At 34.9% G+C, this 288,341-nt stretch overlaps 17 protein-coding genes and 2 pseudogenes across 36 annotated transcripts; 8 read left to right on the top strand and 11 right to left on the bottom strand.

The window, feature by feature from the left end:
- The first annotated feature begins 1,090 nt into the window (after positions 1-1,090).
- LOC147390728 (MEF2BNB-like protein) lies at positions 1,091-3,303 on the top strand. The gene is made up of 2 exons (XM_086460236.1): positions 1,091-1,552; positions 2,633-3,303. The coding sequence occupies exons 1-2, from the start codon at positions 1,446-1,448 to the stop codon at positions 3,123-3,125; spliced, it is 600 nt and encodes a 199-aa protein (XP_086316362.1). The 5' UTR covers positions 1,091-1,445; the 3' UTR covers positions 3,126-3,303.
- A 1,309-nt stretch (positions 3,304-4,612) lies between these two features.
- Positions 4,613-28,889, bottom strand: LOC147390727 (membrane protein of ER body-like protein). 9 transcript variants are annotated; one of them, XM_086457382.1, is made up of 11 exons: positions 28,534-28,887; positions 27,238-27,387; positions 25,270-25,908; positions 24,174-24,260; positions 22,775-23,005; positions 20,906-21,094; positions 19,951-20,133; positions 9,410-9,586; positions 7,203-7,418; positions 6,396-6,457; positions 4,613-5,322 (listed from the first exon to the last, which is right to left on the bottom strand). In XM_086457382.1, exons 1-11 carry the CDS (start codon positions 28,745-28,747, stop codon positions 4,855-4,857), a joined length of 2,616 nt encoding a protein of 871 aa, XP_086313508.1. In that variant the 5' UTR covers positions 28,748-28,887; the 3' UTR covers positions 4,613-4,854. The 9 variants fall into 9 exon arrangements, with proteins under 9 accessions (XP_086313508.1, XP_086313507.1, XP_086313506.1 ...); XM_086457381.1 differs by having other exon boundaries at positions 19,951-20,151; positions 20,912-21,094; XM_086457380.1 differs by having other exon boundaries at positions 19,951-20,151; positions 28,534-28,884.
- Positions 28,890-45,270: 16,381 nt separating this feature from the next.
- On the bottom strand, positions 45,271-61,684 carry LOC147390726 (tubby-like F-box protein 12). The gene is made up of 4 exons (XM_086457611.1): positions 61,058-61,684; positions 51,132-51,219; positions 49,318-49,444; positions 45,271-46,233 (listed from the first exon to the last, which is right to left on the bottom strand). Exons 1-4 carry the CDS (start codon positions 61,394-61,396, stop codon positions 45,483-45,485), a joined length of 1,305 nt encoding a protein of 434 aa, XP_086313737.1. The 5' UTR covers positions 61,397-61,684; the 3' UTR covers positions 45,271-45,482.
- Positions 61,685-65,605: 3,921 nt separating this feature from the next.
- LOC147390725 (uncharacterized protein At4g26450) lies at positions 65,606-70,541 on the top strand. 2 transcript variants are annotated; one of them, XM_086458276.1, is made up of 5 exons: positions 65,606-65,761; positions 66,689-68,594; positions 68,922-69,111; positions 69,300-69,354; positions 70,278-70,541. In XM_086458276.1, the coding sequence occupies exons 2-5, from the start codon at positions 66,757-66,759 to the stop codon at positions 70,328-70,330; spliced, it is 2,136 nt and encodes a 711-aa protein (XP_086314402.1). In that variant the 5' UTR covers positions 65,606-65,761; positions 66,689-66,756; the 3' UTR covers positions 70,331-70,541. The 2 variants fall into 2 exon arrangements, with proteins under 2 accessions (XP_086314402.1, XP_086314403.1); XM_086458277.1 differs by having other exon boundaries at positions 69,300-69,378.
- A 5,267-nt stretch (positions 70,542-75,808) lies between these two features.
- Positions 75,809-83,031, bottom strand: NIP5;1 (NOD26-like intrinsic protein 5;1). Its single transcript, XM_086459298.1, has 4 exons — positions 82,152-83,031; positions 78,243-78,662; positions 78,034-78,095; positions 75,809-76,405 (listed from the first exon to the last, which is right to left on the bottom strand). The coding sequence occupies exons 1-4, from the start codon at positions 82,374-82,376 to the stop codon at positions 76,210-76,212; spliced, it is 903 nt and encodes a 300-aa protein (XP_086315424.1). The 5' UTR covers positions 82,377-83,031; the 3' UTR covers positions 75,809-76,209.
- Positions 83,032-99,221: 16,190 nt separating this feature from the next.
- On the bottom strand, positions 99,222-103,140 carry LOC147390723 (Transmembrane proteins 14C). Its single transcript, XM_086457823.1, has 4 exons — positions 102,808-103,140; positions 102,615-102,679; positions 99,835-99,922; positions 99,222-99,565 (listed from the first exon to the last, which is right to left on the bottom strand). Exons 1-4 carry the CDS (start codon positions 103,094-103,096, stop codon positions 99,456-99,458), a joined length of 552 nt encoding a protein of 183 aa, XP_086313949.1. The 5' UTR covers positions 103,097-103,140; the 3' UTR covers positions 99,222-99,455.
- Positions 103,141-104,479: 1,339 nt separating this feature from the next.
- Positions 104,480-115,351, bottom strand: LOC147390722 (uncharacterized). 7 transcript variants are annotated; one of them, XR_015182620.1, is made up of 11 exons: positions 114,835-115,351; positions 111,988-112,371; positions 111,516-111,736; positions 111,219-111,413; positions 111,026-111,118; positions 110,859-110,922; positions 108,888-108,931; positions 108,300-108,335; positions 105,157-105,227; positions 104,787-104,929; positions 104,480-104,718 (listed from the first exon to the last, which is right to left on the bottom strand). XR_015182620.1 is itself a non-coding variant. In XM_086457820.1 (10 exons), exons 1-10 carry the CDS (start codon positions 115,139-115,141, stop codon positions 104,917-104,919), a joined length of 1,428 nt encoding a protein of 475 aa, XP_086313946.1. In that variant the 5' UTR covers positions 115,142-115,351; the 3' UTR covers positions 104,480-104,916. The 7 variants fall into 7 exon arrangements, 3 of the variants coding, with proteins under 3 accessions (XP_086313946.1, XP_086313947.1, XP_086313948.1); XR_015182621.1 differs by having other exon boundaries at positions 104,480-104,707; XR_015182623.1 differs by lacking the exon at positions 105,157-105,227.
- Positions 115,352-118,668: 3,317 nt separating this feature from the next.
- HEN1 (double-stranded RNA binding protein-related / DsRBD protein-like protein) lies at positions 118,669-131,234 on the bottom strand. The gene is made up of 10 exons (XM_086458453.1): positions 131,096-131,234; positions 128,991-129,336; positions 127,335-127,424; positions 126,125-126,579; positions 125,786-126,007; positions 124,316-125,259; positions 123,233-123,384; positions 122,999-123,115; positions 121,267-121,404; positions 118,669-119,298 (listed from the first exon to the last, which is right to left on the bottom strand). The coding sequence occupies exons 2-10, from the start codon at positions 129,261-129,263 to the stop codon at positions 118,855-118,857; spliced, it is 2,835 nt and encodes a 944-aa protein (XP_086314579.1). The 5' UTR covers positions 129,264-129,336; positions 131,096-131,234; the 3' UTR covers positions 118,669-118,854.
- A 6,983-nt stretch (positions 131,235-138,217) lies between these two features.
- LOC147390720 (protein CHUP1, chloroplastic-like) lies at positions 138,218-144,123 on the top strand. The gene is made up of 7 exons (XM_086417134.1): positions 138,218-139,133; positions 139,216-140,103; positions 140,645-140,776; positions 141,073-141,254; positions 141,365-141,476; positions 142,697-142,840; positions 143,933-144,123. The coding sequence occupies exons 1-7, from the start codon at positions 138,378-138,380 to the stop codon at positions 144,011-144,013; spliced, it is 2,295 nt and encodes a 764-aa protein (XP_086273260.1). The 5' UTR covers positions 138,218-138,377; the 3' UTR covers positions 144,014-144,123.
- Positions 144,124-147,606: 3,483 nt separating this feature from the next.
- LOC147390719 (S-adenosyl-L-methionine-dependent methyltransferases superfamily protein) lies at positions 147,607-152,596 on the bottom strand. The gene is made up of 6 exons (XM_086417173.1): positions 152,331-152,596; positions 152,132-152,195; positions 151,052-151,244; positions 149,667-149,740; positions 148,645-148,800; positions 147,607-147,761 (listed from the first exon to the last, which is right to left on the bottom strand). The coding sequence occupies exons 1-6, from the start codon at positions 152,494-152,496 to the stop codon at positions 147,638-147,640; spliced, it is 777 nt and encodes a 258-aa protein (XP_086273299.1). The 5' UTR covers positions 152,497-152,596; the 3' UTR covers positions 147,607-147,637.
- Positions 152,597-156,150: 3,554 nt separating this feature from the next.
- Positions 156,151-168,307, top strand: GSNAP (gamma-soluble NSF attachment protein). 2 transcript variants are annotated; one of them, XM_086457512.1, is made up of 9 exons: positions 156,151-156,305; positions 158,830-158,897; positions 158,992-159,076; positions 159,427-159,585; positions 160,600-160,737; positions 162,816-162,894; positions 165,841-165,920; positions 166,829-166,958; positions 168,000-168,307. In XM_086457512.1, exons 1-9 carry the CDS (start codon positions 156,259-156,261, stop codon positions 168,096-168,098), a joined length of 885 nt encoding a protein of 294 aa, XP_086313638.1. In that variant the 5' UTR covers positions 156,151-156,258; the 3' UTR covers positions 168,099-168,307. The 2 variants fall into 2 exon arrangements, with proteins under 2 accessions (XP_086313638.1, XP_086313639.1); XM_086457513.1 differs by having other exon boundaries at positions 158,830-158,901.
- On the bottom strand, positions 168,223-172,984 carry LOC147390717 (NAD(P)-linked oxidoreductase superfamily protein). Its single transcript, XM_086457511.1, has 11 exons — positions 172,824-172,984; positions 172,470-172,699; positions 170,905-170,996; positions 170,735-170,775; positions 170,485-170,649; positions 170,371-170,393; positions 169,777-169,848; positions 169,508-169,675; positions 168,756-168,838; positions 168,626-168,688; positions 168,223-168,518 (listed from the first exon to the last, which is right to left on the bottom strand). The coding sequence occupies exons 2-11, from the start codon at positions 172,678-172,680 to the stop codon at positions 168,333-168,335; spliced, it is 1,104 nt and encodes a 367-aa protein (XP_086313637.1). The 5' UTR covers positions 172,681-172,699; positions 172,824-172,984; the 3' UTR covers positions 168,223-168,332.
- A 6,728-nt stretch (positions 172,985-179,712) lies between these two features.
- On the top strand, positions 179,713-190,817 carry EMB2279 (pentatricopeptide (PPR) repeat-containing protein). Its single transcript, XM_086458716.1, has 9 exons — positions 179,713-181,633; positions 184,089-184,280; positions 184,930-185,011; positions 185,142-185,333; positions 185,849-185,962; positions 188,052-188,142; positions 188,247-188,404; positions 188,552-188,983; positions 190,320-190,817. Exons 1-9 carry the CDS (start codon positions 180,198-180,200, stop codon positions 190,725-190,727), a joined length of 3,105 nt encoding a protein of 1,034 aa, XP_086314842.1. The 5' UTR covers positions 179,713-180,197; the 3' UTR covers positions 190,728-190,817.
- On the top strand, positions 182,377-182,458 carry LOC147390716 (U6 spliceosomal RNA; annotated as a pseudogene).
- A 2,002-nt stretch (positions 190,818-192,819) lies between the features above and the next one.
- LOC147390714 (Haloacid dehalogenase-like hydrolase (HAD) superfamily protein) lies at positions 192,820-208,505 on the top strand. 3 transcript variants are annotated; one of them, XR_015182931.1, is made up of 12 exons: positions 192,823-193,122; positions 195,681-195,730; positions 195,870-195,933; positions 196,671-196,719; positions 196,799-196,867; positions 197,907-197,968; positions 202,261-202,341; positions 203,969-204,123; positions 204,231-204,315; positions 205,337-205,480; positions 205,928-205,988; positions 208,040-208,269. XR_015182931.1 is itself a non-coding variant. In XM_086458874.1 (12 exons), the coding sequence occupies exons 1-11, from the start codon at positions 192,875-192,877 to the stop codon at positions 208,140-208,142; spliced, it is 1,110 nt and encodes a 369-aa protein (XP_086315000.1). In that variant the 5' UTR covers positions 192,826-192,874; the 3' UTR covers positions 208,143-208,157; positions 208,311-208,505. The 3 variants fall into 3 exon arrangements, 2 of the variants coding, with proteins under 2 accessions (XP_086315001.1, XP_086315000.1); XM_086458874.1 differs by lacking the exon at positions 205,928-205,988 and adding an exon at positions 208,311-208,505 and having other exon boundaries at positions 192,826-193,122; positions 208,040-208,157; XM_086458875.1 differs by lacking the exons at positions 205,337-205,480; positions 205,928-205,988; positions 208,040-208,269 and adding an exon at positions 204,849-205,306 and having other exon boundaries at positions 192,820-193,122.
- A 1,113-nt stretch (positions 208,506-209,618) lies between these two features.
- Positions 209,619-227,088, bottom strand: RBL (Noc2p family). Its single transcript, XM_086458873.1, has 14 exons — positions 226,921-227,088; positions 225,467-225,597; positions 223,376-223,436; positions 221,811-221,919; positions 221,659-221,707; positions 221,373-221,467; positions 218,023-218,091; positions 216,149-216,673; positions 214,685-214,987; positions 213,233-213,559; positions 211,871-212,077; positions 210,946-211,035; positions 210,773-210,862; positions 209,619-209,994 (listed from the first exon to the last, which is right to left on the bottom strand). The coding sequence occupies exons 2-14, from the start codon at positions 225,573-225,575 to the stop codon at positions 209,950-209,952; spliced, it is 2,079 nt and encodes a 692-aa protein (XP_086314999.1). The 5' UTR covers positions 225,576-225,597; positions 226,921-227,088; the 3' UTR covers positions 209,619-209,949.
- An 8,463-nt stretch (positions 227,089-235,551) lies between these two features.
- LOC147390712 (RNA recognition motif (RRM)-containing protein) lies at positions 235,552-252,626 on the top strand. The gene is made up of 4 exons (XM_086417176.1): positions 235,552-235,712; positions 235,881-236,204; positions 249,334-250,550; positions 251,140-252,626. The coding sequence occupies exons 1-4, from the start codon at positions 235,710-235,712 to the stop codon at positions 252,380-252,382; spliced, it is 2,787 nt and encodes a 928-aa protein (XP_086273302.1). The 5' UTR covers positions 235,552-235,709; the 3' UTR covers positions 252,383-252,626.
- Positions 252,627-255,155: 2,529 nt separating this feature from the next.
- LOC147390711 (photosystem I reaction center subunit V, chloroplastic pseudogene) lies at positions 255,156-255,656 on the bottom strand (annotated as a pseudogene).
- A 2,164-nt stretch (positions 255,657-257,820) lies between these two features.
- LOC147390710 (ubiquitin-conjugating enzyme E2-17 kDa-like) lies at positions 257,821-270,387 on the bottom strand. 2 transcript variants are annotated; one of them, XM_086457722.1, is made up of 5 exons: positions 270,227-270,387; positions 268,977-269,066; positions 260,494-260,621; positions 258,433-258,537; positions 257,821-258,248 (listed from the first exon to the last, which is right to left on the bottom strand). In XM_086457722.1, exons 2-5 carry the CDS (start codon positions 269,044-269,046, stop codon positions 258,105-258,107), a joined length of 447 nt encoding a protein of 148 aa, XP_086313848.1. In that variant the 5' UTR covers positions 269,047-269,066; positions 270,227-270,387; the 3' UTR covers positions 257,821-258,104. The 2 variants fall into 2 exon arrangements, with proteins under 2 accessions (XP_086313848.1, XP_086313849.1); XM_086457723.1 differs by having other exon boundaries at positions 270,135-270,280.
- Between the last annotated feature and the right edge of the window lie 17,954 nt (positions 270,388-288,341).

The following is a 288,341-nucleotide window of genomic DNA, read 5'->3' as shown; positions in this document are numbered from 1 at the left end:
ACATAGCTTGGTGTTCACCTCTAGAGGTAGAATCTTTTGGAGTTTGCTACCATTTTTTGTATGTAGAGGGTCCTTGGAGACAATGTACATGAGAATCTCTGAGGGATGAGTCGATTTGTTTTGTGACATTATCTTTGGTGTCAAGGACTATATATTTCTTTAGTCTAGGCTACACAACGAGTTCCCGATTTTTTTTTTGCTTTTTAGGATTTTGTTTTAGGTAATATAGTCGGGGATGATTTTTCTTGGGGATTCTTGTTTAAAAGAAGTTTTAACGATTGGGTATTTGTTGATTCTCTCTATGATATCTATTTGTCAAAAGAGGACCATTGGGTGTGGATTAAAAGCTGAGATGGAGTTTTCTTGGTAAAATCATTCTACCAAATTCTAGTCCTTACTGTCCTAAATTTCCTTCCATTGTGGTTTGGGGCCCTAGTGTCCCATCCAAGGTAGCTTTTTTCATTTAGCCGGCTACCTTGGAAAAGATCTTAATTATGGATAAAATTATTGTTTAGGGTATTATTCTGTGGATTTCTAATCTCTTTGTAATGCTAGTTGGGAATCTGTGTGCACTTTCCCATCATTGCAAATCGCACAAGTTGTTTGGTTTCATTCATTTCCTTAATTAACTTTTATTGGTGCTTCCCTTGATCAATTTCAGTTCTTTTTCAGAGCTGTTTGTCCATGGCCATTAATTTCAGAGAAAAGATATTATAGGAGTTGATACCCTTTGTTTAGATATTTGGAGGAGAGAAATAGTTGTCTTTGGAATGAAGGATAATATTATTCAAGAGGTCATCATATCCACTTTAGATGGTTTTTTGGTGTTAAGTTTTTAAGGAATCCAAATGGTTCTTGGAAGACTTTTTGTTTAGATGGAAGATGGTCTCTCAAAAGAGAGGGTTTCCCCCCACTTTTGCCATTTTTTATTCCTTTCACTCTCTCTCTTGTTGTATTTGGCAGGTCTGCTCAACTGCCTTTCTTTCTTCTTTTTCTAATAGAATTCTTAAGATCTATAAAAATATATATATACATATATATATATATATATATATATATATATATATAAAATATTTTATCTACTTGCCTATCCACTTATGAGCCATTTGGTAAGCTCAGCTTAATAGGCTTTAGAGTCGAGGTGAGTTTTTTGGGGTTCAAAACAATGGGTGCATATGCTATGAATTCCATGGGCTAACTCATTGAGTTATTCTGCGTTGCATAGGCAATATGGTCAATTTGAAGTGATGAGTTTGCGCTAGTGTCTGCTAACAGATGTGCAACTAACTGATTTTTTATTTATTTTTGGTTATCAGTTAAAAGTGTAGTCCCAATTCATAGAGATTGACTATTCTGACCATTATTCTTCTATGCTTTTTTAGGATAAGGTTGTGGAAAAGTCTCGTGAGATAACCCTGCACACCGAAGACTTGGAGGATTCTATTATGGTGGTGAGGTCAATGAAAGAATATGGTCCCTCCATTGTTGATGAGATGATTAAGGACATCAAGAAATCTCTAATTATCATGTCAACATCACAACCAAAGAGAGGGTAAGCTTTTAAAAACGTAATGTGTATATGCAAATCACCTTTTTCTCAGTTACGTTTAACACTGCATTATTTATTCTCTTGTTTTTCAAGGCTGCTTCTCCACCCTTCTATAGTTCATGACACTTGATATAATCTTGTTATGTTTGTCTCGATTGTTGAACCTCGCAATCATGCAGTTAGGATGAAGTTGAGTGAGCAGCAACATTGAAGATGAGATCAACCACACATGCATGCAGTCACTAAATAAATAACATTAACAAGCACATTCATGTACTTGTATTATGTATGAAGACGACAAACATGTACAATGCTTTTCTTCTTATGAATAAAGGTACCATAGTTTTGCAAATTCGAAATGAACATATTTATTTGCTCAAAATCCTACTAAAAAAGATAAAATTTAAAAATGAGTGTGCTCGAGGAAGCCTAGGAATTGAATCAATTGGAGACATGCAAAGGGAAGTCTATTGAGATGGTTTAAGTGTGTACAACAGGCAATTGTTGGCATTAGTGAGGAGTGCTTTGGTGCAACTTAAAGACTTTAAAATAGTGAGAAGAAGGTCAAAATAACTTGGATTGAGATAGTAAGAAAAGATTGAAGATGCATGCGTTCATGTAAATAATAGCTCCAGATAAACTTGGATGGCATGATAAGATTCATGTTTCTGACACCCAATATTTGGGATAAGGTGTAAAAAATGGTTATGAAAGATATGGAGAAAAAATGAAATTGAGAAGACACAAGTTTCTTTACTTCTTCTTCTTCTTTTTTTTGAATTCGCTTATTTGATTTCAACTTCTCTCTCAGCTTTTGCCTTCTTGGGCTAATTTCTTACCTGTTGAAAAAATTTATCTTTTCTTTCTGTGTTAATTAATCATTCTTTTTATTTCATTTTTGTTGGGTAAGCCAGACTAGAAACCACTACGTCAAAGTTGTATTTCACTATGTCAACCGAGTTATACGGGTCCAACACTTGTGTCAACTATTATTGGACATTGCTTCGATAAAACCTAACAACTTGGTCAAATTGTATAATTACCAGTAATTGCAAACTTTTTAAAGCTGCTGTTGTGAATCAGGTTGATTCATAACCGGAGTTCAGCTTCTCAAATGGGTAGAAGCAGCTTGCGGGGACCAGAAGCCTTTGGTCAGAGTGATGGTGCCCGGCAGGATGGAGAAAGTAGTGGTAGCTATTTCTCGACAGTTATAAAGTCAGCTAAACAGAGAGCAGTAAGCATAAGATGGCCCCAATTCGACACCAAACAATCAATCGACACAAAAGTTGAGCAGATACAACCACATTATTCAACAATAGCTGTGGTTGCTACTACTGCTGTTTCAACTTTGCCAGATAAAGAAGCTGAAGAACTGCCTATGTCGAGTCAGATTGTTGATGAGAACCTTGAAGAAGCAATTCCATTTGATGGAAGCTCGGTAGCTCATCATGACCTTTCGTCCGTATTGGAAAACTACGAAGAGTTCAAAGCTGGTAGAGAAGCCAAACTACAAGAATGGCTGGGAGAGCGTGAGAACTCAAACGAGCATAGAGAAGCAAGTAATTCAAAAGTTTGATCACAGGATGTTGTTGCTAAAAAAAGCTTTCGTGCGTCTTTTAGAGTATAAATGTATGATTATCTCTGGGTAGTCAAAGGTTGGTCGATGATGCTAGGAGATGGCCACTTGTAGAGGAGTTGAACCTAATGTAATTTAATTTTTTATTTTTGAAAAGTACTATTTAATTTAGTTTAAATCAATCTTTACCCCAATTTGTCTCAAAAGAGTTTTCTTAACCAACTCTTTGGGATCACCCTAGCTCGAAGATTGAGTAACGTTTACAAGTCGAGCGTTAGTGTGCATTCTTTTGAGTGTGAGCATCTAAGTGAGTTGGGATGATTTTTTAGGATACATTGTTGTAAAGAAGAGGGCATTGCAGTGACATCAACAGTGTAAACTCGTGATAACTGGGGAGGTGTGAAGTCCAGAAAGCACCATTCACTAAGCTTAAATCAACAAGATGAATCTCATTTCATGCATCACGTCTCAAAACTCGCAACTTCAGCAACAACTACACGTCGGCTATGGCAGATAAAACAGTTAAACCTCTGTGGATTATCAATTTGATGGTAGTAAAGTATGTCCCAATGGATTGAAATTTTTTGAGGATTTTAAAGACCTAGACACTTCGCTTTATGATCTGAATGGATGTAACAAAGGACATGGATGTGTATGTTCCGTGCACCAATTTAATGCTGAAAAGGTGTTCGATAAGTTTGGAGACCGAAGTATGGCCTACTTATCATTTTGTTAATTGACAATTTTCACAAAATATTTTTATTTCTACAAGCCTTTGATGATAAATTTAATTGACAATTTCCTTTTGGTGAGATATTTCAATGGGTAGTAAATTTTAATTGAAATAATCAAATTTTAAGTATGAACCTGCAAGATTTCAATGGAAATACTTCAATAAACAATATAATTCAATTGAAAACAATTTCAAGAAAAAATTATTTTAAAACTCAATAAAATTTATAAAAATATAAATTACTTGTATAAAGGACTTGTAAAATTAAGTATATATACATGTTATAATTACTTGGTTATTAAATGAATCACTTACGTATACATATTTAAATAATGAAGAGATGTATAGCTAATATAACATTAATATTATATTTATCTTTTTTTTTTTATAGAATACTACTCTTTTTGGTTATCTGATACTTCCACACGCCATATAGGAGCTTACATGTTAGCTTTTTTCTCTTTTTTTTTTTCTTTTTTTTTTTTTTTTCAATCGTGGGTATCCTCAACCTTCGGGTGAATCCCACAGTCAGAAAGTCTTACGTGCAACTAGTTGAATCGAGGGTCAACCGGACCCTGGAGAGTGGCCCCAAGAAATTCATTGCTTCGTGGGGTTTCGAACACTTGACCTACCCTTCCTAAAGAGCTTATCAAGGCTTGGCTTGCCACTAGGCCAACCCCTTGGGGTTTACATGTTAGCTTTATGATTTCCTATAATCTCAATTAAAACTATATCAATATTTATATCAGCTCTATAATATTTATAAGAAAATTGTATTTATTTCCACACTGATCAAAATGTTCGTACGAAATATTTCCATTTCCAAACTGATCAAAACAGAAACAGAAATAGAAACCGAAACCAAATCCAGTACCTTACAGTAACGAAAATTAGAAAAGTTTCAAAATGCAGGAAAAAATTAAGCAAACCATGGTCACTTCATCGAATTCAGCTCGATGTGATACTGTACTAGCTGCTAGGCCCATACTGTCTCCATCAATAAGATGCCCAGGCTGGCTTATTTGATACTAATAGAGACGGAGGTGCCAGGACAGCTGAACTTTGTTCGGACAAACCTAGCTTCTCAAGGAGCTTAATGATCAGCACACCTACCATGTAAGAAAGACCTGAGGACGCCACCCCAGTGCTTAAAAAGTAGAGTATGGTTTTGATGTAAGACTTTGGCGGCTTACGAACGTAGACCTTGCCAATAGCAAGTAGAACAATACATATGAGAGAAGCTGCTGCAACGGCCATCAGTTTGTATTCTTTGTTGTTGCTCTTATGGAATGAGAAGCCATATGTGACAGGTGGCACTAATCCAAATACCAGGTATGATAGCACGGCAATTGTTGCGTGCAGATGGAAATTCGTTCTGTGTCCCAGGACTTCTTGGTAGTGATCAACTTTTGAATTTTGATCTGTGGCTCCTCCATGTTGTTGTTCGTTTTTCAGATCCCTAAGCTACAAGGTACAAGTCAAATATGCAAACAATTATGGCTCATTAGAAATTAATACGAACAAATATCTCAAGTACAATTGAATCAGAACCCAGAAAATGAAGATCGAGATCATAGAAACAACCAATGTCAGAAAATGAAGAACATCGTGGTATGTACTATTGATATTCTTGGATGCAGTGGGGCTTGGACCCATAGCTCAGTGGTTGACATATTGCAATGCAACTTCTGAGGTCGTGGATTCAAGTCCGCTTTACCCACTGAGGGAAAAAAAAGTTGGATGTGGACAGAATTGATTTCCAATATGCAAAGACCCTTGTCAACAAGTGCCATTTAATTTCACTTATGGATTTACTAAATATCAGATCACTAGAGTTTGTGCACAGGCATCCTCTTTGGGGTTAAGGGGGTAAAAGGAGAAAAATAATAAAGTTGGAGGAGTATTATTAAATAATGGAGTAAAGTTGGAGAGATATTATTAAGGAAGGGGGGAGAAGAGGAAAAACAATAAAGTTGGAGGGGTTATATTAGAAAAAATGGTAGAAGAAGAAAGAGAATGAAGTTAGGGTATTTTGGAAAGTTGAAGAGAAAAGGCAAAACCTGTCCTCGAGATACGTAATTTATATTATAAATCTTGAGATAGAAAGTGGGGCCTACCGTTGTGTTTTATTATATAGATAGTTTCCTTTTTTTTTTTTTAATGAGCAAACTAAGCTATAACCAGTAAAACATCATTTTTTTTTTTAATAAAGTTATAACGCAGCAAGCAATTCACGTGCAAATAAATTCAATAAAAGTGATAATTCAAAACTTAATATGTTTGGTGCACTCCACATCTGCACCAATTTTTGTCAAAATATGAGTATGGCATGAAACATGCATGCATGCATGTATGGTATGTATGTATGTGTTATTTGTACTTATCTGGTATGATGCAAGTATCTGAACAAAAATTTGGTAAGACGGTGGGTCCTACTAATATATGAAGGTTAAATTATTAATTTGAAGTTACTGCATATCTACTTATATCCATGATTATGACTGTAAAGAAAAAATTGTCATGTAAAAATTACTCACGCCATGAGCAATTATGAAAAGTCCACCGACCAGATTCGACAATCCCAAAGCTACTATATTCACTGCAGCAAAGGCATAAAATGAGAATCTTAAGTAATATGCATTATATTACCTAAACCAAAATTAGTTGAAACTTGAAAGAACAATAAGCTTCAACAAAATCAAATTACTTCATTAATCATAAGAAACACCCGTGCACTAACATAAAAGGAGGAATCCTTGCAATTAAACTGCAACACATAATGAAGAGGAAAACTTTCCATTGAAGTTGAAAATTTAAGTAGCACTCGCAAAAGATTATCTAAAACCTCAAATCCCAACCTTAGCTCATAATCTCATTCTCTATCTCTTTCACAAATCTACTATTGGATCATCTTTGCATAGAAAATAGTTTCTATAATGGAGTACTTGAGAGAGACTTCAAAATCAATCCAAGAAACCTTCTGAAGATGATATGAAGAGATGAAGATACGCAAACTATTTTTTTAGTTTGTTTTGTTAAATAGGAATTTTTGTAAGTTGTAACCTACTACTATCATAATAGCTACTTCATATGTATAACAAATTGTTTGAGTTCTTTAACTGGAATCCTTTATGGTTCAGCTTGAGAGTATTGTAGTTCAGTGTTCCTTCCGTTTTTCTATTTTTCTGTTGTATTGTAAGTAGGCCTCCTCGATCTTCTTTCTTTGTTTTTTAATAAAGCTTTTACCTATCAATTATTATTTTATTTTATTTTTTGGAATAAATCGAATTATAGATAAAACAAAGTGAATTAGTGATGGATAAAAATATGTTTCAAACACTTACTTGTGCTAGCATCACCACCAGCTGCAGATGAAACAACACCCAGACTTGTAATTGACTCAATCAAACCTCCATACACAATGCTTTTTAAAATATCCAATTCATGGAATCTTCTAGATCCATCCACATTTTGTTCATCCTCAAGAGGTTCAGTTACACCATCTGTCAATGTCCCGGATGCAGGTGAAGGTCCTGGCATATCTAGCATAACATCATTCGCTGCATATCATATCAAGAGAGAAATTAGATTATATTAAGGAATGTGATGAGAATGGAAAATAAGTTCCATTGATCACCTAACCAACTTAAATACAACTGTTAAAAGTTAAATTTAACTGAAAAATAAGAGTTAAGAGCATAGTAACAAAAAACGAGTCTTGCATCTCTGACGATTAAAAAACACAATTTATTCATTTGAGACAAAAAAAAAAAAGCCGTTTTATACCCACTTTTTTTTTTCACGAGACAAAAAATTAAACAAATTCTTGTTTTTTCAATGTGGGAATTGATATATAATAAAATTTGGTGACTCATAAATGTAAAAATATGGGATTTGATGATAATAACTTGATTATATATATATATATATATTTTCATAACTTTTAAAATATTTTTTATCTTATATTTTTATCATTTTTTCCCATTTTCAACATTTTTTCCAAAGTTTTCCCTTGCCGTTTTAAACCCGTACTCCAACTTTGTGACTATGGTTAAGGGACCACAAAAACATAAGCCCCATTGAAGGAGCTGAAGTTCTTGAAATAGATTACTATCAAACATAGATAATTGCAAGGTCATCACATGCATCAATTGTCACACAAAACAGCTAGCTTTGTTATGAGTTCATTGTGCTTTGATTGTTAAAAGAAACATAGACTCGGCAATGTAAATCCTAATATGCTATAAATAAATGGGTGTCTAAGATCTCGTGTTTCTCAAATACTGGCAAGAAGATTCTCCGTGGAATTTAACGTGGCAAGTTATCATTCTAATGTGAGTTAGCAAAAATCACAGTAGGAGGATACTTGAATAAGAGAGGTATTCTCTCATGCCACCCACACAACCAATAACATAAGACACACAGAAAGGGGTATGGTGCACATGAAGAGAAACTCATGTGCATGTAAGGCTAGAGCTAGGTTGGGTCAGATGACAGAATTAGCACAAAATAATAAGAGAAAAGGATGTATCTATAGTAAAGGTAATTATAAATATGATAATGAAGGTGAAAACGAAAAAAGAAAGGTTATTATACAGATAAGGGGGAAATTCCAGCTTGCACCAAACCTAAGGGGGAAATTCCACCCAAGCCAGCACAAGGTTCAGTTAGACCCAAGTTGAAATGTTACATAACCCTACTAATCGTGGTGGAATAAAATGCACCTTTTGAATAGAATAACATTAGCAACCAAGGTTTAAAATGTCATTTCTGAGGAATGTTTCACCAAAGTGAAATATTTCAAAATTTTGAATTTTCCTAAACATTCGTAAAAAATCAATATCTTAAGCTAGCTGGCATCTGCATAAAATCAATATTTTAATGACAAATAATATTTTAAAAAATTAGATTATAAAATGACTCTTATAACTATTTATTTTAAGTAAAGCGCGTATTTTCACGTTGATTCACACTATTAAACACCAATATGTAGTGAAAATATTAGGTTAGATACAATTAAAGTATGTTTAATCTTTCAACTTTCAATAAGGTATCAAATAGTGACTGGTGTATCTGTAAATCTGATGACTACATGATAGTGACTAATCTTAATTAAATGTGTGGAAAAAAATGAAGCAATAGAAAGAGGAAAAAAACATGATTCTTACTGAAGAATAACTAAAACGTACCCAACCAGAGGAATATTAGAAATGTTTACAACAGGGAAAAATGGGTATTTGTGGGACATAATGAAGCTATCAGATGTACTTTTATAGAAATGTTTACAACAATTCTCATCCATTTTAGAACTTTTGTCTTGCATTATAGGAGGATGTCATGAATGCTTGTAGGACTTAATGGATATCTCCAATTACGTCCTCCAACATGAACAAAAAATTTTGACAAATGTCAGGTAAACTTAACTTTGCAAGGCTCCAAATTGATAAAATTTGACAGAATTACCCAAGAATTGGCTAATTTTAATAATATGACACGAATTGCTTTTCAAAAAAATCTGCACGACATAATTATCAAGAATCATATTTCATACCTGTACCAATATTTTCTGGTAAACCGTCCAAATCTTTTCCATCTCGACTGCCTTGAGGCAACAAAGGTTCATGTATTGATGAAATCGGAACATAAGGTTCAGAATTATCTTCTTGTTTTCTAGTGTTGTTGGACTTCACCAACTCATCTTTCTGGTTCTCTTGCGATACATCATTCTCTGCATTAGCACAAGTAAACCACACCCGGCCTATTATTGAAAATATAGTGCATAAGAAATGCATAGACATTATGAAGACATAATCAACATAATAACTAAAACCAATTCATGTTTACCCGAAGAGAGTGCAAAAGGAAGCATGGACTTGTAAATAATTATTCTAGAAGTATAGGGTCATCATAAAAAGGGAAAAACATAGAAAAGGAAAAAGTGTTTCAGTTTCAAGACTGGGGAAGAATAGGAAAAAGGATTTTGAGGAGCACAGAATTTATCATACAACCTTTCACTACTCCATAGTGTCTATAATGTGCCAGGAAATGTCAAACTACAACTGCCCATGTGGCTTTGTGAGTGATTAAGCATATTCACATGTTGCAGATCTTATTTACATAATCAAAGGCGCAAGTTAGCAAGAGTTGCAATAAAAATATAACAGGGACCAATAAGAAGGAAGGAGAGAGAAAAAAGAAGAAGTAAGAAGAGCAGAAATAAAGGTAGAAATGAATAAAATTTACAAGAGGAATCCCAAAGATGACTAAGCCAACAGTTGAAATTAATCGGGGCATATTATCTGGTAAAACTGTAGATTTCCAATTCGAATCGAGATTTTCTCGTGTATCTCATCACATACCTTTATCAGTCCTTTTGCTTTCACTTTCATGACTGGCTTCAGGGTCAACATCATGAGTTCCTACATTAAGCACAGCTCCTCATACGGATGCATTGATTTGTATCCTAAGATATCTGAAAGGTACTCCGAGTTGTGGTCTTCTTACAAGTGTAATGGACATCTAAGGGTGGAAGGATAATGTGATGTAGGCCAGGTTAGATTTCCATCTAATAGGTGGTCAACTACTGATTACTGTATGTTTGTTGGATGTAATCTTTTTTATGTGGAAGAATTAGAAGCAGAGCATGGTAGCAAGATCCAAGTATTGAAGCTGAGTATAAAGAGCTAATTGGGTTGAGGCATGTAACAACCCCAACCACAGGCACGTGCACTCAGCGTAGGAAATCTCCAAGATTTTCTATAATCTTCTACTATAGATATCTATTAGATTAGTTTCTAAATAACATCCCTCTAATCAAGGAAAGTAGGTAGCTTGTTTTGATTTGTTTCTTACGATTAGGTTATTTGGAATTATTGTGTAGGACTTGTTTCTATAAATTGGGAGACCATTGAATGAGAAAATATAAGAATTTCATCCCAATCAGAATTTAGGAGGCTGGTTTCCTCGAATTAGCCAAAGTGTTCCATTTTTTCTCTTCCTTCTCCCTATTTTCTTCCTTAAAATTGCAAGTACTGTTACAAGTGGTATCAAAGCCACTCATCCTTGGACTGCTTCTTCACCCAATTTTTTTTCCTCTGGTTTATGATCAAGACATGCTTGCAAATGGCATCACGTAATACAAACGGAGATTCCCTCGAGAAGAACATGAGGGAACTGATCGATTAACAACAAGCATTCAATGCTTTCAAACAACAGTTTGTCTCTATGGAATCCCAACAACAGAGTCGTTTTGAGGTCGTGGAAAAACAGCAACAGACATTGGCAAAATCTATTCATCGATTGGAGGAAATCCACCACAATGGAAACGTTGGGGGCGAATCCCAAAAGTCCTTTGATGGGGTCCCATTCTGCCAGCATATGCGAGGATCATGTGATCACACAGTCCTCACAAGGACCATCTGTTGAGCCCGATACTATTCCACTAGCACAAGGAGTCACGCTACATCCAATACGCTTGGATTTTCCCTGATTTGTACAAGGCAGAACGATTTCTCAAATATCATGAGGTCCCTTCTGATCAACATATTTCCATGGCATCACTCCATCTTGAAAATGACGCGATGCAGTAGTATCAATGGACACGGAAGAATCTCGGAATTCGTCCATGGACAGCTTTCAGGGAGGCTCTTCTAGCTCGTTTTGGCCCCACTGAATTTGAGGATCATTCTGGTGATCTCACCAAGCTTCGACAAATGGGTTCCAGCTGAGGAACTCATCCGAAATTAAAAACCTGGTCCCTAATACGGAATCTGATTTAGAGTCAGAATTCCGGATCTTCACTGGCATGAGCCTAAGGAGTTAGGTATAGCTAATTATTCCGTTTGTTCTTTCTAAGTATAATGCCTTAACAGAAAAACAGAAAAGAGAAAGCAAGAAGGCACGAGAGTCGACGAAAAATATGTACATTTATATATTTACATTAGGATTACATATGGAGTTACAAAAACATGCTAAAAAAAAAAAAAAAAAAAAAAAAAAAAAAAAGAAAAGAAAAACTATTCGTCCTCTACAATCGCTACCACGGCATCTTCGGGGGCTTGAATGTCCACTGGTGCAACTGGGGCTTCGAGAATCGGCTCGGGAGCAGCCATTGGTGTGGCTTCCGGGGTCACCTCCGGCCTTTTTGCAGCGGCCTCGGCTTTCCTTAGCTTCGCCTTCAGCTTATTATAAGCCGTCTCCCAGGCCTCCTCTGAAGAATCCAGCTGGGCTTGGAGGGAGTTGAGCTGATCCTGGAGTGCTCTCTCCTGCTCTACCTCCTTCGCCTTCACCAGTTCTTCTAGGGAAGAGATCTTCCCCTCCGCCAGAGCTAGCTTGTCTTTATTCTGCTCCAGCTCGGATAGTGCGCTATCCAAGCTTGATTGGAGTTTCTGGGAATTGGCCGCAGCCGCATCCCTTTCAGCCTGTAGCTGATGGAGGCGACCTTCCGTGGACCTAAGGCTGTCCACGAAAGCATCGCGGGATTCCACGAGCTTGGCCACGGCGTGTTGCACCTGATAAGGAGAAGAAAAGAGTTTAGATGGAGGGATTAACCAGATATTATTCGAACCAAGGAAAATAAAAGGCTAGGATGAAAGCTCACCACCGCCAAAGCTCGGAACGCTTCGTTCGAGAATTTTGCCGAATCACCGGCAAAACTCTTGCGGACTTTCTCCACGTCCCGCGGAAGCGCGGAAGCATCGAAGATTGCCCTTGCTATGGTCGGGTCGGACAATGCCGAATCTTTGTCCGACACCGGCCTGCCCCTGATGGTGGGTTGGACTACCCAGGGAGAAGGAGGCGCGACCCCCCTCTGCACCGATCCAGCCGAGGATGCCTGTGATGGCTCGGCCGGATGGCAGGCCTCCTCCGGAACTTGAGGAGGGGGCAGTTGGAGCACTGGGGCTGGGGAACGGGGCCCCCTCCTCAACCTCTTTAGAAGAGGTTGATGGTCTTCCTCTTCTTCCTCCTCAGGATCGGCATGTCTTACCCCGGGAGTTACAGTTGGTATTGCTGGGGGAACCACAGCAACTTCCTCCTCCTCGGAGTCGGAGGCGAGGACCGGTGGAGGACGTTTAGATTGCAGGGCCATTTCTGCTGGGCGGATTGACGGAGGTAGAAAGGCCGTGACTTGATTGTACAAGTCGGGGTTGGAGAAGAGGTGGGTGATCACCACGGAGTCTCCCGGGAACCTGTCTTTGGCCGGGCCTGCATAAGTCGGACGACACATATTCAGTCTCTGGGCAAGAGAATAGAAAAGAACAAGAGGAGAAACACTTAGTTGCACTCACCGTGGGTGTTGAAGAAGGAATAGGCCAGGGAGGGAAGCTCGTCACCTTGGGCGTTCTCCCACTGACCGGACAACTGTATGGGGAATAAAAACCACTCCTTGTCCGAGTCAGGTAACTCGACCAAGGAAGGCTTCCCTCTCCTCTTCGATAGATAGAAGAAGCCCGGCCTATTCGGGCACTTCTTCAGAACGAATTGGGCCCGGATATCCCAGAGCCCTAGCTGGAGGCCGTCCTCCAGCCTACTGTTCATGTGCTCGAAGGCACTAATAAGTCGGAAGAAATTTCCGCTCATTTGGCCGGGAGCTCTCCGGTAAAAATTCAGAACCTCCCGAGTCAGCCTACTCAGAGGGACTCGGAGGCCTGCTCTAAATTGCCCCCAGTATACCACCGTGGTACCTGAAGGGCCTTCCCTGAGCTGTGTGGCCTCATCCACGTAGGACAGGCCTACATTGGCTGGGACACCGAATGTGTCCCTCACCATCTCTAATGGGGGACAGGCAGGGGAATAAGATTTCCCCCTGGCCATGGAGGAGGACTAGAAAAGGAGTAAGAAGAGAAGCTAGAGGAGAGGGGTTGCCTTGACTCTATTACCTTTTCCTTTGCCCTCTTCCTTGAGAATGATCAGAGACCTCTCGCTGAGCAGCTGACGACCGGAAGGCGCAACAAAGGCAGGGCAAGGGCACAGCAGACGCGCGAGCAGAGAAAATGGGGCAGAGTAACGGCAAGGAACGCGAAAGTGAGTAAAAATGGGGAATGGGCGAGATATATATAGGCAAAATAGGCCTCGAGATGTGTGCCCAAGATCAACGGATGGGGTTTCTCAGATGGGTTATGATGGGGTATTAAATAACGCTGAGAAACCCGATATGACCGTTCGCCCCATTGCACGCGAATCGAGCCATTCCCCGGGCGCCACGTGTACACCACGCAATAATTGCGCCGTTTAAACCAACAGACAGGACGCGAACTGCGATGATAGCCCAACCGACCGCCGCCCTCGAAAAGTGAAAAGGCTAAGTAACGATTCGCCATAAAGATACCATTAATCTTAGCTAAGACCCTATAAGAGGCACCCACGTGTCAGTTTTCCTAATTAATTATTAGTATTCCCGAGTACCCGATCATGCTGCCCGAGCCCTCGGGAGGGGGTATTGTGGGGGGAAATTCTTGAGCACCGACACGTGGCTCGGATAAAGGGCCAAGGATAATGATTTTGAGGTCGGACAAACCACGACTCTTGTTCGGTTTATTAACTCCGACGAATGCATGTATTCCAAGCTCGGAGCTATGCCATCAGCTCGTAGGTCGGTATGACAGGTCTGACAGATAAGCCTGCAATAGACAGTCAGTTCTAACCACCCACGTCATGTCAGACCAACTCTGACTTTCTCAGAAGCGATAGGGCAGTTGCAACAACTCCTGCAGCTGACATGTCAGGGAGTAAGCTAACTACCTCAAGTCACCTCAAGGGGTGGCGCAGAAAACGATCAAGTTGAACGCCTATATAAGGAAGAAAACTATGAGTAAAAGAGGTTCGAATGCTCCTTCTCTAAAAACACACTACACTGATCAATTTTGCTAACTTGATCGTCGGAGTGGGCTGTTTTGCAGGTCCCCCCGAGCTTAAAGAGAAGGAAAGTGTAGAGCCATTTCGTGCATCTACAGTTCCCTTCGTGAATATCAAGCAGCTTTTAAACTTCTCTCCAATCACACACCAAGAGTTTCTCAACCACTCTTAGTAAGTTGTTTCATTAGCGAATTGAAGGACGACATTTGTTTGGATGTCAAAAGTCGACGGCCAATGACACTAGTCGAGATCATTGCCTTAGCTCGTTTGTATGATGAAAAGCTTTGACTTACTCGCAAGCATAACAGCTCAAACTTCACCCGACCAAACCCCTTCTTGTCTCCAACCAGAAACCTTCTCTAAAACCGACGTCATCCAATTTTAAACACTTGACAGTGGTGGAGATGCATGAACAGCGAAAACGTGGCCTTTTCTATAATTGCAACGAGAAGTTTGCTCCCGACCATTGTTGCAAGGCCTAACAGTTCTTATTGATGGATGGCTTTGATCCCAAGGATGATGATGAGTCTCTATTGGATGATGAGGTTACCGATGACCCCACTCCTCCACCAGACATTCTAGAACCTAAGATATGACTTCATGCTTTAGTCGGGGACGCAAACACCCCAAACCATGCATGTTACAGGCCTCTAAAAGCGTCAACCTATCAAGATCTTAACTGATAGTGGAAGTACTCACAACTTCCTTCATGCACGGGTGGCTCAATGACTTGGATATGACCGTGACATAGAAGCCAATCTCCACGTCATGGAAGCCAATGGTGAGAAGTTGAAAAGTCAAGGTCTCTGCAAGAACATCCAGGTTTCAATCCAATAACATGCTTTTTCTACTGACGTTTATCTCTAGTCCTTCAGCGAATGTGACATGGTGAGATCTCCACGTCATGGAAGCCAATGGTGAGAAGTTGAAAAGTCAAGGTCTCTGCAAGAACATCCAGGTTTCAATCTAGCAACATGTTTTTTCTACTGATGTTTATCTCCTGTCCTTCGGCGGATGTGACATGGTTCTTGGAGACCAATGGCTTCGGACGCTAGGACCTATTCTTTGAGACTTTTAAGACTTTGAGAAATTAAGGATGTGTTTCCATGTTGGTTCTACCAAAGTCACGTTAACTGGTGAGACTAATCCAATAGTAACGGTCTCTAATCCAATCCACAATACTGAAATCATTGAAGGGAGGTGCCCCAGGAGCTTTTCTACATATGTTGTTCTCTACTACCATTTCCAATGACTACCCAGTACCTTCAGATTTGTCCGTTGTCTTGAAAAAATTTGGTGACATCTTCAATGATCCAACTGGCTTACCCCCATCTCGCTCTCACGATCATTGGATTCCCCTCTTTCCAAGTAGCAAGCCACCAAATGTTTGTCCATATCGATACCCACATTTTCAAAAAAGAGAAATTGAAAAGGTCATCCAAGAACTTGTTATTACCGAAGTCATTTAGCCTAGTTGCAGCTCATATTCTTCATCAATCCTACTTGTCCGTAAGAAAGACATCTCTTGGCATATGCACGTCGACTGCAGCAATCTAAACAACATCACAGTCAAGGACTGTGTCCCCATCCCTGTCATTGATGAGCTACTTGATGAACTCCATGGTTCAGTTTACTTTACTAAGTTGGACTTGAGATTGGGCTATCATCAAATACGCATGGCTACAGATGAAATCCCTAAAACGGTGTTCTGCACTCATGAAGGACACTACGAATTCCTTGTCATGCCATTTGGACTATCAAACGCCCCATCTACTTTTTAAACACCTCACGAACAACATTTTCAAGCAATACCTCCTCATCTTTGTTTTGGTTTTCTTTGACAACATTTTGATATACAGCAAAATTTGAACTAACCACCTCAATCACATCACAGTGGTGCTTACAATCCTTCAGACCAATGCCTTATTCATCAAATGCTCTAAATGTCACTTCAGTGCTACTACTATAGAGTACCAGGCCACATCATCTACAATAATGGTGTCGCAGCTGACCCCAAAAGATTGAGGCTATGGTGTCATGGCCCACTCCCAATTTCTATGAAAGCTCTCTGAGGCTTTTTGGGCCATGGTGGATATTATCGCAAATTCATTCGGCGTTATGGATTAATTTGTGCACCCTTGACTGCATTATTAAAAAAGGATTCCTTTGCATGGAACCAACCGGCCGACGCTACCTTTCAAGCTCTCAAATAGGCAATGGGCTCTACAACAGTTTTAGCCCTCCCTAATTTCACCAAGCCATTTGACATCGAAAGTGATGCATATGATGTGGGTATTGGGACTGTTCTAATGCAATCCGGCCATCCCTTAGCCTTCTTTACTAAGGCTCTTACTGGTTGTACCAAAGGTCTTTCTACCTATGAAAAAGAGATGCTTGCGATTATCGAAACAATTGACAAATGGCATCCTTATTTGTTGGGGGACCATTTCCATATCTTGACCAATCATAGAAGCTTGAAATACTTAATGGGTCAACATGTTTCTACTCGGGCTCAACACAAATGGGTTGCCAAGCTCATTGGCTATGATTACAAAATTGTCTTCAAGCATGGAGTTGAAAACAAGGTTGATGATGCTCTTTCAAGATGGACTTCTAATCCTACTCTTGCTTCTACATCTCAACCAATTCCCACTTGGCTTGACTTTGTTATCTGAGAACCTATTTCAGATCCAACACTTGTCAAAATCATGGACCAACTCCAAGTCAACCCGACCCCTATTCCTCATTTCTCCATCACCAATGATCGGCTCCGCTACAAACATCGCATTGTCATCAATGCAGATTCCCCTCATAAAAGTGCTATCCTATAACATGTTCATGATAGCCCCGACGCCAGGTATTCAAGCTTCCTCGAGACTTACAAATGGGTCAAACATGTTTTTTATTAGAAAGGCATGAAACATGATGTTAAACTATACATTGCAGCCTGCGACATTTGCTAACGAAATAGGTCTGAATCCCTAGCCACCCTTGGGTTGCTTCAACCATTACCCATTCCCCAACATATTTGGATAGAAATATCTATGGACTTTATTGAAGGTCTTCCTCCATCTCATGGAAAAAATTTTATCTTTGTGGCGGCTGATCGGCTTTCCAAAGCCACACATTTTATTCCCCTTTATCACCCCTTTTCGACTATAACTATTGTTGTTGCCTTTAATGAACATGTTTTGAAGTTACATGGAATGCCATTGTCTATTATTTGCGATCAGATGTGATATTTACTAGTAACTTTTGGCAAGAATTTTTTCACTTACAAGGAACCGATGTTTTGATGAGCACAGTGTACCACCCACAAACCAAACAAGTGAATAGATGCCTCGAGATTTATTTGCGTTGCTTCACTAGTCAGAGTCCTAAGCAATGCGTAAAATGGCTCCCTTGAGCAGAATGGTGGTACAACACCACCTACCATGAGTCGACACGTCTAACACCATGTGAGGCAATGTTTGGTCAACGCCTCCCACTATAGAGATGTATTTTCCTGGAACAGCCCACATTCAAAGTGTGGAAGTTGGCTTATTGAATCGCAATCATACCTTGTCCTACCCACGGACAATTTGTCTCTAGCTTAGAATTGGTTCAAACTTTATGCCGATAAACACAAAACTGAACAGGAATTTCTCATTGGTAATGAAGTCTTCCTCCTCTTACAACCTTACCGTCAACATTCGGTTTTTAACCACACTTGCTCCAAACTAGCTCCCAGATTTTATGGCCCTTACAAGATTATGGATTGGATTGGCTTTGTGGCTTACCGTTTGGATTTGCCACCCTCTTCCAAAATCCACAACGTTTTCCATGTTTCTCAACTAAAGAAGAAGTTGGGTACATCAACCACAACCCATCATATTCTACCAACTTTCGTGGATGGAGGAGTTTTGAGCAAAGCCCCTAAGGCGATCCTCAACAGTCAGATGATCAAGCATAACAATGCAGCTTTTATAGAGGTTTGGATTAAATGGTTGGATCAACCAATTGAAGAGACTAAGGGGGAATTATGGTCATTCATCACGGACCGTTTCCCAGACTTTGAGCCTTGAGGACAAGGCTATTTTCCGAATAGGGATAGGGTGTAATAACCCCAACCACAAGCACGTGCACTCAACGTAGGAAATCTCCAAGATTTTCTATAATCTTCTATAGATATCTATTTGGTTAGTTTCTGAATAACATCCATGTAATCAAGGAAAGTAGTTAGGTTGTTTTGATTTATTTCTTACGATTAGGTTATTTTGAATTGTTGAGTAAGACTCTTGTTTCTATAAATTGAGAAACCACTGAATGAGAAAATATAAGAATTTCATCCTCGAATTAGCCAAAGTGTTCCATTTTTTCCCCTCTTTCTCCCTATTTTCTTCATTAAAGTTGCAGGTACTGTTACAAGGCACTAGAGCGGTCAAATCAGGTCCCCTTCAAATTGGTTATTGATGATGTCTATACTACACCTTGAGTTTACATTAAGTGGGGGTGGTTTTGAGAATCTGCCTTTTTATAACTAAGTAGTGGCATGTTGGTACTTGTTTAGGGAGTGATAAAAGAGATATAGAGCAGGGACGGTTTTCATATTTTATTTTGACCTCTCTCCTTATTCTCATACTATTAGTTGGTCTTGTGTTCTAAATCACAGCTCCTTCATTTACTTCTACAATAAGAACACTCATAACTCATTATATCACAAAAAGAACCATTCATGATAATATTTACAAGATGAATATTGTTCCACCCATACTGACACTCTGTAAATCTGATGCAACTACATGATAGCAATGCTAATGTGGGTCAAACGTATGGAAGAAAATGAAGCTACACAGAACAACGGTTCTTACTGAAGAATAACTAAAAGATACGCACCTAGAGGAACAATTTTTAATTAGTATGCCCTTAAAGTGTTGTCTAGGAACCTCCAATACATATGTATTGGAAAAAATGGGGATAGAAGTGTTTACAACAGGTCTCATCTGTGTTAGAGCTTTGGTCTTGACCTATAGGAGGACATAACTGGTATTTGTAGGAGATAATGGTGATTTCCCATTATGTCATCTTACTGAATAGTAAAATTCATCAAAATGGTAGAGGCGAACTTAGTTCGCAAGGTTTTAAATCAATTGATGGAGTTCCCCAAAAATTGAATAATTTTAATAAGATGACCTTCACTGCTTGGGAATTTTTATTGCATGACATCATTCCTGAATTATATCGAGAATCATTTCATACCTGCACCACTATATTTGGGTGAACCTTCGAAATCTTTTTCAAAGACAACTTCTCTATCTTGAAGTGGCAAAACCTCATGTTCTGATGAATTCAGAAAATCTCTCTTGCCTTTTGAAGCTTCCCATTCAGATTTATCTTGTTGCTTTCCAGTGTAGGAATTCACCAACTTTGCCTTATCGTTATCTTGCAATACATCAATCTCTGCATAAGCACAAGTAAACCGCATCCAGCCTACTATTAAAAATATAGCATAAGAAATGAATATGCATTAAGAAGATATAATCGACATAATAACTAAACCCGACGACATAATGACTAAACCCAATTGAAGTTTAACCGAAGAGAGTGCATGAAAGGAAGTATGAATACAAAATGCATTGGGTAGATTTCAGTAAGATTCAGTCATTTATTGCAATGAACTTGTGAGATAGTTATTCAGAAGTATAGGATAATCATAAATGGAAAAGAAAAAAAAAAATGAAGAAAGTGTTTCAGTTTCAAGATTGGGAAGAGGCACTGGGGCGTAACCCATTTGGTCAGGTTCATTTCAAGTTAGGCATTAAGGATATAATGCAGTCCACATTGTGGATGAGTGTTACAATAATTTTTAATCAATCTTCATCTATGTATGGCCCTTTTTCACCAAGGAACCTCCAAAGTCATACCAATGAAGCAAAATGGGGATAGAAGTGTTCACAACACTTTTCATCCGTTTTAGAGCTTTGGTCTTGAATTTTAGGAGGATGTAAAGAGAATTTGTAGGACATAATGGATATTGCCTAACAAGTCCTCCTACATGAACTGAAATTTTTTTAAAATGTTAAAGGTAATGTTAACTTTGCAATGTTCTTTGCTGATGAAATTCAACAAAATTCCCCTATAATTGGCTGATGTTAATAACATGACCTTAACTGCAAGACCTTATTCCTGAATTATTTAGAATTTTATTTCAAACCTGCACCATTATATTTTGGAGAACCTTCCAAATCTTTTACAACGCCAGCTAATCCATCTTGAGGCAATAAAGCTTCATCTTCAATATCTTTCTCATCTTTCAGATGTTCCCTATTAGAATTATCTTCTTTTTTTCCAGTGTTGGAATTCACCAACTCAAGCTTAGGATTATCTTGCAATGAGCCATTCCCTGCATAAGCAGAAGTAAATCTCATTCAGCCTATTATTAAAAATCAAGTTAATAAGATATGAGTATAGATTATGGAGACATAATCTGCATAATAACTAAATCCGATTCGATTTTACCCGAAGCAAGTGCGAGAGTAAAGGATAATTACAACTCAAGAAAGGAAAAAGTGTTCAGTTTCAAGTTTGGATAGAAAAGGATAAAGGATTTTAGGGAGCATAGCATTTATCATACAACCTTTCACCACTCCATAGTGCCTATAATGTATCACTAAATGTCAAATTACTATATCTGTGCGCGTGCTAACTTTAGCACCCCACATGCTAAATTACCCCTAACAAGTATTAAAACTACCAATACATTGGTGCCATGACCAGCTAGTGTACAATATTTTATACCCTATTTTATTCTCCCCAAAGCTTTGTTAGGCAATTAAGCTTATTGACATATAGAAGATCTTAGGCTCAGGTTAGCAAGATCTAGAACAAAAATTATAACAGGAAATAATAGGATGAAGAGGAGAGAACAACAAAGAACAGAAACAAAGGCAATAATTCTAAGAATAGAATGCAATGTCTGCATGTGGAAGCACAAAATCACTGAGCTGAAAATTAAGATTCATCAAGCATGTGATCTTGTATTGCCTGTTCAAATCGAGACTTTCTCGTGAATATCATTACATACTTTTATCAATCCTTTTACTTTCACCTTCATGCCTGGCTTCAGTGTCGATATGAGTTTTTACACAAAGTGCAACTCTTCCTATAGAGAATTGATTCATATCCTAAGATATTTGAAAGGTACTCCGATTCATGATCTTATTACAAGTGTAATGGGTAAGATTTACATCTTAGGTTGTCTACTACTGATTGTTAGAGGTAACATTTTTCACATGAAAGTGTAACAAGCAGAGTGGTAGACAGATCAAGTGTTGAGGATGAATGATAATTGAGTGTTGAGAACTAATTTGGTTGAGGCACTTGGGTGTAATAACTTGGATCAGGTTCCCTTCAAGTAGGGCATTTATGATATCTATCTTCCACTGAGGGGGAATGCTAAAATAATGTTTAATCCGATGTTATTTACATATGGTTTTAGTGTACATTACGTAGGTGTAGTTTTGGTATTCTTTTTTTATGAATTGTAGCGACATGTTGGTAATTTGTTAGGAGTAATTACGTAAAAGAGAGAGAGAGAGAGGGGATGGTTTCCAGTTTTGTTTTTTCCTCTCTCCTGATTTTCTCCTTGCATTCATCCTCTTCTTTGATCTTTGGTTCTAGACCACAATTCTTTCATTAGCTTCTACAATAAGAATGCTCATAACTCATTATATCACAAAAAAGAAACCTTTCATTGTAACATATACAAGATGAACAATGTTCCATCCCTACTAACAAGTTTTTGAAGGACCAAGAATTTGAGTAGAGAAATTTAAAACTGATTGCCAGAAAGTAGACATAAAAATAAATCCAATTGCATCATTGATTTTTATAGATGAATTGACTGATGATCTTAAATTTGCTTGTTTAGGGCAAAATGGGAATAACGGTGTCCCTAATTTTGTTTTTCTCTTTCACCCAAAAAATTAATATAGACAAATATATCTTTTGTAAATACATCATTGATCTGTTAGTTCTGATGCAACTACATCCTTCCAGAATTATTGAGAATCATATTTCATACCTACACCATTGTTTTTAGATGAACCCTCCAAATCTTTTTCAAAGCCAGCTCGTCCATCTTGAGGTGATAAAGCTTCATGTTCTGATGAAATCAAAGCACCTTCATTGGCTTTCAAAGTATCCAATTTAGTAATATCTTCTTGCTTTTCGGTATTGGAATCCACCAACTCATTCGTATGGTTACCTTGCAATACATCATGCACTGCATAATCACAAGTAAACACCATCCATCCTATTATTGAAAATATGTGCACAAGAAATGAATATAAAATATGAAGACATAATCGAAATAATAACTAAAGCCAATTCAAGTTTACCCAAAAAGAGTGCAAAAGGAAGTTTGAATACAAAAAGCATCAGGAAGACTTCAGTAAGACTTCAAGCATTTATTGCAATGAACTTTTGTAACATGGGAAAAAGTTTCAATCATTTTGAAACTTCTAGCCCATATAGGACAAATGGTTGTCAAAGGAGCTTCTAACACCAACTTTTGCTTATAACACACCATTCTAACACATGTAGCTGAAACTTCAGATGTTTTGAGCTGGATTTGTTTAATATGCAATCATATGTGGACACGGATTGAGGTTGGATTTATTATGCTGGCCAATAAATGTTCATCCCTACAGAATATTCAGAATTAAGGGGAAAAAAAATTGAACATACCATTTCTTAGATTATGAATTGATCAACATGCTCATATGAGGGAACAGTGACCTTGAGTGTAACCACATTACTTGGATAAAAAATTTAACTTACTAAAATTTGTATTTACAAAATATGAATTTTGAATGGCAGTTTGTGATGAAAAGCATACTGAGAACATATCAGATAACTTAATTAATAGAAATTCAGGTCATGATCTTCCCTCCTCCTAGTTATCCCTACTTGTTCAAATCAAGTAACAAACACTCGTGATAAGTAACAATCAAATCCAGATTAAAAATATTATAGAAGTCCCAATAATTATCAGAGTTGGACAAAGGTCCAACAAACAAGTTGGTTCTACATTATTATCAGGTTTAGAGCCTTCACTTTTATAAAAAATTTAGAAATAATTTCTAAATGAGATACAATCCATTTATTTCAGTAATTTGTCATACAACAGAACACAACAGCTACTGAATCCAATCAGGAAACAAAAATAATGCTTGATTTATATAAGTCAACATTTATTTAAGAACATTAGTCCTCTAGGGGAAGAAACCAGTACTTATCATCTGAACATTGCTTGTAGTAGAAAATTTCAGTGCAAGGGGTAAGATTTCAGCTCTTGCTGCAAGTTACAGCTGTTACAAGCACTATGTAAGAGAGTATAAAATTGCGTTCCATGCCTACAAATTCTGTGTTCAAATTAATTCAAAATTTTAAGAATTACATACAATATATTACTGGCTTACCTGCACTATTCCCATCAGGTATCTGCAGAGGACTTGGTAAGGTTGCACCACCTCTACTTCCGAAAATCCATAATATAAAACCAGACACTGTTGAATTCAATAGAGGAGTAAATTGTGGTATCCATTATGAGAGAGATGACAAGCTAATTAATTGTGAAAAAGTTAAGCTATGAACAAATCTAATTACCAAGCCACGTCAAGCTCCTGCATGTTTACCTTAAAGTAAAATAAATTCATGGACTTGGACAAAAAACTACTTAAGAAAATTGAACAATTGGTTAGGTACTCAAGTTTTTGACTTCACTCACCAACAAAAAACAGAGATTTTGAGTGCATGAGTAACTGACACTTGTGTCATCATAGAAACTTGGTAGTGTCGCTACATAAATGAGGAATTAATTATTTATCAGGGGTGATCTAATCTTTAGTTCCTAACATATTTTTGACTTATTTACCTTGAATGCTCCCTTACATTTTTTTTTTTTTTTCTTTTTTAAATAGCATAGGCCATGGTACACGATCAGCACATGCAACCGCACAATAGCATCTGCAGTCGCATATCATCCAAAACAAATTCTTTTTTTTTAACTAAAAATAGAAAAAAGACTTTATTTTCAATTTCATTGTAATTTATTAAATTTGAAGGTTTAACAAGTTTTTAAAGAATGCATAAACTCAAAAAAATAATAATAATAATAATTTGAAATCTTGCTTCTTGAATTTTACAAAAATGTTTCAATCTTATTTTTTTTTAATGGGTAAGCTGGGCTTGAACCCACAACCTCATAGTTGTTTTGCAATGTGCCAATCTTACTTTTTGTGCCTTGAACATTATTTTCTCAAGTTTTTGATGTAGATGAAGTTCGTCCCCATACACTACTGTTAAATGAATTCAAATACCCATTTCATATTCAATAGAATAGCAACCATTTATCCGGCATGCTAGTAAATTGGCCCACAGGAAATTTATTTCATCATATGAAAAGATTTTTCTCAAAATTAGAACAGAGTTCCAAGAACAAATTAACACAGAGATACAAAACAATATGGTTGTGAACAGAGAGTACTTTTTCATAGTTGTTGACCAGAGTCATACCTGTTTGACTGAAAAGGCTGCAGCATGATAAACATCTGAATATATCTGGTCCAGTGTCACGATCTTGATCCTCGGTTTCAACACCCCGTGGGCCACTCTCTGAACCAGATTCGATTATATTTTGACCTTGATCACTGGTTGGAAGTTCAGACTCAGAAGGAATATCATCTAGACCAACTTGAACTACTGAGTCATCAGTTTCACGCTTTATATCACCGTATTGAGTATTTGGATTTCTCCGTTTTCTTTTACGTAGAATTACTCTCTTTGTAATACGAGATTTACATTTAGGACAGTACAAATCATGTGTATCCTGCTCTTTCAATACCTTGTCAACATCCCATTCTACTATTACCTGTTTACTCTCTTTTGCTATCTCAGTATGTGCACTTTCAGTGATACCATCAGAACTTGTACTTCCATTTTCGATAGATTTCTCAGAAAGTAGAAGTTGCAAGCCAGATTGCCGTTCATCCTTCAGATTTTGACAAATTTGGTTGTTGTTTCCAGTGGTTAGGCTCCTTTGAGCGTTGGGGTCATTTATAGTAACAGATTCCCCGTTTCCTAACTTTTTTTCTGCAACGAAACCGTCAATAGGACTAAATTTCATCCCATCACTTCCATTACTGGATTCAGCACCTACATTCATGTAGCAAACAAGAATTTTGTTAGAGATGCTGTAAGTGTATAATCAGAATGGTATCCCGATAATCCATTCAGTAAACATTTAATAGCCCTCAATCCCATCTCCTCATATAATATTTTTTGGCACACAAACTACAAAATGATGAACGAAGTTGGGATTCGAAATTTTTTTGAAGATTTCATTGTGACGTTTAATTCGAGTGTCCACTTTGCAACTATAACATATGCATTTTTTCATTCCTTCAAGTTGGAGAATGGTATACATCCCACTTGAATTATACTTATTCAGATTATTGCCATAGGGTTTTCTCCTGGCTGAGACAATGCCCTGCGACCAGATTTTAAACAATGCTTATAATATATGTGCATTATGAGAACGAGAGATCAGTATGAATTTCTTTAAGGCATGTAAAGGAATACTACTTAACGGCTATAAAGTAACCACACAGAAAGGAAACTAGAGATTATGTTGTACACAAACAGCTTAAGTCAACTTTACATCCCAAACATGCTAAAGCCAGTATAAATAGAACAAACCTCTAGCCAAAGAAATATAGAGATGGAGATGGTGGAAACTTGGCAAGACATAAAACATAACATCTAAGGTTTCAATTTCTATAGATATTATTCCCATCTACATGCACTCGTAGAAATTTTGCACTCTCCTTCCCTATCAATTCTTTTCTTCCTATTCAATACAAGCTCATCATGTAGAGAATATCAATGCAAGAACAATAAAGAAAGAAAATAAAGCAAGATGCAATCACACACAAAACACAAAGATTTTACGTGGTTCCCTCAAGATTGAGGTATGTCCACGAATCACACTTCACACTAATTCCAGAAAATTTGCAGTTACAGATTACTCCCTTTCACCAAAAATAGAAATATATACCCTCAGGAAAAACCTAACTAGGGTTTTACATAATACCATTGAAATTACGAAACCCTTGGGAAAATTTTCCTTCTAGAAATCCACCCCCGAACCCCCACCTTCCAGGCAGGGGAACCACTGTTCCCCACCCCCTCCAAGTGAGATAAACGCTGAGCTCGACCGGCAACACACATAGCTTGATGAATAGTATCTCCTTAATGACCAATACCATCAAACTCCACAAACCATAACACATCAGATATCCAAAAAATAAAAAAGATGTACACAAACCTTACAGAAAGAATCCACATGAATGATAAAAAATTTTAGGTCCCAAAAAGAAGTTCTTATGGATATTCTTTTTTTTTTTTGTTTCTCGATTACTTACTGTGAGCTTTAATTACTACTGGTATCTTTGATTCTTTTGAAAATTTCTAGTATTGACTGACCTTTAATTTCTAGACCAAAACATGACCCCTGCTGAGTTAACGTTTTGATACTCATCGGCCCATGACAGTGTCCATTTGAATTCTGAATTTGATCAATTTCAGGACTTTCCATTCGGTAGGTCCAAGTGCAGTGGCGGCACTTCCATATTCCTTCAGTCAAAAAATTGCAAAAGTAATTGTATCTTCACTAAACACCAAATTTCCAGAATTAAACTTCTTGATTCAATGAATGAATACAGAAGCTTTGAATTTAGTCCAAGTGTTCTTACAAAGAACTATGCAAAACTATGTATATTTTCACGAACATTTCCACAAAGATGCATCAGAAGAGTTTGAAAACTACTTAAACAATAAAGATTACAAAATGGGTAAATTACCATTTCATGAGCTGATATGACGAAATTCTTTTCATGTTTTGGGAATTGAAATGAACAGTGAGCCAGAATGGAAATTTTGTAAAATGTTGATCACATTTTGGGAAATTTCTCTTAAAAAATTCATTTAATAGAGCTTTTTACTGCATCAAAAGCACAACATATAATAAAGTCATATGGCGACCGAGGCCATCCAGATAGCTGGAGATGGTAATCTAGTAGCCTTTGAAGTTAAGTTACTAACTACTTGATTGCTATAACACTCCAAAAGAAGTTTTAGAATTTCCATCACTATCAGAAACTTACACTACAAAGAATGCCTAAAAGAATAAAATCTACGCTGGTCAAAACTATGATTTGCAGCAATTATGTGCCCCCTTATGCATTAAACACAGTATTAAATGATAATTAAAAGAAAATCGAAAATTGGGGATCATTTCTGGAGTTTTAATTTGTCACTAAACTTACATCTTGGAGGACCATAACACCACAAATATGCATCATCAGAAGAGAGAGAGCTTTTATTTCTTCTCCATTTCTTGAGTTTTTTTTTTTTTTTTTTTCAGTGCGAGATCTCCAAAAGAATCAAAACAGATGAGAGGATAGTAACTAGTAAAAGAGATCAGATCACGAACTAAAATGCTTTTTAAAGTCTAAATTATTTAGCTTTTAGAAGAAAATAAATAAAAAAGCGGAACTTTTTTCTTTTTTTTTTTTTAATATAAGGGACCCTTCCGTGACTTCCGTCCCCTGCACTCTACAGTAAGAGTTGGTGTGGGGATGAGAATAGGACATGGGTTAAGGGTATTTTGGTCATTTTGGGTATTTCTTCTTCGTGTTTTTTTTTTTTCTCAAAAAAAGGAGAGAACATCGGCATCGTTAACATGAAGACTTAAAGAGAGAGCGAAAGAAAGAAAGTTACCATCTTTTGTGTCAAAGTAAATGCTGTTCTCAGCTTCGGAGATCTCTTTGGGCTGAATCTCATCAGCTATCAAATTTTCTTCTTCTGCGACTGTGAGCGAAACATTTCCGTTGTGATGCTTCTGCGCAAGAGAGACCCTTCGAGACTGTCTTCCTTTCAAACCCATCTCCTCCTCCTCCTCCTCTACCTCCACCTCACCATCTATTCTATCCATTTTTCTTCCTCAACAAGTGATGCCAAGCCACACACAGAGATGACAAATAACAAAGAGACTTGAAGTTGGAGGAGAAGAACTAGCTACTTCTGCCTCTGTTTTCCCATTAATAGTTCTGATAACGTGGACCCAACTAAATGATAGAAATAGTAATTTTTACTTTTTAAAAAACTTAAAAAAAAAAAAAAACAACAAATTCTAACAAACGAACAACAACTTAACGCACGGTGAGGTTAGGTGATGGAGCGGTCGATGTCTCATTCTCATTAATTCTGATGGTGCAACAAGAAAACGTGATCCTCGCTTTGCTTGTGTTGTACAAAGTTCGTCTTTATTATAAGACAATAATTAGAGAACTTTTATTGGCACCTCAACTTTTACTTATTACATCTCCGTTAAGATATATACACATATATAAAAAAGAACCATGATAATATGAAGCTCACCTCTAATAAATGCCCCCCAACACACTTATCACAGAATCGTAGACCATTTACCTTGGGATGCACAAAAAAAATATTTATAGTTCTGTGTCCAAAGCAAATGATTTATGATTATGTGATGGGGGTGTTTGTCATAAGGGAGCGTCATATTATCATGACTCAAAATTAAAAAGTTAAATTATCATTTCGTGAGTTGAGTATGGCAAAATTCTAATTCTAATATACTATTTTATTTTAATTCTCAAAATATGTTTTCTAGTGAGTTTGTACCTTTTATAATCAGAGATCTCTCTGATAAATTACTAGCGATCTCGTTGTTAAAATTATCAAGGGTATTTGAAGTTAACATTACCTACAATCTCATTAATAATTTTTCAATGAAACCATTGATTACAACCACTTCATATTGGCTAAGTTTAATTCAATGGATCGAATTTTTCATTCTTGATTGACCCATAGATTATCTTTATTTCTTATATTTAGACTGATATGTTTCATCAATTAGTAACTTTGAATCTAGGGAACTTAACCAATCAAATATATCAAGAAGGTCCTTTGTTTCTAAAATTTATTGGACATTACTCTTGGGTTCATAGTTAGTAATCCACATTTGATAGGATTTTCATGTTATTATTACTCCGAAACTTAAGTGTTCATCGCCTAATTGGAGTCTTCTATTTTATGTTCAAACTGATAAACCACTACATACCCTCTTAATATTATTTAGACGTTTCCTTGAAAATCATAGGATTTTTGTCTTATCAATTGAAAATTGTATCCCGAGCCCTTAGTCTGTAATCAAGCCCATCGTGGGTACTTGTCTCTAATGTTCATGTCATGAGTCCCTTGTTTTATGGCTTTTGAGTCTCACATTCCCTTTTCTTTCCAAACCCTATCCTAAACCCACCTATGAAAGTCCTCCTAAGTATCGTGCGAGAAGATCGAGAAAATAATTGAATATTATTGTAGACACCTTATTTTGCAATCGCTTGATTCGACAACTCATCTCCAATTATTGTGGATCCGTAATGATGAGTGCATAGCAATATACAATAATCGAAAGCTTAGGAAAGTTCATTCTCCTATTTTCTCAATCTCAATCAAATTCCTTCCCCATTCGTTTCCATATTCTTTATTTTCTCAAAATGTACAACCTAAAAATTACATGCGCTAACGATCACCGCACATTTATACTCAATTTAGTAAATATGTATGCTTAGGATCACCATACATTTCGACGATCTAGAAACCTCACAACAGTAGGAGAATACGTCTTTGAGATTTAGAAAGAATCACTTTGCAACTAAATAAAATCGTTCACCAAAATTTTAAAAAATTAACAAAATGACAAAAATACTTCATCGTGGGTTTCACACTTTCTAAATGTCTCATTACTCTCAGAATGAGATTTTGAGTCAAACAAGATTAAAATAAATGAAAACGAAAAAATTGTAAAAATGATTAAAATTGGACAAAAATGTTTTAAGAATTAAAATGAACAATACACAAAACTGGAATTTGCCATAGATTGCACACGTTTACAAAAATTTATCTATAAAAAAAATATCAATAGTTGAAAATAAACAAAAGTTGGGGTGCCAATAAAAACTCTTTTCTTCTAAGAGTTCTAATTGTATGATACTTAGATTTAGGATTTTATATGGCCTAATCCTAATTGTAAACAAAGTGTGTTATAATGTTTGAAGTAATAATTTGAAACAAACTTTTGTAATGTTTGAAAGGTGTGTTTTAATATTTAACTAGCTTATGATAAATAATTTTAAAATTTGGTGTGCAATAATAAAAAAAGTTGGGTGCCAATAGCAGCTCTCTATAATTAATACAGTTTAACTTCGATGGTACAAAAGAGTCCAATGACGAAGAAATTTATCTATATCGTGGATACGAGAAACTGACAATAATTGTACCATAATATGTACGGCCACGTGGTATTAACTCAAAGGTTGTTGGACACAATATCGTACAACGATGTTGGGTCTAGCAGAACCCAAATAAAACAAATAACAGAGTTGTGGTTCCCATTCCCGATGGAAAATGTCCTCCGTTGGATGATTCTCAAATTAAACACCATCCAATGGCGTACATCTTAGGGAGACAGTGCTGTCCAAAAGCAAAATATTCGTGCTGGAGACTGCACATACATTGAAGTCACATCGATTCACACACTCTCAACGAAAAGCATTTATGGCTCCGTACACACATCCAGCAATGTGTGAATCGATGTCAATTTTAATGTTTACATCAGCATTTTCCATTTTTAAATTAGAGAGCTTCTATTAATACGCCAAATTTTACTTATAATACACCATTCTATATGTATACAAAAGTTGGTTTGTTGTGAGTAAAAGTTGGTGCGCCAATGGAATTTCACTTAAATTAAGAAGACTTAAAAGACTTTGTTAAATTAAATATTAAATAATTTCGTCTTTTTTGGGGGGTAAAGTTGGAGAGTATTCAAACCTAAGTTAAGTATTGTTTACACTTATCTCCAAAAATCCTCTTTTCATACCCAACTCTTTCAACTTCAATCCATAGAACCTCACAATATTTTCTACTTTATAACACTCCTAATATGTACACCAACCTACCATTAATATAGTAATTAATGGATTGGACCATTCCATATTTAAAATCTAATATTTTCCTATGGTGGGACTTAGGGTACAATTGATCTGATAACATGTGTGGTCAATTTAATTGTCGGTTCGATCGGGTAGTTAATCCTATAATAAATAAAAAGTATGGAGATTATATTATGTATTAGAGTTTGCCTGTGCTAACATTTTCTTTGAGAGTTAAGAGGGTAAAAGAGGAAATATTATAAAATTAGAGGGATCTTATTATAAAATCGTTAAAGTTAAAAGGGTAAAAAATAATAATAAAATTGTAAGGGTATTATTAAAAAAGAAAATAGGATGGAGAAGAAAAAGAGTAAAAGACAATAAAATTAAAGAGAGAAAAGAAAAGTAATATTGTGGTTACTGTGGGTGATGGGATGTTTATCCCCAACAATCGGAACCCACCGTTATATTTTATTATATAGATTTTATTTAGGTAAATGATGTATATTTATAATTTATATATCAATAGATTCAAATACGATGCAATTTCATGTTGAAGGACTTGGATCTAACAGTTAATATTCAATAAGAGTTTGGTCAAATAAGAGTGTGATCGATGTCTCATTCTCATTAATTCTGATGGTGCAACAAGAAAACGTGATCCTCGCTTTGCTTGTGTTGTACAAAGTTCGTCTTTATTATAAGACAATAATTAGAGAACTTTTATTGGCACCTCAACTTTTACTTATTACATCTCCGTTAAGATATATACACATATATAAAAAAGAACCATGATAATATGAGGCTCACCTCTAATAAATGCCCCCCTATACCCTCATCACAGGATCGTAGATCATTTGTCTTGGGATACACAAGTAAAATATTTATAGTTCTGTGTCCAAAGCAAATGATTTATGATTATGTGATGGGGGTGTTTGTCATAAGGGAGCGTCATATTATCATGACTCAAAATTTAAAAGTTAAATTATCATTTCGTGAGTTGAGTATGGCAAAATTCTAATTCTAATATACTATTTTATTTTAATTCTCAAAATATGTTTTCTAGTGAGTTTGTAACTTTTATAATCAGAGATCTCTCTGATAAATTACTAGCGATCTCGTTGTTAAAAATATCAAGGGTATTTGAAGTTAACATTACCTACAATCTTGTTAATAATTTATCAATGAAACCATTGATTACAACCACTTCATATTGGCCAGTTTAATTCAATGGATCAAATTTTTCATTCTTGATTGACCCATAGATTATCTTTATTTAATATATTTTGACCAATATGTTTCATCAATTAGTAACTTTGAATTTGGAGAACTTAACCAATCAAATAAATCAAGTGGGTCTTTTGTTTATAAAATTTATTGGACATTATGGCTTTTGAGTCTCACATTCCCTTTTTTTTTCCAAACCCTATCTTAAACCCACCTATGAAAGTCTCCTAAGTATTGTGCGAGAAGGTTGAGAAAATAATTGAATATTACTATAGACATCTTCTTTTGCAACCGCCTAATTCGACAACCCATCTGCGATTATTGTGGATCCTTAATGACGAGTGCATAGCAATGTACAATAATCGAAAACTCATGAAAGTTCATTCTCCTATTTTCTCAATCTCAATCAAATTCCTTCCCCATTCATTCTCATATTCTTTATTTTCTAAAAATGCGCAACTTAGAAATTACACACACTAACGATCACCGCACATTTATACTCAACTTAGCAAATATGTATGCTTAGGATCACCACACATTTCGACGATCTAGAAACCTCGCAACGGTAGGAGAATACGTCTTTGAGATTTAGAAAGAATCACTTTGAGATCAAATGAAATCGTTCGTCAAAATTCAAAAAAAATTAACAAAATGACGAAAATACCTCTTCATGGACTTTCGAAATGTCTTATTACTCTCATAATGAGATTTCGAGTCTAATGAGACTAAAATAGATGAAAACGAAAAAAAAATCTATGAAAAAATTGTAAAAATGATCAAAATTGGACCAAAATATTTTGGGAATTAAAATCAACAATACACAAAACTGGAATTTTTCCATAAATTGCACATATTTACAAAAAATTATCTATAAAAAAAATGTCAATAGTTAAAAATAAGCAAAAGTTGGGGTGCTAATAAAAACTCTTTTTTTAAAAGAGTTCTAACTGTATGATACTTAGATCTAATTGTAAACAAAGTGTGTTATAATGCTTGAAGTAATAAATTTGAAACAAACTTTTGAATGTTTTAATCTTTAATTAGCTTATGTTAAATAATTTTAAAAAATTAGTGTGCAATAATAAAAAAAGTTGGGTGCCAATACCAGCTCTCTATAATTAATACAGTTTAACTTCGATGGTTACAAAAGAGTCCAATGACGAGATATCGTGGATACGAGAAACTAGCAATAATTGTACCATGATATGTACGGCCACGTGGTATTAACTCAAAGGTTGTTGGACACAATATCGTATAACGATGTTGGGTCTAGCAGAACCCAAATAAAACAAATGAACAGAGTTGTGATGGAAAATGTCCTCCGTTGGATGATTCTCAAAGCAAACACCATCCAATGGTGTACATCTTAGGGAGACAGAGCTCTGCAGACGCAAAATATTCGTGCTGGAGACTGCACGGACATTGCAGTCACATCGATTCACACACTCTCGACGAAAAGCATTTATGCCTCCGTACACATATCCAGCAATGTGCGAATCGATGTCAATTTGAATGTTTACTTCAGCATTTTTTCCATCTTTAAATTAAAGAGCTTCTATTAATACGCCAACTTTTACTTATAATACACCATTCTATATGTATACAAAAGTTGGTTTGTTGTAAGTAAAAGTTGGTGGGCCAATGGAATTTCTCTTAAATTAAGAAGACTTATAAGACTTTGTTAAATTAAATATTAAATAATTTCGTCTTTTTTGGGGGGTAAAGTTGGAGAATATTCAAACCTAAGTTAAGTATTGTTTACACCTATCTCCAAAAATCCTCTTTTCATACCCAACTCTTTCAACTTCAATCCAGAGAATCACACAATATTTTCTACTTTATAACACACCCCCTCATTAATATCTTTGTCTGGAGGTGGGTCCATACCTATCTAATATGTACACCAACCTACCATTAATATAGTAATTAATGGATTGGACCATACCTCCATATTTAAAATCTAATATATTCCTATGGTGGGACTTAGGGTACAATTGATCTGATAACATGTGTGGTCAATTTAACTGTAGGTTCGATCGGGTAGCTAATCCTATAATAAGTAAGAAGTATAGAGATTATATTATATATCAGAGTTTGCCTGTGCTGACATCTTCTTTGGGAGTTAAAGAGGGCAAAAAGGAAATATAATAAAATTAGAGGGATATTATTATAAAATCTTTGAGATTGAAAAGGTAAAAAAAAATATAGTAAAATTATAAGAGTATTATTGAAAAAAAAAAATAAGATGGAGAAAAAAAAGGATAAAGACAATAAAATTGAAGAGAGAAAAGAAAAGTAATATTAAAGTCATTGTAACTGATGGGATGTTTATCCCCCACAACTGAAATCCACCGTTATGTTTTATTATATAGATTTTATTTAGGTAAATGATGTATATTTATATTATTATATATCAATAGATTCAAATAGGATGCAATTTCATGTTGAAGGACTTGGATCTAACAATTAATTTTCAATAAGAATTTGGTCAAATAAGCACTCAATACATTAAATATTGGATTTGTTCTAGATTAGTCTAGATCGAACCTGAAAACAATTAATTAAGAGTTATACTTGAAGAGAATGAGATTTAAAAGAAGTCAAAAATCATTAAACGCTAAGATTTTTTTTTATATTTTTTTTATCTTATAAATATTTTTTCTACCAAAAATAGTTTTAAATGCTTATTTCTAAGGTTTATTTAATACATCTTAACATGTGCCCTACGTTTATAAAATCCCTTTTTTTTTTAACTAATAAACTAAATATGTCTAAAGTGTAAAAATAAATAAATAATATTATGACTTTGAATATCAAATCACTTATACCCATAGTTTTAAAACTCATTTTGATGTCTTGTCTCGTCCATAAACTAGACTAAGTCGTCTCGAACGAGTTTTTCGATACATTTGAGTAATCTTGATCAAAACAATAAGAATAACGAAATATGATTTTAAATCTCGTCAGATACGTTAGACTTTTCTATCCATCTCGTGGGTGAACAATACCAAGACTCATCAAGCGAGTTATCTCGATCTCATACGAGATTTAAAACTATGCTTCTACACTTACCTTCTCTCATCGTTATAATAAAGGAATCATGTTGGAATAACATTGTGGGAGACATTGTGCTAGAACCATAGGTGCTTTTCATCGAGACACAAGTGAGATCTCGATGAAAACATCTATGATTCTATGCTCATCAATATCTCCCACCATGTCCCTCACAATGCTGCGTCGACAATATTCATAGGAAAACATGGAAAAGTATTTTAGATATTTTAAATATTTTTTTAGGAATATTTAGTGACTAAATTATTAAGTCAACGTCATCTATTCAATTACTTGGGTGTAAAAAGTCAAGATCGCAGTCGAAACTCTTAACTCAGCTCACATGGCTTTCAATAAAACGAGACTTATTATTTGTATAATCATTATGTGCTGACGTCATGCTATTATTTAATTATTATTTTTTTTCAAAGAAACCAATAGTTAATTTAGGAGGGAAGTGAACAGGAGATGGTCACCCGTATCTTCGGATAGGCTTTATGACCAAAATAGAACTAAATCGATAGATTAAATTACTATTATTATTATTATATTTTTTACATTTTAAAAAATTTCTAAAAAAATTATTTTTTAATATTTAATAAATTATTTTTCTAATAATTTTCCCTTATATTTGTTTAGATTATGGCTATGGTATATGTCTTTACTAGGATTATATTTGCAATTTTTTGTTATGAATAAAGGACCTTACATTCATCCAAATCTTAAAAAATAAATATAAATAAATTTTTTTTATATAAAAAAGGTGAAATCATCTATTTTAACAGTCAATAACGATTTCGCCACTTTGAAACAAATAAAGCAATGAATCTAAATAAAGCGTAGACTCATCTCTTCTAGAAGTAGTTTTTTGTTTCTTGGCTTACAAGCAATGAATTCGTTATCTCGATATTCGAAAAAATAAGTGAATTCGTCGTTTTAAAATTATATTATGACATCGAATATCGAAAGCTCAATGACTCAAAATGTCTTGTTGTTTATTGTCTAGACCCACCAAGAAAAGTTGAAACATATAAAAAAATGGTACATTTTTTTTTTTTTTTTTTGCTCTATCATAATCTCAAATGCCTTTTGCCATACCTTTTGACCACTAAAAAATTAAAAGACCTTGAAAATGACATTTTTTTATCCATTAATACAAATACAAAAAAAAAAAAAAAGTTAAATGTTTGTCGATTCAAAACACCTTATGGTGAAAGTTTTTTAGCCCAACTGGTCCCATTTTAAAAGCTATTTAGATGGATGTCACGTTTCTGAAAATTAATATTTGTTATATCTTTTAGGTTATTTTAGAAACACCCCCTATGAAATTTACAATATTAGGTTTATCCTTTGCAAAATGCAAGATTAGGTTTAACCCCCTTACAGTAAATCAAGGTTGCTTTTTCTTGATAATTAAAATGTGAAAATTTGATATTTTCCAAATTTTGATTTAATAATTTAAGTATTTGAAAAGAATTTTGAAAACATTTGAAATTTCAACATTAAATCATTAAGAAAACACAACGTTGACTTACAATCAAGGGGTAAGCCTAATCTTGCTTTTTGCAACTGGTAAACCTAATATTACATATTTTACAGGGGGGTGTTTTTAAAACACATTGTCCTTTAATAGAAAGATTTTAGCCTTAAAAAAACACTTGAGTTCGGGACACACTATTTTGGCCACTATGTATCTTCTCGATTATGTATCCATCTCTTAATAGATCAATGAGTAAAAAAAATTAACTTGATTACGACGGTAAATTTGAGTAATAAAAATGATCAAGTTGATCCATCAAAATCACCTTTAAAAAAAGGATTTTGTTATTTTGTTAATGTGTGCCCTAAGGGCACACATTAGGGTATTTTAATAAAAAATTATTTTTTTCAAGGTCTTTTTCGATACATAATCCAATTTCCGAATTGCATTTATTAAACTTTAAGGTATGTCTTTAGGGCACATGCTAATAAGACCCTAAAAAAAAAGTCCAAACACTAAAAATCACCTAATTATTTTACATATAATCAAACCACCAATGACTTATAGGATTAATCACCTAATTGTCACGTTACAGGGACAGACAAGCTCTAGTTATAACATACTAGAAGGTGGCATTTTCAAATTCAAATGTATCTAAAGGGCTTATTTATAATTTCAAACATTAGTTAAAGAATTTTGTATAAATTAGATAGTAAAAAAATGATATTTTTGTAATTTTAAAAGTTAAACAACATGATTTTAGGTAGGGGTGCACATGGTTCGGATTGGTTCGGATTTTGACAAAATTGGAACCGAACCAAACATGATCGGTTCTACAAACTGGAAATCGAACCAATCCAATTACCCTATAGAACCGAACCAATCCAATCCAATCTTGGTTCGGATTAGTTCGGATCGGTTCTCGGTTCTCATACTTATTGAAGATAGATACCTTCTTCCTCAATCCAAACATTCTATCTCCTCCAATCTTCAAACCTTAAAAACAAGTAGGACTTTTTTTAAGCGTGAACTTTGGGATAATAAAAAAATTAAAAATTTTCTATATTTCATTTAAGAAATTTGATGCAGATGAGGTTCAATAAGTAGAAAACAATAGATTTTATAGAAGATGAGATAGATGATGAGTTCAATAAGTTGAAATGAAAAAAATTCTCCAAGAAAAATGAAGGGGTTTTGGCTTGAGGTTTAAAATAATGGCATTTAGACCATTTTATGTTATTCTCCTAAACAAATAAGAAATATATTCAAGATCCATTAGAGAAGAATTTAAATTTGTTTACCGTTAATTGAAGGCGCCTGAGAGATCGATAGCTCAGAGATTTATCAAAGCTTTTTGAATCAGAGAGAGAAAGAGAGAGAGAGAGAGTTCAATCTTCATTTTTCGATGAGTTGGCGAGGTGGTGAGGTGAGGTGAGTGAGAGAGACGACTGAGATTGAGAACGACGGTGACTAGGGTTCTGTTTTCAGAATTCTTTGAACAGGAAGAAGAAGAAAGAAATAAAAAATCAAAATTTTTATTTTTTAAATAATTATATATATATATAATTGGTTCGGTTTTCGGATTGGTTTGGTTCTATTATATCTTAATCCGAAACCGAACCAAATTAATCGGATTTTTTTTTCTTCGATCTATACCCGAACCGTGGGTGTGTTTCATCCGAACCAATCCAATCCAGAAGCTTTGGATTGGTTCGGATCTCGGATTTACCCAATCCAATGTGCACCCCTAATTTTAGGTAGTAGTTACGTGAGTTATAAACACTCGTGGTTTAAAAACTATTCAAATGTTGGTGTCGAACCACTTATACTCATGGTTTGAAAATTCATTTTGACGTCTTATCTCGTCTATGAACTAGACTGAGTTCTCTCGAACGAGTTTTCTGATACATTTAAATAGTATCGACTAACAATAAAAAAAGATGAAATATGATTTTAAATCTCATCAACTACATTTAACTTTTCTATTCATCTCATTGGTGGACAATACCAAGATACATCAGGTAAGTAGTCTCGATCTTGAACAAGATTTAAAACTATACTTCTACTCTTGCTTTCTCTCATAATAATAATAAAAGAGTCGTGCTGGAGTAATATTGTGAGGAACATCGTGTCAAAATCATAAATATTTTTATCGAAATACAAGTGAGATCTCGATGAAAATATTTATAATTTTGTATATACTAATATTCCGCACGATGTCTCTCACAATGTTATTTTAGTGACTAAATTATTAAGTCAACGATATCTATGCAATTATTTGGGTGTAAGAAGTCAAGATCGCAGTTGGAACTCGTAAATACAATTCACATGGCTTTCAATAAAGGGTCAAAAGTGCTGACGTCATGCTATTATTTAACTATTTTTTTACAACTAAGAGAAAGCCATTTTATTTAGGAGGGAAGTGAACAGGAGATGGTCATCCATATGCTCGGATAGGCTTTTTTTTTACCAAAATAGAAGCAAATCGATAGATTAAATTATTATTATTATATTTTTATTAATACTATATGAGAATATTATAGTTGACTCTAAGGTATTAATGAACATTTAATGATCATGTAGTATATAAAAGTATATGAGTTGCTTCCACGAAATTATAATGCTTTATAAAATTGAAGAGTCATGATTTTCGGTAGAAAATCTTGATATTGTTGTAAATATTATTTTATATTTAAATATAAATTATTTGTATATAAATGTATACGAGTTGCTTCCACGAAATTATAATGCTTTATAAAATTAAAGAGTCGTGATTTTTTGACTAAAAATTTGCAATTGATCTGTACATGACTGATGTGGCAAGGACACAGAACCATAGAACTTTTCTTCGAGATACACCAGGAAAATGATCAAAAGGGTATTTTGATCATTTTAATTGTTTAACATTGAAAATTGACCGTCAAACTATCAGGTTTTGAAAATCGACGATTGAACCGCCAAGTTTTTACTTTTTTAAAATTTCAAAATTTTCTTTAATTTGAGTTTAAAGGGCTCCGATCCTAACTAAACAGTTTTTTACATGACATGCAACCAAATGTGTTTAATATCCAATTAAAATGTGCCACGCAGACACCCACACCATTTTGAATTGCGACTCATATTTTGAATTATTCACATGTTCTCAAACTGATGACATGTCCTTTGATCTCGAACTTCGTTTATAAATTAACGAAGAACTACTTAAAAACACTTGATTTTTCTTTCTGAACTTTTAATTATTCTTTCCAAAATAATCATCCTCGACTACTAGTATGGGACAATGCTGGTGGTGTCGAAAACAATGATGAGATATTGACATCTTTTTTAATTAATTTATAAAAAAAGATCAAGGTCAAAGGGGCACATGCCATGCAAAGGAGAGGATTTATCAAAAAAATTGGCCATTTTATATAATACTAATAGAAGGGTGGAACACGAGTTTGGTTGCTCGTATTTTCAAATAAGGCTTTTTGACTATCACAATCACAATAACTATAGATCTATCATAGAACTAATTTAATATTATAAATGTCTTAGTTGGCCATCCAAAAATTAAAACTTTAGGGATATAATATACATTTTTATATGAAATAATAGATGTTATTGTGTACTTCAACTCTTGAAGACGATCTTGCTTTCATGAACTTTTATTGATGTTCTATAAATTTCAAATCAAATAAAACTATATGGATAAATATGGGTGATTGCTAAAGTAATTCATAAAATTTATAAATTTAAGCAACTTATGAGATGGTTTACTGTCTATTTAACACATCAACCAAAAATATATGTTTTTATAAAAAAATTGCATTTTGTAGAATTGAATTTCCATAAATTATGGCCAAATATTAAACCCAATCACTATTATTTCTATTATCGTTTATTCATTATCAATATGATCGTTTATTCATTATCAACATGATCATTATGGGCTTTATCATCATAATTATTAGTTACTCTGGAATTACACATTGGATCTAGCTTTTATTTACTCAAAATCTAGAAATTATCGATTTTCTTTATGGGTTCAAGTTAGAGAGAGTAGGTTGGAAATTAGAATATCCCAAGAGGGAGTGGAATCCTTCTGGGTTTTGTAGATGCAAAAATTTGCTTTATATTGTGATCCTCACTTATATAAGTATTCTTCTTTTTTTGTACTCCTGGGAGGGCCTATAACAAAATCACTCCGATGCCCAAGTTAGAATTTATAGGACCAGTAGTGCAGAGTATTTTTAGAGAGGGAATTGCCTACCTTTTGGTGTGATGCTCCATTGTATTTATTGGGGTTTCTGTTCTTAGATTTTCTCCGGTTTTCTCCATGATTCTCGTTTGAGTGGTTACGCCCGTTTAGGGATTTGCCTTGATATTCATGAAAGCAGTTACATATTTCCCTATTTTACAAGATTTGTTCCAAGCTCCACACTTTTGAAGCTTGGCAAATCGACTTATTGGTAGGTCGGATGATTTGTTAGAGAATAAGATGCATGAAATACACTGTATCATTATTAGTGTATCTCATCATAAATGGAAGGTTGTGATGAAGGATATTCTAGAATATATATTGATATTTAGAATATATCAATTGGGATATTCTAGAATATTTATATTAAATAGTTTTCATATATCTTAGTTGATGAAATGTCTATAAATACCCTATCAGGACTTTTGTAAGATTCATCCAAGAATTCTCAATAAAATTAGATTTCTACAGGTTAGGTCATCATCTAATTCGATACTTCGGTTAAAATTCTTCGAGATTGCCACGTATCACTTGTTCGAGAAATATCCTCCACAGGTCAACCTCTATAGGTATAAACTTCTCATGTATGTGTGTGTTTTTCCTCTTATTCAAAGATAGATAATAATAATTATTATTTTTCTTTCAATTCAAAGTTGATCTCATTAATTTTTGAAAATTGTACTAATCTATATGATAAAACACAACATGGGGCCCATTTGTGGGGGGTTAAACATCCCATCCAACAAGAGTGACCCCACTTTATTGACTTCCTCCTCCCCCTTCAATTTTCTTGTCTTCATTCTTCTTCTCCTCCCCCACCCCTTCCCCTTTTCAATAATACCCTTCTAACTATACTATCTTTACCCTTTTTACCCCTCCAACCCCAAAAATGTTTTAATAATAGCTTCCAATATTATTGTTTTTTTTTTCTCTTTTACCCCCCTTAACCCCAAAGAGGATGCTCGTGCCCTATGGCATGGGTAAACTCTAGTCTATATAATAAAACACAATTGTAGGGCTACATTTGAAATAGTTTTGTAAAAGATAAACCTCTCATCAACTATAGTTTTGTGGGGGCTCACTTTATTTTTTTATTCTTCATCCCTTTAGTTTTATTATATTTCATCTTTAACCTACTTTATTATTTTTCATCTTTTACCTCTTTAACCTCAAAATTTTAATAATATATCTCCAACTTTTTTTACACTTCTACCCTCTTATAATCCTAAAGAGGATGCCCGTGCTAAAGTCTAATACTATATAAGAGAGATTTTTATTGGACAAACCTAGATGTTGCAATTTTATTACAAAAACTCCCGTTCTCAAGTTTGTTATTGAACAAACTTTATTTTAAGGGTTTTTAGTGATTCGGGCTCCTAACTTTCACAAGTTAGGATTTTAGGTTTCGTCTCTTGTGAATTAGGAGTTTACCCTTAAAAGTTGTCACATCAACAAAATGTATATATTTTCATGCCCAAAATACCCTTTACTTTGATCTAACGTTAAACCTACTACTGCATCTTTTGCATGTGTAATTATTACACTTTTTTCATAATTTAATATATTTCTTTTACCCTCTTTGTTATTTTTGCTGAAGCTTTCATCGTAATAATTGAAGAAGATGAAGAAAAAGATTTTAGATAGATAAGAGATTTCAAAAGAAGATTGAAAAAACAGATACGAAGAAGAAGAAGATTTCAAACGAAGAAGATGTAATTGAAAAATGGGAAAGTGTCTTTGTAACGAAGTGTATTACCTTCGTATCATAACGTAATTTATTTGTAATGTAACGCATTATCGAATGATACAAAATTTTATAAAAGCGTCATATGTATATCGATATACCATGTTGAGTCACAACAACTTTTAAGATGTGAAATAGTTTCCTTTGTAGGTGTAATTATTACACTTTTTTATAATATAATAAATATTTCTCTCACCTCACCACCATTTTTGTTGTAGCTTTTATTCGGAATAGTTGAAGAAGATGAAGAAGAAGATTTTTGATGGAGACGAAGAAGATTTTTGACAGAGAAGCGATTTCAAAAGAAGATTGAAAACACAAATACGAAGAAGAAGAAGATTTTAAACGAAGGAGAATAGAATTTTAAACAAAAAAAGAGATGTAATTGAAAAATGGGAAAACGCCTTTGTAACGAAATGTATTACCTTTGTACTGTAGCAATTTTTTTTTGTAATGTTGCAATTTATTAAATGATATCAAACTTTATAAAAGTGTCATATATATATATGGTCATGTCATGCTAAGGTGTCATGTGTACTGTAACCTTATTTACTTTGTTTTATCCATTTTTTACTATGAGGAAGATGAGACAAATGGATGTAAAGTTTAGAGATGAAGCTAATATCAGAAGCTTCGTTACGTAAAAATGAAGCTTCTTTAATTAATAATGGAGTTTCATTGTTAATCATATAAAAATGAAGGAACGACCAATATACCAATAGCTTAAAAGTGAAAATGGAGGAAAGAGAAAATTTTCATAATTTCATGGAGGAAGATGCATATAAAAATGACGAAACAAGCTTCAATGAGAAGTTTTGTGTAAAATTGTCCGTACCATTTGCTACGAACTAGATTTCACATTTGGGTAACAACTTCAAGACAAACCTAATAAGGTTGAAGGGTATTTTAATCTTTTAGTAAAGTGTGAAAATTCTCAATTTAGAAGAGATGAGACTTGAACTCCTAACTTTCACAATCCCGAATCACTAAAAAAAAACCATTTACTTTATAAATCAAATTAGTACGACTAATTTAGTAAAATTTCAAATCCTACTAAGAGTTCCTGGGCCCACATGGATTATCAAATTGGCAATCCAACACAACAATCATCTAGATTTCATATAAAAACTCCTATTCAAAAGAAAAAATTCAACAAAAAAAAAAATTCCTTTTTAACCTTGATTGAAGGTGTTGAAAATGAATGGCTACTAATTTTTCAAATTTAAAAATAAATTCAACAGTGAAAATTAACCTTTTTTTTTTTCCAAAGTGCTTAAAATTTTGTCCTTTATAACCCGTAGGCATCGGATCATGTTTTTGGATGCCACAAATTGATGTGCTTGGGGTCCTCTCCAAGGTTTGTTAAGTAACTAATTAACTTCCAATTGAATTTTGTGACATAGATCCCTACTCCAAGGTTTGCTAGGTAAGAAACTTGACGAAGTAAGGTTTGGTGGGTAACGAACTTCGTAAAGTAAAGTAAGGTTCACTTAAGTATTTGCAACAAAAATGCAACAGTTAGGTCTCCTGGGTAAATCTCTCTATATAAAATTGATAATTACTTCAACTGAAACCCCAAGAATTAATAATATTACCTAAGAGTTCCATGCCATGTACTCTTTTCAATGGAACCTCTTCACTAAATTCTCTCTCCCAGAAACCAGCGAGAAGTGAATCGATCCCATCGGTCATACAAGCTATTGAGTTACTTATTAGTACATGAGATGCCTATTGTGGGGCCAATTGAATTGGAGACAAACCAAATCAGTATCACAACTAAATGATAATATAAATTTCTCAAACAATGTCCAGCAGCTTTGTCCTTCCCAAAACATAATAGATTACACAACCCACATAACGAAATCAACAGTCGGTTTATTCTTACAAAACCCAAAAGAGAGAATGATAGATAGTTTACATTTACTAACAACAATGTAGTACCAGTAGCAGAGAAGGCCACCGCCAATATTATTCACAAGCCAGCTTGGTATCAAAGCTGCTTAAACATATCCCAAATGCCTGAAAAGCAGACAACGGATAACGGTAATCCATTGTAAACAAATCCTTCCCAATCTTACCAAATTGTAGTATGATCTTGTCATGCTGGCTCGACCCCGATCCTGCATGAGATGATGTAGTAGCACCAGCACCATTGTTGTCTGCTTGAGAGTTTACAGGAGCTGCTGCTATAAGCTGAAAATTCTTCACCGAAGCTACTGTCACCCGTCCACGGAAATTAAGGCACCAACATTGGAGCTGCTCATGCCACCTTGGAGCTTTATTCTTCAGTATTAATGGCTCCTCCTTTCCCAAGACATTAACTGATACTTCTGTGAACCTTGTACTCCCAGAAAACCTGGATGAGCCAATTGATGACATGGCATCTTCGGTAATGTGACCAAATGAATGTGAGAGAGAGATACCCGAAAATGAGTTGTCCAAAGATTGAGCTGGGTCTGAGTATGTGGGCACGGTGCCATTGGGTTCAAGGGCAGAGGCAGGTATGGAGTGCATGGTGCAGTGCATGCGTCTAGGACCACGGGTGCCGAGCATGTTGAGTTCATAGGCTATGTGTGCAATGTCATAGCTACCAGAAGGAAACTTCGGAGACACTTTTCGGCTGTAGAAACGCCTACTGGAACGGCCAGTGGACAGCACAGCTCTGCCGTAAGGAGGTTGGCTGTCGTAGATGGCGAACTTCGTGCCCAAAAAATTTGACCTGAATAAGAGAAGACATTAGAACCAGAATTTTTAAGAAGCTCATAGAAGAAAATTAAATCTAAAATCCTAGCCTGCATTTATTAGAAGAAAATAACCTGATTTTCAAAATTGAATCCTTTGCATCTCAAAAACAATGACAAATACAAAGCTTCTTTAGGATTTTCTTATAGAGTTTATTTTATATTTTGTATGAGCCTAATCCTAATTGTAAACAACTGTTGAAGTTGTTCCAATGTTTTATAATGCTTTATTTTGGTGAGGTAATAACTTGAACCAAACTTTTGTAATGTTTGAATAGTGTGTTCTAATCTTTAATTAGGGTGTGATAAATAATTTAAAAAATTGGAGTGTAATAAGTAAAAGTTGGAGTGCCGCCTAACCCACATAATTTAGAAGACAAGAACCCCATTTCCAAGAAGCCTAGATCTAGGAAGCATGAAAAGGAAAAGAAGGGGTAGGTTATCAATGATAGTTAACATCTTTTCATGGAATGTAATAGGATTGGGTGATCAAACTAAAGGAGTGGAAGTAAAGGCTTTAATCAGATCTAGAAAACTGCATATTGTGGGTGGCTATTCAGGAATTTGAGCTTAGTTCAATTATGCAGGTTTGATTGGGCATTGTGGGGCTTGAGGTTCATTGGGTGGCTTGCTCTTTCGAAAATTGGATCCTCAGGTGGTATCATCCATATGTGGGACCAAAAATTTATCATGGTATCGTGTCATTTGGTTGTGGGCTTTTTCGGTGTCTATCCTGTACAATTGTGTCAGTAACTCTTTTTCTTGGGGTTTATGATCCTAGTCTAGAATATATATATATATATATGGCAGCGTTAGGGAGCCAACATGGAGCCAGTGCGTTTTTCCTATATGGGTTAAAAGTTTTGGCTTGGGCTGATCTTTTGCGAGGATGATCTCCTCACCATAGAGATCATCCTCAAAAAAATCAGCCAATCTGAAACTCTAACCCATCAAAAGTGATTTAGAATAGTGGACTGTTGACTTTTCACCATTAATTTGCAAACCACTTCTCATGGAGTTAGAAGTTTCATATTGGGCTGATTTTTTGTGAGGATGATCTCCTCACCATAGAGACCACGCTCACAAAAAATCAGCCCAATCTAAAACTTTTAAGTCATATAGGACAAATTTTGGCTCCCAATGTTGGCTGCCAAACACTACCCGTATATATATAGGCAGGATCATGATCCAATGTTTTATCCAACTTGTTTTGTGAACTGGGGTTAGAAGTTTCTGAATGGCTGATTTTTGGTGAGGATGGTTTCTATAGTGAGGAGATCATCCTCACCAAAAATCAGCCCATTCTGAAACTTCTAACACCATCAAAAGTGGTTTACAAAAAATGGACAGTCCACAATTCTTCAACTTGTAAGTTGGGGTTAGAAGTTTCGGAATAGACTGATTTTTTATGAGGATGATCTCTCTCTTCAAAAAAGAATGTGATCCTAGTCTAGAAAGGGAGTGCAACCAATTTTGGGACGTTGCTATGTTTTGAGATTGTCCTTCAAGAGATAAGATGGACCAAGCGTTACAAGGTGTACGAGGGATTTTACAAAGTTCGTAAATCAAAATGTGTTGTTGGATATTCCTTTTGTACTCAATCCAATGATTAGGATGAACCCACATAGTCCAGATTAGACATGTTCCTGCTCTTCAGCTCATGGGAAGATCATTTCAGTTCTGTTATTCAACTTCTTGTTCCAAATCCAACATCAAATCAATCTCCCATTATTCTTGAGGTGGGTTTGAATTTGAGCCTTTTCTTGATTCAAGAATATGTGGCTTCAACGCCTAGGTTTTAAAGCTTAAAATCTAGGATAATGAGATTTTTGGTAGAATAGAGTTAAAAAAAGAAATTTGTGTTGGATGAGATTGTCAGGTTATATAAGAAGGAAGAAGGAAATACGTCTTCAAAAGAGGATCTCCCCTTTCTAATTTGTTGGCTGAGTTTCAAAGAATATTGACTTTGGAAGAAATTAGTTGGAGACAAAAGTCAAGAGTGAGATGACTGAAGAGAAGGGCAGCAACAACACAAAAATTTTCTATCAAATGAAGAGTAATCAAGAAGTTTAGAATGGGGTGTTATTGGAACAGGAGGAATAAGGTAAGAAATGCTTCCTTGACTTCTACAAAGACCTATAATGCTGGGTAAATTGTTGGATCACGAGATTAAAAAAAAAATGTCCTTCTAAATAGAGGAAAAATATAAATAATATCCAAAATAAAAAAAGTTCCTAAATCTTTAATATTTCATCAGATAGAACAGAATTCTGTATTTGTCCTCATTGCTACGGTGAAGGAAAAAAAAAAGAGGGGAGATAATATTTGTTCAACAATGTCGAGCCATTTTTTTTTCTAAGCAATGTGAAGTACAAAAACAGGGAAACATAAATAAGGAAGAAGGACAAGACTATTCTGAATTCTCTACATCTATGGTACGAAGAAAAGATGTGAAGGTTTCTATGTTTGAGCCTTCTATGATGCCAAAATCTTTATATTATAAATTTGAATCCCATAAATCATGGCGGAGCTCAAAGGATTCGATTATGATCGAGTTCGATTAAGAAGCAAATCAAAGAAACGTGGAGAAAAGATACCCAAAAGAGAGGAAAATCTTGAGGTATAAATAAACGTAACCTTGTTATTTTTAAGTTTAATTGATTCCAATTAAAATAACTGGTGAATCTGACTTTGGCATCAGAGTTTCATTGGAAAGTACCACACCAGTCCTTAGAACAGGTTTTGGATTGAAGACACTGTGAATCTCAAGGTGAAGGTATTAGACTTTTAAACCACAATAGGATATGAACAACATGAGCCCAGAGCTATAAGAAATAGGGGTAAAAGATATAAAGTATAATAAAACACGATTTCTAATAGACAAGGTACCAAAGGTATAAAATTCAACAATTTATCAAAATGTGGTTCAGGGAAATTCCCAAAAGGCAAATAATACAAAAGAGAAAAATAAAAAAGAGGGGAAAAAAGCTAGCGAAGAAATGAAGAATACATAACAGAAGAAGAAACTCTTAATTAAGGTCAAGCGAGTTGGTGGAACCTACCTCAATTTTCCCATGTAACTGACACTGTTTCGAGAGATATCTTCCCCATCCAAAGATATAATGTACTGTGCACCAGTAGGGCGCCTGATCTTTCTGGCAGAAAGAAGAAATTTTCCATTCTCGACATCTAAATATAGAATATTAGTGCCAAATTAAATATCACAATAAACTCATTCCTAAGTACGTCATGACTCATGAACAACCACACCAAGCTTATAACTAAACAGAATCTCTAATATATGTTTTCATCATAATTAAAAAAAGACAAACCAGATTGAACTTAAAGTGAAAAAACAAGGGAAAAATCATTATGATTTGATGAAGCCTGAATGGGTTCAAAGTATTTGATCCAAATACACATTAGTTTTTTCCAACAGGTCCAAGGAAATCACAAATGTCGCCTCCATAGTTTTCCATCAAAATGTGTACTCTATGCGCATGCATTAGCAAACAGCCATATACAAAAACCAGGAATAATCATTCAATTGCTCACAGAATTTCCACAATTTAGAGCAATATACTTTTGCAAATACACAAATGCACTACAGTAAGTCAGATATTTGTGTCAAAAGAACATATCTAAGTGAATGAAGGATATTAAAATGGGTGAAACAAACTTGACTATGAATTAGGTTAGAAGGAATTTGCAATGAAAAAAAGTATGAAGTGAAGGACAACTAAGGAAATAAACCTACGTGGTACTGTCTTGGCAAGTTCATGGAAAAATAGGTATTGCTCCCAGAAAAATGAATTCCAATTAAATCAATAAAACAAACAACCCATAAAGAATATACATGAACGAATTTGTCATTCCCGTATCAAGACTGATTCTAACATTTTACAACCAAGGCAAAAACTAATTTTTTTCAAATGTATGAGATAAAGCTGGAACACCTATCCTAGAATTGATTATTGATCTTTCACAAAGATTTCTATAAGTGGCTCCTACTTGTTTATCCTGGTTCAAAGTTTCCTTCAACAAACATTTCACGAGCTTCTAAAGAAGAAAGTAGTTTTCGTTCAACCTCCCAGTTATCAAGTTATTAAATTCTGAATTTCAGTTTACTTTTATTATTATTATAAATAATTCTAGTTTACTTTTGGACCATCCCCAAATTGGAAATATTCCGTGAAATATTTCTATAAGTATGAAAACAATACAACTTTTATAGAAATGATGAAAATATTGTGGAAGTACAGTTGACACTTTAGAAATGATAAACGAAAAAACATGAAATCTCATTAATAAGACATCAAACTATAACAAAAAGCATGAAGATCTATAGCAATATGTTCCACGCTAGTCAATGTATCTAATATCTAATAGTTACATGCATGGTTTTAAAACTCGTTTTGGTGTCTAGTCTTGTCCATGAATGAAACCAAGTTGTCTCGGGCGAGTTTTCCGATACGTTTGAGTTGTCTCGTTCAACACTGAGAAAATGAACTGTGGTTTTAAATCTCGTCCGATACGTTTGACTTGTCTATCCGTCTCGTTGGTGGATGATACCAAGACGTATTGGACGAGTCGTCTTGATCTCAGATGAGATTTAAAACCATGGTTACATGTGGAGTTACAATCACATCTGCATATTCTCTATCACTAATTGCCTAACCATAGAATATTATCAAACACAATGCGTAAACAATTTGATCGTGGAATTCCAAAAATGTTCATCTCAGAAAAACAATAACAAACACAAGAATACCACAAAATGAATGTTTAGAACATGTATTGCTGTTGGAAATATACATGCGGTAAGCAGGGGAAGAATTGAGAACACAATGTAGAAGCACATTGAGAATGGGCTCACCAGGATTAAGGCCCAAAAAGAGGTGGTAAGTTGAGGCGGCCTTATTCCTCTTGATATAGCACTGAATCTGTCCAGTCCGAGGTCCAGGCTGCAACAACAAGACCCCATACATTTTGTTAGGAAAAAAACGGTAATCAATGGAGAAGGGGAAAAAAAATCCTCAAAATTGAGGTACGTCCACGGTTCCACACCGATTCCACTGAAGAGAAAACCCTTTGTTACAGATTACACCCTTTCACCAAACCCTTTGCTATATATATACCCCAAGAAAACGTAAGAGCACTTGCAATGGTCTCCCCATTTTCCCCCCTTACCAATATTGAGGAGGAAAAGACAAGAACCCTCTCCCAATGGTCTTCTCATTTCCTTCCCTATCACAATTTTACACATTTTCTACCCAAAATTTGAGGTAGCTTTTTTTTTTTGTGACAAGAAGGAAGCTTGTGTAGAAACTTTACAAGTATTTCAAACCTCAAAATCACATAATATTACCATCTTGCCACCGTCCCTATTTACATTTTATGTCATTTATACCTATCAAAAACCATTTGTCATTTATCCTTAATCACCAAGTTGGGGTTCGGGAATAAGTTGGCAAGGGAAAAAGTCGAAAAAAAACGAAAAAAATTAGACAGAAAATCGAGAAAAAAGTCGAAATGATGTTAAGACAATGTATTTTTTTTCTATTAAGTGGTGTTATCATTAATATCATGAATGGAATGTAATGCCATTTGGATTAAAAAATGCCCCCAGTGAATTTCAGAAAATTATGAATGACATATTCAATCCATTTTCAAAATTCATTATAGTTTATATAGATGATGTCCTTATATATTCAAAATCAATAGAACAACATTGGAAACATTTAGAAGCCTTTGTCAATACTATCAAGCTTAATGGACTAGTCATATCAGCCCCAAAAATAGTTTTATTTCAAATTCAAATTAAATTCTTAGGACATAATATTAAAGATGGAACAATAATACCAATAGAAAGATCATTACAATTTGCAAACAAATTTCCCGACGAGATAAAAGATAAAAAACAATTACAAAGATTCCTAGGAAGTTTAAATTATATAAGAGATTTCTACCCCAATCTTCATATCATAGCAAAACCCTTATTTCAAATACTAAGAAAAAAGGCGCCAGAATGGACTAAAGAGCACACAGAAGCTGTTAAACAATTAAAAATAAGATTACAAGAATTACCTTGCTTAAACATTCCAGACCCACAATTGTTAAAAATAGTAGAAACTGACGCAAGTGATATATGTTATGGAGGAATATTAAAACAAGAAACAGACAAAAAACAAGAGCAATTGGTAAGGTATACCTCGGGAATATGGAATCCTACACAACAAAAGTATTCTACAATCAAAAAAGAAATCTTGTCCATTGTTTTATGCATCTCTAAATTTCAAGATGATTTACTCAATCAAGAATTTGTTTTAAAAATATATTGCAAATCAGCAAAGTTTGTTTTAGAAAAAGATGTTAAAAATATTGCTTCAAAACATATTTTTGCAAGATGGCAAGCTATATTATCTATATTTGATTTCAAAATAGAATATATAAAAGGAGAAACTAATTCTATACTAGAGAATTTTTGCAAGGAAAACAAGATGAGTGAAAATCCTATAAAACCCAAAACCAAGAGTTCATATGCCATGGCAACCGCTACACCAACATCCACCCCAACCAAGATAATTCCAGTAAATCCTCTTCAATTTGGCTCTCCAAGCAACCTGTCAAACAGGTTTCAAGTCTTAGGAACCACAAGTCCAAGTTCAATGAAAACATATTCAACCACCTCCAGTCAAGAACAAGAACCCGGTTCTCCTTTTTCTCTAAGGCCTCAATACATTTACAAGCCCAATTTAAGCCCAATAATGACAATAGAACCAGAATTAGAGAAGTCATGCCCAAAAACAATTGCACAATCAATCTTTGTCAAACCGAACCATTTTATCTCCTCTGTCCATACCAAGACCCAAAAATTTTATGAGTTCATCCTCGTTGACTCAGACTCTGCTCTTATTACCCATACTCCAGACAAAAATGATCCTAATAGAATTTCTCATTCTAAATGTCAAATCTTAAAGATACTCACCCTCACAACCTGGGGACAAAATCCCAATACCATGAAGAAATTCTCCCAACCTTTCAATCCTCAGTATTACAATTACTGGGACTACCAAAAGGCCTGGTTCAATACCTTCACGTTCCAAAATGATCAATACAACCATTCTTGGTTTTTCCTGTTCACTAACCAAATCAAGATCCAATTTCCAAATTGGTTTGCTGACTGGTGGAACCAATACGGACCAATCCCAACCATTCTCCCTGCACCAGTACAAGAAGGATTCCAGTATTTCATCCAGAATTTCATAGCACCAGAACATCTAAGCCAAACTCCCAATCTTTTAACCTTTTTTGCTCAATTTTCCCTAGCATGGATTTGCTGCTGGGAATATTGCATAGGTTCAATATCTCAATTTCATCCATTACCAGCATTTTCCAGAAAATTCAAAGTTAAATGGTGGGTAAATCTGCAATTCGACAAGGCCACTAAAGCTGGTATAACAGCATGGTTACACAGTCATCCTCAACAGTCAAGAATAACTGCACCAAGCTCTTCAGATTTCCCTTTATCCAAGTCACAGTTGCAATCCAAACTAGCAGGAGCCTCTTCAAAAGCTGAAATGCGCAAACATTTACTAGAAGCACTGTCTCAAGTAGATGAAGATGAAGATCCTTATGAAGACTTCACACCTCTCAATGAAGATGATTGTGAAGGCATCCTTCCTCCATGCCATTTTCCAGAATTATGAGAAGTCCAAGAAAGTCAACAAGACCAACAGTCAAGAATGGTCAAGACCCATCAAGAGAATATCAACAGCATTAATCTTTGTCAAGATATTGTTATTATCTCTTCAAGAAACTTCAAGAAAGTCAAGAGTCAAGTCAAGTCATTAACAATAATTGAATCTTTCTTATATCTTCAAGAACCTTCAAGAAAACCAAGTCATCAAAGATCTAGTTTTGTCAACATAATTATCTCTAGTGGGAAACCACCCAAAGGCAGCCGCCCATGTGCTGTTAGAGATAAGAAGGAATATTTAAATAGTGTCTTCTCTGGAGAAAAACAAGCCATCTGTCCAAGACACATCTATTAACCTATCCATCCATCCTAATCCCATCAAACTTTATGTCCCTCAAAAATTGATCTCATAAGCTTATCCTGTCAAAAGAATATCTTACTTTCAAAAAGAAAATCCCATTATCTTACTTTCAAAAAAGATCATTACCAATCAATCCAAAAGCAAGAGCCAAGTGTCAAAATCCAAACCAAAAACTATTCGGACTTAAAATAATTTGTTTCAAGTCCATCTTCTATAAAAGGCAAAGAAAACTTCACTTGAAAGCATCTGAGAAAAAATCCGAGAAAAACTTCTGAGTTAAGAAAGAAACCTTTGAGCCAACCGTCCTAAGTCACAAAACCGATCACTCTTTTCCACCATCTCCAGAAAAGAAAAACTATTTAGGTAATCTTTCAATTTTCAAACTTTTAGTCAGTATTTTCTAGTTTTTTCTTATTCTATCTTTGTAAGTAAGTTATCTTTGTAAACAAGTCTTTATAAACAAGTCTGCTTAATAGTTTGTTCTATTTACTTTTATCAGTTTATCTCGCTTATGATGCCTCGTTACAATTATAACAAAAAAGAAAGACTAGAAATTCTAAAGATGTATTACCAAGAATTATTTAGTATCCACATATCTTACACCAGAGAAAATAGACCAAGAGATGAAGAATATGAAGAGAATTATCAAAAGTTGTTTGAAATCAGACAAGAATATTTAAAGTTACTTTTACAATAAAAGGTTCGTTTCAAAATTTGAAGTAGAACTCACTTCTGTCTAAAGATCCTGTGTAGAATGGTATCAGAGCCATGTTATTTTCAAGAGATTAGTTTGACAAAGTAATTCCCAGTAAATTCATTTGAAAATTTTCGTCTGACCTAAGTTGCGTATCCCTCTTGTTGGCCAGTTGAGCCGTTTTTCGGGAATAAATCATTGACAGTCCGGAAAATTTATCTTGTGAAGATACTATGAATTCCTTAGTCAAATTTATTTCTGGAAAGCATAGTTCAGATCCAGAAAACCCAGATGTCTTAAATATGGAAGAAAATTCTATTACAGATATTGAAACAAGTTTACATAATTGGAACATACCAAAAGTCCCAATCAAAAACATTTATACAAAAGGGAATTTCCTCACCAAAACAGAATATACAATAAAAACATGTGAACAAACAATACCTCTGTTAGCTGACCATCAAACAATAGAATTGTTCTCAAAGGAATCAATCTTAAGACATCAACAAAAACACAAGTTCTTACATATTGGATTAATCCAAGTAGGGATAAAACCTTTAACAAGAATAGGATTAAAAGCCTCTGTATTATTATGTTTAAGAGATAAAAGACACCTCAATTTTACAGATTCCTTATTAGGACTAGTAGAATCAAGTCTTTGTGATGGGCCAATCTATTTTGACAGTTTTCCAAATTTTACAGTAGCTCTGTCAGATCCAGGAATAATGAAGGTCTTAAGTCTCAATATACAAACTTCAGGATATAGTATGATATCAGGATCCCAACCATTAGCTTTAGTATTTAGAATAGTATACAAGACAATGACCACAACTATAAACCCAGGAGCACTGTCAAAACCATCTTTAGAAGGAGAGACTCTTTTATTACAAAGTAATATATACAAGTCTAATAAGTTAGTTCCCAAAAGAATCTCATGGAACGATGTCCAACTACCAACAACATGGAGTCTAACCGCCACACTTCTAATTGTTCCTTTAAATCTTTGTCTATTTCTAGCTCATTTATTTTTTGCTTTACTTTACATTGATTCTTGTAGTGTCCTACTTTTCCACATTTGAAACATGTAAGTCTCTTTTTCTTTTGGTTTGCTTGTTTGAAACGTTCAAAAGGTTTCTTCTTCCGTTACTTAGGAGTTTTCTTATAATAAGATTGTTTTGGTTTGTTTCTGTTTTCATCCTTGTATCTATTACTATATCGGGGGCGAAAAGATTTTGAACGTTTGGAGAGTTTGGAAGGAGAGGGTTGAAAAGGTGGGGGGAGGCCACACTGTTCACAGAATTGGCCTAGTTCTTTTCTGGAGGAGTATCTATCTTGCTTTAATTTGTTTTGGAGCCTAAGATCATTACAGAGTTTAAGTCCTTCTGAGTGTATATAAGCTATGAGGTGTCCATAGGTGAGGTTATCATATGGAATTGTGCCATTGTTTTGGGATTTAATTCTTGTACGAACCTTTTCTGCAAAAAGTGTAGGTAATCCTGAAAGGAATTTTTCTTTCCAGAAACCTTGTGCACAATCTGTTCTTTGCATTACTTTGGTAAGAAAGACATCTTTGTACCATCGAAAATCATGGAGTTTTGGACATCTAAGATTTGTTAATAGTTCTGAGGTTCTATCTCTATATGGATCTGGGTCTCCTATGAAATGTCTTGTTATGGCTAGTATGAGGGTATTGACAGCATCTCCTATGTCTTGTCCTTGTTCATTTTTTATTAGGATTCCTGTTTCAGTTGTTTTATTTTTGGTAAGAATGAAATTTCTTTGTTCTTCGGTGACATAATGATCCCACCATCCCTTTAATTGGCCCGTAAATCCTGACACTAATCTTTGAGCTATCTGGTGATCTGATGCATATGGTTGTGCAGCTGTGCCAACCATAGTCATTTCTTGTAGTAAACCTATAATATTGTATTCTGTTAAACCATCTATGTTCCATTCATATAAGGATTTTCCATCATATACCGATTGGGTCATCATGTTTCTCTCTTCGTATCCTATGTCTAGTGGTGTAGGTCTACTATAATAATTTGGCAAATTAGGTCTGATTCTTGCTCTATGGATGGTAGAGGCCATATTGACTTCATCTTGGAATTGATTTGAGATTTGATCTAGATCTTTTGTTGTATATTTTTGTTCGTTATCTTCCTCTGAGGAGCTTGTCTCTATTTCTGACCCTGATATTTTATTTACTACTGTAATTTCTTTACCTTTTCCCAAGTTTAATTTGGCTAATTTTTCGCTTATTTCTTGTAGCATTTCTTGCTTATCTGGAATTGTTATTCTTAATTTTTCTGGTATTTCATATGGGGTAAATAGGGGAGTCTTGTTTTTTGATTGATCTATCACAGGTGTTTGTTTTATTTCTGTGGTTTTTGTATGACTGTTTTCTATTCTTGTTAATTGTTCTCCAATTGAATTGAGATACCTGTTTGTATAATTATTTTGTTTCATTATATTATCTATGTCTTTTCTTGTAGATACCAAGTCTAAATCTTTGATTGTTATTGCTTTATAGGGTGATCCTATTACTGTATCTTTATCTACTGGAATTACTATTTCATTTATTGGCGGAGGGTGTACAGATTTTATTTGTCCTAATCTAGGAACATCCCATAGATTTGACTTTATGACATCAATTTCTTTTTGTATTGGTTTCTTGAAATATTTATTGTACCATGTAAAGAAAGGGATTTGTTTATTTGTTTCTTTGTTTCATTTATGTGTTCATAGTAGTACTTCCAAACTTGTTTTTGAAAGTTTTCTGATCTTTCTTCAAATTCCATTTTTTCTTTTGAAAGGAGATATTCTATTTCTATTTGAGGAATGTTTGGTTTGAATTCTATTTTTTCTATTACATGAATTTGGGGTAAGTCATCCTGTATTTGTGATTGTGTAGGGGAAGAATTGGGAGACTGAATATTTAATTTTCTCGGGTCATGGTAATATGCTGCTGGAATTGATTCATCTTTGATTCCTTTGAGCTTTAGATCTTTACTAGTAGAGGCTCTACTTAAAGATACTCTTGCAGGGATTAAATTCTCTGTTAAAGGTATTGTGGATGCTGAAGTTGTTTCATCCGTGAGTATGATTGATCTTTTGAATGAAGGAAAATTTATTTCTACATTTCCATCTGGATATTGAATTATTGACTCTGGTTCTTTATTTTCTGGTATTTGTAATTGACCTTCTCCAGTTAGACTCCATGTTGATGATAGTTGGACATCGTTCCATGAGATTCTTTTGGGAACTAACTTATTAGACTTGTATATATTACTTTGTAATAAAAGAGTCTCTCCTTCTAAAGATGGTTTTGACAGTGCTCCTGGGTTTATAGTTGTGGTCATTGTCTTGTATACTATTCTAAATACTAAAGCTAATGGTTGGGATCATGATATCATACTATATCCTGAAGTTTGTATATTGAGACTTAAGACCTTCATTATTCCTGGATCTGACAGAGCTACTGTAAAATTTGGAAAACTGTCAAAATAGATTGGCCCATCACAAAGACTTGATTCTACTAGTCCTAATAAGGAATCTGTAAAATTGAGGTGTCTTTTATCTCTTAAACATAATAATACAGAGGCTTTTAATCCTATTCTTGTTAAAGGTTTTATCCCTACTTGGATTAATCCAATATGTAAGAACTTGTGTTTTTGTTGATGTCTTAAGATTGATTCCTTTGAGAACAATTCTATTGTTTGATGGTCAGCTAACAAAGGTATTGTTTGTTCACATGTTTTTATTGTATATTCTGTTTTGGTGAGGAAATTCCCTTTTGTATAAATGTTTTTTATTGGGACTTTTGGTATGTTCCAATTATGTAAACTTGTTTCAATATCTGTAATAGAATTTTCTTCCATATTTAAGACATCTGGGTTTTCTGGATCTGAACTATGCTTTCCAGAAATAAATTTGACTAAGGAATTCATAGTATCTTCACAAGATAAATTTTCCGGACTGTCAACGATTTATTCCCGAAAAACGGCTCAACTGGCCAACAAGAGGGATACGCGACTTAGGTCAGACGAAAATTTTCAAATGAATTTACTGGGAATTACTTTGTCAAACTAATCTCTTGAAAATAACATGGCTCTGATACCATTCTACACAGGATCTTTAGACAGAAGTGAGTTCTACTTCAAATTTTGAAACGAACCTTTTATTGTAAAAGTAATTTTAAATATTCTTGTCTGATTTCAAACAACTTTTGATAATTCTCTTCATATTCTTCGTCTCTTGGTCTATTTTCTCTGGTGTAAGATATGTGGATACTAAATAATTCTTGGTAATACATCTTTAGAATTTCTAGTCTTTCTTTTTTGTTATAATTGTAACGAGGCATCATAAGCGAGATAAAACTGATAAAAGTAAATAGAACAAACTATTAAGCAGACTTGTTTATAAAGACTTGTTTACAAAGATAACTTACTTACAAAGATAGAATAAGAAAAAACTAGAAAATACTGACTAAAAGTTTGAAAATTGAAAGATTACCTAAATAGTTTTCTTTTCTGGAGATGGTGGAAAAGAGTGATCGGTTTTGTGACTTAGGACGGTTGGCTCAAAGGTTTCTTTCTTAACTCAGAAGTTTTTCTCGGATTTTTTCTCAGATGCTTTCAAGTGAAGTTTTCTTTGCCTTTTATAGAAGATGGACTTGAAACAAATTATTTTAAGTCCGAATAGTTTTTGATTTGGATTTTGACACTTGGCTCTTGCTTTTGGATTGATTGGTAAGGATCTTTTTTGAAAGTAAGATAATGGGATTTTCTTTTTGAAAGTAAGATATTCTTTTGACAGGATAAGCTTATGAGATCAATTTTTGAGGGACATAAAGTTTGATGGGATTAGGATGGATGGATAGGTTAATAGATGTGTCTTGGACAGGTGGCTTGTTTTTCTCCAGAGAAGACACTATTTAAATATTCCTTCTCGACCTTTTGAAAAAGTCGTGATTTAATCGCCATTCTTTAAAATAGCGATTTAAACACGATTTTTTTTTAAAAAGTCGGTAACTTTGGTGACTATGCATTTATCCAATTTCCATCTTGCCATTGTCCTATTTACATTTTATATCACTTATGCCTATAAAAAAATTATGTCACTCATCCAATTAAAGTCACTATTCATCAATAAAGATGGCATTACAAGTATTTTCAAATTGAAATATAATTACCATATTTCTACTCTACCTTTTTAAAAGTAACTTTTGCAGATAGGGAAGTGGAGACCCTTGTTAGCAATTCGGAACATGGCAAAAATTCGTATCATGAAAAATTCAAGTTCTATTCGATTTTGGATTGCAAAAATCCAATCTAAATTTCGGCCAAAAATTTGATAAATGAAAAATATGCGGCATATGCTTCATGCATGTATTATCTGTTTCATTTCAAAAATTCGAAAATAAAAAATTCAACCATATTAATAGGGATGGTGATGATGAAATTGGTCATGGTAATAATGATGCCTGTGATAATGAGGACATTGAGGTTATTGTTCCATTGAATTTTAAAAGAAGACCAAAGTCGAGGGACAAATCATCAATTTGGAAAATTAAGATGTAATCTCAAATAAATATAGATGGTCGTATCATTATTTTTTTAAAGATAAAAAGGACATTTGTAGCGTATAAAAGTGGATTCCTCCAAAATTTTGAAGCTTGGCCACTTCAAAGTCAACTTGTGTTACATGTCACAACTTACAAGTTTACACTTTGCAACATACAAGTTATAGTAGCATTTATTTTTTCCACCAAGTTTTATAAAAATTAAAATTCACGTTTTATTCTTTTATAACTTAAAATCCGTGAATTATTCAGAATAGTTCAATAATCCGGAGAATAATACTTTCATTGAAGAAAAATATCGTGAATTTTTCAAGAATTAAATGGGAGATTGCTAACAAGGGTGGAGATCACTAAAGCTAAAGCATCCATGATCCACCTTTTTACCTCCACAGGGAGACCATTGGAGATGCTCTAACTAGGGTTTTACATAATATCAGTAAAATTAAGAAAAATAGAGTTTGTACCTGCTTCAAGGAGATGGGGAAGGTGAGCTTGGAAGTGATCTCGGGCGTACCCACGATCTCCTTACATATCTGACGCCAGGAGCGACAAACCGCCGCAAATGCCACCACGTGCTTCCGTGAGGGCCACGTGCTATCGGTCGCTTCCACTATCTTCACCACATCCCTCAGCAGTTCTGGAGGCAAAGCAGCCCAGCAACTCTGCTGCTCAACAACGCTGTTCTCTGCCTCAAAATCGAAAGACAAAGACGAGGACGCACCCGCACTTCCTGATCTTTTTCTACATCTCCTCCTCGAATCGAAGCTCCCGAAACTGTCTCGAACGAAACTCTTGAGGTTCATGATCGATCAGCTCTGGTTCTACCACTCTTGTTTCGTGATCAGATGAAGACAACATTAGGGTTTTTAGTTAGGGACATAGCCATGGACATGGAAATGGAGGAGACTTGTAAACAAATCGATTCTCCATTCCACCGTAGTGTTTAGGGCATTTTTTTTCTCCTAATATTTATCACTTTAGGGTTATTCATTTGTGGGATTGAGAGGTCAAATTTTGATCGTTACTTGCTTCCAGCTTTTCTTTTCGTTTACTTTTCGTATCATTCCACTGGCACCCACCGTTTCCTCTCTTATCATTTGTCAGGTGTCACCCTTCCCACTTAAATGACTTTTATTTCTAATAAAGATAATAAAAAGACTGAAATACCCTTATCATCTTCATTCTCTTTTCTTATCAACCATCTCACCAAAACTTTACTCTCTATTTTCTTCTTCTCAATCATCTGCCTCTTTGTCTCATTATTTTTTTTCAACAAAGAGTTTTGATTCTCCTTTTTTGATCTTATCATCTTAATATTTTAAAATTTAATCGAGTCGAAGTCATTCATATGAGAGAATTTGTGTGTGAAATTTTTTATTTAATATGTTAGTACTGAATTATTTACACGAGAAAGTTTTGTTTGGTATGTATTTATTAAATTTGTTTTGTAATGTACTTATCGTGTAAATCTTTGTATTTTATGTTATAGTATTTTGTAATTGATATCTACCAAATCAACTAAAATATGTTTAGTTTGAACTTATTGAATAAAATCATCTTTTGAGGGATTTTAATAGTTATTTTTTTTTCTTCGTGATTAAATTGCAGAGAAATAAGATAAATTTTGAAAAAAGAATAAATTGACTTGAAAAAAAACAAAAAAAAAAAATAATATCCATTTATTCAACTTCTCACAAAATTAAAAAGAAGAGCGATAGGGGAAGAAGAAGAAGAAGCATATGGTGATTTCTAGAATTTTTAACTGTGGGTGCAACAAGCAAGTGGGTGCCAAGAAAGGAAATAGTGGGTACAAATAAAATGACTCCAATTTTTCACATAAGAAAAAAAGACATTGAATATGCTTAAGTCTTCTATGATTTGGGAACTATTACAATTTTGAGAGATTTTAATAGTACACTACATACCAATCCTTGTGAAATAGAACTAAGGGTGCAACTTGATTTGATTTGTGGTTAAATCGGAACTAAATCAATATTGATCGGTTTCACTAAACAAGAACCATAATCGAACCAAAATGCCAATATAACCAAACCAAACTAAGGTCAATTGGTTTGATTCCATGGATTGCCAATATCCTATATACTTAGTCGAAAACGACGTATTTTTAATCTCTCTCTCTCTCTCTCTCTCTATATATATATATATATATATATATATATATATATATATATATAAAATAAATCATTACGGGTGAATTACTATTTCGTGAGTTGAAAATGAGTTTACGATTCTAGCTCACTGTTCATTTTAATTATCAAAACGTGAACAATAACATTTAAAAAAAATTTATGAAAAAGTGATAATTTCGCAAGTTCAAGGTGACATATTCACAGGTTTTAAATGAAATTGTCACCTTAAACCTGCGAAATAGACACTTTAAAAACCTTCAAATCCATTAACGTTCATGTTTTGATAATTAAAATGAACAGTGAGTTGGAATCATAAATTCGTGAAAGTTGATCACTTTGTTGTAAATATCTCAATCATCTATTCATAAAAAAATCATTTATCTCTAACTCAATTCTTGAATTGTATAAATTTAATCTATGTCCTGACTACTAAAATAATTCATAAGAAGTAAATAAATTTATTTATTATATAAGGTCCAGTTCTCGGTTTGGTTCAATTCTATATAAGACTTGAACCAAAATCAAATCAAGTCAATTGGTTATTCATTTTCTAAATCAAAAATCAAATCGCAACTTGTTCCAAATTAAACCAAACCAAGCCAAAGCTATCGGTTTAGATTGGTTCTCAGTTTGAACCAGACCAAGTTGCACCTCTAAATAGAATTATTACCTGTTTTTATAGATTGGTGTGTTACAAATAAAATTTGATTTGTTAATATAAGCTCTCTTTGAGAAATGCCATCCATCAACCTCAACCGCGGGTTGAGGCTAGAAAAGTCCTCACAATCTAGATGATTGGATATTGCCTAATTAATTTTTTGTTGTCAAAGTTAGTTGTTGCTACTATTAGAAAACTTTTATTGTGACACCATTTTTTTAATTTAATTGAAATGATATGAATGTAGGCATAACTTTTCTAAAATTTTATCGTGGGAGTCCATTCTTCGTCTTTCGACAACTAAAATCAAACAGAGAGAACAAGAGAGGGATATGGACCACTCCTCTTTAAGGTTATGTGCAACTCAACATTGACAGCTCTAAGGGACAATATAGGGTAGGAAGGAGCTATCATTAGGGATAGTTTGGGCAGTTCCTCCGACTTCCACTTCTTGCTTATGCCAACAACATATCGACAAAGACTATCCTCGAGCACAAACTATTGGTAGTAAAGTAGGGGCTCACCATGGTACAAAGTCTTGGTTTCACAAAAGTGAGAGTTTGTTTTGATTTAAAGGTTGGGTTTCAATGCATCGAGGGTGAAAGTATAATTCCTTGGAGAGTTAACCACATCACCAACCAAATTAATTTGTTGGCCTAGTTTTTCTAGTATATCCATTTCATTTTCCAATTGAACGAAACCAATAGGACTAGGTAAGTCCAAGGCGAACTAGATAAGGAATGAAGTCAAGATATCCACTAGCTTTGTTTGGATTGAGAGAAATGAGAAGAAAAGAAGATTAAAACAAACCATTCAAACATTAAAAAAACTTAGTTCAAGTTATTATTTCAACATTACAAAGCATTATAACACATTCAAATTACTCCGACAGTTGTTTAAATCCTAAAGAATAATGATTTTATGACCCCCCCCCCTCTGATATACACCTTCTTAGACTCCCATCACATAAGTGTAGACCAATGGCATTGGGATACACAAAACATAAATCTTTTTTTTTTTTTGTATCCTCAGGCAAATGATCTACGATTCTGTGATGGAGGTGTAGGGGGGGAAAGGGTTATGTCAGAGGGATGCGTCGGATTATCATGACTCAATCCTAAATCTAACAATTAGAAATCCGATAAAAAGAGAAAGAGTTTTTATTAACACCCCATCTTTTACTTATTCTCAATTATTGATTCATTTTTTATGGTAAATTACCATGTTGTGCGTTGAATATGAGAAAATTTTGATTCTGGTACACTATTCGTTTTAATTCCCGAAACATGTTTTCCAACGAGTTCATCACTTTTATAATCAACCTTCTCGCTAATAAAATACCAATGAGCTCGTCATTAAAATATCAAGGGTATTTGACTCTAACATTACTTGGTAATTTATCAACGAGATCATTGCTTATAAAAATGATGAACTTGTTGGAAAACTTTTTTTTTTTTTTTTTTGAATTAAAATGAATAGTGTAATGTAATCAAAATTTTATCATAAGTTATGCATGTTTATGGAAATTTCTCTTTTTTATTTGATTAATTAATGTATAATAAGTAAAAGTCGAAGTGCCAACAACACCTCTCTTATTAAAATAAAAACGAAAAACTTACCTTAATAAATAATTTTAGAAAAACACTTTTGTTACTAACTTGATAAGATTTTAACTCTTACTCTGAATTTTTTAACTCAAATGGATTACTACATTGATAATCCAACACCACATCCTTCTAGATTTCACGGAAAAACTTAAATCCAATAATAATGATAAAATTAAAAAAATAATATATTTTGAGTTTGATCTAAGGTTTTGAAAATGGTGAGGTGCTAAACTTCACCGAAACTCACAAACAATATTTTTGATAAATAATATTTTTTTGAATTTTTTTATATGTATCCATATAATTTTATCCTTTACAACACTGTGGGCTGTGGCATTGGATCATGTTTTTGATTATCACAAGGTGAGTTCAACTACTCTTATAAGAATTGAAATCTTACGAAGCTTAGTCTGATTGATAATTTTAGACGAGTTCAATGGTATATCACTCATTCAATACATCTTGCTGGAGACCGATTCAACTCGGTGTCGTGACGAGACGGTATACCGAGAATTGCATAAAGTAGGTGTGGGGTTAGTAAAGATTAGTGTGGCAAGATCAGCAGCTCTCTAAATGAATCTCCTTAAATACAGAACAAATTTAGGATCCCTCTTTAATTTCTTCCTCGCCAGAGCGCAACCCCCATTCTCTCTCTCAAATCCTTCACGTAGGGAACCTATGGGGTTCGATCTGCTTTCTTCAAATTATACATCTTGGACTCTCTGCTGTACTTTCCTCCTTTGTTCTTTCTAGGTAAAATTTTCCTTTCTGATGTTATTAGTCGATGTTAGGCTTTGTTTTTAATTCATATATATAATGAGATTTTGCCTTGAAACTTTACTGCTTAATGGGTTGATAATTTTTTGTTCTTTTGTAATATTTTTATTTGATGTTTGATTCTTCTAAAACTTTGAAGAATTTTGGACATTTTTAATTGGTTAGGGTTTATTTGTTTCGGTTATTCATTATTATTATTATTATTATTTACAAGGACAAGAAAATTGAATTTTGGATGGTTTTGTTTCAAAGCTCGCTCATGAACTTTCATTGATCAACATATTTCTCGTACTGATCAAATTAAAAGTTCTGTCTTTTTTTGGTGGCTAATCTGAAAAGCCCTCTTTTGAGCTGAATTAAAGTGGCTAATATTGGTTTCTTTTGATTAATCTTCTTTGGCCTCTCCTGGAGAACAGAGGGTTTGCCATTTTCTCGTTTGTTCAAAAATATAGAATGATTTGATCTCAAAAGAGTTGTAACTGTAGCTAAATTTGAATGGGATTGGGATTTCTATCGTCTATGTTTACGCTCCGTTTGGATCGAGAGAAATGGAGAGAAGAGAAGAGAAATGAACCACTTTTCTCTCCATTTCTCTTGTTTGAGAAATTAAGTGAAGAGAGAAGAGAAGGTTAATTAATGGAGAGAAAGGAGGATAGAAAAATGCTCAATTTTGTTTTCCCCCAAATCGGAGAGATTTGGGGAGAAAGTGAGAGAACGAGAACAAATTACTTTCTATTCTCTTAATGAGGTTCTCTTCTCTTTTCTCCATTTCCTCTCAATCCAAACAGACTGTTAGGGTTTCTTCTCCACCATCTAGACTTAAAGGGCTTATAGATATGTTTTGTCATCATATATATGCCTAAAGGAGTTAAGAGTTTAATGGGTTGTGTTTTATTCTTCCAGGAAGTAAGATCAGTTGTCCCATCCTCAACATGTTGATCTAAGGACTGCGTTGAAATATTTTTTACATCATGCATTCCAAACATCGTAGTCCCGGCAATGGAGTTAGGTCTAATTTAATGGGAATAGGTAGTCTGGCTCCTTCTCGGATCTCTCCAGAAGATTCCATTAGAACTCATGGAATGTTCAATCCTGATTACCTAAACTTCAATCGTGGTGGTCTTGGACGCGGACTTACTAAGCCATTCCCATCACCATCACCACAGCAGCCACCCCGTAAAGGTGACATTTTCATGGAAGCTGGTCGGCTTGCAGCAGAGTATTTGGTTTCTCAAGGCTTCCTACCTCCTAATGTGCTTCCAGGAAAATGGCAGAACGATAATTCGAAGAATCAGATTGGGGATTTTCAGGAATTTAGGGTTGTTCAAGATAGAGAAAATCTGCTGATGACTTCGGAGGGCAGGACTTCGGCTCTTGCTCGTCTTGGAAACATTGTTTCTGATTCAGGAGGCTCTGGTAGGAGAAGGTTTCCCGATGAGTTTAACTCGATAGGATCAAAAAATCAAATGAGAGGAAAGAGAAGGATGGGATCCTTTAAGGGTTATGGATATGGAAAGAATGGGTTATGGTCAGAGAAAGCTAGGGCTTATACTGATATGGATGGTGAAGATGATGATTTTGTTTCTGGGCATCATGAAGAGCGGCGAGTTGGTTTCGTGGATGGTAATGGTGGGTCAGATCCTGAGCTAGACAATTATGAATTTCCTGATGATACTACTGGTTTAAAGACGAGTTCTTCGAGCGCTACAAAAGAACTCCCTTCAGAGATTGATTGTGAATTTTCTAAAGGAGATGATACTAAAATATTGAATATTGAGGTTGGAGAGGTGAAGGCTGAAATGAGTAACGATGATGAAATGAGGAAACAAGCCTCTGTGGAGGACGACATCGTCATGGAGTGTTCTTCAGTCGAGGTTGATGATGTAAACAAAAATGATAATGATTTGCTACAACTATGTAACTTTGCCAAGTTTCCCACTAAAATACGCTCTTCATTGATGGATAAGGGTTCAAAGGTTGATAAAATTTCCACGAATGATGAGGGGAACACATGTGATAGTGATGCTTCTCCCCAAGAAGGATCCAAAGTCCCCATAGAAGAAGATAACATTGGAAACTCTTCAAGTGTTACATTAACAAATCAATCTCACAATTCACGATGCTTTGAATCTGTCCAATCTGTGGAGGATGTTGGAGACTTGGGTACTGCTTATGCACTAGAGGGAGGTGAATGTGCGAGTTTGCAATCTTTTCCTGAAAGTTCCTTCATCTACGAGCAAGCATCAGTGCGGTCCCCACCTGAGCTTGGAAGATGTAGTTCTATGGTTAAGGGGAGAGGTGAGAAAAGAGCTTTACAAGATGACAACATGGGGGAGGGAACTAAGAAACCTAGAGAATGGCCTTCATCAATGGTTGAACATGACAATGAATACTTCCACCTTGATTCCTTTAGTGCAAAGCCATCGAAAGCTGACGAGGAAGTTATGGTGGCTTCTGAACAAGAGAGGTTGTTGGATGTTGCCATGTTTTCCAAAGGTGGAGCTGAATCTGGTCTTGAGTTTAGAGAAGAGAAGCAGCTTTTTCCAAGTTCCTTTAAGATTTGTGACCTTAATCTTATGGAAACTTCTGATATGACTGAGAGTCATGATAGCGATCCTGTTCTTGATCTTCCCTCTACTTTTGAAGCCAAAAAGGAAGAACGGGTAGATGTTGATTTGACGATAAGTAATAGCTGCAATAGATCTAATGACTACGGTAGATGTTCGGTTGATGCTAAAGATGTTGCTGTAGTTGATGTGCCAAGTGATTCTGAAAAAGAAGGGAAGGCCTTTGATGTTTCAGAGAGAACGTAAATTTCTCTCATCAATAAGTTATCCTTGTTAAATTCCTTCCTGTTTTCTTTTGATATTCACACTCAATATTTGCAGCATCATGTGCAGCTGATGTTACATGCCTTCTTGGGTTGCTTTTGCATTTAGTTGGCCTCAGTTAGAATAAATATTCAAGTTGAGAGAGAAAGAGAGGATTCATTTAACCGGTCCCAAATCTTTGTGATAAGAGAGGATTCATTTAGCTGAACCCAAATCTTTTTTATAAGGCTTTGAGGATAATGATGTTTTGCATTTTGTTGCATAGTTGGCAACTTCATCTAATCTGAAATTGTTCAATTGTACAGGACTCAAACTATACATCCAAGCATGGAATGTTTTCCTAATCACACGGAAAACACTGGTGATCTTCCCGATGGTCAGGATGGTTATGGCCTTATGATCTCTGAGTTGCTCGGAACTGATATCCCGAATTGTTCTTCAGTACCAGCAGATATTACCAGTCTTGATACTGAAATGGGTCTTCATAATGGAGTGGTACAGCCATAAAACTCTTCAAAGTTAATTATCCATTTTTTTGTCTTTCTTCAGCATATAGTCAGCGGATAGATAGTGATGGGATTGGTCTGCAGTTTGTTTTTTATGAATTACATAGTTTCCTTCTGTTGATACATTATTTACAAAAAACAAACTGTTGATTGTTTTGTTATTGCTCACCTTTTCAGGGAATTCTTGGCGACGATGATCAAATATTCCTGTCTTTGGGAGAAATACCAATAAGTATGCCAGATATTTAGTTGAATGGTATTATTGTTTTCTTTTTGAATCTAATAGTTTCATGGTCAACCTGCCTAGGGGAATCCCTTTGTAGTATTAAGTTAAAGTAATTTACCACTTTTCAAATGATTCACTGTATCATAGTTTTTATCATTTGAATGTGGGTCCAGTTTCTTATTTTATATTTCTGAGACCAATATATATGAATTTAACGGGGAAAAAGTGGAAACCAGCGACCACCATAGCAATTCCGAAAGAGAACTGCTCACATCATAAATCATGGGATAGATGACCTATTTGTACCACCTGAATCAAGGTTGTAATGGGGTTTGCTCAGTGCCTCAAAGGATACACCTGTCACACCTATTATGTGATTTCAATGAACAAATATAGCCTTTATTTATTTATTGTCAAATGCTTCACATTGAAGGGAATTTCTATGATAAAATTAAGCTTATAACAGAGATTTGATCAGTACATAAGAAAATCCTTACCTGTGAGGTCCAATGGGGCATAATTAATATTTGAAATAAGCACATTAGTACTTCTGTACAAGCATGTTCATAATCCTCAATGTTTTAATTAGTTGGATATATTACTAACTTATTTATACATAAAAATAAAAAATAAAAGATACAGCTAGAATGTAGTACTTAATAGTTTCTTCATGCAGAATGTTAATTTTTTTCATTTTCACTTCTGCTCATAGGAAATAGAATGTTACTGATTCATTTCCACGTTTCATATGGTGTTGTTTATTGTATATTTGTAATTTTTTATGACTTAATGCGAGTGTTTTAATGATTATTTTATCATTTCCTACAATTTCAATGATAATCTCTTCAATGGTCATTTATAAAGAGTTTCATTTTTTGTTCTGATATATATTTAAAGCATTGTTTTAATGACTATTTTATCATTTTTAGGTTTTTTGGGAGTTTGGGAGCCACCTACTCAGCAGTATGAGAAGCCCTTTTGAACAATATGCTTGTTCAAGAAACGTAGAAACTATGCTTCATTGTAGTTACTGAGGTTGGTTATGTTGCACCATTATTCGTTCTCCAAGTTCTACTCTGTTTTAGCTCAATACACGAGTATTTGATTTCCTGAGGGATGGAGTTTCTTATTGTTCTAAAGTATGTTTACTGACAATAAATGTTCTTATAGAGGCCTTGAGCCAATTTTCTGTAGTTTGCCCTGTTTGTTAGCTCAAGTTTTTTGTGAGCTTAGTTGTTGGATTAAGATGGCCAATTGCATGACGTTCTTTGGCATTCATATGCCACTGCCCAGTAAATGACACAAATGCACATACACACAACAAAAATAAGGACATTTGATAAATGCAGGTGGAATGAAGAGTTCTGTCGTAAGTATTAAAGTAAGCAACAAGTTTGCAATTCATGTATAAGTTTTAGGGGGAAGGAGATTTTCACAACGCATTCATTCTCACAGATTGACTTCCTTCTTGCTCACTCCTTCCGTAGGGTACATTATGAGCTGGTATAGGGTTTTTAGACACACCATTTCACAGCAGTTAGCTAGATTCTTGCGATTGAATGGAAAATTAGTAATCTCATCAACGGTCTTGATCTAGCAACCTTTCCATGAGGCTTGCCTCCTTAACTTCCGACTGTGTTGGGATAGAACCTTTCACTTCTTTAAATGGTTACTTATGATAAAAGTAAATAAATAAAAGAAAAACCCATAAGTGATGATCTAACAGTTCAGACTAATGTATATGGTAGTGAATACGTGCTGCTCACCTATAATTTAGTTAAAGATTCAGGTTCAAGTTTTCAAGTAGGCTCTCAACATGTTTCTTTTATTTTAACTGGAATTATTTTTCATCTTCAACTTTGAGCTTTCAAATAGCTGGAATCATTATTCATCTTCATCATCAATTATTCTTTTTGTTTAGTTTGTAAACATCCTCTTTAATATCAAATTCATAAATATTATTAATTTTCTCTACCCAATGCTTACTGGAGGATCTGAAGCATTTCAGCTTGTGTTTTGAAGTACTAGGGTTTTGGAGATCTTAGTTGAAGGTTTTAGGGGTTACTTTAGGTTTAGGGTTTTAGGAGGAGAGAGAGAGAGAGAGAGAGAGAGAGTAATGAATGACTTAGATGGGAAAAGAGACCCACTAAGCTTTATGTTAAGAGAGGAAATTTTAAGATTACCCTTCATGCCATTACTGTTCTAAACACATCAAATAAACACTCACTACATGTACAAGTATATTCCTTATTGTACCTCAAACACTTCAATGCTTGTTTCAATGGTGAATCTGTCTCTCTTCGTCAAGCTAGGGCATTGGTGGGGTACCTGCAAAAAATCCTCTAATGCTCAAATTAGTACGAATATTGCAGAAAATAATGGTTATAAGGTTGAACCACCAGCCCAAAGGTCCTGTCCTGCACCACCCTCTTATCCTCTTTATAGGCTAATTCCTTTCCTTAAATCTCCTCCCCTTGAACATGTCTCTCCTTCCTTATTGAAGGGGATTCTTCCTGACCCTCTCCTGGATCTTCAAATTAGATAAAGGAAAGCCTTCACGAGGTTTTGGAGGTTTTCCATTTTGGAAAGAACATGATTGATACGCTTAATTACTCCAAGATTCTTGGGGCACTCTCTCAGTCCGAATGGGGAGATACACTAGACCAGTATCTACTCCGTTACTCTAGCAGTTTACCAGGTCGGCTTAGCCATGCCAAGTTGGCTATCTTCCTAGGTACCTCGTGGTTGGGCTGTGCTAAGATACCATCCTTCATGCCCTTTCAACCCTACTTAAATACGGCCACTTGTAGGGCCAAAATTTAACCCAAATTCCATCCTATTATACTACATATTACAAATAAATCTCAGTACTTCCCTTCAAGTTGGAGCGTAGATATCAAGTAAGTCCAATTTGACCAAGGTTGTTTGAAGAAGAGAAAGACCAATGACTTTAGATTTCACGAATTATTTGTCTTAATTTTGAATTAAGAACATTTTTTTTTAAAGATTTTGATTCTATTGGATTATAAAAAGTTTTTTTTTGTGTTTTAGGTAATTATGGTAGAAAATCTGGTTACTATTGCTTAAATTTGTTTTCTTATGATTTACTTCCATGATTTTAAGGTTTTGATAGATGAATGCGACTATAACAAATGAGTTTAAGTACAGGGATTAGATAGGTTAGTTGTCTTGATTTTTTGTATTTAGGGTCTCTGGTGTAAGGTGCTTAACGAGTTCAGGCGCATGTTTTTTGATGATTTTGTTGCCAGGTGGGAATGAGTCTGTTGCATTTCCCATCCATAGTCCTGCCCCAATAAATTCCGTGGCTCATAAAATAAAATAAAAAATACATGCACAATGAGTCAGGAATATCATCAGACACATAAGGTGCACATGATTTATAGTGGTTCGGCTAAATATCTACATCTGCTCCCAAGGTTGGGTCTTGGTTTTCACTAATCCAAGGTTTTTGGTTCACTAATCCACCTCAAATCATTTACAACTGATTTTTCTTGGGACAAAATCACTAAACCTATTACAAGAGTTCTTTCCAACTCACATTATGGTTTTGCACATAAGCTAATCAAGAACCTATACTAGGGGATATATTCCCAAGACTTGGATTTTTTACCAATGAAAACCTAGAAAATCAAGAAATCAGTAAAAAGATAAAGAAAGGTGACCAAGGATGAACACTCTTGCCTTGATGGTGATCTAAGCTTCGATACGTCCCAAGTGCTTCAACTCCAAGCATCTTCAGCTAGAGTGCTCCATGACATATTCCACTTGAATCTTGTGGAGATTGTGTCAACAATATAGAAGAAGAGGGGTGGAACTTCTAGGTTTAGGACCTAGGAGGGATGTTTATGTATGAAACTAGAGTTCCTAAGATCCTAGGGTTGGAGAAGATGAGTGTGGACTGAAATCTCTCCCCAATAGATCAAGCAAATGAGCCCTAGAGCCAAGGTCTCTAGTTATAAAGTTTTGGAAACAACGGCTAGTTTCGCTCAGCCAAACAGTGGCTTCAGCTAATCGGGGGCTCTAACGGCTAGTTTGAAAACTAGCTTTGGTTAATTGAGAATGTCTTCAGTGAGCTGAGAAGGGGTCTTTCGGTTGGTCAAGTCCTCAGATATTAGTTTGTACTATCTCTGGAAATGTAACCGAAGCGCTTTCTGATTAGCTGAGGAAGTCCTTTGGTTAGCCAAATCCGACTAAGGAAATTGAGACAAGGTACATATTATTTCTGAAAATCTAACCGAATGGTGCTCAGTTAGCCAAAGGCAGGCCTCGATTAGCTGAACTTGCCTCTTCAATTTGTCAAAGCCCAACCGAGAAGGTAATCGAAGGAGGAGATTTGTCTTCAATAAGTGGCACTCTCCATATGGCTTTTCTGAGCCTAAAAAGGATCCTTGGGCACCTAAAATGAGTCTAAAAGGAGGTCTTAGAGGCTGCATAACCTCAATTATACCTGTCGAGAGCTTTGCGAGAGATTCAATGTCGATGTAGAAGCACACAAAGACCTCCACACCTTTGGTCACACCCAAAAAAAAAATGAGTACAAAAACACCAGAATTAACCGAGAATTTGGTTACTATGGGCTAAAATTTCAGTCCAACGCTTGAAGTGTCTAGATTGACGCTTCAAACATTGATCTTATCGATTCTTTTTTCTTTTTTTTTTTGGATTTTTAGATTTTTCGACAACAAAACAGGATAGATTTTCTTGAAATAGTCAAAATTTGTAAATTAGAACGGTGAAACGTATATCTAAACCAAACGTTTAAAAAAAAAAAAAAAAATCTCCAATCGTTATTCGTTGCATGAATCGATCTAATATGGACTGAAAGAAGGGTTGTACAAAATATCCATTACCTGCCTGAATCCCCAACCAAACCCGAAAAAACCCAAATCGAATCAAACCTGACTTGGTTCAGTTCGATATCGATTTCCCTACCCTAAAGCCTTACCGAACCTGTCCCCTGGTCATAACAACGGCTTCTTTATAAATACAACCCATCCAAACCCAAATTCCTCTCACAAACTCTCTCTCTCTCTCACAACATTCTCAATTAATCTGTCAAGCACTCATAAATCACTCTCAATCTATTTTGTTTCCAATTTTTTTCAAAAATAGTCTTAACTCTCAAGAATTCAGGAATTATTTCAAAAAAAAAAAAAAAAAACTACAAAAAATTAATCACTCCAAAAAAATATTGAAGGAGGACATTGTCCTGTACAATATTTAATTTTCTAATTATAATTATATATTCTAAATAATTATTTTATAATTTATAATTTTTATTTATAGGTTTGATTATTTGAGAAAGGGAAAATATAGCTAAATCTCAGAGTTAATTGTTCTAACTTCTAAGTATGTATTTTTTTCCATCTCATTTTTATTAATAGTTAGAATTTTTAATTTTTTTTCATATTCATTTAATCAATTACATTGTTTTTTTTTTTTTTTTTTAAAATTATTATTTATAATGCATACGACCTCCATGTCAGATACCAACTATTCTTGGACGAATTTTTTGATATGTTTGAGGCGTCTCGTCAAACAATTTGAAAAATGAACATGAGGTATTAAATCTCATTCTAAAAATTGACTTATGCATCTGTCTCGTTCATGCCTGATACCGAGATGACTTGGATGAGTTTTGAAACCATATAAATAGATTGTCCACAGGTGAGGTGAACACATTGTCATATAATTAAGAAAAAGTGCAATGTGCTATTGTAAGATTTTTTATATTGAAATAATTATTTTTTCTAACTGTTGAAAAAGATAAATTTAAAGAATTTATTCAAGATGTATTTTTCCATATTTTAAAAGTATTTCTAAAAATACTCTTAGAAGAGATGTAATGAAAATATTTCAAATAAAATAAATACTACATAAATGTACCTACAAAGATTTTTCTCACCTTTGACTTATGGAAATATATTTAAGGAATCCAATATATGTATATTACATCACATTATATACGTAATTTATTGAAAATTACGGAAGAGTAGAATAAATTTTCTCAATTAAAATCACGTCATAATAGAATAGTAATCACCGAAACTAAACAAAACAACCTTATATGTACCCTAAGATTGCATCAAACAATTATACTGCAGTAACATTCCTTTACTCCTAGGCTTTCACCCCTCATTGGACTTGTACACCCAAAAAAAAATTTAAAAAAAAAATCAAATTTAGTGTTAGTTATAGCCATTGGTTTCAAATATTTCAACACCACCAACCTTTAGTTAGAACAAAGGGCAAAAATAAGGAGTACCCAGACAAATTTTTTGCTTAAGAGATTTTTTCTTCAGAGAGCTCATAGCCTCACAGTCTCTCTATTGTGTGACAAATGCAGTCGAACGAGGGTAGTTTTATAAATTCTGGGATGCCTCAATACAAGTGGGTTAATGTGATTGGTAGGTATGTAAGTATATATATATATAAGGTATAAAAAAAAACAAAGCTATATGTGCAGTTTTATATACATAGCCAGAAACGTCACACATGATAACAATTTATTCCAAAACCACTCACAACAAAAGCAAACACACAAACTACTCCAATACCTTATATAAACATCACGACAAACCCTCACTTCACATGTGATAGAGAAATGACATAAGATACCCAACAAACATTATTGTTTCACTTACCTTACCTTTATTATTATTATTGTTGTTGATTGATAACTATAGTCTATAGGATGGGGAGAAGGCTTCATGTCACGTCCTCTCATACCAAGCCAATCTTCATATAATAATAGATAGATATATACCACAACCAAGCAATAATACTGATAGATAGGGATTGGACCCTCAAAGATGCCATTTCTGCGTCTCGGTGTCATGCTTAGCGACGGAAGCTTCTCACCTGGCGTGGTGGATCCGTCTCATCGTCACGGAGCTTCACTGCAGTGTAAACTGCTGCCCCAGCGATTCCCCCGAGTGTGGGGGCTACAAGATAAATCCATAGTGACCTGTAGTTATTGGCTGCTACGGCAGGGCCCAAAGTCCGTACGGGATTCATCGAACCTCCACTCGCTGGCCTGCCACATCATAAATTATTGATCAAACGATACTTAATTCTCCATTAATGTCAATGACATTGAACATGAATGTCTGTCTTAACGTCGTCGTATTAAAATGGGACATAAAACAGGTCTACTACTGACTATGATATATAAACAACTTAAAGGAATGATGTATATGACTATTATGGATGGCCATAAAAGTCAAATAATAACAATAATTATATTAAATTAAATTGAATAGTTGCCGCCTTCACCATTTGTTTTGTACCAAATTCAACATTTATTTATTAAGGAAGAAAATAATCATAAAAATCTTATCCTGAAAATTTGGTTATTAAACAAAGAGAATAAATGCAAAGTTGTTAATTTGTAAACAAGTGAACATTTTCCAATGATATGGTTACCATTAGACAAATACACCTAACCAAAATAGATAATTTAATCAAATAAAACTTGACCCTCCGACTTTGATAAATTATAACCCTATTTTTTATTATATCAAATCCACCCGCCAAACAATTTAAAGTCAAATTTCTCATACTCAAACAGTGAGGTGAGGCTACTCGAAGGTGCGACTTAATTAAATTGGTAAAGACTTGAGGAGAGTTGATCCCATGATCTAAGTTCAAATGCCGTTGAACCCACATTCATCTCAATTAATTCATATAAAATGGATCGACAATATTTATTTTTGCTACACTAAAGATGCTTTACAGACCATTCCAGCCAAAAATAAAGATCACTTTTAATACATAACAAAACTGTTCCCAGAAAAGCAGTTCTTTTGAAATTATGAGAAAAAAACTAAAAGATATTTCTTGCTGACGTTTGCTCTTCCATCACAGTCGAACCCACTAGTTTCTATACAAGTCCTTGACCGCTAAATTTGCGCTCGATTTTCCAAAAGTCTAACCGACATTGATGTGCAACTAGGGAAGGACAAGGCTCAATGGGACGTATGAGTTGGTGGGACCATGAATTGTTTTCTTTTGTGCGAAAAATTATACCACATGAAGTGTGGATATATATACTATTTTTTAGGGTCCCGTTCAGCAACAAACATTTTGGCAAAACATTTTTCAAAACATGAGTTAGAGGTCTTGAAATGGGCTGATTTTTGGTGAGGATAATCTCCTAATTCCAAAACTTCTAACCCCATGTTTACAAGTTGAAAAATCGTGGACCGTCCATTTTTGATGGGGTTAGAAGTTTATGGTCTGATTTTTGGTGATGATGATCTCCTCACCGTAGAGATCATCCTCACCAAAAATCAGCCCATTCCAAAACCTCTAACCCATGTTTTGAAAAATGTTTTGCCAAATGTTTGTTGCTGAACATTTCCCTATTTTTTAAGGGGTGTCTTAGGTACTTAATGAAAAAAAGTACCTATAGACTGGACCCATTTAGGTTTTGCTTAGTTTATAGACTATGATCTTATCTAAGGACTAATACTAGGGATCGTCCAACACCTATAGATCACATGCACCAGATACGTGAAGGTGTGCCCTTACGGGTGGCCCTGAGGAATTAATGCTCATATTGGGTATCTTGGGCATTAACTACTTGTTGATCCGAAATTGGTGTTGAGCCAACCCTTCGGATTAAAGACGTTATTGAGTTAAAAGTATAAGGTTATAACTAACCCGGCGACTAGAATATTAAGCATAACTGTAGCCCCAACCGCTATTCCAGCTAATTCTCCGACCTGAGAAATACAGAGAGAGAGAGAGAGAGAGAGAGAGAGAGAGAGAGAGAGAGAGAGAGAGAGATCATTAATTAATGGGAGAAATTCCTAAGAAATGAAGAGATTAAGCTAAAAATCAGTTTAATTAATTTTGATATAAATAATTACCGCTCTAGTGTCGGTGGCAACGGCGGTGACAACAAAGAGGAGAATGAAAGTGATAATGAACTCAAGGGCGAATGCCTGGCCGGTGTTGACAGATGGGACCGTTACTCCACCAGACATGTAAGGATGGAATACTCCCTTGAGGGCGAAAGAGGCGCAGATTGAACCCGATACTTGTGCCACGATGTACGCTGGTACTTGAACCCAAGGGAAATGACGGAGCGCTGCAAATGCTATGGTGAGTGATGGATTGAGGTGTGCCCCAGATATGTGGCCCGTCGACAATATCACTATCATCACAGCCAGCCCTGCACACGCTGCATTCCCGATCAACGTCTCTGCCCCATTGTATTTTTGGTTCACTATGGGCCCTCCCGTCGCAGCAAATATTAGAATGAATGTTCCCACGAACTCCGCTCCCAACTGCACCACCACCACCCCCACCCCCTATTAATTATTCAGATTTAATTAATTCTATCCATAACCAATTTAATTTTTTTTTATACTCTTAATGGTCACATATAATTACCTATCATAGTTACCACTACAAATGCATTTTCAATTTAAAAGAAGAAATATATAATGTTATTGATAAATAAAACCATGGTTTATGGACTGGGCAAAGCCCAGATACGAGCCCGGTCCGCTGTCTACAGTGATACCCAATTATCAATATATATATAATAAACAAAATACATTATATATTAACTACTTATCTATCAAAAAGTATATAAACAGTCAATAACAAGAGACATGACTTAAAGCAAAAATGAGTCCGACTTTGAAGGAACCCTCCTCCGTACAATACACCTGGTATTTTGAATTCAGTTCACCCCCCTACATTTCCACCAAAATTTGAAATACCTCCTTCGATATGCTATTTATAATCCAGTGGAGAGGGTTCCTTCAAAATTTTGAAGTGGGCTGCCCATTTCAAAGTTTTTTGGGACAATGATCGTAAAAACCTATTTTTTAAAAATATGTACCAAAAGTCACTTTTAAAAAAATATGGACTCGTTAGTATCAAATTTATCAAATATTAGTCTAAAAAAGGTTTCTGAAGCAAAAATATCGTAATTACCCTTTCAATGATTTTTGAAGTTTAAAAAACATGTTTATTTAAGAATATTTGAACTACTCTTATGTTTTATTATTAATGATATGCCCCTTAATTATTGTCATCTCTTATAGATCAATTTAAAAAAGAAAAACTTATTTCTCTTACCAAAATTAGTAATCTTTAAATCACATTAGATGATGATTACAACAATGATGACGATAGAGATAAGTATGACCATCATCAACTGATTTGGTCGATGTACATTAGATTTATTAACATATATAAATAATTAAAACATAATTTTAAAACTCGACTTTAATATTTATCAAATTGATTCAATTAAAAAATTAACAAGTCGACACAAATGAGTCAAGTAAAATTATATTAAATTTATGAATAGTTTTTAATAAATTAATTTTTTTTTCACATAAATATTGATAACTAAATAAATTGGTCAAATTTTTATTTGACTCTCTATATTTCTAAATCAAACACTTTGTAAAGTTGCTAAAAGGGTGTTTCAGGTATTGTTCTTAAAAAACATCTTCGAAAGATCCTTAATAGACTAGTATTTTATTAAGTGAGACTTAAATGGTTCATATCCGTTACTAGGGGACTATTCTGTACATAGTCTCAATAAAGAATCCTACAAAGTCATTCTCCCAAGTTTTTTCTAGAAAATATGACTCCTATCTTCATGACAATAATGAGGATACTCTCCAAATAAATAATTTTTAAGAGTAGTTGTTGTAAATAAAATATTTATAACACATGCACAAAGTCATAAACATGTAAATTCCACTCTTTACATATACTCTACCGAGTCTTGTGCAATGTGAAAACATAAACACTTTCCTTGTTAATATGGTAAGATTTTAAATTTTACTAAGAGTCATTTTGCCTATATGAATGACTAGATTGACAACCAACACGACAACATATATATATATATTTTGAACTTGATCGAAGATATTGAAAATGGATGGTTATCAAACTCCAAAAACTTAAAATTGAAATCTAACTAGGAAAAATAATGGTTTTTTGAAAAAAAATTTCAAGGTCTAAGAATTTCGAATCATGTTTTTAGATACCAAGATGTGAGTGCACTATCCTTTGTAAGATTTTGTCAAGTTACTTACGTGAAAAAGGACTTTTGTCTTTATTTTCGAAGGGACTAATATTATTCTTTATTTATTTAAAAATAAATAAAAATTATTCCGTAAGAGATACCATTCTTATGGAAAATCCCTATTATCTTATCTAAATCGTCTGGTTGATATAGATGTCCTGAGGCCTCCATATGAAAATTGTCTTCCTCTCTCACCAATAGGGCATATGTAGTCAGCTTTTGTACTATAAATTATAGACTTTCTAATGGGCGGGTCCCATGCCCTAAATCATCTAGAGCAGATGATCTAGCTCTTAACCATGGGTTGGTCTATTTAAGTCTCAAAATATATTTCTTTGGGTTCTCAATCAATTGGATCGATTTGACTTTCTATTGTTGGGAAATTTGTGTCTTGGAAAGCCAAATAGCGTCTCTATTGCTCGATCAATTATTTTCTGTGACCCACTAAGGATTAGTTGAGATGACAAGATTGACTGGAGTTACTCGTCTTATATAATTTCAAATCTTTATTTATCTGATGTATACATGTTAGGTGGGATGATATATATCGCGTTAAAAATTCATTAAATTTGATAATTTTTGTGATTCCTCCTTATAGAATCATAGTTTATTACCTAATAAAACAATAGGAGAAAGATTCGTGATCAAGTAAGGCGTCGTTTCGTTCTTATAGATATGAATGGTGTCTGTTTGTACAAATTTCGTTGGACGATTATTTTGAAAGAGTTGCAGAGGTAACTATGAGAAAGCAAAGTATGTCAATCCAAAATGAGAAATATTCTGGATAAGAAGTAAATGAAAAATTAAGATATTTTTATTTTTTATATAAAAAATACAATAAACTAAAATACAAAAAAGTCTCAGTTATTGATTGACGTAAAAATACTATCATCAAAGATCAAACTATCGGACGTAGGACTGACATTAAGGGGTATTATTTTTTATTTTATGGGTAAATTACACTTTCACCCATATAGTTTCACATAATTCTATATGACCCCTTGATATTTTGAGAATTTCATTTATCACCTTTTATTAATTTCATTATGTTTAAAATATCTTATGAGTATTTATACATAATTGTTATTGGCACCCCAACTTTTACTTAATATATATCAATTTCTTATATTATTTATTTTACATTAAAGATAAAAACACATCATTCAAATATTACAAAATTTCTTCAAATTATTATTTCAACATTACAAAGCATTATAACACTTTACGAACATATAAAAACCTAAATCTAACCAATAGAAATTTATAAACATATAAAAAAAAAAAAAATAAAAAGAGTTTTTATTGGCACCAAACTTTTAATTCATTAACTTTATTTTTAATATTTTAATTAAGTGATAATAAGTAAAAAAAAATCGGGTGCCAATAGCAACTTTTTTAAAATTATTTAAATAACACCAATTGTAATATTTTTTCGGTTTTGGGGGAGTTGACATAAAATTACAAGAAAGCATTTATAGATAGATAGATAGATAGATTCTAAAATGAAACGGATCTCAAGGAAATCTACACTATATAGTAATATAGTAATATTTGTTTTCCTCCCATCTCAACCGTTTATCTGATTAAATCAAAAAAGCTGTAGAAGTAGTTATTACTTATTACACTTCCCAAAGTGTTTTTTTTTTCTTTAATTAAAGAAATGGAAGTAACGACAAAGACCAGAGAGAGAGAGAGAGAGAGAGAGAGAGAGAGAGAAGCGTACCTTCCTACTGAGAGAAACGTCAGGCGTAGGAAAGTCGGTGAGACACGAGTGAGTCGGAGTCCACGTGTTCAAGGGAGGCAGACACTTGCACCTCGGCATTGACTTCCTATCATAAGACAGCGAGTCGACTCGGAGTCCAGAAAACAATGGCCCTCCTGGTGTCCCCGGCGTTCCTGGAGTCGCAGGTGCCGACACGTTTGGCGTTCCGTTCTCGGGTTCCGGCATCCTTAATTTTTTTTTTTGTTTTTGTTTTTTTTGAGAGAAATAGAGAGAGGGAGAGGAGAGAAAGTAAAGTAAAAGGAGGATTACAATTACATGGTGTGTTGGTTTTTGTAAAGGTGGTTCTACGTCTGAATCTCAGCCAGAACTCTAACTCTAACTCTAACTCTCTCTCTCTTTAGATTAGAAATACAAGTGAATTAAACAAATTTTTTTTTTGATGGGTTTTTTCTAAGAGAAGAGTAGAACAAGAATGGGTAAATTTACATGATTGGAAGGTTTTTATAAATGATTTGCTAAGGAATAGGAATAAAGAAGCAAGCCAGTTTAATCACTCAATTAATGTACTCACCTTATCCTTGAAAATGCCTTTAAAAGAGAATGTGTTCAAGGGGTAGAGAAAATTGGGTGATTTAATTTGATAAAAAGATGTAAAACAAAGTGGGGATTGTTGTAAGAGAGAATAAAAACTAGATTTATAGATTAGAGAATAACTCCTTGAATGAAGAAGATATGAGTTGGAACGATGAGAATTCAGAAAAGAAAACGATGAAGGAGAAAAGGTGAAGAGATGGTGTGTATATATGTATAAAGATATATAGAAGAGATGGTGTGGTGTATATATTTATAGATTAGGTGTGAAAAGTCAATGGCTTTCCATCGCAATCAGAGCTCAGAGCTAATAAATAATACCACCACCCAACCAATAATACTATGATTAAACAAATTTTAAAGTGTAAACTAAGTGTTTTAAATAAAAGTTTAAGTAAAATAATTAGCCATCCATCGACGCTATATATATATATATATATCGAAACACATGACCTTAAAAGAATAAAATTACGAACTGCCATTGTTGAAATTAAAAGCTTTAATTTTGCCATCTTGTGTGATGACGAGGAGTGATGCCAAGGTTGTTGAAACAAAAACAACTGTTAACAAAGCACTATTCTAAGATAAAAAGAGAAATTATAACTTTAATTTGTTGAAAATAAAAGAATAAAAGAATAAAAAAGAGGAAAATCATGTGGTGACATTGGGATTAACTGAGATTCTCACATTTTTGACATGGGGGGTGCACTGATATGTAGTTATGTGTGCCCCTCTAGCAAATTCCAATGTCACCTGGACATTACTCTAAAAAATAATTTCTACAACTAGTTATATATATATGTATAAATATAAAATTCCCCTTAAAATTTGATCAGTTAAAACCAACTTCTAATAAGGAATGATCAATAGAAATGTTATAGAATTTATTTTAAAGAAAATCCTATCCCTAAGCAACTTGATCTTTAGAATGAGATAACTCGACCACAAGCTCATTGTCCTTTACAAGATTATAAATGTGGTCGTACACATCTTAAATTGTTTGGGCCAACCCTGAGAGAATGCATAAGCCTACGAGTATAGCATGGAGCAGACCAAGCAAAAGAGTAATACAATTGCATTTTTGCAAAGGTCTTGTCCTTGAGGAAGGACTAATATGATTTTCTGTTAAGTCCCAAGACACACCATGGGCTTACAAACCTAGTTAAGATGTTTTTATACCATAACCCTCTCTAATTATCTTGTTTCCCTCTTTGTCTTAAGAGAAAGAGAGTAAAGTACCATCTTTACCAATCCATTAATTATTCACACATGTTATTCTCATTATTTTCATGTAAATCTTTGAACCTTCAAGTGAAAAATTCAATTAGTAAAAAACTTATCTTAAGGTCAATTACATTCTTAACCTCAAGTTTTTAAGACATAAAAGGAGATAGTTAACCCTTAACCATTACATAGATAATTTCTTACCTTCTTTTTAAGTTCTTTTAAATTTACCAAGGTCAAAGTCATGGACACCTTTTCTCATCAAAAGAATTCTCTAGAAGATAAGGAGAAATTACCCTCCCAACCCCAAGTCATTATGACACATAGGAGAGTAATTGACCTTTTTAAGGACCCTCAAGTTTGGATAATTGCACGCCACGACTAATACTCTCTATGAAAATCAAGTTTTTCTCAATGGCATGCACAATTCAATCTTTCACAGAATTCTCTAGAGACCTTGAGAGTAATGTACACTCTTAACTTTGATTATCTTGATCGGTAAGACTCATTAAGGTGCAAAAAATGATCATCAAAACCCCTTTGATGATGGGTAATCAAAGATATTTTGTTGTAATTTAGTTGAACTTAAGGGTGTGTGGACGATTATATCACTAAGGATCTTGAAAGACCTATAAATAGAGGAAGCTCCCAAGACACATTTTTTTCTCCTTTTCTTAAATTCTGTCAAAAGTCTCTTCTTAAGAGCTTCTTAGACTCCAAAACTTTATCCATCATAACCTCCATCTCAAATGAGTACTACCTCCATGGGTTGTCACTCTCCATTCTAAGCAAACATGAAAGTCCCAACTAGTGGGAACTTCCCATTTACGCTATAAAAGAGTTCTAAAGCAAATCCATGGGCATTTATGGCACAACCATGGACATGGCGAAGGGCAGGACATGGATACGTCCAAGGACAAGACATAGGCACAACTTTTTTCTTTAAATAAGAATCATTTTTTTTAAATGACATCCAAAGTGCATTTTTCACGAATGGAGGGATTGCGCAAAAAAATGCAAGAATTTAGACATTGGTTTTGAAAAAAAAATGACATCTGAGAACCGCCTTTTACACACTTAAAAAGTGATGTCTAAAGTCTTTTTTTTCTAGGGATGGGTACCCATTGACACCCTTAAATCTATATTGTAAAGGTATATCAATTTTAAGGACATGTACATATGTCTGATCTATAATTTGAATAATAAATGTTGATTTTATGTACGTTTAGTTACTAAAAGGTATTTTCACTCTAACATGATCGAATGCTTGGATGAGATAAATAATTTTTATTGTATACATTCTAAAAAAAAATTGAAGCATTTTAGGGATTACATTGTTTATAATCCATAATTAAAAGGTTCTTGGCCTAAGATTTGGATCTGTAAGTTTCAATTTTGACTTTTTTTTTTTTTTTTTTGCAACTTAGGCTTCGGGCGTGACCTCATCACATGTCAGTATATATATATATTCTTTAATGAAGGACTAGGTCTGAACATAAGTTGGCATAAATCTTTTAATTAATATATGTTTTAATCGGAATGAACTATTCAATGAATGTTTTTCAACTAATATACAGTTAACCATAAATCATTGTTTTGTAATTTATATTGCAGGTCATCTGATATAAATTTTCTTTGATTTCCAATACCAAGAGACGAGGATTAGTATTCTAATTAAAGATATATTTGATTAAGTCTTATGTAGAGTATGTCTGATTTACAATGTGAATTTTAGATGGGTCGCGTTCGGAGGACATCTACAATTGATAACTATTTTTACACAACCTATCGGATGTTGTCCATTTTTTCAACGTTTTCTACAATACCACAAAATGATGTTGGATCTTTTAAAATAGATGACATCTGAGCAACGTAAAATAATTGTCAATTGTAGATGTCCCTCGAATGTGACCCATATGTATATAAGTTCATCTAATTTTTTCTCTGATGGAATCAAATGCTTAGATAAGATAAAAATAATTGGGTTGTATGAAAAATTGAAGCTACAGATTGCATCATTTATGATTTAGCTTTGAAAGGTTTACAACCTAAGATTCTAGAATCTGGATTTCGAGCGTTGTTACACCACAAATTGAAGTAAATTATGTTATAATCAATTTTAGCGAGTTTGGATGAATAAAACTAGAACTTAGCAAGTTTGGGATTAGAGTCGTGTTGAAGTGACCTCAAGAAGTGTGATATGAGGTTCCAGCCTAAGGTTACTTCAACATCATTCTTAGGATTAATATAGGTTTGGAGTTGTGAGTACTTTTCCTATATACAGTTGTGATATCTTATTATAATGCATTGATAAATTGGATCTTAGTCGACCTTGCCATTAATAAATAAATTAGAGTCTTGATAATATGACTTGTCAGGTGGCATATTCAAATGACTTCATGACGTGATAAGTTCGGGTATCGTAGATCTGAATGTCTCGAGATACACGATTGCACTTCCTCATGAAAATGTATCTTGAGAGAATCATGTATCCCAAGGCATATAGATTTACGGCTCCCAAACTTGTCCACATCATGGAGTTATTTCAGTATACCAACTGATGAGTCATATTATCAGGACTCAATAAATTATAATTCTTATCCTAAGTTTTCAAAAGATTTAAATCTACTTCCCTAGGCCTCTGACTAATCTTTTTTTTTTTTTTTTCAGACTCTAAATCAAAGTTGAAATGAGGAAATATCTAACTTTTTATTATCTTATTTTCACTTCAAATTCATCACTTTTCTATAAAGAAAAATTAGATATAATTGTATATTATAAGATTGGTTGGGATTTGATATAGGGATACAAATGTAGTTTTCATAATGCACGAGAACACATCAAAAATCAATAATAATTGACCACAAAAGACAATAACTTTTCTTCTGTTTTGTTCCCTAGGCCTATGTTGTTGTGTGGTCAGGACTATCTTATGGTCTGCACTCTACCACCCCTACGGAGATTCCGGATTACGAAAAGAATTATTTGCCATTTTGGTTCCTTTTCATTTAGGAGATATTTGTCTTAAAGAACTAAAATCATTGGAGATTTTTATAAATTCTCCCCTACTCCTTTGAAAACTCTCCCCATACCCAATTGTGGTAACTTAATTTAATGGACCCCAATGAATAAGTCATCCAAACTTCGTTTAGTCAGTCGTTGTCTAGTCATCGAAAGAGTTGAAGATCAAGGTTGAAGGTTCAAGCTTGTTGGTTGAAGATTTTTAAATCATTCGATTCCATAAATTAAACTGGTAAGTGACTTAGAGACTAATTTACCATATGTAATTAGAAATGCTTTAAAGTTTGAAAGTTCAAAATAAGTTTTTAATTTAAAAAAAAAAAAGAAAAAAGAAAAATCGAGTTTTACATATATTGTCGATCGACCTTGATGAGCAAATCAATCAAATTCATGTTCAAATCGATCGATCGATTGATTTGTCTGATCAATCGGTGAACAATAGTTCAATTTTTTAAACTCCAAATTTTTGCCAATAAATCGGACTTTTCATACTTCTAGGGTTAGAGATTAGAGAGGCTCGGAATTCATTAATTATTGAGTCTCTGGAAACCCTAGCAACGTCTCTCCAACCCAAATCCTCATTCTCTATTCATGAGAGTTTGAGAGATCAAATCAAACTATCATACATTGAAGGTTTGTTTGGGAATCAAGTGTTGTAGTTGATCCATGAAATTAGATTGTTCATGTCTTGCTTGTGGAATCGAGTGTTACAGTTAATCTATGGAATCAAATTTTTAAGGATTGCTCGTGCAATCGAGTGTTATGGTTCATGGAGTCGAGTCGTGGAGTTGCGAAGGATGTGTTGATCCAATGGCCAAGAAATATTACTTTCGTCTGAGCATGGTTTCACATACAATTTCTTTTCTAGTTATACTTGGAATATTGTACCCAGGTGCCTCAATGCTCCTCCTCGTGATTAGACCAAGTCCTTTTAAGTTTCAAGGAGATTTTCTCACCTTAGTAAAACCCAAATCGAAGATCAAAAAAAAAAAAAAAAATCTTTGATAGGTGAATAAGAAAAAGAAATTGAATGGGTACGGCCACCAAAAATATAATGATTATTGCACCCCAAACACATATGTTTTATGGTGAATCTCCATTTTTTGCATTGAATATAATGAAATTCCAAGTACGATACACTATTCATTTTAATTCCCAAAACATACATTCATCATTTTTACAACCTTCATCACTTTTAATATCTATGAATTCGTAGATATAACAACGAATTCATTGATTATAAAATTGATGAATTCACTCGAAACGCATGTTTTGGGAATTAAAATGAAAAATGTACCGAAATCAGAATTTGGACATAAGTTGCACACATTTAAAAAAAAAAAAAAAAATACCTATGTTTTATTGTTTGGTGTCTTATTAAAGGGAAATGACATAAGCTCACTTAAAAAAAACACAATTGATGACATTATATGAACACCCAAGTAAGGATTGAATACACACCAAATAAAAGATTCTAAAACATAATGGAAAAACAATTCGATAGTCAAGGGCAAAATCGTAATTTTCTTGTAAAGGGGCAAATAATAGTCAACTAATAATATCATCAAGTGCTTTACCACACTTAATCCCACAAAAATAACAAAAAGAAGAAAAATGATTTATATAAATGAAGTACCATTGAAAAGAAAATTTAAAAATCCAAACAAACAAAAGGTATACCTAGTGACTTCTTTTTTTGTAAAAATTGACATCTAGGGAGCTCATTTAACGAAGAAAGAATTCATTCAAATCATGTCCTTTCTATCATCCAATGACTTGTTTTAAGTCCTTGAAATTATTACTACAACGACAAACATTATAGAACTTTGTTTACCTAGGCCGCGTGTTAAAGAGAAGATAATGAAAATGAGTCGTGATAATCTTATTTCCTCGCGTGACATACTCAAAATACTCTCCTGATGTGGTATGTGTTAGAATCGTAAATTTTTTTTGCCTAAGGATACACTTCTGCATATTCTCATAAATATGTGCATTTGTGTATCTCAAGACAAAAAGATCTATGGTTCTAGCACATGCCACATCAAAAGAGTATTTTGAGTATGGCACGTGAGGGAGTCAGAAAATCATTACTCAATGAAAATAGAAAGGAATAGTTAAGAAAATGAAGAATAATTAAAGAAGTTACCTTAAGCATCCTTATCTCCTATTATTATTCCTTTTGAATTTTGCACTCTAAGTTCTTGGAATTAAAAGTTTTGCATTTAACAAACATGGCAGAACTTTGATTCACAAAGACTTATTTAAAAGGGTAACATAGTAAAAATGGAAAGAAAGGGATTTAAGAACAAAAAGGAGGTAAGAGAAAAATGGGACTTGAAACTCACACCCAGATACCCTATTACTTTTAATTCAAAACTCATCCTTTGTTTGGGTTGAGAGAAGTGGGGAGAAGAGAAACTTAATTTGTCTTGACCACGTTTGGATTGACAATAGAAATATTATGACAGTTTTAGAATTTTAATAAAAGAGATTTAGGGGTAGAGTTGGAATAATAAAATATTTTAAAACTCATCTTTTTTTTCTTTTTTTTTTCTTGTTCTCTTCTCTCTAATTCTTTTCTCTTCTCTATCCCACTTACCAATCCAAACAAAAGAAATGGAGAGAAACTCATCTATTTTCTTTTCTCTTCGCTCTATTTCTCTCAATCCAAACACATTTTTAAGGTGTTTTGAAACAAAACTACAAACAATGTGCTAAGCAATCAACCAAACACACTTTCATTCATGAGGGGGGGATGATAAAAAGACACAAATATATAGAGGAGCATGTAGTACACAATCACTCCCAAGAGAAAATAGGATCTCAACAAAAGATTTATGTTATTGACTAGGCTGATAACTCGAAAGCTTGAGTTGAGGAAAGAAAATTATGATCTGCACAATCTCAATAGAAAATCTATGATGTTACACTTTAAACTATTTTAAATTTTCTATTGTAACTTTATCTTCTATAAATAGTAAATGAAATCCTCCAAAGATCTTAAGATCATTTGTAACAATTCTCTGTTATTTTTGCAATCACCATATATTATATAGCGTAATGAAACGGCAAGCACCTTACTGATTTCATTTGGAATGATTGATTGCTCTCAAGTAGCCCTTTATTCACTGATACAATAAGAGATGGGTCTGAATAATTGGGGTTAGTGGGCCCAATTGAATATATTATTATTATTATTATGTATGCAGAGGAGAGGCATCAAATTTTTTATGTTAATGAAATAACAAATTAATTTAGGTGAATTACTATTTCATGAACTGAAAATGAGTTATTTACGATTTCAATCACTTTTCATTTTAATTACCAAAACATGAATGATCATGTTTTCGTTAAAAAATATTAAAATTAGAACAAAGTGACTATGTTGCAGGTTTAAAGTGGCAATTTCTCAAGTTCAATGTGAAATTGTTACTTTAAACCTGCGAAATAGCCACCTTAAAAACTTCTGAATTTGTTATCGATCATGTTTTGGTAATTAATATGAACAGTGAGCCAAAATCGTAAATTCGTCAAAAACTAATCATTTTTTCGTAAATATTTCAATTATTTTTTATGTTAATTGAAATTTCTTGAGCATCAATTGAGTACCCCGTATTAGTTACAACTCAATACAGGTTTGCTAGGGATATATTATTTTGGAAATCGTTAAAAGTAGAAAAACATTTTTATTTCAAATCTTAAGAAGAGTCGTTGAACTCAAATGGGATATCAATTACATCCCTCTAGATTTCATAAAAAATTGAGATCCCTAAGAAAAAAAAATTCAAAAAGGTAATTTTTGAGTCTTGATCCAAGTTTTTTGAAAATGGGTAGCTATTGAACTCCAAGTGATTGTTTGCTCACAACCCAACACCATTTTGACATGTAGTGCTGATGACATAAGCAATTAGAGGAGAACTTTTTCCTGATTGATCAACTTGTGGCATTAAAAAAACATCAACCAATACAAATGAAATTCTATGAGTTTAGGGGAAAAAAAAGTTATTTTTCACCGTTAAATTTTAATTTTAATTTTGGGTGTTTGATAGTGATAGTCGTCCATTTTCAACACCTTTGATCAAGTTCTAAATTTTTATTATTTTTTACCTTAAATTTTTTCATGAAATCTAGAAGGTTGTGATGGTTGATTGTCAATATGATAATCCATGTGAAACCCACAATACTTTTTAAGATTTAGAATCTAAAAACTGAGATTTGTGGACGTGCAGGGAGGAGAGACAAAATTTCTCTATTATTACTTACTTCATCAGCCCCACATGTCAAATTGGTGTTGGGCTGTGAGCAAACAATTACTCATTGAACTCCTACTAAACTCCTAAATTTAAAATTAAAATTTAACGATAAAAAATAATCTTTTTCGAGTTAATAAAATGGTCATGGTTTTGAATGTCACAAAGTGAGCTTGATGACTCTTTGTAAGATTTGAAATCTTACTAAGTTAGGATAGCCTTACTAAAATATGCTCTTATCTCGGATGATCTTCTGCCCAAGAATTTCAAACGTAATTTGAAAGTAGTATTTTTCATTTTATATTTTATATTTTGTTTAGTTGTAGAGTACTGTACGTTGGAGCCTAGCGAAGCCCACTATTTAAAAAACAAAAGAAATAGGATCCTCCATAAGCATTTAAACTAAGGATGAGATATCGTTTTCTATTGATTGCTCCTCTACGTGATGACGAGTCGCGATGCTTATTTGACAGCAAATTTTGAGTCTTTGGTGGATCATGTTACATCTCACATCTATACTATAAAGTAGTTTAAGTATATATCTATATACAACTCTCAATACATCACATCAAACTTTATTATAATTCTTTATTGATTTAATTTAAATTTAAACTTTAACGAATTTTGATTATAATTATAATTAGAGTCGTGATAATATGACTTGTCAGTTGGCATACTCAATCGACTCCCTAACGTGATAAATTTGGGAACCGTAGATCTATATGTGATCGGTTGTAGATCTTGCAATAGAGATGTAGAGATAAAGATTTGAACTAAGACTTTGGGCAAGTCGAATTCGTTCCACAGGGACAATGAGAATTCAAGGATTCATTCGGATAAAAATGCCAAAACAGAATTTAGAAACAAAAACAGATTAGTTTTAAAAACAAAGCAAAGTTGTAGTAGAAACTAAATTGCAATCTAAACAGAAAATAAAGATTAAAATTCTAAGAGAGAGGGATTAGAGAGGTCAAGTAAACCTTTGCAAGTAATCCATAGTGTAGATAAATTCTAAAATTAACTCAATCCATGGAGCAAGTCATTGCTCATGGATCGGAAGATGGATCAATTAAATTTTTGAAAGAAATTAAAAGCTATTCATGAAAATCCTAATATGATGGAGATTGCCCAATTTATATTCTAATTATTCACATAGCATAGCCATTCTTGAACTTATCTAAGTAATGGCTATCTAAGTTGGATCAAAATTATAAGTTGGATTACCTTAATCATAATAGAATTTTCATGATTAAAACATGTAAGCAAGCAAGAATTTAAATCTACACTAGAGGGATTAATTTGCTATGGCTTCCTTAACTTCTCTAATGAGAATTTAGCCAATCATTGCAAGCATTGTAATTGCAGAAAAACAATAAAAGAGAAAAGAGAGAATAGGTGAAGAAGATGAAGATGATGATCGATCCGAATTCTTCTTTTATAGCTCTCCCAACAATTTACAAAGAAAAAGAATTGAACACTCTTGATGTTCTCACTACACTCAAGAGAACTCTCAATAGAAAATTACAGCAAATTAAAGAGAGGAACAATCAAAAATTGGAGAAGAAGAGAGCAAGGAGAGGAACTTTCTCTAAAATCAACCCTCAAATTTATAATGTTCGTATTCGGGCAATCGGGTTAACTTTTCGGATGATTCGCTTCAAACTACCCATTCAGTTACAACCACCGAAGCTTCTAGAAGCTTCTGTGAAAATCTCGAGGGCCAATTCCTCGAAATGACCGCGGCGCGGTCATGGCTAGCCGCGGCGCGGTGACGTGGCGCCCAAATCCTTCGAGGTTTTTCTGGATGCTTCCTTTCGGCTCGTGTATTGTAACCGTATTTGTTTCGCGATTTGTTAGCTTCCACGTGCGCTACAATTAACACTAATATATCATTAGCTCTATTAATTTGGATAAATAAAATAATTTTGCAATTATTTAAAGGAACTAACATTTATGTAATGGTAATCTTAGTGCAATTGTGGTCCCAAAATTGAATAATTGGGACCTTATCAATATGCCTCAGGATACATGATTGCACTTTCCCATGCATTAAAAAACAATGTATCCCGAGAGAACTATATATCCCAAGACGTATAGATCTACGGTTCCCTAACATGTCCACAACAAGGAGTCGATTGAGTATGTCACCTGACAAGTCATATTATCAAGACTCTTATAATTATTCATTAGAGTCCCTTTTTGTGGTGAGGCCACGCGAATACCCATTTTTTTTTTCTTTTAGATTCCTTAACCTCTCATTAAATTATACTCACAAAGCACTTGATTAGACTAATGGAATCATTAGGGAATACTTAATATCCTATAAGCCAATGTGGGTGTGGGTCCATTGTCCAACAATGTGCATTTGGTATCTTAATATACCCAATGAAAAGAATTAAGTACACATGCACTCTTGGCTTGTTGGGTTGTTGGTGAATGTTTCTTTTTTATATTTTAATAGTTTAATTTAACAATAAATCTTACTAAGCACTTACATTATGGATTAATTAACACATGAGGTTAGGAATTATTCAAAAACCCCAAAAAAAACACTAAAGTAAAGGAATGATTGCTACTCACGATCCCTTGCATTAAAGGAATTGACCTTAGGAGATGCTTGATTGATGTGTGGTCGGTTTCATTTGTTTTGATTTTCTTGAACAAATTTTCAAATACTTTATTAAGTTCAGAGCCAAACATATGAACTTGTTCACGCACTAGGGATGGGGATGGGGACGGGCACTTCCACGACATCGATAGGTCAATGGATGTTTTTGCCGAGATGTATTGTCCATGATAATACATATATGTAAGAGAAGACCACATCAATCAAAAAGAGTGAGAGTTGTGTCAAAAGGAGAATCAAATAGCAAGCTAGGCCTCATAAAGAAAAGAGGGTTAAATTATAGTCAATAAAAGCTTTGTGTACACAGTAGAGATTAATGATTCCTTGTGTTTTATTGAACTTGAGGACAAAAACTTCGTGGGGGTCCTTTTTCTGGAGGCTTCAATGATGAAACTTGATAAAAGGCGAAGACCCTCAAACCCCATCACCATTCCCGCATTTTTTCAGCACTACAACCTTTTAAAAAAGATCTTTTGAATCTACTACTACAACAAAAGTTACATATAAATATGAAAAATGATTTTCTGATGCCCCCCTCTAACATACAATCCCCTATATCACAGAACCGTAGATCACTGGCCTCAGAATATAGAGAATCATAAATCTTTTTTATTATGTATCCCGAGGTAAATTATCTACGGTTCTATGATGGGGGCGTAGGGGGTGTATGTCATAGGGGAGGCGTTAGGTTATCACGACTCTATAAATATATTGAGTTATAGATATGTAATGAAAGCCACCATTGATCATGTTTTCTTAAATGTTAGTTAATATAAGCTTATATGTTTTATTAAGTTTAAAAGAATAAAGAACATATTATTTATATTCTCTCCTTCTTTATCATAAAATATAATAAATAGAATTGCCATTACATGTGGGAATGGGTAGTGTTTGACCAAACTATCAAATACTCATTCAATTCCCACAACACTCACAAAATTAAATTTTATGTGGCAGGAACTTTCCAATGTGTCCATTGAGTGAAAGATGCTCAAAGAGACTCCTTTTTCTTTTAGGAAGTAAGTGGTCATGGCCCAATTAACTTTCTTTCTACACTATGCCACTAATTTGCCATTTAATTTGATATTTGCCAACCCATAATCATGAGTTTCAAGCAACACACAGGTCATGAAGATCACTAGAAGTTCCTCCCAAAAAAGAAAAAGGATTCCATGCCTCTTTTTATCTTTGAGAAGAAGTGGGATGTGCAGAGATTTCGAGAATGATAGATACTTTAGCTAGGAACTGTTAATTTGCTTAAAGGGTTACCAACCTTTTCACAATTGTGGGAAGAATTGCGATCCCATTTGGTGTCCCATTCCCATAGATAAGAATGGTGTCTACATAACATAGTTTGATTGGAAGATAAACACGATGTGCCGCGTGCACAACTTGTTAAGAGTCGGAGATGTTCTAAACTCCAACTAAAACATGCCATGTAGACACCTTTCCTATTTTATAAGAACGGGACATCGTATTGGATACTGAAGTCTTGGGGGGATGTATCCACCAACTTTCCTATGTATACAAGGGCATTATTATTATTATTATTATTATTAGTTTGACTTATATGGAAACTTAACATACTAATAATATTGAATGATTTCATCACACGATTACTTAATTTGAAAGTCCAAAATAACAATGGAAAGCTCAAGTTTTCTATTTTATTATACCACTTCAAATACTCTATAAGAAGATCAAGAACACTTTCATGACTAAGTTAGTAAGAGTTCAAGTCTTACCAAGGGTCGTTAAAGCTCAAATGAATTAACACATTGGCAATCCAAACACCACAGTCCTCTCAATTTCATGGAAAAATTCAGATCCAAAAAATATATCCATTTAAACAATTTATTTTGGACTAGATCCAAGGTTTTAAAATTGGATGGTTACCAAACTCCCAAATTTAAAATTAAAATTCAATCGGAAAAATTATTTTCTTATATCTACAACCCTGTGGCATCAGATCATGTATTTGAATGCTACAACATCAGCTCAATGATCCAAAGTAAGATTTAATATCTTATTAGGTTAGTAAGGTTAGTCTTAATCAAATTTAAACTTCTTTGGAAAGATTTTCAATTTTTTTAGAATTGTGATAATCTTACTTGAAAAACCGTACTCAATCTGTACATGGTTAACATGGCAAGTGCACAGGACTATATATCTTTTTTATTTGGAATACACAAGAAAAAAGATCTACGATTCTATACCTTCGCCATGTCAACCATGTATGTTTTAGCGAGTCATTTTATCATTAATTAATCAGAGCCGACAATCGGAACTTAGAAAAATCAAACAGCCACACAAGTACATGGTTGACCAATAAGGAGTAAGGATGCCTATGTGGTCAAGGACTTTTATTATATAAAATAAATTCAATAAATAAATCATAAGAAACCAATTTGATAGAACCTTTGAACCCCTTCACTCAACTCAAAACATCCTATCAATCCCCAATTGTAATCCTTTTCAATTCCTAGAAAAACCTACCCAGGATCTGCTACAAATTTGACGGTCACTGTTTTAGAATTTCTGATTTTTTTTATTGTGATGGTTGGGACCCACTCGGAATGAGTTATAGTTCCAAATAATTCTACATCTTTTTCTTTAATCATTATCTCTATGGTTGGATTTCTTTCTTTGATCATATTTGGATTGTTAAGTCTTTAAGGTGATAGAGAAATCTTTGCTTCAAAAGGCCTAGTTGAATATGACTTGTATTTGCTACTTTGGGTCGAAATTCCTTCCAGTTGCACACCTTTTATATATACATACACACATTAGAGTTCCGTGCCATACGGGCATCCTCTTTGGAGTTAAAAGGGCTAAAAGAGGAAAGATAGCAAACAACCCATAAGCCCCCTGACATAGCATGTGTTAGAATCATAGATTCTTTTTTTCAGGACACACAACTGCACATATTTATGGGGATGTACATTTGTGTATCCCAAGGGAAGAAATCTATAGTTCTAGCCCATGCTATGTCAAGGGGTGCATGAGGGCATCAGAAAACCCCGACGGCATACCCCGTAGATTACATTACATGAACAAATTGAAGACCTTGCCATTTAAGCATGTATATGTAATTCAGCCCAAAAGTTTTGAGTCTTGAAAAACTTTGCAATTGAGAACAAAATCGTGCTAAAGCATCAGCCACAATTTTCCTCTTTGATCGTATTGATTGGAGATCAAACCAAACTTGACAAATAACAACCTGTGCTTGTGCCTAACCCAACCTTGGGCATGAAATGCTCAAACCGAATCCAACCCAAGCCAGGTTGATCGAGTTAGTTCATTCTGCATTAATACTTAGATCATTTAGTAGTGACAAGGGCTCATATCTTACTAAGTTGTAATAATATAAATTTGTAATTATTTATCATGAAAATGAATTTCAAAGTTTACATACATGAAATTATGAAGAAGAATGATGATTAACTCAAATTTGAAATGTGAATTATGAACGATAAAAGAACATGGATACTTTAAAATTATAAACATATTAATTTTGGATTTGTGCAAATCATATCTATGCCCGAACACAACCCAATCTGATTCGGTCTTCCTCTTCTTTTTTTTCCCCAAATCCAAGCTCATTGTACCTAGAATTGACCCATGGTTGGGTTCAACCCAGCGGATTTGGGTTAGGCCCGTCCAAGTTGCAGCCCTACTCAAGACACCTCATACCCCCAATTATTTACATTTGGATACCCAAAATTGTCCCTTCATTCATAAATCTCAAACAAATAGCCAAGTAACCAAAAGAAAGATAAGCTCGTCGTCTTTTCCAAGACTAGTTTGATTGGTATTTCTCAATCCAAGATGAAACTCCAATAATTTCTATTTTGGATTAAATACATAAACAAATCAACTCCTCTTTCTTTTTCCCTTTTTTTTTAAAAAAAAATTGATAAGTTGGAGTTAAAATACCCCAATTGTTTACATTTGGATGGATACCTAGAATTATACCTACGTTCATAAAATCTTAAAAAAATAGCAAGTAACCCAAAGAAAGACAAACTTGTCCTTTTCAAGTCCTACGTAGTTTGATTGGGATTTCTCAATCCAGGATGAAACTCCCATAATTTCTATATTGGATTAAATGCATAAACACACCAACTCCTCTTTCTTTTATTGTCTTTTTTTCTTTTTCTTTCTTTTATTGTTAATTGGGGTCAGAACCAACCTCTCCCCCCCCCCCCCCCCCCCTCAAAAAAAAAAAATGCCAAACGAGGGCATGGTTTCAAAACTCATCCGAGCCCGAGAAGTATCGTCTGAGTCATCTTGGTATCAGGCATGAACGAGACGGACGGACAAGTCAATTTTTCAAACGAGATTTCATGCCCCACATTTGTTTTTCAAATTTTTGGACGAGACGTCTCAACGTATCAAAAAACTCGTCCGAGATGATTCGGTATTTGGCATGAACGAGACAAGACACAAAATCAAGTTTTAAAACCATGAACGAGGGTCAATTACACAAGAATGAAATTACAACATAATTTTAAAACTCATTTTGACATCTCATCTCATCCGTGAACTAGACCAAGTAGTCTCAGACAAGTTTTTCAAAACGTTCAAGACGTCTCATTTAACAACCAGAAAAATGAGCATGAATTTTAAATCTCATCCAATAAATTGACTTGTCCATCCGTCTCCTTGTTGGGCAATACCGAGACGACTTGGGTGATACATCTCCGTATCGGACAAGTTTTGAAACCATGAATTATAAGCAATATCATTAAATAAGATGTTTGCCAAGCCATGAGGAGCTGAGTCCTCATTCCCTAGAAGCCCTTGACGAAGACCCTATCCAGCCACAAAAATCAGTGACTTTGTTTGCTTCCCTTAAAGAAAAGAAGAGGAGAGATTCTATTTGCTGCACCAACATTTGCTAACGCGACACCAATTCATATGTAAATCACCAAAGAGTTAGTGCACATTTGGGGTGGCATTAGCAAAAGTTGGTGTGGCAATAGAAAATAAATTAGATTTTTTTTTTTTTTTTTTTGTGCTTTTAAGGTATTTCCATGAAGGTTCAGTCTCCCCCTTTATGCAACTTATTGAATAAGAGAAATCTAATTTCCAAATGATGTTCCGTGACACCTTTTCACCCTGGGCACTAATATCCATCATAAAAGGCCCAAGCCATAACAAATGAGAAGCTATTCGACTCAATTCTAGTATAATGAATGATTTTTTTTTTTCAAAAAATTTTTGTGGGTGGGGGGGTTACAAGTTGCAAATGAGGGTATACAAGTCATTCGGATGTTATTTGACTCCAATTTCCGTGGACATGCCTAGCCCTCGTGTGTTTTTCCCAAACATGTTCTTCCCAATTTTCCCATTGCATAACCAAACATTGTCCTTTGGTTCATTGTTAAAGTCAGTAGACAAGGTACATCATTTGTAGACAGACCAACAATGCTTCAGTGGAAAATACCACAAACAAGGGTGTGAGAGGTCAATACAATTGCCTTCTGAATCAAACAGGCCAGATAAAAAACCCTTGTAACTTTGTTCACATACCCCAAAACTTGACAGACTCCAAGAAAAATATTCTCAAGTTCCATGATGTGGGATGGATCATATCCTATCTTGCAGATAGGCTGAAACAAACACAGCCAAAGCACAAAGAGAAAGACCCAACAAAGGGGCAGCTGGAATTACCTTACGAGTGGCTGCCAACCGTATACCTGAAACAAAGAAAAAGATAAGCATGTATTCATTGTTGAAAGAGTTGCAAACGGTGTCCTGTTCCTATAGCAAGATACGTTGTCTACGTGGCACTTTTTGGTTGGAGATTAAACACATTAGGCTGTACACCATGTAGAAAACGGCTTGATTAGGAACCCAATATGCTTTAAACTCCTACCAAAAGTTGCCAAATATACACCGTTCTGGATCCTGATTCTTGTTGAAAAATGGAGCATTGCAAATGTTAAAAGTTGAAGAAATGCCATACCAAAAACAGAAGAGAAAAGGAAGGCTGATCCAAAACCAAGAGCATCACCAATGCCTCTTGTTTCAGGTGCTTGCATCAGAAAGTAAGTCTATACGAAAGCACAGCCATTAAAATACTGAAATTTTAGTAAAATAACCTCAAACCCTTTGAGGAAGCAAGTTTGTAGAAATCAAGAGCAACTGTAACACAAGTTCTGATGCCAATAAGGTGTTCAGAATGTACTTCTTGAATCATGCAAAGACTCTACCTTGTTGACAAAAGCAGATAATTGTTGCAATGCTTTATAGACAAGATGGAAAAAGAAAAAAAAAATCTTATTTCGAAGAAAAAAAATGCTGAAAGATTCATGGACAGAAATCCACCTTCCAAGCATAAAGTTTCACATCATCATATCAAGGAAGCTTTCAGATAGAATATACATGAAATTTGCGTGGCTTTCAATACATGGATTGGACTTATTTATAGGGAGTGACTTGTTCTTCTCAGCCACCAAACACTAAAAAAAAATGGCATGGACTGGATTGTGTTAGATATGATATAAATTTTCTTCCTGATAAGTGCTATGGTGGAACTTAGGGGGACCGATGCCTCGAAAGATGCCTCCATTGTCTCGATCTACAGAGAAGAACAATCATTTGTACGAGCACATAAACCGAGAAAGATAGTTTTTTTTTTATGGGGTTCATCACCGAATCCAACAACTATAGTTAGGGATGCACATGATTCAATTTGATGGCAAAATCGGAACCGAACTGAACATGATTGGTTCTACAAATCCGGAACCACAACCGAACCAATTACCCCATAGAACCGAACCAACCCAAACCGACCTTGGTTCGGTTCTCGGTTCCCAAACCCAAACGATGAATATTTCAATATTACTCCAGCAGCACAACTCAATGTCCCAAACGTCAGAGACCTTGCTGATGTGAATGTGTTTAGCATGCTAAAACCGAACCAACCCAATCCGAAATGCTTTGGTTCGGTTCGGTTCTCAGTTTGACCTGATCCAATGTGCACCCCTACCTATAGTGGTTGGCCTCAATCACAGGCTTAGATAGAACACAATTCGTGAAAGTATTTCAGGCTTAGTTGTAAAGCCTAAGCAATGAATATGCACACAAAGTAGGTGAGTACCTTCAAGATCATAATCTTTTGGGAAAATTACAAAAAAAAAGGTTAAATATTTTAATATTTATAAAAAAACAAATCTTATTTTTTTTTAAATTACCAAAAATGATTTAAATTGCTGGACAGTCCAGCGTTTTAACATCGACTTAAATCGTTTTTGTAATTTAAAAAAAATAGATTCTTTTTTATAAATATTAAAATATTTTTTAGTAATTTTCCCTAACCTTTTTACTTACCCTCTTCAACACATTGCTGGACTTCATATTTTCTTTAACAATACAGATGGGCATCATCTCAATAAGATAATGCACAGAAGAGCTCAAAATCTTAACAAAGTTGATCTTGGGATGGCAACACTGATTGAGAAGTTTTGCCAAGATATCCAATGATTAACGGTTCAGACTTTGCATCTTGTACAAAGTCAAAATTCTTTACCTATTTAGTTTCCCATAAAGATACAAAATGAGGTAAGACCTCTGCAAATGAGGTTTATATGACTTGGATCAAAAGCCAGTCGCACTGCACTGAATTCCAATTTCATTACTCAACAATGGTATAGTCACTTAAGTCACCCATTATTGGAAAATCCGAAGTGTGTCAATTTAGTAAACACCATAGGGTCTCATTTTCACCTCGCGTGGACAAACAAAGTCTTGATGTTTGGGGACCTAATCAAGCCCTAAGTATGCTTGGTCTTAGATATTTCATTAATGATCATCTATAAAGGCATGGTTATGTTAGATGATGGATCGTTCTCAAGTTTTTATCTCTCATACCTATCATGATCATGAAATGTCTACTCAGTTTGGTGTTGATATTCGCGTTTAAATCTGAAAATGGTAAAGAGTTCATATATGGAACGTTTCAATATTATCTCAGACATAATGGCATCAAACATCAAACATCTTGCATATCTACTACTCCTTGGCAGAATGGAGTTACCGTGGTGTAAAAATAGACATTATTTTTTTATAACTGGGTATACCTGTAGACAGTGGACTGGGCCTGTACCCGGGCTTTCCCCAATCCATAGACCATGGTCCCAGGGCGCGTGCAACACCCGCACGTCACACGCACCAGGTAAGTGAGGGTACGCCCTCGCGGGTGGCCCCTGAGGAATTAATGCTCATACTGGGTATCAAACTCACAACCTACGGGCATTAACCGATTCTAGGTTCAAAATTGCAATTGAGCCAACCCCTCGGGGTTAAAATAGACTTGTTATTGAAGTCACTCGCACATTTCAATGAGTGTGAAAGTACCCAATTCTAATCTCATGTAATTTTATTAACAAAGCATAGATTTTTACTAATCAAGCACACTAAACATTCTTCACCACATATCACACATAACATAGTTTCTCGTTTAAAGCAACAAAGTAATTAAGCATGAGGTCCTATTCCTATATACGCTCAAAGCCATTTAGTTTTTAAATAAATAAATAAACATACACATGACAAAAATGACCAACTACTTGCACAAAACCTATTTAATCCAATTAAGTAAAAGACTCGGAATTTTTTTATCTTTGAAACAAATTAAATTTTATATTTTACATAATAAAACATAATTATCACAAAAAAAACAAAAAAAAAAAAAAGAGTTTGGGAAGCTGAGTTAAAGAGAAAGCAGGAATTGTTAGTACTTACGATTGCCATTAAAGTAGCTCCCAACACTCCTCCAAGAAGCGATCCCTTGCTTCCTGATCTTGTGTCTGCAATTCCCCCATATTTATTTATTATTACATGAAGAAATTCTTTTCTTTTCTTTTTTAAAGAAAAAAAAAATGGTAAATTTGGATGAGTTAGGGTTTAGAGACACCAAACTAATAAAGATACATACAGGCAAAGAGGCCTCCACCGAGAAGAAGAGCTCCATAAGCTGCTGAGGTGGCAGGAGCGAGGTCTTGTAGCTGAGCTTTGCAGCAATGTTGCTTCATACGCATTATTCTCTTCCTATAGTTAGTAGAAGCTGAGAGTGAGAGTGAGAGTGAGACGCCATTGTTGAAAGAACCCAAAGAGATTTTCAGACCACGACAAGGTGGTGGTGGTGGTGGTGTTGTTGATGTAATATTTTCGAATGTTATGGTTGCTGAAGGAGTAAAGCAAGAAGAATGCATCACCATCGTCATACTTTTTTAACTTGGTTTGTTTGCCTTACTGGATTGTCGATGGATGAATTGGGATTTAGGGGTAGGGCTGTCAATGGATCCGGATTAATTTGGTATCAATCCAATCAGGATTGGATCGGATCCGGGACCGATAAGAATTGGATCGGACCATTATCAAATCAGGTTTTATCGGAACTCATCAATATTAAGATTCAGATTCGATCCATTAACAATTGTATTGGGCCAAGTCCGATTTTATGTTCATTAACAGATATATTATACACTTTCTAACATATCAGATTGGGTTCTTATTGAACCGGGACATGATTGATCCAGATCCGATCCAATAAGATATTGGATTGGATCCTTAACAGAATCCAAAACATCAATCCAGACCCAAAATTATCAGAACGGGTTGGATTTCGGGTCTGATCCGATCCATTGAAAGCCTATTTAGAGGTGCACTTTGGTACGTTACAAACTGATAACCTAACCAAACCAGTGGATTGGTTTTGGGCTGGTTTGGTTTAATTTGGAACAAGTAGCCGTTTTGTTCTGGATTAAGAAAATGGAGAACCAATCACTGGTGTTTGGTTCTCACTTCAAGACTTGTACAGAATCAAGAATTAAACTCTTAATGAGCCACCGCTTTTCTGGAGTTAGAACATAGATTAATGAATTTTTTAATAAATTAATGATTTTTTATATTCATAGATTAATGCTTTATTATATAAAATTTCACGTTGATTATTTATTTATTTTTCATTAAAAATATATTCCTTCCAAACAAATCAAACCATAGAAACAAATCAAATCAAACCGTCCTTAGTTCAATTTGGTTTGGTTCAATTCAATCGGTAATTGGGTTCAATTCTGCTTTGACCTGAAGCCAAACCAAACCAGATTGCACCCCTACCAAACCGCAACTTTGTCTCTGTAAGGTCCATTTCACGCTTTTAAGAACAGGATTTTGGGAAGAACTGCTTTTGACACCCCTACTTTTTACTTATTCCCTCATTTGGGGAACATTACATATAATATCCACGCATGCATTCTTAAGGAATGTGCACCATTGTCTTTTTACCAAAAGATCATTATCCCATCATGAAATAGGGTACACTACATCATCACATGCACCCTCACATACATACATACACATTTACATGAACACATTCATCCATCACTCATTATCATGCTCATGCACTACTTATTCCAAGATTTTATTTGCATCCCACTATTGCAATTAATCTTCAAAATTTTCATCTCTTTCAAAGGTGGAGAGAATGTGGTACCTAAGACCTCTCCCATTCCCATATTCTATGTGAAACTCTTTTCCTAAACTCTAGGTCTAGACCATTGTTCTTAAACTGAAAGAGTCGCTACATTTCCCCATTCAAAAAGTCCTTGACTACAAAGCATGAATACTTCCCTCACAATGTCCCAATAATAATAACGATAAAAATCGGGGACAAACATATATCTCTGCAAAGATAGGTTGTCTTGGAAATGGCCCCCCTTAAGCACTAATTGTATCAAATATGACAAAACAAAACATAACTGATTCTATCTATTTTCTCCAACCAGCAGCAATTAACTGGAAACAGTGTGGGTACACTTCGCCACCACCGCAAGCTGTTTAGCAACTGAAATTCATTTCTTGAGATGTGTAACAATCAATTATCCATGAAATTACATTAACAGACAAGCAGACCTTGAGATGGAAACTTTCAATTGGGTACACATACAACAACGTTCATAAATATTCTTTTCCATCGATTAGTGAGAAAATCTCTTCTGTGAAGACTACTGATCACAGACACCAGAAGCTAAACAACAAAGTCTTATGTTGTATTCCTGCAGCCAAACATAAAGACTGTCGGTCAGGAGAAGTAGAGTCCAACTTTACCAGCTTTTATCAACAAATCTACTAAGAGGTGAATTAAATGATTCAAACAACTGGAGTCGAAACTATACTATAGAAAAAATACACGAAATTTCATGAGGAACTAAAGTTCGGCACATAGTTTATTATACTAATAACTACTTGTAGATGTAACGGGAGTTATCCTGAAGAAGCTTACCAGTACTCATACTGACTAGGAGCAGCATCAAGTTCTGGAAAATCCTTCAAGGGCCGTTCTAATTCAAACCCCTAGTTCACAAAATCACAGATAACATGATTGTGGACATACTTATAAACAGAATAATACCTATCGACCTATAATACCATATACTAATATACTGTTTTGACAAAAGAAAACAAGGATCTTATAAGTTATAACCTACCTGGTCAAATTAAACATTTAAATCCTTATGCAAGAAAGAGCACACAACTTTGGTTTTAGATGCAAGAAAGAGGAAGCATAGTATCAGTCATAAATACCATAATTATTGTCACATGTCACACATATTTGGGCTGACCACGGGAATGCTTGGCCCCACCCCATCACGAACACTTACATCGGCCTGACAGGAGAGATTTATAGCATAGGATTTGAGCTTTTTTTCTCATGATGGGCTTGGACCCAATGCTTCAACAGGGTGACCCGTTCAAGAAGCTCGTGACAAAAATACTTAAATATTCAAGATAAGAATCACCCATCAAGTTGATTTTTGGGTGGCTCTTTGAGTGGTAGACAAAATGCTCATGGGGTCAGTCAGTGGACCCAAAGAGTGCACCACACGTAGAAATATTTACCGTGACCAACACCTTAGGTTTCCGCAACAACAAATAGTCTACATAAACACCTTTTTCCTACAAGAGATTTCCAGGTCAACCTCAGGAGTAGTGGAGATGATGTATCAGATACCTGAAACTTATGTCAAGCTCAAATCAATTGATCACGCAATAGAGGGAGGTGACAGAGCATTTTAGTCCCGAGGCCTCAACGGCAAAATATACACAACAGTTTCTGGTCATTAAAATTTGAAAATAAATAGTTGAGATTAACTAACTAGGTCATTTACTCCGATGTTGAACATCATAGTAAAATAGACTTCTCAAACCTTGCATTGAGGTGATCAAAGAGGTAACTTTTTTATGTGTAAAATATACAGAAATCCTTATTGTTTACTTAACAAGCTTTAACCAAATATACAACATGATAAGATGTTTTTCCAACACCACCAAAAACAACAACAATATCTTAGTGGGTAATAGCAAGACATTCAGACTCATAACTGCCTCTTCATTTTGTTGTCTCCAATTTAAGACGTTGAACCCAATACTTTGGACTAATAACTAACTCATCATTTTTAGCGGTATTAACAAAATCTCACAGCACCTTCTTTATGTTCTCATCGTCGATAATATTAAAAGTTATCGAATCTAAAGAAATGGATAAGACACATTGTAGGGTAGCTTCCACAATCTAGCAACTCTTATCAATTAATTCCAATAATGAATTATCTGTTTAAACCATTAGACATCTACTAGAACCCCTTCAAGTACACATTTTTGGCTTGCTACCCTGAGTTGGTTGTGTGAACTTTCCACCATAATAAAATAAAATACATTAAATTTGTTTTGATATTGGAAGAGAGATTGATAGAGAAGGTTAGAGGAAAAAAAGAGAAGATTGGGCATGAAAAGAATTTTCATTCAAATGGGTGTAGAGAGAGAAATTCAAATGGGAAAAAGTAATGTTATATGGGTATTTGGAAGGCTTCAATGACAATGATGACGAAAGAAACCCAAAATGGATATATTGACATAGTTAAGGGAATGTATGAGTAGTGACTGGTGTAAGAACAAATTGTATGAGTTCCCAATTATACTTGGTTTAAATTAAGGATTGACATTCAATGAATTAACTGGTCATTTTTCAAGGATGAGCCCCTTGTATACTATTTGTGAAAGAAATAGTGCTACTTGATGAGATAGAGAAACCAACCAAATACCAGAATTCTAGAAGTTGCTTTGGAGTCCAAGTGGTTTAGACTAAGTAGAACCAAGATAGAGTTTAGATAGGAAGATCAAGTAAAAAATTAATGACTAGGAAATATCCAAAAGAAACCAATTTTTTTTTTTAATCTAGGTTTATAATCCATAAGGATGGAAAGGAAGATGTTTCCCATTGAATTAGAGTTGGATGATTAAAGTAGAGGTGTGCTCCTAAAGTGCTACGTGATTGATGCATCTTAGAGAATTTAAAAGCAAAAAAAAAAAAAAAAACCAATAAGACCGGCTATGTTTTATGGAATGGAATGTCCAGAATCAAAAAACTTGTGTATAGAATAAGAGTAGCAATGATTTTAATTATTATTTTTTATTATTTTTTTAAATATAAGAGTAGCAATGATTGGTATCTTGGATGTGAAGAAAAATTAATGAACATATTTGCAAAAATCTAGAAGTCGTCTCATTAAGTAACAAAAAACTAAGGGGAAACTGATTGAAATGGTTTGGCCATGTACACCGAAGACCAATAACACTCCCAGTTAGAAAGCCCGTGCAAGTTTGATGTTTGAAAAGAGTGAGAGGACAACCAAAAAGAAAGTAGATTGAGGTAATGGGGGTTGATTTAACGACTATTGAAATAACGAAAGACATAACTTTAGATAGAACTGGATAGAGGAACAAGATGCATTCCAGGAGACTCTAGATTTTTTCTACCATTGTCTCCTTAGTCCCCAAATATTGGGGCTGGCAAGATGAATCTCTTTTAGGCCTTTTTCTTACCTTTTTAAAACCTCTGACTTGCATCAAAACACTACTCATCCATTTGAACATTCTTTTTTATATATAGGTTTTAGGTGTGAAGGTGCGGTATTGAACCCGAGTCTAGCATTAACAAACTAAGAATTTACGATCACACTAAAGTGGCATCTTCACACTCATTCTTGGTACACTCAATATCCTGATGAATCTATATAATAAAACACAACTTCAGGGCCCACTTTGCTACAGTGTTGTGGGGGATAAACCTCTCATCCAACTACAATATTGTGGGGGTAAGGGGATAAACCTCCCATAAACTTACAATTTTGTGGGGCCCCTTTTATTGCCTTTACTCTTCACCCCTTCTAATTTTATTATATATCTTGTTTTACCCCTTTAATCTCAAAAAAATTTAACAATACCCTTCCAATTTTTTTTTTTCCACTTTTAACCCCATAACCCAAAGAGAATGCCCGTGCCTACAGCACTGGTGAACTCTAGTTAATTAATAAGTAAGATAAGCAAAGGAGTATGAAAACATTAAAAGGGAAACCTGTTAGTTACCTCTTGGTCGACGGGAAGGCCCATGGTCTCTACAACCTGAAAAAATAAATAGAAAATGATCAGAGCTTAGAATATGTGGTAAACTAACCCCAATTAATTAGTCCAAATACTTCTAAGCATAGAAGTGTGTAGGCATTATCTATGATGAACAATAGTATTTAAAAAAAAAAATTAAGGGTGTAATAGTTTCATAAATAGATGACAGGAAAAAAATTTCAAGAAATAATGGAGTCCAAACACTTCTAAGAATAGAAATGTGTAGGCATTATGATGAACTTTAGTAAAGAAGGGTAATTTATAATAGTTTCACAAGTAAATAACAGGAAAAAAAAATTTCAAGAAATAATGGAGTGCAGTGAAAATGATAAATAATACAAATTGTACTTCATTATTTCAATCAATTAAGCGTGCATGTCACAATGAACCCTAAAACTACCAAAAAAGGAAGAAGTGAATCACTTAGAACCGGTCCAAAATATCGATTCTCTCTTTGACCAAAACATTCCTCCAATACGACATTTTAAATCAAGACCGATGGTGAAAGTAAAATGACAAAGAGCCACAAAAGAAAAGGGAACAAAAACTTACATTGTGGTTATCCTCAACGACAGCCAGCAGCTTCCTCGGACGACCTAAATACAAATAATAGATATGGAACTTAGGAGGAGGGAGGCAATAAAATGCCTAAGAGTTTCCACATAATACTCATAAACAGTTTGATAAAACAAATTTAAGCATAAACAACCACATAATAAATTAAAGTTGAAAGAACCCACAAATAACTCAATAAAATGCCACTTGTGGATTTAAACCTTCAGCTTCAATTTCTATATGCAAAATCCTCAAATTACATGCCAAAAAAAAATTAGGGTAATGGATTACATGCTTAAAGCCTCAAATAGAAGGTTGGCTTATCTTTTTATGGTACATAAACAGAACCACTTTTTTTAGGGTACTAAAAAGGACTAAACTTGAAGATAAAATAGATATGCAAGAGGAATAAAGTTTCTTCAATAGAAATCAACTATAAACAAGTCCTAACAGATAAGGAATGTTAGATACATCTTAAATTGTTTAGGGACTGATACTGGTCAAAGTAAGAAAGGATAAAAAGGCAATCATTCATGCTTCCATTCTATTTGTATCCATATTGTTTGATCGGCAGAACAACATTAAAAGAAAAATCAGTGCAAAAAAGAATGATTTGGTACTATTTTGTTTAGTATATTCAGGTCAAAGAATTAAATTGCAATTTTGGTGTCAATTTCAGTCAGGCCTGGGAATGGAAATATTTTATTCAATGTGGAAATAACAACAAAGTCGTGAAAATCATAGAATTATTTATTCAAAAAAGAATATTTTGGTCATAATTTACGTCTATTAAAATATTTCCACTGAAATCTTCCACTTCTATACCTAAATTTTGACTATTTTCCTTGAATTTTCAATGTTCACTGAAATATTTCACGAAATAACTAGTGAGTTCCATTCACCATAGAGATCATCCTTACAAAAAATCAGCCCATTCTGAACCTTTTTGCCCATATAAGACAAAACACATTGTAGCTTTATGAGTAGCTTTATGTGTATACGGATCCTAATCATATATATATATATGGGTCCCTATCCGTGGCCAACAGTTTGGCAAACATTTTGGCAAACACTTTTTCAAAACATGGGTTAGAGGTCTTGGAATGGGCTGATTTTTGGTGAGGATGATCTCTACGGTGAGGAGATCATCCTCACCAAAAATCAGCTCATTCCAAAACTTCTAGCCCCATTTTACGAGTTGAAAAATCGTGAACCGTCCATTTTTTGTAAACCATTTTTGATGAGGTTAGAAGTTTTGGAATGGGCTGATTTTTGGTGATGATGATCTCCTCACCATAGAGATCATCCTCACCAAAAATCAGCCCATTCCAAGACCTCTAACCCATGTTTTGAAAAATGTGTTTGCCAAAATGTTTGCCAAACTGTTGGCCATTGATCGCTACTCTATATATATATATATATATATATAGAGAGAGAGAGAGAGATGGGGTTATATGGACAGAAGGACCATCTATCTCTTTGGACCACATGTCAATGTGGCGCCCAAATACACTATCGAGTGCCACATGTATATAGAGCATGAAATTTTATGACTCTCAAAAATACAGAATTGAAAAAAGAGATTTTTTCACTGTTGGAGTTAAATTTTAAATCTAGGAGTTCAATAGCCGTCCATTTTTAAACTTTAAGATCTGGCTCCAAAAATTACTTTTTCATGGGGATTTTTTTTTAAAACCCAACCTAGACCACAAACAAGAGGGCTGAATTGTCATTTGGACCAACAGGGTAGCCCACGTGGCCCAAATGTGGCCCTCGGTCCATACTCTACATGGTCCCTTGGTCCATGCAACCTTTTTCCCATATATATATATATAAGAAGTTGTCAATTAAATTGAAAATACGTTGAAATTTAATACTATGATTCAGGTACATAATTTGAATAAGCACCGACGGGTTCACCTAACTTCCGGAAAAAAAAAATCAAATATAAGGCTTCATGCAGTCTACCTCGCTTTGGTTTATGCACCTTTGGCCACATAAAGTCATCCGCTGATTCTTCCTCAGATCCCTTCTATCACAAAGGAGCACACATTTCAATAAATACAAACATACCAACTTAAGAAATAAGATCCAATAAAAATGGCATTCAAACATGTCAGCATTGCACATCTCACCAGCTTTCTTTTATGAACAGAGCTATGCGACGGGCCTTTCCTATTAACGGCAATTTGCTGACTTCGACTTGCTTTATTCTTCTTGCTAATCTTCTGCAATTTTAAGTAAAACCTAAGTGAATACAAGCAGAGGAAAGGCATGAAGAACAACTAGAATCCTATATTATTTAAAAGTCGGGAAGAAAACACACACATCAAACTCTTCATCTTTTGTCTTAGCAACAAATGCATCCCAATCTTCTTTTTTCACATAGGACGGTTTTTGCGGTTCAGTGCCTCTGTCGAGATCTTTCTTGACCTGAATCAACAGCTTGTACTTGTGCTGTCTATAACAAGATGAAATTTTTTTCCTTGTATAGCTTCTATTTATATCGAAATTATACCTCTCCTACAAACAAAAAGTTGGGACAATCAATAAGGGTAAAAAAGACGAGAAACAACAGCTTCAAGAGTACAAAATATTTACTTACAGAAAATCTAAGGTACCTACTGTTAACACACTAAGCACTGATTTGTAGTCTTCAACTGGAACATCACCAATTTGCTTGAATCTTACAGGTAAAAAATGGCATACATATGAATTTATTGATCTTTTAAAAGCCCCAGCATTTGGGCCAGTTGGGTTACCAATTTCATCAAAATCGACATTCAAACGTCTAGCTAAATTACGATAAGCTGCACGGCCCATCTTTTTAGAAATTTTTTTCAAACCTGCACCAGCATACGCTCGCTAAAATTATAAACAGATAATAAAAAAATGTTTACTATGTGGCTGCTAGAAAAACAAAGTACTGAAGTACTAAAAGATACAACAAATATAAAAGGAGATTCTATTGCCACACCAACTCTTGCTAATGCCACCCCAATTCATATGTAAATCAACAAAGAATTAGCACACATCTCGGGGTGGCATTAGCAAAAGTTGGTGTGGCAATAGAAGTTCTCAAAAATAACGCTATTACCTTGGGTTTCTGAGCAAGGGAAATCAGAATTTTCCATCGCTTCTTTGAAAATGTTATCAACATTTGCATTTGGATCCAAGATACTCATCGCAATATTATCTAAGATATTGTTCTTATACTGGAGATCACCATATTCTCTACCATCTTCTGGGGTCAAGCATGCATCCTCGTTCATATTTATTTGAAGCATTTTAAGACCCAAGGGTATCTGGTCAGGTTCAGCTGTAGTAACTTCCTCCAAATTCTCATGATCATCACCCATTCTCAAAATATCCATTGATGATGGCATAGAACAATCATTGGGGAATCCTTGATTATCATCATCTCCGCTTGATAATCCAGAACTAAGAGAAACATTGGGCACCACATCAACATCAGACCCACCTGCACCATAGATCAGCAATCAGCTAATAAAGAGACTAATACAATGTGACTGTAGCTACTTTAGCTGATTCTTGACCTCATAAACATATTTCCCTACAGATCCTTTAACTGATTCTTTTTTACCTTTTAGAATGGAGGGGAACAAATGGGATGCCATGAATACAAAAAGGTCAAGCAAAAAATAATACTAACAGCCATAAAGATAGCAGAACAAGTAAGAACTAGCCGAACCATAGAGTCTTCCAGGTTCAAACAAGCAGAGAGCACAATGTCCTCATGGAAGAAAACCAAGCTTGGTTCTCACAACTTACATTATCCCACCTAAACAAAAAGTCTTAAATGAACAACCCTCTAGACTCCTTAAACTGTCCACACCAAAAAATAAAGGGACCAGCTAGTTGCACACCACTAATGGTTGGTTGCACACCAATACCAAACCTTTTAAGGTTTAAGCTTTATTTTAAATTGTAGTTTTGTAGTCTTTGCTCGTGTTCTACTTTGACTGTGTTTTGTGATTGATTTTGTTTGTGTTCTCTTTGGTTCCAACTTAATTAAGACACTGATTTTCTAATCTTTGTTTAGAATTTAAACTGAACCCGTGTTTTTCAAGAGAACATAATTTTGTAAACATGATTGTGAAACAAAAAAAATATTTCTTGCAAAAATTATCGAACTAACAATAATTTATTTGGGCTTAGTTGAGGAAAAACCCCCCCCCCCCCCCCCCCCCACACACAAAAAAAAAAAAGAGTGCAACATTTTTTTTTTCAATTATTTTTGGAGTGTAATCATCCAAAGGGAGTGCAAAGGCAAATTTTAAAGTGATGGGGTGCAATTGGTAATGGGTGGTGTGCAACTAGTCGACCCCAAAAAAAATAACAAACCAAGGATGCTAATATTAAATTCATGCAAGGTACTTTCATTGTCGTCAAACGTACACCCGTTCCGTTCTTTCCATAAGCACTAGCAAACAACGAAGGGTGTAAGCTTGCAAAGAATCTTCAGCATGCCAGAAAAAGAGGGAGATTTCCAACCAAGCAAAAGAGAGATGATTGAGCGGGGATGACACCAAGTGACCCTAAACAAAAAAAGAAAATGGGACCAAACACCAAAAGCCAACTCATAATGTATAAAAAGATGACCAATGGACACTCTGCTCGCTTTTCACGTACAACAATAATCCACCAAAGAGAGGCCCTTACGCTCAATGTTGTTAAATAGCATATGCGACCAGCACATGCTTTTCGCATATACGAGTCCACACATCACACATGCAGTGGCATATGTTGCAAGAAAAAAAAATTTCTAACTGTTGGCAGTATGTCATCGCATATGCTGCAAAAGAAAATTTTCGGACTGTTGGACAGTATGCCATCACACACAAAAATATGCCTTCGCATATTGGTAGATAGCATTTTTGGTGTATGTGACTGTAGCATATGCGACCACATTTGACAACACTGCTTACGCTTAAAGATCAACCGTAAGAAGTTTGTTCAAGACCGCCATCCACAAGAAAAAAGATAGTTTTATGGGCACCTTTGTGCACCAGATGGAGGCGGAAGAGGAGAAAATCCCAGTTCCTTACAAAGAGAAAATGACAGTCACGATTTTCTTTCCAAATCCTATGATCATCCCTTCAGGGAAGGGACACAAGACGATAACAGACCTATGATAGAAGTTGCACCATTAATCTCCCAATCGTTGAGTCTTATTCTGAGACCAAGATCCCAAGCAACACCCAGAGAAATTCTCATCAAAACGCAAAGCAAATCACTATCATATTGCCACGCTGCAATATGTAACCAGCCCGCCACTGAAACAAGTGTGCATCAAGCAATATACATATCCATGACTAGAAGACTCTCAAGATAAGGAGAAGTTGGACTGTTATAAACCAAGCGCTAGAGGAGCACATGAAGAGGGACAGACATGTTCATATCACCAAATGGGGGGAATGGGTTTGGGCTCCTTGACATGGCCATTGGACACCTCCTGAAATTGCACACATTATGACTAATGCAACTGCAAACAGCAGTGGAAATATGATGAATCGCATAGACTCTTGTATTATTTTGACCAATTTCATCCCCCACACAACTCATTTGAAAAACATAAAGCAGATCACTAGAAGTCAATAATACTAAATTTTCCAATCCATCTCCCCACTTTGCACCATGAACTCTGTGCATGGGACCAAAATACCCAATTAAACAACTCCTAATTATCAAACAAGAACTAATGCAAATTTACAACAAAGAAACAAGATAATTAAGAATATTAATCGAGGAAACAAATGAAAATTTATCAATAAATCAGCCATCAATTACGTTTTCTAATTGCATTTGGAGAAATTTATCAAGACCACCAATCGAGACGACAACGAGAAAAGAAATCACAAAAAGGGAAAACCGAATAAAATAAATTACCGTTTTTTATTTATAGGTAAGAAGGGAAACCAACCTAATTGGGGGCGAAGCTGTTTTCTACGGATAAATAGAATCAAGAGATCTTCATGGAGTGCTCGAAGAAGCTCTGTCCGCGACGAAGCTCTCGCAATCAAAGTAGATTGATAGGTCAAGAGATTCTGCATTCTCTGTCGCTCCAAATCCAATTCTCTCGATTCATTAGAAACGCAAAGAAGCCGATCCTCCAAGAGCTTTATCTCTTTGTTCAATCCCTCAATTTTCGCCTCCTCGCTTCGTACATTTGAGTTGATCTTGTGATGATCTTGAAGAACTCTATTAATGTCTGACTCAATCTGCTCCATTTTCGGTTCAACTCAAAACCCTAACCCTAACGCGCGAAATTCGCATTTCTTCTGCTACCATACACGCCCTCATTATCTTCACTGTCTCAACGAACATACACTGCTCGATATCATATTTGAGTAAAAACTGCTCGCGTCCCTATTTAAACGTTAACAGGAGAGAATGCCCTAAGCTTGATTGATTGTTATCTGAAATTCTGAATTACTACAGAAATTAAGATTCGGGCATGACTAGTATTTTTTATAATTATTTTGAAAATTTTTAAATGAATAATCTAAGACTGATGATAAATCCACGTGGCAAAACATAAGCAGTCTGCAGTGGCTGACGTGGCAATGGTACAGAACTGTTGATCTTTTCCTGTGTATCCCGAAGAAAAAGATCTATGATTCCTTGAATTTGCCATGTAAGCCATGAACATATCACATATGTTTTGCCGCTTTGATTTATCACTGCTCATGTACACGTTAAAGTGCAATAAATACACTTTTGGAAATTAGAATCTGAAGCTATTTTGATAAAAAAATAATTTTTTAAAGGTCATTTATATATATATATATATATATCATGCACACGTTAAAGTGCAATAAATACACTTTTGAAAATTAGAATCTGAAGGTATTTTGATAAAAAAATAATTTTTTTCATATATATATATATATATATATATTATATATATATATATATATATATATATTATCAAAATACCCTCAAATGCCAATATCCAAAGTGTATTGATTGCACTTTAACATGTGCCTTTGTCGATTTCGTTATGGATTTAAAGTGTAATAAAAAAGGAAATATGATAAAATTGTAGGTGTATTATTGAAAAGAGTCGTGCTGGGGTGATACAGGATTTACTGTGATTCTCACAATTTTGACATGGAGATGCATATATAATCGTAGATGATTTTTACTCGTATTGCGAGAAAATATATTTATGGTTATGTGCACATCCCACGTCAGACTCGTGAGAATCGTAGTATTCCAGCATTTTCCTATTGAAAAAGGGATAGAAGGATAAAAGCAATAAAATTTGAATAGTGTTATTGGAAAGTAAGAGAATAGTTGCTTCCACTTTTATGGGGTAAGTACACCAACTTAAAAATAAATAAAATGACAATTGAGTCCAATTAGTTTTAGTATTTCCACCCACTAATACAACTAACCATTTGAAATTTAAAATCTTAAACTTCCATTCACATCATTTGGGAAGACAGAGAGAACTTTTCTCAATTCTTCTTTTTTTTTTTTTTGATTCTAAGGGTTCAAGATTTGTTCTAAAAATTACTATTTAGACAGATTACATCAATGAAAATTACTTATTATTAAAATATCATTCTATTATTAGGTTTTCTCATTGATTTACTTCATTTGTTTGAATTCAAATGAATGATTCTCAAGAACTCAAACTAAAAAGGGAAATAACTCAATCAAATGATCACAATTACAATAAATAGGATATTTTAAAAGTTGTAAATAAAACTTGTATATTTCCTTACATTTATTGGATTTCATTTTCATATTTTATATTGTATAAAAAAAAACGTTGTGTCGACATGGATATTTATGTATTGACAAAACACATCTCACATGGCTTAATCCATGTGAAATGGGTCTTGTCTACATGGCTCAAGACATGCCAAATGTGTCCTATTAACATGTCTACCCTTCAAGGTCGACATAAGCAAACAAAAAAATGATTTTTTTTTTTTTTGTTGATGTTTGTTGACGAGTTCTTGTTATCAATACTCTCTATAAAAAAAAGTTAACTTTTTTAAGCATTTGAATGTTGTACATTACAGTTTTAAAACTAATCTAAACCAATTCCTACCGTTTGCTCATCTTTTTATTGTTTTTTCCTATTATAAAATAGAGATGATAAACAAACAAAAAAGTAAGTTTGATGCCTTGCAAGGTTTAGAGTAATTCTTAGTTGAAGATAAAGATGATTCATTATGAAGTTCTTTGTGGGATGACAACGAGGACAAGGACAAGTTGTGAAGTTCAATTGTGGATGATAACAAAATGTATTTAATTCATGCACTTACCATTTGAATATATTAGCAAAATTATTTTAAATTCCTAAGGTGCAAATACTAAGTGGGTAGACATATCTCAAAAAGTGGGTGCAACTATGCTCACCCTTTTGGAAAAGGAGGAGAAGTAAATAAAGTTGGAGAGGCATTATTGGAAGGGGGATAGAAGAGAAAAAAAAAATGAAGTTGAAGAGTTCTTGGAAAGGAAAGAGAAAAAGGGAATAAAGTTAAAATTGTTCCCGAAGATTAAAATCCCAACCCCTATTTTTTATTTTTATTTTAATGATGGGGGTGTCTGAACCCTAAGGAGGTGAGGTAACCATGGTTTTTAAACTCGTCCGAGACCAAGACGTATCGCCCGAGTTAACTCGGTATCAGAGCTGAACGAGACCAACTCACAAAGTCATTTTCTGACCGAGATTTGTGAGTCACAGTGCAATTTATTGATTTGTCTCACGAGACATCTCCAAACATATCGGAAAACTCGTTCGAGACGACTCGGTATCGGAGCTGAACGAGACGAGACGAAATACCAAGTTTAAAAACTATGGAGGTAACTAGTCTCTTAGAGCACCATATCTCGTCCAAATCCCCTAGGTACATTCAATAACCTACAAACCACACATACCAAGTAAGCTAGGATAAATCTCTATGAATGATTAACGAGGGGACTTGAACTCAAGGCTTCTTCCTTTTTTAAACTTAGAATGTTAGAAATTTCACCCATATGAAAGATATTTTTTTGCCTTTTACCTTCTTTGTCTCGTTTGTAGGAAAGAAGCATATTCCTTGTAAGAGGGGTTATTCCCAATTTTATTGCTTATTTATCTTTGTAACAAATTATTTGGTGTGTTCAGAGAAGTTTTCTTTGAGGATTTTCTACTTAGATGGGACTTACTTTATTTAGCTGAGTAGCTGAGTGCGTTAAGTACATTTCTTCTTGGATAGTCTATTGTGTGTCCTGCGCTCCGTTCCCATGTAATGGGCTAAGTGTCATATTCTCTCTTTGTATTGAAGGTGGCCTCTCCTGCTTTTTTAAAAATAAATCTTCATTTGCCTATTAAAACAAACTAACATTATTCTAAGAGCCATGGTATTGTAATTTTGTTTCCTTGGACAAAAATGACTGATAATATTGAGGTTAAAAGTAAATGAATGTGTGGCCACTTTTGGTCTTCCAAATCTTGGTGTCAAATAAGTATCCCACCTTCTCTCCCTATAGTAGAAAAGATGAGCTTAGAAAACCCACATACATGATGAGGCACATATTCTCTCACAATTACCCCCACCCACATCTAAGAACTTTTTTTTTTTTTTCTGAAGTTGAACATTTTTCCTAGTTGCAATCAAACACAAATATTTTCCCCAGAAATCCATTTTCCTGGCTGAATTTTCTGATAAAATGCACTCTCCACTCATACACTCTTAATGCACTAAACCACAAAGAAGTACCAAGATTCTGGCAAGCTTGATTCAGGGCCAAGACAAGAAAAAAAAAAGGTATGTATCACATTTCATCTCCTGTAACAAAACGTTCACAAAACACATCCCATTTTCCAATAGAAAGGGTAAAAGACTTTGAATACCTACTATATATAAGTTGAAGAGTCTCTCAAATTGAAATCTATAACTTAAATTAGCTGTAAAAAAGAAAATTAACTATCAAGATATATTTACGGTTGAGTTGGGGTGGCAGTGTTACTCCACTCCCATATAACTTCACAATGGTGAGCCAAATCTCCATTTATCGAGCACTCATCTGCCGGACATACTTGGCCCTTCCTGAAGATAGCAATCTGAGAGGCAAACCCCGGTTCCAAGTCTCCAGACCCACCTACCCCACTGAACTCGACGGAGTAATTGTGTCTAGCGGCAAGGTCAGAAGCCCAGCAATTAAACTGCTCTCGGGTCCACTCAAACTTGTGGTCGTGGTTGCGGAATTTGCATGGCAGAGAATTGGTTTTGTCGTCTCCATCGTCCTCTCGGTTGCTGTTTCTCTGAAGTATCGGATTGTATTCATAGTTTGGTGTGGAGACAATGAGAATGTGTGGACAGAAGGAACTCAGTACAACATCACCAAACAAATATGCTTGATCCTCCTCCATATGCTCAATTACCTGCACAATCCCATCAAATCTTCATCAATTTACAGAGTATGTGGATATATACTTAAGCATCCCCTCATTACAACATTAGCATGTTTAGTAGTCTCTTAATGTGTATCAACAACACAGATATGTGTGGACAGAAGGAAGAACACCGTGAAAGCTCCACTCTTGAAGAATCGCAAAATCAGTTTGTAGAAAAGTTTGCAAAAGCAATTGGTCGTAGTTCTTCGGAAAGAATTCGATTCAAGTTGGATATACATGAATATGATATTTATTGCTCCTTGGAAGGCATTCGACAAAATAATATGGGTCACATATGTTCACAAGTGCAATGAGAGTTTAGACATTAGATATAACAGTGTAAGGGTAGAACATGGATTTTTTATTTTTTATTTTATTTTATCATTGACCAATGGAACTAATTTAATTTCCCAACATTGTTATTATAATAGAGAGGAAAGGGAACTGTATTATTCATTGATTCATTCTCATCTCATTGTGTTGTTTCTCATTTCTCTCTTTCTCCTCTCACACTTTCTCCTCTATTATCAACAACAACAGCAACCAAAAACAAAACAAACAAAAATTAGTATTTATTCACAACAACAATAATAGTAATACTAATAAAAAAAAATCATTGATCACTGTTCCTACTTGAGTAAAGCAAATGTAATACTGATATTATAACTTATATCTAACCTAGGCAAACGCTTAAAAGCCTAGTGCATGGAGACTACCTACAAGTTCCTTTAGGCTCTAAAGGTTGTAAGTAGGTGAAGCTATTGCCTTGGAGAAGTATCGACAAAAACGAGCTCACATAGTCTAAATTGATGAGATAAGAACGGTAGTAAATATTCTCAAGAACAGCTTTGGAGTCCAGTGGATCCCAAATAAGTCGGAACAAAACAGAATTTATGGAGTCCAACTCTAGAGAAGAAATGCATAGATGTAAAAACAATTGGTAGCCAAGGGATGCCACTATGCTACCATTTTTGCTATCTTCATTTTCTTATCCATGTAGAGGGAGAAACTGAAGAAGATGTTACTCATAAAATCAGAGGCAACTGTCTAAAGTGAACATGTGCTTAGTGCTACTTGACACACATACAAATCAAATTAGGACCACTTTGTATGACAGCTACAGACCCATCTATGCTTTGCTGAATAAGTGCAGTCGAATTGAGGAAGTAGACATAAAATGAGAGAAGACCCATGAAAGAAAAAAATAAGAAATCAATGCATTTCTGAGTATGAAATATCCCCAAGATGTGGGAAAAAGGGAGAGAGAGAGTTCAGTCAAGTGCATTGAAGACCAGTGACAACACTCAAGAGAAAGACGACCGTGTAGGTTGAAGGTTCTTAAAGGGTGAGAAGGCCAAGAAGGACACGATTGTAGTATTGAGTGCAGATTTGAATAGAGTAGCATTAACATAACATGGCTTTAAATAGAATGAATAAGGCTTGTGATGATGAAATGTTTCTACAGGTTTTCGAATATCAACCTTGGATGATTGTAACTATGTAACCATCAGCTAGACCTTTTCCACAAATGTTCATAAATTATTGCAGTCATGCTAAAGTAAGTTATAGATGAATCAATCACATTGTTACAATCACCCAACTGAGAACTTTAAATGAGACAAATCATAGGTGGGCCCTTCCTCCCTGCACATAGACCTTATTGTATATAATTTTAAAGATAGAAAAAGAAATGTGCATAAATTTGGAGAGATTCTATTGCCACACCAAGTTTTGCTAACACCGCCCCAATTCATATGTAAATCACCAAAGAATTAGCACACATCTTGGGTGCTGTTAGTCAAAGTTGGTGTGGCAATAGAAGCTCTCTAACTTTAACAGCAAGCAGAAACTTTTGCATCTAATGTACAAACCAAGGTCATAAGCACTTGATGCTACCTTCTATAATTAACTACATAAAAAGTTGAGCACTCCAAGGCAGAAAAGGAGAATATGTACCTCCAAGCAAGTGCCAATATCAAACCCATACAGACGAGAGTCAAAATCTGTGATGGAGCCATCATACAGCAAGACAGATTTTAGGTTGGGTCTTGACATGACAGGGTCAGAATTTGCAATTAGTTTCGAATGGAGAACCTGCAATATTAAAAGAAATTCAGATATTTGACCAACAAAAGACAACATTTAGTTGATGAAGCAACTTTCAGGTATTGAAGAACAAGAGGGGGAGCCTTGTCACTCCTATGTCATATAATTCCCAGAGGCTTTCTTGTATTTGGGAGGGAAGTCATCCCCTTGCCTACTCCATTCAAGTGAAAAAGATCAGGAGGATTGGACCCAACCAAAAATATAATTTAGGCCATTGCAAACAACCACTCAATAATTGCAACTATATATATATATGGGTCACGTTCCTAAGACTCATATTGAGACTCACATTGCGACACACCGTTTTGTCTTATATGGGCAAAAATGTTTAGAATGAGCTGATTTTTTGTGAGGATGATCTCTGTGATGAGGGGATCATCCTGGAAAAAAATCATCCAAATCCAAAACTTCTAACCCCATCAAAATTGATTTACAAAAATTGGACGGTCTATAATTTTTCAACAAAAATTGGACGGTCTAGAAGTTTCATAATGAGCTGATTTTTGGCAAGGATGATCTCCTCACCATAGAGATCATCCTCACATAAAATCAGCCCATTCCAAATATTTTTGCCCATATAAGACAAAACGGTGTGTGTCGCAATGTGAGTCCCAATATGAGTCTTAGGAACGCTGTTCTATATATATATATATATATATGGGAAATGTTCAGCACCCTAAGTTTTACCACACACTTTACAAACGTTTTTTGTCTTACATGGGTTAGAAGTTTTGGAATGGGCTGATTTTTGATGAGGATGATCTCTATGATTAGAAGATCATCCTCCCCAAAAATCAGCCCATTCCAAAATGTTTAGCCCCATGTTTACACGTTGAAAATTCGTGGACCGTCCATTTTTTGTAAATCATTTTGATGGGGTTAGAAGTTTTGGAATGAGCTGATTTTTGGTGAGGATGATCTCCTCACCATAGAGATCATCCTCACCAAAAATCAGCCCATTCCAAAATTTCTAACCCATGTAAGACAAAACACGTTTGTTAAAGTGTGTGGTAAAACTTAGGGTGCTGAACGGGACCCATATATATATATATATATATATATATATATATTGACAAATAAAATTTTATTAGGAGGACTAGTTGTCCTCAAGAAAGAAAAACAACCTAGCTTCTCTCACTACAAACCAGATCACACCAAAACAAAAAGTCTTCAAAGAACAACCCTCTAAACTCTTTAAATTGCTTACACCAAAAAATAGCAAACCAAGGATGCTGAAAATTAGCTTAGGCAAGGAACTTTCCTTTCCATTGCACCCTAAATATAATGTTTTCCATGCCGTACTCTCCAAATTTCCATTTATTATTGGAGAAGTACAACGAATTATATGCACAGGATCAATATTTGGCTTACGAAATGAAGATGCCAAATTGATAAGTTGGTACAAGTCCTTTGAGTGAAATATCACAGACCTGTATAGGGGGAAGGCAGGATTTGATCCTAAGTCTGTAATATTCCACTCTACTAAATCTGATGAAGGAATTCAACAATTACTTGAAAGAAAATGTTTGAGATGTCAAAGAAAATGGTTTCTAAATGTAAGATTACTATTCTCAGTTCAGACCTTTGCTGCATGGCCAAGACTCTTCCGTGAAATGTCCACACCAACAATCTTTTCCAGGGTAGTTGGATAGTCTAATAAAGAATCCAATAGACTACCTGACCCACAGCCAAAGTCAACCTGTAAATTAGATGGAAAGAAAAAGCTCTCAATAGTTCATATTAAAAAAATTCTGGAACAAAAAAAAAAAGATTTTTTTTGGTGGGTAAGAAAGAGATGAGTAACATTAGACAATACCAAAGTAGTAGCATGAGATTCATTGATGTGTCTTAGTGCATATTCCACCCGCTGCTTTGAAAGAGGAGGGCTGAACAAAGCCTGCTCCATTCTTTCCTCCATGGGTTCTGCTACCCGCAACAAATTTATAGAGTACTCCAAACAAAAAGCTTCTGCAACCATTGCAAAACATAGCCAGTTAAAAACAATATTACAGAAAATAAAACTAACCAAGTAATGATAAGAAAAACAACAATGAAGTCTTTAAATAAGGACAAATCCATTATTGTGGTTTTACACAATGACGAGATTGTGTTTGTGCGTATTGGTCTTCTGTAATTTCAGGTTTGTCCGAATAAAATAAAAATACTAAATTTCACCAAAATTCAAGCAATAATCCATGGATTTTGTAGATAATCCATAGATCCAATTGTGTAAAAAAGTTAAATCAATATAATAAAACACAACAGTGAGTCCCACTCCAATTTTAGTTGTGGGGTATAAACGTCCCACTCCAGCTACAATGGAGTGGTGTCCACACTACCCTACTTTATTGCCTTTCCTCTTCAAGCCCCCCCCCCCCCCCCCCCACCCCCCCCCCCCCCCCACCCCAAACCACATATAAAAAAAAAAACCATTTTCAATAATATCCCTCCTATTTTACAATCTTTCTTCCTTTACCCCATCCCCATTAACCCCCAAAGAGGATGCCCGTGCCCATGTCATAGGCACGGGCAAACTCTAGTAATTAAATAAAAGTGGAAAACTACAAATTAGTCAAAGTTGTGAAAAGAAAATAGTCACAAGACTCTTCAATTCAATCCAAAACTCAGATTCGATAAGATGTCCAAATCAAGCTATGTCATTTTTTAAAGCTCAACATGGTGAAATATACTGCAGATTAAAAGGTGAGTCTCAACGAAAAAACTTTCAAGAGGTCTGGAGTCCGGTCCCTTGAGCTGTATCATTATGTACTGTGGAACACATTATAACAGCAACGCAAACAGATAAATTTCAAGATTGTCAAATATGCGAGGAATTATATGATATCATCCTGCATATCTTATGGTGAGACCCTAAAATACCAATATTTAACATACACACCTGATAGAGAAAGTGATTTAGCAGAATCAGCATTTGCAGCGAAAATCAAGTCATGAGAAGGCAACTCCGTAATGAAACAAGCAGATTGGTTCAAAGCCATCTGAGTCACGCATACTTCAAGCTCGGGGATCACAGCACCAATTCCTATTTCAAACTCAAACTCATCATGGCTTTCAAGTTCTTTAATGTGTTCCCCTTCCTTTACCAAAGAGATAGCATAGCTTATGCATATTAAAGATCCATTACAAGGGCAGACACCCGAATCTGGACCTTCAATGTTCAGAAAACGCAACTCTTGTTGTTTCGTTATATTTGGTTGTTTCTCGCAGTTTGAGCCAAGTGGCCTGCATCTTCGAAAAACACTATTCTTCTGAAAATTATGAATAGATAGACACAACGCAAGTTCCTGGGAAAAATTCTGGGAATGAACATGAATATCTTGAGAAGAGGACAGCTTCTCTATGGGCATATCTAGGTTCTTAAAATATTTGTTCAACCATGAAAGAACTTTTAAAGCAGTGTTTTGAATGGCATTGTTCTGCTTCCTATAAGAATCTTCAGGTGTACACTCAATAATCAAATCCTGACCCTTCGATAATATCTTGATTTTACATCTGAAAGTGCCTCCAAGACCGGCTGATTCCCCACCGTTAGTAGCACTAGTTCCTCCGGTTGCATATTCTGTTTCTTTAGCTGGTTTTGATACCTTCAACGTCTTGCGGGTGTCTGATATTTCTGAAGGAGAGTCCATAAAGTTATCAATGGAAATTACAGAGAATTCAGGTTCTGATAACCAATTCAGACGGCAGAACGTATAGAGAAGATCCCTCGGGAGGGGACCCCTCCAGTTCGAACGTGCTGTGAATGATACGGGCAACTCTCCTGCAAGTATTGCTTCTCTAGATAACTTGTAACCTCCATCAGGAAGCCTACCAACAAGCATCCTGTATAAAAAAAATTCCATTAATGGCAGTTTGGAAAGGAAAAACAAATTTATGTTACTGAATAATACTAGAGTTTGAGGTTAAAGGGGTAAAAGAGGAAAGATAGTAAAGTGAGAGGTATTATTGAAAAACGGGGGAGAACAGGAAAGACAATAAGTTGAAGTGGGGAGAAAAGGAAAGGCAATAAAATGGGGTTGTGTGGACCCCACTCCTTTCTCTCAATCTTTATACTCCACAAACTGTAGCCGGGTGGGGTCCATTGTTGTGTTTTATTATATAGAATTATAGATTATAGGCTTTAAAAGCTTCTGCTTAGCCTGTGGTCAAGAAGAAAGAAATTACATGCCAAAGCAGGGGAAAATATTCGTAGTCATATAGAAAATAATCAGAACATTGGACGAATAAAAATATTTAATTTTCTTCATATAAACCCACATTAATATAGTACAAAGGAAAAGTGAAACAAAAAAAGTGTGTTAAAAAAAAGTGAACAATTGGATCATCTTAATTGGTGTGGATAACGCACCTGTAATAGGTACCAAGGGAAACAACTTCATGAAAAAGGTCTGTAGACTTCCATCTGTATCCTATGTTTGCTAAGATTGCATCTCCATAAATATTTTGACCACAAAAATAAGACGCCCTTTCATTTAGTGTTGTTTCCAGGTTAGTGGTTTCTTTTGCATTTGAAAGATCGGAAGATACCGAGAAGTACAATCTCATTTCAGAAGAAGCTTTGCCAATGGACCTGCAAACAAAATGGCAGCCACAATGCACAGTATTTAGCCATATATTTTAAAAAGAATACATATGTCAAGAACAGATTTTCTACAATATTGGTCACAGATAAAAGGGTTCTACACACCTTGAGACTAGGACATGAGAAGCATCAGCTACGCCCAGTTTTTCTGCAATAACATCCATGTAATATCCATCAGAAGGAACATTAAGATCCACTTGTTCAACAGGCTTCCCCATTGAGCAGGGAATAAGTACGGCTTCAATCCAAATGCCATCCTTGGAGTCTGACTTTGAGTTAATTAATTTCTCTATTGTCTGTATAGGGTACGGGTCCTTCCTCCAAATCCAATGCTTCCTTTCAGAAGTAGCAACTAAACCAGATAATCTTGCAGCCCTCTCAATAAATGATATATTCAATAAAATATTTGCTTCTGCCTCGTGATCAATGGCTTTGCATAAATTAGTCAGCTTCAGGTCACATGCAGCAAGGATAGGAATAGGAACTAAACCATGAAGGTCACCTTCTCTCTCTAATGCTTCTCTAAAGTGACAAGTCAATGGATGTGACGATGAGAGGAACTTTACCAACAACCACCAATAAAGTAAAAAAGAGTCAGTAAATATGGAGTTTCAAGTACAGATTATGAAATAATAGTAGTAGTCAAATCACATAGCTCACTCTAGTCATGTATGCATAAATGGATGTTCTTTTCAAATAAGAATGATGATGAGCATTTATTAACAGGTGACCAAAAGAAACTTCTGATGAAATTCAAGGTGGAGTATGCAAATTTATATCATATCTCATTAAGAAAGAAGATGGCCAACAGAAAGTCCTTTTTTTTCCTGGTTGGAGACTAGTTGGGGATTTTTTAAGTCAATTAAAATAATATAGGGTTTGTTTACATCAATTAGAAAAGTCTGAACCTCGAGGGTATTTCCTCTCAACACACACAAGGAATCATACCAATTTAAAAAAGAGTCGCAATAATCAGACGCCCCTCACTGACATTCGCCCCCCTATGCCCCCATCACAGAACCATAGATCATTTTCCTCAGGATACACAAGAAAAAGATTTATAGTTCTGCGTATCCCGAGGCAAATGGTCTACGGTTCTATGGTGGGGCATATGTCAGAGGGGGGCGTCAGAAAATCATTGTTCTTTAAAAAATTCAACTTAACAAACTGAAGTATTCACTATCCCTTTCTGAAAATCAATAAAGGTTCAGATTTTCCTAGCTAGCCATTATTACTAAAGGTGTTTGCGATAATGGAAGCTAATTTTCAATCGTTACTTTCCAATTTGAATAAGGATGAACTACCAGGTACCAACCTCATTTGAAAATAGAAAAGAGACACGAGAAATTAATTCATCCCATGTTTCTTGTATGGTGAGACTATTTGTTGAAGGCTGGACACCAAGCTGCAATAGAAACAGAAGTAGAGAAAGGATTATTAATTAACTAAAAAATATCTTGGTAGGTTTAATGATCTAACAAATATTAGTCATCTTAGAATCAAGTTATAAATTTCTCATTTATGAGCACATGAGAAAGAAGAAATGAAATTCATCTAATAAAAAAAAAAAACATCAGATATAAGAGACTGTTCTCTCTGTCTGTCATTCATGTGGATACAAGTGTCACAAAAAATGAGGATCAGTAATAATTGACGAAAAGCACAGAAAAAGAAAGACAAATAGCAAAGCAATCTTACACACAAGGCATATTTACATGATTCACCACAAACAGTGATGCCCTGGTTGACAACAATCGAGAGCTTCTACTTCATGCAAAATGGTAAGTACTGTATGAAAAAAAAAAACGACAAATTACATATGTCCCAAGCCCTAGTCCCAAATCAATAAGGAAAAATTATACATATAAACAAAAATATAAGGAAAACCTAATACAGAATTTAAAGAAACTACATAATTTTTCCAAAGTTTTACCCGAAGAAATTACGTCAGCCTACCTTGAGGTAATCATCTGACCCATATTCCAAACTAGCTCATATAAAGGTCCAATTGTTGGCTGTATCGAGTACCACCTCTGTGATTTGTCGCAGCCATTGTTACAAGTCGCATGCTTGAGATACATTACAATCAATTAATCAATCGTTAAGACTCTAGAGAATAAAGTTGCTTCCCTTGGTGAATTCAAAGGAATTAGTTTTATAAATCTTCGTACCAGCTGGAATGCCAAAATTCATGGAGGAAACTTTTGGAGGAGTTTGTATAGTTTCCTCATGAAGTACTAGTGTAGTTGGCACCCGCTTAACCTTTTACAATTAATTTGGATTCGGTGATTAATTACTGTGAACCAACCAACTACTCCAAAAGACCGATCTGTTGGAGAGGGGGAGAACTAAGAATATAAGAGGGTCACGAGGCTTAACAGGGTATGAAACACCCGAGAGTAGAGAAAACTATACACTCACCACTCCCCCTCACCCATAAGGGTGGAAAGAATTGAACCTCTGACCTATACGAACCTAGTGCTTTGATACCATGTTAACCAACCAACTACTCTAAAAGACCAATCTGTTAGAGAGGGGAAGAACTATGAATATAAGCGGATCACAGAGTTTAACTAAGGTATGACACACTGAAGAGTGGAGGAAAATATACACTCAACACTCCCCCTCACCTATAAGGGTGGAAAGAATCGAACCCATGACCTATACAAACCTAGCACCTCTGATACCATGTTAACCAACGACTCCAATTGACAGATCTGTTGGAGAGGAGGAAAACTATGAATATAAGAGGGTCACACGGCTTAATTTGGGTATGGCACACCCCAAGAGTGGAGGAAAATATGCACTCAACATTTACAAATATTTTTCTAAATAATTTAAACATTCCGCATATTAAATGGTTGCAAACTCCATCATTCACTTAAGTAAAATACTGCAACTAAATGGTGGAACGTGAAGTAAATAATAAAGCAAAGCAAAATATAATAACAAAAAGAGAATGAAATCAAACCTTCTCTAGCGCCATCTTTGCAGCGGATTGCTCTGCATCCTTTTTTCTTGTGAAGGGTTCCGAAGTAATGGAAAACTCCGGAAGCTGCAAGCAGCAACGAAACAGGCAGGGACGCTGTTGTGGGATAGCCAACCCTGGGCAGCCATTTTGGACAGACTCCTGCACTTCCTCTATACTATAGCATGCCTCGTTACCATATTTCTGGTTGATAATAGCCTTCGGTGTAGGCGCCGCCTTATTCACTACAAGAGATGGGGCTTTTCCAGTTTCCATTGATCCCCTTTGATGTGTTTATGTATGTATAAATTACAAAACTGTATAAATTAATCGAACTTCTAATTGGCTCCTGTTTGATACAAAACACATCGCCCGAATCAATTGCAGAACATGCCAACGTGGCACCCAAAACCACCATCAGGTGCCACATGTACATAAAGCATGAAATTTCATGAACTTCCAAAAATAACAAAATTGAAAAACGAGATTTTTTTTACTATTGGATTTATATGTTAAATCTGGGAGTTCAGTGATCATCCATTTTCAAACTCAAGATCTAGCCCAAAAAAATATTTTTTTTCAGAATTTGTTTTTTCAAACACAATCTAGACCACAAATCAAGAGGGTTGAGGAGTCATTTGGACTAATGTGGCAGTCCACATGGCCCAAATTTAAACCTTGGTCCATGCAACCTTTTCCCATATATATAAGATGGCATGTGCAAACACGCATGTATCGCAGAAGGATTTATTTGTAATTTAAAATATTAATTAAAGGATTTTTTAAGATTACAAAGTAAAAATGATATTTTTGTAATTTTGAAAACTAAACAATAATATCATGGGATAGTAATTTTCTTGATTTTTTAGCAAAATGACCTTGATTATATTAAATTAAAGAGTCGTTCTATATTGACTTCTCACAACACTATGCTAGAAACTGAGCTAACATGGACATGAGCAAAGAACCATAGATGTTTTCCCTCTTATCTCGAGGAAAAGCATCTATGGTTCTTTGCACATGTCTACATCAACTCAGTGTCAAAAGCAATGTTGTAAGAAGTCTCCATTTAGCATTTTTCTAAATTTAAATATAAAAATGGGGGTAGTCGAACCACTTCTACTCCACCTTCTCTCATTATAATCGTAAAGATATATGGGACACGTCGGAGGACATCTAAAACTGACAACTATTTTTACGCAGGTACCTAGATTACTATCCATTTTTTCAATGTTTTCTACAACACCACCAAATGCCGTTGGATCTTGTAAAATAGATGGCATTTGAGCAATGTGAAAAAAATTATAACTTGTAGATGTCCCCCGAATGCAACCCTATGTATATTTTATAAAAATATATCCTTTTGGCTACGTAAATAGCAATCCAAGCATTGCATTCTCAAAAGAAATGGCATTTAATAATCTGATACAAACCCAATAAATAAACCAAAAGCACCTAATTGTTAGTGATGCAGAAAAATTAAGCACATATCCCTATGGTGCATGGTTTTAAAACTCATTTTGACATCTCGTCCGTGAACGAGACCAAGTCTTCTCTGACGAGTTTTCCCACACGTTTGAGATGTCTCGTTCAACAATGAGAAAAATGAACGTGGATTTTAAATCTCGATACCAAGACGACTCAATCTCGGACGAGTTTTGAAACCATACTATGGAGTCCTAACAAACATCCACCCCAACCAAAGAGATAAAGACTCGACATTCCGCACCACCACTAACACTTAGGTGTGCTTTTAGTATATCGATCGATTAGGTTCAAACCTCGCAATGAATCGGTACGGTTAGGTTTGTATCATAATCCAATAAAGAACACAAAAATAGAGCAAACAAGCCAACTAAAAAAAAAATTACAAATTTGCAGGACATTTCAAAAGAGAAATCCAACAATAAAACCCTAAATATTAGGGCAAACTGTTAAACAAAAAGTTGGAAAAAAAGAAAAGAAGGAAAGAAGAAAAAAAAAAAAACTGAAAAAGTTGCAGAAATTAAAAGAAACGCGAGAAGACTTCGAAGAACAAATACCATTAACGATGTCTTCAAGACGTAAAGATGAGATTTTTTTTTCTAGAGATGAATCGATGATCGTACCTTACTATCTTTCTCTATCTGTTAGTTCTTGCGGAAGGAAGGAGAGTATTTTGAGTGTGAGACGCGCTGTATTTGGTTTTGGGAGGAAGACAAGATTGGAACTTGGAAGGGCAGTTTTCGAAGGGAGGGAAAGTTAACATAACGAAGGAAGTTTAGGGATTGACTAACCTACACTCGTATGCTATAAAGCTTAAACTGCACTGTTTTACAAGTGTCAGATTTGAACGTGATCCGCGTCAGTACTATGGGCCACGTTTTGGGCCTTAAAGATTCTTTAGAATTATATTGTTCTTCTTGGCGTACATTTTGTTATTATAATTTTTTAATTCTTTTAATAAAATTATTATAAAAAGTTTAAACATTTTAATGAGAGTAATATTAAAATTGACATCGATTCTCACAATGCTGATGTGGAGGTGTGCACATAGTCATAGATGTTTTTTCACTCTCATGTTGATGATAGGTATGAATAGTCTCGTACATACATCCATGTCATCAGTATGAGAATCGATGTTAATTTTAATATTACTTTAGTATTTTTAATTTTTTTTTAATTCAAAAAATAAATAAACAAATTAAATCACTTGATAGTAGGGGTGTCAATCGATACCCATTTAACCGAAAACCTCTATTTCGATTTCCTCTTCATGGGAATTGATTAGAGTTGGGTCTAAAATAAAACTAAACCGAAAGGAATCGAAGCCATTAGGTTCTATACAATAGGTACCTCAAATCGATTTGTTTTGTCATTTCTATTGTATTATGGACAATTTAAGGTATTTTTTATTTTAAAATAAATGCATCTTGTAGACACCAAAATTTGAATGAACCTTTCATGTAAAGTGCCCAAAAATATTTAAAATTTTGAATGAACCTCAAAACCCAAACCCTCAAAAAGCTTGTCTAATTTTCAAATAAATGACTTAAAACCTCCTCATACTTGGCCCATGGGTCAAGAATCTTCCCCATTCTCTCACCATCGTCACCTTACCTCCCAACCCAATCATATACAAATCCTTAATCAATCTCAACCCAACACCTAAGCCTATTAGATCTAAAGCCTAACTCAAAACCATTATCCTAAGTCCAAGCCCAATGATCACTACCAATCATCACAATGATCCAAGATCTTCAAAATGGGACACATGTCACCACCACAACCTATCATCCTAATCCATTTACCAACCCCATCACTTTTCTCTAAAAAGCTAACCCACCCACATCAGAACCCACACCTATATCATAACATACCTTCATCATTATCTCTAAATCCCTCATCATAAGCCACCCTCACACCTCTTTGACACATGTCACTATATCTTCCACCTTGTAAAAAAAATCAACAACTACCCTCTTACACCGTCATTATTCTAATCAAAATTAAATTCATTCAACTCACTTAACACTCAATCCAAATGAATTGAAAGATCCAACTCATTTGGATCACAAACCACCCATTTACACCCTTTTCACAAATATCTTTCCCCCAACCTTAAATTTCACATATAAACCTCATGTCACTTTACACATTTCCACCATTTCACCCCACTTTACCCCTAAAAGTCACCTCAAAAAATATATAAAACTCTCATTCTCACCACAAATCCTTCCCAAGACTTGAATCATCTATCAAGTTTCACTCTCTCTTAACTCTCAACTCTCAACTCTCAATTCCCTTTCTCATAACCTCTACACTTACACCCTTTTTATTATTACCAATCCTACATATTTCACACATCAAGACTAAATTAATAAGCTCACCACTTGAAAATTAAGAAGAAAGTCAAAAAGGAAGAAGAACAAGGTAGGATATGCACTAAAAAAAATCTCCCCTTTCTTTATACTTTTCCTCTTCTAATTTTTCCATCTTCCTTTTATTTTTATTTTTATTTTTAGTTTTTTATCAAAACAACCCTAAGATGTAATGGATACCATCTCCTACCTTAAGTAAGTTGGGTTTCGATTTGGTTGAAAGTGTAGGGGTTGAAAATTCTTTATAAAAAAATTATTTTCAAAAAATCCTTACACTAATACATCTACCACAAAACCTTTCGAGACTAAGGCATTAGGCCATTTTTTTTTATTTTATGAAAGTAGTCCCTTAACTGAGGAGTCTACATTTTTCAAATATGTTCGAAGGTATGGACCATAGAAGGGCCCCTTCCTTAATAAGGAAGTCATCAATGATTTAAACCAAAATTAAAGTTCCTCGCACTTGAGAGTACAAACCAATTTTTTTATTCACTTTCCAAAATTGACGGAATTCGAATCCGAAGTTACCACTTATGGTGGAGGGATTAGGGTGTCTAACACCTTCCTTATTGCCTAATATGGATACCCAATAGTTGTTATTCATATGAGAGTCACAAACAAAATAAGTTTTTCAAAATCATTTCCGGGTGTCCATTCACATTCTTTTATAAAAAAAAGAATAGTAGTGACTCTAAACCCAAGTAGGAGAGATCTTTAGAATTGAGAATCTCATGTCTACACATGTCATATAAAATTCTTTAATTTTCCATATAAATTATCGATTGGAGCTTAAAATGAGTTATCTTCTAAATATTTATATCTTTTAACTGAGATAAAATTTTATTTTTGAAAAAATAGAAACCCATTAATTTGTAGATTTAGTATAAAAAATTATAACTTAGTTAATAATTTGTTAATTTTTAAAAGGAAAAAATATTTATAATGATTTGAAATACCTTTTTTCTCATTTGATTCTTGGGAATCGGAATTGATGGGTACTCATGATTTTTGGTGGTTTCAATTTCAGTTTCATTTATTTTGGAATCAGACTCGGAATCGACAAGAACCAGAACCGAACCAAATAAAATGATTATGGTTCTAAGTTGATCAAGAATGGAATAAAAAACGAGTCATTGACACCCCTATTGGATAGTCCAACGTTTTAGTAACTCGTTGGACTATCCAACATTTTAAATGAAAACTAAATTGTTGGGGGTGTTAAAGCAAGTTATTAAAATGCTAAACAATCCAATGTTTTAATCATTCAAAGGACATTTTGGTAAAGTAATGTATTTTAATACATTAAAACGATGGACAATCCAACAAGTTACTAAACATTGGATTGTCCGGTGACTTAATTCGTTTTGGTAATTTTTGAAGAAATAAGATAGATTTATTTTTTTTTTTGTAAATATTAAGATATTTATCCCTCTTTTAGTAACTTTTCAATTTTTTTTTTTTTTTTTTTGGTATTTTAGAAATACCCCCTCTTAAATTGGTGATATTAATTTTATCATTTTTAAAAAATGCAAGATTTAATCATTGATCTTAAGTCAACATTGCGTTTTCTTGGTGATTTAACGGTGATATTTTAATCTATTTTTAAATCTTATTCAAATATATAATTTACTAAAATACCTTTTTCTTTTTTATTAGATACTAGGGATGGCACACATGTATTATAAAAATCGGAGTTTGGACATGAATTAAAAAATATATAATTATTTTTAAAGTTTTAAAAATAGAAAATCTAATTTTGTACCACAAGATATCTTCCAAGATGTTGTACGGATCATTTTATAATAGAAAATATTCAATATGGTGATTTTGAAAATAACACGATAAAATGAAACCCCCAGGGGTGGCTCAATGGCAATTTTGAATCCAATACGTGGTGAAAGTTTGTGGGTTGTGTTCGATATTCAGTAAAGGCAATATTTTCTTAGGGCCACTCGCGAGGGCATTCCCGCACTTACTTGTTTTGTGTGATGTGCGGGTTGCACATGCCCGAGGGAGGGTCCCATTGCCTTGGTTCCATTCCTGGCTCATTTAGTCCTCCTAGTCGAATGTAAGTCTGGACACCCTAGTTATAAAAAAAATTGATAAAATGGTTTTTTTTTTTTTTTGGTTATTTTAAAATACTTAATTTTATATTATCATAGTATTTTGTATTTTAAAATACTGACAAGGGGAAATGTTTAGTAGTTTTGTAATTTTAAAAAGGTAATCTAACATGATTATGAGAATGAAGAGATTGTGATACTTACATTTTAATGAAAACGACCTTAATAATAATAAAATTAAATACAAATATGAGGGCATTTTCGGTAAGGTTGCACATTGGTTCAGTTCAAACCGAAACCAAACTAAACTGAGAGCGTTGGATTGGTTTGATTCGGCTTGAAATAAATGTTGATTTGGCTCTAGGTTAAGAAAGTGGAGAACTGGCCAATTCGGTTCGATTCTTGGTTCATGGCTTAGGCATTATATAGAATCGAACCAAATCGAGAAACAAACCCGTATAGTGATATTAAAAATATCTATTATTATTAAATCAACTTATTAGTTGAATTCAAATCAAACCCTTATGTCTCTTTATCCTCTCGTATCTCCCTCTCATCTCTATACAAGTCACAAATTACAAGCCCCTCGAACTTTTCAACTAGAATCCGACTACTCCACGGTATTTTCAGGTTTAAGGTCTCTCTTTCTCTCTCACACGCACACACTCACTAAAAAGAAACTCATTTTGATATAGGTTAGGCTACGAAATCTCTCACTCACACCCAAACATCACCTTTATCTCTTTCTCTCCTTGAATACAACACGTTGATAAATTGAATACAACACAAGAGTACTTCTATTTCTAAAAATAAAAATAACTCTATTTTAGCAAGGACATTGTTAGAGATATGAACTACAAAAGTTTGACGAAACTACGTTCACTGAAGTATTTCTTACATTAAAATATGAATGAATGTATATTTAGTTTTAGGAGTTATCCCAACTTGGGATGCATGTGAATGAAGAGTGCATATCATACCGCAAATCATCGTGAATGCCAAACATCCAAGAATGAATTGAACACTCATGGATGTAATCATATAAGGTACCATTGCTTTGGCTCATTTGAACCTTACTTTGATCAATATCATCCACTGAAAGCATGTTTGGCTCAAAAAGGGGTTGGAGGTGGGATTGAGCCTAAATATTAATGAATGCAATGAGATGTTTTTTCTCATGCATGAATTTTAGTTACATGTTAACGAATGCATGAATAATGCTTATTGCAGTCTGATAGAAATAAGGTGTATGCATTATAATAATGTGCATGAGATACACTATATCAATGTTATGGTGTATCTCATCACATATCTTGCAAATCTTAGATTTGCATCAATTAGATATTCTATTAGATTGATTGATTATCTTTCCATATTCATGAATATTTTGAATCTATATAAATCCAATGAGATATGTAATCAATAGCCAATAATTATCCTTAATAAATCAATTTTCTTTATGATATCAAAGGTCAAGCTCCATTTAGCACATCAATCATCGAGTGTTGTTCTTCGGCGATGGCGTCACTGTCACCATCGAACCTAAATCATTTTGTTCCCTTTATTAGTATTTACTCTCTTTTTTCCAATAAAAATCTCACCTTTCTCTATGTTTCCACAATCCTCTACTTCACATGTGAATTATTTAATGCTTCACGATCTTGATTTTTATTTTATCTAAAATCTCTTTAATGAGAGTTATTGTATTTAAAATGCGAGATTCCTACATGTTATGGGAGAGATCATGATAGAAATGATCTGGTGAGCTATCGGTTCCGACAGACTAAAAAATGAGTGAGATGTGACAATTATGGACTTCACAGACAGACGATACTCACCATCAAACATGATTGGACGTTGCGACTATCCATCACCAAGTTCTTATGAGATTAAGGTTAATGTTTTATGTAATCAATTGCATAATCTTTCTTTAAAGGACAGTGCGATTGCAAGTGGGTGATAGAGATAAGGTGTATGCATTATAATAATGTGCATGAGATACACTATATCAGTGCTATAGTATATCTCATCACATATCTTGTAAATCTTAGATTTGCATCAATTAGATATATTCTATTGGATTCACTGATTATCTTTCCATATTCATGAATATTTTGAATTTATATAAATCCAATGGCATATGTAATAATCAATATTGAAGAATTATCAATAAAATTCAGATTTCTACACAATCCCATGTCTCTATAAACTGTAATCACATTAATTAGTTTTCAAAATTACAAAATTATCATTTTATGCTATAAATTTTAAAAGCACTTTAATTAATATTTTAAATTATAAATAGACCCTTAAAATACATGTGCTTTTGCACATGCCACCTTCTAGTGATAGTAAAGATGATAAGTAGTTTAATTATAAAAACATAATTATTTTAATTAAAAAACACAAAATCCTGGTTGATTGTCGAATTTTAATTTATTTAGAGAGATTTTCAAAATAGTAAATTTTCATTTCAAGAGCTGAATATATGATGAAATTTTGATTCGACTCACTGGTCATTTTAATTCCCAAAACATGAAAATCTAGATCACATGTTTTTCAAAATAAAGATCTCGCTAGTTTAAAGTAGCGAGATCGTTGTGAACTTCAAGATTATCACTTTAAATAAAAAATTGGTGATCTCACTACTTTAAACTAATAATGGTCACTTTGAAAAATCTACAATCTCGTTTTTCATGTTTTGGGAATTAAAATGAACAGTTAGTCAGAATGAGAATTTCATCAAAAGTTGATCACATCTTGAGATGTTTCTCTTTTCAAAATAATATATATTGTCCGAGTTATCTAAGTTGTCTCGTGAGATGGTGTGAACCGTGAGAGAGAGACACAATATGAATATCTATTTGACTCGGGCGAGTCATTTTGGACTCCGACAACATTTGAAACCCAATGCCCCAAATTGCCACCAAACAACTTTTCCTTCTTTTAGCAAAATAGCGCCTGAAGTCCTGACGTTCTAAAAAGTAGAGTGCTGATATCCTAACTAGAAAGTATTCACTCGGTAAATACTCGGCTGACGTGTTACGGATATGAAATCATGATCTATTTTCTCGGGATACTGAACTGCACATTTTTTATGGAGATTTAATTTAGAATCCCGAGAAAACAGATCTATGATTCCATATCCATAACACGTCAGCCGAGTATTGTCCAAGTGAATACTTCCTAGTTAGGAAATCATTATTCTAAAAAGTATTACCTGCAAACGGTGGGGACAAAACTCGACCGTTAATAGAAAAAAAAAAAATTCAAATTTCAAACATTCAAAAGCTGTCTCTTTTCTTGCAACGGAAACACTCCTTCTCCACCAAAACCACTAACCTCGAACTTAGAGCTTGTTCAAGCAAATATCAGATCATCTAATTAGCTAACCCTAGCTAATTATTTGTAGAGGAGATCTTCTACTCTTAAGTTTCTGATCTTTGAAGAGCTCTCACAAGGTTACAATGAGAGAAACCAATCCTTCCAAGCAATCTAAGTTCACAGATCAAAATCAAATAGTGAGAGCTAATCCTAAATCCAATAACACCAAACTGAAATCTTCTTCATCATGGGGTTCTCACATTGTAAAAGGTTTCTCATTAGAGAAGAAAGCAAAGCAACAGACCGACACCAACACGGCTACAACCAAGAAGTTACCTCTCTCTAGGTCTAATCACAAGAACCCATTTCTGCCTTACCATTCTCGTGTCAAAAGGTCTCTTCTTGGCGAATTTCCGTGTTCAGCGGGGACCAATGCTGCGCAAGTTTATCCCCAATATTCTTTCGATTCTTCTTCGTATCGGACCAAGTTGTCGTCTGCATCTTCTCGTGATTTGTTTCTCGAGCTTGATCATCTTAGAGGCCTACTTCGAGACTTCAAGGAGAGAGAAATTGGGTTGCGAGCTGAGTTGTTGGAATATAAGACTACTAACCCAAAAGTTTTGGATCTTGGAAGTGAACTTGAATTGAAGAGGAACGAAACTGATGCCTTAGTCCAAAGAGTTGGTTTGCTAGAAGCAGAGAAAACAAGCATTTCTGAACAATTATCAGCTTTATCTTCTATTATTGAAAGACAGGAAGAATCTTCTCATACAAATCTCGAGATGGAAATCGTCGAGTTGCGGCGCCTTAATAAGGAACTCCAGCTTCAGAAGAGAAACCTCGCTTGCCGACTTTCTGCTGCCGAGTCCCAATTAGCTGCTCTTGAAAAGATTTCTCAGGTATTTTTATTTTTTAGATAAATTTATTTCTTTAATTCATTACATGCTCAAAAGTGTAAAAATTAATTTTGTTTATAAGCAGAGTGAAATTGTGGCTAAGGTTGAAGCCGAGGCATCTCTATTACGACACAAAAATGAAAATCTGTGCAAACAAGTCGAGGGTCTACAAATGAGCCGGTTTACGGAGGTTGAGGAACTCGTATACCTACGATGGGTCAACTCATGTTTACGAAACGAATTACGAAATTTGGGTTCCACAATAGATCAGGACAATGATAAAGGGTCGAGCCCCAATTCGATTCTCTCCTTAGACTTCAGTGGTGGAAAGAAATTGAATTTGATGAAAAAACTGAACAAGTGGCCTAAAATTGAAGAAGATTTGGATTTACTACCAAATTTAGAATGCCCACATGGTCTCTTAGATAAAGAAGAAAGGAGAAGCCCGAGTAGAAGACATTCGATAAGTGGAACGAAGTACTGTGCGGAAGAGTTGGTACCAAGCAAGAGAAGACAGTCTGATGGGTTTATTTGTTCAAAGGGTGTTGAAAATGAAGGAGACACCACCCTTGTTGCTGCTCAAAATCCACAATGCTTTGCAAGCAGACAAGAAACCAATAAGATTAATATGGCTTCGCTGGATATCGAGAAGCGAGCCTTGCGCATTCCTAATCCTCCTCCAAGGCCTTCTTCGGGTTTGGTTTCTAGCGTACATAAGGAAGATGGATTATTATCAATCCCACCACCACCACCGCCGCCTCCTCCACCACTACCTCCTCTAAAGTTCTCGATAAAAAGTAGCACGAGTACGGTGCAGAGGGCACCACAAGTGGTTGAGTTCTACCATTCATTGATGAAGAGGGACTCGAGAAAGGATTCTTCTGCTGGCGGAATTTGCGACAACCCTAATGTTGCAAATGTTCGTAGTAGCATGATTGATGAGATTGAAAATCGATCGTCACATTTGCTTGCTGTAAGTCAGCCATCCCTAGTTCCTTCTATTGTTATTCTGTAACTCCTTAAGAGCAACTCCAAGGTGAACATCCAAAATGACTAGCTACCATTCCATTATGGATAGTTATTTTGGATATTCAAGGGGTATGCACTCCAACCATGCTATCCATATATATTTTAGTATTCTTTTAATTGAGATAGAGATGGCTAATGATTTAGAGACTCCTAAAATCCAAAATAGCAGTTGGGGGGGGGGGGGGGGTGGATAGTCCAAAATTGCGAGCCAAAACGAATGGTGAAAACCCCACTCCCCAACTCAGAGAGTGGGATGGATAGTGCGTTGGAGACACATTTGGCTATCCAAAACGGCATTTGAGAGGGGATGGCAAGTGCGTTGGAGTTGCTCTTATGGGTGAGCACTAGAGGATGATCATATGACAATGTCCCTGTTTTAACTCTAATTAAAAGTTATTATCATAATAAATTTACTTTTAGTTTTTTAAACCTGTTCATGATATTTAAAATAGATCTAAATTGTGTAACGATAATTATTTCTGTAGATAAAGGCAGATGTTGAAACCCAAGGTGAATTTGTGAATTCATTGATAAGAGAGGTTAACGATGCGGAGTATCAGGACATTGAAGATGTCGTGGCATTTGTAAAGTGGCTCGACGATGAACTTTGCTTTCTTGTAAGTTGATTTTAATGTAATCATAAAGCTTACTCTTGTGCATACCTTTTGTGGAGGAAAAAAAGAAAAGAAAAAAAAATCCTACTATACTACTTTTCCTTGGCAAGTCCAAGGAAATTGTTTATATTGTCCAATTGTTGCTTGATACATTTCAATGTTTCTTATCAGTCTCAACCGATACTCATATGTGTTCACCGACGACATTTCAATATTTTGAAATTCGAACCATGAATATATATTTGAGATCCTCAAAATATTTGTGATTAAGGTGGTTTAAACCTGTCTCTCTTTGTAAGGTGGATGAAAGGGCAGTCCTAAAGCACTTTGATTGGCCTGAGAAGAAAGCCGACACTTTAAGAGAAGCAGCATTTGAGTACAGAGATCTTAAAAAGTTGGAATCTGAAGTTTCTTACTATGAGGATGATCCTCGACTTCCTTGTGACACTGCACTGAAGAAGATGGTGGCTCTGTCGGAGAAGTAAGAGCTTGGAATAATTACTTTTGTTTGTCTCAAAACTAACTATTTAGTTTAGTATATTTTTCACAAATATTGCAAAAAAAGATAACTTTTTTTCTGAACGTTTTTAGGATGGAGCGTAGTGTGTATAACCTTTTGAAGAAAAGAGATATGTTGATGCGTCACAGCAAAGAATTTCAAATTCCTATAGATTGGATGCTCGACACTGGGATTATTAGCAAGGTACACTTTAATCTTTCTTTACATTTTAATTTTCAGTACTTGTGATTCGCTTGTTGAGCTTTGCTGAATTTGAGTAATTATCAAAATCATCTAGCAAAGATTAACAAAACATGCAGTGAATTTTCCATGCCTTTTTAGTCCATCCTCACACAATTTCAATCCTTTCTGCACACTTTAACCTCATTAAAAGTTAACTTGAATTTGGAAATTTTGGATTGCTCATTTAAATCATTACTTTGGTTCTACTTTATTATGTAGTAATGCTAGAATGGATTGATTTTTTGTAGCTCTAGTCTTCAAGTTGGGAATAATTCTAGTGGTAGATCCATTAAAGATCTCTAATCAAGAATTATCGAAAGAAAGGTTAATCTTTGGAAAAACTATATTTGACCATGTGAATATTAGAAGAATTTCAATTTTAGATTTACAAACATTCAATGTATAGCTTGCCAATTTGATATTGTTGAGATGATGTAATTGCCTTCCACTTATGCTTCATGCCCCCTTTACATTGTATATGACTGCGAATTCGATATTGATAAGATGATGTAATTGTCTTCCTCTTATCCTCATATATGTATCCACTAAGTCACAAACTTCGTGTTTGTGAGGGCCAATTAAGCATTACTTAACCTATTTCAAATTGTTTCCAACTATTTATTCTTAATTAAAGACCTAATTGATGGATGATCAATCCAAAGATAAGAACCTGATTTTATTCGCCTTATTATAGCAAGTAGAGTCATAAACTGTTCACTTTTGTACTCTCAACTGTGTAACTTAAATTAAAAACTCTTCACTTCTTCATAAACATTCAAACAATGAAACATGCAAATGTATGCTGATAAAGTATCATTTTACGTATTTATAATGCTTTCTCAATAGATTATGTTCTAACGCATGCACACAGTAATTGATAGAAGAAACTTTTGTCAAGTTTTTGCATACTAAAAGAAATTTCACTGTAATACTTGAAAGTGCTAAACTATAGTAACTTGAAGATTCCTCAGATTATAAGTGCAAACAAAACTCGAACACTTATTTTTAAGACAAACTACAATAAAATTTGATCAAGCAAAGTATAAAGACTACATGAATATACACTAGGATATATAAACGCAAGCGTACACTATTCTCAATATTGTTTTAATTTTTTGTTCTTTGGTTTCTTTCATTTTTTTATTTTGTTAAGCTTTTGTTTTATTGTTGGACGATTGCAGATAAAGTTTGGCTCAGTCAAGTTGGCAAAGAAGTACATGAAAAGGGTAGCCATGGAACTCCAATTTAAGAAAGCATCAGAGAAGGATCCTGCATTAGAGTACATGCTACTTCAAGGAGTGAGATTTGCTTTCAGAATACATCAGGTAACTAGCAATCACTACACAGTACTTATTACTGATATCAATCCTAGTTAGTTTTGAATTATAGCATATAATGTAAGAATCAATCAAAATTTGTTCAATGCGCAATTGTTTTAAGGAAAAATGTTTTTCCATCCCTCGCCCTGGGATTTTCGACAAAATATATATTTTGTTCTCCACAAAATTAACTTGGTCAGGTTTCTAAACTAACTTGGTATATTTTCGACATAACTAGATGAGTTGGTTTCAATGAATTTGGGGGCCAAGCAACCTCGAAATCCACTCAAGTATGTTTGATGAGTTTTAAATAGATGCTAAAAACCAACTCTTTTTTTGATATTTTCATAGGTGCAATCAAAATGTTGGAATTCATTTTTCCCATAATCATTTTCCCAAGGAATACGTATTCTATTTGAAAACGAGTTCCTTGCAATCACACAGATCCTTATTGTATGAGTTTAACATGCAACTTGCCCATTCTGGTCACATTAATGGTGGTATAAAAATTAATAATACTTCAGTCTCAACTATTTCAGGTACCAGTACAAGGGGACTAGTATATATTTCTCAAGAAAATGTGAATAACAAAATATGTAAGAGTCAGTCTAGTCTAACTAGTAGAGGATGAAATTCTAAGAACTTAGAAAAAATACTATTTTTTTTTTTAAACATTATTTTTCACAGTGGAATTTTTATTTTAAGTTTGGGGTGTTCGGTAGCCTTCCATTTTCAACACCTTCGATCAAGCTCAAAAAAAGTTTTTCTCTATTTTTTTTTTTTTTTTAAATCTGAGTTTTCCCACAAAATCTACAAGGCTGTTGTGTTGGATTACAAATGTGGCAACCCATGTAGCTTAACAACCCCTAGTAGGATTTGAAATCTTTCTATGTTAGTAAGGAAAGTGTTTTTCAATATGTAATGCATAGTATGAGCCTAGTTTAAAAATGTAGGGAACAAAGCATTCATCAGTGTCAAGCACTTGAAAGGATAATTCTACATAGCCATGCTACTTCTTGGAAGCTAATTATGGTTTTTTGGATTGAAATTTATAGACAAATGGATTTATTATGTGCCATCCCACACTCTTTGATGCAGTTCGCAGGAGGATTTGATGCAGAGACAATGCACGCATTTGAGGAGCTTCGTAATCTAGCATATGTCAGACATAAAAAATAGAGAGCAATTATTGTTCAAGCTTACCATCTCAGTAGGCATATTTTGTTGTGTTGTTGAACGCATTCAAGTGTGTTACTTAGTCAAAAATATATATAGATATTGTGGTGTTAGTTGAGTGTTAAGTGTGCATGCTTGGGAAGCTTGGATCGAACCAACGATCTCACTTTTAAATGTAAGGGGGTGATTTGCTAAAGTTTTGGCTGAATGGATATAGAAATTTTGATTGAACTTGTTGAAATTTATCCCCCCCCCCCCCAAAAAAAAAAAAAAAAAAAAAAAAAACATACACCCCATCACAAAACCGTATATCATTTGCTTCGAGACACGTAGAACAATAAATCTTTTTCTTGTGTATCCCAAGGCAAATGATCTACAGCTAGCTCTGTGACTGGGGGGCGGGGAGGTGGGGGGGTATGTCAGAGGGGGGCGTCAGATTATCACGACTCATTTCTGTAATATGTTGTAGTTGTCAAATTTCTTCTCCCCCACCTCTTATTACCCATCACAAGCATGTGTGCACCTAATCGTCACTTGTATTTGGGTAAGCATGTTTCCAAGTTTTGGATACCCAAATGACGAGTGGAGCTAAAATTTGTTCTCCACCTCTCTGTTTTATTTATTTATTGAGGTTCTCTCTTTGTATATTTGTCGAAGGGCGAAGAAAAAGAAAAATCTGTGTGTGTGTGTGTGTGTGTTATATTGAAGGGAAGAAGACGGATCGCTACTTTGGGAGCAACTACTTTGCACTTGCAGATTACAAGTCACTGAGTTATTTGGTTATAGATAATATTTTTGTCTTAGAACAAAAATAATTATTTTTATTTATTTTAAAATATGAAAATAAATATTTATAAAATTAATTAATAATTTGTTATTTGACTTGTCCAACTTGACTCACAAGTTTTTGTGTCAGCTCCATTCTGATCATATGAGTTGAGTCAACCTTTTGCGTTTAAAACTATATTCAAGATCATTAACAGTTAGTAATGCTTAGTGATAAGACTAGCAATAGGGGTTTGCTCCCTCTAATTGTGTGTTTGAAATTGAGTAGCTTCTTGACTTATCCTAGTATATATTGAAAAAATTTCGTGGGGTCGAGGAGTGCAACTGTAGGAATTAGTCTACATTCCAAAAAGATATTCGGGTACCCTAAATTATCCAAAAAATAAGAACAGTTAATAGGATAATTGTAGTGTCACCTATGGTTGGGTGCAAAGATTGTAGCAAGTGTAATTAAAAAGCATGCAACAAGTTCTGATGCAAATTTGCAGGTGTTTTCTATATCTGAGATAATGGTGCCTACTAATACATAGTTAATTTTAGGATTTCTATGCGATTTATTTTGAGAGTTGGAGTCAATTGTGATTATGGAAAAGTTTTTGCTTACGATAATCCCATCTTTTAAGAAAATGATCTTGTCAAATGGTGGTGCTAAGTGCACATTATGATAATTTGCGTTCTACTATTTGAGTGTGAATTATTTGTCTCAAAAATACTTTAAGATCCTTGTAAAAAAGATAAACTTACATTCATGCAAAATGGACCCCACAATCGTTTCCCAAGAAAACGAGAGAGACGGATTATCACTCCTTCTCCTAAAGGAAGAGAGGATGGATGGATCCAATCCTTCCTCCCTCCCTTGAAGGAGGAGACAAATTCAACAAATTAGTCTCCTCCTTCAATAAAAAAGAGACAAATCTCCCTAGTTCATGATCTTCACAATCCTGAAACTCTCTTCTAACTATCCACACTTTTTTTAGTACACACGGATCATTACTACACCAAGCAATTACGAAAGAACTAGGATTAGGTAAGGTGTCCCATTGCTATAGAATAGGAACGTTCTACATGGCACCCTAACCTAGCCATTTTATATATTGCACGTAATCCAATGTATTTAAACTCCAACCAAAATGTGCCACGTAGACACCGTATATTAATATAGAAGCGGGGCACCATTTTGGATCGTGACTCACTACAACATTGATGATGTGTGATTGTAATTGCAGTGAACATCTCTCTCATTCCAAACTTAACCAAAACTCCTTTTCCTTTGAAAAATTATTCTATTATTTTCCTTTCAAGTTCCCAAGCAAACCACAAAAGTAAGCAATGCCCAAAGAATTCTCTTTCTTTTGGTGAACTCACTTAATGCTATGTTTGATTACACTTCTAAAAACTGAAGTCTAGAAACATCTAAAATCTGAAATTAGAAATCAGATTTCAGAAGTTTCATCCAGCATCCCTCCATCGTTGATTCAAAACTTCTGAATTTTGATTCTAAAGTCTGAAACCTGAACTAAAACAAATGGAAATAAAACTTCTAAAGTCTAAATTTTAAAGGTGGACTACATTCATTTAGACTTCAGAAGTGTTACTAAACACACATTTAGGGTATGTTTGATAACACTTATGAAGTCTGAAGTCTAGTTTTTGTTTTCTGAATTTGATTCTAGAAAAGTTATTTGTTTGTCCTTTTTAAAAATTTCTGGTTACAAACATAATTTTAAAACAAAATGGTCATTTTGACAATTTTACCCTTTCGCAATTCTAATAAAACCCTAGAGATTTTTAAATTACAAGCATATGATCGAAATTCCATATATGAAACATATGATGTTAGAAGAAAAATAGATGTCCATTAATGAATGAAAATAGTAGATCAAAGATATAGAAAGATCTTACTGTGTTAATTTCGAAGTGAAAAATATAAGTTGTTCAAACATGAAATGAGAGAAAGGGGAGAGATCTTGACACCATTGTTGTAAAGGAAGAAGAGGTAGAAGAAAATGAGAGGTAGAAAAATTAAAAATAAAGATTTTAGGATTTGTATAAAGAAGAGATAAGCAATATAAATCAGTACTTTGATTAGGGTATTTTAAGAATAAAAAACAAATTCAGAATTCAGAAGTTTCATCCAGTGTCCCCCCATCGCTGAACCAAAACTTCTAAATTCTAATTTTTAATTCTAAAATTTGAATCGAAACAAACGGCAATAAAGCTTCTAAAGTCTAAATTTTAAAGGTGGACCACCTTCATTTAGACTTCAAAAGTGTTACCAAACACACACTTAGTTTCCAATGAACATCTCTCTTATTCCTAACTTAACCAGAACTCCTTTTCCTAGAACCCATTCCCCTTTTGATTCATGTAAAAAATGGGGGAAAGGGTGCAAATTTAGATCTTTTTACAATGAAAGAAAACTTGAGTCGTGATAATTCGATGTTCTATTTTTAGACGACCCCTGTACGCCCCCATCATAGAACCGTAGATCCTTTGCTTCGAGATACACAAGAAAAAGATTTATGGTCAGGGAGCATATGGGGGCGACCGTAAAAAGAGCGTTAGATTATCATTAGTCATTTTAAAATGGTAACCAAAACAGGCCCTAAAACTTGGGCAAAGATACATAAATTAAATGTCCAAAAGATGTTCTTCAAAAATCCACAAAGAAGATTGATGTATTAGTTTGTGCAAGGTAACCAACAGATTGATGTGTGTGGATCGATGATCTAGACTGTCCATGGTATGGATTGGGGCAAACCTCTAGTGGCCATCAAAGCTCATGAATTGCAACTATTCATCCACTCTGCTACATTTAAATTGAATATAATAAATGGAATTTCATTTCTTGAACAAGAAAATGAGAACAGGAGCCAATGGCCGGTTTACCATTTCAAACTTACAGCAGACCCAATTCTCAACTGGTAATCCAGAAGCAAACGTTTGGACCATCGCATATTCTTCCCTGAATGGCATGAGCAAAAATAAATAAACAAAGAGAACTGCTATTGGCACCCCAAGTTTTACTTATCACACCCCAATTTCTTATATTATTTATCACACCCTCATTAAAGATTTAGACACTCTATTCAAACATTACAAAGGTTTTAACTCAAATTATAATCTCAACATTACAAAAGAAAAAGATAGCTTCTATTGGCACCCCAACTTTTACTTATTCCCAACCATTCACTTATTTTCTTTATTTTCTAATTGGGGTGTAATAAGTAAAAGTTGGGGTGCCGATATCAACTTTCGTAATAAATAAATAACAAAAGTGGGCCTGAGTGTGTGTGTGTGACCCAATCTACTTAGTTCTGGCAGTAAAAAAGAATGTGCAATATACGACAATATGAACATCCCAATAGGTTGATCTTTGGCCTAGAAAATCTACTACCACTAAATCTTGAGAACTTCACCTTTTCTGTATATTTATTATCAATCCCAATCTATTTCAAAAAGTGAAATCAAACTCTTTTTAAGTGCAGCACACATTCATCCTTGAGTTTCCAAATCATCCAAACGAATATTATCAGTTGCACTAATTGTCTTCCTAGTTGACTTGATACTCATCAAAACTGTGCCTTCACATGATCTATATGAGCTTAACGATGAAATATGTGGACACATATGATGAATCCACTATCAAGTATCCAATTTTGGAGAAAAGTAGGAATGCATCTTGCCATGAAAACTAAAGGTTTTGACTTTATTTTATCTTTGATAGTTTGCTCCTAAATCAACCAACCAGGTGACTGACCAAGAGTCCAAGTCCAGAACCTAATTTGATATGCTTTCAAGCACAAACAAGAATAATGCAAAACATTCCTATGTAGCGGGAGTATTACCTTCCACCAGGATGCCCCAAATAAGCTGTTACGCTAATAAGTCCCCCAGATTCCAGTAGTTTACTTGCAGATTGCAATGCTTGTAATGTTCTTTCTGACAATGTAATTATTGCCTTATCACCTCCTGGAAGGTAACCCAAGTTGAAAGCAACAAGCCTGAGTAGGTTCAACAAACCAAACCATTATTATCAATTAGTTATCTTCTTTCTTATGGCATTTGGGGTGTATAGTAGCAAATCAAAAGATTAAATTCAGTGCAACGAATCCCATCAGAATTCCGCAATTAAGCGTGCTTGGGTGAGAGTAGTACTGTGATGGGTGACCTCCTAGGAAGTCCTTGTGTTCACCCCTTAATGAAAGTCCCGCCAGCACCGAGTTAATGATCTCATTAAAAATAGACTTACAGTCAAAATAAATAAAAGAGTCGTGTGCCATTTCGTGGATGGTAGTCCCATAAATCATCCATTGGTCTACAAAGTAGTCGGTGGTTTGGACAACTTTCATTTTACTAATTATTTGTTTGGAAAGTTAAGACTGTACAACAGGTAATTTGAGAATTTGGTCCACTCTAGAAATTGTCTTCTGATCCGAATAGTTTGGATTGATGGTAAACCATAGCTCTTGAGCATCTAATAAGGAACTATATTATTACAAGGTTGGGCAGTACAGGTTGGAGAAGGGCCATCACTCATTCTTAAAATCAACATTCTAAAGATCAAAGAGCTGACAAGTGGTAAAACTCTCCATCCCTTGCTCTCCGTGATCCAATAATGAATCATTCTTACTAGTTAACACTATGAGTTTTAATTTTGTGAAAGGTTTCATTAACGCATAATCCATGTCGAGTAGGCCTTGTTGTTGTGAGACTTATTAATTCATGAGGTGTAGGTCTGAACATGGACCTCAAATGATGAAATTTAGATATTTTGCACCCTATTAAAGTAAGGAACCAAGGCGTATATGTTTGTAACAAATTTTATAAAGGGAGACTTTAAAAAGAATAATCATAGTTGCGAAACCACCTCACAAGGGAACCTTTAGGAATAATATCCTCCATTCTACTATGACAGAGGAGGAAGAGTTTAACAAGTTCCCTCTGCACAGGTAAGATCAAGGAAATATAAGCAAGCTAGTAGAAAATCAAAAATAGAAAGATTGAAGTATATATCAATATGGTAGCATGTGAGATGGCTGTTACATTCTTCAAATCGTTTCAAATAACATAAATCACATGAGAACCAGAATGATCTAGAACTCAAATTCTTAAGTTCATTTAATTTAATAGAAAACCTAACAAATCATATGGTTCAACTATATATATATATATATATATATATATATATATATAAGACACCGTGAAATCATTAGCACTCAGACATTCTATATCAAATAAATGATTGAAATATATTGAAGAGTTCACCAAATTGAAGCATAAAAAACAAAGTAAGCTGAGTATCATTGTGTGCACTAGTACCAGCAGTTCCATTCATTTCCCTTAAATTTGATACCAGTACTATAAGACAAAAATAGATTCGAAACTATTAACAAAAAATGAACTATGCTTTAGATGAGGACGTTTATGTGAAATTATTGGCCAAGGTATTTTCTTTATCAGAACCCACCAGATGATGGGTTCTGAACTCCCAGCAAGTTAGACCTTGCATAGTTAGGTCAGAAGGTTGGACCTTGCATTCTAATTAAATACATCCAAATTGTATTAACAATCATTTTCTACATATTTAAATTATAAATATATGGAAGTGCCAACTTAGCTAAGTAGGTAAGACATGTGGAAAAGGTGTTCCCATGTCCTAGGTTCAAATCCCTTCAAACCCAACTTTACCATTCAAATCACTATCGAAAAAATATATATATATATATCTACATATATATATATATATATATATATATATATATATATATATATGGGGGCGGTTCATAGGACATAAGTAAAACCATATGTAAAAACAATCATGTTTCAAAATATGGGTTTGAAGTTTCAGATAGAGCTGGTTTTTTGTGAGGATGATCTCTATGAAGAGAAGATCATCCTCACAAAAAATCAACCTAATCTGAAACTTCGAAATCCATCAAAAGTAGTTACTAATTATAGGTAAAAAATCGATGCTCCACATTCTAAATCACTTTTGATGGGGTTAGAAGGTTCAGACTGGACTGCTTTTTTGTGATGATGATCTTCTCATCATGGTGATCATCCTCACAAAAAATCAGCTCAATCCGAAACTTCTAACCCATATTTTGAAAAACCATTGTTTTTACATATGTCCCATGAACCGTCCCCTATATATATATATTGTTCTAGGAACTACTCATTTTTTATTCTTTACCCACGAAAATCGATATACAAAGTAAAAGATCAATAAAGGTTTTGACCTGATAGCAGTACCTCATTTGGTTTGAGTGATTCATCCAACAAGGAAGAAGTATTCTCTAGAGCACAGTTCTGAATATCTATTCCATAAACACAGCCTCGGCCTGATTCATCGGCTACCATTTTGAGCAGTGCCAAGGTATCATGACCATTGCCACATGTAGCATCAACCACCGTATCCCCTTTTTGGATAACATGTTGCCATACCCTAGAGAGCAATGGAAATTAAAAAGTACGCATGCCATCAACAGTCGTTTGAGTAGATTTAAATCCATGGATTGGAGTATTTCATTATTTTTGGTCAAAATTTGTATTATTATTATTATTATTATTAATATATATATATTTTTTTTTGGGGGGGGGGGGGGGGGGAGATATGCCCTTGAATCTCTTTAATTCACACTTTTCTTTATTTATTGAGTCGGGCTGAAGTGACCTCAAGCTGGAACCTCATATCGCACTTCATGACGTGAAAGTCGATAGGAACCATAGATGCTTTTTCACTCGTATCTCGATGAAAAGCATCTATGGTTCCACGTCAAGAAGTCCAATATGAGGTTCCAGCCTGAGGTCAATTAGCATTATTCTTATTTATTTAACCCTTTGCTTGCTTAGCAAAATAAAAGTGGCTTACACATTTTTTTTTTTTTGTGTGTGTGGATAAAAGCTTACATAGATTCTTAAGTTAGTGTGTGTTTGGCATGGTTTTAAACCTCGTTTTGAGGTCTTGATTCGGACGAATTTTCTGATACGTTTGAGATGTCTCGTTCAACAATGAGAAAAATGAAGGTGTGGGTTTTAAATCTCATCTGATACAATGAATTGTCCGTCCGTCTCATTGCTGGACAATACGTCTCGGTCTCAGACGAGTCTTGAAACCATGGTTTTTGGTAACACTTCTGAAGTCTGGATGGAGTTGACCCACTGGTCCTCCACCTTTAAAATCCAGACTTCAGAAGCTTTTTATTTCCATTTTGTTTCGTTTCAGATTTCAGATTTCAGACTTCTCATAACTGAAATTCAGAAGTTCTGATTGAAAATTAAAATAACTTTTTTCATAATCAAAATCAAATTTAAGTGAGTGAGAGTACCTACGAGTGAGCCACCTCTGTTGCCTTTTTCTTGCCAGAGATATAACCTAAGAAAGCATCCTCTAATCCTGAACAATGCAATTACATAAAAGAATAATTCAAACTCAACCCTCCTCCTACTCCTACTTGAGATTTTCAGATTCGATTTTTAATGAATCTTTCTAATGGAAACAAAAATAACTATGGGGAAAATAAATAAAAACCTGAAAGAGAAGATGTTTGATGGTGGATTTGCCCAAACGATCTCATTCTCATGGAGAATGGGGCATTTTCTGGATTTCTTCTTCTCACGAAGGGTTCAATAAAAGTCCGAGTCCGATGAACTAACAGAAATGAATGTGGAGAAAAACGGACAGACACTAATAACATGTTGAAAGTTTTCGACAATCCCACGCGCGAAGGAGCTGCTGATGCACCCTGAGATAAATAACATGTTAACAACAATCTTGGTAGATACTATTAGTACCCCTAAACTCCAACTAAAAACTGAAGGAAGGGTTTTGTTAACGTGTGCCCCCTCATGATTTTTAAACTCATCCGAGACCAAGACGTATCGCCCGAGTTAACTCGGTATCGGAGCCCAACGAGACTAACTCACAAAGTGTTATGAAACGACTACGTATCGTAAGATAAGCAAGTCATCTCAGATGATATTTTCGATTATCTCAGGTGATACGAACGATACGGACGAGACTGCGCAGTAAAGTGTTTAACTCGCGACTTAAACGAGACGTCTCGGACGAGATTTTTAAAATCTCGTCCGAGTTAATCGAGACAAACAAGTTATGCCTCAATCCTCTCTTCTTTGACCCCTAAATCGAATTTTTTTAATTTTATATTTTTTTGGGTTTATTTTTTAATAGGAATCATTTCTAAATTTTTTTTTCAGAATTTCTCAGATTTTTTAAATGGTTAAAAACCATTGTCTCAATGTCGAACGAGACGAGACACATCGTCCGAGTCAACTTGGTATCAAAGCTGAACGAGACAAGACGAGATACCGAGTTTAAAAACCATGGTGCCCCTGCGCTTTGTTTGGATTGAGAGAAGATAAAACAAGATAAGAGAAAATAAATGAATTTCTCTTGTTTGGATTGTTAAGTGGGGAGAGGAGGAGAAATGAATTTTCTTTCTCTTTGCGTTTGGATTGAGAGAATTCATTTCTCTTGTTTGGGTTGTTAAGTGGGGGAGAGAAGAGAAAAGAATTGGAGAGATAAAAATGTGAGTTTTCTTTTTCTCCAAAAATGAAGAGAAGAGGAGAAAAATGGAGAGACACCCTTTTAAAATATTTTATAATTCAAACTCTCCTCTCAATCCAAAAATGATGGAGAGATGTTGAGTTTCTCTTATCTTCTTTTCCCTTCTGTTTTCTTCTCTTCGCTTAATGAGTTTCTCTTCTCTCCACTTCTCTCGATCCAAGCATAACAGTGGAGGAGAGAAGAAGAGAAACCCTTTTAAAAATTTGAATCGTCATCTCAATGATTCGTGTTTGAACATCGAGATTGACAATTTACTATCATTGATCTCGATGGTAGTAAAAATTCATTATCAATGCTTAAGGTTATGAGAATTGTATAAAGTAAATATTTGATTTCCATGTGATTTAGTAAATATCATATTTGGTTTCCCATTTTTTTTTTCTTTCATGTATTTTAGATCAAATGTATAGGATTTGATAGAATGGAAAGTGCGAAGGGTGGGTAATAATATGGTTTCTCTAATTTCAAATTAGGTTATTTATTTTTGTTATTGTTTGCAAAGCAATGTTTTTATTACGATGTTTGTGCACAAATATTTGCAAAGAGTTCTTATTGGATCATGAAGGGTTTATGATGGCTTCAACAAACAATATCTATTGAACTTAAAGTGGATTTTATTCACTTAAATGTTTTTTTTTTCTAGAAATCTCCCTAGTTAAAATCTAACTCTTATATTTGTTGTAGATAATGTGATTATTTTGCCATGAGATGAAATGTTTGCATGTGGCCATCACGCTTACATGATAGTTGTTATAATTAATTATATTGACTCTTAGTTTATTTTTTGATAAGTATAAATTTTAGAAAAAAATTACTTAAAAGATTCTAGTGGAGGGATTTTTTTTTTCTCTAAATAGTCCTTAAATTTTAGTCTATCTCTTTATAGTTCATTTAATAAAAATTTATTTTCTTAATAGTCCATAGACCTCATCTCCCACATTTCTCACTATTGAATGCCCTAATCGTTCAAACTCGTCGTTTTCATCCCAAAAAATGGATTTTTGGCATCTCAATTAAGTTTCGGAGACTCCATTCTGTCGGAAAAGGATTTAAGAAGGAAGAATAAGTCATTTTCAAACATTTTGAAGGTCCATGTAAAAAAAACTATGATTTTTTCACTTTTGTTCTTATTTATTTATGAAAATCGACCAAGAATGGTTCTTTTGTGAAATCATCTAAACAAGTCTTTATTCTTAAGTTTTTAGTTGTAAAAGCCCGAAAATTGAAAATGTGTGAGTTTTACCAATGTCAAGTTTAACAATAAATAAAAAGTGGTGAAATCGACAATAAATAAAAAAATGCCAAATTCGACAATAAATATAAAGTTTTGAACTTGACAGTGAATAAAAAAATGGTAAGTTCGTCAATAATGATGGACCATTAAGAAATAAAAAGTTTACTAAATGCCCTATCAACCCAATGTACAAAAGTTAGGGACTATTTAGAAATAAATCCCTCTGTCAGGGTCCTTTGAGTAAAATTTCCAAAATGTTATTAGAAATGATAAGAGTGAACAAAAATCAGCCAAGATGACCAATTGAAGGGGGAAAAATAGTCAGTAACTACAATTAACCACTACAAAGAGAATCCCAACGAAACACAAGCTCCTCAAAGATAACACCCTTGAACTTAGGGCAAAATTTGCTCAAAAAATACAGTAGCCCAAAATACTCAACATCATGTCTTGAAAAGAAGAAGTTACCTCTTTAACAATTCTTCTATTCCTTCCAACAATAATCCTCAGGTAATAGAAAAATGAAGTAGCTTCCAAAGAATTTTCTCTTACGCGAAACATTGATGAATCCCAACTTTAAAAAATAGATGTCAAGGAATTAGGAAGAACTCGAGGAATTTCAAAAAACGTAGAGAAGTGATACCAAATGAAATAAGAAAAAAAAGAAGTAATGTAATGTGATATGGTCCACAAATTCCCCACCCACACTACAAGAGTATAGCAATAACTTGGAGTTACAAAACCTCATCTAATAAGAAGATTGATAGTGGGTAGTTACCCAAGTGAAAAAAACATACCTTAGAAGGAGACTTAGAACTCCAAACAAACTTGTAAGCGTATAGAAAGAGTAGTAGTTGTCATACTCAAAGCGAATGAATTTACAAAGTAGTCAGAACTTTAAGTGCAAGTCCACTCCCTCTCATCCTCTTCTGCTACTACCCAATGAATGTAATCAACATGATATTGACCCTTAAAATATTAAGTATAGACGAGGTATGTGACTATTTTGAGTTTTTCAATAGAACTTAGAGGGTTGTGCCGAATTGTTGATGTGGTAATCCATTTAAGTAAAACGACGCTTAGTAAGAGTTAAAATCTTACTTTATTAGTAAGGAAAGTTTTTCATTAAATTTAATAATCTATATGATAAAACACAATTGAAGAACCCATTTTTGTGAGGGACAAACTTACAATAAACATCCTATCCAACCACTTGATTGTCTTCTTTCTCTTCACCCCCTTTAATTTTAGAGAGTTATTATTGTCACACCAAGTTTTACTTATGCCACACCAATTCCTTTATAAAATCAAAGAATTGCGCATAATTGATGTGACATTAGTAAAAATTGATGTGGCAATAACAACTCTATAAAATTTATTATATTTCATCTTTTATTCTTTTAATCCAATTCATTGTTTTTCATCTTTTATTCCTTCACGTTAATATTTTAATAATAATACCTCTTAATCTTATTATTATTTACTCTAGTCTAAATATGATTTGACTCGTTATAAGCGAGCTGTCTCGGTCGAGTCCATTCAGCATCCACATGGGTTGATACTTGATAGTCTCATTTTTCTGTTTGGAGAATTTGCAGACGGTGACAGAGTCTTTAATCTGTGAGATCTCGCTCGATCATGGCGGGTTCCAATCCCGAGAAGTTGATGATCAAAGCCGACAAGCTGTGAGTCTCTCTCTCTTTCTGAAAAAAAAGAAACATTTCTCTTCATTTATGTTTCAATCTAATCCGATCTGCAATGAGTAATACGGCGAACGCTTAGATTCTCTTCGTTGTAATTGATAGATCAGATCTCATATTCTATTCTGGTTGTTTTTGCAGTAATTTTTTTCGAGTTTTCAAAGCTTGCATTGCATCTGAATTTAAACCCTAACACTAGATCGTAAACATTGTTTTCTCCTCGTTAAACACCATACAATTAATTAAAAATAATTTGAATTATTCCTTATATATGTGCTTTAGACATCCAAAAGAACCAATCTCTTTATTATTAATGGATTAGAAAAAAAAAACTCAAATCGGTCTGATAGGATGATGGTGATTGAACAAGACTAGAGCTATTAGGAATGATTTTAGCCACTTTACTGCCTTGTTCAAAATGCAAAATCTACCAATTGATGACCGGTTATTGAGAAATCAAAACCGATTACGAGGAAAGAGGGCGAATTCTGTTCAAATTGACAGGAGACGAGAATTTTGGGATAGTTTGTGAAGGATCCTCATCTGCTTTGAACTGGAGTGATGTGCATGAAGTATTAGCCGGTACAAGATCTAATTATTCCATAGTTTCAATGGGAGAAAGATCGAAATTTTTTGTTGCTATGAATGTTGAAGAATAGGAATTTTTCTGTAATACGAGGTACATCAAAATATCTGATCAAAGAATGTTTCTTAGACCACATTACGTTTTTATTTACAAGCTGCATAGAGAGTCCACATAATAGACCACATTATGTGGTGAAAGGTTTGGTAACACTAGCTAATCCTGTAATAGCTTCAAGGAGGTAACTTAGGATTAGAAGGGATCAAGGATTCAAGGTTATCAAAAGCGTTAGGTGTGCCTAGGTGATGAGGGAGTCGCCTCGCGTAGGCTTGCCTAGGCACACTTTTTGATTCATTAGGTTTTTTTATCTTTGAAAATATACATACTTGATTCTTTTATATTTTGTTGTAGTTCTATTTTGACATATGTTGGACGACGAGGGAAGAATACGAAATTTTGGGTTGTTAGGGAATTTGATTTAGGATTTTGGGTAAGGATTAAGGGTTGAAAAAAAGAAGTTTCAAATAAGGGGTTTTCGTTAAAGATTTGATATTGGATTACGGATTTGGGTTGTGGGAAAGGGGTTTCAAGAAGTCAAAATTCAAGAATCAAGAATTCTAACAAGATTCAAGAATTCAAGAATCGGAGAATTCAAGAAATCAAGAATCATGACTTCAAGATTTCTTAAAAAATTCAAAGAAAATCAAGAACAAAAAAAGATTTAAAGAAAAAAAAAGTTGGGATAGAAGGATAGAAACTTGGAATCACACAAAAGATTTCTTGGAATCACACCAAGAATGATGAAGAACTCACTTCAAGAAACTCATTATTTATTCATAAAATTCGTTGTGAAAATAAATCCTAATACAATCTATATATAAAGAAAATAAATGTAAGAATCCCAATAAAACTAAAATATCAAATAAATAACTTAATTTTCGCAACTTTATCTCCTAAATTTCCAACCCTTATAAATATAAAATTAAATAAAAGACAAACTAAATTTACCAAACTACCCCTAAATATTATACTAAGACCATGAGCTAATAAAAAATGAAAATAAGCCCCACAGGTATAAAAATAAAGTCCTAAAACAAAAAATCAAATAAAAATAAAAATCTGCTCTTCTATGACTATGAATTCTTCTATTGCATGTGTTTTAGTCTTTTGGAAAAAAAATTATATGTCAATTTTTGAAGAATAAATCATAAAGATTGAAATTAAGAAAATCTTGAATAAGAAAGTGTAAAAAAATAAATTTAAGTTCTATATTGGATTCTTCAAATCTACTCACAAAGTTCTTTGTAAGGGAAAAGAAACATAACAAATGAGGTTTGGGTTGATTTGGATGGAGTTTGGATAGTTTTTTCTTTCACGATCCACACAAAACTAGAGATTTTAGTTGTTTTTTTAATCTTTAAAAGTGATGGATAAGTGTTTGTTTTGGGGTTTTAGGCTATAACTATCTAATCCGAAAAGAAGAGAGCCAAGGAAAAAACAAAGGACCAAGATTCCCTTAATGGGGTATCTTGGCTTGTTGGAGCTCGAGGCATTACCTTTTGGTGCTTTTTTTTTTTGCATCACATATCTTTGATTCACCACTTTTTATTATTGCCTAGGGTAGGTAAAGGGATAAGGCCTCACAACGAACGCAACACAATGCCTAGCGCCTAGGCGAGCGCCCTTTATGCCTTTGATTGGAAGGGATTATATGTTACATAGTTAGTTACGTTGGAAGAAGTTTGCCTACAATAACATTGGAAAAAGCTGTAATGGAAAATGTTTGTTTGCCACGAATACCTATAACTAAATTCTTTATTAAAACAAGAGTTATTGTTTTAGTCTTTTAGACGCCAAAAGAACCTTATCTGAGTCATGATTTCTTTTTATCCAATATTTGTTAGTAATTTGTTTTCATTTTCTCAGAACAAAACTCAGTCTTACTAGGTGGAGTGCTGATTGGAGGAGTGCCACTCTTCTGTATGAGCAGGCTGGTTGGTAAATTCTATGCTTTGGTATTTTATTTTTAACATTGCATCAGCGTGAATGCTCAGTGAGCTTTTCTTTATAAATTCTTCTCTACTGTAGCTGTTGGATTCAAGCTTGCCAAAGATAATGTGAACGCAAAAACAGCATTTGAGAAGGCTTCAAAAGGACAAGAAATGCTCTCGTCGTATCCTCTATTCCTTTGAATTATGTATCTTTTTATTGGGTATATGTCACAGTATGTGACTACTTTTTGGTATGTATACATGTTTAGTTTCACTATTAGTTTATATAGATTGTGGTTTTAATCTACATGAACTTCCGTTGTATATTATTGGTGCTTTATATCATGTTATAATCAAATCAGTTAGCAGTTTATTTTATATCAGACTTTATATATTGGGATGTGTGTCTCATGCCTCAAAAACTAACACAAAGTCATGGGGATTTGTGTTCGAAGTTTGGGGTGTGACAATATATTTTTTGTTTACATATTTTGGATGCATTTGCTTAGTGTATCCTTCACAAGCTTAATAGGCCTTGGGATGCTGCTAAGCATATGGAATCTGCTGGTGCTGTAGCAAAAGAACTAGGCAGCTGGAATGAAGTTGCTGACTTTTACAGAAGGGCATCTGAGTTGTACAATGAGTGTGGAAGATCACAGCCCTCATCCGATGCTCTTGCAAAGGGTGCTCGGTATGCTCATTGTTTCTTACCTTCCACAAATACTTGTTTAAAACACTTTTCAGGGTCTCTATTACAAATAATTTTGATTTGAAAAAATATTGTGACATTTTTCCAATGATGTAGAAGAACACTAAAAAAGTCAATTCTGCACACACACACACAAAAAGTGTTGTCTTGCAAGCAAGTCCCATGAGTAACTTGTGCAATGCTGTGAAATAATATGCTATGGCGTGCGATTAGCATGCAACATATGCGATTGCATGGAACATTTTTTGAAAATAGAAAAAATTAGTAAAAAAGAAAAATTGAAAAAGAGGTGGATTATTAAAAAAATGCAATTATGACGCAACTCTAGAAAAATATTTTATTACCAATTTCATTATAATTTATTGTATTTGCATGTTTAACAAACATGTAAAAATGCATAATCTAGAAAAATTGAGAACCAGATTTGAAGAGAATATATGAGAGTAGAAGAGTGGAAAAAATAACTTAGCTTGGTTTAGGAATAAGGAGATGGGAACAGGGTATATATACAAGATAGGTTTAAAAAAATTAACTTAATACTCCAATGGTCAAATATTTGCCCATTGGTGATCCAAAATCAAATATAACTAAATATTTCTTTATGCAATCATGAAATTCAAGTATCATATTTTCCATTCCATTTATTTCTCCAAATCTAGGTCTTTCGTGCTCCCTCTCATATTCTCTGCTTTCTTTCTCTACATGACCAATAAGTTTCCTATATTCCACAAGGAATTCATGAATTAGTTCATCCGCGAATTTCTTTTTCATTTGATAAACATAAGAGCAATGTTTAAAATATAATGAGAGATTCGTTTACCACCATGTATTCTTGAGAAGCTCTTTGGCCGTTGTTAGAATTTTACAGGTACCCCATTGGGATGTTGCTTTGTGTTTTAGCCATGTGTCATGGGTCTAATATAGGCTATCAAAGATAATTTTGTGGCTGGATAGCACGTCTTTTGAGAAGTAACATACATCTATTTTATTTCATAGTGCCCTTGAAGAGGCTTCTCCAGATGAAGCTATTCGAATGTACACTGATGCATGTGTCATGCTTGAAGAGGATGGAAAGGAACAGATGGCCTTTGATCTATATCGTGCTGCCACAAGTGTTTATCTTCAGCTTGAAAGGTGAGGAAATCTGTTCTTGCTTATGTCTTAGAATATGCAAAATACATGCACATGTTAATATCCTGCTTTGCTTTCATTATATATGATCGGTATGAGCGTAAGCCTTACATTTTAATGTAGTTTTATTCCAATGAACTCCAGTTATGCAGAACTCCAATGTACCCCTGTGTGATATTGTTGAAGGCAGTATGCTGAGTCCCTGCTTTCTGAATAACTGTGTTGATGAAGGCAGTCGTGAGTTATTGATGACACTTCATGACCATTCTTGTCGTTTATACACCATAGATAGATGGATAATCCATCAAAGCCGGTTGGACAGGAACCCTGAGCAAGATCGATAGGCACATGATGATTCTGTTTATGTAGATCATGGATTATTGGTGCACTGGCTTCGTCATTGTCTGAAAAGGATTGATTTTGTCTGTAAGAATACCAATATGGACACTCTTCTGTTTTGAGTGTTTCGACATGCTTTGGGTGACTTATAATTAGAGAAGAAGTCAAATCCATGTAGCACATTTTGGGGTCCTTAGGACATGATTTCATATAGGGCTTTCCCTAATTTTTGTTTGGGCTGAGATCGGAAGGAAGGTTGGGTTGAGAAACTTGGAGAGATACTAAAGTAGTTCCTTTCTAGAGAGACATTGAGGTAGTTCCTTTCTGGCATTAGGTTGGCTTCAGCTGGAGGCAATGATTCAATTTGAGAATCATGGTCTGAGTCTGACTTAATGGAGAATATTGTGGAATTTTGGATCTTTTCAATCAATCGCTTTAAATCTTGAATTTCTTGATGTAGATCAAGGACGATCTTATCATCAATAGCTTTTAATGCAGTATTAGTCCAATTGAGTTGTTGATGTAGCTACACATTGGGAGTTTTTTTTTTTGTTGAAAGAAACTCATTGGGAGTTTGCTTTTCAGTGATTGAAGAAACACCGACAATGGGGGTAGCAATAATATCATCTTCTCTGTTGATAGCAGTGAACAGAGGAAAAATAGTTGTTCCCAGATCCTTGCTGTCTAGTGTTTTCCATTGGACGTTCATGCCATTGCTATAATCGAAGGTGCTCTCTTCTCAACAAAATCCAAAAAGAGATTTTTCCCGATTGAGGATCCAATGGTTTAATCACTGATTTTTGACGATCTTTAGGGATGAAAGAAGAGTACCATCCATATTCCCTTGGTTCGTCTATGTAGATTTGTTTCTGAAGAAACATGTCAGAGCTATGGAGTAGCCTCTGTCGTTTGAGGGTGAGATCAATTGAAGTGGAGTTCTCTGGAAAGGTGTATTGAGAAGGAAAGCAAGATGAAGATCTTTGATTTCTCATTTTCCTTCTTTGAGATCGTAGGAAAGGTGGTATATAACAAGAGAATGGGATCAGGTGATGTGGAAAGAAAGAGGGGTGATTATTTAGAAGGGGTGGTGGTCAAGATACACAATTTATTGAATTACTATTAGGAAATAGGACTATACATAATGGACAACAGAAAAGGGGACATAAACTATTTGGAAATAGGAAATGCAAAATAATATTCAAATAATTTCCTTTTCCCCTCCCTTGAGATTGTGGGTGAAGGAGGAAAACACAATCTAAAGAAAATGAAAGGGGTGGACATATGTGGACACAAATGGGAAAGTCAAAAAGGAATAGTAACAAAGCCAGTGGGCAATGCCCATATTTGCTACATTTTTCTCTTTTGAGTCAACCTACTGTGTCAACTCAACCCACCCCTGTGTCAACTCAACCCACTGGTACTTGAACATAGCCTTCCCAATGAACTCATAACCCAGTTTGTCTCCTATTTTTACTCAAGCCCCCAACCCCAACCTCAACACACACACACATTTACTTGGCGGGCGGGCATGCTTGTGTGAGTTTCTTCTAGGTATTTGTTGACCTTAATTATTCATCTATTGCTTGCCTATTAGGTTGCTTCTATTTGTGATTTTGTAGTGGATATTTAGTAGCCTCTGACAAGTGGAAGATCTTGGTTTTGCCTAAAAGACTGTTAATTTGGAATTTAAATTATGCACACGTTACCAATGCAATGCATATTTTTGGTTTCATTATGTACAGGTATGCTGATGCTGCAACTTTTTTATTGAGATTGGGTTTTGCAGCAAATCAATGCCAAGCAGTCAACACTCAGTGCAAGGTATCATAGTGTTAAAGTTCGGCATATTTACCCGAAATATAGTGAAATATTTTTATTTTCATAAGGCTTGCAACAAATTTAACTGAATCTCCTTTTGTATACTTCAGTCGAAATATTTCATGAAATATTTTGGTGAACAATAAGTTTTGACTGAAAACATCAAATTTCAGGTTTAAGAATGGAAGATTTCATTGAAAGATATATTTTGATAAATTGTAAAATTTGATCGGGATATTATCTTTTAAAAATATTCATATTGGTAAAATTTATATTAAAAAAATTATAAATTGCTTGTAGAAAAGACTTGTAAAGTGCACATACTATTCATCCTTTAGTAGACTGAATTATGAAAGGTATATATATCATTTTGTCTTATTCGAGCATGTTAGCATGTTCATGTAAGCAGATGTATACAGTCGTTCATATTTTAATTAGTTGGATGTATCAGCAATTTATTCATATATATTTGTAAGATAAAAATATATAGTATCGTGTGAATGTGCTAAATATTTTGTTCATCAAAGCAAGTGTTTTCATATAAAGGTCTACATAGTTAATTTTATTGTAGAATATAATTATTATTAGTTGTTGGGTTCTAAGATACCTCCACAAACATGTAGCAGAATGTCACTGATATTCATTTCTAAACTCTATGTGTTTGTTAATTGTAGTTTAAGACTTATGATGTGTTTTCATGTTTGTTTTATAGTTTCCTACAGTTTCAATGAAAATTTCCAAATATTTGCATCATTTCTATATCATTTTCATAATTTCCATGAAGATTGTAATAATTTCCATATTGATTGAAATTGTTTTAAGAAATATTTTCATTTCCAGGCTGACCAAAGTGGACACTAAGACCAAAATTTAATAACTTGCAAGGTACAGAGTTTCTATTCTATATAACTATGTAACATGAAGTTAGAAATTTACACTATTTTACCTTTGGAAACCTAATGCATGACTTTGCCAAGTTATAGAAACTTTGATGAGTTGGGTAAAATATTTAGCCAAGTTCTCCGACTTCTACAGACGCTTGGACTTGAGGGGGTGCAATTAGTGTACCAGGTCTGTTTCAGCTTGGTGTTAGCTTCGAGAAGAAGATGGACCTGGTAAAAAGACAGATTGAAATAGAGTCCAAGGGGTTTTGGACTAAAAAGATATTGGCTAAAGAATATAAAGGGCATTCATAGTACTGAGAAAGAAAGAAACAGAGTAGTTCTAGGACTCACATGTCCAAGGAAAGTTCTTGGATAGCTGAGACATTGCAGGAGGCCATGGATGTTCCTAGAAAAGAAAAAAAAAAAGCTATTTAGATTAAATTAGTAGTGTTTGATAAGGTCAGATTTGTAGAAAGTGGGACTTAAAAGGATGGTGTTTGTGGTTGATGATTCTGCCAAGTGCCAAGTTCAAGTCCTTCTGTTTGTTGGAATATGTTAGGATTCATGATAACACTGCATCCCTAAAAGACTCATAGGAAAAAGAAGCTTATAGTCTACCATCTCATCAATCCAAAGTTGCAACTTGGATGAAGCAACAATTGCGCCGTACCCCCGAAAATACAATAGCTCCATTTAAAGATAGGATCCTCAAATCTGAACCCTTCGCTGTTTCGGACGATGAAATATCAGAAAAATAGAAAATTGATCCTGAGAATTAGGCAGCAAGGAAGGAATCAATGACGGCTTTTGCTCTTCCACAAATCTAGAAGGATGCAAGACTTGACAAGGAATGGGTGGTCTAGATTGCCCCTCCACCAAAACATCTTGAGGGGAGGATCTACTAGATTAAGCCCAAGATTTGAATTCTTTACAAAAGCTCCATGTGTCTCTTGCGGTCCAGAAGCCCTATCTACCGCAGTCGAAAAAGCTGGAAGGGTAGAGTGTAGAGATGGATTTGAGGAATTTGATAACGATCGGTCTTCTTTTCTAAGCCCATTCCCGCGGCAAACTCCTCATGGAATTCTGAAGTTATTCTATTCAATTTGAACTCAAATACTTTGATCGTCACCTTATACGAAAATCTTCCACAGAAGATAGATAAATATCTCGGAATCCTAGTTCCACAAGAAGCCACCTTGATCTGAGCTTCTCAAGCTTAAAGGTTTGGTCTTTGATTTCTAGAAACCCTTCCAGTGCCTCTCCAATCCTGGAGAACTTTTCCTGTTCCATAAGTGGAGCTGAAGGCCCCAAATCTCAATCCAATTTTCTCTTTTAAACCACTTAATGGAACATGAGGTGCTTTACGTCCACCATCTCTTGTAGACACAGAGTAATTGTGAATGTGAATTTTTGAAAGGTTGCAAAAGAAAAGGAAATCAGATTTTGATTTATAGATAAAAATAGCTTTTCCACCTCCCAAACGAGAAACCCTGTATGTCGATGCTGCCAAAGAAGAAATTGCAGCTTTAATGTCATCCCAAAAGAAACTCTCCACTGAAACCTCGCATAATTGCCCATTTCCAAATGCCAAAGCCTTTCTTCTCACGGTTGATTGAGTGATGAAATTTTTTATTATTAAAATGAACTGTTTGGAAGAGCGTGTCAAATCTGGACACATTTTTCAAATAGAATGGAGTTAATGATCACTTGGTCAGGTGAGCATTGCAGGAGTCGTTGATTTCTATTTACCGTTCAATGATTAGACCCTGAAAGTTTTAATTTTTTCATTGGGTTGAGTATTTTATCAAAAGATATATCAGGCACAAAACTTGAGTTTTTTTATTTCAAACCCCAAATGTTGTTGAGACCTTTCAGTTTTCCCAGCATACGTAATTGTGGTCTAACTCCAAGCATATAGATGAAAAGTAATTTTGTTTCTGCTGATATATAACTTGAAATCTTTTGATGGTGAGCCTCTTTCAATCTTGGGACATTTTTTTGTTTCTCACTTCAATAAATTTGGTTACCAGTAGAATGAATTCTAACTCTTATCAGTTGGATCCAGGCTTATCTTAGTGCACTTATAGTGTACCTGTATGCAAATGAGTTGCACCAAGCGGAAAAGTGTTACAATGACTGTTCTCAGTAAGTTCATCTTCTCCATGGCACCCTTTGGTTCAAAGTTTATTTGTTTGTGCAATCTTTCTGATTACGCCCGTAACCTTAGTCATTTTTTCTCCTGATTGGGAAGAATCTGAATATTAATTCTCAAAAAACCTTTTGAATGTGTTTCAATTTTTGTTAGAGAAATGGAAATCTTGGTTGATAGTCCTGGCTTCATTCCTCATTGGTATAGGATTATCGCCAAGTAGGCATGCGTTCATGTGCATGGGTATGCACTAAGTGTATCTCGTGTTAGAAATCTTGCAATACATCTTAACCATATACCTACTTTAAGTACTTTGTCTTGGTATGTTTATATATGATGTCCTTGGTTTAACTGTATACCCAATAACTGTCCCCAACATCAATTCGTGTCAATGTCAAGATAAATAATTTCACATCCATTCATGGCTAGAAAAAAAAAAAAAATCACTACTATTTATGTCAATGTCTAAATAAATAATTTCACAATATGTGAAGACTGAAGGAATTCTCATTTCCAGTATCTTGTATTCAATGGACATTACAAGAAGAGGCATAACTCCAAAATCAGACTAATTGAAGGATCTCATCCTTCCAAACTAGGGCTAGAACATGGACAGATAAAAGGCTATGGTTAGAGGCAAGGAAATAAATATTTGTTCCTTGGGTGGTAAAATATTTGTTTGTTTGGTCTGAATTTCGATTTTTGCCACAGAGGTAATCCACTTATTGAAAGGTTTGGATGATGAGTAGGTGGTGCATATTAATGTTTTTGGGAAGTTCATTGAGGATGATGGATCTTCTCTTGATTATTCAAATATACTTTCCATGTTGCGAGGTTTCCCTTAGTAGCAAAAAAAAAAAAAAAAACATAAGATAAACTCGGTTCCTTTCGAATGTATTTGCAGGATTGAAGCATTCCTTAATAGCGACCAGAATCGTTGTGCGAGTAAACTTCTGTCTGCTTATGCAAAAGGTGACATTGAAGAAATCAAACAAGTTGCTCAATCAAGCACTATTAGGAACCTTGACCATATGGTAATTTCTACTTCTCTCTTATTATCTAAACCCACTGTTATTGTTCTATCATTGGACAACTAGTTTACGGGTTGTATTAACATGTCAGTTTTATTCACTTATCAGTAATATTCTTATAAATATTATTTTGTGGTTATATATATTACAGTTGAGGGAGGGATGTCCAACTAGTTGGTGCTTTCAATTCTCTTTTTCTTTTCTTTTTGATAAGTAACATCTCTCCTCTCACTCATTAGTTCCCACTTCTTTCCTTATGGAGTATTCTTCTTACTTCTTTTTTCCTCAAATATATTGAAACCCAAATTTATTACATGATGTCAGAGCAATAAACCTTGTAGCTCTTTTTGTTTCCTCTTCTTTCTCCATGTGGAAAATTAAGATTTTCCCTTATCTCATTAAGGGACGCCCCCCCCCCCCCCCCTTTCTTCATTTTTCATTTTTCTTATGCAACAATCTAATGGTTGATTATGAATCTGAGTACCATGTTGATATGCGACGTCCTCCACAAGATAGAGATAAGGTAATGCGGGAGTCAGATCAAACCAACAGTCACAGGCTCCAAGGAAAAAAAAATGGGTCTAGATTTATTTTTCTATTACTTATATTTTTGTTGGGGCTAGTTTCAAATAAGTTAAATTTATTACATTCTAGTTTTGAGTTGTTTTTTGGTTATTTTAGGAGTTTGATTTGAATCTAAGTATTATTTACATCATTTTTCTTCAGGCCTTATTTTCAAGCGTCAAAACTTATCATATTAGGTTGATTTTAGTGTTATTTTAAAGTTATTCCGTTACCTACCCAACAAATGGGTAGGTAACTTATCATATTGGTAGGGAATCTTGTATCTCAAGATCAAAAATGTCAAATTTTAGGTAACTTGATTTATTTACAAATCTCTTTTGAGAAGTCGTCCAGTGATTGGAAACTATGCCTTGTGTTGTGATTCCATTGAAATCCTTGGTGTGATTCCAAGGTTAAATCTATCATCTTCTTCTCCAGTATCTCAACTTCTCTATATTTGATTTTGTGTAATGCTTTCAGATCATCAGACTTGCAAATAAATTGCCGACGGGAGATGTGAGCAAACTCAACGCTGAAGCAAACATGGAAGAGCCTCTTGACGAAAATGACCTCACTTAGTTTCCTCCCTCAAAGAAAGAAGACTCACAGAATACCATCTGCCTCACAATATAAAGGGAGGGTGATCTTGCATTGCAAAACATCATAAATTTATGGATTTCTTATGTGTATAAAAAGTGATATATGTCCGTAGAAACCTTTCTCAATAACAATATTGTGTTGTTACATCCCAATGAATGAATATAAATTATAAAGCAGCAATTCATTTCTGTTTGTGGCATTTGTATATAGAAGTTACAATTTTTCGACTGGAAACCCGATTACAGGCTTTGTTTCAGATGCCAACGCTCGGAGCTCGGCAATTTCTTGCTCCTTGAGTTTCCACCCGAGTGCACCTGAAAATTCTTTGGCCTGTTCTGCATTTTTGGCTCCTGGGATGGGCACAACATTATCTTGGCTTACAAGCCAGTTGAGAGCCACCTGTTCAAGGAACCATGTTTCTCATAATATGTAGTGCACATGCGGTGGGGAGTGCAGTTCATTTGCTTTGAATCAAATTAGAAAATTTAGAGATCATAGTTTTGTACCTGTGTTGGAGTTTTTTGGTAGTTCTGTCCTATCTCCTTGATTTTGTTCAGCAGTGGTTGAAGCTGAACGAAGAAAAGCCGGTTAGGTAATGTAATAATTGCTACACGTACTGTGTTTATGGTGACTTACCTTTGTGAGGAACTCTGGAGTGTAAATTCTCCCTCGAGGGCCAGTTGGTGGATTTTCAGGTGTGTACTTTCCACTAAGTACACCTACATAATTAGAAGGAAAATAAATACCAACACAGTTACAAACCCAACAGGTCAAACAAATTCTAAACTCATTTTATTTTTGATTCTCTGTGTGCATTTTATAGCATCCTTAAAAAGAAGGAAAGTTTTCTTCGACGGGGTGATCAGTAAAAGATGTTACCCAAACTATTAAAACTCCAAGAAAAAAACCAAAGATTTTGGGGAAATGAGATGAACATGGGGTAATGCCATCGAAGAGCCAAGTATGTGTATGCAAATGAGAGGCTGTTTGTTAGGTTTGAGATCTCTGAATATGGACTTTTATCAAGTTGGGCATCAAAGATGAATGCAAGGTAATCCCATAGAAAACCTAAGTGTAACTATCCGTCTCCCTCGCAAAGGACGGGTGTTTCATCGTTAGCATGGGGCTTTGAATGACCCATCATGGGCACGCCAATGCTTTTGGACAGAGTAGGCAAGAATGTTTCATCGTTAGTGCCTCACCTCTATCGGGGGCCAGGCCGGACGAACTAAAGTGAGCTTCTATTGCTCCACCAACTTTTGCTAACGCCACCCCAAGATGTACATATGAATTGGGGAGGTGTTAACAAAAGTTAGTCTGATTGTCCTACAAATCAAAATCCAATGAAAATATATAAGTAAAATTGAAGCGAAGCATGGGAACTGCACCTTGAGCAATAGGTGAATAAGCAATCAAAGTGATTCCAAGCTCATCACAAGCTGCCTTAACACCATTCTCCTCTGGAGTCCTGTATATGAGGCTGTAATTTACTTGGTTCGAAGCTAACGGAATTCCTCTCTTTTTAAGCTGCTTGTGAGCATCTCGGAGACGCTTTTCTGAAGCATTTATACAAAAACCAATGAGGTTTACACGCCTACAAAACAAAACTTCATTACAACACTCGACAAATAATAGACTAAAAACCTACGAAAATTACCGTTGTAGTTAGAAACCCCTACTGCCTTCACAAGACCTTGTTCAACTGCATCCCCAAGCCCATCAATGTACCCTATGAACAAATTTTTGGAACAACAAGCATGAGTAGTTAAAAATCCATTACACATTCAAGGTTTAAAATCTCAGCTTGAGGCAATTGTCTAGGTCATAGTCATCAAATCGGAATACGGGTTTAAAATGACAAGAGAAAATTTGGGAAAAAACAATAAATATACAAAGTATACATATGACGTAAAAAGAAATGTGTTTAAAACATAGAAACGTGTTTATATATATATATATATATATATATATATAGAAAAAGTCAAGTTTTTATTATTTATTATTTTAATCGTTAGAGGTACAAAACATGTTTTTAAAAAAATGGAGTTTTTTGCTACTATGGTCTCGGTCAGGAGAAAATCCGAGACTGTCTTGACTGAGAAATTCTGAGACAATGCTAAGCGCTCCCCCAAAACATTCAATGTTTCATTCTAGTCTCGGCCGAAACATTCCTAGAAAGTATGATACATTAAGCCATGACTAGATTAACTTGATTTTGCTGTATATGTCGATAGAGGTAAGATCAATCAACCTTCATTTCCCCATAGTCCTGGCCTGAAAGTTAGCACAAATGAATTCAATTAGCAACTAATCTTGATAAAGCATTTGATAGTGAATAGTAATTATAGAATCATTAAACACAGACCAATGAAGCTGGTAGAGTTCGACTGAGGAAAGACCAAGACGACTTAAGGAGTCCTTAAGGGCGGTGAGGACACTCCCACGACCAAGCCTCCATGGCAAAGCTGCAAATTTGGTTGCAACGTCCACCTCCACTGATGGATCTTTTTCTTTCCTTTCCTTGATGAACCTAAAAACAAAATGAACTAATACTTGTAAACTTCTAACATACAAAAAAAAGAAGAATTAAATTACTCTAATTCTCGGATGGATACCTTCCAAGTAGAGTTTCAGAACTAATTGCACCGAAGGATAACTGCAAGGACACAAAGAATTGTGTTTGAAAGGTTAAGTTGCTAATGTAGATCTTTTATTTCTAGTTTTTCTCTCTTTCTGGTTACGGATACGTTGAGAAAGAAAAGTAGAGCATAATTTGTTTTCTCACCCTTGACCCATAAACCTCAGCAGTATCAAAGAAATTTATACCACTGTCAATACTAGCATCGAACGCAGCCTTGGCCGACTTCAGCTTCCTATCTGTGTCATCATTAACGGCCTACTATCAATTATAGTTCTATTAAATATTTAAGATACAAATAATTATCCCAAACAATTTGAAAAACACAAACCCGACAATTGACCACGAGTGTAATAGGAGCATCCGTCGACAAACACACACACACACAAAACAACAATGCACATACATACACCCACACACCCACACACCTCGACCATGGACTCCCCATCTGAATGTGAGATCTTCGAAGAAAATTCCTCCGAACTCAATACACTCTTGGACTTTGATGGCTATGAGGGAATCTTGTAGTTTCTTTACCTTCCCTTAAAACAATCTCCTATTCCTCTCTTCCCAAACCTCAATAGACAGACAACAAACGAAGTGTAATAGCATTTCTCCTTAGATTTTTGGCCTTGTATCCGATTAGTGGAAAGTAATTCACTTGTCTAATTTTGATTTAGCTGACTAGTTCTATAAATCCACAATTGGTGAAAATAGCCTAATTAATTATTTATGATAATCCATGAAGCTAGGAATTTATGATGATTTTCTTGAGCCATCTAATAACCATATATAATAATAATAATTAAATAGTTGACCTGATTTTTTTTTAAAGGATACTTCTTTAGTAACTAGAACTCAGAGCAATGTGGGAGGTAATTATTCATTGAAGAATTGAGAACCAAGAAGAGATCAAGCACCCAGCTTCAACTATGAATCCTGAAGAGAGAAGACATTTTTTTTCATCCACAAATTACATACTAAGGGCTTGTGTGGATAACTGAGCTAGAAGTACTTTGAGAAAGGTGGAGCTGAAGTACTTTTTGAAGGAAGAGAAGAAGTACTCTGGGGTAGGCTATGCATTCTGATAAGTACCGCCACAAGTACTTCTGTGCTAGAATGGTGTTTGGGAACTATCCCGACTTTTGAGAAAAGACCAGAATACCCTTATAATAAACTTGTTATTGGTTTTAATCCTCTAGTCAATCCCAAAGGGTTGGCGAGATGGCCAAGATCACGCCTCAGGAAGCATAGGTCTTGAGTTTAAATCACCCTTTTGGGGCCACCCTCTGGAATTTATCCCAAAAATATGTGCAAACATATTAATGACGAGTAACGCATTTTTGCTATGCTACTAATACTTGTACTTGCTCTGCTATTCAGCCCAAGCCTGGCTGAGGAAGAGTTGCGGGGAGTAAAACAAAAAAATATGCTGATTAGGACCGGGCATACTATATTTAATGATGGAATCATTCGCGAGAAATAATAATAATTTATTAATTAATAATTTACAAGGCTAAGAGGTCGGACATCTCAGTTACAAAGGAAAAAAAAAATATTTACTTTTATTTTAATGTCCTCTATCCACTGAAAAAGAAAAAGAAAAAGAAAAAAAAGAAAATTAAGAACAATTAACAATGAGATTATGTATTTTGGTACAATATTTAAAAAAGAAGAAGAAGAAGAAGAAGAAGCAAAGGAGCATTAATTACCATCCCATTCAAAGTTGTTCCAGTAGCTGGTGTCACCCCATGACCAAGCTCCAATCCCAAGCTTTGTGACCTTCAAATCAGACTCTCCCAACTTCACCTTTTTCAAATCCTCTGAGGAGGCAACACCTCTTATTTTTGTATCACTTCTTCTTCTTCTTCTTCTGATTCCAGAAATCCACAAACTTGAACTGCAAATTTGAACAAGTGCCATCACCAAATTCTTCTCTCTTCTATAAAATAAAAATAAAAAATAAAAAAAATCCAAGCAAAAAAACAAAGCTTCATGCCTTCAGTTCAGTTCAGTTTTTTGGAGAAATTTAAGATATAAAAAAATAAGATAAATAAATAAATAACCTGGATAATTGATGATGAAGGCTTCTCCTTAAAACTCAAGCAAGTCCAATAGAACCATTGAAGAGCATTCTAAGTGGTTTCTCATATATTTTGCTTATTATTTCAGAACCTCAAGGAATGGAAGTGTTTGCTGTAGTGAGCATTAAGTAGTTGTAACAATCATTTTCAACAAACCACAACCAATTCTTTTTGCAAACCCAATCCAATATAACAGCACCATATTGCACATGTTTTGATGGTAAAATTACTTAATAGACCCTAACATATGTTTGAGAAATAATTTCCCTACTTAGTAAAGATTTTAAGCCTTACTAAGGGCCATTTTGCTCAAATGGATTATCATATTAGCAATCTCCCATATTATTTTTATGAATTTTACAACTTTTACAAATTTTACGAATTTATATAAAACTCGGTGGAAAAAAAATTGCAACTATGACTTGTTGTATGTTGCAAAATGTAAACTTGTAAGTGGTGACGTGTAACACAAGTCAACTTCAAAATTTTGAAGGAATCCAACTTTTTATGTGACAAATGTCCCTTTTATTTTTAAAAAATAATAACATTTCCCTTTATATTTATTTGATATTACTTCTTAATTTTTTAAATTGATGATTTGTCTTTTGACTTTGGTCTTCTTTTAAAAATCAATGGAACAATAACCTCAATACCCTCATTATCACCACCATCATCATTACCATCACCAATTTCATCACCACCATCACTATTAACATCACTATCATATGGCCGAATTTTGAAATGAAACGGATAATACACATATGAAGCATATGCGACATATGTAAAAACAATGGTTTTTCAAAATATGGGTTAGAGGTTTTGGATTGAGCTGATTTTTTGCGAGGATGGTCACTATGATGAGAAGATCATCCTCACAAAAAATCAGCTCAATCTGAAACTTCTAAATCCATCAAAAGTGATTTGCAAATTATAGGCAAAAATTGACAGTCCACATTCTATATCACTTTAATGGGGTTAGAAGTTTCATATTGGACTGATTTTCTTTTCGGATGATCTTCCCATCATAGAGATCATCCTCACAAAAAATCAACTCAATCCAAAACTTCTAACCCATATTTTGAAAATTTATTAATGTTACATTGTTTTTACATATGTCCCTTGATCCGTTCCCCCCTTGAAGATGTAGACATGGAAGCAATTAAAGATCTGAGACCTTAAAGAAGAAAGTTATTTATAGTGAGGTATTTCTGGTTTCAAATGCATTTGGCTTTGCATCGAGTATGTGGCAGCATTTTTCTGTTTTTGATTTATATTACAACCATAATTTGTTTGGTGCCCTACAGTTTTAATTTACCGTTTATTTTGTGTTTCAACATAAACCCATTTCAAAGATAAATTTTGGCCTGCATCGTGGAATTTACCACCAAGGAAAACTTCTTATCAATTGTTATAATCCTTTTGAGACATATGTTGGAACATAAAGCATTGTCAATGAAATAATAATCTATGGTCGAGTTAACATGAATAAGGCTTTTGATGGTGGCATTGTGGCAATGGAGTTTTTGACTAAAGTTTATGTTTGTAGCCGATGATGGTATGATTTGTTGTCTCATGATGTTCATTTTGCAAAAAGAGTTGAATGACCATTGATTTGCTTTCAATGGTCTTCTTGGGCCACCTCTTACCACCACCACAACCCATTTGGTGCGAATGTGTCAGATTATGAGCCCCTTATTACCTGAATTAATGTTCATTTATTTGTGACTCATTTCCCATATTAGACACATTGTATATGCCAACTATTTGTAATACACGCGACTTAATCATGTGAATCATTTTTATGTTATGTGAAGAGTAGTAGGCCCAACACTTACCGACACCATGGTTAGCATTTCCAAGAAAATGGTATTCTATATAACTTCATTGACTGGTTGGTTTAGTTATTTTACCTTTGTCATCATTTTCAAATCCTTAATATAACTATTAAGTGTCCACTACATAAATGTTGTTTTCACTTCATTCAATCCAAAGGAACATTGTGAGTTCTAGATTTACTGTACTTGTTATACTCATCACATTCTTTTCTATTGATATTGTAAAATTGATATAGCCTCCAAGATAAAATATTACAATGGTTGACGATGGTACTCTTCCAGTTAATCATGTTCTTTTGGTCAGCCAATAAAGAAAATAACCAAGAAAGCATATGTTTGTTAGATGGTCAAGATCTTTCATTTTAGCAGATCTCGGTGGGAAACATCACTTAGTTAATCTTGTCGGCACTCGATAATCCCTTTTATGAAAAGAGCTAACAAGTAGGGGTCGTGTTGCCATGAATATTTTGGTTGATGGTCCCACTCTCTCATTAAAGAGTTCTTCTGAATCAAACATCAACTAATTGTGATTATATTTTTTTTCAAAGAAAATGACTCAAGTGAACTCAACAAAATTTTAAGAGATTAATTAGTTGAAAATTTTATGCAGATTATTTTCTTTTGGCTGTGTTTCAGATATGATGAAGCACAAATTGGCCATTTGAATGCATATCTATGACTACTCGCATGGGTATGTTATTCCCACATATGGTGGTTGTAGAGTACGTTACATGGAGTAAATGGAATTAGTTTTTAAAGAGAGCATTGTAGAATATGTTACCACACTTTCCTAGAAAAATATTGGTATTTTTAGTTATAGTGTGTGTGGTAGTCAGACCCTCAACAACAATTTCTTTGAGAGACCTAATTGTGGTCCGAATTTGAGATGTAGTCCGAATTGGGGATGTAGTCCGAAATGACTCTTCTTTCCCTTTTTTCCCTTTTCTTTTATTATGTTTTTGTGTGATTTGGACAGTTCGTATGCATCAATAACAATGAAGATCGATCGTTAGGAGTAAATCTCAAGGAATCAACGATATTCGAGATTTTAACTTTACACTTCCCACTACCTGTGTTATTTGAATCATTCTTGATCAAGCTTATCATGGCTCATAGAAGTCCAATTTGACATTATCAAATTAAAATTTGTTAGGTTTCGATCTAGCCTAAACCAATCACGACCCAATAGAGACCTAATTGTGCTTAGTTATTTGCTCCTCCATGCCCATTCCAAAACTTCTAATTCAAGTTTTGAAAAATGTTTTGCCAAAAAGTTAGCCATTCAACGTGAGCCAATATATATACATAGGGTCCCGTTCAGCAACAAACATTTTGGCAAAACATTTTTCAAAACATGGGTTAGAGGTTTTGGAATGGGCTGATTTTTTGTGAGGATGATCTCTACGGTGAGGAGATCATCCTCACTAAAAATCAGCCCATTCCAAAACTTCTAACTCATGTTTTGAAAAATGTTTTGCCAATATATATATATGGTTTTTCATTGTTAGTGTTTAAATTTTTTTTCTTTTAAAAATAATTAGTTATATTTTGTATAAAATAAATATATATTCGCGTACAATGCACATGCACTTTTCTAGTAACTATTAAAAAGGAAACATAATAATAATTAAAAGACTAATGATAATCAACTCGAAAATTTTCACTCAGTCTATACTTATCGACATGGCAAGTACATAGAACTATAGATAAGTTCCTTGTGTATCCCGAAAAAAATATCTATGGTTATGTGCCCTTGCCTCATTGACATAGATCAAGTGAAAATTTTCGAGTCAGAACATTGCGACTCTAATTTAAAAAAAAAAAAACTATTAGATAAGGGTCGTAACAAAAACATGTTTCTTCTCCCTCTCGTCGTGCGTATACACAAATTGAATCTCTCTTTCTCTCTCATGCTCTTTTAAAAGGGTTGGGTTGTTTCATGGTTTCAAAACTTGTCTGAGACCGAGATGTATCATCCGAGTCATCTCGATATCAGGCATGGACGAGTTGAACTGACAAGTCAATTTTTCGGACGAGATTTAAAATTTCACGTTCATTTTTCAAATTTTTGAACGAGATGTCTCAAAAGTATTGGAAAACTTGTCCGAGGCGACTCGATATCTAACATGGATGAGACGAGATGCGAAACCGAGTTTTAAAACCATGGGTTGTTTAGAGATGCTATTGGCACCCCAACTTTTACTTATTACACTCTACTTAAAAATATATAGATTTTTTTTCAAAACGTGCACAACTTTTGCAAAAATTTTGATTTTGGTACAATGTTCATTTTAATTCTAAGAACACATTTTCAAGCGAGTTCGCTAGCAGGTGTATCTAATTTAAAGTGACGATCCTACTAATAAAAAGGTGACCATCTCACTAGTAAATTTAAAGACAAATATCATTGATTTTAAAGTGATGACCTCGTTGATTGAAAAAATAAAAAAGAGAGGGTAAATTGCACTTTAATCGCCTAATATTTTGATAATTGCACTTACCTTCCTTGTAGTTATCTAAGGGCGTAAGGGTTTCAATTACCTCCCTTCCATCAAATTTATGTCCACTAACTTGGTAAATTCTTTGTATAGACCACTTTACCCTTTTTAAAATGTTATTCTTTTTTATAAACAAATTATGCCTATGAAAAAATGAGTTCAATGGGTGCCTACGCGGGGGCATCTTAATTATTATTTTAAAATTTATTTTTTCTAATAAAAAATAACTTAAAATAAGAGGGTAAAATGGTAAAACAACACTTAAATTTTAATCCCGTCAATGAATGGGGAGGGAAGTGTAATTATCAAAACATTACAGGGTCAAAATGAAATTATGCCAAACTATAGGGGTCAAAGTGTAATTTACCCTAAAAAATGACTGGTAAATTTAAAGACAAATAACCTTCATTTTTAATAGTGAGATCGATGGTAATTTATTAGCGAGATCATCACTTTAAATTAAAATATCTACCAACAAACTTGCTCGGAAACATGTTATGGGAATTAAAATGAACAGTGTACCAGTCTTGAAATTTTGTCATATTAATTTAGCACATAAAACGGTAATTTGCCCATAAAAAATTAACTCAGTGGTTGATAATAAGTAAAAGTTGGGTGCCAATAAAAACTCTCTCATTCTTTTTTTTCTTTACTTTTTTTTTTTGAAAGTTACTTAAAGGACCTTAGCGGGGACACTTTTTTCTAAATAATCCCTAAGTTTTGGGCAGTCTCTTTATGGTTCATTTAGTAAATTTTCTTTCCTTTGTAGTCCATGGACCTCATCTCATGTTTATAATGTCTTTGAAAGATCCGAACTACCATTTTTCTTGTCTTCTTCACTTAATTAAGTTTTCCAATGGCGATTGTGATGATTTTTGATGATTTTTGATCATGAATGATGAATGGAGAATGATATTATCTTAATTTTGAATGTTTTATATATATATTTTTTTCCTGATAACTTATAAAAATAATAATTGAAGAACGAAATTGAGATTCTAATTTTTAATTTGCAACTATGATTTATGCATTTTGGGTATCCAACAATAATTTATGTGAGCATGGTTGAAGAAGAACAAAAATAAAAAGAGTTCAATATTTTAATTTTAATTTTGAGTGCAATCATCCAAATGGAGTGCAAAGGAAAAAAAATATAAAATAGTAATGGAATGCAATTGGTAGTGGGTGGTGTGCAACTAGTTGGTTCCCAAAAAATATTTTTTTGGATTAGATCTTGAGTTTGAAAATGGACAATCATTGAATTCTCAAATTTACAATTTAAATCCAATGATAAAATAAAATTAAAAAAATCTCTTTTTTTATTTTTTATTTTTTGGGGAGTTCATAAAATTTTATGTTATACATACATGTGGCACCCGATAGTGTTTTTGGCTGCCATGTTCGCATGTAGGCCATAGAGATGGATGGACCTTCGGCCCATATATGATACAACCCCATCTCTATTATTTTTGAAATTCATACAATTACTTATAAAATTTAATTTTAGTTACAATTATGTATAAAAAAAAAAGGAAATTTTTTGCAACGTTTCCAAGTATTCATCTTTGAATGTTTAGGAAGCATAGCAATGTGGTAAATAAGGTTTCTTAAGTTTAGGTTACATGTTTTAATACTCCAAATATAAATTTATACATTTAATTCTTGAAAAAAAAAAATCGAATTTTATTAATTTAATGTGAATGTATCAAATCTTTTCGAATGTGTCGGAAATGTATCATTTTTTGAGAAATTTGAAACATTGAAACGACACGATATTTTAAAGAAAACCCTAAAACTCAGGGTTCATTTAGCAAGACCCTGTGGTAGGATCTCTTAAATAGAGATATTCTATTGACATACCAAATTATACTACAACACACCAATCCTTTGGGATTTAATACATCTATATTGGTGCGTTCTAAGTAAAAATCATGTGGATTAATAGATGCTCTTATTAAATAACTTTAGCTTGTGGGTAATCTCCATTTTGTGAGCGAATCCAATTTACTGTTTATTTTAATTCCCAAAACATGTTTTTCTAATGAATTTGTCGCTTTTATAATCTACAAATTCGTGAGTTTGTCACTTTTATTAGCAATGAATTTGTAGATAAAATACTAGTAATTTTGTCATATTAACGATCTCTTTGATCATGAAAGTGATGAATTCACTTGAAAAACATGTTTTGGGAATTAAAATGAACAGTGTATTGAAACCAGAATTTTGACATAAGGTGTACACATTTTGAGAAAGATCCCTTATGCTGTGTTTGGATTGAGAGAACAGAAGAGAAAATAAATGAATTTCTCTCCATTTCTCTTGATTGGATTGTTAAGTGAGGAGAGAAGAGAAAAAAAAATGTGAATTTTCTCATTCCAAAAATAAAAAGAAGAGGAGAGAAATGGAGAGAACCCCTTTTAAAATATTTTATAATTCCAACTATGCTCTAAATCTCTTTTAGGATATTTTAAAATTTCAAAGGTGTCCCAAGTTCTCTCTCGTCAATCCAAACATTATTGAGAGAAATTGAATTTTTCTTTTCTTCTTTTAATGAGTTTCTCTTCTCTCCGTTTCTCTCAATCCAAGCATGGCATAACTGTTTCACTTAGATTGATGTGTAATAAGGAAAAGTTGGTGTGCCAATTGGAACTTCCGATGAAGAGCATTCGAGGTGAAAGATAAAAATCTCCAGTTATTGGCAGTGGTAGTGACTGACTAGTGAGTGATATTATCCGAAACAAGGTTTCCAGTTCTCCCATCTCTCTCTCTCTCTGTAAGTTTCCCTCCATTTCATTTCTGGAATAATAAAACAGTTTCGAGTTCTCATCAGAAGTTAGATGGGATATGTTTTTAAGTATAATCTGAATAAGATGAGGTTTTAATGATTATTATTTTCTTTGGTTTGAATCTTCTTTCATTATTTGATGATGAAATCAGCAACAATAGAACGATGATGGGTTGATTAAAATCTCAGTTTTTTTTTTTCGAATTATTCTGATATTTTTGGGGGTTAAACTGATACAATGGACACAATTATGACAAATCGACAAATGGGTATCTCTGGTTTGGAAAGAATTGGGATTTTGTCCTCCAAATATTATCCGAATCCATATTTTCTTCATGCGTTCTCCGTTTCTCAGAAACCCAATTTCGGTATTGTTTTGAGAAAAAAGAAGGCAAACCACAGTTGTATTTTTAGTCTAACAACTCCCAATGGGGGAGGAGGGTCTGAAGATAATGGTAATAAGTTTCTTGAGACACAGTTTGGATTCCAACCCACATTTGAGGAGTATTTGAAGGCTATGGAATCAGTTAGGACTGTTGGTGACAAAACCTCTATTCGAAATGCCAAAAGACATCATCCGAGGGAGAGTTCAACTGTCGATGGCATTTCGAGGGAACCCTTTGCGGAAGAAGTTGAACAAAGTGTGGAGTTGGGTTTGGAGCGGAGTTCACATCAAGAGAAAAACACCATTTCCATGGAGAAAGGTGGCTCATTGAAGAATTCTAGTCCATGGATTGGTCAAGAAGGTTTGGTTAGAGAGAAATTAGGTTTTAGAGAAAGAGGTAATCAAGTTTTGAAGGGAAATAGTAGTACTCATGATTTGGGTCAACGTAAAGTGGGGTATAGAGGAAGTGTCATGGATTTAAGGATTGGAACGGGAGTGGGAGAGGATGACGGTGATGGGAGTTCAAAGAGAATAAATGGAAGATGGTTGAGGGAGTCGGGGTTTAGTAGGAATATGAAGCATCGTGAAAAATCCGATGCTATTGAAAGCCTTGGAAGTGATGAAGACTTGGAGGGAGGTGGTTTGGGTCGTAATGGAAATTCCACAAAAATGCTAAAGAAACAACCGACTTCAAATGTGTTTCATGTAGAAGCCCGAGTTAATAACCTCGAAAAGACAAATGAGTTTTCTGGCATTAGTAAGAGAATGCCAGAGAGGACAAGAGTTAATGTTGGGAAGTTGGGTGAGTCTGAGATTAAAAACGGTTTGACTGATAAGAACGGATTTTATAGAAAAAAGAAGCTGGTTGATATTGAAAACAACACTGTTATACATGAAAAGGAGTTATTTGGCATAAGTAAAGTTGAAAGGAAGATGGGTGGTTCTGAGATTATTAGTAGCATGGAAGGTGAAAGATCTTATGGAAACCAAAATCGTGTTAGGCTCAATGGGGGTGCCTTTGAAACTGGGAAAGTTGGATATAGAAGCAATGAGATACATGTTAGATCGGATGGAGACCATATTCAAGCTGAGGATACTGGACGTAAAATTTCATTAAAGAGTGGGAAGTTTACTAGAGGCAATAAGGTTTTCATGGAGGATGTCAATGAGAATGATTTGGAGTTGGAAAGAGCGGCCTTCAAGTCTTTCGAGGTATTCACAGATGTTAGGGACAAGCCACGTATCGCACGGATGGAAATGGAGGAGAGAATCCAGAAACTAGCAAAGTGGTAAGTTATATGCATTTGTTTTCGGCAATTTTTTCTTGTTTAATTGATGTTTGTTTGCACATTTTTTTTTTCACTTGATGAGCAAAGTCTGCATAGGTCTCTCTGGTTGTTAATAATTAATGATTTGTAATTAAATATATTTTTCTTGATGATTTTTTTAACATTGAGGATAGAGAGATGGGTGTTAATTGGTTTACTTTAAAATTTTGAATTGAAGAAATAGCGGAATCAGAACTGCCCACGCTTCGTCATCTTTCATTTTTTGAATTTAATTTTGAATTATTTTGTGATTAGAATGACTCTTTGTCATGACCCAAAATTTCCTTGAATAGATGACTAATGCAACATGATTGGACACTCCAATGTTTAGAATAACTAAAGATGCAGTTAAGGCGGTTTGCATCTATGAGGTGAAGCATGAGCCTCATTTTTTTTAGATGCTTAGAAAATACTTAAAAAATCATAAAAAGATATGAAAAAAAATGGAATTATCATATAAAAAATACAATAAGCATGAGAACTCTTATTTTCTTATGATTGAGCAACACTTTTGGCCGAACACCTGATGTCAATGCATCATCAACATTATTCACTCCTTGAATAAGGCATAAATCTTAAAATTCAATAATAAAACAAGACAAAGTTAAGTATCTAATCTTAGTAACTAAGAATTAGCAAGCTTATGAAATAACAAGCAATGAGTTAACAAATTAACAAGAACCATATCCCATTCACACACAACAGTTAACAATAAAAATTAGCATAAAATTGGAACGATACAAAGAAGATTAGCATGGCCCCTGCGCAAGGATGACACACAAATACTGATTAAAAAAAAAAAAAAACAGTGAACAATAAAAATTGACAACAATATCCTATTGCTCATCAATCAAGACCTTCTCTCCCATATTCGTTATCATCATTGGCATAGCCATCCATTGTGGTAGACCGTCCTTTCATCTTTGCCATTCGTCTCTAAATATATTTCTTCCTATTCTTTATCCTCTAGTTGCATTAGTGCCTCTCCTTTTTCCTTTTTCTGTTATATGCATAGTAGATTTTATTATATATATAAAAAAGATAATGTAAAAGGTACAAGCACCCTGGTGGTTGAGAAAACCAGCCAAGGGTAGAGAAAAAAAGGGAAATGCAAAATAAACAAAGACCCAGAGATCCTAATCAGAGCTAACAACCAAACCCCACTTGAAAACAAGATATTCAAATAATATGCCCATGCATCCCTTACAATTCATATGCCAATGTAGCAACGATGCTTTGATGGTATGCTGCATATGCTAGAGGTCGTCTTCTCTAATTTCAAATACCCTGCAATTTCTTTCCTTCCAAATGCCCAACAAATAGCAAGCATGAGCATTGTCCACAAGATACTTTCTTTTTCCAAGCCATTTAACTTCTATTTTAGAGTTTTTACTTCTTCTTTTTTCCGAAAATTAATCCTGTACTCCTTTCAGTGAAATTCATCCCACCACTCCTTGAACATTTCCTCAAAGCTTTCTTCTTAAAGCCATATGTTTTTGTAAATCTGAAAGGAATATGATGTCCATTGCACTTGCCACATCCAACTGGCAATGGAGTATGATCTGACACAGGTCTCATGTTCCTTTTTGGCTGAGGTTTTATCGATTTGCTATGCAAGGCCTTATCATTAGGCGCCATATGTGCTTGGTGGGGTTGACAAATGTCACATTGGAAAGGCTATGAGGTGAATTTTGGTGGGGGTGATTTTGGAACTAGGTGATATCAGGTGTGTCTGGAAAATGCATCCATTATAATATTTATACTTTTTTTGAAATATGTATAAATAAATAACTAATATATCCAAATAATTAGAACATGGAGAAAATTATATGTGCCTATATGAAGGTGCTGCTATACTTTGTACATTAAAGTAAGATAATGTATAGATGCCTAACAGATCATGATTCATTTCTATTAATGAATGAATCTTATGTGTAGTTTATGAGTTATTTTTACAAGCAATTTACAATTTTTCTATTTTTATACACTTAAATGATATTTTTAGATAGCTTTTTCAAAAATGAATATTCAGCTGATCCTTTCTGTTTATCCAAATATTTTTCCCCCAAAATTTGCATTTTTACACTTGAAGTTCGATTAATTCAGTCAAAATATCGTTTGAAGTTTATTTGAGTAACTTTAGTGATCCATCTAATTAGAACTCGTAGAAGGGTTGGGGTTAAAGAGAAATCATGTTGAGTTTGGGATGCTTAGAAATGCATACTAGATAGTTGACGGCTGTATGGGGAGCTTTGCTTGTCTAGCGATGGCTCTATTTTTACCTTTGGATTTCTATTTGTGTTTTTAGTGCTATTATAGCCTTCAGAAACAACTATCTCAAAATATTATCTATGGATAAATTGATTTTATTGTTTAGATAATGTTTTATTTACTTTAAAGTAGTTTTTTTTTAAAGGTTGAATGGAACAGACATGAATGTGCCTGAGTGGTTGTTCTCTAAGATGATGCATAATGCGAATATTAGATTCACGGATCATTCCATTTTGAGAGTTATCCAAATATTGGGTACACTGGGAAATTGGAGACGAGCGATACAAGTGATTGAATGGCTTCAATCACGTGAGCGCTTCAAATCTTATAAGAGCAGGTACACTTTTGTTATTTCTATTTCATTCATAGTATTACATTATGATATTCTGTATATTTCCATGAAATATTTCTATTTCTAAAAGGCTCAACAAGAAATTTTGACTGAAATTTTCTTTTTGTATATATCTTGGTGAGATTATAATTCATTCATGAAATATTTCACTGAACCATAAATTTTAATCAAAATAATCAAATTTCAGGCATAAGAATGCAACAAATTTCACGATTGTGTTTACACGATTAGGATAGTGTGTTTCTTTATGAGTTCCTTTTCATGAGTCTATGGATCCTAACCCATTCATAAAATAGTAAAAAATATAAACTTATAATAGAAAAAGCTTATAAATTACACATAATTTTCATCATTAATAGAAATGAACTCATTTGGACACATTTTATGCATATTAGCAAGTTCACATGATCATGCGCAAACAATAGTCACTGTTTTAGTAGTTGGATATATTGTACTTTAACATTCATATTTGTATTTAAAAAATAAAATGTATAACAATGTATGAATGTAACACTTAATAAATGTCTGGGTTTTGTTTAGAATGCTGCGTGGAACTCAAAAGATGAGATCTATTATGATTATGTATGCCTTTCTTCTACGAAAATCTGATTCCTTCCACACTTATATGAAACAGATATATTTACACCGCTGCTCTTCATGTACTTGGCAAGGCAAAGAGACCTGTGGAGGCGCTTAATGTATTTCATTCAATGCGGGTAATGCATTTAATGCATATTGCATGCTTAGAATTGGTTCATGACGAGCGTCTTAATTTTTATTTTCTAAAAGTAAAAAATAGAAAAAACACAAATGTTAACTGACATTACATTTAAACCTTTCATCCAGCAAGACTTGTCCTCGTATCCCGACCTTGCAGCCTATCATTGTATTGCCGTTACTCTTGGACAAGCAGGATACATGAAGGAACTTTTTGATGTTATTGACTGCATGCGATCTCCTCCCCCCAAGAACTTCAAGACCGGAGTGCTCGAGAAATGGGATCCACTGTTGGAGCCAGATATTGTTGTTTACAATGCTGTGAGTAATGTCCTTGCTATCTATGCATATAGTGGGACTCAATGGTCCCAGACAATAGTTCTAACTTCTAATCAATAAATGGGAGAGCATCTATGTGGCAGCACATGTTGGAACTCATCACTCTCGAAGGGTCCTTCCTACAAGATTTCCCAGGCCAGACGTTGACTTGACCTGGAGAATCTTTTAGGCAGGACTCATCGATGGTGTCCTGCTTCCGTAATTTTCTGCTGATGTCTTACTGTGCCTTTAAAGCTAGGATCATAAACTTCTCCTTGTATATTGTAAGATTAGAATAAAATAATACTGTTGCCAGATGTGTAATTTTCCTTCTAGGAATTTGAAGGGCAACATGGGCTTAGACCCATAGCTCAGTTGGTTTGACATGTTGCAAAACGACTTTGAGGTTATGGGTTCAAGTCCAGCTTACCCATCAAAAGTTTTGTTTTTTAAGGACAACATAATTTGTTCTTGGTTTCAGCTGGTAAGGAATGGCTTTATTTTCCATCCCCGTGTAGGTCCTAAATGCTTGTGTTCGACGGAAACAATGGGAAGGGGCATTTTGGGTATTGCAACAGCTTAAACAACGGGGTCTACAGCCTTCTAGCACAACATATGGCCTCGTCATGGAGGTACTAACTGCCTTCTCATATTAATATGTTGCTACTCTCTTATATGTTTTGAACTTAGATTACGATGAAATGAAATTGTTTGTTAAGTATAGTATTACAGTAATTTTTTTTCCCTTTTTCTTAAGTTGTTGTAATGCCAACTTTCATTCTGAGTATTGTGATAGTCGTGTGGGATTCCATTTGGTTTTATCAAATTGAAACACTACTACTTCTGTCCAGCTTTTGAAGTTTTGTTCTGAACTTTTTCTTATGTTATACATGATTCATTGACTCATAATGTGTGGATTTTCTTTTATTTTGGTAGAATATGGTTATTGTAAAATCTTAAAGCAACCAGTTTCCATTTGATCGAAGGCAATTATGTGATCTTATACATAGGTAAGGTAAAATCATGTTTGGACCACTTGGAATGATCACCGAAGCTTCAATATGCATCCAATAGATCAACCACAATCACCATTGGATTCCTCATAGAAAAGTAACCCTTCCACTTATGGCCAAACTCAGTAACAAGTGATCAATGCGAACAGATGGTTCAAAAATGACAGATCTGTTTTTTTCGCAACGTTTTTTTTTTTTCTTTCAATTTGCTGCCAAAAACATCACAGCTTTCTCAGTTCAACTCCATATCACATGCAATTTGGTTCAGAATTAAAAAATAAATAAAATAACCCTCTCTTAGAAACAATGATGTCAGCACATTCTACTGTTGACATCATCAGATGCAACAAGTGAGGAGAACTCTTTAGTCTCGTAATTTCTTTGGATTTGTCTCCAGGGTCCTCTTGATCTTGAGCTCTAATACCAAGTAGATTTGTGAGTATTTTAAGGTTAGGTTTTAGAGGAGGAGAAAAAGAGATGGACAGAAATACTCTCTCTTTCTCTCACACACACACACACACACACACCACACACACACATCATCTAAGAGAGCAGCTAATTATAAAGGAACCATTAGAATACTCAAAATGCCCAAACTACCCTTATAGAGTAGGGGTGTCAATGGGTACCCATTTTCCCGGAACTGAAAACCCGAGTTCCGGTTCCCTTTTTATTGTGACCGATTAGAGTCGGGTCTTATATTGAACTGAAGCAATAGGAACCGGAACTGTTAGGTTTTATCCAATGGGTACCGCGGGAACCTAGAGCCGATTTATTTCTACATTATTTATGATTTAAGGTTTTCCTATATTTTAAAATCAATACATATTATATGAATTTCTTCAATTTTCATATAAACCATCATCTGAGCTTAAAATGGGTATCTCTTCTAAAAGTTTATTTCTTGTAAAGAAGATCAATTTTAATTTTTGAACAAAAAAATCATTATCTCATACATTTAGTAGAACAAATTATAATTAAGTTGATACTTTTTATATAATATGTTAATTTTTAAAAGGATTTTTTTAAATAATGATTTGAATATTTTTTCCCCCATTCTATTCTTGAGAACTGGGCTGATGGGTACCTGTGATTCTTGGCTGTTCCGGTTCTACTTATTTTAGAACCGGAACTGTAAAAAATATAGTGGTTATGGTTCTAATTACATTAAGAACCGACCCATCGACACCTCTATTACAGAGTATTTCTACACATTGAATTGTGGCACTGCTTTTTCTGCTGTGCCTTGTATGCTACCGATTAGTCTATTATGTGGTTTATAGAAAGGTACCTTAATCAAGTCATTTTCTTGGTCAAGAGAAAAGCTGAGGCCGTCTCGACTGAGAAAATACAAAAAATTCAATATTTTGTACTGTCTCAACTTAAACCGAGATGTCTTGGCTGAGACAGTCCAAGGGTACAAATTTTTTTTTGATGGGTAAGCTGAACTTGAACCCACAACCTCAAACTTGTTTTGCAATGTGTCAAACCAACTGCGCTATGAGTACAAAACTTCAAACAATGGTTGGTAGACCATACTCGTGGTCTGGTTGGTTTGATACATAGTTGTTTGTTTTGTTCATGAACTTAAAATATGCATTTCTGATTCCTGAGTCACTGTATTATTATTATTTTTATTTAAATGTTTGCTTTTGATTGGAATAATTTTTTATCAAATTTATTTCCACAATTTTCCATGGTTGAACAGGTAATGTTTTCCTGTGAAAAGTACAACTTGGTTCATGAGTTTTTCAGAAAAGTGGAGAAGTCCTCCATTCCAAATTCTTTGAATTACAAAGGTATTTTTTGAGTGAGTTTTCCTCTTTGCACGGGCTTCTTGATATGCTTCTTCGTCATGTAAAGGGCTTCTTATATTGTTTATCTTTTTTTTTTTTTTTTACAGTTCTTGTAAATACGCTCTGGAGAGAAGGTAAAACAGATGAGGCTGTGATTGCAGTCCAAGATATGGAAAGACGAGGAATTGTGGGATCCGCTAGTCTTTATTATGATCTTGCTCGTTGCCTCTGTAGTGCAGGAAGATGCCAAGAAGCATTGATGCAGGTTTGCGTTGCATTTTATATGGTTAGATTGTCCAACACAATAACCTTGAGAACCCTATATGCGGGAGTATACATAGACTTACTTATAGATGCTCTCTTGTGGACATGTTATCTTTCTAAATAATTCTACATCTTTTGTAATTCACAGATTGACAAGATATGCAAGGTTGCAAATAAACCTTTGGTTGTGACTTACACGGGATTGATTCAGTCTTGTTTGGATGTGGGAAGTGTTCAAAATGGAGCATACATCTTCAGAGAAATGCAAAAGTTTTGTTCCCCAAACTTGGTGACTTGTAACATAATGCTGAAAGCTTACCTGGAACACAATAGGTTTGAAGATGCAAAAGATTTGTTTCAGAAGATGTTGGACAATAGCAATCACATTAGCAGCAAAGATGATTACAAGGCTAATGTAATCCCGGATAATTACACATTTAATACCATGTTAGATGCCTGCATTGCAGAGAAGAAGTGGGATGAATTTAAGTACATTTATCATCAAATGCTCCATAATGGGTATAATTTCAACGCAAAGCGTCACCTTTGGATGATCCTGGAAGCTTGTAGGGCTGGAAAGGTATTCTTCCAATTTCTCCTGTCCAAATAGAATTTATCTGATTTTAACATATATGGGAGACCATACGAATTCTCAAACTAATCAATGTTGTCAATTGAATCACAATGGAAAAAAGAGAAATTGCAAGGAGGATTCAAATGAACCGGAATTCAATTTTAAAAAAAATCACAACGTTCATAAACATTTTCTCGAAAACTTCATAAAAATATATAATAATGCTTGGGAAGAATGAAGATGACACCATGGTAAGGTGGTGAAGCCTTTGTGTGGTAATACCACAAAGCTTGGATCAAAAACTCACCTTCACACTTAACCTATAAAAAAATTTAAAAATAAAAATGAACAAAAGTTTTAAGGGGAGACTTTTCTATAATTCTGAGGGGTTATTTTGTATTTTTTGTGGGTTTTTTTTTTTTTTTTTTGAGATAATTTTAATTTGGGGGTTTTCCTTTAATTTTAGTGACTTATTTTTAGGGACTATTTGAAATTTTATGAAAAATAGGGTGTTCTTGTAACTATGCAGAAGTATGAAGAGTTAATATCCACTTATTTGTTAGCATTGTTTTCACAAATTAAATCATAATTTATGTGCTCTTTGACATCCCATGCATCTAATCCTAGTACCAAGTATCCCATGCAGTCTTCATTTCTATAATTTATGAATATGCACACACACACACACACACACACACACACATATATATATATATATAGGGAAATGTTCAGCACCCAACATGTTTTGTCCTACATGGGTTAGAAGTTTTGGAATGGGCTGATTTTTGGTGAGGAATTATTTTTCTGTATTTAAATAAAATTTACTGAGCAATTAAAAATAATTTTTGGCTCTGAAATTCTTGGCGCTTCACCCACTCTGTTGATCCTGCTCATGTTGCTCCAGATGGTAGTTCTTTGTATTATAATGAGGTGTGAATATGTTATCGTGATTCTATAAGAAAATTTTGTTCTCCCAACATTGTTTTGGAACTTCCTGTTATTAATGAAATATCAAAGAGTTTTCCTAGCATAATTAAACTTCCTGAATCAAAAAGTTTATGATTGTTCTTTGTACTATAATGAGGTATGAATATGCTATCGTTATTCTATTATTGTGTGCTAAACGAAAAAAAGATAAAAAAAATCAAAAAATCCCGACATTGTTGTGAAGCTTCCTGATGTTGGCGAAGTTTCTAATAATTTTCCTAGCATAACTAAACTTCCTGAATCAAAAATTTTATCAACCAAACTAGTCCATTCTTGTCATTCGATACTTCAGATTTCTCAAATTTTTTAACATTTTACTAAGAAGATTTACCAACTGTTTGCCATGAACAAATAGGGAGAGTTACTGGAGACAACTTGGAAGCATTTGGTTCAAGCAGGTCGGGTTCCACCTACTCCAATCATCAAGGAGAGGTTTTGCATGAAATTGGAGGAAGAGGACTACATTGAAGCCATTTCCTGCATTACAACTCATCAGACAAATAAACCGCATCACGCTTTCTCTGAAAAGGGGTGGTTGGATTTATTTCAGGCCAACGCAATTCGCTTTCAGAAGGATACACTTGTTAGGTTTACACACGAACTGAGCACCATTGTTGCTGGAAGTGATCGGCCTCCACACCCAATGTTACTGAACCTAATAACTTCTTGTAAAGAGTTCATCAGGATCCATAAAACAGAAGCTGAAATAGACCCAATAACCCTTGGAAGAATGGCTTTACCTCAACTAGATACAAAGCTGTGATGAATTTATATTTGGTTGGTTGTATAATATTGTTCTATAGTGTTAAATCAATTATTTTACTATGATAATAGAGGTTCTTTTTATCTGACATTGCCAATGGATTCAAATATGTAGAGTTCTGAAAGATGCTTAATTGACAAAACACGCTTACATGTTTTTTGTTGTAATGGTTGGATGAAATGGGTTTTCGACACATTGTTCAAGACAGGAGTTGCTTTTGATGAACATTGAGGTAGGTAGAGTGTAATTATATCGTCTATAGTTGATCGCCAAAGTTGAATGCTGAAAATTATCGTGATTGTCAGAGATAGATGTTAGAACTCGAATGTATGAAAAGAAGATTACTTTTATCATATTCTTGCCTGTTGAAACCTCAAGGGGTTGGCCTAGTGGAAAGCCGAACCTTGATAAGCTCCTCAGGAAGTGTAGGTTGAATGTTTGAAATCCCACGAAACAATGAATTCCTTGGGGCCATCTTTCAGGTCCAGTTGACCCTTGACTCACTAGTTGACCCTCGACTCACTAGTTGCACGTAGGACATTTTCCAAGGGGGCTGTGCTTGTGAGTGTAACCGTGGTATTAGTCTCACCCTAAGGGTGGGGATAGCCACTGTAAGAAAAAAATATATATTCTTACATGTTGAGAAATTGAATGTTAAGTGTGGGGGAAGTTTGGAAGAAAGAATTTATTTACACTATGTTTGGATTGAGAGAATGGGAGAGAAGAGAAGAAAAACTTGGTTTCTCTCCATGTTTGGAATGACAAAAGAGAAATTAAGATAGCTTCGAAATTTTAAAATTTCTTAAAAGAGATCTAGGGGCAGAGTTGAAATTATAAAATATTTTGAAAGAGTTTCTCTCCAAATCTCTCCACTTTTGGAAAGAAAGAAAACTCACCATTTTTTTTCCTTCTTCTCTATCCAACTTAATAATTGAAACAAGAAAAATGAAGAGAAACTCATTTATTTTCTCTTCTCTTCTCTCCATTTCCCTCAATACAAACAGTCTTAAGGTGAATTTTTCGAAGAGGTAGAAGACAGGTATTGCGATCATTTTAAGTTGGTCTCTCTTAGATGAACACGTTCAAATGTATGTCATCAGCTTGAAAACGAAATAAAGCTGCTCTTGGCATCCCAACTTTTACTTATTACACACTCAACTTCTTAAGTAATTTATGACACCCTAATTAATGATTAAAGCACACCATTCAAACATTAGAAAAGTTCACTTCAAGTTATTACTTCAACATTACAAAGCATTACACATTGAAACAACTTCAACAGTTGTTTTCGATTGGGATCAGACTCATATAAAATCATAACATAGCAACTAGAAGATATTTCCCAAAAATAAAAGTTGGAGTGCCAAGAGCACTTCTCAAATTAAAGGGTATCACAATTATTCAACAAAATCCAAATTTAATTATATAAGTAATCCAAAATTTTACTTTATTTTCAGTCCCATCCTCACCACTAAATTTAGCGGCATAAAAGTCATTTTGAACATGGCAAAGTACATTGAATGATTCCAATTGAAATAATGATATATAGTGGTGTGGTGTCAAATAAATTCAATAAATACCAACTGAATTAAACTTTCTCGTGTAATCTTAAAATTTTCGATCGAGTTTACTGAATTTATTTTATAATATTTAGTAGGATACCTATCGAATCGAGTTTATAATATTCAATAGGATATTTATCGAAATAGGTAAAATAAGTTCGGTCTGAATCTACCAAACAAAATTTATTAGAAAATCTCTGACTTCTTCAATTCATAATTGTTATTTTAACGATTTTAATAGTAATTTTCTTTCATGTTCCTTAATCATTAAATGCAAAAAAGATAATATCTTAAAACCTAATCTTCATTGATTCGATATCACATAATACTTATAAGGAGATAAATGTAAAGAAGAAGAAGAAGAATAAGAAAAGAGAGAGAGATAGTGGGTGTATAGAGTAATTTGATAAGGGCATATATGTAATTTTTGGGTATGAGTAGTACGATTAGAAAGAAATTGTAGGGGCATAAAAGTCATTTTGAACATGACAAAGTAGACCGAATGTCTGCCAAGTGCCAATTGAACTATTGAAGTGATGAGATATATAGTGGTGTGGGGTGGTGTTGTTGCAGCCAAGCTAAGCCATGGAGCTCTCGATGATCCTCTACCCGACGACTCTTGCCATTTCGAGTTTTTCGACAAATAATAATAAAACCTTTCTGCATTCGGTGTCCTATTCTCCTTCTTATAACAATAACAATAATAATTCTATCATTTGTTTCCAATTAAATGGCAAAAAAAATCAAAATCGAATTATTTCTGCTGCTTCGAACTCACAATCAGGAGTAGAGAACTCATCTCAACAACTCGCTGTTCTTCTTGAAGTCCAAGGGTTAGTTACTGCTTTGCTTTGCTTTGCTTTCTTGAAGTTTCACCAACAAAATCTCTATTTTGCTGTTATGTTAACCATGAATATATGGATTTTTGTCAGTTTTTTTTTACTTTCCTAATAAATTAAGGAAATTAATTGTTCTAGAAAAGGTTTCATCTCTATTGAAATTTTACAACTCAAAGCATTTTAAGAAAAACAAAGTTCTCTGGAAGGGGTAACAGCTTTTCTATAAAAATCCCCAAAATGGTAAAGATTTAAAAAAAAAAAAAAAAAAAAAAAACTGTGATAATCAATTTCCTAAATAAATAAATAGAATTACTATTGCCACACCAATTTTTACTAACAACACACCAACTGTGTGCAATTATTTGGTGATTTTCATAGGAATTGGTGTGGCATTAGTAAAAGTTGGTGTGACAAAGGATTGGGATCCGTTGACTCCTAAGAATGATTCATGAACAAAAACACATGATCCCAAATCTTTAACCAAAAAAATCCAATGGTTGAAATTTATGAGTATCTTGATAACACAAATCTCGGTGATACTTATCCTGAGTATAAATCTCAACCGTTTGATTTTGCATTTAAGGGGTTGGGATCATGTGTTTTTTTCATGAGTCATTCTTACGAGTCGAGGGATCCTGACCTGTGAGTAAGAGTTCCTTTAGAGAACTCAATTCCCAAACTCCTCAAATCATTTTATGTATCCTTCATTGTACATTAACTACATTCCCAAACTATTTGTTCGGCTTTCTTTTAGTTTATCTCCTATAAGGGACTATTTTTAAATTCTCTTGAACGTTCTCATTTGTGATTTTAGCTTTCTTAGTCTTAATCCATCTGGCCAACCCAAAAGTATAAGGTTTTGATGATCATCATCATCATTCATCCATTCAATTTGTAGAGATGAGAATGTAGAGATGGATGAGTGGTAAGGATAGGAAGGATAATATCAAATAAATAAAGGAAAATAGATTGAGATAGTTTGAGCATGTATAGAAAATTGTTAAACACCCAAGGACGTATTAGTGTGGAGTGCTTTGGTGCAAGTCGAATGCTCAAAAAGAGGAGTGGAGGATGTTAACCAACCAACTACTCCAAAAGACCAATTTGTTGGAGAGGGGGAGAATTATGGATATAAGAGGGTCACGGGGCTTTACTGGGGTGTAACACACCCGAGAGTGGAGGAAAATATACACTCAACACTCCCCTCACCCATAAGAGTGGAAAGAATTGAACCCATGACCTATACGAACCTAGCACTCTAATACTAGGTTAACCAACCAACTACTCCTAAAGACCGGTCTGTTGGAGAGGGGGAGAACTATGGATATAAGAGGGTCACGGGGTTTAACCAGGGTATAACACAACCGAGAGTGGAGGAAAATATGCACTCAACACTCCTTCTCACCAATAAGGGTGGAAAGAATTAAATCCATGACCTATACAAACCTTTTTTAATTATCAGTAATGACCTATACGAACCTAGCGCTCTGATACCATCTTAATCAATCAACTACTCCAAAAGACTGATTTGTTGGAGAGGGGGAGAACCATGAATATAAGAGGGTCACAGGACTTAACTAGGGTATGACATGCCCGAGAGTGGAGGAAAATGTACACTCGACAACGGACCGTAAATGACGTGGATGAAAGTAGTAATGGAAGATACAAGTACATGAGGCCTTGTCTGTAGATAAGGCTCAAGATAATGGTGAATGGCGAAACAAGATTCATGTTGTTGAGCTGATATTTGGGATAAGGCATAGATGTTGATGAAGGGAGAATAAAATGCAAAGTGGGAAGTAACTACAAACTTGCTCCTAAAATGCAAATATAGGGCTGAACAACCACTATTAAAAACACTCATATCTTCCAACACTCAGGTCTCTTTGAGTTCAATGGGAGGACCTTAGGTTGCTTGGACACTAGAGTAATTGGTAAGTATGACATTGATGGTACCATGAGACTGTTTTTCTCCTAAGAATGAGTGCTCTCTTCACACCTTTTGTGATAGAACATCACTCCAAATGACCAAGTGAAATTTTCCTAGTGAGAAGTTAGTGGTGTTTCTACCAGTTCTAAAGACCTTTTTAGGAGAACTCTTTCATGAAACCAGTCCTTCCATTTTCCGTGTATATTTCCTTCGTCATTTCTCACACAACCCATTTATTCTAGCTGTATATCTGCTTAAAACGCTTGTCAGCTCTCTGCGAAGAATAGTTTTGTTTTGAGTATTGCTGGAAGCCTTGTAGGTAGATAAATGATTAATAGAAAGGTGTGAGTGGCAACAAATCGTGTTTACCCATTATAATTGATGAAATAAAAAGGCACAATCATCAAGTACAATTATAGTTTAATGGCCATGAGTGCATCAGGATGGCTATTACAATGGTCCAGACTCCAGAAACAGTTTACAAGATGGATGCTTGTCACCATTGAATTGGCTTTGTTAAGATTCAATGTCAATGTATCTTTACGTGTTATTTCATATAATTAATTTTGTTTGGGTTGAATTTACTTGGAATTTCTCCTTAACATATTTCCTTTCCTTTCAGGGTTCTTATGGATGTATATCGCTTGGGCAATCGTCAAGCCTTCAATTTAGGTGTGCAGCTTATATAGTACTTTCATTATTACTGAAAGTACCTAAAGATATGTTTACATCAATGAGGAAATTGTATAATATTTTATCAAATGATCTACTGAATGTTGTTCACATTCTGTCACTTTTTTGGCGTTGTCAGCTTTTAAAAAACTTGGGCTGGACTGTGCAAATTGGACAGAACCAATTTATCTAGACCTTATAAGGTTTGTGTTTACTAAAGCCCTTTTTAGTTGCTTTGTGAAGTAGTATTACTGTTGGTTGAAGATTCTTTCTTACTACGGTATCTGTTAACCAAACTCTGAAATCAGGTTGACTGGCTGAGTCCAATGTGAATTATTTGAGTTATTTGTGGTGTCCAGGTTCTGTTCTTTCTCTCTCAATGTAGCATTTGAGTCTCATAAGTAACTTGGCTGCCTGATTTTCTTAGACTGATCAAGTCATACCTGCTAGTTACATTGTGAAAAACGAGAAGCAAGGAGAACAGAAAATCGCGCACAAAGCACAAGGATTTACTTGGTTCGGCAGTGTGCCTATGTCCACAAATCAGAGCAAGAATCCAATCACTATTTTCTTTCGAGTTTTACAGCCCTAGAGATTTTTAGCAAAAACAGGGGTAGAGAAAACGTGTCTATCTCCCCAAAAATAGAAAACCCTTGAGAAAATATTACATAATTTCCCTTTTCATAACCCTAAAAAATTTGGTCCGGGGCGTTGCTCCGCAGCTCAGCGTACCCCCAACAGAAAACAAGACATTTACACAACATACATAACGAAGTGGAAGTCACATAACTTAAGCCAGCTACTTCATTTGAGTTTGAACCTTGCTTCGCCCTCCACTATGAAAACAATTTTTTTAATATCTAATATTTTTTTTAAAGAAGATTTATAGATTTTGATGCCCAAGGCTGTTTTTTTTAATCATTTTTCAGTTGCTTTGTAGGAAGGCTGTTGGTGATGAGGAAAAGATGCTGCTATTGTTTTTTAACAGGGTTAGACATAATTTTCTATCCACTTCTTTGTTGAATGATGTTTTAATCTTTATTTTATTTTCTGTAACTCTTTATGCAGATTGGTTGGCCTACTTCGTTGCCCACTAATGAGAAGGAAACGTTCATGAACAAAGTTATGAAGGAAAAGGTAGTTGTTTGATTCGATGCACAGTATGGATGTGTTGCATATTTTAAAATTGAAATAAGTGCTGCAGTATTTGGATATAGTCTGCAGGTTGATCTAATTGCTATGGACTTTTCTAGTTGAATTAGGTAAGTGTGTCTAATCTTCTAAATAGAAAAAGAAAATGAAGAATTTTCAAATGAGTGTAATTCTTGGGTTTTATTATATGTAGTTGGTCTTTCTTTGTTTCACCCCGAGCAGTCCTGTTGACTTCCTATGTTTCTTGTGTTTACTTTTTTCCCCTTGCTAATAAAATTTATAATTAAAAAAAATGTGTGTAATTCATGGTTTTAAATCTTGTCCGAGACCAAGACGACACGTCTGATTCATCTCAGTATCGTCCACCAACGAGACGGGTTGAAAAGTCGTCTCAAACCTGATGTGTTTCTCAAAAGTCAGTCTATTGTCACTGTTGAACGAGACGACTCGGTCTTGTTCATGGACGAGATGAGACGTCAAAATAAGTTTTAAAACCATGGTGTAATTCTTAAATGTTAACTTGACTTGGTACTGAGTAGAGTTTGTAGGTACTTGTTTGTGGACATTACTTAACTTAATGGTCTAATTTTAATAGGCACCGTATCTGTTAAAAATGACTAACTCTACCTTTTTCCAATCCATATAAGCTCAAAGGCTTTATCTGACATCAACAAACTTTTCTCACAACACAACCACAAAACAAAATCATAAGCTCTTGATGCTTACAAAGAAGAAAACCTGCGCTTATATGTTATTGCATGCATTCATATTTCAGTAAAATGCTTGGGACAAAAAAAAGAACTTGGTCTTTGCATGATTTCATTTTTTGTCTATGTAGTCTAGTCATGATTCCATTTCTTTCGGTCTAAGTTATTTGTTTCCTTTTCGAAGATTTTGGATTTCCTTCTAAATCTTTGAGATGAATCTTCTTATCTTGGGTAAATTCTTGAGTACCTTGGTTCTTATATACTTTGGTAGTTACAGGATCTTTCCTTTTTCTTTTCATCGATGTTATGTTTGACAGTGGAATGCGTTGGATGAGTTTGTGATGACAACAAATCTCCCGTTACGACCTGGAGTTGAAAAGTGAGTTAATGTTCTAGAACCTGATTTGTTTTGAAATGTGCATTTTTATTAAATGCATGATGTCTATTCTGCTTTGATCGACAATTTTTATAGCCTTCATGATCTCTAGTGATTTGTGTTCAACAAGTTTAATGAAGATTTTGGTGTTATACAAGAAAAAAGGGCTTCTCCGTGTTCCCCTTGCTTCTAGCCTAGATTAAGCTCGAGGTTTAAAATAGTTTCTCGAGACAATATTTTGGTACCCAAAAAAAAAAGACGAGAATTTCTTCTCCCAAAAATTCCAAAATATTTTGAGACAATATCCAAAACATCCTAAAACATTCAATGATTTAGGTCAATGTTTTGTTATGGTCTCGGCCAAAACTAGAACATATTGTTCGAATCATTCCGAGAGCGTATGCAATTTTGAACCATGACTGAGCTAGTGGCAAAATTCAACACTGATGAGTAGAATCATAAAATTTCTTTGGCTTATGGTTTAGAGAGTAATAGAGGCTTCCCGAATTACTCATTTAGTGTTGAATAGGCCTTGTCACATTCTTTGGTACATGCAAGAGTCTTTCAAAATAGTTTGAAGAGCAATCTATATTTGTTAGATGACATTGAAATAACTCAGTTCAGATCTGTGATCTTCAACAAGCTTCCATGCCACTTCTTGTTTGTTGAGAGAACACATTATAGATGTAGCTCGAATCTTGTTTTGGTTGTCTTCAATTTCTTGTATTATCATCAGATACCTAAGTAAATTTCTAGTGGTTATTACAAATAGACATTTAACTAGATTGAGCTTCATGCTATTCTTGCATCTGAGAGGTGCTCCAAATGCTATTCCCGCACCTTGCTTTTGACTAGTATGTTACCGATTTACACCTTAGTTGTTTTAACCCACGTGTCTTTGAACTTGTTGGTCATACGCCTCTAGTAACTAGCATGTTGTCGATTTACACCTTGCCTTAGTGTTCTTTAGTCCTAATGATGTCACCTTGTAGTACTAAGGACTTGCTTTCAGTGTTGAAGGCCATTTTCTCTTGATCTATGGGGTTTTTTGCACTTCATGCACCCATTCATTAAGGATAATCATTCATAGTCTATTTTAGTGTCAACAAGTTGCTCGATGCGTGGAAGTAGAATCTATAAGGATAACAATTCATGGTTTGTTGTCTCCTCTTCCTGTACAGACAACAATGGGTAAATGGGAATCATCAACTATAGGCTCAACATAAGATGGAGGAACAAAAGGCTCATTTCCTGAGCTTAATGAAGGAGACAACAATGGTTGGTTGGCCATGAACTTATACTTTCTCCTCTTGTAAACTTGCAATTCTTTTTCTCCTTGTGGTCCAATAGTGTCCTTTGCACTAGTAGTAGTATCATAGAAGAGCGGTGGCACAAAAGCATGAAGAGGAGAGAGAATGAGGAGATCCGTTCACTATTACTCTTCCCTTGAAGAATGTCCCAGAAGAATAAAATATGGGACAGACTCGAAGAGGTGTTGTGCATAGACTAATATTTTCTTGTACGGAAGATGATAAGTTTTGTATCCCTTTTGAGATCAGGCATATCTATTGAAGATACACTTAAGTGCCTTAGGATCAAGTTCAGTGCGGAGCAAGTTTTGAACGTGAACATAGCAAACACAACCAAAGACCTTAGGAGGAATAGAAAAAGATGGACGAACTGAACATAGGAGGTCAAAAGGAGATTTGAAATTCAAAACCTAGACAACATCCTATTAATGAGATATGAGGTAGTGAAAAAACAACTTCGAACCAATGATTCTTTTGAACATTCATCCCAAACAAGGGGGAATGAGCCACTTCAAGAATGTTTAGAGAATGTCATATTAATATATGAGGGTATTTATGTAACTATTATGTAAGGAGTATTTATGTAATTTCATATTTAGTTATAATCTAAATATAAGAGAATGTGAGAGGGGGAGAGTTATGCTCTCTCTCCCATGGTTCCCTCAATTTTTTTTTTTTTTAAAGTATAACATGATTTTATTGCAGAAAAAAGAAGATGTACAAGGTAGTCAAGGTGACCAACCCAAAAACAAAAAGGAAATAACGATAAAAAACTACCTAGAGCACAAAGACTCCCACGGTTCCTTCATTCTTCTCTCCTCTCTTTTCTTCTCCAATCACCAAACCCTAAGATTTACATGGTATCAGAGCATTGATCTTGTGTTTCTCTTCCCCCCCCCCCCCCCCTCCCCCCCCCCCCCCCCCCCCCCGCCCCCCCTCTCCCCCGCAGGATTCTTTAAGACATTAGTTTAAGGTTTTTTGTTTCAATCAGTCCATAGGGTTTGTTTGGTCTGTGATTGGTGTTAAAGTGCTGTTAGATATGGTGCTACCTCTGTAAAAGATTTGGTGATGATGTGACTAATGTGCAGAATCAAACAGAGATGTTGTTTTTTTTCTAAGTAGAGGTCTGTTAGTGCTTGTTTTGTGGCTTACAGAAATGGGTGAATGGAATAGGTTTTATTACGGATCTTGTATGCTTTTTTCTTTTGGGTATTTGTACAGATCTAGTCTGGTGTGTTTGGTGTACAGATCTGTTGGTATTTCTCTTTTTTCGATATAGTTCTACACGCAGATTTGGCAATTAAATCTGGGCAGAGTTTTAAGACTTGCAATCAGATCTGGGCGGAATTTAGTTTTATGTTAGTGCATTGTGATGGAGCCGAATATGGTTATCAAGTCTGGTATTATAGTTCCATCTGATTTTCTTAATATCCAGATGACTTCGATTGAACTCAATGGAAGTAACTATGTGCAGTGGGCTAAATCAGTAGAAGTGTTTCTTACCACAAAAGGTAAATTCAAGTACCTTAGAGGACAAGCCCAAATACGAATCTTCTAATTTTTTTTTAATGGATCCAAGAAGATGCCCACATCAAAACATGGTTGTGGTATAGTATGGAGCAGAGAATAAGTATCAATCTTTTGCTCCTTGATACAGACAAGAAAATCTTGGAACATGTAAGGAAGATAAATTCTGGATCCAATAATATTACAAGAATATATTAGCTGTCTCAACAATAGTTTAATCTTCAGAAGGGTGATAAAAGTCTCGAAGGTTATACTATTCAGACATGATGCGTATTTGTGGGGAACTAAATCTTTATCGGCCCATTACTTCAAATCTATAGGTTATGCAAAGACAACGGGATAGCTTAATGTGGCCCGCTCTCTGTCTGGACTTAAGCCTGAGCATGAGCCTATCCGTGCTCAAGTTTTAAGTAGCCCAGAACTTCCAGCAATGCCTGATGTATTTTCTAGACTTCATAGAACCTCTATAACAGGTTTTGGTTCCTATATCACTTCTAATCATTCAATTTTGGGAGTTATCGGAGGCCTAAGTAGTGGTGCTAGTGTTGTTGGCCGAGGTTGTGGTGGTAGAGGAAGTCGTGGTGGAAGTGTTGAGTCAGGGGGAGGTCGAGGATGTGGCCGTTGATCTTGGACTTGTTCTCATTGTGATTGTGAGGGTCAATACAACAATTTTTTGTTGGGATCTCCATGACAAACTTATGTGTTTCATGTTTAAAAATTCAAGATTTCGGTGGAAATAATTCAGTAAACAGTAAAATTTGATTGAAATGTTCTTTTTGAAAAATATAAATAAAAATTATAAGTTGCTTGTAGAAAGGACTTGTAAATTACACAATACATGATATTATCCCGTTAGTAGAAATGTATTGTGATTAGTTAGATATATATATATATATATCATCTTATTTTTATGTATTATAAGCATACTAGTGTGTTAATATAAGCACACTTGTACTACCAAATACGTTCTAATTAGTTGGATGTATTTATAATTTATTCAATATCTCTTCATGACCACCGATCAAAAATGAAAAATCTTCATAACCTTTAATTGTAATGTTTTTCTGGGGTTAGAGAATGTTTGTCCTATTTCTTGTTCAAGGAACTCGCTCTTGACCTGGGACCTAGTCCTGGTTAGATTTGTTAATCTAATAGCTATGAAGTTTAGTGCAAGTTATGATCAATATAATATTTTGTATGTCATCATCATCGTCTACACCTTATCTCATTTATCAGGATCAGTAAATGTTTTGTATAATAAGCACAATAAAATTATGAACCAATCTTCAGCCATTCAGATTTGACTGAAAAGCTCATTACTGAAATTATGATGGAATTCCTAAATGTTTTTGGGGCCCTCTTTCATTAAAATTTAAATTTTGTTGTTTGTTGTCAGTTCTTTCTATTTTCTTTTGTCAGTATTCTAATTCCATATTTTGGCATCTTCTTTTCTATCAGTTTTATCGACGATGCACTTACTGGAGGTATACCTGTGGTGATACTAACAGCCTACAATAAAAATAGGGAGAAAATGGCCAGGTTTGTACTTTTTTACTGATTTTAGACCAAATTGCGTCCTTGTTGTTTCTACAAGAAAAAGAAATGGTGTTTAAACAAGATAAGGGAGCCATGTCAACCAAAGCATGGGAGGTTTCATGGACCACCTCATCATCTTAGCTCACTCTTTGAGGTTTATGGCGGTTTACGATAGTAGAGCGCCTCCTTCTGTAAGAACTTTACCTCCCCTTCCTCTTGTAGTTTTATTCTTTAACACAATCAAATAACGGACCACCTGATCCAAGAGTTGAAAAACATTAGCATACACCAGGCTCAAGACCTTACATGGACCATTTATCACCTCAGATCCTTCAACCCCTCTATCTTTGCATTGATTTCTAGTGGCCCCTTTGTTACCTCATCAAGCACAAAGAGAATGATAGGGGTCCAAAGATGTAAACAGACGCCTCCATTAGTAACTCGACAATATCTGCTATTCTTGGGCTCAAGGATCACATTAATGTTGGGCCACTGGAGTTGGATCATAATCCTTGCCTCACCAACTCTTAGGGGTAAGATTCTACTATCAAGTATCAACAACAACATCCTTAGATACAGTTGAAGTTTTTGATTGCAGAACTCCGTTGGAGCCATTGAGACATCCTCGCAGATGGAGTTACCTCCATCATTACTCAACATCATCGCTTTAGATCAGTGGCCAAATTTCCCCTTCTAGATTCTTGAATGTATTGGCTTTTAGCTACACGATTGGCCTTACCAAGCTTTTTTCCAACATGACCTATCTATTTTCCCTCTGTTACCTCACTTCTATAGTTCTATTGTAGTGAATCATTTCAAAGCCCAGCTAACATGCACTAACCTTGCTTCTTGTCACCTTGAGGGAAGAACAACACATCATTTTTATCCTCTGTAGTAATTGGGGCATCATATAAAAAGTTGGTGCGGGAATATAAGCTCTCTATCCCCCTCAAAAAGAAAGAAAGAAGCTATAGATCCAGCAGGAAGGATTCATAATCTTAGCCCTTTGAAATGAATTATGTCTCATTTCTTCACATTATACAAATATGGTATGGGTTCTTTTTCTCATCACTTCTGGCCGAGACGCCAATCAGGGCTTTTACAATTTGTATGAGGTTCTACACCACATAATTTCATGATAGGATAAGCAATTGATTTGTATTTATATAAAAGTATCGTAAATGGGAAGTGGCCTAGGTATCACAGTTGACTGAGATTCTGCTCCATATATCAATTCATAATTTTACTTAGAAAATAAAAGAAAAATACCCTAAACAGTATGGACTCGAACACAGATGATGTTGTTGTTAATGGCGATGATTATGCAATAGCAATCAAAGTCATTTTTATTTCTTTTGGTTAACATTCTTGGGGCTTTGGTGTTTTGTTGTAGATACTGACCATAGTATTAAATTTCGACATATTTCCATGAAATATATGGAAATATTTCCCTTTCCACAAGTTCCGACACGGAATTCAACCGACAGTTTCTTTTTGTATATATTTCGGTGGAAATCACTATTCATTCCATGAAATATTTTGACAAATAGTGAATTTTGACCGAAATTATCAAATTTTATTACAGACACAATGGGAACATGTTAAGTTTGCTGCTTTTAAATATTGTTAGGTCCATCATTGAAAAGCTTGGTCATGAGAGGATTTCGAGGATTAAGATTGTTGGGAAGGAAGACGTGGAAGGAAGTTTTTATGGTCAACTTGTACTTGGTAAAGGAGTATCTTCTGGTTTGGATGAGCAACTAGCCAAACAAGCAAGAAAAGCAGGTGGATTCTTGATCCTGAGTTGGTTTTACTGAATATCTTCATGTTAAACATTCTTCCTTTTGTAGACGTGTTTCTTGTTTTTCCTTTTTCTCACTATTTTGCTCCAGCTTCTGCTGAGAAGCAAAGGGTTGCCAAGGAGGTTGCATCCATGCTGAAAGTGAGCGTTGAGATTGATACCGGTTCAACTGAAAGGTCTGTCTGATTTTCTATTTAATTTTTCATCATCAAAGCCTAATCCCAAAAATTTGGGGTTGGCTGAATGAGTCCTGTGTTCCTTACTTCGATTCTGTCTATAGCCATGCTTCTTGTTAATTCATGTCTGTTCAACCTTTCATTATGATGTGAAATATGTTCTCTTAAGTATACTTCCTAGTTTCTTCAACTTCTTACTATGATTACATTGTTTAACAAGTACTAAGAACGATGGTTTAAAATATCGTTTCGATTGAACGTTTCGGTTAATGAAAAACTGATACGGTATCGTTCGATTCATTCGATACAAACCAATACATTTCAATACAAACCCGAAACATTGAATGTTTCAGGGTCAATGTTTCGTATTGGTCTTGGCTGATACCGATACATTCCGATATTGTAAACCATGCTGAGAACAAAACACAACCACCAAGAAGAAAATGTGCTACTCAAAACTTAACCAATATCTTTGAGTTTGCCTATTATTCTCAAATACAATCTTGTGAAATGAGTGTTCACTATTATTGCAGAACTTCTCCGGGTACTATTAAATACATTTTACTTTAGTATGACAGATTCACTGGAGTGTCAGTTCATGAGGAGTACGTAAGAGTTAAGACTTCATCCATTGCTTTAATGAGTAGTTTGGTAGAAAGTTAAATCCATATCAAAATCAGGTTTTTTTGGAGCTTGTGGCTTTTATTCAAGTCGGATTTGTTCTCTTTGAATTGCTGATATTTTCCAAAATTATGTGTAAAATTTGATTTTCCGTGTTCTCCATAGCTATTTTGACAATCGAGAAATAAAATAAGGTATATAATATGTAATATCATATAATCTACTAAGATAATGTACACTTTTTGTGCGTGTCCATGTTTTCTTGAGGTAGGTCTCCTCAACCTCCTCTTTTCGTTAGCAATAAAATAAAACTTATCAATAAAAAATATTTTTTTATTCCATTTTTCCAATAAGAATGAACCAACATTAATCAGAATGTAATGCTTCAAATGTTATTCAGCTTGGAACTGATTGTAGCTACATTGCGTGCGGGAGCAGAATATGCTGGAGTTCCTATCCACAGCTGTGTGCTCATTGCAGGAAGCCAATCTGGTGTGAATGGAGCTGAGCGTATTGGCATGCCATGTGTTGTCCTTCGAAGCAGGTAGTTGGTTTTTTTCTGGAATCTCATGTTACATGCCATTTTTTCAGAGTGACCATATTTTTCTCAAGGCTCATGTGAAAATTTTATTTAGCAAACACCAATTCTTGTTTTAGGAAACTACAAATATTTACATGTCAAACATGCTGACTTACATTGGTGAAAAATTCAAATAAGCTTTAAATTTATCATCACTAAGGCTGCTTTCTTGGAAGCAACTTTAACACTTCAAGTTGAAGGTCAGAAGTTCAAGTGATGATGGAATCATTCATCATCAAACATATGACACAAAAACCATCAAATTACTTCTAAATAGGGCTTAAAATGGGTCAGGTTTGGGCCTGATCTGAGTATATAAATAACAAAATCTGAATCCGACATGGATCATATTAACTAAAACCATATCCGGACCATTCTGCTTTCACTAAATCTGGATTTGTATCTGACCAGTTGAACTACTTGGTTCGGTTCAGTCAGCTCGGATAATTTTGGACCGTTCAACATTTTCTTGGTATATTTCTTTTCTAATTGCTATACTATTACAATTCTTTTATTTTATAAGAATTCATGTTATATTAAAGTAGTAGAAAAAAGATATTTTGAAAAACATAAAAAAATATAATTTTCAAAGTAATATATCAGTCAGATGTAGGTGGATATAGGGATGGACCCATATCCAACTTGGTTCAAGGGACATTAACCCATTTTTTTATTCCGGTCTACTCCAAGGTTCCAAACCCACTAAATTTGGATTTGGATTTTGGATCAAATCTGATCCATTTTTGCCCTGCTTCCAAATTCTTAGTGAGCAGCTCTCTATGGAGTCTGCCAGAATTACATGTAGGCTTTTCATTGGACATTGATACACATGGTCTCCCCTCCCATTGCATTTATAATACTTAGTATTGCCGCCTCTCCCTCTTGTATTCTCAGCTACAATTGTTTTTCCTTTTAAATCAACAACTTGTGTCGGTTTAGAATCACTAGGCGTTAATGCTTCGCATTAGTAGTCATTGACCTACAAGTTCCACCCACATTAGAAGTTTTGCGGACTGTTGTCCCTCTAGCTTGAGACCCAAATCTTCTTATGATTGGTGGCCTCAAATATTTTTCTATATCCGTAGCCTGCACTTCATCTACTGAATTCATTGTGGGCTGTCTCCAAGGTGTTCACACAAGTGTCCAAGCTATCTAATTTTTTTTCATTATTTTCAATAGCATTTCGTCTCGCTAGATATCAGTCAACATTCCTGTAAAATTTCTACCACTACAAGTCGACATCACTGAACCTAAGCTCTAATACTAAGCTGATGTAGCCTTTAGAAGGAATAAGGGTTACAGTTTCCAAAGATTTGGGTTGAAGAAATACTAATGAGATTAAAGAAAAGGTTTACATTACTCGAAGAAATAAGAAATAGGTATATTTTTTGTTTAACCAGTAAAAGAGGCAAAGAAAAGGTTTCTAGGGTTTTGAGTATGTTGAAGAAGGAATAGGTGAAGAATCTAGGACTTGAGAAGAATAAGGATGGAGAAATAGAAGAGGAGATAGATATATCAATGTCACACAAATGTGATCCTGGGAATCACACCTAGGGTTTCTTGAAGTTTCACACATATAAGAGAAAAGAATAAGCTGTAATTCTTTTATTCGTCAACTCTACTAAAAAACACAGAACAAGACATATATAGTGTCCCACAAATAAAACATCAACTAAACAAGTTCCCATGTGGGACCCACTTCATTGTCATCCCACCAAATCAAGTTTTTAGCTTGATTGTTCAACGTCTTACTAGTTACTACGCCTCTTGTAAATTTTAAGGGTCTGTGATTGATCCCTATCACATGATATCCTAATTCTTGGACTACCACATACATGAGATTTGATGGTTTTAGTCTGACAAAATGTGAAACCTACATCACTGGTGCTCTTTGGTTGACTAGACTGCTTGTTTCCAGCTTTGCCAAGCTGAGGATTTATTCCATATATCAGCATTTCCCTGCGATATATGACCTTTTTTTTTAGAAGAGACGGGAGATCTAACAATCCTCTTTTATAGAGCTGAAGTTTCCACTTTTATATGTCTTGGTGTTTTGATCAGTCCATTTATATCTCTTGGTCTTTTTTTTATCAGTCCATTTATATATCTTGTTTTATCCTACATTTATACTATAGATTTCAGAAATTTGTAGTTGAGAAATTCTTCATCCCTTAATTTGCATTTGTAGTTATAGTTGTTTTATACTTTGCACTGGATGCTAACTTTAGGATGAGTCGTGATTTTCCGACACACACCCATATGCCCCCTGACGTGGCATGAGCTAGAACCATAGATTTTTCCCTTGGGAACACTACTGTACATTGCCATAAATATGTGCAGTTGTGTATCCCAAGGAAAAGAATCTATGATTCTAGCACATGCCACATCAGGGGTGTGTGTCAGAGGGGAGCATCAGAAAATCATTATTCCTTGAGGATTTCTTGATTCATTCAAGCTCTTTATCACCCTTTGAAGTGATGTCAGAATATATTTGTTGATCTGCTTTCTTCTACTCTCTTTTAGCTTGACAAATAGAGCCGAGTTCTCTTCAGCCAACGCTATAATGGATAGTTTTGGAGGGCCAGACCTCACAATCTCTAAACTACGCCAAAAGAGATGGTCTTAAGTCACAAAAATACGTGTATGTTAGTGAATATATTTCATTCATTTTTGTGTATTTTAGAACACTACCCAGAAAAGATATCAGGGTGCTCAAACAAGTACTGTTCAAATTTCTCTTATATTTCTCTGAATTGTATGTTGAGACATATTTCTCTTGTATGTTTGTTTGTAGGTGAATGTCAGACCTTTCTATTGAAGTCTTCTAGTCATTTACATAGAGGAAAGTTTTTTTTTTTAATCTTCTTTATATTATTTGGAGAAACTTCATTTTTTTTAATCTTCTTTATATTATTTGGAGAAACTTCAGTGACTATCTTGATGGTTTGATTATTGAAAATTGTTTAATCTTTTTTTTTTTTTATCTCAATTGTTGATTGCAATTAACCCAAAAGAACTACACAACAGATCTTGGTAGCTTTCCTGTTCACGAAATCTAGAAAGAACTACTGATCATCTCATCGACTTAGGTTCTATATATATATATATATATAGGGAGGATAGGCTGGACGTCCGATAGGAAATCGAATCCATTTGGCTTCCAACCTCTTAGGCCCTATTCCTGCGACAGCCAGCAACAATTTATTGATCTTGTAAAATCCAACTTTCAAAAATCAAAACACTTCAATATAAACATTTCAATAGTTCAATAGATTCGTCAATTTTCATAGAATTCGATAAAATTACAAAAATACCCTTCATAAAGTTCACGACCATTTCACACAAAAAAATTCATAAATGATACAAACCAATATTCCCATTGAATTCCTTACAAAAAATCAATTCTAAAACATCTTGGAACATCAAAAATTGACTTGAAACGCAAAAGTTTTTTTCAGAGAAAAAAACGATAATTTTCTAAGAAATGCAGAACCATTCAAGTCACAATATTCATTTTTCAATCAAGAATTCACATCTGACGAAGATAATGTTGAAATCGAAAAAATCAGAAGTCATCTTGAACATTGTAAAATATTTAAGAGTATGTTTACTTGTTCAAATGTTCACAAAAGGAAAATGTAGAATCATCAACTACTTTGAAGAAAAAGATCTTCTATTCTAATATTAAACAAAAAAAAATTCTTTAGATCTCTGTACCTTATTTTTCACCAAAAATTCCTAGAGATGAAAAAATTTCAATGTTAAACCCATCGTGACAAAAATAAAATTCTTTTTTAATCTGACAAATCTCTTTTTAAAGTAATTCTGAAAAACAAATAAATATTATTTCAACAATTTAAATAAATTCTAATAATGACTATTTCTAGACCGAAAAATTAAATCAGTGGGCTGTAAAAGGGGGAGAATCAACTTTTAACTAAAAGGGAAATTTTGAAATTGATGGCATACCCCTCGACCATGGTCTTCTACAAGAGACTAACAAAAAGAAACCAAACTATAGATCATCTTCAACTATTTGAATGTCAAACTATTCAATTAAGTACTCAAATTTCGTTGTTGTTTCATTTTCTAAGTCAAGAAGTAAATAAATAAAGTTGTTCCATTGTGGATTCTCAAATACATATAAAGGAAGGTTATTGCAGGTCTGTAGGAGTAAAATTTCCACATCTAATGCAAATTCTGATCATTCATGTATTCTTTTCATAGGACATTGAAGCATGTATACGATGAGAACACTTACAACATTAGACACGTTCTAACAAAATTGGATGGACAAACATGATTCATTCGTCCGATGACAATGTGAATCTCCCGAATGGGCACATATTGCTGCTTCTCATCGAAAGCTAAACAAATGTTTTTAACTAATCTGTATCTCTTTCAACATTAATCACCAAACTTTTCCTCTTTCATCAATTTGCCATTGCTGGTTTCTTCATTCTGTTTTCTCCATTGCGCTGCATCTCTCACGTTCAAAAGAAAATTGCGTTAAAAATATTAACCATCCAAATTTGGAGGGATGCAAAGGACCTCAAATATATGTAATAAAACAATTAGATCTCACATCTCAGTGTAAAAAAGAACAAATTTGTAATTTTGATTCCAACAAAACAAAATAGCCTTGGCTTAAACATTGATCCTCATTTTCGTGATTTTTTACGAGTATAACAGAATTTACTTATACAGATCCATGATTACACCAATAGTTTCTTTCTTAATAATTTTTCAATAAGAAACATCATTTGAACATTAATTTGCTTTTATATTGCGAAAATACTCTTTCCCGGTAGTATAGAACTCCACAAAATAAAAAATTAACTAAAATAAATATATTAAAAAAAAAAAAAAACTAGTTAGTTTTGATATTGAATTGGTGAGACATGATTTTACAGAACTCTTAACATTATATGACGATTTAACCATATTATATTTTTTGGATCATTAGGTATTTCTCTTAATTAATGAAGAGAAATCTTTACTGATTCTACGATCAAATAATTTGGATCATAACCATGCAATATTTTTCACATTATTTTGGATGCTCATCGTGTTTCTCTTAACTATCCAAAAGAATGCAATACATGCTGGTAACTGATTAGGATAATCTGATCGGGGTCAGCTTTTCCTAGGCTTGAAGCTTACAATCTTTCAGAGGTTCACAACATTTTTTTAAACATCCACAAGAATGCTATGGAGTGGTAAAAATAAAATAAAATATTGCAAGGTGGATCATACCGTATCTTCAAGACCACATCTTGCGTGAGACTTTTGAATGACACTTGCATAATATTGTGTGAAAGGAGTATTGCCGCTACTTGTCTTGAGCTGCGAACACTCATTTATTAACTAAGATAAACAACATTCGGAAATTCTCGTGCATAAGTAGAATAAAGGGGTGGAAAGTCAACCTGAACAAATGATTCAACAGATTCTTGATCTTTTGGTGAAAACACAACCTCGTCTCTTTTTTTCTGTACAAAATCAATGTTCTGCTCAACCTGCATTACAATATTACAGGATTTTCAAAAAAGAAAACCAAATGCCTTACACATCAGAGGCGTTAGCGTATGATGTGGAACATGAAAGTCATTCAACCATGAGATCACTTTTGGATTATGCATAGCCCACAAATCAGGTCTAATCAGATTATTTAAGAGAACTGCTATTGACATCCCAACTTTACTTATGACACCCCAATTTAAAAAAAAAAGTGAATGGTTGAGAATGAGTAAAAGTTGGGGTGCCAATAAAAGCTCTCGTTTTTTGCTAGATTTATATTAGTGATATTTCCCAAAACATGTGCAACTTTTGCAAAAAATCCAATTTTGGTACTGTTCATTTTAATTTCCAAACCATGTTTTTTGCTGGTAGCAAGTGACGATCTTGCTGGGAAAAACACGGTTTGGGAATTAAAATGAATAGTGTATCGGACTCAGAATTTCATCATATTCAGCACACGAAACTTAATTTACCCTTCCTATTTTTTGGATTTAGGATTTTATATGATCATAATCATAATTGTAAACAAATACTGAAATTGTTTGAGCGAGTGCTATAATGTGAAATTATGATTTGAGCCAAACCTTGGTAATGTTTGAAGAGTGTTTTAATCTTTAATTAGGGTGTGATAAATAATTTAAGAAATTGGGGTGTAATAAGTAAAATTTGGGGTGCCAATAGCAGCTCTCTTATTTAATCTTGGATGAGCTGATATTTGAACCATGAGGTCTACAACTGAAAAACACAGATTAAATGATTCGTTACGATGATGTATGCTGAATGGCTTTCAATGTGAGAGAGAACATAAATGTATGCTTCCATTGGGACACAGACCTGATCTATAAGACGCTTAATAGGACGTCGAAGGCTTTCAGCAGTTATTTTCTCCTGGAATTTTCTCAGGCGGATAAGGGGAATAGTTGCCAACTCGGGGAAGGATATATGATAGCTCCACTGAGCAAAGTGCACCGAAAGCAACTCAACTGTTAAGAGGGCAATCTCTTCTTGAAATTCCTGTAATTTTAGCCACTGTTTCGGCACCTGAATCAAAATGAATCTAGTATTAATTGCTTCATAGATGATGCAAATATTAGATTAAACTCAAAGCACGGATTATAAGTAAACCGAATGTTCATCAAAAATTTAAATTTGTTGCTCATCATAATCATTAAAGTGTCATATGACAAGAAGATGCCAGTTTAGAGAGTTGGTAAAGTATCTGAACATTTGCTGGCAAAGGCTTCAGTGAGTTGGTAAAGGCTTTACTCCAAACTTTTGCTGTATGTGCAAGAGGGATGGGGAATAAGCGAGGCACTTATTGTTGCCTTGTTCCTTTGTTCACGATATCAAGATGTATTTCTTTAATCTTTTGGTGGTTGGGTTGCCTCACTCTTCGGTCAAAGGTCTTTTTGAATCTTGGAAGGGTTTGGGCTCTGCTTTCTCTTTGACTAAACGTATCCTATGGTCCCTTACTCCTTTCGCCATCTGCTGGAGTATTTGGAAGGAAATGAATCGTTGGGTCTTTGAAGGAAAGGAAGCCTCGCTTGATAGCATCATAGTGTCAACTAAAGGTTGTTTATTCTTTTGGTGTACAGCTTTTGAAGAGTTCAAAGGTGTCTTCTTTGAGGACTTTATGGGGAGATGGGAGTGGGGGTTTGTAGATTGCCTTGATTGTTTTTGGGTCCTCCTTTGTACTCTCAATTGATCATCTCGACCACTTCTTTAGTGAAATCAGCTTTAACCGATCAGGAAAAAAAGAATCTGAACAGCGTGGTGATAAAATTTCACCCATTGGCTAAGGTATAAGTATTACCTCGAGATTAGAGATATGATCTACCAGACTTATCCCAAAGATTTACAGTTGGTCAAACTAGTAGTCATAAAAATTATCAATTGTTTACAAATATTTCTAATGAAATTCTGTTTCTGAAAATATCATCACTCAAGATTTTGCAATGGGTCCTGGGTATTCCTTGAGCAAGTGACACGTGAAAATTGTTTGTTGACAAGTACTGTGTGTACTAGAAACGACAGAAAAATGTGAAAAATGTTGAGTAAAACAACAGATGGGAAGAACATGTGAGACGTGAACATTTAGATAATAGAGGGGCTAAGCAACATATGAGATGAGAAATGAAACCAACAACAACGAAACTGATCACGTAAAAGTAGAAGATTTGTTTTCTATTTCCAAACCTTCAGTACTGATGAAATGTCAAAAGTCCTTCCAGGCTTAGTATCTGGCTTGCCACTTCCTCCATACTCCAAAGAGTCAAGCACCAAGGAAGTAATCGGAATAAAAATGCCACTAGAACTAGAAAGATGATTGAGCATTTGAATGCATTTTAGTCTCAAAGGTAAGTATCGTGGCCCAGAAAAAAGGTGAGCGACTCCATTTATAATCTGAATAATCAAGTAAAGTAATGGCTGAAGATCATGATCCCTAACATTAGCAGAGATAAACTTAACCCAGAGATTAATGCAATTAAAGTACTGCCAGTTGTAGATCTTCTTAAGCACTTCCTGCACCCACACACAAAAGAAAAAAAGTATCAGAACCCAATAAAAAAGTATACAACAACAAACATAAGTATGCATATAGGTTTTCACGCTGTCTTCCATATTACTATTAGGTTAAAACAATAATCCAACAGTAAAAAAACACAATGAAAAAAACATCGATCCTACCATTCACACACCATAACCTACATTACATGATTACTATTCACATACCAACACACCCCATCCCCTCAAGCTGGATCATATACATCAAACATGCATGACGGAAATATCATGAAGAGCAGCAAATCTAACTTGCATCCAACAGCACTAGAATAAAGCCTTTTTTTCAGTTTTGGGATTCAAAACTGAGATATAAGCGGGTCTCCTTGAGAAAGAAGGATTGCCACGTGTCAACCCATCCCTCAACTCCTAAAATGATTTCAACTTCTACTGCGATCCCACCATTAATTGATACAACCAATTCCTGGTTGGTCTCTTAAAAACCAAATGAGCTAGAACCAACTTTTTTAAAATTTTCACCCCTAAATCCATTAAAAAAATTAAATCCACCAAGAGAATTTGATTTCATCAGACCCCTTTCAATAGGAACAAGTGAAGGGTCATCTTCTCCGAGTGATCGTTTGACAAACCTACCACCACTAAAAACATCTGGACTCTCGATGGATAGTCCACTATTTCCAAACTCCCACCACAAACTGGTGTCAGACGTGACCAAAATCCAACATTTCCCAAATGGATCCCAACTGAATCATAGTCCATTTCTCTTATCAGTGAATATTATTATTATGTGTTGTAATTTACAAGTCCTTTCTTCAAGAAATTAATTGTTTTTATATATTTTTGAAATTTCAAACAAAGAATATTCTAGTCGAATTTAACTGCTCATCGAAATATTTCCACTAATCTCTTACATTTTATACCTAAAATTTGAATCTTTAATCAAAATTTACTGTTCAGTAAAATATTTCATCAAATGAATAGTGATTTCTACCGAATCATATGCAAAAAAGAAACTATTGGTAAAAGTTCATGTCGAGCCTCGAGAAAACAAAACTCTTTGATATATTTCGTGGAAATATGTTGAAATTTAATATTATATTCTTAGAGAAACATAAGATTGCTTACCTTCTTCTTTGTTTTAAGACCCTGCTGCAATATTTTGGCTAGTTGTTGGATAGACACCAGTGACTTGCTAAATGAGAGTGGCACTTCTAGAGAATATAGCTTGACAAGGGAATCAACCAGAAATTGTGCGTTTTTTAGATTCTCAGTCTCTACAAACTTGCAGCGTGAAATAAAGGCTTTATATGCTTTTATCAAGCACGTGTCATAACAGTCTGAATTTGATAAAAGAGCAATGTCATGTATGATGAGAAACGAGGATGAGGACACGGTCATGCTCCCAGTTGCCCACAGCTGAACTGCAACCTGCATCCAATCTTAGAGGTATTAAAGAAGGCATGAGCTGAAAAAAGAAGGGTAAGTGTTTGACTTGAACAACCCCTAATCTCAGCTTATAAAGATATATAGAATTAGCCATTAACATGTTTTAAATATACATAATTTTTTATTATTTTTTAGTCATAAAACTTTCCAGTATGGTTGAAACATAAAGAAAATAATTCCCAAACCCATATCTGGATCTTTTAGTGTGCGCACAAACATCCTCAGGATGATTTAATTTAAGGACCCAAAATTCCATGTTGCTTCATATAGAAACAAAACTTTTCTTTATGTTTTACATCCATGGTGTTTTACATCCATTGTCCATGTTGCTTCATATAGAAACAAAAATGGCAATAATAATAATAGGAAAATTAATTAATTAAAGATTTAAAAAGAAATGGAACAAAAAAATAACGGAAATTGGTGAAAATATTTTATCCCCAAAGGGAGATGATTTTGGAGATTATGCAATCGCAAAATTAAGGATTCTAGCCTCCCTTAGAATATATATATATATATAAATTGTTTATTCCATGATCTTGAGAATAGAGAAAATCTCCAGATGGGCTTAGACCCATAGCTCAGTTGGTTTGACACGTGTATTCCTAGCTTTTAAGGATGCAATGATGGAGATCTTTAATCTCTTAGCCTAGATCCCAGAGGATGATAAATAATTTGGACCCAATTATGTTGACAGGAAAATGAACCCATCAATAGTTCTAGTTGCTGGGCATAGACCCATAGCTTAGTTGGTTGACATAATGGAACCTCAACTTTTTTTTTTCTTTTTTTTTTGATAAGTATAAATTATATTAATGAAGAAAAGAAGAGTGGGAGAATGGAACCTCAACTTTAAGGTCATGGGTTAAAGTGATTCTTCACTTATAACTTTCAAAAGTCAAAACATTTGGCACATTAAGTGAAATCACGAGAGGTGTTTTACATCTAATAATTTATCCCTAATTACGTTAACAGAGAAAATAAATTTTGAAAGGAGCACCAAGGCACTTCAGGTTGTTCTGCTACAAAGTTCATGAAAAGGGCCTTTGATGATCATTCCCCTATTTTGGGTAGATATTTAAAATATATTATTGATAAACAGAAATCATCCCTCCAAAAAATTTAAAATGGAAGTCAAATTACCTTAATGAGTCTCCGTAATAAAGATGGAAAAGCGGTAAAGAATATAATAGCAGATCTGAGTTGTGTTAATGCGAAGACCAGTATCTCACAGTCAGTAACCTGGTTTAGAAGAAATAGAGTACTCCGTAGATAAGACTTAATCAGCGGCTTCAGATCTTTCCATTTCGAGGTATTCTTGAATTCCAAGATAGTCTCCATCTTGCAATTGGAGCTTGAAATTCCTAATAGCCTTCGAAATATACCATCGGCCTCGCGAAGCATAAACATAATTATATTAGAAAAAGCCCCGCTCGTTTGAATTCTCTGGTATGAGACGGCATCAAGGCCATCATCAGATCCGTAATGGCATGCAGCCCGGTATACATTAACTAGATTACGAAGGGCGGAAAAGTTTTCCTCGGCCATAATCAGTTTACACCAAGAATCAATTGTTGAACTCATGAGGACGTTGCCCTTATTTGAATTAACAGATTCCATAGCTGCCTCCATCCCATCTTCGCTTGTCTCACCATCTTCATGAGAATTCTGACATATAAATAAGATACAATAAAGTCCATAAAATAGGTGAAGCATCAGATAATGAATCGCAGACAATGGGTACAAGAAATGATAAAAGATGGACGATCTACGTGTGGGGTCCGAAAGTTCCCTCCAAAGTCTCTTTCCTTGTGTGGGTGGCATCCTTAGGTAAGATCTTGGCGTTGGACAATGCAATGACAATAGGAATCATTTTCATTAATTTTTGTGGGTTATGCAAGGAGAATGGGAAATCGGTTGATCACTTGTTCATTCATAGCAAGGTGGAATCTGAGATTTAGTACTACTTTCTAAGGCGTTTTGAGGTTAAGTGGTGTGCTCCAAAGCCATTTCGGAGTTTAGTGGAAGAATGGTTTGCCATAGTATCAGGCTTTTCGACATTTAAGAGAAAACTATGGAGTATCACCCCTTTTGCTATTTGTTGGGAGATTTGGAAGCAAATGAACGTTAGAACTTTTGAAGGAAAGGAATCCTCGATCCAGAACATTATTTCTTCTATCTTGGGGTCTATCTTTGTGTGGAACAAGATTTTCAATGAGTCAAAGGGGGTCTTTGCTTTCGTAGTTTGTTCTCAGCTCTGTTTAGTCTTTGCTTTTCTTTTCTCTTGTTTTTACTTTTCTTCATGGTTACCTCAACCATGTTATCAATTAAGATCTTTGAATTATCAACCAAAAAAAATCTGCACCATGGATGCATTAATGGGTGTTGTAGCTGTGAAGTATGGGTCTTGGATACTTCCATTTAAAGTGTATTTATCATGTTGACATCATAGCAATTCAGTATCCTAGCCAGGGGCAGAGCCAGGATTTTCTTCTAGAGGGGGCAGACTATAGTTGCCCAATAAGGTTGAAAAACTTGAAAATGTGTGGTTTTGAGGAGAAAATTCAAGGGTTTTTAGTTAGAGATTGAAGAAAAGGGCATTTAGGTCATTTCGCATTATTCTATGAAATAAGACCTAAGTCAAAGCGGCAATGTCATCAGTGGGTTGGGGGCAACTGCCAAATATTAACCAAATAGAGGGGTTCTACTAAACCCAAAAACTTGAGTGGGGTGGGGGCAAACTGAAAATATATCAAATTATTAGTAGGATATTGTGATTTTTTCAAAAAAAAAAAGTTGAGGCAAGTGCCCCCACTGTAAATCCACCCCTGATCCTTGTCATATCTGGGTAATTTCCACATACTGTAAATATCAACGGAATTACATATACAAATGTCCAAAAGGACCCTACAGTTTCCACTATACCTTATTTCCCATTCAAATTGATCCCACTACAAAGACATCAAAAGAACTGCTTAACATTAGTGTAATAAGACAGGATGACTAATGTAACTTACAGTCTCTTCATTTCTGTACTGCTCAAGAACTTTATTATGGCTTTCCAAGAATTTTGAAAATTCTGGATCCTGAAAATAATCCAAGCAAAAAAATTCTTAGCAAATCGTGACGAAGTTACTGTCAAGTACTCCATAGCTGAACTGAAAAAACCGTAAGGTAAGACAAAGAACGTGCGCCTGTTCCAATAGTAAAGCTCCATTGAGATGTTTCAAATTCTTCTAACATTTTTGCCTTGCAAGCTAACCTTACGTGGTTGGAAGTTTCGTGACATGATTTATTCAAAAACATATAAATACCCAATCCCTAAGTATCCATGCTATATTGGTTCATGATGAATTATTTAGCTGTTATGATCAGATGGATTAATATTTACCCAGTCAAAAGGAGTTTTAGATTATTGATCAAGTCAGTGAGCCATGCAATGAAAGCCCGTGATGTGGGGAATATGATACATAGAAATATGTACACAAGCAACTATAGACAATAGAGTGATATGTCATAATATTGAAAACATTAAGAACTTAGGGTATGTTTGATTGCACATGGAAAATAGGGTGGAAAATCAATTTCCATGGAAAATGACATTTTTCAAGTGTTTGATTACACATGGAAATGGAAATTCATTTTCCACCCCATTCAAAAAGTCCATTAAATCATGGATTTCACTTTTCTACCCATATGGGTGGGAAAATGAAATCCACCCATATTTTCCATCCTCAATTCTTCCTTACCACCACCGCCACCACCACCACCACCATTCCACTAACCTCGCCGCCGTCACCATCGTCGTCACCGTCACCATCGTCGTCGCCGACGACTCCGTCTCCGACCACCTTCTCTCTCTCTCTCTCTCTCTCTCTCTCTCTCTCTCTTCTTCTTCTTCTTCTCCTTCTTCCCCATCCCTCACCTCCTCTGCCACCACCACCACCACCACCACGACGTTTTCCCCCCATCTTCCTCAATTACCTCCGTCGTCATATCCTCCCCCTTTCCTCTTCCTCGTCATCTTCTTCTTCCTCTCCCCCTCCTCTCATCTTCTTCCTCCTCCTCTTTTTCTTTTTTCTCATATTTTTTCCATGATTTAATCCAAGTGAAATCAAACAATGAAATTTGATTTTCCAACCCTACCTATTTTCCACTATTAATTTTCCATGGATTTCAAATTCCATGGAAAGTGAATTTCCATGCAATCAAACATACCCTTAGTTTTTTTTTTTTTTTCATTTGATAAATGTCAACATGTGCTTGACAACTGCAAAGCATGGACAAGCGTCGAATGTCATACTAATTTATTTACAGAGCTTCACAATAGCTATTTAATTATCTATATATATAGCTATCTAATTAATTATCTATATATACAACTTATGCTTAAAGCATCTACCGTCTTGGTTTGTCTCATTTGAGACATCCTATTTCAATAAACTATTGGTACTATACATCGAGGTATATATCGTCGCATGCTTAGTTACATAAAGCGGGAGTGGGTGTGAAAAGGGATACAAATGCGAGAACAGGGAAGTAAATATTACAAGCTAACTTTAAATGAAACGTTTTAGGGAGCAAGTGAGGGAATGGGAGTGGTGCCTAGGGTAGAAGGTTTCCTGCAACCATGATCACATGCAAGAAAATAAATTTAATTGATTAAATAGTTTCTTTATATTAAGTGTGATATAAAATGTAATAATATTTCATCAAACATCAAGAATAGGGCGGGAGTGATCAAAACTGTAATTGAGGGAAACCAAAAGGATCGGCTCAATACCCTTCTTTTTTTGTTTGACACATGGGTATCCAGACTTAGTCCGACTAATCCCAAGGAAGTCAGAATAAGTGAGGATGAAAGACAGTATCGGTGCATGAGCTGGAAGTCCTCGTGTACTAAATGGTCCGATCTTGATAATCCCACTTAGTATGTCTCAATACCCTACAACCATCAAATTCTCGGTTAATCCAAATGCAAGACCAATCCACTAATACCCAACCCAATTCGTGGCAAATCAATGTAATCACAAAAACGGGTGAGTTAGGATGCCTCAAACCTTCCCCAAATCTCAATCGAGCCTCTTACCCAATTCCTCTGAACGCAGACTAGACCAGAGTCACTTTTTGTGCAAATTGCACATTTTAATTGATCTCTACAAGGGTGACCATTCACACCTGGACCAAATGAGTAGTGGCGACTCCAAATCCGATCGCTACAGCTAGTGACTCTGCTAGGGATTTTTAATTCAAAGGTCATGTGATTATGGGTGTCTACAACTAGCAAACCGCGTTCCAAAATTTAAATGAGAATCAAAGGATTGGAAAAAGAATGATATTGAAACAGCCCCATATGAATGATATTTGAGAGAAACATATAGGCAATCTAGTGAGATCCCATTTTTCATCTATTGAATCAACTAATTCGCAAACTAATCTGGATAATGATATAAGGCATATATGGTGATGATGGTGATTTCTTTGTATCTTTACAAATCAAACAGTATGGTTATTTTTCCAATATATCAAACTGAATCATTCCATCTGATTCCTTCAGCTTGCAGTACATTGTAAAAGACCAAAACTAAACCTTTGTTGCAGGAGTCATCTACTTTGGGTGTTGCGCCCAAAGGGTATACAAAATCTGCTTCTCCACACTCCAACACGAGTGGCTTCACACCCACTACTTTGTGCACCTAAGGAATACTCATGAGTTTGATATCCAAATACTTCAACACAGTCAATGTACATGTTTCAACACAACACGATAGGTTTAATAATAAATGGAAATTTCTTCCATACAATTCTTTTCTTTCTTGGCTTCTGGTTGTAATATAGGTTATTTTCGTAACTCCTACATTTTCATATTTGTTTTGTCAAGAAAACATAGAACAGCATATTGTAACTAGTCCTGTAAAATTTTGAAAAAGGTAAAAGTTTCATGAAACTTGGCACAATGTAAATGCAAAGAGAAAATCATATTTAGCTTAAAATGTCCTAGCATCAACATTTGAATGGCAACCCGTATCTAGGTCTAAGATTTGGGGAAGAAACAGTCATATCCACATTAGTGCCAACATCGTATCCGAACATTATAGAATACTACTCATTATTCTACTACTAACACCTATCAAAATAATGATGATGATAACAACAACAACTACTACTACTTCGACCCATAGCTCAGTTGGTTTAACACATTGCAAAGCAACTTTGAGGTCGTGGGTTCAAGTCCAGCTTACCCATCCAAAATAATAATATAACAGTTCTACTACTAAAATAGAAAAAGAAATAGACAGGCAAATGAAAACAGGGACTATGTCCTTACTGAAATCTATATCTTGTAGAAACAACATGAAATGATTACCTTTTCCCTCAGTCGGTCCAATTTTCTCTTTTGCTTGGCAAGTTCCAGATGAATTTCCTTGTTCTGTCCAAATAAGGCAGTTCCTGCACTCTTGCCTATAGCAAAAGTTCATCAATTATTCAGTAGAGTAATCTAAGTAGGAAAAAAAAAAGGAACCAAAGGTCAATTCCAGTATCCGTGGTTTATCCATTTACATCAATCTTGGCCAAGGAATCTGTTTTAGCATTAACACATCCACAATACTGCAAAATATATAATGTTAATGAAGTAACTACGATATCCTAACCTGAATCATTCTCGCTCTCACTTTCAGCAATGAACTCGCTACTCAAATCCTAATAAGGAATTCATAAAATTATTTTGGTCAAACGTTAATAGGGAACTAAATACAGGTTTACTAAAGTACGAAAACTTTCCAAATGACTCCATTTCACAGACCTCTGAAAGAAACCCATCACTGTCAGAACCATCTTGCGCTAAATCGCTGTCATCTTCACTGAATATACGATCAAGAGAAGTGTCTCCAGTAGCTACATCTTCAGGGTTCCTAGAAACAACAATGAGCAAACAAAATTGTGTCCACGGTACAAAAATAGCAAATTAAACTGTGAAATGTAAAGTCCATTTCCAAGAGATTAGAACAAGTTGAATCTTTGTGAGACATTTTGAATGTGCATGATCTACCTAAAGTGTCTTCCCTGATAGACTCGGGCACATAAGTGTCTAGCATGACTGGAAAGAATTTCAACCCTCTTTTATCAGTATTTCGCTGCAATGCATTTGAACCATGGTTCAAAGTGTCGTTCCATTCAGAATGTTTCTGCAGAACATTCCGGTTTCAGACAAGACCAGAATGAAACATTGACCTCGGGACATCAAATGTTACAGACTATAAATCCTGATTTTCTAGGATCTAATCAAGACAAATCTAAGGCTCGACTAAGTAAATAGCAACCTGGGTATGCTAAATCCTGATTTTCTAGGATCATTTAATAACATCAAAGGGACAATAACTCTAAAATGCAACAGACCATAAATCTCCGTCAAATCATCTTCTTTGGGGGCTGACAACCTGGAAAATTAACTTGCTTAAGGTGTCCTGAAACTAACTAATGTGATTAGCTCAAATCAGGTATTTACTAGTTACTACGTAATTGTCTTTCATGCTTCCTACGATCTTTGCTCAGACCCTTCTTTTCATATGAGATCCTCCTCGAGTGCAAAAGAAGTGCTATAATGGGAAGAAGTGTTTTTAGGTGAGTAAGCTGGAACGCACGACCTCAAAGTTGCATTGCATGTCAACCAACTAAGCTATGGATCCAAGCCCTATAATGGGCAAAAGGTTCTCGACTGTCCATATAGAATCAGGATCCAGATCGGTGTTCCATTCCTATAGCAACAAACGATGTCTATGTGGCCCTTTTTGGTTGGAAATAAAACATATTGGGCTGCGTGCTATGTAGAAAACGGCTTGTTTAGGATCCTGATGTGTTTTAAAGTCCAACCAAAAGATGCCACATAGACACCAGGGACACCGTTATGAATCCTAATCCGTCCATATAAACCACTTCTATAGATGAACCAGCCATTTTGTGACATGTGGAATTTTAATGAAATCAATCCAGAGTGTTCATCTTATGGTGGATCAGCTACATTAGTCGAGTGGATTCCACTCGTGCACATCACACCAGTATCCTTTCATATAATCAGTATTCCCCCTCTGCATGAATTTTATTTACTTTTTTAATTGAAAATGTAAAAGAAATGAGACTCTTTTTGGACATGGCAGAGACTTATCTGGCTGAACAGCTCATCTGAACGTCTATTCCAGATTGGTCTCATCTAGAGTATATGCACCCTTTCATAATTTCCACTAGTATTAACATAAATTCAAAGAGAAGCACGCTTTAAAATAATAAAGCAATGGAATAGGTTGGACCAAAATAACATTTTTATTCATAGTGACATCAGGAGAAATGATGTCTTGAAAACCACCTTTTTACCTTCCATTAGAGAGGACTGTATTATCCCCAACTTGATCTTCAGCAACATTCCCCTTATCCTCTATAATAATTGAAATAATGGCATTAGCATACAAAGTTGCAAAAAATGGAAGTGCAAAAAGAAATAGTTGATCCAACTGAACTCAAGATTGGAAATTACCAACCTAATAACAAACCAAGGTAAGATACGGATTTGACATAACAATTTAAGGATAAATATCAACAAAGAATAGGTATCTAGAGCAAACATAACGCAAACACAAGGTAAATATAAGTGCCCTAACAAGTGTAATATACAAAGTGACCCATCAAAAAATCCAAACTTGCTTCCAACCTTTCAACTTCTCATAATCAAGAAAAAATGAATGTAAACCAAAAGAGTAAATAGAGTTTAGATGGATAAGACTTTTGTGTAAGACAATTTTTTACATTGTTAAGTATGGCATTAAATTTCAAGTAACAAAATATTTTTCCATGGACACCGAAAAGAGACGCAGGTCAAATATTCCTTCCAGTACATTTTTTATGTCAAACATGCAAAATAAAATATTCATTAAAACAAGAAACAGGAACCATGGTTCAAAAGGCCGGAATGTATCAGCTGTATCGGTACCGATACAAAACATTGAATGTATCGGAATGTGTTGGCCAATACAGTTATCGGTTTTTTCCTTGATCGAAAAAATCCTCCGATTTTACATTTTAAACCTTAACAGGAACACAGGAACTACCTCCCAATTAACCCATTCCATCAAAATATGAATGTAGGTAATATTGCTAATGGCATTTTTGGCAGTAGAAACCTAGAACTTCTTTTGATAAAAGATTTCACATGGCAAAGGATCCCTCAACAATGAAGACATTCAGGGTAGAGGCCAAATCTTTGTGGTGGAGGTGAGACTTGGTCATAAAATGAGCGATGTATTCACATTACAAGGAAAGGAAAAACAGTGCAAGGAGAAGATGCCGTTACTAAGAAAGATGGTATGTGGCTAGTAGGCCTCAAAAGATTTGATTGATGCTTGCGAGCAACATGGCTAAGAAAATTATCAATGAAGAATCACCCTTTTGGAAAGACAATAGTAATTGAGGAAAAGTAGTGTAAATGGAACATTATCAAGCTCCCCTAGTTTACAACACATGGATAGAAATAAAAAAAATACACCCTCTAAACTTATGTAATTTTTTCTTTTTTGCTTGGAAAAGGAAGAAAAAAAATACAAATAGAACTCCAAAGAAAATCTTTATGGAGCAATTTGAACCAGAAAGCTAGGCCCATATAAAACAATTTGATCTAAGATAAATCCTCAAAACGACAGCCTTTAAACTCTTGAGCCACCATTATACAGGAGAACATAGAGACTTTGATCTTGAAAACCATGGAATCAGTGAACCATCCTTCTTATCTAAAATATCTTCTATTCATTTCCCTTCAGATTGACAAAACACAGCAAATAAAAGGGTTCTCCAACAGATATTTCCCTTCTTAGAGAAAGCTTTAGAGTACCAACATGAAATAGCTCTCTTGTCAATCTCAACATCATCCATTTCATGACAGAACCCAATAAAAATAATCCTCCTAAATGGTCCAAGGAAATAAACAGTGAATAAAAATGGCCCACTAATTTACTTATATAAAATTTTCCATTAATTATGCTGAAAACTTGCACATAATGAACCTATTTGGGAGAACGTGGATGCAGCTAATCAAATAATCTACAGTAGGATTTTATCAACCATGGTTGTCCACACAAAATTTGTGATCATCTATTCCAACATTAAATGGGGGTCAGGAAGGTCTTACATATGAGCCATTTCATGTCACAAGTAATAACTCCTCTCCTAAAAGATAGTAATACATCAAATATGTAATAAAAGTATACATAAATGAATGTTTGCATAATCATATAATTGATATTTTCTCTTTTTCAGCATCTGCAAACACTTAGACCACATGTGTCTTCCCCTATTAGATAGTAACGAAATCCTGATGGATAAAAATGAGAATGATAAAAATAAATGGAAACTAGTAGTTAATATAAAATGGACAAGAAATCACGCGAAAGATCATTCCTTCATTGGAATTCTTACTTGAAGAATGTTTCCTTTTGAACATGGAGTTTGATTTCCGTCTTTTTTGAAGTACAGACTGAAGATTCTTTTTGGCAAATTTTCTAGCCTTCTTCCCTAGTTTCCCCATTTCTTCGGAAGATTAAAAAAACCTAATAAAAAAGCATCACCCATATTAGAAGCAAGAAAGCTCCAAAAATTAAGAACAAAAATCTCAAGAAAATTTCAGTACAAATGTATAAAACTCATAATGCAATGGACAAACGGGCCAACACTCAATAAAAGTCTGCCTTCTACCATGAACAACTATGTATTAAAGCAATGAGGAATACCCACATCTTAGTGTCTACACAACAAACACCACAACATAAAAATTAAAAAAATTTACATACAACCACAAAAAAAAAAGGAAAATAGAGAGAGTTCTAGGGCTCCCATGGATACAGGAGCCAGAAGTACTTAGAAGATAAGTACGGTTTTAAGTACTATCTGAAGTAGATGGATAAGTGTTGAGCGTTTGGATGTAGGTTCTAAGAAGTACTACTTCTAATAGAGTTCTGTGTTAGACTAGAATGCCCTAAGTATCAGTTATTGCTTTTAACATTACAACTCAACAAATTATGCTTCAAAAAGTAGCAGTTACTGTTTGTATCCATAAAAACATCATACTATCATTTTAAATTCAAAATATACTCTCTTATTATATAAAAATTCGGTAGAACCTCCCCTAAAAATTGGACATATGAAAAATAAAACTTGTATAAAAACATGACAACTATCATATAATAAAGATAAATTGTATCATCATACATACAAGTCTATAAAGATTTTCTGCATCCATAACTAAAATATATAGTAAAATTAGATTGGACCATGCCTTCCAATCTAATTTTGTTTTGCTCCAATGATTTTTGAATTGTTTTTGTTCAAATTGAAATACCGTTCCCTTGGGAAATTGACTTCAAACAAACTTCCCTCTATTGTCTTATACATATGATTTTTTTTTTCTCACTTAAAATGGGGATAACATCTATTGTCTTATAAACTGTATAGCTCTTTCACTATGTCTTGTTGTAATTTGTAATGTACTCAACAGTGATGAGGTGTCTTTAATTGTTGATAAGGTGTAAATTAGTTGAAGTTGAAGTTTCCACTAGTTGATGAGGTGTCCAATAAAGACTATGCTTAGTAAAAAGGATAGAGTTTGAATGGGACTGTTAGAGTTATACTAGTAGAGTTGTTAACAAATGGGTAGCTGCTTCTAGAAGAAGCAGGAGTTGGTTATGGGTTATGGAGCACAAATCTCAATGAAGATCAATCTCCAGTTTGGTGTGGAGACAGCAGAAACACATGATGTTATGGTTACGCTGATCAACTTCAGTGTGAAGAACCATAACAAACATATAAAGCCACAGTTCATCAGCAACCTCTACCCCTCCCAAAACAACCATCCTCAGAAAAAAAAAAAACCTTACCTTGGTTCAAAGGATGAAACGATGGGGATGAAGGAGAGAACGATCGTTCTTTATAGCAAACAACCCTCAGCCCAGACGTTCTGGTTTTCTCTATCAGGGTTAGAGAAGAGAGTCTCTGTTTTGGTTTGGGGGAAATGTACCGTGGACGTGGGAGAATTTTCAATTTCGTGATTCGTGAAGGGTATTTTTGTCATTAGGATCATAATTTTAGTTAGGGTTTCAACTTTCAACGACTGCTATTAGGATTTAGAAAGAGAGTTACTATTGCCACACCAACTTTTACTAACGCCGCATCAATTACATATGAATTGGTATGATATTAGTAAAAGTTGGTGTGGCAATAGCAACTCTCTTTACTCGTTTTTAGTTAATGCTTTATGTACCCCTTTTTTTTCAAATTAATGATTGATTACCCCCTGAACTTAACTTTAAGTTCTTCTTTTTGGATCTTTTATGGAATTAGCTAAACACCCTCATCTACCACCTATTACCAAAAACAAATTTGTTTTTTCTTCATCCCAAAATTCATCATCTTCAAATTCTTCAACCATTTGGGTAAGTTTTCTTGGCGTAACTCCGCACTACTCTGCATTAGACACTGAGTTGATGTGTATCTCGAGCAAAAATATATATGGTCTAGTGCACACCTCCACGTCAACTCAATGTCAAACGTTGTGTCTTACGAAATCACCTTATTCCACCTCATCTTGAATCCAGTATTTCCAAAATATAAATGAAATTCAATGATTTTCATCCCAAAGAATATATCTATTGTCTTCGACTTTCTCAAAAACCTTTTCTTATTTTTAGATTGATGAAAATCTGTCAACTTCCTACCATAGTGATGAAGATGAAGACGGCGGGTTTTGAAAAATAAAAATCCAAGGTTTTCACTAAAAATTGAATATGAGGGCATTTAAGTCATTTTATTAATCTCTCGTAAAATATGGAGAGCACAATGATACATCATCGATCTAAGTTAAGTGAACTACTAATGTATGTCGCAATAATGAACAAAAGTATGGGTACTATTTTCTACGAGTGCGACAAAATTGTCTTTATTAAGTAGGAGTACGATAAAGTGTGATTTTGATATGATTTTTATATTCCAGAGACGGTTGAGTCGTCCCGCCTTTTAGTCCACTCTCAAGTCCCTGAACTTATGAAATCTTGTTTCTCTAGTGGATCAATTCGTTGACATACCCTCAAGCCATTTTTTATTAACATAATGACATCGAGCCCTTATTGTAACCCTTATCTCCATATTGAAATTACTTTTATTTGTGCTAGTGGAACTAATACTACTTCTACTTTCATTGTTTATGCCTTCACTACAAATATAACTATAAATGTAATTGTTGCTAGCGCACCTGGCTATTTAAAAGTACTACTTTATTATAAGGCCAGCCAGTTGAAAGGTACTCTGAATAAGCTTAACTGGATAGGTCGTAGACCAAGCTCATCGGCAGCTCCTTTCACGATCCGCCTGTCATCACTTCCTTTATGTGCTATATGTCCTTCCCAAGTGGGAATGTAAAAAAGATTGGCGTTCCTTTTTATTGATGAAGAAGTGACCTCGTGCTCTTCAAGAAATGAAGGCAAACCCCAACCCCCCCCCCCCCCCCCGCGTTTCAGTGTCTTGGCTTTGGAGATGCAACGTGGGTCAACCCCTAGTTGGAAGAGATAACAATCAATCAAAAAATAAGTTTTTTATTTCCAAAATCAAAAGTTTTACAACAAATGGTCTTGATCCCAATTGAAAACTAACCAAATCCCTTTTATCATACAAGCTACAAATTCAACCCAACGGGAAAAAAATACAGAAACATAGAAAAATCATATTAAATGGGTAATTAAAACCTAAAAAAGATAGTGAAAACCTGATTTGGATTGTCTGTAAGTAGAAATCTAGCTTTATTTCTTATTTTAATGTTGATAAATGACATTTTACACAAATTTTTGTCCTTGATTCATTCAAGTCTTAGACAAAAATTAGGATTCAGATTTGAATCATGGTGAAACAATGAAAGAAATAGAGATGGAGAGAGAAAATAGGGTGTGATCCTGACACTTACCTCTAGAAGCGAATCTACACGATGGACGACTGGATTGGATAGTAGAAGATAAAACGTGAAAAGAGAAAATATTTTAGATGTGAAGAGAGAAAATGGTTTAGAGATAAGGAAAGAAAATGGTTTAGAGAGAAATAGAGAAAAGTTTTTTTTATTTTTTAATTTCACTTGTTCTATGATTTGAACCCACGACCTCAATGATATTACACAGTGATTTGCGTCATTTAGCACAAAAACGCTACAAATGGTTTCTCCACAAAAAACACAAGAACAAGTCAAGTGGCATTTTTTATTATTGGAGATTTTGGCTCCCGATTATGAAAGAATCACCTATATAATTTAAACCAAACACAATATTGGATTCTAAAATTGGTTTACGAATGAGAATTGGATTTTAGAATCCGAACCAAACGCCCCCTAAGTGTATATTCAATTCATGCACTAAATAATTTCAACCCAATGAATGTGGTCCATATTTCGATGTTCGAGGAAATGTATTTGTCCTTATAAATTAATTATTATCCATGAATCTTTCGTATTAATGAGGGAGATTAATGGGTTACGAACCATATTGCCTATAAATATGAATGACTCTGACCCCTTTCCCCCATTCAATTTGTTCTATTCCATTCCATTCTTGTTCACGCATAAAAGAGGGATTAGGAGAGAGAAGATCGGAGTCACGATCTCGATCACTGTAAGTCGATCTGAATAGCTTATAAACAAATGGCAAGTAAGAGCTACGATCATCAATCCACAAAGTCCAATCTGATGGTTTTAGGTATGATTTTAATATTATTGATTGTTTTTACATGTTTCTTTATTTATTGTAAAAAAAGCACAATTGTTTAACATTTTGTATCAAAGCATCAGATTATGAATCTTAGATGCATGTTTAGAAATAATTCACCTTGAATGCATATATTCATGCATAAAATATTCGTGTATATATATCTAGGGAAGCATTCGGAGGCCCTAAAGAGAGCCAGACATTTTTTAAAATAAGGGTTAGAAGTTTCTAAATGGTCTGATTTTTTACAAGGATGACTTTTATGGTGAAAAGATCATCCTTGCCAAATATCATTTCAGTCCGAAATTAGAATCCCTAGTTTACAAGTTGAAGAATTGTGAACCATCCAATTTTTGTAAACAACTTTTGATAGGGTTAGAAGTTTCGGAATGGGATGATTTTTGGTGAGGATGATCTCCTTGTATGTATATATATAAGGGTGGCGTTCGGAGGCCCATGAGCCAAACATTGTGCCAATCATTTTTCAATGTATGGGTTAGAAGTTTTGGAATAAGCTGATTTTTGGTGAGGATAATCTCTACATCATAGAGATCATCCTAAAAATAATAATAAGCTCATTCCGAAACTTCTAACCCCATCAAAAGTGATTTACAAAAATTGGACGATCCACAATTCTTCAACTTATAAACTAGGGCTAGAAGTTTTGGAATGAGCTGATTTTTGGTGTGGATGATCTCTTCACTGTAGATATCATCATCGCAAAAAATCAGCCCATTTTGAAGCTTCTAACCCATGTTTTGAAAAATGTTTCGCACAATGTTTGGCTCTCTTTAAGGCCTCCGAAAACTCCCCTATATATGATGGTGGTATAATTGTTGGTCCGCCACCCAATATGTTCCATAGGCTATAAATGTTGGGTTATAAGGATTTGGCTCAATAGCCATTAAGCATGGAGCAAATTATGTCCCAATGACTATTGTTCAAATATATTAGTTTGATCTTGAAATCTATAGGTTAGGATAGTTTAACAGTCGCCAAAGCAATCCAACTAAGAAAATCTATTGATTTCAAATCGATATTCTTGATCCTTAAAACCATAATCATGTTCTAATTGTAATAACATCAAATCATAGTTTAATTATGAGATTGATGATGGAATATCCAAATGTACAATCTTCTATAGTCAATTTGTTAAAATTGGAATAGGGAGATTCGAATTGCTTTAATAATTGAGTTTCATTGGACACTGTTCAAAGGCACAAACCACTCTCAATTATAGAGTTATTAGTTAAATTGGCCCTATTAGGGTGATGTTACTTACCCACCCAGTGGATCGACAGTATGTTGTCATCTCGATCCAAATGAGGGATTGCATTTATGCACTGGATCGCTCACTAGAGTGAATCTATAAATTAGAATTACTCTAGATTATTGAATTAACATGAAAACCAAAACATTATGTAATGAGTAAGTATTTTAATCATAAAAGTGAGTTCCTTACCGAGGCAAATATCCTACAATGTTCCTATGTTAACTAGATCAAATTTTAGGGATTGGCATGAACAAGTTTTATTTGCTTTTGGGCACTATGGATTTGGATTTGGCTTTTAAGAATTGATGAACCAGTACAACCTACAAATGAGAGTTCAGCTGAAGCAAAGGTCCTATTCGGAAAATGGGAGTGGTCGAATCGCCTAAGTTTTATGTATATAAAGATGATTATAACTAAGCATGTTCGAGGATTTATTCCATCGTCTACAAAGGCATGCGATTATCTCATATCAATTGAGCAACGTTTTGCCTCGATGGATAAATCACTAACGAGAACTCTCATGGCAAGTCTAACAACTATTAAATGTGATGGATTTAGTAGTGTGCAAGAGCATGGTCTTGAAATGGCACACGTCGCAACGCAACTGGAATCCCTAGACATGAAGATAAATGAACGTTTCCTTGTTCAGTTCGATCCATTTAAGATTTACTATAACACCGATAAACATAAGTGAACTCTTAATAAACTACAAAGTATGTGTGTGCAAGAGGAATCGCGACTTAGAAGTGAAGGAGGAAACGTTGTTCACTTTATATCATAATAGTATAAGAAAAAAAAAGAAAAAAAAGGAAAAAGGTAGAGAAAAGGCAAAAAGATTCACCAAATAAAGAAAATCCTGCACCCGGTCTAAATAAAGACAACAACAAAGTTGACAATGTGAAGTGTTTCTTCTGTAAAAAGAAAGGACACCTCCAAAAATACTGTTTGAAGTGAAAGAATTGGTTTGAAGCAAAGGGTAATAATCTAGCTCTAGTATGTTTTCAAACCAATATAGTTGATGTCCTTTCCAATAGTTGGTGGATTGACTCGGGTGCAAATGTTCATGTTTCAAATTCAATGCAAAGATTCAATTCAAGTCGGTATCCAAGTGGAGGTGAACAAAAAAGTTTACATGGTAAATTAGTTGGAGTTTAAAGTTCGAGCAATTGGTACCTGCAGAGTCATTTTAGTAATCGGATTCCAGTTCAACCTGAACAATACTTTATTTGTACCTTCTACATCACGAAATCTAATTTCCTTGTTTAGATTGGACAAAAAAGGTTTTTGCTTTCAATTTAAGGACAGTCGTTTAACTTTATATAGATGATAGTAAATGGTTTGGTACATGATATATGTGTGATGGTTTATACCAACTAAATTTGGTTTCAATATTAGAGAAAACTCTCATTACACTATATGTGAATGTCGGATCGAAATGTGGACCACTCAGTGAAAATTCCTCAATATTGTGGCACCGACGCTTAGGTCACATCTAATGATAGAATTACGAGGTTGGTGAAGGAGTGGTTCCCACCCTCGACTTTACTAACTTCGATATCTGTATGGATTGTTAAAGGAAAGTAACATAAAGTCAATAAGAAAGGTGCCACATGTAGTAAAAAACTCTTAGAGGAGATACATACTGATATTTGTGGGCCCTTCTCACCTTGTATTATAGGAGAAAAATATTTTTTCACCTTTATCGATAATTGCTCATAATATTGTTATGCTTATCTACTAAAAGAAAAATTAGATGTACTTAATGCTTTTACAGTATTTTTGACTGAAGTAACTAATCAATTATATAGACAAATCAAAGTTGTGAGGTCAGATAGGGGAGGTGAATATTATAGTAGACACGTAGACCTGGGTCAAGTTGAAGGCCCGTTTGTTAATTTCATCAAATCTAGAGGAATAGTTCCACAATATTCTACAATGGGTGCGCCTCAATAAAATGGGGTTGCTGAAAGACGTAATCGAACCCTTATAGATACGGTGTGAAGTATGGTTAGTAACTCCTCATTGTTTGAGTCATTATGGAGTGAAGTTCTAAAGACAACAATGTATATTTTGAACGTAGTTTCTGTAAGGCTATTCCTAAAACTCCTTTCGAGTTATGGACTGACAGGAAACCTATGTTGGGACACTTACACGTTTGGGGTTGTCTCGCATCAAATTATATAATCACATGAAACAAAACTTGATCTCAAAACCGTTAGTTGTTATTTTATCGAATATTGTGAAATGTTAAAATGCTATAGATTTTATTGTCCTATATATCCATAACATGAGGATCGTTGAAAATTGACTGTTAGATTCTTAGCAAATGGCAACGATAGAGGGAGTGCTCGACTGCGTAATGTAGTATTTGAAGAAAATAGAGCATTGATACCATTATTGATATCTTTTGGATGCATTTTTGCCACACATGACATCATCTATGATAATGTGGGACAACAAACTATTGAAATTGAACCACTCCATGAAGAAAATGTTACTATTGAATCCGTAGCACCATTTCTGGATGTTCAGAAAAAATCTCATAGGGTAAGAAGGTCTGAAATTCCGGATGATCACATGGTCTATCTATAAGAATCAAAGTTTGATGTTGGAATAAAGAATGACCCGATAACATTTTCATAAGTCATTAATGATGATGGTTCTGATAAATGGTTAGATCCAATGAGAAATGAATTAAAATCCATGTATGATAACAAAGTTTTGGACTTCGTTCAATTACCCAAGGGCTTTAAGGAGATTGGTTGCAAATGGGTATTCAAAACTAAATGCGATTTAAAAGGTACGATTGGATGATATAAGGTCAGACTAGTTGCAAAAAGATTTACTCAGGGAGAATGTCTCGATTATCACAAGACTATCTTTTTCGAATCTAAGAAATATTCATCCATAATCATTTTGGCACTAGTGACTCATCATGGTCTTGAATTACATCAAATGAATGTGAAAATGACATTTTTGAATAGGGATTTAGATGACGAGGTCTACATGAAACAATTGAAAAACTTTATTAAACAAGATGATGAATAATTAGAACGTAAACTTAAGAAATCCATATACGAGCTTAAATAAATTTCTAGACAGTGGTATTTCAAGTTTAACCACATTGTAGTAACATTCGATTTTCAAGAAAACATCGCAGATTGACATCTGTATTTGAAGGTTAATGGAAGAAAATTTATCTTTTTGGTCCTATATAGTGATGAAATTTTGTTTATTAGTAATGATTTGAAAATGTTGCGAGAGACTAAGACTTTTCTCTCAGAGAATTTTAAAATGAAGGATATGGGTGCAACTTTCTTTGTTATTAGCATTGAAACCTATCAAGATTGGATCTGTTGATTATTGAGACTATTGCATAAAGCTTATATCGAAAGAATTCTTGAGAGGTACAATATGAAGATGTGTCCATCAAGTGATGCACCAATGGTTAAAGGAAATAAAGTTAGCCAAATCCAATTCACAAGGAATGAGATAGAACAAACGCAAATCAAGGACATCCCTTATGCCTCAACTGTAAGGAGTCCAATGTATACACAAACTTGCACTAGACTTGACGTTAGTTTTGTTGTTGGATTGCTAGGCATATATCAAAGTGATCATTAAATGGACCACTAGAGAGTTGCTAAGAAAGTCATGCGTTATTTACATGAAACCAAGTATTACATGCTCATATATAAAAGTTCCAATTATTTAGAAGTAATTAGATATTCCTACTATAATTATGTCAGGTGCTTGGATAATAAAAAATAAACATCTGAATACGTGTTTATTCTTGCAAATGAGGCCATTTCGTGGAATAGTGCAAAATAGACATGTGTAGCCACTTCTAAAAGAAAGGTGGAGTTTGTGGCTTGCTTTGAGACCATTACACAAACAATTTTATAGTGGAATTTTATCGCAGGACTCCGGATTATCGACATCATTTCGAAATCACCGATAATTTATTGTGATAATGCCACAACAGTGTTTTACTCCAAGAATGACAAACAATCATGTAAGATGAAACATGTTAGAGTAAAATACTATTTTGTTAAAGAACGTGTTTTGAAATATCAAGTGTCCATATAACATGTCCTGATAGACCACATGATTACGAATCCAATGACCAAAGTCCTATCGACAAAGACTTATAATGGCCATGCATGTGAAATGGGTCTAAACAAGATTTAATTTGGTTATTGATTCATGTAATAGATACTAATACGATCATATTTTGATGTTTATACTTTTACTTTACCATAATGTGTATACATTTATATTTGGTATTAGTAGTAACATATTAGTCTCCCATTAAGCACAAAATTAGACAAAACCACTTAGCATAGTGATACATGGAAGAAAATATGTCATGTAAGGATGTATGGGCGTTATGATTCACACTAGTGATTTTGTTTAATCAAATTATGATTTTTGAAAGACACCAATCTCTAGGTAAACAACCGGTTGACTTCAGAAGGATTGATGTGTTGTTAGTAGAAGTTTGTGTGCCAATAGAATCTATCTAGTTATAAGATGATACCGTCGTCATAGTTCCTATCGACTGGTAATTGTGTGGTCTCTCGCTCTCAAATCTCATCACATCACATCACATTCTACTTTCTTCAAAATTGCTGACGAATCCAATATCCACACGATGGTTAGTTCATCCCTAATTTACTCCGAATCTCAAATTTCTGAAACTTTATTTCCTCAATTCAGTTAACTCGTTATTTTTTTAGGGTTAGGGTTAGGGTTTTTGTCTTTTTTTTTTTTTTTTTTTTTAACTAGAAAGAAACTGGATTAATAATGGCTGAGCTTGGTGTAGATCGGCCGAGGAGGAAGAGAAAGAGAAAGAGAGAGATATCGGAGGGACTATTCTCCTCCAAGATCGGAAGATAAGTCGGGGGCGCATCATCACGGGGGGCGAAGAAATGCGCCACCATCGCGGCACCTCTGGGTCGGGAATTTGCCTCACCACATATCCGAGAGCGCTCTTTCAGAGCAATTTTTGCGATTCGGAGAGCTCGAAAGCATCGCCTTTCAACCGGGCCGCAGTTATGCCTTTGTTAACTTCAAAAAGGATGAAGACGCCATTATAGCAATGAAAGGACTTCAAGGCTTGCCCCTTAAAATCGAGTTCGCTAAGGCGGTTAGTTGTGTCAAATCTCTCTATCCATCCGGCTTGATTCGATGCATTTATATGTATTTTTTGTTTTTTTTTTCTTGTATATTTCGGTATTATACACTATAGTAGTTTAGAATTTGAACAACTAAGGAGACCAATAAAATGAGAATCGTGGATCGATTAACAAAATTAACCAAGTTTTGCAACCGCCAACGAGGGAATATGATAGCGATTTATGCATTTGTGTTCCAGGAGATAATTTTTTTTAAAAACGAAGAAGCAAAGAGAACAGAAAATCGCATATAAAACACAAGGATTTACATGGTTGGGCATTGTGACTATGTCCATGGATCAAATAAAAAATCCAATCACTATCTCCTTTTGAGTTTTACAGCCCTAGAGATCTGTAGAAAAAATAGGCGCAACGAAAATGCCTCTCCCCCAAAATGAGAAAACCCTTAAAAAATTATTACACAATTGCCCTTTCCATAACCCTAAAAAATTTGGTCCGACCCCACAACTCAATGTACCCCCAACAGAATACAATACATTTACACAACAATAATCAATTTCTCCTAATGCATGATTTGAACGTCTCTGTGTTCTTATTAAGGTTTGAAGCTGGCACTTCAGAGAACAAAAAACTGGTTAAAAGGTGCATGGTTTTTTGAGGATTATGTTGATGGTCAAGAAACACACCTATTCACGAAAATTGGCAACATTAATCCAGGAAGTGTTGGGACCCATTCATGCAACAATGATTCCCATTATCATGTTTATCGATGTTACATTTGCTTTGTAATATTCATATGAAGCATCTTTGCTTTAGGATTTTTTTTATTGGTCCCGCAAGGCTATTCTGTATTGTGTTAAGAAGAAACACATTTTTTATATAAGTAAAATGAGATTATTGTAAAAAGCTTGTTGAGATAATCAACAAAGAACAATATATGAAGATACAACCAAGATAACGTCCCTTACACTACCCCCAACGATATTCCAAATTCTATCCCAATGAACTAAAAAGTCTTCAAAGAAAACTCCCATGAACTTTTTAAATAACTTACACCAATGAAATTATTAGTCTATGATTGAAGTGATGATGTCATGGAACAAAAGCTTCTTCCCTTCAAACATCCGGTGGTTCTGTACCTTCCAAATCCCCCAACTGGCTGCAAAAGGGATTATACTCCATAATAACCTTTTGGAGCAATGAAACGAAGAACCTAAGTCCAACCTTAAAGAAGAAACACAAATTGTATGAACACACATCTTAGAGCTGTTACAAAAAAAAAAAAAAATTCTTTTAAAAAACAAGAAATCTATTAACAGTTACCAAGTTAAGGAGAGAAAATATGAAGTATCTTACTGAAGTGGCCTTAGTGGATTTTGATTCCTTTTCGGTTATCACTTACCTTGCAAAAGAGGGAAAATTTTGTGATTCATTGACAATTGTAGATAATGCTTAAACTTAGGAATGTGTGATGCCTGCATTTGATTTCATTTCTGGCATGTGTGATTCCTTAACATTAATCAAGGGGAGGAAAAATCTTAATGATTCGTAGAAAGTGAAAATAATCATCTGAGTCCTATTGTGATGAATAGGGATGATACTGACATCTTTGTTGGGCCAATATAGATTAAAGATTCTGGTGGAACAGAGGAAAAAGAAAATCTATTGATAAAGATACCCCCCCTCCCCCCAAGATATATTTCTACTCACGCATGTAATGCAGACACGGACATGACATCTTCTCTGTGGGTCTCACTTGGATTAAAAATTCTGGTGGACCAGAGGAAAAGCAGTTTATCAATTGAAAATGCTCCCCCCCCCCAAGTTTATATTTCTACTCACCTATGGGACATGGATGTGTGTGCCATTGTTGAAAACATACCGACTCCAAAACTCAATAAGCCCACATCTCTGTGCAATTTGTTCAGTATGTTATTCTTGACAAATTTTTTCTCCATGTTAAATATGAAATTGGGAAAATTGTATTTAAATTAGTTGATGTACATAAAAATCATAACTTAACAAACAATATAATAATAGCTGAAATCAAAGCATATGAAAATAAAATAAAATTTGTTTGGAAAAGTGTGTGGGCATGAAGTCGATAGCATGGATATTGTAGATATATCTGCTGGTTTGAATTGGTTAAGTCTGTCAAGTGTTAACTTTTAATCCATGAGCCAAGTCATCTCCAATTGATGTGCAACAAGTCAATTGTCACTCTTCCTACATTGGGGGACTCTATTTTGCAATTCTCTCATTAATAATCCTTTTTTACTATTTAAATAAATGAGAAAAGGGAGTTGATCACAAACCTTTGTAGGTTCACTTAAAGCCCCAGGAATATGATGTTTTATTAACTTGGTGCAAGATCAGACCCATTCCATTAATCCAGGCAACTTTGTTGTTTGAGTATCTGTTTTCCTTTTTATCGATGTGAATGGTGAAGCACACTTTACATATAATATTGCTATGTTCTCCATTAAACATCCATGCCCTTGTATTCTTTAGTGAAGGCACTTACTTCCTGGTTAAATATCTTCTTTTATATTTTTTTTAGTACTTTCCCATCTGTGTTGGACTCAAAAGGTATAAAAAAACTAAGAACTAGACTTCTGGTTCCCTATCTGAGAAGTACAATGTGCAATTCTAATAACTGAAAACGAATTAAACTAGCTAAAATGAAATAAACCATGCATTGATAGCATACTTATTTTAAGTTATAAAACAAAGAATACCAATTTGGAGTTATTTTTATGAGGAAATTATTAAAGAAAGAAGTAAAATTAGGAAGGGTCTTTCCCTGTGTACATAAAAATTCATTGCTCATGTATACGACGAAGCAACACTAGTTATTGTGGTTCTCTTTATTACATCCTCCTCTGGGGTACTCTAGTGTATGCTATTTCATAGATGCATTCCTCTTTTCTCTATTGGCACAAAATTTTCACATTGTACATATAAGAGCCAGAGAGTTCAATGACAAGATAATAAAGAGCCCATGCTTCTGCACCCCCCTCTGCACCACTAAAATAAAATATGCCAATAAGAACTCCACGGTGTTATATGGTAATTGGACTGCCAAACAACTTTTCCCCAGCTATCCCCTTCAAACTTCCACCACAAAAATAAAATATTCCAATAAGAACTTCATGATGTTCTATAGTCGTCATTGGACCGCCAAACAACATTTTAATATGATCATGTGATGTACACGTTCAAAATATACGACATCTGTATGGGCACAAGGTTTTGTATTGTATAAGAACCAGCTTTGTAATGCTCCTAAGTTCTTACATTCATGGAAAACCACTATAAGAATGAGCTTTGATACTTTCAGCTCCTACGTTGGCACTTGGGATAGCTTCTAGGATCTATAAGATAGAACTAAGAATCTTTCTATTGCTTCTGAAACCGAGGTAGTTGAGAAGACTTGAGATGAAGAATGCCATTGGATCTTCACCTTGAACCAAATGTAATTTACAAGCAACACAAATTTAAGTGGTTGGACTTGGAGCAAAACACCTTATTTCATTATCCACTTTTGGTCGATCTCTCTATTATGAAGCTTTGATTTATTAGCTGCAATTTAAATATCTTGAACTAGGAAAACTGATCATGAAGGGTTAATGGCACACATGTTGTGGATTCCAGCTAGCATTATTTTAAATTTTATTGCCAATAATATATTTCCTAGTCTGTTCATCTTTAACAGCTCAGTCTTCACCTTATTTATTCCTTTTTATTGTTTATTCATAATGTTTCTCCACTTCTTGATAGACAACTATATGAGCATTAATGCTCATGATACAACTATTTAAGCACCTGTACACATGATATGAAAGAAGTGTTTCACTTGTTATAATTGGTTCATTAAATCTATAACTATCAAGCAGTGTATCTGCGATTTCTTTTGACCAGTGTGATCATAGTAGTTAAGAAAGTAAAAGAACATGCTATAAATGAACAACATGAATCACACCCCACTAGATGCAAATTATCCAAGCAAAAAAGCCCAACATAAATCTCGTCCGCCCCTATTTCATGTTAAGGCACACATTAACAAGCAATGCAAAAAAATTCATGCGCATTTATGTGAACGGAAGACAGACAGTAAATTCTAAGGTGTGTTGAGATGCCTTGATGGAAGCAACTTGATTAGTCCACTTCTTTTAAATTTTAAAGTCCTTCAATTTATAATTTTTTGGAGGTTTTTGGTGTGCATGAACTGTGAAATCCATGAGCTCTGATGGTCCACATAACCCTTAATGGCAGAACCATTCTCATTATTTCAACTTTCTGTGTACTTTTTACTTCCATTAAAGTGAGTTTCCCCTAATATTCCCTTGGTGATGATGCACAAAACCCTTGCAATATTCACAATCTGACAACTTGCCATGGTCCAAACTAAGTAATTTGGAGGGGAAGCTTCTGATATAAAAACAATCATATATACAAAACCCTAAAATATCACAGCAGGAGAAGATCGATAGAACTCTCTCTATCGGTACCTCAGCACCCTCTTCTCTGCTCAAATTTGTTAGTTGGTTTGGGGAAGAAACTTATCTGGCAAAATTTTTAAGAATAGACATGCAAAACCAAGAACGCATACGATGAAGGTTCTAAAAGAGCGAGAGGAAGAACAAAGGAAACATTGATTGAGGTAGTGAAGGTTATCAAGATATAGATTCACATGTCAAAGTGGATATACCAAAATTTACTAAAAATAATAACTAGAAGAAGTTATGGACTAGGACCATTTGAACATGGCTGAGAGAGTGTTCAAGTACCTAGAGCTACTTGATAATAGGAAGTTCAAGCTAGTGGCTATCAAATTGAAGGGTTATGCTTAATCATGGTGGCAACAAGTTCAAATGACGAGGATTTAGTATTAAAAAGAAACAATTCAGACCTGGCCCGAGATGCAAAGGGTGATGCAAAGCCAAATCCTTCCTCTCAATCATGAGGAATTGTGTTTCAATAATACCGAACACTAAAACAAGGAGGTAGAGTAGTTTATGAATGTACGGATAATATCTACAATATGAGGACACTTGTGCAACTTCCTGAGATCAAGACACGAGTCTTCGATTGGAATTTTGTTTCAATTGTGCCAAGCACTAAAACAAAGAGGTAGATTATTTTTTTAATAAGTAAAAGGATTTTATTAAACATAAAAAGTGTGGTCGAGCTGACCAACCCAACAGAGAAAAATTGAACACAACCGACAACCACCCCAACACATATTACATATCTTCAAGATTACATACCTACTTCCATCTCCCCACAAAATCATAAAAAAAAAACTCCCCTAACTGAACACTTTACACAAAATAAATAAAATAAAATCCCTAAAATCGAGATAACTAATTCTTGCACATAATGTTCAGTACTCTAAATCCTGTTATTTCTTTCTTTCCACAAACCCTAACAAAATAGCGAATGGAGCAAGGCTCCATAACGTTCTCATAAAAGATGAGAACCCACTCCCGTATTGTAACCAATATTGGACCAAGGATAGATTGACTGAGGAAATCACCCAACCACTCCAAAAAGATCTAGACAATGTGATCATATCTTCTGAGCCAAGGAACGACAAATAAGAATATAATCAACTACCTCTTCTCACTCATTACAAAGATAACAAAATTTGGCCCATAAAATCGTCTTTTAATTAACTAATCAATGGTAAATCTTTTACCCAAAGGCACCAATCACATGAAGAATGATTTTTTAAAAGGAACCTTAGTACCCCATAATATGACTGTAGCTAGAAAGGAACAAACATTTTTCTGCCCCCAACGAGTAATAAAATGATCCAACAGAAAATTGACTTCTTGAGCCCCTTCCCACACTCTACTATCTTCTTGATCAACCCAAATCAGAATTATATCAACACAATAGCATGAAATAGCATTTCCCACAACATCGTAAGAAAGAAGAAATCGTCTGCCCTTCTTTTCGAGGTACCACAAAGAGCTTTGGATCTTGGTCTTTGAGAGAAGCCTTCCAACACCAACAATCTTCTCATAAACATACCCTATTACTCCTAATTCCTAAGTGCACTTTTTTTCTAAATACCGGAAGAACGTTCGACAGCCCTTTCCAAACACCAGACCCATAAGATCTATGAGCACCATCACCTCCCACCCCTGCATTTTCACCCCAAACTTCTTAGCAATAACATGCCTCTACTGTTACCTCTGTAAATATAACCTAGGTTTTGCTGAAACTCTTTAGGGTTCTGATTCCCATTTTGGTTATGCTAAAATGAGTTTTGTCGATAAGCTAAGGAAGGGTCATTATGAGACCTATTCAAGATAGGGATGGTATCCCAGACTCTGTTGGGGAAGGAGAAAGCTCAATCAGGAAAATAAAGTTTAAACCGAGGTTAAGAAAAGCAGTTGAAGTGTTGGAAAAAGTTACGAGTATATTTTTTCTTAAGGCAAACAAAAGTAGATGAAGAGGAAAGGGTTGCGTTTGTATAAATGGTAGTTGAAATTTTGTTGTGGAATGTACGGGGCTTGGGTGAGCTTTTGAAGAAGGCAGTTGTGAAAGATCAAATTCGGTCTCATAAACCCCATTTGGTTGTTTTACTCGAGACAAAGATGAGTTCTTTGAATAACAACCTTGACCTTGATTTACGGGGTATAAGCTCAATTAGGTGGATTACTCTTCCAGCGATGGGTTTTGTACGGGATATAGTGATCTTGTGGGATGCAATTGGTTTGTAGTCAAGGATCATTTATTAGGGGCCTTTCTCGTGCTAGTGTTGTGTAGAAGTGTCAGAAAAGATTTGTCCAGGGTGTTCTCAAGAGTCTACGAGTCTTCTTTGGATTGGGAAAGGAAGCAACTTTGGGAGAGCTAGGTATCCTGACTTCCCATTCAAGTAGATCTTGGTGTGTCAGTAGTGATTTTAACACGATTAGATTCATTTCGGAGAAGGGGGGGGGGGCGGGGATCTTCTAAGGGCATGAAAATTGTTGCAAAATTTGTGAACACAGATGAGTTTGGATTCCTTGGTGGGTAAGTGTTTCACTTTGTCTAATAACCAATAAAAACCAATTCTAATATGAATTGACAGATTTCTCACCCTCAAATTGAGAAGAGCCTTTTGGATCAGTTATCTAGTCAGCGTTACCAAGTTCAACTTCAAATCACTCTCCAATCCTTTTGGATGTCGGGTTAATCTTGAACCGACAACATGTGGTTAAAGCACGCAAGCTTTTCAAAGTTGGTGGCGTTGTGGTGGATCTCCTATAAAGTTGATTCAAGGTCGGGAGTAAGGTTTAAGGAACAATTGAAGGCCTAAAAATCAACTTGAAAGTGTGGAACAAAGAGTGATTTGGTCGGATTGAGGTAAATAAGAAGTCCATTGTGGAAGAGATTTAAAGGATTGGTAGGGAGGGAGAGGTTGTTGCAAGGGTTTCTGGTAAGGAAAGAGTAGCTAGAGTTAATCTAAGAACGGAGTTGCAAAAGATTTGTCTTTATGGAGGAAATTAGTCGGAAACAAAAATCCCAGATGAGTTAGTTGAAGGAGGGGGACAATAATTCAAAATTCTTTTCACCGAGTAGCAAACTCTAATAAAAGGTGCAACTTTATTTCGAAAATCGTTGTTGATGGGGTTTTGGTGGGAGACAAGGCCAAGATCAGGGATTCAATTGTGGGGTTCTATCAAAAACTCTATTATGAAGAGTTTGAGAGTAGGCCGGTTTTGGCCAACTTGGGGTTCGATGTTATTTCTTCAAATATTGAAGGATTGGCTTGAAAGACCGTTTGGAGAGGAATAAGTGTTCCAAGCCATATGTAATCTCAACGAGGACAAGGCTCCAAGCCTGGGTGGGTTTCCTTCGACTTTCTTCAAATTTGGGTGGGAAACCATTAAGGAAGATTTGATGTTGGCCCTGGAAGACTTTCTTTGAAGGTCGGTTTTAGATATTGGGCCCAATAGTACTTTCATCTCGTTGATTCCAAAAAAGGATGGGGCTAAGGAGCTTTTGGATTTTAGACCCATAAGTCTAGTGCATTTGGTGTACAAAATCATCTCAAAGCTACTGGGCATCGAGAATGAAAAAGGTACTGTTAGACATAATTGAGAGAGAGTAAGGGGTTTTTGTCAAGGTCATCAAATTTTGAATGGGATTGATGGAAAATGAATGCATTGACTTAAGGAAGAAATTAAGAAAATTTGGTGTAGTTTGTAAAATTGATACTGAGAAGGCATACAATCATGTTAATTGGAATTCCTTGTGTTATCCAAGAAGTCGTAGGGGCTTTGATAAAGGATGGATTGGGTGGATTAAAAAATATGTATCCACAACGTCTCGATTCTGGTCAATAGGTATCCAATTGGTTTTTTCAGAAGCTTTAGAGGGTTAAGGCAGGGCAACCCTATGTCCCCCTTCCTCTTCAACATTGTGGTGGAACTGTTGGGTAGAATGATCTTGAGAGTAATGCAATTAGGGTCTTGAAGAGGGTTTGGGGGCGGTTCCTTAGGGTCGACACTCTCGCATTTGCAATTTGCGGATGACACTCTCATATCCTTAGATGCAATAACGGATTAGGTTTGCCTTTTTGAAGGGTATCTTGGGTTGTTTTGAAGCTGTGTCTAGTTTGCCCGTCATTTCGAGAAAAGCAAAATCTATGCGGTCTGGCCTGTTCCAGATTTAAATGCTTGGGCGGACTTTCTAGGTTGTCAAGTTGGTACCTTGCCTTCCTACTATCTGATCCTTACTTTAAGAGCAGTTTATAAAGCCCTTAGCTTTGGGATCCAGTTGTAGAACGTGTAAGGAAGAGACTAGGAGTATTGAAGGCAAGATACCTTTCCAAAGGTGGTAAGCTAACACTTATCAAGAACACTTTGGCAAGCATTCTTTATTTCCCGTCTCTTTTTACAATTTCTAAGAAGGTGGAAGCCCAATTGGAGAAGTTGACCAGGGATATCCTCTGGCATGATCGTGAGAGGAATAAGAAACTTCATTTGGTCAACTGAAAGATTGTTTTTGGGACAGAGAAAAAAAAAGGTCTTGGGATTAGGAGGCTTAGGGTCATGAATCGGGCATTCTTGGGCAAGTAATTGTCGAGGTTTGGCATGAAGGTGGATGGCTTTGGAAAGAAAAATACGGGGAAGATCCAATGGGTTGGAGTAGTCGCTAGATCAGATTGCATTGTGAGTTCGAAGTAGGGAATGGTAACAGTGTCCCTTTTTGGGAGGATTGTTGCTGTAGCTAGATTCCTTTGAAATATGCATTCCCAACTCCGTTTACCCTCTTAAATAAAAAGAGGGTAAACAATAACTATGCTAGCGGCTCCCAGGCAAAAGACTCTAGGCTTTGGAAAGGGACTCATGACAAGCACTTCTCTTTGAGCTCCTTTTATCAATCACTAGAAGGGGGAAGGGAAGTAAATTTCCCAATAAAAGATATTTGGCATCCTTTGATCCCATAAAAAATTTCTTGCTTTGTTTGGACTGCATCCTTGGGCAAACTTTGGCTTTGGATAATCTTAGGTCTAGGGGTACGTTTGTTGCAAACTTTTGTTTCTTATACAAGGCAAGTGGGGAATCATCTGACCTCTTGCTCATTCATTATTCTTTTGCTACCTCGGTGTAGTCTCATTTCCTTCCTTATTCCACCTGTCTTGCTGCACCCCCGGGTCTTTCTTTCAGCTTCTTCTTAGTTGGAGGGCCAAAAAGTTGTCTGGTATAGAGATGTTTCTTTGGGGCTTAGTTCCTTATGCCATTTGTTTGGACCTATGGAAAGAAAGAAATGAAAAGGATTTTTTGACGAGAAAGAGTAACCTCTTCAAGATGTGATTTTTTCTATAGTTGGTTTTATACATTATTGGTGTAACAAATGCAGAATTTAGGGGTTTTTCTTTTGAGAATTTTTTGTTTAGGTGGGATCTTGTTTGTGACTAGTGATTGTAGCTTTTGTACTACTTTCTTCTTGAGGCCACCTTGACTTCCTTTAATAAAGCTTTGACTTGTCCGGAAAAAAAAAATCACTGAAGGTGGGGTTTCATTTAAGTTTTGAAGTTCATTCAAGTGTGATGGATGTGAAAAACATATCTTAGGAAGAATTGGAACAGAGTTGATGAAAATGGTTGATGGAGGTAGAAGGAACCAATGCTGTGATGAAAATGGTGAAGAAGACAATGTATTTTAGGAAATAGAGTTAGGGACACGAATGGTAATTACGATTTTGAAGATGTGTAATTTTGTAATTATGTAATTATGAATCATTATTTTGACAAAAATTTTACTTTTCGCAAGAGCAAATCTCCTAAGCCCATATTTGTTACTCTGGAAAAAAAAATCTGTTTTACTCTTTGCAAGAACATATCTTGGAGCTCAATAAATGATCTAAACGCATGGAAGAGTACTTCTAGCTCCCTATTGAATCTAGAAGTATTCCATGAAGCTAATCCAAACGTATACATAGAATCAACAGAAAATGAAGCCAAGACAAGAAATAACAATGGGAAATGGATTTGATCCACAAAAAACAAAACATTACCTCAACCCTTCTTTCAGATGAAAATATTAGGAAAAAAAGAGAGGAAAATGGGGCAAACCAAACAGTAAAAGATACCAAAAACATGGCTTATTGTTGCACTATGACGTCGACATGGCAATCACTCGAGAAGCTTCACATGCGTCATCCGCTTGTAGAAAATGCATCAGTGTTTTGTAACTGTGAGAACAAATATCAACTGATTTACGCATTTATAGCAACTACCCAGGTTGGCAAAATGAATCCTATTTCACCATTCAACTCTATCTCGATTACCCAGGTTAGCGTGGTCTTCTTGTTATTTAATTGGATCCAGCTAGAGTCAAGGTTTTGAATTTGAATGGTGTTGGGAATGAATTAATCTATTAATAAATGAAGCTGTTTTTCAACTGGCAATAGTTGAACGCTGTTAGAAGCATCAACTCTGCTTCTATGATTCTATCTATCGTACAATGAGGTAGTATATGTCCTTATTTATAACATCCAAGAAAGAGAATACAACTTTTCAGTTCTGAATTGAATCAAGAATTAAACTGAACTTGCATTATGATACCACATGACATAACTTAAGGGCATTACAGTCAATTCCTCGAAGGTGTTCTGTTTCTGTGGTGTACAGCTGTATCCCACGGACATACACATCCAATGCACACGCATGCATTTTTTTCCCATCTAGCTGTCTTTTGTATTGGAGTTTGACATATCTACTACTCCCTGTGATGCTAAGGTTGAATGAGATAACTACTGGTGTTCAGAAAGATCCTGTTGGTGAGAAAGATTGATTTCAGATTCTGACAGTTCTTCTAATTTTATTATCATTCTTTAATAATATTGTCAAGAACTCTTATTGGGTATCTAAACACTTGATGCAATGGGCAAGATGTTACAAGTGTAATGCTAAGTTTGTATGTGTATAAGCTCATCGGATATTTGCTCTGCTGTAAATATTCAGGCAACTTCTTTGTGATCCCCTTGTATGGTAGAAGCCAGAGTAGACGGGCAATACCTTTGTTTAGTGTAGAATTGGTTTTGTTTTCTTAGAAGAATTTTTTGGATATCTAGACCAGCTTTAGTTTATTTCATCTAGAATTCTTTTTATGCCATGGGGTTAAGATCCATAGCTCAGTTGGTTTGACACGTTGCAAAGCAACTTTGAGGTCGTGGGTTCAAGTCCAGCTTTCCCATCAAAAGAAAATAAAAAGAAATTTGTTTTCTTGCCCAACTTACATTTCTGCAATCTGTGATAATGAAGTCTGAAAAATATTTCACTTTTCTTTCCTGAATTAAAGAAACATAATTAATTCTGACTTGAAGAGCAGATATGGAAGATACAATTGTTGTTTAAAGTTTTTTTAGTTATATATGAATTACATAAAATCTGAGTTTTATGGGATGCGACCCACGGTTGCCGGTTTCAGGTAGAAACTTGGAAATATTATAGTGTCAGCTTGAAATCCATCTTTTGCTTCTTAATATCTTAAATTTAGGTTCTGATCTTCATATGTTGTTTGATGACTATTTTCATTTATTCTTTTTTAATGTATATTATACATTACATGCACACACCCGGACCTGTTTGTTTGCCTTCTTTAAGAGGGTAGGGAATAAGTCTTATGCTAACAAGAATTCACCTGATGACAACTGTAAAAATTTGACAGCTGTAAAAATATTTTTGCATCAGTTTGAAATCCATCTTTTGCTTCTTGTTATTCTTAAATTTAGGTTCTGATCTTCATTTGTTCTTTGATGATGATGATTATTTTCATGTGGTTTTGAAGATTACATAATAAAAAGGATATTTTGTAATTTTGAAAACTAACCAACGTGATTTAGGGATGCGGAATTGCAATTTTCTTGGTTTTTGACCAAAATAATGCTGATTATATTAAGTTTAAATGTTAAAGAGAGAGGGGGGGGGGGCGCATTTTTGGAATCCAAATTTTGGTGTCAAACCACGTCTACTCTGCCTTCTCTCATTACAATAATAAAGATATGTTCATGCACACATTCGCATGCCTTTGTTTTCCTTTTTGAAGCTGGCAGAGAAAAAATTATATGCTTAATGGGAATTCACCCAATGACAACTGTAGCAATTTTCCATGATAAATAAATAATATATAGGTTGGAATGCCTGTGGTCTTGTTGGTGTTTTTTTACTTATTTATTTTTTGGCTGAGATGTTGTTGACAATAATCACGAATAAACAATGTGGAATTTGGCTGAGTTAGTGGGTTCTCCCCACTTTAGTCCGGAGGACTTATATTGTAATTTTTAGTTTCCATTGGAGTTCAACTCTCAAGGAGTTTTTTGGTGCAAGAAGTTTATGTTGACGTCTATGTGTTTTTCCATTTTTCCTGTTTTCTGGGAGTAATCTTGATGTATAGACTTCGCTATTGTAGGCAGTTTCACAAGTGATTATACATATTTTGTTTTCTATGCTTCTTGTTCCTTGTTTGACAGTTTGATACAGTGCTGGTCCTGCAGGCTAGCTGAAAGGATGTAAAAAAATTTCATTTTCGGTTGCATTAGATGCTAAACTTCTGACTAATGGGTCAAAATATTAGTTTGAGAGCAAATGTTATCGGAGCGGGTACTTACTTATCTTGAGTAACTTTTGAATTACAGGAACGGTCGTTACCATCATCACATGATGAGGAGTACCCGCATCGCCGAGATGAAAGGCGTTCTGCCGACCGTGGAACTCCGTTATTTCAAAGAGACTCCAGAACACATCCCACTAGTCCCAAACCATTTTATCCTGAAAAATCTAAGATGGGTGATAAGAATGCGGAACCTAGTGAGGTGTTATGGATAGGGTTTCCAGCTTTCTTAAATGTTGATGAAATGGTTTTAAGGAGGGCTTTTTCGCCATTTGGTGAGATAGAGAAGATTACTGCATTTCAAGGCCGTAGCTATGCCTTCGTGCAATTCAGGAGTGTAGTGGCGGCTTGCAGGGCAAAAGAAGCTCTTCAAGGGAAATTATTTAATAATCCTCGTGTAAGTATTTGCTTCGCTAAGAGTGAACTTGGCCTGAATGATCATGGAAGGAACTCGATGAATGCCTCTTCATCTCCACATTTCAACTCAAACAGTCATCCTGGATGGTCAACCGAATTTCAACAAGACAGAAATTTTATGAATTCATCTGGAGAGCCTTACATGGAATCTCCTCGTTTGGTTTCCGGAGATTCTGGTGTCATTGGGTTCGGTAGGAAGCGTTCTTTATGGACAGGTGGAGTTGATACCTTTGAACCAATGAGGTTGCATGAGCCACGGTCCGAACTAGGTCCATCTGATGAAATCCATGTACGCCACAAAAGGGATTCCAACTGGCATGATTTTTCACCAGGAAGACTTCCTCAAAAAAGTTCATTTTATGAAGATCCTTCAGACTTGCCCGATGATGCTTTTCTCTCAAAGAAATTTAAGACGGGATCATTTCTTCCCGACAAAGAACTTCCCGAGTATCCTTTCTCTGATTCAAGACAAGAGAGGCAGCATACTAGCCTTTCAAGGAAATTCCTTGATTTGCCTGAACATGAGGCCTACGAGAAAAATGTTGGGTCTGGGTCTTCAAGCTATAAAAGGATCCCTGATCGCCCACCAAACTTTACCCGTATTCACGGGGAAAGAGATGAGCGTTGGAAAGCTGGCTCCGATAGGTTTGAAGCGGGTTCTGGTTCTTTACCTTCAAATCCTGTTAAGTGGCAAATGTTCACACCTGACTCACATCACTCTCCTTTGAATGAAGAATGGAAATGGGAAGGGACGATAGCTAAGGGGGGAACTCCTGTATGTCGTGCCCGCTGCTTTCCTGTTGGAAAAGTCTCGGACATCAAGTTGTAAGTCGTACCGATTTTCTTTTAAAATACATGCCCATATGGTTTAAGAGATTCTTCTTCCTCTTAGGTGATTATTTAGGTTTACATGCATGTTATCCACTTAAAACATGTATGACCTACCTATCCCAAGCTTGGCAAAACTAGGCTATCCACCTGCGCACCTTCCCACACCCATGAAACATTATTTTTTAGAGCTGCTATTGGCACTTCAACTTTTACTTATTACACCCCAATTTCTTAAATTATTAATCACACCCCTAATTAAAGATTAAAACACACCATTCAAACATTACAAAAGTTCGGTTCAAGTTATTACTCCACCATTACAAAGCATTATAGCACATTCAAACAACTTCAACAGTTGTTTATAATTAGATTAAAAGCCCATATAAAGTCCTAAATCTAACTAATACAAATTTAAAACAAGGAAAAAAAGAAGAGAGTTTCTATTGGCGCCCCAATTTTTTTACTTATTTTCATCCATTGACTTTTTCTTTTTATTCTAATTGGGTTGCCAATAGCAGCTCTCTTTTTTTAGCTGAGCAATGTTGCGTGCTACGGTCGCTTCTTGACACATCTTATGTTTCAGGCCGGAATTCTTAAATTGCACTGCGAGGACGGGTCTTGATATGCTGGCACAACATTTCTATCAAGCCGCTAGTGCTTGGATTGTTTTCTTTGTTCCAGAAAGTGATGCTGATATTGCATTCTACAATGAATTCATGCATTATCTCGGGGAAAAGCAGCGAGCCGCAGTTTCTAAATTGGGTGAGAAAACCACCTTGTTTCTTGTACCACCATCAGATTTTTCAGAGAAAGTTCTCAAAGTTCCAGGCAAACTAAGCATCTCTGGAGTCATCTTAAGATTCCAACATGCTGGTTCTGATTTTGGGTCTCTTAATCATCCACTCGAGGCAATGGATTCAAAGCTTCCATCTTTTCACGAGGATATATCATACTCAAAGCCGACAATATCACCTGACCTACGGTCAACCGCTTGGGGTGGTCAGAGTCAGAGCTACATCAACTCTTCAGAACCTTTTCCTCCATTGACTTCTTACCCGACATCAAGTAAACCTGGACGTGATGATCTTTATTCGGGAAATATTCCTGGATCGGCTTCTTCGACGTTGTTTTCTGGAAGAATTTCCGAATCTCTCAATGAGAGTAGTAGGTATTATCAGCCGACTCAGCATCAAAACCCTACACATCCATCAAACTTTTACCCTCACAAGTTGCAGAATTCAAATCCCGGTTCTGGAAATTTACTTCCCCACCAAGTATCGAATAATGTTGCTGCAGTCCATTCTTCCGAGGATACCAACACGAAGGATCATCTTTTTGGGAAACCAATGTTCATGCAAGAACCAAACTCTAGTCATTATACGCCTGGCATCTCTCACGTTTCTTCGTCTCTGACCATTCCATCGCTACAATCCGAACAACTTGCACATTTGGCATCTCTTCTTGGACAACGGCAGCAATCAGGAAGTGGACCCGTTTTATCACAAGAGGAAAAAGATCGTAAAGAATCAGAGCATAAATTTATATCATCATCTCAAAAGTCGTATTCTCAGAATCATGCATCTTCCTCTGATTCTTCAACATCCCAGTTCGGTCTAGTGCAACAGTTGATGCAACAGCAGACGTCGAATGCTCACATGGGTCCTCAAACTAGTCATGCGGAGATACAGAACGAGGCTCCCCAATCTCAAGGTGGTCGAGAAGAGACGGAAGCGGATCCACAAAAACGTCTCCAGGCAACGTTGCAGCTGGCCGCGGCTCTTCTTCAGCAGATCCAACAACAAGGAAAGACTGTTGGCCAACCCTAGTTAGTTCTAGTCCGGAGTGGGGATTGTCTCACATCCATTTCCTTGTGTGGTGGGAAAGCGGCGAATTAGCAAATACTCTTTTAATGAGTTGTTTAGTGTCGTTTGGAAGCAAACACTTTTCTGTTTAGATTTTTAATACTGATGATTAGACAGTGACTGTTTCTTGAAGTGAAGTGTGCTGCACAAGTTGAGAATGTATTTAAGGAAGATATGAAAGAGTTGCATGATTTATCATGCTTTGTCATAGAGTTTCATTGATTTATGGCAACTCGTGGTTTGTTATTCTGAGCAGTGATAACTGATGAGCAGTCACTAACCAGATGGATTTACATTGCGTCTCAGCCTTCAGATAATTTCGCCCTATAATATTAAGAGCGGAACAAACAAAAGATACCGGGTCACTTGGACAAGATTTTGAAAATATTGTACGAATCAATAAACTTGGCCCGGCCAAGTATCACTGGGTGCATGGTGAAATTAATTCCAGCCGATTTTTTAAATAATTTAGGAACGGAGCAGTGCTCCGTGTGCTCGCCCAAGCATTCATTCACAATATGAAATTGTTGTTGCCAAACTATCATTACAAGTTCGATAAAATAAAATATGTTAGAACAGATTGAAATTTTATGAGACGGGCTTCAAGGCATGGAAAATTGATCGATTGTCTTGATTGGCATGATAGCTTGATTGATTTTAGCAAATGGGCTTCATGATTGCAACCTGATAGTATCAATGTTCTGGTTCGATTCGTGACTTAGGTTTAGGACCTCACCCATGTTCAAAGGTTCTAGGCTTATGTATAAGCTACGCTTGTTGATAAGATAGAACAGGCTTCAGTTACCTCAGTATGCATACACTTATATACCTCTCGGTTTTACCTGATTAAATGATACTAATGCCCCAGTTTGGTATACCCAAGGTACGTTAATTGCATCCTTTTTGGGAGTTGGGTCTCATGTTATAACTATGGTGGCCTTTTGGGGGATATAGAATAATGTACCTTAGATGCCTAGAAACATCAAATCCAATATATGTAGTGGTGCGTGCATAGGGTAATTCATCACATAAACAAGTTTCCATTATATACCCAAAGATCAATTCGATCAATCATAATAAGCTTGCATCAATAATAAGCAATATCTTTCGCATGAAAAACCAAAAAATCCCAACTAAGTTGACTTGACTCATGGTTGTATCTTAGATTGGTTCTTTGAAAACCAAGTCGAGCCTTGATAAACTCGTAAGGAAGAGTAGGTCAAGAGTTCGAAAACCCACGAAGCAATGAATTCCTTGGGGTCGCCCTCTAGGGTCAGGTGACCCTTGAATCAACCAATCGCACTTAGGACTTTCCGAGGGGGCGGTGCGTGACTGTGAGACTAGTCTCACTCGATGATAAGCACACATACACACACAAAAAGAGTCCATTAAAAAAATGGTTCAACTGGATAGTTAAAAACTGATGGTCTTTACAAAATTCCTAATGCATGACAAACAAATCAGTTGGTTTGCTAAACCAAAATCAATCAGTTCTTAAAATCGAGTCAATTTGGTTTTGGGAAACTTTGCAAATGTTAACCGAATGTCCAAGAACACTGCTCATCATTAGGAATTAGTGGCAACGATGTGACAAATATTTGATAGATCAAAGCGAATACAAAAGTAGGGCCCTTACAACTGTCATTGGCTTCGGACCTTTATTCTAAAATTCAAAATACTTATCAGGATGGCTTTGACATTCAAATTATTGTTAGCGAAAGATACATTGATCCCATTGGGAGACATGATCAAAAGAATGACCCAGCATTTTGCAACGTTGGCAACCTAGAATTTGGTAACTTGGAGAACGTCAATTCTATCCAAGCTCTCAACTTCAACTGAAAAATCCAACCCAATCAAAAGGATCGTAGCATCTGTATTCCTAGAAACTTGCATGAGTGGGAAGATCTAACTTTCAGTCTTTCATTATTGCACAAAATATCGACACATCAAGTTGCATGTCACATTTACAAATTTAGAGAAACCCTCTAGAGAAGTGTATTGGCATGAAGTACTTACATTGTTCACAAATTTGATTTTGATGTAAAATATTTACTCTGTACCAGCATTCATAATCGCAAATTTTTTATGTTGGTGGATGAACCCTCCGTAATGACTTAAACTTCAATTCAACATAGAAAATAATTGATTTTGAATTTTTGTTGTAGATTCTGTTTTGGGGTCAATTTTGTTATGGGTAAGATGGACTCGAACACGACCTCAAATGTATCATATATTTAGGCCACAAAAGAATTTTGAATCCTAAATTCCTTAAATAACAATTCTACTCCAATGATCATAAGATAATCAATATAATGCAAACCATATCTCCTAAAACTAAGATTATTTTGTCCATTTACTTAACTAACATAAAACAAATGCAATATTTGGTCTTCGTGCAACATTTCTTGTGCATTAGTTAAAACATAGAAGAAACAAAGGTAGGTGATGCAAAGCAACCCAATATTGGATTTAATAAACTAAGCAAGCATGACATGTCAGAAGGCAACGCAATGGTATACCCAGGATTAACCAAAATCGTACAATAAAAATGCAAGCGAAAAACTAGGAAATATGGTCCAAAGAATCTCGATAGCTAGTAGTTCCATGAACAATCCTTTACGAGATTGGATTTGTTCGATAGTGGAAATGTCATAAAGCGTGAACCAACATCCATGATACAAAAACCAAAATCAAAATGAGGAAAAAATGAAAATGCCAACCATATTGGGTTCAATCAAAAGAACTTAGGATCATAGCCATTGCTCGAGGTTGCTAGTACGTAGTAAGCAACAATGTGACCTATGGAGCCCCAAGCGAGGACATCAACAATGTTGAACCCAACCGGGTCATTGGATTTGAGTAGGCTAACGTACTCTTTGGCACGAGTATCCCCGGCCTCGAAGTGGGTAATCCCATTTTGCTCGGGTAGTCCTTGTTTCGATATATTCTCGCGTTGAAAGTTGAAGAAGACGAACCTCCCGAGGAAAAGAGAAAGTCCAGTGCTCAAGCTGATGACTATAGATGGGTTCAAGAGTTCAGCTTTAGCTCCAAATTTAGAGTTGAATTTAGTGGAGGAGGAAAAGTGGGTCTTCTTGGTGAGAGCAAAGAGAGATGGGGAGTCAATAATGGGCTTGAGGGGTCTGAGGCCTTGGAAAGATTGATGAGATGGGGCGAGTTGTGAGTGTTTATGGATGGTGGGTGTGAAGGTTGGAGTGGAGAACAAGGTGGAGGCCATGATCATTTTTGATGAGTCCTGAGTGATTTTAGTGAATTTGATCTGTTTAGATATTGTGGTATTGGAAAGACATGCAGGAGATAGTGATGAGGGGAATGGAAGAATAAAGATTTTATTTGGTGAGTTGGGTGTTTTTGATTGGTGGGTTTTGGATAAGGGATTTTCAAACTACATTTGAAGTTTGTTTGGGTGGACCTTTTTGAAAGAGTCCTGATGATATGACTTGGCAGGTGGTGTACTCAATCGACTCCGTGACGTGGTTAAGTTCGGGATCCGTAAGTCTGTATGCCTCGGGATACACTTTATATGAAAAGTGCAATCGCGTATCCCAAGACATATAGATCTACGATTTCCAAACTTGTCACATCAGAGAGTCGATTAACTATGCCACCTGGCAAGTCATATTATCATGACTCTAAAAATAAATAAATTAAATAATTGAATTTTTTTTAACATCAACCCACAGTTGAGACTCTCCATCAACATGACCGTACTCATGTATTTCATGGCATTTACCATTTTTGGAAATAGTGAGATAGCTCCACCACCCCAATATCGCACTCTACGTGGACCCTTGACTCCATGAGTGGGGCTGTAAGTGACCTAGGCTTTGACCTTGTCTGGACTGGCTCAGTTCGCCTTGTACTGGATTTGGATATTACATGTAGGCCCGTTAAGTAATTGGTCCGAGCCAAGTCTAGCCGTCTACTTGAAGGGCTGCATTTGAGTTTTAACTATGTAATATTTTTTTTTATTAAGTGCAAATTTTATTAAGAAGAAAGAAAGAAATAAATAAAAGGAGGCTAAGTCTAAGATAGTCCCTGATACATTAAAAAAAAAAAATACACAGAAAAAATCCCTCAAACACTATGCTTCATAGAGCACATCCCATCTGAAAATAAAATCCTCAAATGAAACCCCAATAAAGTCACTGCTCGGCTTGGACCCAAAGTAGAGAAAACCCAGAATCTCTAGAAACACTAGTGGGGTGGGGTTGACTTTCCTTTTCCTGAAACACCCTTTTATTTCTCTCTTTCTCAAGACCCCACTCAATAGTTGGAGGAAGAATAGTTCAGAGGTATCTTTTTTTGTCAAAAAAAATATTATATACCTAACCTTCTAAGAGAGTGAAGAGCTACCGAGGGAAAACCCAATCTACCTGAAAAAGTTTTAAAGAGCGCAACCAAATTTCCTCAAGAAAGAACAATGAATTAGACTATGTAGAATTACTAATCCAACCTATAAATACAACTTTTGTAAGTTACAACAGTGAAATCTCATGATTTTAGTAAGCCTGGGGCGATAGGATGATGGAGAACTTTTACTTATGGTAATTCAATGGAACTCTCATACAAAAATTTTCATTTAGAAAATTCCTCTTGGCACCCCAAATTTTACTTATTATACTCCAATTAAAAAAAGAAAGAAAGAAAATAAGTGAATGTTGAGAATAAGTAAAAGTTGGGACGCCAATAGAAGTTCTCTGATTTTTTTTTATTTTTTTTGCTAGATTTATATTTTTAGTGTTTTGGATTTCATACTAGCTTCTCGTCATAATTGTAAAATACTACTGAAATTGATTAAATGAGTGTTATAATGTTGAGATTATAATTTAAGCCAAACCTTTCAAATGTTTTAATCGTTGAGTATGATAAATAATTTAAGAAATTGGTGTGTAACAAGTAAAAGTTGGGGTGCCAATAGTGGTCCTCTTCATTTATTTGTTTCCATTAATTTCCTAATCAAAAACTAATTGTCAATTGTGTTTCGAATAAAATACCAATATTGACTACGACAGATAATGACAATTAAGTCTATGCAGATCCATATAGATTGAGATTGAAATTGGAGTGTGCTTTTCTAATTTGCATTCAGGACAACTGGTTCGACCAAAGTCAAAAGATTTGCTGAGTAAATTGTGAGTTTGTCACTTTCCTGAACATCTCAATTGATCAATAATCACCAACCTTGAGTCTCGTCGACAGCCGATAAACAACAGCCCATGGCCAGTCTTCAACTATTAACTATGAGTATTGGAACTTCAAACCACGACCTACCTGTAGTTGGTACATCTCTCTTTATGTCTCCTTAAGTGCTGCAAAAACAGATCTCAACAGGCGAGCATCCTCGTAGAAACCAAGACAATCAAGAAAACGGATCACGATTTCATAACCCAAATCAAAGATAGAATCAATTATCATCCAACAGGCATACATAATAATATTACTCGGATTCCAAGAACAGGTCCTGAGTTCAAAGGAATTCCATATGTACTCTTTTACCAACACAACCAAAAAAGTTTAAAGAGATCATAAAAGACAAAGCAAGTTCTTGATCTTTAAACACTCCCACTCCCCTCTTTTTTGTTTTTTTAAATATTAATATTTACTAATAGGATAGAACTAAAACATTCCTAATAATGTCTATCCTATCCTATCATATTCTATCCTAACCCATGGCATATTTCTGAGTCCAGGATCGAGCCGTTGTCTCGTACTTGGTTCTGTCAGTCTTATACATGTGAGCGATCTCAGGAACCAAGGGGTCATCTGGATTTGGATCCGTTAGCAACGAACAGATCGATAACAACACCTACACAACTAATTGTAATTAGCATGGTTAACTAAATATATAAACAACAAAAGTATAAATAAAACTTATTTTTTAATAATAATAATTCATTAATCGTTATACATCATTTGAACATTCAGATTGAGGTGTCATCACTGGTGGAATATGAAGAAATGGTTATGATTGCAGTAAGGGAACAACTAACCTTGGATATAGTAAGGGCTGGGCTCCATTGCTCTTTAAGAATGTCGAGACAGATACTACCATTACTGTTGATGTTTGGATGGAAAACTTTGGTGCGAAAGGCAACCTAATCAATGCATAAATTCAGATCCTCAATTAGAGTAAGTTGCTACAGAAACTCAAAAGGTCAAACCTAAAAAATAAAAATAAAAATAACACATGCAATATAAAAATAAAATATTTCAGAAACTACAGGTTCCAACCACAAGAATTAAAAAGGAGAGTTGCTATTGGCACCCCAACTTTTACTTTTTACACCACAATTAAAAATAAAGAAAATAAGTAAATGATTATTAAGAATAAGTAAAAGTTGGGGTGCCAATAGAAGCTCTCTCATTTATTTATTTTTTGCTAGATTTCTATTTTTTGGGTTTAGGATTTTATAAGTGCAAACAACTACTGAAATTGTTTGAACGAGTGTTATGATGTTTTGTAATGTTGAGATTATAATTTGAGTCAAACTCTGTAATATTTGAAAATAGTGTTTTAATCATTAATTGGGGTGCCAATAGCAGCTCTCTAAGAAATGATGCCTCTGAAAGAGAAGTGGAAAGGGAGTAGCATTCGGAGACAGGTGATTGGCTCTATGTTCAGGTCTGAGCACGTTAATTGATATCCTAGAACCATCTCTACCTATTATGGTACTGGTGTGTCACATAACCCTATTAAAGAACGGGAGTAGATTTGTGTTGGGGACCGAATTTATGGTTCTGTTCAAGAGGATGTTTGATATGGTGTTTCCTCTTCGGACATGGAATTCCAATATATGTACACTACATCAAATGCCACAGGTATGATAAGAGCAACGCCAAGGGGAATATCGAAAATGAATAACCATTCCATTATGGATAGCCATTTGCATATTCAAGTGGTATTCTCTCCAACCATGCTATCCAAAATGGCTATCCATAACTATTTTAATATTTTTTAATTCAATGCAAAATGAAGATGGATCTTAACTAGTGCATTGGAGACCCATAAAATCCAAAATGCCTCCAAAATAGCAATTGGGGGGTGGAAAGACCAAATTCACTATTGAAAATGGATAGTGAAAATCCAACCCTCCATTTTGGAGAGTGGGATGGAGAGTGCGATGGAGTTGCTCTAATCAGCCAGTGTCAGAAATTTGAACATCTAGGAGGTTAATATGATGGTTCATTTGTTAAATAAATTTAAAGTCTTACGCCCTCAGAAAGCCTGAGAGTATAGATATGGTCTTCTAATGGGCAGTTTTGGACAAGTTCCTTGCATAACGAGAAACCTTGCTGGGAATATAAGCTCTTCACAGCTAAAAGGAAAAAAAATGGATACTTTTTGTTCCAAAAAAAGGCAACTTTCTCTGTATTGAAGAAGATATGTGACAATAGGGGTTTTGGCATGGCAAATAGATGTATGTGTAAAACCTCAGAAGAAACTGCAAAGCGTTTGATTATTCATTGCCCTTCGCTTGCAACAGTTGAACAAACTTCTGTTCCATCTATAGAAGATCATTGAAAGGTATTTTGTTTGTTTGTTTGTTTGTTTGTTTGTTTGTTTTATAATTAGTTGTTGTAACATAATAACATGCATCATTCCACATAGTTTTATCAAGATAATATATACATACAACTCTTTTCCTGTTAACATTGTTTTACAGATTCACATTTACAAAACCTAACTGATACAGATTTCAAGGAAAACCATTCAGATTCTCCTCAAAGCTGTTAATCCACCTATCTTGCATACTTTTCATAATTTATATTTCCTTTATTTTCTTTTTGTCCAATTCAACGTTGCTAATTCTCAATGATGTTTTAACAATTCTAAGAGGCCAGAATGACTGAAACAACCAATTCAGGAAAAATACACAAATCTAAAAGAATAAGGATAAATATGACAATTGAGAAGGTATTGGAGATACAAATGCAATTTTTAGATAACTCAACTGTTTCTGGTGTTTTATTAATAAGTCAATCACAGAGGCCCTGTGTGTTTTTGTGTCAGTATAAAGGTCACCGAGAGATATGAATGCAGTAGTAGATACCTTGGGTGGCTTGAACGGGTAGTCTGGTGGGAAGTGAATGGATACCAAAAATACACCTCCAGCAAAAGGGCTGTCTGCTGGTCCCATGATTGTTGCTTGCCAATGGAACATGTCCTCAGCTACAGGGCCTACAAACCATATGCAATTCCAATAGTATTTATAAGTAAATATATATACATCATACCTGATTTTTTTTAAAAATGCAACAGCCTTAAACTAATAATTAATTACATGTTTTTTCTCATATGATTTGATCAATGTAATTAAAGCTTCACCTACTAATAGATCATCGCTTTGCCTGTTTATTCATGCAGGCATTAACTAAAGTTAACTAAGTTCCCAATACAATATGACGTAATATAGTGAGTTGTATTGTATGGGACAAGACAAAATAACAAGCAAAGGAATATGGAAATGGTGGGAAGAGTGGCAATGCAGGAAAGGATAATCCTTGGTTCGAGGATTATCCAATTATCCAAGGGGATGATGTGTTTTAAATATGTAATGGCAATTAGACAAGGGCAAGTATTGGTCGATCCATAGGGATTTGATGAAAAATGAGCTTCAATCCAAAAAATTTAATATCAAACTAGTGATCAAGGGGTTTTATAATACGGAGATGAATTGGCTAAACTGAGCAAATGGAGAAAAGTGATTGAGGAAAAGGAGGAAAAAAATCGATTAAAGAAGAGAGATCAGCTCTTCAGATTCCACCAAGAATAAGCTTGCTCACTTAACAATCTATTCTCTAATTCATATCCCCATAAAATGACTCGAACCAAATACAAACCAATGAATTTGGATCGGAAAGTGTAGCACGGGAAACCCCCCTTTTATTTTCTACAATTTAGACTTCCTTCACTTTAAAGTGTTGAATCCTAAGCACTATCTGTCAATGTCAAGCACACACCATCAAAGGCGAAAACCTAAGAATGATATGTCAAGAGTAAAGCACAAACAAGAAAAGAGTTCAACTGAACTTTACAGAATAGAAGTTTGATTTTAAATCAACGAAGGCAAACCTATTCATCATAATTAAAATGACAATGGGAGAAAGAAATAGAAACATAAATTGTTACATAAACCAGTTTGTTTTTGGCCTCCTCCTCCATTATAATCGATGGAGTTAGTCACGCATCATTGCAAGATAATTAAAATCAAAGGAACTTTTTATTGATAGTAGAAGCCTTACAAGATGGTATACCACTCAATCTTCTTCCCTAAACAAAAGCAGCAACAAAAAGAAGCTAAGAAGGTTCAAGCATCCCCAATCCTCCCCCAAATACCTTTATTATCTCCCCCCCCCCCCCCCTTTTCTTTTTCCCCAAAACGTAGGACATGATTGGCCAAAATTAAGGAAAGAGGTTGAGACTGTTCTCTTGGCAATAACGTGGTCAACCCAGAATGAATTGGAATTGCTTACCTACAAATCATGAGAATTCATGATTGGTTGGGAAGGTTTCCTAAAATAAATGGATTTTGGGAATTTTCATGCCAAGTCTACTACCAAATTGGAGAGCCAACCGGATGACAGCATGAGATGAAGAGGCAGCCCACAATTGGCTAGAGAAAACTCTCTTCTTCATTCACACGTGTGCTCAACGAGCCTTGTGGCCTTAGCTGTTGGGTCATCCCAAAAAAATGTCTGACCTCTGACAAGGCAGCAAATAGTAAAATTGCATATAGTGGAACATCCTTCAGGTGGAACCCATTGCCTGTCAAATAAATCATGAATGATCACATCACAATGAAACTGTTGTTGGAAAAAAATTTGATCTGGAGGTTGAGACTGTAGGTAGGCTCAAGAAATTTATAACATGCGCATTAATTTGTTTGTGTTTTTTCTTAATCAGGTTGAGTTAAAGCATTCACCTTCTCTTTCGAAAGGAAAGGAGAAGGAAGTATGATACTGTGATTTTAGGAAGATGATAAAGACAACCATTTGGACCCACATGGATTAACAAATGGACAATCCAACACCACATCCTTCAAGATTTCATGAAAAAACTCAGATTCAAAAAGAAAAATCTTTTTTGAGCATGATTGAAGGTGTTGAAAATGGATGATAACCAAACTCCCAAATTTAAAAGTAAAAACTAAATTCAATGGTGAAAAGTAACTTTTTCTTCGAAATTTTATCGGATCTACACCTTATCAGATTGGATCCTTATTAGAATCAAAAACATCGATTTAGACCCTAAGTTATCAAAACGGATCAGATTTCGGGTCTGATCTGATCCATTGACAAACCTATTCAGAACCAATCCCACGTCTCGCGTTCGAATCACCGAAAAATGTGAAAAAACCCTAAGAAAAGCCTCAAGAAGTGCCTGGGACGTCGACTGCGGAGCGTAGTGATTTGTTATGTGCCTAAGTGTTTAAGGGCTTCAATTTGACGTGTTCCATACCAGTCATACAAAATTTCTCACAACTTAAGAATCTTGAACATTAGCGGCAAATTTCAAAGAAAGACACCTCCTCATGGTGACAAAAATCTAATTTTAAAAAAGTCACGATTTTAATAATTGTCAATTAATCGTTATTCCCGATTTTTTTATAGCATTTTTTAAGTATTATTTTTCATTTAATATATAAAATACCTTTTTTAGCATTTTTTATAATTAAAACAATTATTTTACCTTCTAATTTATTCCCAACTTTTTCTGAACCTTTCTCTTGCCGATTTATTCCATAACCCCGACTTTGTAAAGTTGCTCCTCCTTAAAATCCTTCTATTACAAGCTAGTGGGGTGGAATGCTAATTCTTTCCCTGTGGTGAATGTGTGGGGACCGAAAGTTCCCTCAAAAGTTGCCTTCTCTGTTTGAGTAGCATCCTTAGGTAAAATCTTGACTTTGGATAACGTTATAAAGAGAGGTGTCCTTTCGGTTAACTTTTACTCATTCATTACAAAGGTGATGCAAATCAAGGCATGGTTACAAGAACACGAGCAAATAAATTCAAAGATGCACTTAGCAGACTGATTCAAGAAGTTTGGAATCAAACTTACACGTGGAGCTCCGTTGAATATGATCCACATGTTCAGTAAAACTGCATCAACATAATTCAAGTTCTAGAAGAATAATTCCAACATTGAATTGGTTGAATAATTTAGTTTCCTTTTAAGATTGGTTGCTTGTTTTCCAAGACAAATTGGTGAGAATAAAGGCTGCAATAAAGGCTCTAGAAGACTGCACATTTGTTTCTATTTTTAGTTTCCTTAGTTGTCTATTTTCATAAGGCATGTGCCAACCACAAAAGACCAGTTTCCCATTATTTTTATTACCTTTATTTGTTGTTTATTTTTCCTTTTATTCTAGCTGAAATAGGCATGACAATAAAGAAAAATAAGGGCTGCAGTAGGCACGATTTTTGGGCTGCAGATTTCCTATTTTTATTTCGGTTATTTTCCTTTTAGGTTGACTGAATTTTCCTTAGCTGATTTGGCCTATTATGGGAGAAAATTGTCTTGTATTTCAGCCTATAAATAGGCGTGTTCATCTATAAAAATCCAGTACATTAGATTCATAAAAATTGTGAGAATTTTCTCTTTGGTTCTTTGAAGAACTTGCGAACTTATCAAAGTTTATCCGTGGCGTTCATCTCGACTTATCAATCGGTCATTCATCACCGTTTGTGGCATCTTCATTATTCCAAGGTTCTTACCTCTATATAGATAATGGGTCGAGGTTTCCATTAAACCTGATTGTAAAACGGTCCTTGAATTCAATTTCGATCACGGGTTTTGTTATAATTTGACAGGGTTCACATCAAAAGGTGGCCTCTAAGATTTGGTACTACTTTCTAAGGTGTATCTGGGTGAAGTGGTGTGCTCAGGGTTCTTTCCGGAATTTAGTGGATGAATGGTTAGCCATAGGGTTGGGCTTCTCGGCATTCAAGAGAAAGCTTTGGAGCATTACTCCCTTTGCAATTTGCTGAAAATTTTGGAAGGAAAGGAACCCTAGGTCCTTTGAGGGAAAGGAATCCTTGGTCCAAAACATTATTTTTTCTAATACTGGGGTCTGTCTTTTTGTGGAGCAAGATCTTTGTAGAGTCTAAGGGGGTCTTCTTTGAAGACTTCATAGCCAAGTAGGATTGGGTGTGTAGTATTGATAGGTAGTTTGTGCTCGGTTTCACTTTTTGTTGCCTTCTTTTTCTCCTTCTTTGTATTTTGCTTCATGGTCTCCTCGAACATGCTATTAATAAAGATCTTTGATTTATCTAAAAATAAAATAAAAAAACATTTTTGGTGGAAGAAATTAATCCTTGTTTTTTCCATTCATTATCATCCATTTTCCCTTCCGAAACTAGGACTTCAAACTAACTATAACCACTTTGATGACTCATGTAGACTCCAACTCAAAGTAACTACTTCCATAATAAAAGGATAACCGGTGTAACTACAATAAGAAGAAAATAATAGTTGTAACTAAGAATAGAATTTGAAATTAGAAACTCCTCATATGAATGTGAGCATCTCCAATGCATATGTATGCACATGTATGTGAATAGATTAGCATCCTCCCTCATTTAGCAACCTCGTCCTCGAGGCCAGCTTTTGAAAAGTGCTCCATTAGGTATTGGTAAGGTTCCCATGTAGCATCTTCGTCTGTAGTACCATGCCATCTTATGAAAACTTCAATAATAGCTATATAGCCCCGCTTATTCATTTGACGGTTGAAGATGGCTTTTAGATGAATATGTAAGACTGCATTTTTAGTAACAAGAGGAAGGCAAGCTTGTGGCTAAACCAAAGAACCCATCTTTCTCTGTAAGCAAGGAACGTGAAAAATGAGATGGATTTTACCCGTTTAGCAATGCCAACTAATGGCCCACAAAACCAATTCTTTATGAAATACAATAGGGTCCATAATAGGGAGGAGAAAGTTTTAAAACTCTTCGTAAGGAAACTGAATGTGGCCTATGTGGTTGAAATCTTAAATGGACCCAATCACCAAGTTCGACTGAGATCCTGATGTAAGACATATATAATCCTAGTTAGAGTTTTAATAGGATTTCTATTTCTATTTCTAGTTCTGATAGAATTTTTACTTCATAGTTATTTTAGGAGTACAATTCCTTATTAGTTTCTAATTTATTTTAAACTCGTTTTTATTATTTAGGCTAATTAGAAGTGCTTAGAAGTGTTCAATTTGAGCTCTAATAGGAATAGAAAGTTAGTATTATGTTATAGTCATAGATAGGTTAGGAATATTAACTTTTAGTATTTTATAAAGATTCTAAGTTGTTATGATGAAGTTATCTATATAAGAATTTTGGTGGATTTTGTTTGTATAAGAAGTATTTTAGAAGAATATCTTTTATCAAGGCATATGACCGGATCTTCTTATACAACCAAAATCCACCTTATTTTTTATCTTACTCTTAACATGTTAAGAACCTCTACAAGCAGCTACATAAAGTACAGATTGTCTTCTTCTTTTTCTAATAAAGCATAGATCATCTTTCATGTTGTTTTGAAAACCTTTTCCTTGGATTTGATCACTACAAGTTGATCACATGATACTTCATCATCATGTGGACCACTTTACCCACCCAACATTAAGTTTATGGGTCACATCTTCATGACTTCACCAATCTTCCCAACTTTATAGATGATAATTGAATCTAGTTAACATAACGATCTGTCCATCCTTAAAAATGATTGGACACAAAAAGTAGAAGTGAACTTTTTGGGGTGTTTCTTGCCCATCAATCTTCAGTAGTGCCCGTTCCTATGAGTGTCATTACCAAAGTTGCACTCCATAAATTCTATCTTTGCTTGAGTTGTATTAAAACCCTTAGTTTCTAAAGTATTCTTTAATAGCTCTAGTTTAAGTAAACTCACTCCCTAATTTGATCAACCAGCACATCATTGGCAGTAACACACCAAGAGACCTCTACTTGAACATAATCAATTCATCCATAACTAGTGCAAGGGATGCATACTTCAGGTCAATTCCTTATGCAAACCCTCTAAGAATAGAATCTCCTTTATCTTACCACCAATAGTTCTCACACTAAAACAAATTGATCATACAAGTTGTTAATAATGCTAATACATTCACTTCAGACTCTCTTTTTTCCCCAAAACCCATCAAATTAACTCTTTAAGGACTTGATTATAAGCTTTTTTCTAAGTCAATAAAGACCATTTGTAGATTCTTCAACTTTTCAAGAAACTTCATCCATTGCCTAAGAAGACAAACTCAAAAATTGACTTCCCGATGAAGTCATATTAGTTCTCTCATATTGGTGCTTCTTGCATACCTTTTACCTCATCTATCTCTCCCACGATTCATAGTCTGCCTCATAAGTTTTACCAAAAATGATTTATAAATTTTTGGATATCCATGGTGTTTTTATAAATAAGAACTGTAGCACTTCTCCACTCATATGTCATTTTCTTAGTTTCCAAAATCTTGCTAAACAGCTAACTAGTTTCCAAAATCTTGCTAAACAACTTAGGTGCTGTTTGTTAAACTGAAAAAAATAAGTACTGAATAGCATTAAGCGCTGAAATTTATAAGCGCTGAATTTAAGTGCTGAAAAAGTTGTTTGTTTAGATGCTGAATCATGTTTGTTACACATTGCTGAAACTGATAAATTGTCTTTGTTACCCTTACAATCATATTATACATTGTTTACATGTTTCAAATGCTTATTTATTATCAAACACAATAAAATATATTATTTCTTATAAAATTAAAATATAATTTATTTTTAAATAATAAATAATACTCAAATCTTCAATTTATAAATAATAATTTCTATTTATAAAAGCCCATAAATTTCAAATTAAAAATAATAATGTCATACAAGTCACCAAAACTTGAAATCAATTTTAAAAGAACTTAATTTTGGATGAATAATATTCGATGGAAATGAAGGATGTGTAATTATAAAAGCACCCTATGAATTAATAAGGGCAATCCACACTATAGCTATTTTTTGTTTTGTTTTATATGGATTAAAATTTTTGGAATGAGCAAATTTTTAGTGAGGATAGTTTATATGATATAGAGATCATCCTCACCAAAAATCAGCCTATTTTCAAACTTCTAACTTGTTAAAAATAGTTTTCAAAAAAAAAAATGGACAATTTACGGTTCTTGAACTTGTTTTGATAGGGTTAGAAGTTTTAAGATGTGCTGATTTTTTGTGAGGATAATCTCCTCATTGTAGAGATCATCCTCACCAAAAATCAACTCATTCCAAAACTTTTAACCCATATAAGACAATAATTTAGCTATGGTGTGGATTTATTAATTTGTAGGGTGTTTATATACTTATCCATGGGATATAAGAGGTAATATCCTTTTAAGAATAAGGGCATACTTGTCCATGCTCAAAAAAACAAAGGGCATACTTGTCTGTGTTGAAAAAAGGGAAGTGCTTACCGCTTCAGCACTTTTTTTCAGCATCAAAATAGTGCTGAATTTTTTTCACTTATTTTCAGCAATAAGCTCGAGTAAACAAACGCGCTATTTTGACAAAAGTGCTTAATTTAATTTTTTTCAGCAATAAGCGCTGAAAAATAGCGCAAACAAACACCACCTTAGCCAACACAGTTCAGACTTTTCTATACATTTTCAACCGTTTATTGAAATACCATCCGTTTCTAAAGACTTTCCCACATTTATTTGGCTAGCATTCATTTCTCTTATGCAAACTAACCCTACAATACTTAAAATGCCTTGTAGTCTTATTAAGATTAGATTTTTCCTTACACGTCCAAACTAATTATATTATCTTTAAATAGTTGCTAAAAGATAACCTTCCACCTTTCCTTGCAAGGCTGCAAAGAAAGCAATAAAAGCAGAACAAAAAAATTAGAAACCAAGCTAAAATAAACAAACTATCCCTCCATACGAGTCTCCCATTTCAGAAGTAGATCCTCAAAGAACGCTGCTTTAAAACTACTTGTTGGGGATCTCCCTCCACTTTCAAACACCCTATTGTTCCTTTCCTTTGAAATAATCAAAAGCATTGCAAAGGGAAGAATTTCCCATGAAATACAACCACTAGTTGAGAAATCCATGGGAACCAACCCTTAAATAATCTGAAAACACCATATTGTTGGGGATCTCCCACCATTTTCAAACAACGTATTGTTCCTTTCCTTCCAAATAATCAAAAGCATTGCAAAGGGAAGAGTTTCATGTGAGTTTCCATGAAAGACAGCCACTAGTTGAGAAATTCATGGGGATCAACAATTAAGTAACCTGAAAACCTTCATCAATATAGAAAAAGAATTCAATCAATAGTAAGCAAGGATTTATACTGTCATGCAAAAGCCCAAGAATCAAAGAAGAACAAATATCATTATCCATGGTAATAATTCAGGAAACAACCTACAAAGAACAAGCATTCAAGAAGAAAAGAATAGAACAAAGAACTAATTAAATTACCAAGACAACAAAAACGTTACCAATGAAAAGTACTCAGTAAGAACGAAGAAAAATGAAGGTATGAAACAACAAACCAGCACTGCATGAAGTGGGAGGGTCCTTCTGCAGGTCCTTCAGCTCCTTTTGGATACGCTTCGAAGCCATTGCAAATTACGAAGTTAACACTGAAAAATCAACATAAATTTTTTTTTTTTAAGTCATTTTACCACCACATCAACAGCCATTTGTAGATATTGCCAAAGGAGGGGTGATAAGAACCCAAACAATACACCAAATGCACCACCATTGTAATAAATTTAACAAATCTGCAACAAATGCATAAAAGAACACAAGCCCTATTGTGATAAGAACACAACCAATACACTAAATGCACCACCTAGGTTTTAGTGGTGCCGAAAGTTACACCCATATCTTTTTTAGGTAATAACACACCACCAATGTGTGCAGCAGTGTTGGCTCTGATACCAAATGATTACAAAGCCAACCAATACACCCAAAACACCTAGGTCTTAGTGGAGCGTTAACACCTTAACCCATAGTGAAAAAATCTGCGATTTTTTAGGAAATCACGAATTTTAAGAGTTGTCGATTAAATCACAATTTTTTTCAACAAAAAAAAAATGCCAATTTTTTTTTTTTAATCTTTGATTTTTCAAAAAATCACGACTAATCATTATTTAATCGATTTCTGAAAAGGATAATAGCCCATCTTTATTTTTAGTATTTTTTAAAGTGTTATAGTATCATTTAATATGTAAAATATTTTTTTTCACATTTTGATGCTTAAAAAATTTATTCTTATTTTTTTAATTTATCCACTTTTATAGACTTTTTTCGAAACTTTCTCTTGCCATATTATTCCCGAACCCCTGACTTTGTCACTATGCCCTAAACAAGAAAAGATGTGATAGAAAAATTTATATAAAAAATCAAAATTAATAAGAGTTCTCTATTATACATGCGAACTTAGTAAAAATAACTAATAATAATTTTTCAACAAAAATAAACAGAAAACCTTTTTAAAAAAAAAATGAACAATTATTTCAGATGAGAGAAGACACCGATATTTAAAAAGCAAAACCACGATCCATATCACAACAGAAGAAATCTATGAAAGAACCAGACTATAATTCATCTAAACCATCAAAACCCTAGAAATTCAACATTTACTCAGAAGAATACGGCTTTAATGGAATATCGAAACACGTCTGAAAACCCTTGATGATTAATACCTTGGAATTGATAACTGAAACCCTAGAGATCGATAAGGAAGATGAAAATTGGGAGACAGTTCAGGTTTTGAGTGTTTTCTTTTCTTTATTACCTAAAAAAGTGCGACTTCAAAGGACGCTCTGGTCTGATCTTCGGTCGAATAATGCTACCTTTGAAGACCTCTCTCACACACTCTCTCTCTCTCTCTTTTATATGGGGGGATTGGGAGTTTGGGACACGGTTATTATTCCTTCTCTTTCGGTGATTTTTTATCTTTTTCTTATTTGGCACTAAATCCTTGTGAATTCACATCATAGCCACATGGTCGGAGTGCGGGTTGAAAATGAAGTGAAGGAGAAAAAAAAAATTTATATATAAAAAATTTATATAGACCCATGTTTACAAGTTGAAAAACTGTGGACCGTCCATTTTTATAAACCATTTTTGATGGGGTTAGAAGTTTTGGAATGGGCTGATTTTTTGTGATGATGATCTCCTCACCGTAGAGATCATCCTCACTAAAAATCAGCCCATTCCAAAACCTCTAACCCATGTTTTGAAAAATGTTTTGCCAAAATGTTTGTTGCTGAACATTTCCCATATATATATATATATATATATAGGATGGGAAATGTTCAGCACCCTAAGTTTTACCACACACTTAACAAACATTTTTTGTCCTACATGGGTTAGAAGTTTTGGAATGAGTTGATTTTTGGTGAGGATGATCTCTATGATTAGAAGATCATCCTCCCCAAAAATCGCCCATTCCGAAATGTTTAGCCCCATGTTTACAAGTTGAAAAATCGTGGACCGTCCATTTTTTGTAAATCATTTCTGATGGGGTTAGAAGTTTTGGAATGAGCTGATTTTTGGTAAGGATGATCTCCTCACCATAGAGATCATCCTCACCAAAAATCAGCCCATTCCGAAACTTCTAACCCATGTAGGACAAAACGCGTTTGCTAAAGTGTGTGGTAAAACTTAGGGTGCCGAACGGGACCCATATAGGATAGTGTTATTACGACCCTATTACGACTCACATTGCGATAGACCGTTTGTCTTATATAGGCAAAAATATTTGGAATGGGCTGATTTTTTGTGATGATGATTTATGTGATGAGGGGATCATCCTAGGCAAAAAATCATCCCATTCCAAAACTTCTAACCCCATCAAAATTGATTTACAAAAATTGGATGGTCTAAAATTTTTCAACTTGTAAACATGGGGCTAGAAGTTTCATAATGAGCTGATTTTTGGCAAGGATGATCTCTTCACCATAGAGATCATTCTCACAAAAAATCAGCCCATTCCAAGCATTTTTGCCCATATAAGACAAAACGGTGTGTCGCCATGTGAGTCTATGGAACCCGACCCATATATATATATATATATATATATATATATATATAAAATGAAGTGAAGGAGAAAAAAAAATTTAGGTCCAGTTCGGTACCTTACGCTTTACCTTACCTTACGTGTTTCGTCCTACATGGGTTAGAAGTTTTGGAATTAGCTGATTTTTGGAATCAGCTCATTCCAAAATTTCTAATCCCATCAAAAATAATTTATAAAAAATGAATGGTCCACAAATTTTTAGCTTATAAATATGGGGTTGGAAATTTCGGAATAGACTGATTTTTTATGAAGAGGATCTTCTAACCGTATAGATTATCCTCACCAAAAATCAGTTCATTCCAAAACTTCTACCCATGTAGGACAAAACACGTAGGATAAAGTGTAAGGTATTTTGTAGGGTGCCAAATATATATATTAAAAATTGGTCAGGATCAAGGGACATATGAAAAAACATATGTAAAAATAATGTAACATTAATAAATTTTCAAAATATGGGTTAGAAGTTTCGGATTGAGCTAATTTTTTGTGAGGATGATCTCTATGATGGGAAGATCATCCAAAAAAACAAATCAGTCCAATCTGAAACTTCTAACCCCATTAAAAGTGATTTAGAATGTGGACCATCGATTTTTTGTCAATTTTTGTCAATAATTTGTGAATCACTTTTGATGGATTTAGAAGCTTCAGATTGAACTGATTTTTTGTGAGGGTGATCTTCTCATCATAGTGACCATCCTCGCAAAAAATCAGTTCAATACAAAACCCCTAACCCATATTTTGAAAAACTATTGTTTTTACATATGTCAAAATTATGAAATATATATAAAAATAGCACTCGGAGGCCCTAAAGAGTGCCAAATATTTTTTCAATGCATGGGTTAAAAATTTTGGAATGGGCTGATTTTTGGTGAGGATGATCTCCTCACCATCAAAAATTATTTACAAAAATTGGACAATGCATGATTCTTCAACTTGTAAACTAGGGTTATAAGTTTCAGAACGAGATGATTTTTGGTGAGGAAAATCAGTCCATTTTAAACATTTTTGCCCACATAAGATAAAACACGTTGTGGCTTTATGAATAGTTTTATGTGTATATGGATCCCGACCCCGTATATATAGGGGACGGTTCATGGGACATGAGTAAAAACAATGATTTTTCAAAATATGGGTTAAAAGTTTTCGATTGAGCTGGATTTTTTTGAAGATGATCTCTACGATGAGAAGATCATTCTCATAAAAAATCAACTCAATCTGAACTTTCTAACCCCCATCAAAAGTGATTTAGAATGTGGACCATTGATTTTTTTACCAATAATTAGTAACAAATTTTGATGGATTTTGAAGTTCAGATTATATTGATTTTTTTTATTTTTAGGATGATCTTCTCATGATAGAGATCATCCTAAAAAAAATCAACTCAATCCAAAACTTCTAACCCATATTTTGAAAAACCATTGTTTTTTACATATGATTTTATTTATATCCCATGAACCGCCCTCATATATAGATATATATAATCAATGGTCCACATTCTAAATCATTTTTTACGGGGTTTGAAAGTTCAAATTGAGATGATTTTTTGTGAGAATGATCTCTATGATGTAGAGATCATCCTCACAAAAAATCATCTCAATTTGAAACTTGTAAGTCCATCAAAAAATCAACGATCCACATTGTAAATCACTTTTGATGGGGTTAGAAATTTTCGATTGGATTGATTTTTTTTTTTTTAAGATGATCTTCTCGTCACATAGATCATCCTCACAAAAAAACAACTTAATCCAAAACTTCTAACCGATATTTTGAAAATTTATTATTATTACATTTATAGACACCCCAATTTGAATGGGCCCTCACTCGAAAGGGCCCAAAAACTGCAATTTTCCAAAAAACTGAGCCAATAGATTTCGAAGGCCCGAAACATTAAAATCTGACATTTTTGTCAAATCAAAGCCTATAAAACCTCTCAACATGTTATTAGGTCCATCAAAAGGCTCGGCATGCTCCGCTCCATTCAAAATGTTGGTTTTCCAGCAAAATAGGCCGACGGGCTTTAGGGGTCCAAATCATCGAAAAATGGTATGTTGATTGAATCGAGGCCCCTAAGACCTCCCAATAGTCTACAAGACCTACAAAAAGGGTTGTGACCCATCCTACACGTGTTCAACCTCACCGCACCTCCTTTATATCCAAGAAAAATCGAACGATCGATGAAATTCTCCAATGGGCCTAAAAGCCCGATTCGCCAACACGTAGCATTTTAGTCAATCTAATAAATTATAAAAATCCTAAAAAGATAAAAAATGGAAAAATGTGAGACTTGAGACGCCTATCCTTCATCTACCTTCCACCGCCTCACCTCCGAATTCGCAAACACCCTAAGCCTATTCAAGGCCCATGAACCCTCAAATCTACAAAAAATCAATTTCCCACCTTACCCTTAACCTAAAATTGATCTCATATCACCTAAACTCTAAAGTAAGACCACTCTCAAAAATCCAACCCACAAACAAACCTTATCCAAACCAAAGTAATCCACAACCTTCATAAAATCCAAGTCCAATACACTAAAAGCCTACAAGATATCATCCAATTCATTATCCAACCCACAACCCTAACCCATTAACCACTACTCACATCAACCAATCACCCTCTCAATATCAAAATATGACAAATGTCATCACCACCCTTCACCTCCCTCATCTAATCACCTACTCCCATCACCACCCTTCACCTCCCTCATCTAATCACCTACCCCATCACCATTCTTTAAACAATTCATTTAACCCACATCACTTCCCTCCAAAATCACCTCAACCCATACCCTACCCTACCCTAACCTAACCTACCCTCATTCTCTAACCAACCAATCACAACCCATACCCAACACACTCTAACCTATCATCATTCTCTAACATCAACAACCACCCACATCTACACTTATCATTTTCCTTAAAACACTCAAATGAAATCACCTCAACCCATACCTCCTTCATTATCAACTAACCAACCCATACTCTTCTATCTAATCAAACAACCACCATCAACCAATCAATCAATCTCATCACCTCACTCTCTCATCACATATGTCACATGACATCATCCCCTTCCTCCTCCCAAAAACCAATTTACCAACCTCTTACACAACTCATTCTCCTAAATCTAAACACTTCACCTCTTCAACCAACCTAACACTCATTCTCCAAACAATCCTCTTACACCTTCCACTCCCCCATCAACCATCACTCATCTCATCCTACCAAACACTCTACTCATATGAATTTGGGTAGGATCCAAACCATTTGGATCAAAACCTCACCCATTCCCATTCTTTACAAAACTACCCCCAATCTCACTCCAAATTTCATACCCCCATCTTTAAAAAAGAATGTCATTACCCATTCTCATAATCTTTACCCCCATTATACCCTCAAACATTCCCCAACACCTATAAATACCCCTCCCCTCCTTCCAAAAATGGTTATCAAGTCTTACTAGAAAAAAAAAAGAAATATAATCTCAATCTCTCCTCTACTCCCCTACTCTCACTATAACCTTAAAAATATATACATATTCTCTCATAATTCACTAAGGACTAAAGAATACATAGAAAAAGAAAGAAATAAGAGAGGAGAAGCTTTAAGGTGGGTTCAAAGTGTACTCCCCCCCTCTCTCTTTACCCTCTCCTCCTCCTTCTTCTTCATTTTATCTTAAATGGTTTAAGATGAATGGGCCCCAAGGCTAAAGGTCTATAAGGGTCATTTCCCTCAATGAAATGACCCTATGATCAAGCCGAAAATAAATCCCTACTTAGGGTACAAATGCACCCACATGGCACATTATTTTTCACCTTAAAAAAAATCAAAATGATCGAGTTACGTAGAGGTTACCGCCACTTGGCGAGGAGAAAAGGGTGTCTAACACCTTCCCTTTTCTCCGACCGAGCCACTTGCCTGAATCTCTAGGTTTGATCAATCCTTATCCATCACGAGTCACTACATGCGAAAAATGACATTTTTGGAAAATGTACATCGGGTGACCATTCACACCCACTTATAACATAAATGGTGGCGACTCCAAACCATAGTAAGTGTGGCCGACGTAATGACGAAATTTACGTATCTACAACATTGTTTTTACATATGTCTCATGATCCATCCCCTATATATATATATATATATATATTGAAAATTCGTCAAATCAAGTTATTAACACCGAATATCATATTTTTATATTTATGAATCATTAAATTCTATTATGTATCAAATCCCACATAATAAAAAATAAATAAATAAATAAAATGCTTAATTTTTTTTCCGATGGAAAAAAAAAGGGAATAGAATGATGTTTTTTGTTACAAAATAAAAGCCATATTTTTTAATTATTTTAACCGTCAAAGATGCAAAATAAATTTTCAAAAAAAAAAAAAGGATGTCATTTTGTTACTATGATTCACATAAGAGTTGTTCTATTTGCACGGACACGCAGAGATGGCTAATTGCATCCACTTGTAAAAAATAGATTAAAATTAAAAAAATGTATTAAAAATTATATATAATATATATATATATATATATATATATATATATATATATATATATATATATATATATATATATGGGTCCCTATCCGTGGCCAACAGTTTGGCAAACATTTTGGCAAACACTTTTTCAAAACATGGGTTAGAGGTCTTGGAATGGGCTGATTTTTGGTGAGGATGATCTCTACGGTGAGGAGATCATCCTCACCAAAAATCAGCTCATTCCAAAACTTCTAGCCCCATTTTACAAGTTGAAAAATCGTGAACCGTCCATTTTTTTGTAAACCATTTCTGATGAGGTTAGAAGTTTTGGAATGGGCTGATTTTTGGTGATGATGATCTCCTCACCACAGAGATCATCCTCACCAAAAATCAGCCCATTCCAAGACCTCTAACCCATGTTTTGAAAAATGTGTTTGCCAAAATGTTTGCCAAACTGTTGGCCATTGAACGCTACCCTATATATATATATATAATATATATATATATATATATATATAATATAGAAGATATATATATATATATTATATATATATAGGAACGAATCAAGGGACATATAAAAAACATATGTAAAAACAATGTAACATTAATAAAATTTCAAAATATAGGTTAGAAGTTTCAGATTGAGCTGATTTTTTGTGAGGATGATTTCTATGATGAGAAGATCATGCGGAAAAAAAAACTAGTTGAAAGCACCCTCGATCCACGGGGTACGCGGATCCGCTTTTGACCCTTGAGGTTTGGGAGTCGCCACCTAGTTTAGGTCTAGGAACCATAAATGACTCTACAATGGATAAAACAGAACTAATCTACATAGAAATCTGAATCCGGGGATCATGTTACAGGGTTGGAAGGTGTTAGGCACCAACCCCGCCCGGCCAATGTCGGTCTCTACTTATCCCAAATAGATCTACATTACTAATGAAAAACCTAGATGAAAAAAATAAAAAAAAAACCTTACCTTCGATCTGCAAAAGCACTATTCCCTCAGATCTGAAAAACAGTTCCTTGTACCGTACTCCTTGCTTCTCGTTTTGTCTCCGGATCTGATTTCTGATCTCCGAGGCAAGGTGTCTCCTTCTTGGATCTGAATGCTTTGAATTTGTGGTGGATTTTTGGGATGTTTTTGGGAGGTTTTTGGTGTTTTTTTTAGGCTAAAATAGGAGTAGGGATGTTAGGGAAGGAGTTGGGGGCCAAAATTAGGGTTTTGGAGGGGTTGTGGAGGCTTCTTCTTCACCTACTTTTTCTAGGGTTTTTTCTTTGATACGAAAATAGGGTGTGGAGGCTCCTATTTATAAAGTTTTTAGAAGCATTTAGGGTTTGATTAGGGTTTCTTTTAGGGTTTCAATTAGGGTTTTGACTTAGTCTTTAGGGTTTTAGGGTTTTGACTTTAGTCTTATGAGATTGACTTGATTAGTTTTATATTAGGGTTTTGATTTAGGGTTTTGACCTTAGTCTTATGAGATTGACTTGATTAGTTTAGATTAGGGTTTTGACCTTAGTCTTATGAGATTGACTCGATTAGTACATTGACTTCAGTCTTGCTTGATTGACTTTAATTTTGACTTCAGTTTCACTTGATTGACTTTAATACCTTGACTTCAGTCTTGCTTGATTTACTTTTAATTTTTGGAGAACCCCCTTCTATTATATCTTTAATTCTTTGGACCCCCAAATTGATGGGTTCTTAAAGAAATATCCCACGAACCCTCAACAATTTTACTCGAAAGTCCGATTGATCAATTTTTTAGGTTTAAATTTTTAAATTAATTTCATTAATGTTTTACTTTAATTATTTAATGTTTTATTTATTAATTTCGAATTTTTTAATTATGAAAATTGTGAAATTACCATTTTGCCCTCGGAGAGGATTTTTTACGTTTTAAATCGTTTTTCAATGTTTCAAGATGTTTTGGAATCAGTTTTTCGTAAGGAATTTAATGGGAATGTTGGTTTTTGTCATTTATGAAGTTTTTGTATGAAATGATTGTGAACTTTATGAGGGGTATTTTCGTAATTTTATAAAATTTTGTGAAAATTGGCGAAGTGGTTTAGTTGGTTTCGATTTGTTTTAATGTGTTTGAGTGGGTTTTCCTAAGCATAATGCAGGCTCTAGGGTTGTTTTGATGTTAGGGGTAATTTGGTAATTTTAGTGATTTTTATCGTGAAGCTTCTTTTTGGTTTGCAAGATGATGATTTCTATGTTTCTGGGGTCGTATTTTTTCCTAGCGTAGCGTGGTTTCTAAGTTTTGTCAGTTCGAGATACCTCATCCGGATTTCTGAAACATATCTGGTAACAAAATAAAGCATTGTAATAGACATCCATCATTGGGAACATTTGCGATCGGGTCGACGAGTTGATTAATCAGGCGAATGCAAAAATGGGGTGTCTACAGATGCCCCTCTTTGGCAGAGGGTTGAAGCAAACTAGATAACAAATTTATTTTGGTAGATAATGCGATATCTGAATGCCAAAGCTAGTGACAGTTCATTTTGCAGCCTGATTTAGCAATTCGTCGGGGTGTTCGGATCCTTGAGGGTAAACTCTCCCCGAACTAAAAGAAAATGTCAGGTCCTTGAGCGCGAGCTCTCACTGGCAGTGTCAAATCCTTGAATTTAAAAAATTCTCATTGACTGATATAACAACTGTGCAAGTGTGTGATTTAAAATCTGAGATAAATTTGAGTAAAATATAAGTATAATTTGAGCATAATCTAAGCATAAACTGAGCATAATTCCGAGAAAACTTTCGACGAAAACTGAGCAAAATCCAAGATAACCCTTGGCGGCATCTAAGCAAAATCCAAGATAACCCTTGGCAGAAACTGAGCAAAATCTAAGATAACCCTTGGCGGCAACTGAGCAAAATCCAAGATAACCCTTGGCAGAAACTGAGCAAAATTCAAGATAACCCTTGGCGGCAACTGAGCAAAATCTAAGATAACCCTTGGCGGTAACTGAGCAAAATCCAAGATAACCCTTGGTGGTAACTGAGCAAAATCCAAGATAACCCTTGGCGGAAACTGAACAAAATCCAAGTTAACCCTTGGCGGCAACTGGCGGAGCATAATCCGAGCAAACCCTCGGTGGCATCTGGCTGAGTAAAATCCGAGATAACCCTCGGCGGCAACTAGCTGAGCATAATCCGAGCAAACCCTCGGTGGCATCTGGCTGAGCATAATCCGAGCAAACCCTCGGCGGCAACTGGCTGAGCAAAATCCAAGATAACCCTTGGCGGCAACTGAGCAAAATCCAAGATAACCCTCGGCGGCAACTGGCGGAGCATAATCCGAGCAAACCCTCGGTGGCATCTGGCTGAGCAAAATCCGAGCAAACCCTCGGCGACAACTAGCTGAGCAAAATCCAAGATAACCCTTGGCGGCAACTGAGCAAAATCTGAGATAACCCTCGGCGGCAACTGGCTGAGGATAATCCGAGCAAACCCTTAGCGGCAACTGGCTGAGCAAAATCCAAGATAACCCTTAGCGGCAACTGAGCAAAATCCGAGATAACCCTCGGCGGCAACTGGCTGAGCATAATCCGAGCAAATCCTCGGCGGCAACTGGCTGAGCATAATCCGAGCAAACCCTCGACGGCAACTGGCTGAGCAAAATCCAAGATAACCCTTGGCGGCAACTGAGCAAAATCCGAGATAACCCTCGGCGGCAACTGGCGGAGCATAATCCGAGCAAACCCTCGGTGGCATCTGGCTGAGCAAACCCTCGGCGGCAACTGGCTGAGGAAAATCCAAGATAACCCTTGGTAGCAATTGAGCAAAATCTGAGATAACCCTCGGCGGCAACTGGCTGAGCATAATCCGAGCAAACCCTCGGCGGCAACTGGCTGAGCAAAATCCAAGATAACCCTTGGCGGTAACTGGCTGACCATAATCCGAGCAAACCCTCGGCGGCAACTGGCTGAGCAAAATCCAAGATAACCCTTGGCGGCAACTGAGCAAAATCCAAGATAACCCTTGGCGGCATCTGCGCAAAATCCAAGATAACCCTTGGCGGAAACTGAGTAAAATCCAAGATAACCCTTGGCGGCAACTGAGCAAAATCCAAGATAACCCTTGGCGGCATCTGAGCAAAATCCAAGATAACCCTTGGCGACAACTGAGCAAAATCCAAGATAACCCTTGGCAGAAACTGACTGAGTAAAACTGAGAACAAAGAAATAAATATGGGAGAGAAACGATTGAAAATGAGTCTGGAGAAGAGTGGTTGAATATGGGAATGAATAAATTTGGGACAGAATGGATGTCTTATCTCCTATGTGAGATTCAGAATGCATTTGTTTGAACCTCAAGGTTTTAAAAAAGTTTTGTAAATTTAAAATCTGAGTTTGAACCTCAAGAGTTTTTTGAAAAACTGCTATCAAGAGGGTAACCTTAAGTTTGGAATTCTCATTTTAGGATTAACATTGCTCAAAAACAAAATGTCCTTAGTTTGACAATAAACATGGCATTGAAAATAATTGAACACATCATAAAGAAGATGCCCCTGGTATAAGGAGGAAATTACATATCTATATGAAAAAGAAAAATGCCCCTGGTATGAAGATTTGAAATATTTGATTACCACAAGCGCAATAAAGATTCAACTTTTAATTTTTATTAATTTTATTAAAGATTTTGAGTCAGGCTCAAGAGAACAAAATATTTCCTTTTGAGACTCATCATAGAATTCACCATTCTCTCCATTGGTTTACTTGGGGAAGTAAGAATTTTCAGATCGATCGTAGACAAGATACTTGTGGCTTCTGAATCTATGCTTGGTTTAAGCTGAGTATTGAACTTGATTATTCGGATTTCTGACATTTCGGCTCGAACTGCTCTCAGCTTGGGATTTTCTTCTATTTTTTTTTATTGCTCTAATTTTTGCCTAGATTGCCTTTCCAGGTTTTCAATCTATCGAGCTTGCTCTAACTTTTGCCTAGATCGCCTTTTCAGGTTTTCAATCTAGCGAGCTTTTTCTTTTTTTTCTTGGCTCTGATTGTTGCCAAAGTTGTCCTTTCAGATTTTCAACTTTGCGAGCTTGCCTTAATTTTTGCCTAAGTCGCCCTTTTCGGGTTTTCAACTTAGCAGGCTTCATCATTTTTTTTTATCTTTTTTTCTTTTTCTCTGACCTTCTAGAATCACTGTCTGATCATGTTCTACTACCCTCCTTGACTTTTTCACACGGTACATAGGAGGACTTTTATAGGTAGGCTTGGGACTAGGCATAAAATGAAAGGGATTTTATGGCTAAAAAACCCAAATGCCCCTTGTGTGGCATTTCATTTAAACTTTTTCTTGAATTTTCTTCTCCATTTTGGATGATATTTTTTTGCATTTTTTTTTTAGATTTTTTCTTTATCAGGGAATCTATTTTTTATTTTGATGTGGTCGGGTCTGAAGTAACTTCTCAGGTTGCCTACGTACCCCAAATTTTTGGGATCAGACCAATCGTAGTTCGGATTTTTCCCTCCCCTAGGTTAAGTGAACGGGCTGAGAAAGAAAAAGGCATAATTTTTTTTTTTTTTGAAAATACTGCAAAAGGGTTGAGAAAGGATATATTGAACTGGGTAATAGGAGAATTGATTCGGCCAAAGATGGGCTCCTTAAATGTAGTACCGCTTGATCTGGTCAAAGTTGGTTGATTTTGGTAGTTCACTTCCATCATGATCTTGAAGTCTGACGACTTTTCCAGATAGTATTTCCTTAATGAATGAATTTCTCCAATTGGGTTCAAACTTTCTCTTATAGTCGAGGAGGAGTGTTCAATTTTCTTTGAAGTCTGATAGTTAAATCCTTGACTTGTAAATGATGAGCTTTGACCTTTTTGTCAAATGCATGGGTGACTCTTCTTAGATAAGCTTGCACATGGTATAGGGCTTTAACTCGTTTTCTTCGATCAAGTTTAATTCTTCATGCTGCTGACGAACCCAATCTGTTTCTAACAAATGATTTTCCAACAAGACCCTGAGAGACGAAATTTTCATTTCAACTGGCAAGACTGCTTCCATGCCATACACTAAAGAGTAGGGAGTAGCTCCAGTAGAGGATCGAATTGAAGCTCGATATGTCCATAGCGTGAATGATAATTTTTCTGACCAATCTCGATGTGATTGACACAATTTTCCTGATGATAGTCTTGAGACTCTTACTAACTGCTTCAATCGTTCCATTGATCTGAGGACGGTAGGGGGATGATTTGTGCTTCCGGATCTTCAACTTTAAACATAGAGTAATGATTTATGCTTTGAAGTACGACCCATTATCAGATATCAGTTCAAAAGGTACCCCCATATCGACTGATAATATGTGATTTGAAACTCAATATGTAATAAGGATAGTGCTGATACATTTTATAACATCTTCTTTAATTCCATCGATATAGACGAGTATCTATTTCGTGTTGAACAACACCCAAGCTTGTACCTAGCATACCCTCATATGATCACACGAACAAGTCTTTTGAAATTTCTGAGTAAATTCATTATCCCCTCGTGTTCCTTTAGGGATAAGATGGTTTCTATTTGAATCTCTTTAGGAATTATTTTTTGTTTCGAGGTCAAAGACCTTTCCTTTCTCGATTAAAGGTTGAGCCCGACTCTTATCTTCTTGTTCAGAAACGAAATCTATCAATTATTAGTTAATTCGTTAATGCGCTCGAGGTATTCAAAAATTTCATTTATCCGATCAATTTCAGATGGGACAACAGACACCTCTATAGACTCAATGAACTAACTTGACTCAATAGGAAAGAGCAGACTCAATCTAAGGAAGACATGACCTTGCTGGAAAAAGGGACTCGAGCTAACCCAAATGACTCTTGAAAACTTAAGATAAGTACTCATACGAGTTTGATTAGGACTGAGGACTGAGATATTGCTTATAACCGGTAGGATTGAAGCACTATGATCTTTAAAGAACAACTGGACGATGTTGAGAAATTTTGAGGTCATTTCTGACTGTTTGACTTGATATTGACGTTTACTCTAACTGACCGGATTTACAGCCCTAGCTAGACGATAGACGATTGAGCTTAGATACAATGATAACCCTTAAACCTCTTTGAAGGTGAATTTAACCAATTTCAGTGTCACCCCCTTGATAACATTTTAAATGAACCCTGAGATTTTATTGAATTTTGTGCACTAATCCATTAAAAAATTCATCCATTCAATGATTATTCAGAAGAAAAATAATTATGTTGCACTCTTGAAAAATATTGGAAAATAATGTTTTTATTTCACAAATCTGATTATTTTTTTGCAACATTTTTTGTTAGTTTTCCAAGGTCCATAAAAACTTTTCATGCAAAAATAGATCTTTTGCAAATTATTTTTCCTTCTTTTTCTTTTCTTTTGGAAAACATTTTTCTTCTGGAAAATATTTTTTCTCGGGAAAATAGTTTTTAATTTGGAAAGTATCTTCTCTTGGAAAATATTTTTTGGAAAACGTTTTTTCTTAGAAAACATTTTTTTTAGAGAATAATACTTTTTTTGGAAAACACTTCTTTTGGAAAATATTTTTTCTGGAAAATACTTTCCCTTTGTAAACTATTTTTCTTCTTTGAAAATTTGATTTCTATTTCGATTTAAATGGCCCGGTCCATCAGGATTGTTGAATCGAGTTGGGCTGGGTCATTTGCAAGAGATGGATTTTTTATTGGGTCGGTGCACCCATTTTGATTTTCAAAAATAACATTTTTTATCCTTGAGGACAATCATACACTCTGATCTCATCATTCACATACATCCATTTCATCATTCACATGCATTCTGATCTCATCATTCACATACATTCATATCAATCACAAAGTCTCATAAAATTCCATTCAATGAATAACCCGGGAACATCCAAGATAAGTTCGAGTCGTGACCTACTGGGAAGGTTTCTAGACTCTAAGCTTACTACGTGCAATGCATTTTTATCTAGCCACCCTTGCCCAAGCACACCTATATACCTTTCGATACGTGGTGACTTGGTTTGATATACCGTGTAGGTGATAATCTAAAACCTCAATTCACTTCTTTGAAGTCAAAAACAGCCAGTTTGATCTCCAGTTGAGAGGTGGCGCACAATGCTGAGCAAGGGCCCACTTAAATACCTCTCGTCTAGAATAGACGTAGTCTATCCCCCTCGTACAGTAGGGTACAGCGGGGCAAGATCTTGCTTAGGCACCGATTTTGACCAAGAAGTGCAATTGATATACTTAGACTATCTTTTATACCTACAGGTACGAGTCAAGAGTTGTAACTTTCATAAATGGTTTGGCATCCCACGAGGGGACCGACCACGTACTAGTACTACGTTGGCAATCGGGACATGTGACTGTGTGGCTTACAATAGGTCAAAGGCTCAGGTCGCTCCAGCCTGGGTGCATCAACATACTTCTCAGAATCACCTGATCAGATGGTATTGATGCCCCCAGTTTGATATACCCTAAGGTACGTGACTGGAGTTGTGGGTTTCATGAATGACGTCGCGTCTCCGAAGAGACCGGGCCACGCACTAGTGCCACGTTGGCTAAATGGGACGTGTAAGTGAGTAAAACGGTAAACGTGCATGTGGTGTGTGCAAGACAGGGTGAGGTGTGCCCGGGGCCTTTTCCAAACAAAATGGGCCCACAAACCCAATCAATCCAATCATTATATGAATATTTAATCGATATAAGCACTATTTCAATCACATGAATATTAAAAATACCAATCCGATCACATTCCATCATATCAACCTCATAATCAATATCAAACGTGTATTTCAAACAGGATTATGGCATGTTAGAAAGGTGATTAACAATTAAATCGAATCATTAAAATAAACCCCTAGCTCCAAGTCTAAAAAAAATTATATGGTTCAATCAAGGTTATTTTGGGGCGACCCTAAATTCAATATTGAAATGTGCATACGGAAACCCTTTATTTCTTTATCCAAAACAAATGGATTTGCCCTATTTCAATTTCTTTTCAATCAGAATTATTTTAGGTGATCTTAACCAAATTGATATTTTTGAGGATATGGGATTATGAACAAAATAACAATCGTTGGGATGAGAATTTATGATGATTTTTAAACAAATTGAGAGAGAAGAAAAAGAATAAAAAAACATTTTTTTTTTTAAAACAAATCGATTTTTTTTTATTTTTATAAACAAACTTAAAAAACACAAAATTTTTTTTAAAACCATTAAAAAGACAACAAGCAAAAACAATAGAGAAAAAATAAATAATAAATAGAAAATAAAAAATAAAGAAAAGGCAATTTGGTAGGTTGTTGTTAGCCATAACAACTAACCATCGTTTTCAATAAATAGGGGGTGTGTCCTTAGTAAAACCGAAATTCTGTTTAACTCTCACACCATCTTCTCCATTGATTCAGCCATGTTCACCATTTAAAAAAAAAAAACAGAGAACGATTTATCTTCTTGATACAATCGGTTGAGGCTAGTCCCAATGATCACTGATCTCATGCGTTTTTAAATCTGAATTACATACAGAAAAACACTGCCATTAATGGTTTTTAAAAATTCAAAACCGATGCAAGAACGCAATGGAACCCACGGTCTCTAACGTCAATTATAAGATCCCCCTTCTTCGATCGAATATTGCAGCCCAAAACAGTCGCAAAACTCAATGGAACCCACGATTTTCAATTTCTATCATCAATTACATGATCCTTTCTCTTAATTCGAAACATGGCAAAATTTATATTCGGAAACTCACGCTCAGATTTTCGCCAATGGCCCAAACCGAACCAAAGGGTTTTCCTTTTTAAATTGATCTATTAACCCTCCACTCAAGGTAAAGAAAACGATCAGATTTTAGGGGTGTAAAGCAAATGGCCGAAATTTTCTAAGTCTCTGTTGGAGACAACAGAGACGTTTGGGAGAGATGAATTAATAAAATGAAAATTGATTTAAAAAAGAGTTTAACAATTAAAACATCGTTTTTTACTCAGGACACACCAACCAAAAAACGCTGTTGTCCTTAATCTTGTTGGATTTTTCTTATCTTTTTTTTTATAAAAAACATCCAAAAACCTCCTTTTTAAAAAAAAAAAAAACTTGCTGCCATTGCTGACAGCATGTTGGTAAAAAAAAAATTTTAAAAAACAAACCACCATCCACCCTTTTATTTTTTAGTTAGGAACAACATGACCCAAATAATAATAAAAAATGATTTGATCAATGAGAAAGAGGGCTTGAAGATAGAAGAATAAATATTTATTTTCTCTTTGATGCTATTCATTATGTATCGATTGAGAAAAAGGAAAAAAAATAAACTAAAATAAAATAACTACATGATGAAAAGAGAATTTTTTCACTCCATATCCCAACCATCGTTATTTCATCCTTCAATAAACTTAACCTCTTGAAATCTTACATCATTTAGGATCACCCTAAGTAACCATCGATTAACCAAAGCAAATAATATGGTGGAGTAACATACTCTAAATCGAATCAAATAATACTAAAAGATGATACAATCAAAAATTCTAAACTAACAAAAATAAACAAAATAAAAAAATAAAATAAAATGAAATAAACTAGGTTTACATAGCGATGTTCCCTTACTTGGGGTTTTTCAAGTTTGATCCTCAATGTCCCCAGTGGAGTCGCCACTGAAAGCGCCCTCGATCCGCGGGGTGCGCGGATCCGCTTTTGACCCTTGAGGTTTGGGAGTCGCCACCTAGTTTAGGTCTAGGAACCATAAATGACTCTACAATGGATAAAACAGAACTAATCTACATAGAAATCTGAATCCGGGGATCATGTTACGGGGTTGGAAGGTGTTAGGCACCAACCCCGCCCGGCCAATGCCGGTCTCTACTTATCCCAAATAGATCTACATTACTAATGATAAAACCTAGATGAAAAAAATAATAAAAAAACCTTACCTTCGATCTGCAAAAGCACTATTCCCTCAGATCTGAAAAACAGTTCCTTGTACCGTACTCCTTGCTTCGTTTTGTCTCCGGATCTGATTTCTGATCTCCGAGGCAAGGTGTCTCCTTCTTGGATCTGAATGCTTTGAATTTGTGGTGGATTTTTGGGATGTTTTTGGGAGGTTTTTGGGTGTTTTTTTAGGCTAAAATAGGAGTAGGGATGTTAGGGAAGGAGTTGGGGCTCCAAAATTAGGGTTTTGGAGGGGTTGTGGAGGCTTCTTCACCTACTTTTTCTAGGGTTTTTTCTTTGATACGAAAATAGGGTGTGGAGGCTCCTATTTATAAAGTTTTTAGAAGCATTTAGGGTTTGATTAGGGTTTCTTTTAGGGTTTCAATTAGGGTTTTGACTTAGTCTTTAGGGTTTTAGGGTTTTGACTTTAGTCTTATGAGATTGACTTGATTAGTTTTATATTAGGGTTTGGATTTAGGGTTTTGACCTTAGTCTTATGAGATTGACTTGATTAGTTTAGATTAGGGTTTTGATTTAGGGTTTTGACCTTAGTCTTATGAGATTGACTCGATTAGTACATTGACTTCAGTCTTGCTTGATTGACTTTAATTTTGACTTCAGTTTCACTTGATTGACTTTAATACCTTGACTTCAGTCTTGCTTGATTTACTTTTAATTTTTGGAGAACCCCCTTCTATTATATCTTTAATTCTTTGGACCCCCAAATGGAGGGGTCCTTAAAGAAATATCCCACGAACCCTCAACAATTTTACTCGAAAGTCCGATTGATCAATTTTTTAGGTTTAAAATTTTAAATTAATTTCATTAATGTTTTACTTTAATTATTTAATATTTTATTTATTAATTTCGATTTTTTTAATTATGAAAATTGTGAAATTACCATTTTACCCTCGGAGAGGATTTTTTACGTTTTAAATCATTTTTCAATGTTTCAGGATGTTTTGGAATCAGTTTTTCGTAAGGAATTTAATGGGAATGTTGGTTTTTGTCATTTATGAAGTTTTTGTATGAAATGATTGTGAACTTTATGAGGGGTATTTTCGTAATTTTGTAAAATTTTGTGAAAATTGGCGAAGTGGTTTAGTTGGTTTCGATTTGTTGTTTAATGTGTTTGAGTGGGTTTTCCTAAGCATAATGCAGGCTCTAGGGTTGTTTTGATGTTAGGGGTAATTTGGTAATTTTAGTGATTTTTATCGTGAAGCTTCTTTTTGGTTTGCAAGATGATGATTTCTATGTTTCTGGGGTCGTATTTTCCTAGCGTAGCGTAGTTTCTAAGTTTTGTCAGTTCGAGATACCTCATCCGAATTTCTGAAACATATCTGGTAACAAAATAAAGCATTGTAATAGACATCCATCATTGGGAACATTTGCGATCGGGTCGACGAGTTGATTAATCAGGCGAATGCAAAAATGGGGTGTC

The sequence above is a fragment of the Akebia trifoliata genome, chromosome 11 (assembly GCF_017979445.1).
Source record: "Akebia trifoliata isolate Shusen 1 chromosome 11, ASM1797944v1, whole genome shotgun sequence".
Classification (NCBI taxonomy): Eukaryota; Viridiplantae; Streptophyta; class Magnoliopsida; order Ranunculales; family Lardizabalaceae; genus Akebia; species Akebia trifoliata.
This window is presented reverse-complemented; position numbering and strand designations above follow the sequence as displayed.

Excerpts from the sequence above, each read along its gene's own strand:
- LOC147390728 (XM_086460236.1), top strand. The coding sequence starts at position 1,446 with ATGGTGGTGAGGTCAATGAAAGAATATGGTCCCTCCATTGTTGATGAG. Across the intron at positions 1,553-2,632 it reads ACATCACAACCAAAGAGAGG|GTTGATTCATAACCGGAGTT; the intron begins GTAAGCTTTTAA and ends GTTGTGAATCAG.
- LOC147390727 (XM_086457380.1), bottom strand. The coding sequence starts at position 28,747 with ATGGATAGAATAGATGGTGAGGTGGAGGTAGAGGAGGAGGAGGAGGAG. Across the intron at positions 24,261-25,269 it reads CAGCCTTTTCAGTCAAACAG|TGTCTGGTTTTATATTATGG; the intron begins GTATGACTCTGG and ends TGAATTCAACAG. Across the intron at positions 5,323-6,395 it reads TTTTCATAATTGCTCATGGC|CTTAGGGATCTGAAAAACGA; the intron begins GTGAGTAATTTT and ends TGTACCTTGTAG.
- LOC147390726 (XM_086457611.1), bottom strand. The coding sequence starts at position 61,396 with ATGAACCTCAAGAGTTTCGTTCGAGACAGTTTCGGGAGCTTCGATTCG. Across the intron at positions 51,220-61,057 it reads TCCCCATCTCCTTGAAGCAG|CCTGGACCTCGGACTGGACA; the intron begins GTACAAACTCTA and ends TTGTTGTTGCAG. Across the intron at positions 46,234-49,317 it reads AGTTACATGGGAAAATTGAG|GTCAAATTTTTTGGGCACGA; the intron begins GTAGGTTCCACC and ends TCTCTTATTCAG.
- LOC147390725 (XM_086458276.1), top strand. The coding sequence starts at position 66,757 with ATGCATTCCAAACATCGTAGTCCCGGCAATGGAGTTAGGTCTAATTTA. Across the intron at positions 69,112-69,299 it reads TGGGTCTTCATAATGGAGTG|GGAATTCTTGGCGACGATGA; the intron begins GTACAGCCATAA and ends TCACCTTTTCAG. Across the intron at positions 69,355-70,277 it reads TTTGGGAGAAATACCAATAA|GTTTTTTGGGAGTTTGGGAG; the intron begins GTATGCCAGATA and ends TATCATTTTTAG.
- LOC147390723 (XM_086457823.1), bottom strand. The coding sequence starts at position 103,096 with ATGACGATGGTGATGCATTCTTCTTGCTTTACTCCTTCAGCAACCATA. Across the intron at positions 99,923-102,614 it reads GAGCTACTTTAATGGCAATC|ACTTACTTTCTGATGCAAGC; the intron begins GTAAGTACTAAC and ends GCTTTCGTATAG. Across the intron at positions 99,566-99,834 it reads CCTTTTCTCTTCTGTTTTTG|GTATACGGTTGGCAGCCACT; the intron begins GTATGGCATTTC and ends TCTTTGTTTCAG.
- LOC147390722 (XM_086457820.1), bottom strand. The coding sequence starts at position 115,141 with ATGGAGCAGATTGAGTCAGACATTAATAGAGTTCTTCAAGATCATCAC. Across the intron at positions 112,372-114,834 it reads ACAGCTTCGCCCCCAATTAG|GTGGGTCTGATGTTGATGTG; the intron begins GTTGGTTTCCCT and ends TCTATGGTGCAG. Across the intron at positions 111,414-111,515 it reads CAGTGCTTAGTGTGTTAACA|GAGAGGTATAATTTCGATAT; the intron begins GTAGGTACCTTA and ends TTTTGTTTGTAG.
- HEN1 (XM_086458453.1), bottom strand. The coding sequence starts at position 129,263 with ATGGAAACTGGAAAAGCCCCATCTCTTGTAGTGAATAAGGCGGCGCCT. Across the intron at positions 127,425-128,990 it reads CAAAGATGGCGCTAGAGAAG|CTTGGTGTCCAGCCTTCAAC; the intron begins GTTTGATTTCAT and ends TTTCTATTGCAG. Across the intron at positions 126,008-126,124 it reads TCTCATGTCCTAGTCTCAAG|GTCCATTGGCAAAGCTTCTT; the intron begins GTGTGTAGAACC and ends TTTTGTTTGCAG.
- LOC147390720 (XM_086417134.1), top strand. The coding sequence starts at position 138,378 with ATGAGAGAAACCAATCCTTCCAAGCAATCTAAGTTCACAGATCAAAAT. Across the intron at positions 140,104-140,644 it reads GATCGTCACATTTGCTTGCT|ATAAAGGCAGATGTTGAAAC; the intron begins GTAAGTCAGCCA and ends TTATTTCTGTAG. Across the intron at positions 141,255-141,364 it reads ATGGTGGCTCTGTCGGAGAA|GATGGAGCGTAGTGTGTATA; the intron begins GTAAGAGCTTGG and ends GAACGTTTTTAG.
- LOC147390719 (XM_086417173.1), bottom strand. The coding sequence starts at position 152,496 with ATGTTATTAGTGTCTGTCCGTTTTTCTCCACATTCATTTCTGTTAGTT. Across the intron at positions 152,196-152,330 it reads TCAAACATCTTCTCTTTCAG|GATTAGAGGATGCTTTCTTA; the intron begins GTTTTTATTTAT and ends TGCATTGTTCAG. Across the intron at positions 151,245-152,131 it reads GCAACAGAGGTGGCTCACTC|GGTATGGCAACATGTTATCC; the intron begins GTAGGTACTCTC and ends ATTGCTCTCTAG.
- GSNAP (XM_086457512.1), top strand. The coding sequence starts at position 156,259 with ATGGCGGGTTCCAATCCCGAGAAGTTGATGATCAAAGCCGACAAGCT. Across the intron at positions 156,306-158,829 it reads ATGATCAAAGCCGACAAGCT|AACAAAACTCAGTCTTACTA; the intron begins GTGAGTCTCTCT and ends TCATTTTCTCAG. Across the intron at positions 159,586-160,599 it reads GCTCTTGCAAAGGGTGCTCG|TGCCCTTGAAGAGGCTTCTC; the intron begins GTATGCTCATTG and ends TTTATTTCATAG.
- LOC147390717 (XM_086457511.1), bottom strand. The coding sequence starts at position 172,680 with ATGGCACTTGTTCAAATTTGCAGTTCAAGTTTGTGGATTTCTGGAATC. Across the intron at positions 170,997-172,469 it reads GAACAACTTTGAATGGGATG|ATAGGAAGCTGAAGTCGGCC; the intron begins GTAATTAATGCT and ends ATGATGACACAG. Across the intron at positions 170,394-170,484 it reads GAACTCTACCAGCTTCATTG|GCCAGGACTATGGGGAAATG; the intron begins GTCTGTGTTTAA and ends GCTAACTTTCAG.
- EMB2279 (XM_086458716.1), top strand. The coding sequence starts at position 180,198 with ATGGACACAATTATGACAAATCGACAAATGGGTATCTCTGGTTTGGAA. Across the intron at positions 185,963-188,051 it reads CATATGGCCTCGTCATGGAG|GTAATGTTTTCCTGTGAAAA; the intron begins GTACTAACTGCC and ends ATGGTTGAACAG. Across the intron at positions 188,143-188,246 it reads AAATTCTTTGAATTACAAAG|TTCTTGTAAATACGCTCTGG; the intron begins GTATTTTTTGAG and ends TTTTTTTTACAG.
- LOC147390714 (XM_086458874.1), top strand. The coding sequence starts at position 192,875 with ATGGAGCTCTCGATGATCCTCTACCCGACGACTCTTGCCATTTCGAGT. Across the intron at positions 204,316-205,336 it reads GATACCGGTTCAACTGAAAG|CTTGGAACTGATTGTAGCTA; the intron begins GTCTGTCTGATT and ends AATGTTATTCAG. Across the intron at positions 205,481-208,039 it reads TGTGTTGTCCTTCGAAGCAG|CTTGACAAATAGAGCCGAGT; the intron begins GTAGTTGGTTTT and ends ACTCTCTTTTAG.
- RBL (XM_086458873.1), bottom strand. The coding sequence starts at position 225,575 with ATGGGGAAACTAGGGAAGAAGGCTAGAAAATTTGCCAAAAAGAATCTT. Across the intron at positions 223,437-225,466 it reads CAAAAGGAAACATTCTTCAA|AGGATAAGGGGAATGTTGCT; the intron begins GTAAGAATTCCA and ends CAATTATTATAG. Across the intron at positions 221,468-221,658 it reads TGAGAGCGAGAATGATTCAG|GCAAGAGTGCAGGAACTGCC; the intron begins GTTAGGATATCG and ends CTTTTGCTATAG.
- LOC147390712 (XM_086417176.1), top strand. Across the intron at positions 236,205-249,333 it reads AAATCGAGTTCGCTAAGGCG|GAACGGTCGTTACCATCATC; the intron begins GTTAGTTGTGTC and ends TTTGAATTACAG. Across the intron at positions 250,551-251,139 it reads AAAGTCTCGGACATCAAGTT|GCCGGAATTCTTAAATTGCA; the intron begins GTAAGTCGTACC and ends CTTATGTTTCAG.
- LOC147390710 (XM_086457722.1), bottom strand. The coding sequence starts at position 269,046 with ATGGCTTCGAAGCGTATCCAAAAGGAGCTGAAGGACCTGCAGAAGGAC. Across the intron at positions 258,538-260,493 it reads ACCCGTTCAAGCCACCCAAG|GTTGCCTTTCGCACCAAAGT; the intron begins GTATCTACTACT and ends TGCATTGATTAG. Across the intron at positions 258,249-258,432 it reads CAGCCCTTACTATATCCAAG|GTGTTGTTATCGATCTGTTC; the intron begins GTTAGTTGTTCC and ends TTAGTTGTGTAG.